Raw genomic sequence first — 288358 nt, 5'->3', positions numbered from 1 at the left:
CAGCATGCATGTGGCACCTCCCCCCAACATACACTTTTGACAGGAACAGAATCTTTAACATAGAAACAGGACATATGTTTGTTTCAATGTGTGTATACCTTTAACCCTTTGATCCAATAAATAACTTTCCACACCAAGAACCAGTGAAAAGACTGGTTTGTTACAAGAAACAGGCAGACAGTCCAACAGAGTAGAGTTAATATAAGGTGTGCAGGCAAGGCAAAGAAAGCACAGTCTATCAGGACCTTGGACAGAACACGGTGGCAGGTGCCAGCCAAGAAAAGCTGTTGTCTCAGCAGCATGCTAAAGCCTGATGAGGCCTAACAAAGGCTGGCTAACCTGGAACCTGCTGTTAATCTTGCTCCCTCTGAGGAGTTATCCATTTTTGGATGGGCTATTACCTGATTTGGTAGCTTCTCACTCCCACATGTGGTTGTTGAGAACTGCACCAAGGGAGTGCCTTCCAAGTTGAATAAAACCACATCCTCCAACCTGGAAAGATCTGGAGTGGTATATGATGGTTCTCTGAACAGTGCCTCCTCCTCTCCGAGTCTTTCTCTGAGCCAAAGAGATAGAGGCCAAATAACGCGAAATTGTATCCATAATTATACTAACATGGGGTACATGCACAAGCTGACTCTGCCTCTTAAGGTTGTTGCTGCTGCTTGCAGTTGTTTCCATTCAGCGGTTAGAAGAAATGCTAAACACTCAGAAGGTGTGTTTTGTGTATACATATCTAGCTGGTGGCACTTCTAGGAATGTCCACTTTATGGCATTTTAGGGCTAGCCTTTGACCTGAGTTCACTTTAGCCATAAACTCATTAGGTGACAGTGGTCAAGCATCTTTTTCCTATTGTACTTTGTGTCCCACATCTGTAAAATGGGAAGAACAGTGTGATCTATGCTACCTTGTGTAATTCGCAGCAGCAGACTGTGCAGCTATGAATCGCGGCACTCCCCATTTTATTGCATGACTCTAGCTCTTGTATTCCAACACGGTCTGAGGCATTCCTTACAGCTCCTCACTTTTATTGGCATGAATTTAGGAGGTCCAGCAACGATGAGGTATGTTATCACCAAGGGGAAAAGCTAAAGAAGTGAAAACAAGAAATGTTCTGAAATGAAAGCACTGGGTGTTTATTGCATTATTGTGAAGTTTGCTTTATTCAATGGGAGAATACTCAACTCCCACCAGAAACCTATTCATTTCCCTTTAGGACCCACCATGCTTTGTTAACATGAGGAGTGAGATGTTTGAAGGTTGTTAACTTCCTCAGAAAAATGTGAAAACATTCAACCACACTAGCTCTGAGCAAAACAGCTGTGGACCATCTTATGAGAAGAATATGTTCATAGTTCATGTTCTGCTTCTTTGCAACACAAATATCACTGAGCTCACATTTACTTGGTTCAACACATTTCAGGAGAAAGACTATTGCACCAACTATCTTGTTTTTCCCCCTTAAAAAAATAAATCCATGATTGGGGTTAATAGATTTTCAGTTTTATCACAGCTACTTCAGATGCCTTGGAATATCAGTTAATGTCTTACATTTTCTCCCTAGGGAATGATAAAGTAAACACTGGGCATATAAAGCAGAAATAAAATAGTGCCATGTTAGTAACATAAATCTGAAGTTAATGGACTTTGGTACTGTTAACATTATCTGGCCTTTGCAGAAAGTATTACCATCTCTAACAGACAGCAGCAGCCAATGTAGTCCCAGCACATTTTGATGAAACCTTACCCCTTCCTTTAGTCTCGCACATCTAAGTTTGGATTCATTCCTTTCCGCAATCACACACACACATATACAGACAAATTATTCCACAGCAGGTAGATATCTCCATTTATCCCTGGTTCTGTGGATTATGAGCACAGTTTCTGAAGTCTTGGTTTTACACCATTTCTAAATACAAGTCTTATTACTCAGAACTGTCATTAGGCATTCACAATAATGTGGTGCATGGAGATATTCATTGTGAGGGGGAAGGAAAAAGAGAGACTGGAGAAGGATATGGTCTTTGCACTGTGCTTTTATTTCTGGTTTATTCTGTTTAGTTTCCCATAATGCTCCTCTTGTGGTGCCACTCCAGGGCATTGTGGGAAATTTAAATAACAGCTCCCAGGCACCTGGAGCTAACAGCACCGGTACCCCTGCTGGTTCTGATTGCCACCTCCACCATATAGAACCACAAGAGGCCACTGGCATAAGAGGGGGCTCACTGGAGGGTACTTTGCCAAGGGACCCTTCAAACCTGGAGCCAGAGCTATACAATGACATTACCTCAGTGACTTCCTATTGAGAACAATATCCATCAGTGTCATCTGTCACTTGGACCTTCAGATACCATTGAAAGATGCTTCGGTGTTCATCGGAAGATATGAGGTGACTCAGCGCAACTGAGATAGATCTGGTGTGTCACCTGCTCAACCTCAAACAGCATCATTGACAGGCAACACTGAGAGCAGCGACGTCTTAAGCGCCCCCGGAGCCGTGGTGCACTGGATCACTCCAGCGCCCTCCCGCCCCGTTCCGGCGCCCTCCCGCCCCGTTTCCCAGCGCGGTGGACGGGTGGGCGCCACGCACCGCGCGGGTGCAACAGGCGCTGCTGCGCGGCAGGCGGGCGGGCAGGCGCAGCTGCGCGGCGGACCGGTCAGCCAGAGTGTGGGCGCAGCTCGCGGCGCCCTCCTGGCGGGCCGGCGCCATGGTGCCCTGCGCCACCGGGGGTCTACGATGAGCCGGCCCTGACTGAGAGTACCTGGGAGTGACTTGTTTAGAACTGAACTTGAGTAAATTCCACTTGACACGCAAACAAACAGGATTTATGGCTCTGGGTTAGAAACAGTAATACAGAGTGTCACCTAGTGACAGTAGTACAGTGGTACCTCGGTTTATGAACACAATTGGTTCCGGAAGTCTGTTCATAAACTGAAGCGTTCATAAACTGAAGCAAACTTTCCTATTGAAAGTAATGGAAAGTGGATTAATATGTTCCAGACGGTCCGCGGAGTACTTAAACTGAAGCATTCATAAACTGAAGCGAACTTTCCCATTGAAAGTAATGGAAAGTGGATTAATCCGTTCCAGACGGGTCCGCGGAGTACTCAACCTGAAGCGTACTTAACCCGAAGCATGGGTGTAATTGGTTCTGGAAGTCTGTTCATAAACTGAAGCGTTCATAAACTGAAGCGAACTTTCCCATTGAAAGTAATGGAAAGTGAATTAATCCGTTCCAGATGGGTCCGCAGCATTCGTAAACTGAAAATTCGTAAACCGAGGTGTTCGTAAACCGAGGTTCCACTGTAACACCAAACAACTGAAGGAACCCTTTCAAAAAAAATTAATTGCCCACAGAACATTATCCACTTTGCCAACTACTAATATGCCCAGTATCAATAAAATGAACAAAGAAAGACTTGAGCACTTGTTGTCTTACCTTGTGTGCTATTGGGAACGGATGTGCAGTCTTTTCAATGCTTTATTTGTGTTGGTATGATTGGCAGCCATAATTTATTTGAAGCAGCTCTCCATTGTTATTACAGCTGCAATAACGCAAGGGAAGGATGCGGGGATGATATGGCATGGCAGTTGCCTTGGTAACAAAAAAAGTCATCACTATGACATGAAATGTAAAAAGAATGAGTATGGGAGGAGTTCCTGCTCTCTTTCATAAGAACAAATTTTGCAATAAAAGCAAATTACAGCTACAAAAATACCTTACTACAATACAAATATAATTCCCCCCAGTGATTTTATTGAAGTAGACAGACCGACCATTGGATGGCTTATAGAAGCAGGACAAATGGCAAAAACATTTGACCCCTGGGGCATCACCACTGACATGGTTTGTAATCATGCTTCCCTGACCTAGAGAAAGCACACTGTCTGGCATTGGAAAAAGATAACACAACTGAATATAGAGATTTGATGGTTGTGTGGCAAAAAAAAATCACTTACCTGAAATGATGGGATATCACAGCTGCACCTCTTCTGTTGTTTTGGCATTTCAAACTCTGCAGAAAACAGAAAAATGGGGCTTAAAAATGGTTTCAACAACAAAATCTCCATCCGACATGTCAGTGTTTATGTCTGAAGGCACCTCATGTATATAGATTTTGGGCATAATATCAAGTATGAACCGTGGTCAAAATTATGGAATCAGAATCTAAAATTTACAGCATGTAGAGTCTTGAAAGAAAATGTAATGAAAATGATGTACAGATGGTATTTGACCCCAGTTAAATTGGCTAAAATGTACAGGATGAAAAACAAATTATGCTGGAAATGTAATGAAAAGGATGGAGACTTTTACCATATGTGGTGGACTTGTGATAAGGTGAAAACTGTCTGGGAAATGGTCTATAATGAACAAAAAAAAGATGTTAAAATTTATCTTCCCTCCCTAAAAAACTGGAAGCATTTCTGCTTGGGTTGATGGGAAAAGATATTGCAAAAGTAGATCAAAGACTATTTATGTATGTTACCACCGCGGCAAGAATTCTGTTAGCCCAAAGATGGAAACTAAAAGAATTACCAATGATTGAGGAGTGGCAGATGAAGATGAAGATGATGGAATATGCAGAATTGGCCAAAATGACCGTGAGGATTCGGAACCAAGGTGATCAGAAATTCCAGAGAGACTGGAGTAAATTTATTGAGTATTTAAGAGATCATTGTAAAAACTTGAAGACACTAACAGGACTGACATAAATCCTGCAACATAGGGTAATAATTAGTAAACAATAGAAAGATCCGGTATGCATTAAAGGACAGAAACTGACATTAGAAAGGCGTGTATAATTTATAAGGAAACAGGAAACAAGTTGAAGGGAGGAAGGGAAGTCACAAGCTCGGTGGAGCAAATGCATTTGATTGATTATTGTAATGTTGTTATATTTTATGTTTTATTAATAAAAATAATAAAAAAAATATTAAAAAATGAAGGCATCTCATGTAGACTTATTGTGAGTAGGCATATCTTGCAGTCCTATTGACAGAAAATAGGATGCTATTGCATCTAAATTAGCAGTTGTTGTTTAGTCGTTTAGTTGTGTCTGACTCTTCGTGACCCCATGGACCAGAGCACGCCAGGCACTCCTGTCTTCCACTGCCTCCTGCAGTTTGGTCAGACTCATGTTGGTGGCTTCGAGAACACTGTCCAAGCACTACAATTAAGAACTCTTTCAGTCTTCAACAGAACTTCTTGATCAAAATCTCCAACTTTGAATCCCCAACACACAGCAATTGAATGGATAAATTAGGCAAATCAGTTCAATTGTATGCTTATCAGGCATTCTTGAAGGGTCAGGTGCTGATCAAACACAATCAGCTTGAATCCATGCTATGCTGGTATTCATTATGGCATGGAGAAGAATTTAGCTGGTTCGCTTCTCCATGGGATTCAGTGATCCTCTACAAACCAATTAAAAGTCAACCAGTTTATAGTGTTTGTCCTTATGAAACACTTTTCCTTCAAGGAGCTTAAAGTACTTCACAATTTTTAAGTAAGCAGCAATACCAGTTGCATTGTTTAACAAATGGGAATCTTAGTCACAGCTGAAGTGGCCTGCTTAAAAAGTATAGATGCATCACATGGGGGGGGGGAGTTGACTAAAATTCCACAGAGAATTATGTGGGCATAGTAGTTCCCACTAGGGATGTGCAAATCTGTAAATTTCCATTTCTAATTTTTCCAATTTCCCCACATTTCTGCATGAATTTGCAACTTAAAAAAAAAGTCTGCATGAAAGTTCATCAGCATTTTAGTGCAAATTTCTCCTAATATTAACATTTTTGCTTTCCCCTTCCCCTTGCCCCCCTCTCTCTTGGTAAGCAACAGTGACCCACCTGCCAGGAAGCTGCTTCTGGAACAGACTCTTAAGGAGGCTGCTAAATTGCTCCCTGGGAAATATTTTCTGTATCTGCACTTATCCACACACACGCACACACACACGCAAAACACCACCACCCTAAGTCTTCAGTGCTCCTCAGCCAAAGGAAATAACCCATTAATGGAGCTCTGGAATTTCTCACAGCTTAGGGGAGTGCAAAATGATACTGTCTCAAATGTAAAAGATGTACAGTACGTACATTTTATTAGAAGGATGACAGGTCTAATACAAAAGCTTCTGGGGTGGGGGAATACAACGGAATCACATCAATAATATTATCATTTCTGAATATATGTTCTTAATATCGTATCACCTGTGCTGAAGACAAACCCACACCTTTTTAAATTGCTTTATTTGAACTTTGAAATAGATGGGAAGGTGAAGCACACTGTACAAAAAATATGTGCTAAAAAAAATGAATGTCAATAGCAGCACAGCAATAATTTACACAGAAGCATTCAAATGCTAAAAGAGCAAAGAAAATAAATCACCCCTCTGGCTGCGCCCCTCCCACCAATAAATGCATTGCTATATATTTAGGATTAACCTACTATATCACATAGCAGTTCCTTAAACATTTTTTCACTTTTTACATGGCAATGAAAAGCAAGAAAATAATCAATTCCCAATCCTTGACATTGTACAATTTGTTCACTACGTTAACCCTGGTAGTCCCTCGGTTGCTGGGGTACATCTGGCCAATGGGATCGTTTCATGCATTAACCGAGGGACCTATATACCACTGCACCTTGCATTGAGCTTCCTATTTTTCGCCTCATGCACTGGATCACCTGCCCACCCTTCCCTATATTTAGGGTTCATTATGACCTTGCTACGCCGTCGTGGGTCGTCTGTTTTTGGGACAGGCGCCCGGTAGGAATTTCCCCATTTGGCTGATTGGCTGTTGCCATTTGGGTTTTGCCTGCTATGTAGCAAATCGTCACAACTTTGTAAAGTTTGGCAGTTAGGAATTGGTTCAATGTGGAGGGGAGGGGAGGTTGTCACACCTGCCCCTCCCATGCGCAAAGGGTATTCCATTTAAGGAATCCAGGGGCTCACCTTGCTTTTGTCCGATCCCCTTCCAGGGGTTAGGGCCATGCCAGAGCCCCTGGGAGCATTTGGGGGTGAGCTTGAGTCTGAACCTGGTCCAATGCTCCCCCAGGATGTTTTCCTGCTGGAGTCCAGGCGTCAGTGCTGCCCTACTTAGGTCAGGTGCAGCTACTCAAGAACCAATGCCTTAGCAAACCACTCACAATCTGTAATCAATGAAGTTGTGGTCAAAATTATGCCAATAACCTTAAACTAAATTCCGTGTCAATTGTGTCTTTATTTATTGGGGGAGGTCTTGGGATCTTAATACTCAAATGCAAATATTACTAGTTTAACTTAAAACAGAAAACCTTGTGGCTATCAATATGTCCTGTTGCTTCCCCGCATTTTAAACACAGTTGTCTTAAAAATAAAGCTTTTGGGGTACAATCCTATGAATTTTTATTCAGAATTTTCATTCGGAACGAACTATAGTTCCCAGAATTCTCTGGGGCAAGCCATAACTGTTTAAAGTGGCATGATACTCTCTTAAATGTATATTGAGCCTCAGTTTGCAATAGAGACAAGAATAAATAAGGTATGATATACCAGAAGGATGTCAACAGGATTTTCTAGGCCTGTTATATTGTATATGAACTGGACTCCGCTGCACTTTCCAAAAAAAGACACAAATTGGCATAAAACATACATGACTTTATGCAAATTTAAACTGTATTTTGCATGTGGGTGTGTAGCACTCAAACCAAAATCAGGCATAGCAAGCAATAAGATGTCTGACAGATGGAATTTCAACAATGCTGAACGGTAGGAGCAGCCAGACCAGCTTATCTGCACAATATGATATGTAGCAAGGATGAGGAGCCTCAGGCCTTGGACTCGAATGCAGAGCTCCAAGCCTCTCTAGCTAGCCTTCAGGTTTCTCCCCAGGACACACCTCCTCCTGGCCACACCCCTCACTAGCCCTGCTTGGAACCCTCCATGGGTTGTTGTTTTTTTGTCAAGCCATAATGTAGTCCTGAACTCTAACAATGACCATGCTTGCCTCAATGGAGGATAAGGAGTGTTCTGAGAGGGAGCTGTCCTGCTGCACAAAGGGGAATAGTTGCATTTGTTGCTCCATCCATTTTGCCTCTGGCCCCACCCACAATTGGCATGTGGCTCCTGGAAGGTTTCTTAGGAGAGTATGTGGCCCTCTGGCAGAAGATGGTCCCCTTACTTATTGAAGCACATTATGTTGTCTGTTTCTCATGCTGGACTAGAACATGTTTTCCCTTCATGTCAGTAAGCTCTTTTGAGAGGCTTATGGCTAGGCTAGATCTGCATGTGTAAAACACCCACACATTTCCAGATGATATTCTTTTCATTTTTCATCCTCTTTATAACACTAGAATGAACACATTTTGTCTAATTCTGTATGCTTTCCAGCACATGAATAAACTCATTTACATTGTCATTTTCTCCCTCCATCAGCAGCTACTCGACTATTTATTCTGTGTTAATCTTACCATTCTCTGCTGGCAACTTAAAATAGAGAGCAATGCTCAGATTTCACTTATATTCATCTTACTTTGCTTATTCAGTCAAAGGTAACTCCAGAGAAACAGATGCTTCATCCATCAGCAATTCTCTTATTTTCTCCAAAACAAGAAATGAAAGAGATGGGGGGGGGGAGAATACATTCAGGACTAGTGAGCAGAGATTTCATTTTCAATGTAGCATATTAAATACCAGAAGAGATGGGGGAAACAGTTAATAGAGTCTTTATGAGCTACAGTTTCACCCAGCTGGTACTATAGGTGGGTAATGAGCGCATTTGCACAGATATAGAAAAGCAAATATCTCTAGGTTGCTGATGGCTGGGGGGGGGGACAACACCCTTACCTCAGTTGCTGTAACCCTGTCTCTATTTTATGCTCCCTCACACAGAACGTAAGAGTTCCTTTCCTTGCTGTGATCCCAGCGGGCTTTGAAGTCTATTGTCCCAGTGATGCTAAGTAAAGAATGCAAGGACAAGGGCATGGAAGAATTCCAAAGTGCTGGTAGCGCTGGTGAAACCAATCCCATTAGCCCTTATAATTACTATTGCGACATAATACAGCCCTGAGCCAAATTGATCACACAGGGGTGCTTCACTAATGGCTTTTTGTCAGTCTTGAGTGCCACATGCTTCAGTGCAAAAATAAAAGGCTGAGCTTTTTTTCCGCAGACCGTTCTTAGCACAGCAGGGACAACACATGCCAAATACCACTTTTCAGCTTTGCTTGACTGAAAGACTAATATTAACTGAAACAGATGAAAACAAATAGTACAAAATGTAATGTGAAAGCTTTGATGCTAACTCAAGGTTCAGGTGCATTCTTCTCCTCTGGAAAAAACATCTTGCTTCGCTGAAGACTGGCAACCCCCAGTTCTCCAACCTGGCAGTACTGCACTGTGGTTTCTTGTTGTAATTGGGGACATGTGTGAGTTGGCTCTATTTTTTTACTCTCCTGTGAGTAAAAAAATAGGGGGGAATAGCTTTAATCTAGCCCTATCAATTATATATCTTCAGGTCACCCAAGGTATAGAACATGTGCAAATCCAACACAGCTCCATGGAACACAGTGCAACTATATATGAAACTTGCAGTCCAAAACATCTGGAGGCCACCAGTGAGAAAAGTACAAGTGATTGAAATTTCTGACTCTCCCTCTTCTGCAATTCCCACCAGTCCTAGCCTACCCAGCTGGAGCTGTTCCTGTCCCCTCAAACAAATCTGGAGGGTGCCAGGTTGGTGAGGGCTGACCTGTCTTCCTGAGTGAAATATTATTTTGTTTATTCATTTATAAAAATATTTCTCTACTGCTAATTCATAAAGAAAAGATGTGTGCCACAAATAAAAAACCACCATTTTAAAAAAAGACGTCATCATAAGAAACTGGCCAATCACATAATATCCATCCAACCGGCAGGACCTGTTTACACAAGAAAGTCTACAAGTGAGAATGCTTGGCAGATTTTTGTCAGGAGAGCACCTTACATTGCTGGGCAGGTCACACGTAAATGCTCTATTTCTCATAGATACAAAACAGGTCTCATTCATAAGTGGGACAGTTAGCACTGCAGCGTTCCTCCAGCAGATCTCAGTGATCAAGCTAGGATATGAAGGGATCTTTAAGGTCCTCTTTGTCAGATTACATTGGAACCCTCAAAATAACTAGTTCCTTTAGTGCAGGAGAGAGAACCTGAGGCTTTCATCTAATTTCATGCAGTAGGGGAGAACCCGGAGTACCAAAGGAGGATGGAAATGGGGGAGATGGGGGAGAAAGTGGAAACAGGTGGGAGGAAGAAGGGGGGAAAGCCCTTTGTTAAGTGATCAGTTCAGACTTTGGGATTTGGATGTGAGTAGTTTAGAGTTACTCTGTACTACTGATGTGGGAGATGTTGGTTCATGGACCTTTTAAGAGTTGATCCCATTTGGTTGTTTAAGTACATATATATCCTACTCTTCATCAAGATTCCAGGGTGAATAACAGAACCTCAAAAAAGCCAAACAATCACAACTCAACACATTAACAATAAAACAGATTTAAACACCAGTAAATCCACACATACACTGTAGCAGCAATTAGTGGTGTGTGTGAACATGTTTGCCTCTACTGGGTGTCATCATGCCAGTGAAGTTTGCAACAGGAGAGGAGAGTATTCAAAGAGTTGCACAGAGTGTGAAACTTTATCATACAGAGGAAATTTTTAATGGATAGGTGTCCTTATGCATCCAAGGACATGCTAACTCTATATGAAGGATCACCCAACACATTCCCTTTCGTAAATCAGAAGACAGCTGCAAATTGCAATGAAATCTGTTTTCATTATTTCTACCAGCATATTCTGGAAATCACACTCTTGAAGTCCTAGACAAATGAACACCTTATCAAGAATGAATATTGCGGTAAAAAGGGGGATTCTAAATGTATTTGTTAAAATTTGCAGCAACAATCGTGCTTATCACCAAATGAATACATTGTGAATTCATTTGTTCTGCTTCACAGAAATGAGACAGGTTCTGATAAAGTCAACAGGGATCATCACAAGACGTGTCTGTTCAGACTCTTATTAGGTGTTTTATTGTGGCTGAAAGATGAGCATGCTGTCAGGTGAATGTAATAACCCTAGCGTTTTATTATCTGCAAAAGGCAGAAATTGAAAATGAAAACTGATCCATTCCTAGAGTTTTGATCAAATTTTGATCACAAGAGGCTTCACGTTGTTCTGCTTAGGAAACCAAAACTGCCCCTAAAACATGTCAGGATAAAGCAAAGAACTCTGAATTAATTCAATCAAGTAATTAGCAGTGGGTTTGCATTTGCTAAAAATTGACAGCCAGGTCACTTTTTCTATCAAATGTTGATGCCAAAGGAGAAATATCAAGAGAAACTAAACCTAGCTTAGTCTTGCAAGTTTACTGTCTCCTTCTGTGTCTTTTGATCATTTCTGATCAAAAGGATCTAGGGCAAGCCTCCTATTTATTTTTACCGCAAGTAAATAATCAGGAAATGAAAGCTGAAACCTTACCATAGGCAAGGCTAAGATCAGCAATTGCTGAAGCCTATGGAGAGGAGGTAGCTAACACGTCTTTATATAATCTTCTCTGGAGAAAACGCCTCACACACAGATACAATTTCACACAGCGTCAGCAGACTCCTTGGCTGGTGCAGCAGCAAAGTTGTTCTTCCAGCCACAATTTAAGCACTGCAACCAATTTGGGGTTTGTAGTCAATATTGTTCCTACTGCACTGGAAACCACTAGAGAGGGATTGGCTTCCCTCTAGAAAATTGTGTTTGTGAAAAAGTCTATTATGTGGCTATGACAGAAGGCACTTTCAAGTTATATCTGTAAGTGACAGGGCTAAATGGCTAGGGCATGTAAGTGCAGCCCACTTAAAACAGGATTTTTGTCTATTAAAAGCAGCTCTCTGCAGTTCTGTTGACACCTTTAAAAGCAAAAAAAAAGCAATGGCAAAGCTAGCAGAGGAGTCGTTTAAGTTAACTTGGCTTTCTCCCCCCCCCCCCCCACTTTCCCCAGAAAGGGCTCAAGAAACCTGTCCTCCGCTAATTCCTGTAAAATGGCTTTTGGAGTTGTCCCATAACAGATAAACCTCCCGCCATTACAAAGGATGGTTTCATGGGGCTCCCTGCATTAAGACAGAAAGTCCCACTTTAAGATCCGCATTCCAAGCTTTAGTTTTTGGAATTATCCTTTACGTTCTACCATCTGCCAACACATTCTAGGAGGGCATGAGCATTAAAATATATCTAAAAATAAACATTATGTTTAAACAATAAAATCACCAATAAAACATAAAAGCACAGTAGGTAATTAGCTCTAAACGAGGTAACAGGAAATGCCTGGCTAAATAAAAGAGGATTGCATCTATTTTCTCTTCTTTTTTGTTTATGGGCAGCTTAAGCTAAGAGTTCTGGAGATGGGTCAAAAACCAAGAGTTTCAATTTACTATTTAGGAACTGGAACAAGTTATTTCATGGGGAAACCATTTTCTCTCCAGAAACCTAAGAAAATGGAATCCTATGCAAAGGTTACATGTTTCCATTGCATTTCAAGGGCATACCAAAATAGATCTAGTCTAATAGCATAGGAGCATTCCTAAATTTAGTTTCTTCAAGTAAGGGGCCAACTTTTCTTTTTGATTTTTATTTGTGGAGTGAGAGCACACCATTTGCTTCTGTGGGTGGGTGGGTTCATCCTTGAAGCAGACCAAAACATTGAATTATGAGCAACTTTGGTGCTCCTCAGTTCCAGAATCCTCTCTGCGGAGCTATTTTGAGAAACAGAGGTATACTACATAGATCACCCCTAGCTCTCACCCCACATAATTACATAATGCACTTTTCTAATGTACATTTTTCTTCACCTTCGCAGAATTCACAGTGGTCCATTGATTCTTTGAAGGAAGCTCTTCCTAATATACTCATTCAAGAAAGTCTCTACATGAGAGCTTGCAGGGGACCCAAGCTGTGACTTTTTTCTAAGATACATTCAATCATTTTGGAGGTCTTAAAATACATTAAAGTCCCCACACCAGTCAACTGTAGGGCACTGGTGTTTTTTTAATTAATAACTAAACTAGCTGTTTTCATAGGTAGTATATACAGCATGAAGCTGCAAGTAGGAAGCCGTTCTGAACAACAGGATTATTCAGTTATCCCTTTCATCTATATTAAATGGAGGTAGGGCTATAACCTAATGGTGGAGCATCTTCCAGGTTCAGCTTCAGTCCCCAGCATCTCCTGGTAGGGCTCTGAATGTCCCCTGCCTAAAATCCTGGAGAGCCACTTGCAATCATTGCAAACAATACTGAACTACATGGAACAATGAACTAATTCAATATAAGGCAGCTTCCTATGTAAATGGGTAGGATCACTAGAGCAAGAATGGAGGGGTGACCTCTGTAACTGATAACAGTGACGAGGCTTGCCATACGTCAGGAAAATTCCTGACATGTCCTGGTCTTCAAGTGTAAAAATGGCGTTGGGGGCAATTTTGACAAAGTGGCAAAATGTCAGAGAAAACCTGTATGTATGGCAACATGATGTAAACAGCTCCAAAAGCTTAAAATCTCTAATTTGGGGGGAGGTTTCTCAACAAGCAGCTTAACAACTTTGCGGGTGTCAGAAATTTTACTTTTTGAAATATGACAACCCTAATGGTGACAATCCAGCCTCGAGTAACAAAAATATCCAGAAGATGGAAAGAAAAGGCTTAGGAGTCCATCACTTACCATATAGAAATACTTTCCAAATCATATCATAGAAAGCAAAAAAAAACTTAATTATTATTTACTGTACATTTAAAAGTGAATGTCCAAAGTTCTTAATTCAAAGTTACTGTACTGAATCATCAACAAGAAATCCTAGGATATTCGAGCTACAGCTCCTTACTCATTCACTGGCCACCAAATGATAGAGCTGTTCATTTTTTCACTGCTTCCTAGTCTTACCGCATAATGGCTAAAATGGGTGTCACCTCCAAAGCTACAAAAGAAGTCTAAGATATGAAACTGCTCCTACTTGTTGGGGGGGGGGGAATTGGAAGGCACAAGAGACATGACTGGGTCATAGCTGTTTCATTACTCTTTGCCCATAACTCCTAATCCAAGTAAAAGTTGTGTTTCCCAAGGCTGGTTCTTATGGATGACATACAAAGGAGTGGCGAATATTGCCTTGCCATTCAAGGAGAAGTTTCAAAATGGCTTCAAAAATCAGCATTTGCCAAATGTCGCTACAGCCTGCAACTGTACTGTAATTGTTTTTAGATGTTTTCAGATGCTTTGATTGCTTTAGCATTTGTGTGTTTGTCGCTCTGAGCTCCCTTGGAAAGAGTTCATGTTCCAGAAAGCATGGCCAAGAGCTTAAAAGCTCTTTTCACGCCAGGTCTGCTTGGGTTACCCGGTTTGAAAATAGCTTTTAAGCTCTTGGCCTTGCTTGAGGGGCAAGGTCCTTTTGCCATGCCAGCTCTAGAAGGCTAGTGATGCTCACATGAGATCTCACAGGAAGTCTGGTTGTCCCATGAGCTCTCACGAGAGAATCCCAGAGCCTGCCAGAGCCAATACACTGAGCAGGCCTTGCTGAGCAGACTCAAAAGCTCTTTTCATGCTTTGTTGGACCAGGGCTTGCCAATCAGAAGGTCGGCAATTCAAATCCTGCAACAGGGTGAGCTCCCGTTGCTCGATCCCTGCTCTTGCCAACCTAGCAGTTGGCACGTCAAGTGCAAATAGATAAATAGGTACCGCTCCGGTGGGAAGGTGTTTCCGTGTGCTGCTCTGGTTCACCAGAAGCTGCTTAGTCATGCTAGCCACATGACCCAGAAGCTGTATGCCGGATCCATCGGCCAGTAAAGTGAGATGAGCGCCGCAACCCCAGAGTCGTCCGCGACTGGACCTAACGGTCAAGGGGTCCCTTTACCTTTTTTAACCCCAAGCAGACATGGCGTGAAAAGAGCTTTTAAGCTCTTTGCCTTGCTTGAGACTTCACTTGTGCAATTTAAACCAGCCCGCCTTCAACCATGCATCTATGAAATGGCACAAGCCAAATTTGTGCAGGTGAGGGATTGCTGTATCTGATTTATATATAGAAATAAAGAAGTTGAGCATAGATAGAGGCAAACAGCTGAAACATCCCTACAAAGCAGCAAATCCTCTGCCCCTCCATGAGGCACTCTCACCCCTTTAGATGCTTCCAAAGCACAGATCTAGCTCTTAGCTCTGTCTTTCTCTCACAGGGTCTTTCAAAATTCCTCTCCAACTGCTTCTTTGTTCCTTTTTATCCAGAGATCTAGTTTATAGCATCCTCAGATGGTTAGATGAAGCAGACATATGCCACCTTCCAGGCTCTGAGGCAGGCACCCCCAAACTGCGGGCCTCCAGATGTTTGGGCCTACAACTCCTATAATCCCTAGCTAATAGGACCAGTGGTCAGGGATGATGGGAACTGTAGTCCAAAACATCTGGAGGGACAAGGTTTGGGGATGCCTGCTCTGAGGGTTTCTCCTGTTCAGAATATTCAATGCATATCCAGCTGTTCCTTAACCACTGAAAAAATATCCACTTGCCCAGGGATTTTTTTCAGCCGGAACTCATCAGAACTCACTTCCGGCACCTCTTAGGTAGGTTCCATTGTCATTACAGTGGTACCTCTACTTATGAATTTAATGCGTTCCGAACGCACATTCATGAGTCGAAAAAAATGTGTAAGTCGAATCCCATAGGAATGCATTGGGAGAAAAAAATCGTAAGTCAAAGCAACCCTATCTAAAAATTCGTAAGTAGAAAAAATCTTATCTAAACAGCATCCAAGATGGCGGACGGGGCTCCGTTTGTAAGTAGAAACATCCGTAAGTCAAGTCATTCGTAAGTAAAGGTACCACTGTATAAGAGAACAAGGGAAGCACTTGCGGTTAGTTTCAGCACCTCTTTTTCTAGAAAAATAGCACTGTGCCTGCTATTCTGGGCCACTAGCCAGTAACATGTTTAACAAAAAGAATGGCCAGGCCAGCATTCGTAACAGTAGGGAATATTGCTGAAAGGCCTTATACCAAGGGTTATGGGCAGGGCATTCCCCCAGCCCTTCTGGGAGATTCCATGGATCAAACCTTAGTGCTCTGCCACTGAACTATTATTTTTCTGCTTAAGAGTGGTGACAATGCCAAGTTGCATGTGCCCAGAAGAATCTGAAGTTGATTGGGTTGTTGCACATCTTAAAAGTTAATCTAAACATTTTAAAGTGGCACTGGCATGGCTTCTGTGGCAAGAGAATGTAATGTTAAAAGCAGCCCTCAGAATTGACCTAGCAGTAAGAGCTACAGGCTGCCATGTTACCCTTAAAGTTTGCAGAGTGTCCTCGGCCATCTCTATGAACCTGTCATAACAGGATCCAGTACAGAGGAATATGTGGGGAATTTATTCAGTTTTTGTAATGGCATTTCAGAATTTAGGCTGAAAGGCACTAAGTGCAAAATATTATGACATCAAATATGCCTTTCAAGTTTCCTGGTTTTAAATAGAAGCTTCAAAAGAGGAGGAAGCACTTTTTACCACACAAAAACCCTTTAAACTAGGCCACATACTGAACTCAGTATCAATCATGGGAACGTTATGATTCCATCTCTCCGACGAGCACAATGCTGTTTCCAAAATTACTTCTGACCAACATGACAAAATGGATTACAAGTCTTGAGCCATATGTCACTTCTTCCAAATTCAAAGCCCTTCATCTCAAAACCTAGTTATGGTTGCTTTGATAGCAATTCAGCTGCTCAATGTGGTGTTTTTTTAATTTAAAAAAAAGGGGGGAAGAGTGCCTTATGGAAATTAATCAAGTCTTAGGCTGCAATTCTACACACAGCTTGGGGGAAGCCTAATTGAACTCAGTAGGGCTTACCTTGTGGGACTGTATTTGAGTGAAAGTGCACAAGACTCAGCTATTACTCTTCGAAATTGTAGAACCAGAATCTGCAACTTTTTGAATTGCACTGCCCCCTCAGACCCATAGATTACTGCTATATGCCTGTAACAGAAAGTCCTGGCAATTCATAAACCTGAATGCCAGAGTACAATCTATAATATTTCTTAGCTACTCTCTCTGCCTGAAGGCTCACAAGACATCATACAATATACTGATTTACAACAGAGAGACTCTTAAAAGGACTAATGGAGACAATTCATTTTGAGCATATGTTTTGCATTTTAGCTAGAAGCTGAGGTGAAAAAAATGTATATGGGGGAATGCATTTATCTTTAATGTTCTTTCTAAGGCTGCATACACATTATACATTTAAAGCACATATTTCTCCCAAAGAATCCTGGGACCTGTAGTTTATCCCTCATAGAGCTACAAGTCCCAGCACCCTTAGCAAACTACAGGTCCCATGATTCTTTGGGGAGGTATGCTTCAAATGTGCTTTAAATGTGTGGTGTGTAATAGGTAAAGGTAAAGGGGCCCCTGACCATCAGGTCCAGTCATGTCCGACTCTGGGGTTGCGGCGCTCATCTCGCTCTATAGGCCGAGGGAGCCAGCGTTTGTCCGCAGACAGTGGCCAGCATGACAAAGCTGCTTCTGGCGAACCAGAGCAGCGCACGGAAACGCCATTACAGGCCTCTTCATATCTTTACACCAGTCAGTTTTTTTCCAAAGTTGATTTGAGAAGCAGCATTGTCCTTAAATAAGACTATGACAGGGCATCTGGTTAAACAATCAACATTTCTCTCCAGGGATTTTTCCCCCTCAGAGTATCTTCTATATATCAATCTTTGGGCACACAGAGTAAACACTAAAGTGAATTTGATTGGGACGATAAAGATTTTAAATGGGTTGCCCTAACTTAAATCGGGTGACTATCATATCTACTACTGTGGGCAAGAATCCTGTAGCAGAAATGGAGTGGCCCTCATAGTCAACAAAAGAGTGGCAAAAGCTGTAATGGGATGCAATCTCAAAAATGACAGAATGATCTCGATACGAATCCAAGGCAGACCTTTTAACATCACAGTAATCCAAGTTTATGCACCAACTACCGGTGCTGAAGAAAGTGAAATTGACCAATTCTATGAAGACCTACAACAACTTCTAGAAATGACACCAAAGAAGGATGTTCTTCTCATTACAGGGGATTGGAATGCTAAAGTAGGGAATCAAGAGATAAAAGGAACAACTGGCAAGTTTGGCCTTGGAGTTCAAAATGAAGCAGGGCAAAGGCTAATAGAGTTCTGTCAAGAGAACAAGCTGGTCATCACAAACACTCTCTTCCAACAACACAAGAGACGACTCTACACATGGATATCACCAAATGGGCAGCATCGAAATCAGATTGATTATATTCTCTGCAGCCAAAGATGGAGAAGCTCTATACAGTCAGCAAAAACAAGACCTGGAGCTGACTGTAACTCAGATCATCAGCTTCTTATAGCAAAATTCCAGCTTAAACTCAAGAAAGTAGGAAAAAGCACTGGGCCAGTAAGATACAATCTGAATCAAATCCCTTATGAATACACAGTGGAAGTGAAGAACAGGTTTAAGGATTTAGATTTGGTGGACAGAGTGCCTGAAGAACTATGGATGGAGGCTCGTAACATTATACAGGAGGCAGCAACGAAAACCATCCCAAGGAAAAGGAAATGCAAGAAAGCAAAATGGCTATCCAACGAGGCCTTACAAATAGCGGAGGAGAGGAGGCAAGCAAAATGCAAGGGAGATAGGGAAAGATACAGGAAACTGAATGCAGATTTCCAAAAAACAGCAAGGAGAGACAAGAGGGTCTTCTTAAATGAGCAATGCAAAGAAATAGAGGAAAACAATAGAATGGGGAAAACCAGAGATCTGTTCAAGAAAATTGGAGATATGAAAGGAACATTTCGTACAAAGATTACCATAATCAAGGACAAAAGTGGTAAGGACCTAACAGAAGCAGAAGACATCAAGAAGAGGTGGCAGGAATACACAGAGGAATTATACCAGAAAGATATGGAGGTCTCGTACACCCCAGGTAGTGTGGTTGCTGACCTTGAGCCAGACATCTTGGAGAGTGAAGTCAAATGGGCCTTAGAAAGCACTGCTAATAACAAGGCCAGTGGAAGTGATGATATTCCAGCTGAACTATTTAAAATTTTAAAAGATGATGCTGTTAAGGTGCTACACCCAATATGCCAGCAAATTTGGAAAACTCAGCAATTGGAAAACTCTCTTGCTCTGGAAAAAACCCATGATCTCTGCAGATAAATGAGATACCAGAGCATTTGCCATATCAGCCCCAGTTAATTGAAACCTATATTGATTAAAAGATGATGCTGTTAAGGTGCTACACCCAATATGCCAGCAAGTTTGGAAAACTCAGCAATGGCTGGAGGATTGGAGAAGATCAGTCTACATCCCAATTCCAAAGAAGGGCAGTGCCAAAGAATGCTCCAACTACCGCACAATTGCGCTCATTTCACACGCTAGCAAGGTTATGCTTAAAATTCTACAAGGCAGGCTTAGGCAGTATGTGGACCGAGAACTCCCAGAAGTGCAAGCTGGATTTCGAAAGGGCAGAGGAACCAGAGACCAAATAGCAAACATGCGCTGGATTATGGAGAAAGCTAGAGAGTTCCAGAAAAACGTCTACTTCTGCTTCATTGACTATGCAAAAGCCTTTGACTGTGTCGACCACAGCAAACTATGGCAAGTTCTTAAAGAAATGGGAGTGCCTGATCACCTCATCTGTCTCCTGAGAAATCTCTATGTGGGACAAGAAGCTACAGTTAGAACTGGATATGGAACAACTGATTGGTTCAAAATTGGGAAAGGAGTACGACAAGGTTGTATATTGTCTCCCTGCTTATTTAACTTATATGCAGAATTCATCATGCGAAAGGCTGGACTAGATGAATCCCAAGCAGGAATTAAGATTGCCGGAAGAAATATCAACAACCTCAGATATGCAGATGACACAACCTTGATGGCAGAAAGCGAGGAGGAATTAAAGAACCTTTTAATGAGGGTGAAAGAGGAGAGCGCAAAATATGGTCTGAAGCTCAACATCAAAAAAACCAAGATCATGGCCACTGGTTCCATCACCTCCTGGCAAATAGAAGGGGAAGAAATGGAGGCAGTGAGAGATTTTACTTTCTTGGGCTCCTTGATCACTGCAGATGGTGACAGCAGTCACGAAATTAAAAGACGCCTGCTTCTTGGGAGAAAAGCAATGACAAACCTAGACAGCATCTTAAAAAGCAGAGACATCACTTTGCCGACAAAGGTCCGTATAGTTAAAGCTATGGTTTTCCCAGTAGTGATGTATGGAAGTGAGAGCTGGACCATAAAGAAGGCTGATCGTCGAAGAATTGATGCTTTTGAATTATGGTGCTGGAGGAGACTCTTGAGAGTCCCATGGACTGCTAGAAGGTCAAACCTATCCATTCTTAAAGAAATCAGCCCTGAGTGCTCCCTGGAAGGACAGATCGTGAAGCTGAGGCTCCAATACTTTGGCCACCTCATGAGAAGAGAAGAATCCTTGGAAAAGACCCTGATGTTGGGAAAGATGGAGGGCACTAGGAGAAGGGGACGACAGAGGACGAGATGGTTGGACAGTGTTCTCGAAGCTACGAACATGAGTTTGACCAAACTGCGGGAGGCAGTGCAAGACAGGAGTGCCTGGCGTGCTATGGTCCATGGGGTCACGAAGAGTCGGACACGACTAAACGACTAAACAACAACAAAACTTAAATCATTCCTCCTAACTGTCATTTTAAAATTTCTTCTCTGGCAGATTCAAGAGAATACTTGTGAACCAGATTTATGCAACTTAGCTCCCTTTCCCAGAGAGGATATTAGACATGTACCAACCAGTTTGTCCTCTCCAGGGAAAGAGATCAAGGGTAAGGTCATGTTGTACTTCCAGTCTCTTCCCTCACAGTAAAATGAGTTTCAGATGAACTACATTTTTTTAAAAAAAAAGTTTTGCGCCATAAATCAGAGATACAATCTCAGGCTATGAATATCTGGCATGCAGAAGAAATATATGTTTCTATGTTTTACAGACATTTTAGAAGGCTGTTTGCATGGTTTGACTCCGCCACTAAATTTGTTCTGGTGTTTATTGTTCTCACCATCACATTAAGCAGTCAACCAAGCTTTCAAAAAACATACATTTGCTTGGAATAAAGTAGTGTATCACATGGAAAACAGATACCATGAACATGGTTTCACTTCCTTCTAATGCTCACAGTGTAAAATCCTGCCAAGGAGTTGATGAGATATTGTTCCAGTTGAAGTGCAAACAGTACAAATCTTTGCATGTATTGTGTGTTGTGTTGGTTTTGCTAAGCCCAAGTCACCTTGTACGTTCCTCCAACATGAATTTTTGCAGCTACCCTACAGTAGAGACCCATCGTGATTCTGATCCTGTGACTAGTGGGGCTTCTGGGCCAGTAACAGTGTCCAAGTGACAACTGAATAATATTATTAATCCTCAAATTAAGCCATATGCAGAGCACATATAGATCTGTCTGAAGAAAAACACCTAAGTGCTAAACAGGTGTATCAATCCACCCAGAATGTTTCCTGTGACATGTGGACTTGGTGCTACATTTCCTTCAGCAGGGGTGCTAACAATCCATCATTCTAGTGTTATGATCCACTGTAAATAATTATTTGATCACAGTCTTCACATAGACTATGGAACAGATGGAAGCAGTTTTCCTAGTCTTGGGCCTTTAAAAACTGTTCTATTGCACTCTATCCAGATACAAGTTGAAAGCATACTGGCAAACTAGAAACGCAAGGTCTCATCACATATTATCAATCCTTTGAGCCATCTGTTAGACGGGAAACATTTAAGGGGTTGTGGTGTCTGTTTCATTCTACATGAATATTCAGCTTTTGCACAGTGAGAGTTAAGTACACGGATGGAAAGAATATTGTTCCCATAAGTCTTCAAGTGGAAGGCAAAATGCTTTGGACTTTCCTGGAATACATTTTTTTTTGCTCTTATAAATAACTCCATTTGGCACAGAAAAATCCACTTGTATCAGCTTTGAGTTTAATTATATCTGTTTTCCATATTAATTCCAAATGTCTACATTGCACAAAAACAAACTTTAGCATCTATTCACAGCATGAGTTGATGAAATACTCACTTCCATAAATCTAGAGGTTCAGTTGTCATCACTAATATAATCCATTATTTATCCTCCTCTACATTTTTACAAACCAGCAGTGCCATTTGTTCATTTTAAAAGTGAAATAAAAAAAGTTTCATTATCTTTTAAATAGGCCAAGATACTAAGTTCATTTAAAGGATAATATGGATAGTTTTTATGTTGTTAGATTATTTTTTACGAATAAAAGACATGGCCAGTTTGTGATGGTGGATTGGCTTTCAGCAAGCTGCTGGGATATTTCTGCAAGCAACAAAAACTCCACAGTGAACTGTAGTTTCTTTGGGGAATGTAGTAGTATCATATAGACCAGGCATCTCCAAACTGCGGCCCTCCAAATGTTTTGGCCTACAACTCCCATGATCTCTAGCTAACAGGACCAGTGGTCGGGAAAGATGGGAGTTGTAGTCCAAAACATCTGGAGGTCCAAAGTTTGGGGATGCCTGATACAGTATAGACTGTCCAGTTTGTTCTATGTGAAATAGTATGCAAACAGAGCAAAATATAAAATAACAAAATCTGTGAATCAAATGTGACCAGTATCTGTAATGTTGGCATTCTGCCAATATTTTAAGGGCAGTGCGACACATTTGGAATTTTAACAACGTACCATGGGTGTCAGTGACAAAATGACTGCTGTGAGGGTGTGACATAATACAAAATGGCAGCCAAGTCAATGGGGGGAAAGGCACCTGCATTAGCCATCACTGTGTTTTCTCACAGGTAGACACTCTTTGCACCTCTTCTCCACTCATAATGTTTGGAAGGGTGGCATCCAATCCTGGCATTCAATGAAACTTTGGCATCTGTCAATCTAGTGCAAACAGGAACTAAACAGAAAGAACCAATGTTCTCTCATGCACTGTGGATTTTTGAAGAGATGCTTACAGAGATGGCGGGTGTCACAGCAAACACTGGTAGGAACAATGGCACCCACAGGTGCTGCATTGGCTACCTCTGAGCTAAAAAAAATAGAAGAATCTAAACCTTTTGTGAAATAAATAAATCTCAAACACCAGATACCTGGGAACAGGGAACAGCTGTTACCTTCATGTGCTGCTTTTCAACTAGCAGAGATATCTGGCTGGACACCGCTGCCGACATAAAGTTGGACTGAATAAATCTATGGACCAATCCACCAGGGCTCTCTGCCTCCGAATGACAGTTGATGGGAATCGCAAGCAGGGAGAATGCTGCTGCATTTAGGGTCCTGCTTGTTGACTTTCCCTTAGCATCTGGTTGGCCACTGTGAGAACAGGGTTCTGGACAATATGGGCCTTTGACCTGATCCAGCAGGGCTGTACTTAACATGCCCTACTGGGTAAAGACTAGGGAAATGGAACAACTTGAACTGCATGGCAACCACAACCACAACCACACACACCCCAGCTCCCTTTCTCCATTGACTCACCTAGGGCTTCTACTGGCATGGTTCATTTTTCTCCCCAATGAGAAAGTTTTGCTTTTTAGTTAAAAGAACAGCTTACCCTTCATTCTTTGGGTAATAAGCACCCTGCTTCCTCTTTTCATTCCAACCAATGCATCTCTCGTGCTATCTCCTAGTCAGCTACTGTATTTTGCTTTCTGACAAGGTACCAAGACAGCTAGTGAGGAAGATGAGAGCCTCAGTAAAGCTTGATTGCTCTTAATATCACCAAAAGGAAAAGGGAGGAAGGCAGCTAGCCAATAAATATTAAATCAAATAGCCAAGTGTATTTTCCCCGCACTCCAAAGAGTTTCTTCTACAAATGAAACTGCTAGCATTGACTATAAATGTTTGTTTATTATTGATCATTTGGGACCTGCAGGTCTCATGTAGTGCTAGAAACTGCAAATTCTCCATGCTTTAGAAGTTTGGCATTGAGCATTCTTATATCAAAAGTGTGTAGATGGAATCTTTTTGAAAAACATATATTTATTTGATGGTTTTTCTTTCATCAAAGCTTGCACACACTCTTGTATTAAGAGGAGCTTTTATTCCCTAGCAAGTTCCCTCCAACAGAAGAAAGCTTATAAATTAATACATGAAATTGTGGAGCCCACCCCTCATATCATGCAAAATATAGTCTATTAAATTATGGATGAAATTTTGGGGTGGAAAGGGGGCAACAGAGAGAAGTCAAGAAAAGTTCTCAAAGAAGCATTAAATAGTAGAGTGAATCAATCTCCTTGTTAAGAAACCCGAAATCATACAGGAGTCAGAGCAGGGATGCCAACAGGATTTCCTGAGACAGGTACACTGTATGTGGATTGGGCCCCCTGCATCCTGCCTTCTTCCCCTGCCATTTATTGACAAGAAGTGCTGCATATGTACATATATTGGCTTAACCTAGCCCAGGCATCCCCAAACTTCGGTCCTTCAGATGTTTTGGACTACAATTCCCATCTTCCCCGACCACTGGTCCTGTTAGCTAGGGATCATGGGAGTTGTAGGCCAAAACATCTGGAGGGCCACCATTTGGGGATGCCTGACCTAGCCTGACTCACAGCACTGTTGCAAATATAAAAGGTGTGGGGAAGAAAATGTACACCATCTTGAGCTCCTGTGTCAAGAAGCAAGATGCAACACATAGTCAAACTATGGAATACACTTCCAACAGAAAGCAGTGATGGTCACCAACTTGGATGGCTTCGTGGACCTACCAATGGCAACTCACCACATTGGCTATAGGTGGGTCTCTATGCTCAGAGGTCGTACGCTTCTGAATACTAATTACTTGAAACTAAAGGAGGGGAGGGTTCTATTTCACACAAGTCCTTCTTGCAAGCTTCTCATTGGCCTCTGGTTGACCACAGTGAAAACATGATGTCAATTGCTGAAGCATTAGAACTGCCTCCAAGGTTTGTGCTCTAACTTTCTTCAGAAATATCTAATTGACTTACAAAAGAAAGAAAGAAAGAAAGTAAGAAAGAAAGAAAGAAAGAAAGAATCTGGAGGCACTGCTGGCCTTTGGGCCCCTCAAAATCCTGTCCCTGCTACCCATCTGTTGGCAGCCCGAGTCATAAAATTAAGAATTGGCATATGGTTGATCTATCTAATCCAGCACCACTCTGATATATACTTCTCCAAGGCCATACAGTATCGTTTACATACTTCCTATATAGTTTTTAAAAAGAGAAATCACAGCATTGAACTTAGGTCCTTTCTCATGCGAATTATGTCCTCTACCACCAACTCATGAGCCTGCATCCATGACTCATTTCTACAATGAAATGGAATTCGCCAGAGAATCCTGGGAACTCTAGTTTACCTCCCACAGTGCTACAATTCTCAGTACCCTTAACAAACTACATTTCTCAATATTCCAGATGTGATCCAAATATGCTTCAGACATATGGTATGTAAACAGTCTGAGTTGTGTTAGGCTAAATGATAGCTTAAACATAAACGCAAATCACAAATTATTCAGAATCATCATTCTGAAAAATGCATATAGCCTCTGCATGCATCCAGGCCCCTGCATTAGATAGGAGCCGCTTAAAGATTACACCAGCTGTGTGTTGTATACACGGATAGGTGCTTTTCAGTGGCATCCATGTGGCCAACTATTATGCTTAAATCAAACACTTTTGATCAATCTAGCAGCAGCAATTCTTGAATAATAGCAACTCCCAAAAGAGGATCAGCCTAATGTTCTTCCAAATAAAATATATTTTAAAAGCAAATAAATTACACTGCATAAACTGCACTGCATATCTTCTTTCAAATGGAAAGAAAGTTTCCTGCCCTTATGTATTGGCATCTTCATATTCTCCTCTGTCACCTCAAAGCTTCCTTTTTACATATGAAAGACAACCATCTTGTCTGAGATAATGATCATTGAGAGAGAGAGAGAGAGCTTGGTTCCATTTCTATAATCAATCAGTCAGTCTTACAGCTGTAATTTCCTTCCACAGTACCCCCTGCAGAGTAGTTTCTACTGAAGAAGTAGCTACTTTTAAATATTTTAAGTTTTAATTATATATTCAAGCACCCATAGTTGTCATATTTACTGTCAAGATTCTTTAGTTACAATTTTCAGTGCCACCTTAAAGGACATAAATTCCATATGTATTTTAACCTACAGAGAGCAGTTAAAATCATCTAGAATAATTTCATTTCAGATGGAAGTGCTATAAATCTATTGAAATTTGACAGATGAAAATAAAAACGCATTAATTATAGGTTCGTAAGAAGAGAAAGAGAGAGGGAGGGAGTTAATAACCACAGACCAAATAGCATTTAAAACCCATTAAGCATTTGGCACAGAACAACAAATACAGATGTGGGGACCCTTTGGCCAAACAGATGTTTCTGATCTACAACTTCCATCAGCCCTAGGAAGCAGAACCAATAGCCAGGGATGGTGACAGCTGTGACTCGACAACATCTGGAAAGTTAAAAAAAACCCACACCTGCTTTAATTAATGGTGTTAATGTTCATTAACATTATACAGTTTCCTTCTTAATTTACATTCTCCCCCCCCCCCTGCCACTGCTCCAGCCTTTATTATTCCGGAGTGGAAGGGGGTAACCTAGTTATCTGAAAGGGCAGATTTAACTTTTCACTTGTTTAAAATAGAAATAATAAAAATTGTTATAGTTACAGGTAGGTAGCCGTGTTGGTCTGACGTAGTTGAAACAAAATAAAAAAATTCCTTCCAGCTGCACCATAGAGACCAACTAAGTTTGTCATTGGTATGAGCTTTCGTGTGCATGCACACTTCTTTAGATACCAAATTGTTATACCAGGGAGGATCAGCCATGGCAGGGCAGCCGCAACGAGAAGAGGAACTTCAGAAGCCACTAGGCTTCAGAAGAACTTTCTGACAGCAAGAGCTGTTCAACAGTGGAACTAGCCCCCTTGGAAGGTGGTGGACTCTCCTTCCTTGGAGGTTTTTAAGCAGAGTTTGGGTGGCCATCTGTCGTGGGTGCTTTAGTTGAGATTCCAGAATTGCAGGCGATAGTACTAGATGACCCCCAGGATCCCTTCCAACTCTACAGTTCTACGATTCTGTTCTATGTATTTAAGAACATATCTCCAAAACTGGTCACATAAATGAGTTGATAGAAGTTTTAACTACCAAAAATATATATGCAATTTTTAGATTTCCCATCAAAACCATTCAGGTTATTATCCATCCCTCCACATTCCTTATTTTCTTCTTTCACTTTCACATAAATTTATCTCTTGCTAATCCAGTATCATGGCCTTGAAAGCTTCATCTGTCTTTAAGCTTTTTGTAAAACCACCTCTCACACATACAGCAGAAAAAATGAAAACAGAATCTATCCTGAGAATCAAAAATCTGTATTACAGACACATCTACAATGGTTTGGGGAGAAACAAGCATAAGATTAAGGAGCTAATTAGGAAACAATTTATTCATCTAGAACACCATCAACAACATGTTATCTGTGTGGTGGTTGTTACTTAGGTTCTTCTAAAATTCTAATTATTAATTAAACTGGAATTTTTAGTTATGTTCAGTTTTCAGTTACATTCTTCCAAAGGTTTGTCCTAAAGAAAACACCATCTTGGTATCTTCAGTGGTTTCAAATATCTGCTGCACTTTCATTTGAAAGACTTCGGATGCTGATAAAAAGCCTGTATCTCTAAAATGATGGAACATTCATAAAATAAGAAACTTGCCAATAGTTTGTGAGCTCTAAAATAATATGTCACACGGTATAAATTAATGCCTGGAAAATTAAACCCTTCTTCCAGTATTGGCCAGTGCATTCTTTTAAGTGAAAAATGAGGTGCAGAAGTGCCCAAAATAAACTTCCAAAATATTGTGCTAATCTTTTGTAAATATACTCGGGGAATATATAAATAAATACCACTTAACATATATACATTATGTGACAAGATACAGTATAAGCGTATTAACCTTGCTCCAAATACTAAATGTGAGCAGTGTGCCCATCTTTCCAACTCACAGGAGATTTGTTATCAACCTGTTTACATTCATTTTAATCACTTGAGACATATTTCCAGGAACCAAAATACCAAAAAATGTTATGACCTCTGGGCACCAACAAAATCATCACTTAGTCTACATAGTGAATGATTTACACTTGCCCACAGGCATTCATTCGGATCTTAGATTGTTTCAAAATTCTACCAAAATTATCATTGACTTAATTAAGTTACGGGTGCCTCAGGTGTACTACTAAATAGTAACCAATCAGCCACAGAAAGAGCTAGTTTTAATTCCACTTGCTTGTGAACAAAATCATAAATCTCCCTATTCTGTCTAATTGTGCATGCTTTTAATGTGGGCCACGGGAGACGGAATTCCCCAGTTATGCCACCAAAAATGTATTCTCTGTCAGGCAGTGGAAACTCTTCCTACCGAATACATTTGTTTAGCTCCTTTGGATCTACAGTATACACAATTGCAGAGCTCCATCTTTCTTTCTTTTACTAATAAATGAACCCACTGTGTAAGTTCTTCTGTCTCATTATTTTCAAAAAATACAAAATGGCTTCTTTAATTCTTGTTTTGAGACAGGAAACTTTCTATGAGCACATATCTAGGAGCTGATTTGATACTGCAGAACTCTATTTTGTACTTGATGGCTAATATAGCTACACCCTGAAAGACATGCTCAATACAGATGCCTTATGGACTATCACACATGCCCATTTGACTAATCCTAGAGTTATACAGGTCTTCAAGCCCAGAATTAAGGCTTTTTCCTCTATCACCACTACCCATACCCAGGATAAGATAATAGCTTTAAACAGTGCTATTTTTCTAAGGAAGTGAAAAGGAAAATGAATGCCTTCCTTGTTCTCTTATAAGGGTAGTGACGCCCACCTAAGAGGTGCCAGAACTAAGTTCCAGTTTGTTGTGGTTGGAAAAAAGGCCCTGGCTTTAAATTTTTATCCTTAATGCACTCTGATTTCCACTTGAACCTCTTTTGATAAGCATCAGAAATAAGATTTTTTTCTGTTCTATTGGATTCCAATGCAGCTATCCAACCACTCTTCGGTTTCTTCAGATGCATAGAACTTTCAGCATTAGTTCCAGTGTTGTCCTACTGCAATGCTCAACTTCTCCGATGTTGCCAGACTGCAACTCCCATCATCCCCAGTCAGCTTAGTGAATGGTCAGGCATGATGGCAGCTATAGTTCAACAACATCTGTGGACCCAAGGTTGAAAAACAGTGTCCCTCTGTACCTCTCTGAGTACAGGCTCCATCAAAATGATTGTACCTCTTCCACAAATTGCAGCATTTGTCCTGTACAGGAGGTCCTTGTTGTACATTGGCACAACTTGTGTATCTCCTAGCTCATTTTGTCACTGTCTGGGGCTAGATTTCCCTGCCAAATTGTGGCTTTCCTCCTGGTGCCTCCAGCTCACTAACTTTTCTGTATTTTTGGTCATTCTGTGACAGCATTTGAGGCTCTTTTCAGAAGTTAGCTGTGTATTAGATGCACAAAGTTAGGAGGCTCTGTCCCAGCATAAGTATCCCAACCAATGACAACCTAAGTACAGCCAGGGCTTTTTAAACAAATAAATAAAACCTAGCATGAGCATCCGGTCAGATTGAGACCACAGCACATGCACCCCACCAAAATATCACCACCACCCTGGTGCAGCCAATAGCTATAGTTAAAAGGTTCCCCATCCTTGGGACCATTTCTGCTTTCACTTTAGCTATGCAGGGAATAGTTATTTGCCAGGATCAAAGTAAGGAGGGAAGATTTGATCCTCTCTTCTTCATCCCAGAACTCCAACTCCAATCAGGGGTGGATTAGGGTGGAGGGGGCACATTACATTTTATTTTTTTGCAAAACTGACATTGCTTCAAATGACACGTTTAAAGTAATACCCTGTTTCTCATATTTTAAGACATACCCATAAAATAAGCCATAGCAGGATTTTTAAGCATTCAAGGAATATAAGCCATACCCCGAAAATAAGACATAGTGATAGGCGCAGCAGCAATGCCGGCCGCGGCAGGAGGAGGAGGAAAAAAATAAGACACCCCTTGAAAATAAGTCATAGTGTGTTTTTTTGAGGAAAAAATAAATATAAGACATGTCTTATAATATGAGAAACACGGTATATAATTAGGCAATCATTCATAGTCACCAAGCAACTGAAGCCACTGATTAATAACACAATTCTTCAAGAATTCAATAACCAAAAATTGCCTTGTTGAAATTTATCAGCAGCTTTTCCTTTGTTAGAAGGCTGTCAAACTTGATTTCCTTTCCATTTGTCCACTGTTTTGTAACGGTATGTCAGTTATCATTAAAAAATAAAAAATAAACTCAAGCACTTTGCAGAGTCATTATCTTGACATTTGTTTGTTTCCATATCTACGCCACTTTTTTCTTGGTCTCTTTTTGTAGGACTTCATGGCTCCTTATAGCACACAACAGTTTCATTTAAGTAAACGAATGCTTTAGAAAAAGAGCTGCAGTTTGACGGACATTTCTAAATCACACTGAAGACGATGCAGTGCGACCCTATGTGGTGTTCAAGAGCGACATCTGCCGACAAGAAAGTAGAAGGACAGTCACTGAGGCCATCGGGGAAAGCTTAACACATTTAATTACACAGATAGCTACTTATCCATGAAAATGAACTATCCAGGGCTAATTAGAAATACCCAATCTGCTAAAATCATGTGTTTATTTTTGTTACTCCATTTTCCAGATGCATTCCATTTCCTTTATGATGTGTAGCATCTGTTTGTGAAGCCCTTGATTTGTTACATTATGATGGCTTTTCAAATGTTCTCAGTGCGGGAAGTGTCTTAATATAAAAAGAGGTTACAAATCACAAGGATCAAGTATAAATTCAAAACAGGGAAGCTGTGGAAGCAGAGAATGTATGCATCCCCTCTATGAGCAGAGATTTTATCTTATTGGGACAACCGTAGCCAATCAGGTGTGTAAATTAACATACATGTTTTGTGTCAATTCATCGTGATGAGATCAGATTGTAATATTACTTAACTTAGTGCAGCTCCCCAATTCGCAACAGTTCAAATTTATATTGGTGCAAATGAAAGCAGACATTTACCCAGTGCATATTTACATGTATTTACAACAAGGTTCCCCAATCATTTCCCCACAAGACTGATTAGGAGAGAGCACAAAACTTGAGGCTGTTCTCTGATCACTGGGACAGGCATTTATTTTAAATGTCCAGATTTCAGAAAACAACAATAAAAAATAATTCATCACTGAATCTGAAAGTGTGCCAAAGACATGGCATATTTTATTGTTTTCTGCCATAACAATAAACTTGGCAATATATTGCCCTTGCTCCAAATGACTGTAATTCTCCAAACCCAACAAGATGTGACACATCAACCATAGTGATGTTTTCCCTCATACAGTAGAAAGTCAGCGGCTCTATCATTAGTGCATTCACATATCAATTTGTTAATAACAGAATATATACAGCCAGTTTCTTAAGTACCCCTAACAAATTATAATGCCAGAGAAGTTTCAAAGTTACATAGAATAGCCCGGATCTGCTAACAAATATATTGCCTGCTCGTTTGTTTGCTTCAGGTGCCTATGATAAGGATTTAGTGAGTCACACAGAATCTCCAAATACATCAGCATATTTCATTTCATTTGAATTTAACGCTTTTTAGCTTTGCTACAATGGGAGGAGTCTTCTCACTTTTGTTTAGTAGCAACCTGCAAACATTTCACTCTCACCCTTTGTGATTTCAGCCGATGGTGGGTCTTGAACTGGTGATGCGCAGGGCTTGCTTCCACAAATGAACATTTGAGATTTTCTACTCTTGCTCTTCTTTGTTGGCCACAACTAGTTTTCCCTGCATAAAATTTATATGCAGTCAATGGAAGGCATGCATACAACTGCGTGGAACCAGGGACCCCGCCTTTTTCAGGGTTTGAAATCAGGCATAAAATTACAAGCATCTAGGACTGAACAGGGGACCCAGGTGGCGCTGTGGGTTAAACCACTGAGCCTAGGGTTTGCTGATCAGAAGGTCAGTGGTTCGAATCCCTGTGACGGGGTGAGCTCCTGTTGCTCGGTCCCAGCTCCTGCCAACCTAGCAGTTCGAAAGCAGGTCAAAATGCAGGTAGATAAATAGGAACCGCTACAGCGGGAAGGTAAACGGCGTTTCCATGTGCTGCTCTGGTTCACCAGAAGCAGCTTTGTCATGCTGGCCACATAACCTGGAAGCTGTACGCCGGCTCCCTCAGCCAATAATGTGAGATGAGCGCGCAACCCCAGAGTTGGTCACGACTGGACCTAATGGTCAGGGGTCCCTTTACCTTAGGACTGAACATAAGGGGATGTGACACGTGGGCAATAGGCATGACCCGACACATTCCCCCATGTATTGACTGAACATGTGAAGAGGTCTGAGGGAAGGCAACAGTGGTTGACTAAAATGTTAGGGAGATTCTAGCCTTATGGACACTGGATGAATTCAATCCTTACTCATCCAGTCATATAAAGGAATACTTCTGTTTTGTGGCATATGAAGAAGCTAGGACCAATTCATCTCCACTTTCTGTGCCTGATGGAGACCATTTTATGTCCATACTGAACACGCATAGGAGGAGAACTTGTGAACATAATCTGCCGCAAGCACTTTGTGTTCCACTACAAAACGTATGCCTTATGTGAAGTCAGTGCCGTCTTAAGCGCCCCTGGCGCCCTCCCACCCTGTTCCGGCGCCCTCCCACCCCGTTTCCCAGCGCGGTGGGCGGGTGGGCGCCGTGTGCAGCGCGGGTGCAGCAGGCGCTGCTGCGCGGCAGGCGGGCGGGCAGGCACGGCGGACCGGTCGGCCAGCGGGTGGGCGCAGCTCGCGGCGCCCTCCTTGCGGGTTGGCGCCATGGTGCCCTGCACCACCCAGCCTGCACGTAGGGCCGGCTCTGTGTGAAGTGACATACAACATTGTTTGCCATACAACTCAAATAAACTGTTGTGCCCATGGTTTGGTTTAGACAATGTCCCTGCAATTCATGCACAAAGTGGACAGATAAATTCAGCTGCAACATCCACCCCTTCTTTCCTCAAGACCTAATGGTGTTTGGCATATCTGTACAAGAACCAGAAGCACACTTACTTAACAGCTATGTGACATATCCCTAGCTGTAAATAACCTTCAATATTTTATCCAAGTATGTTTGAGATGGTAGACTCATACAAGGACCAAGAAATCTGCCTTATTACAGCTAGAAATTCCTTTAAGACCACACACACAAGTTATTTAATCAAAGGAGCTAAAGCAGGGATGGCGACACCAGTGGGCTCCCAGTTCCCATCAGCTCAGCCCCAGCTAGCACAACTGGGCGGCCCCAGGTTCCCCTCCCCTAAATGAAACAAATGGCTTCCTGTGTTATTTTCATCCTTAGAGTTTAAGGAACAGCCTTGCCATTTATTTTGTCTTATTACAGCACAAGTATAAACCCAAAGTAGGAACCCACTTTTTTTTCTGGTCCCACCACTTTCTCCACAAGGGATCCATGGTACTTATTCTGCAGGATGCACAGGGTGGAATGAAGCCAAAACAAGCAACAACAAAACAATTTTGAAATATCTATCCATCTACTGAAAAGCTTGCCCGCAATTTGGCTGCAACCAGCTAGCCAGTGAAGTTAGCTTTTGGAGGTAATGAGGTCATGGAAACTAAAGATGAAGCTGTAGAGGCTGCAGTTAAAATTTTGATATACTATGAACATGGTCTATAAGTCTTTCAGGCAGTTAAATTGAAGCATCTCAGTAGAAAAGGGGGGAATATCAAGGAGGCTCTGCATTTTCCAGTCCTATAAGACATGGCTAAAATATATGGTCTTAGTTTCTGTTAAGGCCATCAGCTGCCATACACTAATTTGCTCACCATCCAGCCAATTTAAGCGTAATATTCCATATGCTGGGCCTACTTATACTATGTTTTGGGAGGGAGGGAGTTTCACAAATGGGTGTAGAAAAGCCCCCCCCACTCCATTTAGTAAATATCATGGATCCAATCCTGTTTCCAGGCCAAGTTCCCGTTTTTTGGAACCAAGATTGTAAGATTTACACATTTTCCACTTCTTATAAATCAAACCAGGGAAAGCCGTAGAGTTGTCAGGCATGGATTGGTGCTGTGCTTGGCTGCAGCTGTGTAACCAGGGCTTGACATTTGTGTGGTTTGTACACTTGTTTGTGGTCCTGGAAATGTGAAGAATGATCTTGGGAAATAGCAAAGTGATTCTAGATGAGGCTCAGAAGATTTACTATTTCCTGGGTCCATACTCATGGAAGTAAAAGGGTTCTTGCTGTATTACAAATTACATTAATTAAAAGTTAATGGCATTTTCTGCCTCCACCCAAGTGGATAAAGAACGTCAAACTTGATCAATATGAAAGAGTAGATCAGGTTGTTATATAAATATTAACAACTTGATACAACTGTTATGGATATTTAGGGCACAATCCAACTAAAGGTAAGAAATGTTTATTTTTTATAGTGGTGGTAGTATATTTATGACCTGCCCTTCACCAGTACATCCTAAGGCAAGTTGCAACAACGTAAAATGCAGTATTAAAAACAGTTAAAACTATTGTGTTTGGGTAGCAGAAAAACACATCAGTAGGAAGCAGGTCTCTCAAACCCAAATTACAGTCACAGAAATAGGGTGGATCTTGAAAACACACCCCTCAGGTGTCAAATGCCAGACTAAAGAGGTGGGATTTCACTATTCCCCAAAAGCAGTTTAATGGAGGTACAGATACAACCCTGTGGGAAGGGAATTCCACAACTTAGGAACTCTCTCCTGGGCTGCCACCACTACCCCAAACTACTGAGGGTGGTAGAATGACCAAGAGCACTGCCCCCCCTCTCCCTGGTGATCTTAAAACAGGAGGTCTCTGCGTGACTTCCAACAGGATATTAAAAACACAATAAAACATCAAACATTAAAAACTTCCCTAACCACTTTGCCCTGAACCCTTGGCCTACCTGGCAGCAAGTCAGTGTGTCAAGTCCCCAGTCCAGGGTCAGTCCAAAGATCAGGAAACACAGTCCAGAGTCTGACCCAAAGCACAGTCTCATAGAATTCTGGGAGCATTCAAGCCAAGGTCTAGCAACATGGGCAGTTGAGCAGACACATCACCTCGGCTCTGCTTCCCTTGTGTACTTTGCATGCTGATAGCAGCATCTGGGCTTGATGAGCCATGTGATCCTCACCTGTTCGAAGTCTACTCCAGCTGAAGAATCACACCACTCTTCCCAGAGCTAGAGAGCCCCACCTGGCCAGCTAGGGAGCTGGGCTGTGGGCCCTTGCCTGCCTCAGCCTCCTGGAGCGCCACTCCTGCTGCTCCCTAAGCCTCAGAGCCCACCATGTTTGTGGAGACAGGGTCCTCTCTGTCTCTGGTGATGGGTCCTGCTGCTTTGGTACCTGTGCCCTGACCCCCATCCCCTTCTCATCCTCCATCACCCTGTGAGTACCTTCCCCATCCCCAGCTTGCCCTGGTGTGTCCTAGTCCCAACTATACCCCTCACCAAGATCCTCTTCCTCCTCTCCATTGTCCTGCCAGTTCACACTTAAACAAAACTGTCTTAGCCAGATGGTGGAAAGTCAGAAGGTAAGGTGCTGGACGAGCATCCCTATTTTGCTCCTGGTGGAGACTTAAATAAATAAAGTAGGGAATGAATAAATTACACAGTGAACCTTATTTGGTTTTTAAAGCAGAAAGATTCCGTGAGTCTTTATTGCTCTATGTAAGGGCATGGCCCCAGTACATATGCAGCTGAGCATCTTTTCAGTAACTGCATTCTTTTTCAAACATCATTTCATGTTCCACAGCAAATGCATTGAAGAAAGCATTCAAACAACTCTCGCATAAACAGAGCTAATTCATCCTTTTAAGCTACTACTACCTAATGTCCTGCAAACTGAATTTAAAGCAGGTGTAGTTAACCATGGGCACAAAGCGCATACGCCAATAGTAAAGTCAATATGAACTGTAAACTCTCTGATATATTTATACTGCTCAGCATCTGATGAGGTTAGGGCCCTACATATAATGAAGAGTACTGGAACAACTGTTCTGATATCTACAAGGCCTTGGAATCTTTGACCCCAGGTGCTGTTTAAACACCTATAAAGCAAATTGTGTAGGCATATTTCAGAGCTGTGTGATACCTTTCCATTAACATCTAATTGAGGTATGCTAGGAAAATGCACAAACAGGCAATAAAGTCAACTTGAGTTTGATAGGGCTTATCAAGCCAGCTTAATTAATTTTTCAAGGTTGGAGCCTTCATCCTCCAGTTGATGAATGAGAATTCACAAAGGTAGCTCCCACCAGATCCAGGTAAAAATACCTTGGCTATGAAAAAGAGATGCTTCCTCTCCTTGATGCCATCACCCCATGCAAGATGATCATTGGGAGTTCTGCTGCAGCAGTATACAGTATGCCCCCCCCCAAAAAAATTAAAAACATATTGTGCAATAAGTTACCAAAAGCTGCAAGCCAAATGCTTCTCGGCAGTGCTTTTTTCAGGGGGTACTCAGGGGTATGCAGCACTAGCACCTCTTTTTTGTTAAAAAGTGTGGCACTTACTGGAACAACTTCATGTTGAGTACCGGCACCTATTTTTCTAGGGAAAAAGCACTGCTTCTAGGCATTCACAAGCAGAAGTGTCTTACTAGGTGGGGCAGAGACTCACTGCTAGCTTCCCAGGAGGTAGATCACTGTTGCTCACTGTGAAGGAGAGGGGGAGGCAGCAGGCAGGCTGGCGCAGTGCAAACACACCAGCAGCAGACTAGATGGATAACCACCAGTATGTTTGCACCTTCCCCACCTCTCCCCACCCCCCAGCAAGCAACAGCAACCTGCTTGCCAGGACGCTAGTGTAGTGGCTCCACTACACCCAGCAAGCCCATTCTGTTCACAAATAGAGCAGATAGGGCAGGTATGGGGAACCTCTGGCCCTCCCAATGTTGCTGTGCTACAACACCCATCGGCACCAGCAAGTATGATCTATGGAAAAGGATGATGGGAGTTGGAGTTCAGTAACATCTGGAGGGCCAAAAGTTCTCCGCACCTGATCTAGGGAATAGCCACCCCCCATCTTTGTCCTCAGCATTTGGTATTTAGAGACATGCTCCCCCTGTACACGGGGACTCTATGTTGGCTGTCAAAGAAGGCTAATAGAATCATTAGTGAGAAATGGGTCACGTTTCACAGAAGACTTAAGAGCCAGCAGAAGAAGCTGGGCACACTACCAACAGAGAAGACAACAGCGGCAGGCTAACTCGAATCCTGGCACTGCAGTGGTTTTAGAGATTCAGTTCGCAGCCCTGGACTGTGCTGTAAAACACATTCCCGACTGACTAACCTACTGCTCGGAGAGCAAGACCATCCAGTTTGCTGAGCTACCACTTGAATTGCTGCACCACTTGAATTGGTAGACTCTGGACAGCGGGGAGATAAATTGTTCTTTATTATCCCTGTATCATTTTGTTTTACTTCCTGGGTTTAAGGGAAATGTGTTTTTGAGATTACACACTCCTGGTGTGTGTGTGTGTTTGTGTGGCAAACTTGTCATTCAGTCTGAATTGGTTCCCCAGTTTTCCAGGTGTGGGTCCAAGCAAGCGAGACAAACTCATTGCAATTTGTGACCCTGGACCTTCAGAAGCCCAAGAATTTCAGATGACTTTTTATATTTATGACTGTGGTATTTAATCCTTACAGCACTTCTAAAGAAATGCACGCTGCTGCCTTTTTAATAACCCATTGGACAATGTGAAGCTATGGCATTTGAAGAAAGTGACCCTGCCTTAGAAACCAATCTCAGATTTGAACTACACAGAATAATGGAGTGTTTGGGAAAGTGGCTTTCAGTTTTAACATATGAGCCAATGTTTTAATAAATAAATAAAAATATCAGGGGAGGGGGAGAGAAATGTGTAGCGATAGCGATCATTGCCAAGCTTGGTAAAACAGTTAATTCTATGTCCCACAAAGGAATATAGGAAGCTGCCTTACTTTGAGTCATATCACTGGTCCACCTAGCACAGTACTGGACAAATTTCAGGCTTCCTGTCTCTACTTTTTACTAAGATATTTTTACTTAGATCAACATCCACCAGCCAGAGCATGGTCCAAACAACATACACATAAAATTAAAGCATTCTGAGCCCAGGAATATGTCTTCGGTAGCAGAACTGTCCTTCCACGCAAACTCTACTCCTGGTTAGCCCAGTTTTAGTCATTTCAGCAGGAGGCTCTATAGTTAGCCATTTTGGAATAGGACACCATTACTGATCAAATCAAAATCTAGATATTTGCCAAGAGATCCAGACCTACCTTCTGCCAATCTCCGGTCTACACTAACTGGCAGCAACTCTCTAGGGTTTTAGGCAGGAGATGCTGAAGATTGAAGTTGGGGCCTTTTGCACACAAAACATGCACTCTGCAACTGCAATGTGGCCCCTCCCTTGCAAAACAAACAACTGCTCGATGAGCGATCGACTTATATGAGTGGTGTAGCATCAGAGCAACGATCTCAGTTGAGATCTTTGCAGTTCCTCTTTTGCAATCAAGAAAATGATTATTCAGTTATTGATTGCAAAAATTACCTCTAAGTTATGACACTGTGGCCCAGATACTGAAAGTTGTTATTAGATTTTTGGTAGGGCTGCTCAAAATCTGCTCTGCTGACATGGGTTGCCATATGTCCAGATTTTCCTGGACATTTGTAGTGATTCAACCCAGACAATGTTTTTGATTGCCAAATCCTGGCTATGTCCAGGAAATTCCATACATATGGCAACCCTATGAAGGCAAGCATTAGTGGGCCAGCATTAGGATGCCTTTTCTAGCAACCACACAGCAGAGATTCCTCCTATATCTTATGAGAAAGGGCTCTGCTGATTTCAAAGACTCAAAGCGGTATAGAAACATAATATGTCCAAGGGTCCCTTAAACTAACACCTTGTCAGACTGCTGCAAAGCTCCAAGTTTGGTTTCAGAGACTCCCTGTATGTTGGCATATTTTAATCCTGACTACTACCAACGCGGGTGGCGATCTGAAGGTCGATGGTTCGAATCCCTGCGACAGGGTGAGCTCCCGTTCCTCGGTCCCTGCTCCTGCCAACCTGGCAGTTCGAAAGCACGTCAAGTGCAAGTAGATAAATAGGTACTGCTCTGGTGGGAAGGTAAACGGTGTTTCCATGTGCTGCTCTGGTTCGCCAGAAGCGGCTTAGTCATGCTGGCCACATGACCCGGAAGCTGTACGCCGGCTCCCTCGGCCAGTAAAGCGAGATGAGCACCGCAACCCCAGAGTCATCCGTGACCATAGCTGCCAAGTTATCCCTTTTTTACAGGGATTTTCCCTTATGCTGAATAGGCTTCCTCGCGAGAAAAGGGAAAACTTGGCAGCTATGTCCGTGACTCGACCTAACGGTCATGGATCCCTATCCCTTTACCTTTACGACCAATTACTGTGAATCACTTGAATTTTTATTTTTTTAAAGATATATAACTAGTTTTTTGCGATGTTTTCTGGAATCATTTCCACTCAGCTCGTCTTTGAAATTCCTATTTGTGCACTAGACTCTCTAGCTAATTCTACATTTCAATTAAAGATCCATCTTTCTAAACTGCTTTTAATTAGCTTTCCTTTTAACCAGTATAATTTTAATTAGTTCCTCACTGCTGATTTTAAGTTCACTGGCATTGTGCTTGGGGACTTTGTAAACAGTCTCAACTGCGCTGTTTCACATTGTTCTGTTACAATAATAAATCTAACACACAAGGGCATCAGTCCTCAGCTTGCTTGTTCCAAAGTAGTCCAGCACCACTGAAAATCATATAAACACAAATCCAAAGACTGCCTAATATGTTGCAACACAGCACTTCACATGCACCATTATGGTATATGATTCACAGAGATATAAAGAGACAATCAAAGGTGCGGCAACCCAAAAGAATAAGTAACTACACAAGGTAGGCGGTCGCAGTGAGGGGAGGAGAATGTGATGACTATGAGAGATATGCTGTGTTCAGACACATACTTTGTAACAAATTGCCCTCACCTGGGCTATTAGTGCACCCTAGGTCTGGACTGTGGGAACCACAGGTCCACAAACATCTACATATATTCACATTGTATCCTACATACTCAATATACATTTAGATCCCATGATGGTTAAAGTAGTAAGATACACTACTAGTAAAGTAGTAGTAAGATATACTAAGTAGCAAGCACAATAAAAATAGAAAATAATGCAGCAAACTAAAATAGCAACAATCCATTCAAATAGGCAAAAACCATCAAAACATTTTAAGGTTAAAAATGTTTCAAGGAGTGGTTCTTAAAAACGGGATGTGTGGGATTTTTACCTGGGGCCTAAATGATCACCTTAAGAAGCAGGTTACACCCTGATAGGGTTCTAACAATGATGAGGAATCATATTTCTACAACAGCATCGATGTCTACAGTCCTTTGAAGAGTTAATAAACCACAAACAAAAAGAGATCACATGAACTAAAAAGATAATGGAGTAATGAAATATTTCATCTGCTGTTGTGTTGGGACAAGAGAGCCTGGGGCTCAAACAAAGTTGCAACATCAGTCTAGGCAGTATAGTAGGCTCTAGACCAGGCATCCCCAAACTGGGCCCTCCAGATGTTTTGGCCTACAACTCCCATGATCCCTAGCTAACAGGACCAGTGGTCAAGGATGATGGGATTCGGGGTCCAAAACATCTGGAGGGCCGAAGTTTGGGGGTGCCTGCTCTAGACTTATTCCACCCATTCAGGCTGGCTATTGGGTAAGAAGAACTATGAGAGCATCCTCTTTCTGTTAAGCCTTCTTTGAGCAATACGGTGTCCAATTATTCCTGTATCTTCTGGTTGACCTTCCTTCCTGACTTGCTTCACAAGCCTGCCACTTGGCTTGTCCTTCAGGCCTGACTAATAGCATTGCCTGAGGATTTGTCAAAGTCTCGTTGCTGAGCAACAATGTGCAGAGTTCAGTGGATTGGGAGGCCAGCCAACCCAAAGTGTCTCTCTACTTGCCTGGAGGCAGAGTCAGCATCCGAAGTCAGGTCCAGTCCTAGAGTTGAGTGAACAGCAACCCATGTGGTCAGATGGTCCAGGGGGTCAGAGAATCTGATGATCAGGTGGTCAAAGGTCAATATGAACAGGAAGCAGCAAGGTAGGACCATGAACTAAAAGCATTGTCACCAGCATCTGACTGCTGTTGGACTGCTGCTTAAGAAGGCTGAAGCCAGCTGGTTCTCATCTGTGCCTTCTCCTCTGTGTCCTTGAAGGCTGATCAGCTGCAGGTGGTCACTCTGAGATCTCCTGCTCCAGGTTGCTGTTCAGCAGGCAAAGCTGATTCCTGGCCCATGACAGGATTCCTGGTACTTGGCTCACTTCAGACAGCTGCCCACAGCCCTGTATCCATTTAGATATACAGCATTTGCTTTCAATTTCAGATGGACCATTTCATTGTTCTACTTCACAGAATAACATTGTTCTACTTTACAGAATAACGCAGGAGTGGCCCAGTCTTTGCCCTAAAGGCTTTTACAATTAAGGCCGTGTCCACATCATCTTTTTAAAGCACGATTACATCAATTTAATAGTCTTGGCTCTCCCCAAATAATTTTGGGAAGTGCAGTTTGTTAAGGGTGCTGTAAGTTGTTTTGAGGACTGCATTTCCTCACAGAGGAACAATTCCCAGAGTGGTTTAGTAATCAATCCCTCTTCCTAGTGAACTCTGGGAATTGTAGCTCTGTGAGGGAAATGGAGATCTTTGAACAACTCAGCAGCCTTAATACACTACAGTTCCCAGGTTTCTTTAGGGAAAGCCTGGCCGTTAAAGTGCTATGTTACTACATTAAACAACTGGTGCAGATGAGGCCTAAATTCCACTAGTGGAGACGAGAACCAGGGAAGGGGCATGGAGAGGCTACGGCCCATCACTATCTCAAAAAATGACTCTTAACACTATTAGCAACAGCATTTCCTAGCTTTGATTTACTTGCCTGCCATATCATCTAAACAACATTAACGTCCGAAAATTCTCTCTCTCTCTCTCTCTCTCTCTCTCTCTCTCTCTCTCTCACACACACACACACACACACACACACACACACACACACATTGTCTCTTTGAATGCTTATTAGTTAATTGTTTAGACTCACCGGGGCTGTAATTTTACAACCACACAATCAGCTCAAAGGAATTTCACTAAATATCTAGCAATGAAGCTATTGCGATGTTAGTGCCGCTCTGTGGGAGATTCTTTCCATGGAAACCACAATTAACTTCATTACAATCTTCCCTTGTAGAAAAGGCATAGAAACATGTCTGTGTGGATTATTCATAGTAAGCCCCTTCATAATGAAAGTGAACCTTCTTTTTTGTGTGTGCGAGCAATTCTTTGTTTAAAATGTCCATGGAGAGCATGAAGTGGATCCTCAGAGCTTAACTAGGTAGAATACAAGTTCACATGTGCATGGGCACACTTGTGGTCTAAAGCTCTCGTGTTCAATATCATCTACTATTGATGCTTGCTTGGTACCTGGACGTTCTGAGCCATAGCGGAGAAATCTCATTTGCTGTAACAAGGTGAACACCAAGGAACTAGAATATATTCTTTGGCAATTACCATGTTGATTTTTATCCAAGAAGGGGATGTGTGTACGTACAATATCGAACACTGGAGCAGGCTCGTCCTTTCTCTGGAATTATCCTTTCCATAACTTTCATTATTTGTGGTTCCCCACATTTCAGGCTACAGTGTATTATTTCTCAGGTATTATTTCTTGGGTTTTTGTGATGTGTGAAAAAGGAAACATGACCAACATTTTAAAGATAGACCAATTTCTGATTTTGTTTGCCATTTGTTCTTTAGTCGCGGCGGACTTTGGTCTTTCAGATTTCAGTGGCATCCTGTACGAGGCCAAAATCTCCCCCCTCCCCCTCCCCACTTTCTATTCTGCTCAATTCACTACATCATAGTTGCAACATCCTGTGGCGCCCCCTTGGCTTGGCGCAAAGTGTGGTGGAATTGGTTGCTCTACCCTAAATCTGCCTCTGCTTTAGCATCCAGGAATGAAGGTCTTGAACCTTGATGTGAGTCTTTCTTCTGTGGAAATCTCTTTCCCTCCCCTAATGAAGTCTGACATGATACGTCAGACTATGAACATTTCAGATGTTCTGATTCAAATGTACATTTCCTCTGACCCAGAGCTAGGACCTATAACTAAAATGAAAACTGCTGAAAAGTTTGGCCCTGCCCAACACACACACATCCTGCCAGGTTGTCACACCAGAACATTGCCTCCAGTGTAAAAACCCAGATGATAAAACATCACCTAGCAGGTATATTGCAACAAAAGGAGGCAGTGATTTGTTTCCCAATGGCAATACATCTAACAGGCTTCTTTCCAACCTCATTGATTGGACCCTTCGATTTCAGGTTGGTAGGAACTGCCACTCTACAGTGTGTGATTAAAGAAACCTGTTTTATGCTAGATGCCTGCTAAAAACAGAGGTAGCTGACAAGAAACCACATCATAACAGAGTGATATAGGAGGGCTTCATTTATCTTGCTGGCATTTAAAATAAAAACAGGGAGATTAGACACTCCACTTCATACAAGTAGGATTTATGTGCTCCTGTGCAAATCTGTTCGATGGAGCCCTTTGCACATTAATTTCTAATTAACTGCAAAATGTTATAGAAGCTACATATTTTATAGACATTGATCAGAGATATAAACATAAGCAGGTGAGATTATTCAGAGAGTGATGCATGAGGCTTCAGGATACTATTAAATGTTTACTGAAAGAGTAAGAACAAAACAGTTTAAAAGGCTTAAAAATGCATAAAATGCCAAAAGAACAGAGGTAACTTGCCACATACCTCATGCAACTAATAATGTTCCTCTGGTGAACAAACTCACAGGAGTGAGTGAGTGAGTGAGTGAGTGAGTGACAGACTGCACCTCACTCACATATCCCAGCAGTTAAACTTCTAAGACCATAAGAGCCTGCTGGATCAGCCCAATGGTCCATCTAACCTAGCATCCTGTTATTGTTGTTATTGTTTGTTTGTTTGTTTGTTTGTTTGTTTGTTTGTTTGTACCCCACCCATCTGGCTGAGTCTCCCCAGCCACTCTGGGCAGCTCCCAATCGCGTATTAAAACAATACAGCATTAAATACTAAAAACTTCCCTAAACAGGGCTGCCTTCAGATGTCTTTTAAAAATAGGATAGCTGTTTATTTCCTTGACATCTGATGGAAGGGCGTTCCACAAGGCGGGTGCCACTACCGAGAAGGCCCTCTGTCTGGTTCCCTGTAACCTCACTTCTCACAATGAGGGAACCGCCAGAAGGCCCTCGCCGCTGGATCTCAGTGTCCAGGTAGAATGATGGGGATGGAGATGCTCCTTCAGGTATACAGGACCGAGGCCATTTAGCGCAGGCATCCCCAAACTGCGGCCCTCCAGATGTTTTGGCCTACAACTCCCATGATCCCTAGATAACAGGACCAGTGGTCAGGGATGATGGGAATTGTAGTCCAAAACATCTGGAGGGCTGAAGTTTGGGGATGCCTGATTTAGGGCTTTAAAGGTCAACACCAACACTTTGAATTGTGCTCGGAAATGTACTGGGAGCCAATGTAGATCTCCCAGGACCAGTGTTATGTGGTCCCAGCGGCCACTCCCAGTCTCACTGTGGCCAACCAGGTACCTATGGGGAGACCACAAGTAGGACATGAGTGAGTGCAAAAGCACTCTCCCCACCCATGGTTTCCTAGCAACTGGAATCCAGAAGCATACTGTGTCCAATAGTAGAGGGAGAACATAGAGGAGGTTAGTAGCCATTGACAGCCTTATAATCTCTATATTCCTTTTTCCAAGGGATCCTCTGTTGGTGTCACCTTGGTCGATTGAACCTTGTTTGGAACCTTCACAAGAAAGCTTAGCCATTAAAGAAACACAAAATATGTCATATTGTATGTGTGTTTTTCTCCTCTGTCTGTGTCATGGTACAAGTCACATTATTTGCTCTTCTTGCCCAGTATTGTCTACCGTGTTTCTCATATTATAAGTCATGTCTTATATTAATTTTTTCCTCAAAAAAACCCGACATGGCTTATTTTTGAGGGATGTCTTATTTTTTAAAAAGTGCACGCGGGCGCTGTTTGCCGGGCTTGTCAAGCCCAGCAAACAGCGCCCGCCGATCTTCGGTGACAGGCGGGGGTGGGCGGAGAGCGGAGAACGATCTCCGCTTCCCCCCCACCCCCGCCTGTCACACAGCACAGGTCGGCGGGCGCTGTTTGCCGGGCTTGTCAAGCCCAGCAAGGAGCGCCCGCCGATCTTTGGTGACAGGCGGGGGTGGGGGGAGAGCGGAGAACGATCTCCGCTTCCCCCCCACCCCCGCCTGTCACACAGGACAGGTCCGAAGATCGGCGGGCGCTGTTTGCCGGGCTTGTCAAGCCCAGCAAACAGCGCCCGCCGATCTTCGGTGACAGGCGGGGGTGGGTGGAGAGCGGAGAACGATCTCTGCTTCCCCCCACCCACGCCTGTCACACAGCACAGGTCGGCGGGCGCTGTTTGCCGGGCTTGTCAAGCCCAGCAAGGAGCGCCCGCCGATCTTTGGTGACAGGCGGGGGTGGGGGGAGAGCGGAGAACGATCTCCGCTTCCCCCCCCCCGCCTGTCACACAGGACAGGTCCGAAGATCGGCGGGCGCTGTTTGCCGGGCTTGTCAAGCCCAGCAAACAGCGCCCGCCGATCTTCGGTGACAGGCGGGGGTGGGGGGAGAGCGGAGAACGATCTCCGCTTCCCCCCCACCCCCGCCTGTCACACAGGACAGGTCCGAAGATCGGCGGGCGCTGTTTGCCGGGCTTGTCCAGCCCAGCAAACAGCGCCCGCCGATCTTCGGTGACAGGCGGGGGTGGGGGGAGAGCGGAGAACGATCTCCGCTTCCCCCCCACCCCCGCCTGTCACACAGGACAGGTCGGCGGGCGCTGTTTGCCGGGCTTGTCAAGCCCAGCAAACAGCGCCCGCCGATCTTCGGTGACAGGCGGGGGTGGGGGGAGAGCGGAGCACGATCTCCGCTTCTCCCCCACCCCCGCCTGTCACACAGCACAGGGCCGAAGATCGGCGGGCGCTGTTTGCCGGGCTTGTCAAGCCCAGCAAGGAGCGCCCGCCGATCTTTGGTGACAGGCGGGGGTGGGGGGAGAGCGGAGAACGATCTCCGCTTCCCCCCCACCCCGCCTGTCACACAGGACAGGTCCGAAGATCGGCGGGCGCTGTTTGCCGGGCTTGTCAAGCCCAGCAAACAGCGCCCGCCGATCTTCGGTGACAGGCGGGGGTGGGGGGAGAGCGGAGCACGATCTCCGCTTCTCCCCCACCCCCGCCTGTCACACAGCACAGGGCCGAAGATCGGCGGGCGCTGTTTGCCGGGCTTGTCAAGCCCAGCAAACAGCGCCCGCCGATCTTCGGTGACAGGCGGGGGTGGGGGGAGAGCGGAGAACGATCTCCGCTTCTCCCCCACCCCCGCCTGTCACACAGCACAGGGCCGAAGATCGGCGGGCGCTGTTTGCCGGGCTTGTCAAGCCCAGCAAACAGCGCCCGCCGATCTTTGGTGACAGGCGGGGGTGGGGGGAGAGCGGAGAACGATCTCCGCTTCCCCCCACCCCTGCCTGTCACACAGCACGGGTCCGAAGATCGGCGGGCGCTGTTTCCCGGGCTTGTCAAGCCCAGCAAGGAGCGCCCGCCGATCTTCGGCTCTGTCCCCCGATGCGCTACGGCTCGGGGAAGCAGGTAGGGAGCTCCTGCTGGGTCCCGCGCCTTCGCCTCTCGCTCGGTCGGGGCTTTGCGATAGTGCTTATTTTCGGGGTATGTCTTATTTTTCACCAACCCTTAGAAATCCTGTCATGGCTTATTTTTTGGGGATGCCTTAAAATATGAGAAACACGGTACTCTGACTGGCAGCATTTTTCCAGCAGAAGTCTTTCTGGTACCTGATCTTTTTTTGGAAGTGAAGGTGCTGGGAACCTTCTGCACTCGGTGCACATGTTCGCCTACACAGCTACCACCACCCCACTAAAAGATCTTTGCCACAGTTGAGGCTAAGCTGAAGAGCATAATGTTAGACTCCATCTGCACTATACATTTAGAGTATTTTCTTACCACTTTAAACAGCTATGGCTTCCTCAGAATAATTCTGTGGTTTGCAAAGGGTGTTGTTGTTAGGTGATCCCTATTCCTCTCACAGAACTGCAATTCCCGGAGTTCCCTAGGGAGAGGAATCAATTGTTAAAACAGTTTCCCTGCATCAGGTCTACTTGGGAGGAGACAAAAGCATAGCATGTGCTCTGTATCAAGGCCTAGGGGAGCTTCTAAGCTACCGGTAGCTTTGCAGGGCTAGCTCTGTCTACAGTACTTGAATTTGGCTGAACAGTTTCTCTGCCAGTCTCTGGCACATCTGACTTGGTTCATGCTGGACAGCTCCCTGGCTGGGTCATGGTCTCTTGCTCCAATCTTGCCCCTGAAGCTTGTGACCTCCTGCACCAGCTCAGGCCTAGTGACACACTGGAGCCAAACATTCATATAACTCTGTCCAGAATATGAGAAAGTTGTTCCTGTGTAGGGTGCTTGTCCATCTCCCAGCAGAGAAGATGAAAAATCCTGTTGCAGTTTATATGGGAAGGAATAGGAAACCCAAAACATTTTCACCGGGAAGGAGATTCGTTCTGAACTGGAGCCTCCACTACTCCTGTCAGCTCCCCCACCCCCATCAGCTTTAAAACTAATCAGTTACCTTTTTTTATTTATGTGCCAACAGGCTGGTTTCATCCTGGTTCAGGAGCAACCTGTCCCTTTTGTACAGGTCCAGCTTGCACCCCAGAGCCTGACAATTCCAAACCACTCCTCCCAACACCATTGCCTCACTCACGCATCGAAACTAAAAAGCTGTGCAACTCTAGCTGGCCTTCCACATGGGACCAGTAGCAGGTCCTGGTTTTCGGCATCCTATCTTCCAACCTGAATTTGGCTTCCAGGACATCATGACTACCAGAGTATTAGAGTATCCTAAGAAAGGCTCCTCTTTTTTCCCAGCTACAGAAAAACCAGCTTCTGTATCCTTCACTGGTTATGCTCAAATTGCTTCTCTTCCACCATTACCACTCCTGACTAGTCAATTAAACAATATAAAAACCTAAAGAAAGAATTATCTCCATAGCCTCAAAACAGAAGCAATTATGATTTAACCCATGGGTCTACTAATTAAAATTTGCCACCACAGATTAACTAACTGAATTTTTTGTTTATCAGTCTACTGCTTAAAGGTTGTTGCTCTGTTTCATATATTGCTTCCCCCCCCCCCCCCCCCGAGATCTCCTTGGGGAAAAACAGCATGATAATACAAGCAGTGCTTGAAGTCAAGATCAACATTTTATCTGCCCCTATCATGCATGTCTTTGTAGGGGGGGGGGGGATTGTAATAAAAACACAATTATTTTCCAGAGTATAGGTGTTTGATTCCCTCTGCTGGGTAAAAATCAGACCTGCAGCACTTTTTCGAATAATCCAGTATCATACAAAGCACTTTGTTTTTGGAGTAAAAGCTTTGTTTACAGTCACAACATTGGTAAAATGCCCATTGTTGTTGTGTGTGGAGGAGTGTGTATGGGAGGAAGCCTTGTCTGTGGCAAGGACCACTTGGATGGAGTGATGTGTACATCTGCATGTTTTGAATACAGAAACATCATGCACCCTGCTGTAGGATCCCTGAGAGTGTTGGATGGGGTGGAGGGCAGCTTTTGTCCCCACTCTTAAAGTATTCCCAGATCAATGGAGAGGAAAGCTATGGGTTAATTTGAATCCATAGTCCCACACTCCAAGCCCCCAATAATTTTACCCAGTGCATCTCTTTCTGGCTGCATTCAGACAGCACATTATTTTGATGTTTCATTGCCTGATCATTTCTGAGTTTTATGTGATCTTTCACATAATGTAAAAGCCATTTCTGGTATTCTAGTGGATGTCCAGCATTTCTTTCTGTTTTTATTGTTTCCAGGAAAAACAATGTTTTTGCAACCCTGTTAAACTTGGAAAAATCACTGGAAGAGGGGTTATAATGAAATTTGGGGCAGCTTCTCAGTCTGCAGTTATTTACTGCCATTTTAAATTTAGTGCAACATGGCACCATATCAATAAAGAAAGCTGCAGTTCCATCACTCAACAGGTAAAGGTAAAGGTAAAGAAACCCCTGACAGTTAAGTCCAGTCGCAAACGACTGGGGTTGCAGTGCTCATCTCGCTTTACTGGCCGAGGGAGCCGACGTTTGTCCACAGACAGTTTTTCCAGGTCATGTGGCCAGCATGACAAAGCCGCTTCTGGCAAAACCAGAGCAGCGCACAGAAACACCGTTTACCTTCCTGCTGGAGCGGTACTTATTTATCTAGTTGCATACTTGCACTTAGACATGCTTTTGAACTGCTAGGTTGGCAGGTGCTGGGACCGAACAATGGGAGCTCACCCCGTTGCGGGGATTCGAACCACCGACCTTCCGATCAACAACCCCAGGGCTCAGTGGTTTACAATGTTTGAAATCCAGATACAGTGGTACCTCGGTTTATGAACACAATTGGTTCTGGAAGTCTGTTCATAAACTGAAGCGTTCATAAACTGATGCGAACTTTCTCATTGAAAGTAATGGAAAGTGGATTGATCCGTTCCAGACGGGTCCGCGGAGTACTCAACCTGAAGCGTACTTAACCCGAAGCATGGGTGTAATTGGTTCCGGAAGTCTTTTCATAAACTGAAGCGTTCATAAACTGAAGCGAACTTTCCCATTGGAAGTAATGGAAAGTGGATTAATCCGTTCCAGACGGGTCCGTGGAGTACTCAACCTGAAGCGTACTTAACCCGAAGCATGGGTGTAATTGGTTCCGGAAGTCTTTTCATAAACTGAAGCGTTCATAAACTGAAGCGAACTTTCCCATTGAAAGTAATGGAAAGTGAATTAATCCGTTCCAGATGGGTCCGCGGCGTTCGTAAACCGAAAATTCGTAAACCGAGGTGTTCGTAAACCGAGGTTCTACTGTAGAAGTGTTAGTATTATAGCATTTTAGTGGAGACCACTAAAATGAGAGCTAAAGCTACTCTCTGCTCCCTGAGAGCTCAGTTTCTTTCTTGGCCATTCAAGAGTGTTCCAGGATGCTGAAAGTTAGCATTTTTAGATAATGGGGTAACTCAGTTAATTTTCTTAAGAATACATGCACTCCACATTCTTGTTCAAAAGTCAAGTGGCTCAAAGTAGCTAACAAAATAGACCAATGAGGTAATCGCAAAAAACAACAACCAAAAAACCGACAAACACATTTCTTAATCTCAGGCTCCTTCCATCCCCTCTAAAGTATTGAATAAATGCTTACTATTGTACCCACTAATAGAAGTTGTAGCAACTATTGGTTTGCTTATAGTTTTGAATCACTTTTATGATGATAGCACAGGACCAGTAACATTTTACACAACTAAGAACAAAGTAGAACTAGTAAACTATTATATCCTGCAAACACCCACAATCACATAATCTAGCCACTAATCTGCCCAGCTTTACCCCAGAATCTCTCAAGTGAAGAGTGGGGAAAGAAAAGAAATGACAGCAATAGGTTCATAACCTCCTGGGAAATAGAATAAAATTGAAGGAACCAGTTGTCCTAAATGAGGAAAATCGCTTGGCTTTATTTCTTGGGAGTATTAGGGAAAGAAGAAACTCATCTTGAGAAACATAAATCTTAGAGCTGGACATCCCAAGTTTTTATAAAATAAAAGCATGCTGCAAACTGTTTGGATTGTTTTGCTTTTCCACCTAGCTCTTAAACTACTTTTTCTGGCCATGAAACTTGTACATTAATAGCTTTTGAGGCCAGAATCCTCTTTATAGCCATATATATTTAGAAGTATGGGTATTTTCACTCATTGCTATTATCCAGTGTTTCCCCATTTTTATGTGGGAATGCCTGCTTTGAGGGCAAGAAGGGCATGTCTAATAAAATATCTCGGTATGTTTATTGTTTACTGTAAGTAATAGAACTCTCAGTGCTGTACACAACTGTTAATACTTTCCTGGCAAGAAATGGGAGGAGACTGGCCATTTTATAGTGGTAAAGAAGGCATGGCATTTCAGAGACTACTGTAGCCATAGTTTCTATCTGGCCACATGCCCCCTACCAGCTACAGCGCCATGAGTTGAATTGGGTATGTGCAGGCTGATGTCACAGACAGAACGTCGACTAGATTGCTTTTCAGTTTCCAACCACAACCGCAGCCTTTTGAGAAATTAATAATGATAGTCAAAATTGAATTCTACATAAAGTAAAAGCCGCCCCAAACGTAGTCATGGAGATGTTATGATGGGCCTTGTAGAGAGTGTGAAACATTATGAGGAGGACCAAACTGACCTGGTGTGTCTATTGTGTAGAAAAGCAAATGCTGCTCTGTTAGTCACTATAATGTCACCAATCTTTGGGTTGTAAAGCGCCCAAGTGTTAGGCCCTAGCTGCACTATATATTTAAAGCAGTATCATGGCTTCCTGCAATGAATCCTGGGAAGGTGTAGTTTGCTAAGGGGGCTGAGAGTCGCTAGGCGATCCATATTCTGCTCACAGAGCTACAAATTTGCAGAGTTCCCTGGTTAGAGGGATTGACTGACTACTCTGGGGGGGGGGGTTGTTTCTGAAAGTTCTGTCCTTCAACAGCCAGATTGAATTTTGGAAACAGCAGTATGTCTTTGCAAGCATTCATTTTAGAAGATTCTGAAAGCATAAAATTGCCATGAGGTGGTTACAACAGCAACAAAAATGGAAAGGGTGCAAGATGGCAGTTGCTGCTTCCAACAGAACTAATAAAACTGTTCAGGTACCGGTCCTAAATTGAACATGAAGCCAGCCCCTTCCAGCCTGAAGCACCTGTTTGAGCAAGCCCAAAGTCCTGCAGGAAGATTTTGGAAATAACTCCCACTGTGGAAGGGAAAAGTCTGATATAGCACCCACCCTCTGCTGCAGAATAAAGAGTAAATAAATTAGCAGAGCACAGTAAATTGGCTTGGTTATGATTTAAAGATTATACAGTTTTTTGCATCATGAAATGTTGAGCCCATTCCTTTTATAGCACTCTCTCTCTCTCTCTTTCTCTCTGTACTAGACAGGTTCTGCATTCCTGGTTAGGAATGCAGGAGGCATTCAATTCAGTTCACATTTCAAGGCGAATCCACCTAATTCACACTTTTTGAAACAACATGAGAACCCAAACACAGCCATCCTGTGAAATTTGCACTTCTCTGAATTTTACAATGCAGTTCATCCAGCCAAGTGATGTGTGCAAGAATATATACCTATGCTACTGTAAGGTGTGCATAAAAATGCATGTATCAGTGAAGATAGCATACAAAATGCATTATTTTAGGCAAAATTGCGGTGCAAAAATGTGTAAATTGCGTACAAGCTTGGGTATATTCAGAGAAATAATTCACACTTCAAATGCTGATAATTTTACATGAGTACTTTTAAAAAATCACAAGCTGCTATGGAAATGTGGAGCACTGGATTTAAGACTGGAAATATGAGAAACTGAGCGAAACTGAAATTGGCAGATTTACCCATTCCTACTTCTCTTCTAGTTCATTAAAACCAGGTTCCAGTTTTGTAACTCTGCAGCCATTTCCTTCTAAGGTCTACTTTCTGTTTCCTTAAAGTGACAGGCACAACTTGTATAGGATTAATCTATTTAGAACACTAAAAAAACTCATGAATCTTCCAGATTCCACTGTTTCCATGGTGGCGTCAGTAGATGCACAGCCACCAGGAGCCGCCTCATGAGCCACCAGCAACAGCCTCCTCCACCCCCTCGGCCACCACCCCCTCTATACTTCCCCTCCCTCTATGACCGAACCACACAAAGTACCACCCTTGCTGATTGCAGCCTTTGGAGGAAGCTCTTTGTGCCACTGCGAGGAGGGGAAACAGGGTCAGCTGGGCCTCAGAGACCTCCACCTGGGCTTGGACTCCTCCCACCAACCAATGAGCGCTGCTGCCCACCCCCCTGGCCAGCTGGTCTGGCCCCCATCCCCTATGAGCCATTGCGCTTCTTCTGTCCTGCTGCTGACAGCACACCCCAGCGTGGAAGTGGGGCACATCAGCAGCAACAGCCTGATGGAGAGATCTGTGAGCTTGGCATCCGCCTGAAGGAGTTGGAGCTGCTGGCACTCACTGGGGATGGCTCAGACCCACAGCAATGTGAGTAATCCAAAGGCTGAGATCCCAAAGCCTCTTTGTACAACCCCACCAAATATCCCCAAGGCTCTCCTGGTCTTCTACCATAACAATCCAGTCATGTACCCTTACCATCCAGCCCAATGTCTTAAATGTAATACACATGAAATATTTGGGGACATTGAACATGACACCAAATTTTGAACTATTATACACCCTTTTCTTTCTTAGATACCCCACACACAAGCTTAGATAAAGTCACTTATTTGTTCTTTTCCTAAGAGTACTTAAGCTTGTTAATCTGAAGTTGTTTTTTTGAAGTGACAAACAGAGTTTCTCCCTTCCACACACACCCCTTAACATTCTATAATAAATCAGTAAAGAGATATACCAAATTGGTCCAACCTACAGCAGAACTTGAAAGACCCATTGATAAAAATATATACCAAGTCACTCTCTACACAGACACCTTCTACGGATGCAATTAAATGACCTAACATTTTTTGTTGTTATTCTAATAACACATTTAAATGCCCTGAGAAACGTTCAAACTTTCTAATGCATCATCCGAGTGTTTTGGCTAAGAGATTGTAGCAGTTTCAAAATTGGTTTTCATTTTGTAAAAGTCCGGTTTGCTAATCTGAGAAAATATTTTAGAACCTCTTCCAGGTATTTGTGCAAATGAGCAATAGGCTCACCCCAGAAATATTGACGACCATTTCAGATACCAACCTGGAGGTTTTGCACAAAAAATAGTTTTAAAGGCTTTAACATTAAGATGTGGGTGGTTTGCTGCAGCAAGCAAGCAGCCCAGGTGAGCTGTAGAGGTTTAGTGAGATCTAAGGGGAGAGCAGGAGAGAGGGGTGGCTTTGGTCAAGGGTGTGGATGCAGGTGGGAGTAGATGGGGTTGGTGAATAATGTGAGCAGGGAACAGCCCCGTGTGTGTGTGTGTGTGTGTGTGTTGTCCTTATTATGTGTGTGGAAGTTGAAGAGTGTAAGTTAAATGATGACAATTGCATAATTGATGTACTAAGTATATAAAATGCATTTTTAAAAATACATTAACTGGGATCTCAGAGATGTAGAGAATTTGAGGCAAGATTAGCATGAAGCCAGTCAAACACTTTGCCCTAGTTTTGGAAGTATGTCATTGATGCTTATTACAAGACTTGGTGGATATTCTTTAACATTTTAGTCTAAGACACAATTTCTCAGCCTGGTAAATGTGTGAAAATGTAGTCTATCCACCAAGGTTCTTACACAAATGAATGAAATAGGGACTATAAAGACTTTGAGACAGCAAATGTCCTGTACTAATTAATGTGAAGATAGATAATGACTTTCAGTGGATACTGATATAAGGTAGAACAGAAAAAAAGGAATTATAAAATCTATTGAATGGAGCCAATACTTGTATAAACAAGGAGTGCACGCTGTATGGAATATATATATATATATATATATATATATATATATATATATATGTAAAAATCGTGAAATTCCGTTCGACACTTTTCTCCGTAACCGCTTGACCGATCGTCCTGAAATTTTGACACAACGATCCAGGCCACTCCTAGAGCGTTGTTGGGGGCAAAAATCCCTCAAATCGCAACCTGCCCAGGTGCAGACCTGCTTTTCCACCAAGTCAAACAGCGCCCTCAAGTGGCATAGTACCCTCCTCCACCCCCTCCCTTCCTGTGAAATCTAAGCCACACCCACAAACCAAATGACATCATCATCAACCAAGCAAATCAAACCCCCAAAGCGGCCATTATCACACCACTAGGCTTTTCTTTTATGTAGGCCCCTGTCAGGCTGCCAGGCCTCCGCTAGGCCGGGGGGGGGGGGTTACCCACAACAACGCACTTGGGGGCACGACAAGGGGTTTTTACTTTACCATTTAGCACCACTACCCCCCCCCCAAAAAAACCCCACCAAAAACCAACATTGCCAAGTGGAGGTTGGGGCCTGCCTGGGGGGGGGGTGGCACAGGCCGCAGCACAGCCTTTGATTTATGTAGGCCCCTGCATGGCAAAGGGTTTTTACTTCACAATTTAGCAACACTACCCCCCCCCAAAAAAACCCCACCAAATAACCACAAGACAAAAATAAATAACATCCTTCAAAACGTCATGAGATACGCCGGTCACGGAGAGGGGGGACACACAAACAGAATAGATCATGGATCGGGACACATGGGGCCAGTCAAAGGGATTAGCCACAACGTCTGACGTAGTCAAAACAAAATAAAAAAATCCTTCCAGCAGCACCTTAGTTGGTCTTTAAGGTGCTGCTGGAATGAATATTTTTATTTTGTTTCAGCTGAAAACAGGCCTTTTCCAGCAACAAGGTCCAATGAATAGAAGGCAGGGATACGTAATGGGTCAGAACAGGGTGGGGGGGAGACACAGGGATGAAACCTGCCCTCTCCACAGTATCTCGCCTCGACTCAGGGGGACTCTGAGGCTCAGGGGGATCTGAAGGGGGGCTATTACCCTCCATTTCACATATACTACGACTGAATGCAACCCTCTGCGTCTTTTTTAAAAAAAAAAACAACCATGTACTTTCTCTCCCCAGTTTAAGTCCTCAGATATTTGCAGTGCCCAATTCCAACCCCCTTGATTTACAATCCCCTACCTTCCCCTTGCCACTTCCTGGGTTTTTTATGGAACTGAACAACTCGGTTGCTTCAGAACGCACCTTCTGTTGTCAGGCCCTTCCAGGGCCAGACAGAGGCCAGGGCCAGGTAGATAATGTGACCCTGTTTTTAACCCTTTTGTTACTTTTTTTCATTTTACTGATTATGAATATGCTGACCGAGGCCCCCTTTGGATTCAGAGGCCCGCACCAAGTGGCCCATATGATCCCCCTCCTTCTGTCTGGGCCTGTCTGTTGCTACAGGGCTGTCGGGCTTTGCTATTTGACCCCCCCCCGCCCTGGTCAGGATTTTAAAAGTAGTTCTCTGGGTCCCAGGGCGCATCATCACCCCCGATCCTTAATCTAAATATATAGAAATGTTCACGATGTGTGCACAGGGGCCAATGTATGGAGATACAGGGGGGAGGGGACAACAGAGGGCTCACACAAAAGTAAATACTGGGAATTGGAACCCAGAAACTGACAGTTCCTTCTCCAAACATAGCTGCCAAGTTCGGGCCTGAGAAATAAGGGACTGGACCAGAAGTAGCGCTGCTGCCATTTTGAAACTGGGCGGAGCATGCTCAAAAGCTACTTTTAATGCTGCTCTGCCCTATTCCATAATGGCCGCCGCACCAGAAGTTGCGCTGCAGCCATTTTGGAACTGGGCAAAGCAGCATCAAAAGTTGCTTCTGAGCATGCTCCGCCCAGTTCCAAAATGGCCACCGCGCCACAATAAACCGGGAAAAAACAAAAAATTCCATTTTATCGGCTGGGAATAGCTGGAAAAATGGGGGTTTCCCGGGGAATACGGGAGACTTGGCAGCTATGGGTGGGGGCCAATGTAGGAAGATACCAGGGGTAGGGGCCAACACTTCCCAGGAACAACAGAGGGTTCAGACAAAAGTGCATGCTGGGAAATAGAACCCAGAACCTAACAGTTCCTTTTCGAGGGTGGGGGCCAAGGTATGGAGATACAGGGGGAGGGGCTAACACTCCCCAGGGAAACAGAGGGAAGGGTACCCTACGGAAACACAGGGATGAGCCGGGGTGGAGGGAGGAGGGGCAGGATACGTCGTGGATCGTGACAGGATGGGGGGGTCACACAAAAGAACCACAGCAACGCGTGGCCGGGTCAGCTAGTATAGCAATAAACATGCATAGGATCAGGTTACTCTGTGTATTTATGTGTGGAGGCAGAGGTTGTGGGGATCACAGGATTCAGGGGCAGATTTAGGGCTGTGTTAGCAGTGCACACTCTGGGCACTGAGCTGAGGGGATGCTGTCTCAAAGCCAAGTAAGAAAAGTGCTGGGCTTTGGGAAGAAGGCATGAGGGCTCTGACAGGTTCATAAAGTCGTCCTTTATAAAGCCTAGTTTCCCAGCTTTGGAAAGTAAGTGGATGGGCTCTAGGACCATGCCAGAGCCTTATGCCTCCTTACCAAAGCCGGGCATCTCCTTAACCACCTTTGAGAAGGTAGCTCAAGGATGCGGGGGGGGGGCAAATTTTGTGCTCACACAGGGTGCTGATGTACCCAGCTCCACCACTTCTGGATTGTTTGCATTTCTTTAAGTGAAATAATGCACATCAAAATATTAGGGTAGGAGAGACCATAAGATCATTAAGTCCAGGGTCCACCATAGCTGCCAAGTTATCCCTTTTTTTAAGGGATTTTCCCTTATGCTGAATAGGCTTCCTCGCGAGAAAAGGGAAAACTTGGCAGCTATGGGGTCCACTGATAATGACTATTTACTTTATAGTAATATTTATATTTTATTGAAGTGATTTCAATTAAAAGAAATAAAGTAATACAGAAAAAAAGAAGGAAAGGTGGGGGGGAGAGAAAAGAACAACAAAGATACATTAAAAGTGTGTGCGCGCGCACGCATGCATGCAAAAATGCAATATATGATATTCCCATACATTCTTATATATATTTACACATAGTGCTGGACTACGATCCATGAGATCCAGGGCCAAATCCCTACTGGGCCATGAAGGTTGTACTTTAATATCAGTGCATCAAAGGTCAGTATTAATCAGGAGTTGTGTGCTAGGATTTTACATTCTTTTCTCAAAGGACTGTGCATTTGCATTTGTGGTTGATGACTAACATGTTCCATCCCTGTTTCTAGATAAGCTTCTGAAGGCACTGAAAGATGAAAAGACGCAAGATGTAATGACAGGACTGACTCTGAAGAAACATTTGCCAGCATCATGAGGACTATTTACGTCTAGCCTCACCTTATTCTAATGGACTCATTTGTATTATGCATGCTTCTAATGACTCTTCCTTTTTAATCCTACACTGCCGAAGTGGGAATTTCCAACTTATTCTTCAATTAGCATTTTGTACATTTCCCCAATACATGATATACATTTCAAATACAAAGTTTCAAGTTTGCAATTTTTCAACAGATAGCTGGGTGTGTGTTGCTGACATCGACACCAACATCCTGTTTGTTTCAGATCTCTGACTGCGCCGTTCATGACAGTGTCATGGACTGGCTGGATGCTGAGAATGGTGGGAGGCACCCACTGGGGAACCCTCAAGGGAAGAAGGCTCAGAGCCAGGGGATTGATGGTGGGACAACAAGGAGTGGTCAGAGGGAGAAGACTGGGAGCAGGAGGAGGGGCCTGAAACGGAAGAGGTAACAGGGTTTAGTGAGCAAGAAGAGGCTGTGGCAGAGGGCAGCCCAGAATCAGAGGCAGAATCAGAGGCAGAGCTCAGGCAGGCTACTGAAGAAGCCAGGAAGTCTCCCCCTCCTGCTGCAACCAGCTCCCCTCCTCCGTTGGTTTCCTGGGACCCAAAGTGGTATGAAGAGGGTGGAACAAAGACAGAAATGGAGAAGCCTCAGGTTGCTTGGGAAGGACCTGGAGGAGGAGGAGACTTAGTGAGCTGTAGGACCTTCAGTCCTCGCAACCGCTTCATTGGGGCAAGACCTACTGGGATGAGTTGCTGTGCTCACTAGGCCTGCCTGAGCTGTTTTGTTTCTTTGAATAAAGAGTTGATTTCACTGACACCTTGTGAGTTATTGCTGACCTGCTCCCGACACCCACCTCAATGGTATGCAGTGCAGTTCTACATATAAAAGAAAAGGCTCCAGTTCCTCCTGTCTTATATATCCTCTCCACTGTATTCAAATCCTCTTTGGAGAGCCAGTGTGGAGTAGTGGTTAGAGTGCTAGACTTGGATGTGGGAGATCAGTGTTCAAATCCCCACTTGGCTATTAAGCCCACTGGGTGACTTTGGGCCAGTCATTGTCTCTCAGCCTAACCTACCTCACAGGATTGTTGTGAGGGTATTAATGGAGAGAAGGAGAAGTGAGCTCTTTTGAGAAGAGATGCACTAAATGCAACAATAGCAATAATAAACAAAGCCACATAATTTCTATGCAATTGGTTGTGGGGAGGGGAGTGAGTGAAATGGCAGAGATGGTGGTGCATGTCTCACTCACTGCTGCCTCTTACTCAGAAGTAAGCCCTATTCACTGCAAAGGGACTTCCTCCCAGGTAAAAGAGTTCCACAGCACAAGGAGGGGTGCAAAGGTGTGCCAGAAATGAACAAGAGAGGAAGCAGGAAGAAGTTGAGGCATGCAGGAGTGAGGGAAATGTGACCTGCTTATGGGGAGCAAAAAGCATGAGAAATCCAAGACAAGGCAGGCATAGTGATATGTCAAAGATGTTCAGGGGAAAGCATATCAGAAAAAACGTTTGGGTTGGGAGAAAAGTTGGGTTTTGCTACAGGACATCTGAAATGTGAGCAGATGAGGGAACCCTCCCCCCAAAATGCAGGAACAGGCAGGGTTGGAAGTGAGATTTCTCATTTTTAAATATGTACTTTATCCACTAGATGGCAGCATGCAACAATATTTATACATTTTGGAAGTAATTACAATACAATACTTTTTGTTTAACCAGGTGAGATGGCCTGTTCTAACCTTTCCTCCATTTATGAAACATTTCAGATCAACATCTTACATTCCACATCACCTCTTTCACTGGCAACAAAACAATCTGCCAAAAAGCTGTAATCTGATACTTTAGGATTGATCAGCTGCAGAAATGCCACTGAAAATAGTTTTAACATGCTTGAGGATCTGCACGAACAGCTGCAACACCTACCAGAGGGTTTTTTCAACCTGCTGTCTTCATCTTGGAATTGAGTCTAGAAGGTGGCCTTATGGCTTGCAACATCTGGACTAATTTTTGACTAATTTTTAGTCTTTATTTTTTATTTTACCTCTTCTCCCCACCCCCTGCTTTGTATAACATCTTTGAATGGTGAAGAATTCTGCATGACTCAAGAGCCTGCCAATATTTTGTGAAATTTCAGCTGGTCCTCATAAACGGTATTGCCCAACTGGGGATTTTGTTGTTAAAAAACTGCTTCCCAAAAGGAGGGGAGGCATTACAGGACAAAGATATAGAACATTTCTGGGGAGGAGATGGAATGCCCATCTCCTCCCCAATTACTTGCCCTGCTCAGGACAAACATCCTAAACAACCTTTGGCGGGGAAAGATCTCTCTGCTAAAGATGCTGTGCCGCATCTGCACTGCACATGTGAAACACTGTCATACCACTTTAAACAGTTATAGCTTCCCCCAAGTTACAGGTAGGTAGCCGTGTTGGTCTGACGTAGTCGAAACAAAATTTTAAAAAATCCTTCCAGTAGCACCTTAGAGACCAACTAAGTTTGTCATTGGTATGAGCTTTCGTGTGCATGCACACTTCTTCAGATTCCCAGAGTGGTTAACGATCAACCCCTAATTCCCAGGAAATTCTGGGATTTGAAGCTGTCTGAGGGGAACGGGGTGTCCTAGCAACTCTCAGCAGCCTTATCAAACTACAGCTCCTAGAATTCTCTAGGGGAAGCTATAACTTTTTGTATTATAAGTGGTATGATACCGCTTTAAATGTGTAGTGCAGATGGGGCAATACTGGGATAGTACACAATACTGGTCTAGGCAGGCAAATAGTCTGACCTGATAGAAGGCAGCTTCCTACATTCCTCAGGTGCTCAGCACATGAAATTTTGCATCCTTGACCAGGAGCATCAGGTGTGGCAGGGCAGAGCTACCCTCCCGACAGCTGCATTGCTGCAGTTTATGTGGGTGGGGCAAGGACAGGGGCAAGGTCAGGGCTGTCGAGTCAATACAGCACTCTCACCGGTGCATCCAGGCACCTCTAACCCTTGCCTTGCCACCACCCTGCCCACATAAACTGCAGGGACTCGGGAGTTAAGAGAGTGGCCATTAGTTGGAGTGGAGTGAGGTTGTGGAACGGAGGCTAGGATTCTGGCATGAAGAAGCAATGTCTACTGTTTCTAATGGAGTCAACTGTTTTTAATGAGAGCCAAACAAGTATACAGAGTTAGAATTGTGTGTCTGGATAGGGTTGCTGAAACACACACACACACACACACACACACACACACACACACACAAGCAGATGCTTCACATAAGGACATATGAAGAGCAGTGACCAGATGGCCAGCAAAATTCGTTCTTGCTTGTTTCATGTGAGGCAAGAAGACACAGATATTCTCTGTTCCATAATATGAAGCTGAGAGCTGCTGTACAGAGCCCAGCAGACACACCTTTCTTATAATCCAGTTAAACCACTCACTCCAAAACACAGCAGGGTAGGAGTAACTGAGCAACTCGGACAAAGCCTGTTGTTGTTGTTAACAACAAGGAGGCACAGGGAGGCATTTAAAGCACCCCGTTGTCTGTGGCTCAGCTTGCATGGGAGGAAATGGTTGGCAGTCTCCACTATGAAAATGGCAGGGCTTCATCGTTGCCTTAATTGCTGCCTTCACTGGGGAGATGAAGAGAATTAAAGAGCACAGTAGAGGCCTATGTTCAGGGAGCTGCACCCCAAGCATATGTCTATATTATTCACTTAGAAAAAAAATATAAACCACCTAACCAGGAAGAATCTCCAGGCACTGTAAAGTGATATAAAAGAATTGTCAACAAGGAAAATAAGTAAAATTTAAAATCCAAATACACCATACTAAATTGTGTGTCTAGGTAGGGTTGTTGAAACATATTTCCCTTTTCTTTTTAGGAGGTGTTTAGCTTAAGAGAGCAAGTGCCCTGCTGAATCAGGCCCAGGGCACCCTGTTTTCACAGTAGCCAAGCAGATTATTATGGGAAGGCTGCAAGCAGGACCCGAGTACAACAACACTCTTTCTACCTGTGATTCGTAGCAAGTGGTATTCAAAGGAATGGTGCCTCTGACAATGGAGAGAGAAGACACACATTGCAGGCACTGATAGCATTGTTCTACATGACACCTAAAGCAGCAAAACAAGGCTGTGTGCCTAATGTAAATATTAATACCCACTGGGTTTAAGGAAGGAAGAGCCCTTTGCCAGGTCTTGCATAGTCAGGGTTGCATAATACAGAGGAAAACAAGGAACAGAAAATATACTAGAAGCCTGATGAGATTCTTGCCCGTCCCTACTTTAGAGAGAAAATTTCACATAACAACCGGGGAGAAGGGCACCAATTCCTATCCCACATTTTTCAATTATGCTTGTCAGAGTGTAATTGTCTGGTCCAATTTATCCTCATCCTGGAATGCATTCTTATAAATTGACCCATCTATCTAAAGTGTAATCAGAGAAACACCATTTAGAGAAAGATTGAGCTTGTAGACTTTTTTTTTTTTTAAAAAAGCAACATTCTGCATGCTTTCATTTCAGGATTCTTAACCATTCAGTCTTTAAAAAAAATAATCTCTACCGTGTATCACCCTGACAGGCATCTCAGAGTGGAGATACAATAGCCTCCGGCACAGAGTGTCTACAGTGATATTCATGTCCTCCCTCCCCAGAATGCATCAAATTCTTCCACTTCAGAAATCCAACACTCTTTTGGCTTCTCAGTGATGGGAACAGTTAGATACAGAAACCATTTAGAGACAAGGAAGTGTTTGAGGTTTATTTTGTTACAAGGTTTATTTATGTTAACTTCCTAACCAGTTTGTTCTAGTGATCCTACTCATGTTAAATGAAACCTAAAACCAAACATAAACATGTGGTGTGTGTGTTTAAATGGAAGTATGGATTATCAAGTAAAAAACAACCCTGAAAGTTTGACACTACCTCTGTTTACACTAGGAAAGTAAAAGGTAAAGGGACCCCTGACCATTAGGTCCAGTCGTGACCGACTCTGGGGTTGCGCGCTCATCTCGCATTATTGGCCGAGGGAGCCGGCGTATAGCTTCCAGGTCATGTGGCCAGCATGACAAAGCCGCTTCTGGCAAACCAGAGCAGCACATGGAAACGCCGTTTACCTTCCCGCCATAGCGGTTCCTATTTATCTACTTGCATTTTGACGTGCTTTCGAACTGCTAGGTTGGCAGGAGCTGGGACCAAGCAACAGGAGCTCACCCCGTCACAGGGATTCGAACCGCCGACCTTCTGGTCAGCAAGCCCTAGGCTCAGTGGTTTAACCACAGCGCCACTAGGAAAGTACATGTGATAAATTGAACTTCTGTTTCCTTGTGACTTTAACTCTTCAATTAAAGGGGAAATAACACTGATTTATTTGAGAATAATAATTACAGTGGTACCTCGGTTTATGAACACAATTGGTTCCGGAAGTCTGTTCATAAACTGAAGCGTTCATAAACTGAAGCGAACTTTCCCATTGAAAGTAATGGAAAGTAGATTAATCTGTTCCAGACGGTCCACGGAGTACTTAAACTGAAGCGTTCATAAACTGAAGTGAACTTTCCCATTGAAAGTAATGGAAAGTGGATTAATCCGTTCCAGATGGGTCCGTGGCGTTCGTAAACCGAAAATTCGTAAACCGAGGTGTTCATAAACCGAGGTTCCACTGTACAACCAAAAGGTTTAAAAGTAATGAGGAACCAGTGGCCCCCCAGATATTACTATCCCATCATTCCCACTGGCCAAGCTGTTTGGGGATGACAGGAGTTGGAGCTCAAGGGCACCTGGAGGATCAAAGGTTCCCCACCTGAACTTCAGAATTAAACAAGTGCAGCTGTTCCTTCACTCTCCATAGTGGCAGGAAAAACTGGTGTGTGCTTAATTTTACTGTCTCTTTTGGAATACAGTCACCTGTGTCAGCTAGAGCATGCTGTGAATTTTAACAGAATTGTGAATTCACTTCTACGAAAGTGAAAGAGTGTGCCCAGGGCAGATTAACCAGTGCTTGTGAGCTTATGAACTCCTCCCTGAAAAAGCAGTTTTGCAGCATTTAAAGGGATTCTGGTTGGTTTGTTTTTGAGTTGGTGATTGAAATTATGATTGTTACAAACAGCTCTCTGAAGGATTAAAAGAAAGGAGAACAGCCCACCCAACAGAAATGGGGTAGAGGAAGACCAATGACACAATCCACTGTGGAATCTCTTCTAAGTTCCCAGTATGTTCTGAAAGCAGGAGTGGGGAAATGTGCTTGAATTCTTTTTGAAAAGCAGTCTATATGCATTCTTGGAGAAGCAAACCTAAAAGTAACTCTGAAATAATAATAGTGGAATCCTGGAGACCAGGCACCTTAAAGTCCTAGGCCAGGCATAGGCAACCTTGGCTCTCCAGATGTTTTAGAACTACAACTCCCATGATCCCTGACCACTGGCCCCATTAGCCAGGGATCATGGGAGTTGTAGTTACAAAACATCTGGAGAGCCAAGGTTGCCTATGCCTGTCCTAGGCTATGTATCCTCAAGTTCAGAAAAAGTTCAGAGCAGAGTGAAGTGCACTTAAGGATTTCTTATTATTACCACTCTGTTGCAGTAGTTTCATAATAAATGTACCTAATTTCATTGTGCTACCTTAAGTATACTTCAGTAGGTATGGCGTTCTGTTCAGAAAAGGAATGCTATTTGATTGTACCCAGGCAAGGGAGCGGAACCAGAATAAATGTATAATACTTCTGCCATGAGGCATATATTTCTATTTGTTATGTTGCAAGGCTCAAAATTATTTTCTGCAAGAGCCTGTCAGAGATGCTGAAACACAGAGAGGAGGCAAGGGGAGAGAGAGAAAGAGTGTGTATTAAAACTCTGAAACACGCACTTGGTTCTCTGTAGCTTTGAGATTCTGAAAAGCTTCCCATGTACTGGCCCTAAGTGTCCAATAGGCAGAAGAGTCTTGATAGGTTCAGAGGGCCTAGTGACTGCCATCAGAATGTATGCATATACAACTTCATAAAGAAAGGACACACACACACAAATACACATATATATCATATAGGGTATATAGCCCTGGGTATGCCATATTTGAAAGTATTGTAAGGCTGTAAAATGACAAAGCGTTATTTCCTGCAAAGGGGACTGTGAGGGGGAAATACAATGACTGCATGCTGCTGTCTGAGGTAAAATTGGCGTCTGGGGACTTAGACAGAATATAGTTATATGTGGGTGTTTGCTGAACAGACCAGATGATGCTTTGAGCAGCTAAAGAGACCCAAGAGCTGCTGAGATTCCTATGAAAGTGAACAGCATGTGAAGAATCAGCAGTCCTGAGGTAAACCTAGCAGGGCTGAGAAGATCATCATGCCCAGCTGGTAAAAGAGAAATTCTGGGGAGACACTTAAGCCTATAAACACCCCAAAGAGTGGATTGGGGAAAGAATCAGGGTATATCAGCTGTTCGAGATGTCAGCAAGGATTTCTGATTCCCATCTGCTCAACAGCAACAACAAAAAACCTGTACCTCATCTCTGAGCATCACAGTTCCCCAGGTGTAAAATGGAACTTTAAAAATTCTGTTATAATTTGTTGTTTCTTAAAAACTGCAAGTACAATTGTCTCCATGCTGTACTAATCACTTCTCTCCAAGCTTCAATATTCTACATCTGCAAAGTATTAGTATTAAATTAGTTGCCTTCAGATCTTTGTGTAGCTGTCTAACCCTGGTCTGCAGTAACTCAGATGTAGATTTGTACTTATTTAAGTAAGTTATCCCAGTATCACTGGGTGCAGTCAGTAGCTGGTTTTGCCCCATAAGCCACCATTTTGTACCTATTTCCAGTTGGTGGAATGATCCCACAAGCTTGAGGTTGTCCATTCCTGAAATAGTCTAAAGGGTCGGCATATCTGGGCTGCCAAAGCATAGCAAGTGGCCATGGAGTCCATGGCAAAATTGGGCACCTCTTCAGTGTTGTCATTTCTCCATTCCAGTGCTAGCGGAGAGAACCTTAATCCTAAAGATTGTGTATTACCAACTCATCTAGCTGTGAATGGAATGCTAAAAATTGGTGAGCCTGCTATTAAAGAAGTGTATTTGGTTCAGATGGGGTTAAAAATTCATAGGTGGCCTAAATATCAAATATCCCCTTCTTAAGCAAGGCATTCAATGAGTATTGACCATGCATGCATGAATGGGGGAAGCAGATTAGCGCAACCCACCTCAAACCTGTTTCAGCACTGAAATGGCTTCTGTCACCCTGGTTGATGATCTTCATAATGAGAGAGAATTGGAGCTGGAGAACGTGGCCTTGTTTACTCCCTCACAGTCACATTCAGTATCATCAGCCATGGCATCCTCCTAGAGCAACTCAGGACCGCCTCTCTCCATATGAACCTACCCAGACCCTGAGATCATAATCTAAGACCCTTCTTCATGTGCTTCTTCTATCAGAGGTCTGTCTGGAGGGTGGCAAAACAGAACAGGCCTTTTCTGCAGTGGCTACTTGTCTGTGGAATGCTCTCCACAGGGAGGTCCATCTGGTGCCTTCATTATTCATTTAGGTGCCAGGCAAAAAACATTCCTCTTCAACCAGGCCTTTGCCTGATTATTATCTTGTACCCCTTTCAAATGTGTTTATGGGAGGGGTGGTGGTATTGCTTTGTGGGTTTTTTTGTTCTTGTTTTCATCATGTATTTTGTGCTCTTATATTATACTTTTATGTTGTGAGCCGCCCTGAGAACTGCAAGTGAAGGGAGGTGTACAAGTTTAATAAATAAAATAAACCGAGGCCTTGGAGTTGGAACAGAGTCAAGCAGTGGTTCCACTCCTTACCTGCAGGGCCATTTTCAGAGAGTGACACTGGAGGACTCTTCCTCAGCCCTATGGCAGTTAAGAGATTCAACCTTGCCCCGCCCCCCAAAAAAGATGTTTAATGCAGCTTATGTTTTTAAATCGGACAGAAGCTGGTTTCAGGGGGAATGCACCAAACTGCAGTACCAAACTCCAGGATAGATATGGATTGTGGCTAATGTCATGTGTCCATGGCTTCAAACACCAGCAGTGGGAGTGCACTGGAGCCAGAATGGCAATGTGTACACAGCCTTAGAGTCCAAGATGAATTTGTGTTACAAACATGAAGCACCATTCAAGTGGTAGTTGACTTATATTGACTGACAAGCATGTCTCTAGTATGCATGGAATCCATATAGTGCTATCAGAGTTCTTATAAGATCACTGGTTCAAATATGTCAATCTATCTATTCTTAGCAATGCAGCAATTTGCAACCAATACAGCTCACAAACTTTAAACACCTATTGTTAATAGTTATTGCACATATAATATTAGTTGTGGTTTTTTTTGTTTACGCTTATCTTGTTTAAACAATATATTCAGTCATTTTGGAGTAAATAAAGCTGCATGTAAAAGCATTTAGTGGTTAGCAAAAGTCAATTTCAAAAACATTCCAAGGAAAAATATGCTTTCAAATTAGGTTTTCTACAGTATTACATGCAGCCACCTATGCTTGCAATATGAATGTCTTTGCACAGGGGTGATCTCTAATTGAAAAACTGTGTTGCAACTATTGCCATACAAAATGTTTAATATATATCAAATTATTTATACACCATATTTTGACTCCATGATTGCATCGTGCTCACAGATACTGAATGTTAAGAGTATCCTCTTTCCAGCAATGTCCCCTTTAGTCTTGAAACAATAATCCTGCTTGCAACTTCTACAAATTACACAAACATGTTAACAACAAAATGAATTGCTTATTGAATAAGGATATTATGACAACTGTATCTATGAAGTATGCACAGAGGGGCGGTTTTATAAAATACTTACTTAGATAATTAAATTGTAAATGATACAATTTAAAATATGTATTGTTTGAATGAATTAGGATTCATCAGTATTTCCCTGTGACCAAATATAATAGCCAGAAACCAGTGCAAAATTATGTGTCCCATTGACTTGGGTAAATATAACTCCATACTGGATTAGGACTATTTAAGTGAATAGCAGGTTTCTTTTTAATAATGTCTTCAAAAAGTTATCACATAATCCACTTTTCTATCTCAGGCTTGCAGAGGCCTCAAGAATGAAATGAAATTTATGGACAGGAGGCCAAAGGGTTTAAAACCCTGAAGGAATTTATACTTAAGCACCTTGCATGGCTGATATTCAAGATTCTAAAATGTAATACTCCTACAAGCCTTCTAATTTGGTTAGTTTAACGTATGTTTTTAAACAAATAAATTTACATTCTCAACTAAGTAAAACTGAAATTATCAGTATGATTCAAAACCTAATGTAAGATTTGATAAGTGCTGAATTGAGCTATTTTCAAAAATAAAATTAAGAAGCTACTACAGAGGTGTTTAGTTCTGTTTAACTGAAATAGTAAATAGTTGATATTAAATTCCCAACAAGCAGCCCTCAATTTCGGACTATGTTCCTTCTTACCTCATGCTGCCCGCCTCACCCACTCCCAGGTGAGGGAGGCTGAAGCAGAAATGTCCTAGGGTGTTAGCAGCACCAGAGGAACACAACATCAAGCCAGTGTGTCAGAAATCCACCTACATTAATCAGGATTCACTTGTCCTTCCTTCAAGTAGATGGAACAGTGATGTCAGAAATTCACCTACATTAATCAGGATTCAGTTGCCCACTTTTTCATACCCACTGTTGACTACATTTTTGGAACAAACAACAATTGAATACACACGATATGAATGTATAGCAATGATACAATTAGTTTTGATTTGCTGATAGATTAAAAGATCATTCTTATTAGACTTAATCTTCTGGGTGACTAAGTTTCTTTGGTTCTTCAATTCAGTTGTCTCACTAGCCTATGTATCAGTTGATTTTAAAATTATTTTTGCTGGTAATTTATGGTTATTTATTTTCTTTTGTAGGTTGATCATTTCTATAAATATACACTAACTATTTATTTACATGATGATTACAAAAATACAATTTTATTTATATGCAATTTTATTGAAATAACAAGAAAACAATGACACCAAAAGGTTCTGTAATTACTAGGACCTTTGGCAAGGACTTACTATATATCATGACAGTTAAGTTGCACACTTGGAAATATATTTTTCATATTTAATGTGTTTGCTTAAAAATTCTGTGCTTTACTTTAAACTCCTGTTTCTGTTTGCTTTGTTTGTTTCTCTGCAGTAAGTAAAGACCAAAGAAACTCACGGGGGGGGGGATGAAATTAGCTGATCAGAGGACAAAGTTGAGGCTGAATAAATTAATAAGCTCAAGGAAATGTTTACTCTGGTAGACATCAATACACGCAGTATGATACCCCATAGGCAATTTCTATTTGCCCTAAAGTTACATTATACATTTAGGAACTAAAATGTGTGTGTTTTTTGTAACAGTCCACCATTTTTATTTTTATTTTGCAGCTGCCCAAGGTGAGCCAGCATAGAGTTTCATTCTGCTATTTTGAGGCTGTGTTTTCATGACAGTGCGATAGAACAATGAATTACTTTTAGCTTCCAGAACTTACAGCCCTGGATTTGGCAAAATATCACTTCCCACACTGCCACTCATAGCAGGAACCTGCAGCACAGCAGACACTGTTTTGACTGCAGCTCCCGCCCTCCCTAACCACTGGCTATGCTGGCTGGGGCCGATAGGGGAGTTAAGAATTCAACAACATCTGGGAGGGCTGCAAGTTCCCACCCGATTCACAGAACACTGTTTTGTCCCATAGATTTGTTTACTTATTTACACTTTAAGAAAAGACTGTAGTCAACCCCCAAAGATATGGCGATTCCTTAAGTTTGCGTAGTCATTGGTTGAGTGTAATCAGAGTCAAGTCTGTTAAGCTGCTTCTGGCATCACTTCACTAGACATCATTGTTTACAAGAGAAGGACAGAGCTCTCTGTGAAACAGAGGGTTGTGTCTCCCCCCCCTTTTTTTAAGAAAAAGCAGGTGTATTCATTATTCCAGACTGAGACAGACTCAAGGTTCTCAAATTTACCAGTTCCGCCATGTGTTCAGAATGAAAACCTTTTTGAATGTAAGGCACATTCAAAGAATCTGTTTTCACTGGGAGGTTCCAGGGAGCATTTCTGTATCTTTCCCGTTTCACAGTGAAGAGAGACAGAACACTGAAAACAATTCTGTGCAACTCAACAGTAACATTAGACCAGCTCTTTAGACACCATTTATGCTAGCGGGCCTTTTTACTGTTCTTTTCCTCTTTGTCGGTTTTGGATTATGAGCAAAGATTGTGACTTTTGGGATATTTACAAAGGACTCTTCACATCAGATTTGTATGGTTTAAATGTGGTCTCTAGGCAGAGCTGAGCTCTATTGCTTTGTTGCCATCAGTCTTTTTGATATTGTATCAGCTGAACTACAAATATATGAATATATGGCCCTTAGTTTTCATATTATTACTATGGTTTTTTTCTGAATAAAAAAGGTTTACTTTTTTTACATGCACAAGTTGCTACAGAATGATCTATATTTGTGCTTCCCAAGCTCTTAATATAATGGAATATTAGACAGGCAGATGGTTGAAAGAAAGTCTCCAACAATGAAGGCTTCATGGAACAAGAGGTATGTGACAGACAGTTGCATATCATAAATATAATACATCAATATTTTACAACGGTTGCCTGGGAATACCTGCCTTATAGGTAGAGAACTGATAGTCAGACTGACTGCTCTATTTACTCACTTTTCTTTTTAATCCAGGGTTGATTGTTTCAGAATAGAAAAATGGCATTGCTTTGGCACAAGCCACAATAAGTCTGAATTAACAGCTAGAGGGCCTACAAGTGATGTGATGCAAACTTTCACCGCAAGAAGCCATCAGACCTGAAATTCAAACATGTCTGTTTGTTTCTTGGCTAGCTTAGCAACTTCTTCTCTTATTGCCTTCACCAGAGCAGCTGTGGAAAGGTTGTTGAGTGGGCTATCCAATGGGTAATTTTCTGTTAGGCTCTGTTGAGAAGCAGCAGAAGGCGGCAGTGGGACTTGTTCCAGGCCAGAGTGCATATTTGCTGGTTGACTGTATTGACGAGGAAGTCTTGAAGGAGAGTGGTTGTGTTGGTAACGTGGCCGTGAATAAGCTTCTATGTAGCCAGGAAGCGGGACCTAAAGAAGATATTAATTAGACAAATAAATTGCCCTAAGGTCTGTTCTTAAACACAAGACATAATTTGTGCAACGGTTGCATGTGGAAAGAGGCTACTTGTGGGCACAGTCAGAAAAATAGCTATGTATTTACAAAAGCAATTTTTGAGTGGAAATTATTACATGGATTTTTGCATCAATTTTGTGAGTTTCCCAACCTGCTCCATTTCCAAGAACAATTTCATGGTAGCAAACTATTACTTATTTATAAAACTTCAATGGCACATAGTGTAATACAAAACTCTAGAAGGAAGCCTCAAACTATGCACCTGCTTCTTCAGAGGGAGTGTAACCCGATCTAGATACCAATCCCAGATCTGGGAAATGCCCATCCATAGAGTCTCCATATTATCTGGATTCAGTCACAATTTATTAACCTCATCCAGCTCACCAGCTTAGGACACACACAGCTATTCCTGATTCACATGCTATACAGAAATAGGGGTGGTATACTGGCGGCATATATTAAATAGCATTGGGGTCAAAATCGGGCCTTGTGGCACCCTACAGATCAACTGCTGAGAGTAAAGGCACAGTCACCCAAAACTACTTTCTGGAATCAATCCTGGGAGTAGGAGCAAAAAAGTAGGGCACTCCAGAATAAAGCTCCTGACAGATTCAGGATATTCAACAGGGTCACACTCTCCCGAAATGCACCCAAGCCTGATTCTGTTCCCCAAACCATACCTAAAACCAGGCTGGAATGGGTCGAAATAATCAGTTTTATCCAAGAACATTTACACACAGGTGTGGTGGTGGCCAGGGATAGTTGGCATATACCAGTACGTGGTCCAGTTTGGGGGGTTAGGAGTAGCTGCCCACCTTCTTCCTTCAAAAGAGTGAAGACCCCCCCCCTCAGGCAACAAAACAATTGTCACACCCTGGAATCCCCCTTTGTCCAGGCAGGGCTGCGGGGAGCAGGGATCTTAATGGCACATATGGTGGAATTGTGCCAGAGTTCATACATTTTGGAAACAAGCAATTACAGAAATCAGTATACTGTACTTATAGGGGAAAGGGCAATTTTAGACTCTAAACCCTGTATTTTCTCTATTTTCAATAAAGGTAATGGGGATCTTATGTGTAAAGAGTTACTTCTCTATCTTCTGGTAGCCACTCAAACTGGGATGCTATACCCTAGATAACTGGTTCAAGAAAGATATGTTCATTGCTATCTCAGATATTGACTTTTAATACTTGAGTGGCTAGGGATGACACTGATTTCACCTCTATTTGGAGGCAGGTAGGTAGCCGTGTTGGTCTGGATCGAAGTAAAATAAAAAAAATTCCTTCAGTAGCACCTTAAAGACCAACTAAGTTTTTATTTTGGTATGAGCTTTCGTGTGCATGCACACTTCTTCAGATACCTGAAGAAGTGTGCATGCACACGAAAGCTCATACCAAAATAAAAACTTAGTTGGTCTTTAAGGTGCTACTGAAGGAATTTTTTTTATTCTATTTGGAGGGTTATTTTTAAAAAATATATGACTTCACAGTCACATGGGTCGCAAATCCCTTCAAAATATGATTTTATTTGGCGGTGTCTATAAACAGGCAAGTGCTTTTTCTTCTTTTCTGTTTCCTTTGTTGTGCAATGTAAGTTGTGTTATTATGCACCATTTATAATTTTATATTTGTATCCTTTTCATTAATTCCTGAATGGTTATTTTGCTTTTGACTTTATTATCAAGAGCACTTGGTGTTGAACTTACATTATTTTGTTGTTAATGTTTGCTCTTTATGTGTATTATCTATTTTTGTTGTTCAATATATTTATTTAAGAATGTTTTCATTTGAATAACGATCTACTCTTCCATCTAAGGCCAAATGCCCCAGCTCCAGAGATCAGGTAGCAGACAAAAGTAGCTTTTCTGTGGTGTTGTGTCGACTACTACTGAATTTACTCATATGGTGTCTACTTTATCTGCTTTCAGGAACCCATTCAAAACCATTTTATTCTCCTTAGCTTTTAATAGCATGGGCATTGTTTCCTCCTGTCTGCTATTTTAATGTTTTATTGTTATTTATTGTTGCTTTTGCGGTTTTATGATCCAATGTGGCTTTATTGCCATTTTAAATTTTAATTGTTGTGGATTTCTGTTCTGATATTGAACTTGTAATTCATTCTTTAATTTGTTTGTTTTTTATCATTCTTCTTGGATGACTTGAACGACAAAGTATAAATATTTAAAAAATATGTTTACTTCTCAACTTTAATAGCTTCATAGCAATATGAGTGGGAACACACCAAATTGCTCATCGTTTCCCAAGCCATAGTGTACCAGTAGTGGGTTGCCCATCAATAAAACTCCTGATGGATAATTTACAGTACAGGCACATTTATCTTCTCTCAATAATTTAAACTGCATGGGAAGTTTCAAATCCAGTATTGGACTCTGTTGATTCATTGCTTCGAAGGCTGTCAAACATTAAATCCTGGAGTGATTTAATACCTCCAATGTGTTTCCATAATATTTAAATAATCTTAGCAATCTTACAGTGGTCTAAATAGGAAGGTTCCAGACCAAGCTAGCAATCTAATTTACAGTACTGATTACAAGGTAGTGTTTTATACAGAATTTGCAAGCTGGAACTGTTTATCAATCTGAATCTGTACCAGCAATCTTTCATTCTGTGTGCGCCCTATAAGGCTCTATCTCTTAATTAGACAAGTACTCTCTGAATCGCTGAATAAACGATTCTCAAATTTGAAATTGTCAGCACTATATATCATAACAACACCTTATATACAGTACCTAGAAAGAAACAGTCCAGATTTGATAATTTACTTCTAAAACACCTGTTAGATGCTGAGTCTTTTTGCCATCCAGTTGCTTACTCGTATTTATGCACTGCAAAGCCCTTATTACTTCATCTATGTGAGGCATAAAACTAAAATCTATGCAGTACCAAGATGCAAGTGACAATAAAATTCAGTCGAAGCAAAGCACATTTGCTTATAAAACTGTGTTATTGGACACATTTAACAAAGAGAGGTTTCAGAACAAAACACTAGAGGTCAGTATTTCACCAGTTTCAGCCCATACAATACTTTACAATAGTACTTCTGAGGTAAGTACCACAGAAACGCAAACTGTTTTTTCCACCAAATGCTTCTTTGTATCTTCTCATGGGGCCCTTGGATGTATGTAATGGCTGTTTTACTAAGGGAGGTACTTTTAAAAAATCTAGAAAAAGCGTCTGCTTTAATACTTGCAAATCCTACATTTAGGCAGTGGAAGTTTCTGGAATCTTCCCATTTCCTTCAAGACCCCTCTTAATTTTATTTTCAAAAAATCTATCCTGCCTATCTCATGATGTTCAAGGTAACTTGAACACAAATAAACTGAAACTTCTCTCATTTGGTTCCCCATAGTTTCTAAAGAGAAAACATATTATGTGGTTTTTAAAAAACCTACAATTATTGCATAAAACTTGTCTCAGGCAAATTTCTATTTTGTCACACACTTGACAGGAAGCCAGTATGGGAACTACATGATTTTCTTCATAGGTACGAAGTAAACTGATCCCATATGAAGCAGTCAAAAAAGTAGCATGATCTTTAATTCTCTCCTCACAGTGATAACAACTCCAAAATCTGTTATCCAGGCTCAGCAGTTTCACTTTCACCAGTCATACCCTGAGTTTATCAGGGAGTTCAGCTCACTTCCCTTCAACAGAAAGTACCATTTTCTTCAAAATGAACTAAATGTCACTTAGCAATTGCTTCTTAACACATCAAAATAGAAAAATCCCAATTTATAGTCAATTTAAACGTATCTTTGCCTATTGCTCAGGGTGAGCTGAACAAGAATAGCTTTGGTAACAAAAATCCTGTCAGACCAGAATTTAAAAAGAGAGTTACCCACTGTATCCCCAGTGACAACAATTTGGGATGGGAGAGATGTAGATGAAAACTGAATGTGAACATTTTACTCATGCGGACATGCTGGTTTTTTGTGGGGAGCAACATATTGATTGTTAGCACATATTGCTAACACAAATCACCCTTAGCGTTCTGGTTTGCACTGTCTTCATACACCCACTGCCAACAGCTTGGGAAATTATCTGCGAGTCCCACCTTGGCTCAAAGGTATGCTGGATATCAGGCTGTGGTTAACAGCTCAGAGGAATTCCTGACAAGTGAGCTAAATCAAAGCAGACCATATAACAAATGAGATGTGGCTCTATAAGTCATCTCTTTCCTATTGATTTCCTGTCCTGAAGGCCCTGGTGCCATACATTCTTGGTATGGCACTCATAGCTCTTAAGAGAGTTAGGTTATGGCTCAGGTAGAGAATCTTGCTTTGCACACAGAAGGCCACAAGTTCAATCCCCACCATCTCCAGGTAGGCCTGGAAGATACTCAGATAGCCTCTGACAGTCAGTATAGTGAGCTAGAATGGGCCAGTGGTCTGGCTCAGTGGAAAGGCAACCTCCAACATTTCTAGCAAATAACCTCTGCTTGACCACACAGGACAATTTGCACCAACTGTGTAGAGAGCAAGGTGCTAAGATCATTCTTTAATCTTTCCTATTCTCTTTAGGCCAGTGCAAAGAGGCAACCAGTAGCTGCAACTTTGCAACTAATACTAGCAGTAGCCCAAGAAAAGTACTGTCTATGTGGAAATTTCCCTTTCCAAAGGGACTTCAAGAAAGCTTTCTATCTGCATTCAACATACAAATCAAAGAAAGAAAATGTGAACAATTACCGAGTCTGCCCATTGCCCTGGTAATTCATTTTCTGCCGCATAGGACATCCAAGCTTGGTTCCTGTATGCAGTAGGTGGTGTCGGGATGAAATAGCCTGTGAACCCGGGTCGGTTTGCTGCTGGGATGGCAAACACTGCAGGAACTGTACTTCCTATCAAGAAACAGGGAAGATGGTTAGCGATCAAAATACATTGCTCTAGACCTAGAGGAACATTGCAAAGGATACCCAAGATGTTCCAACTAGAAGATGCCATTTTGCATTGGCAATAGAAGCCCCTTGCCGAAGAAAGAGCATGTATTGTTGTATCTGCACATAGTGCCTTGTTGCCACTGTTGTAGGATGAAACATCCCACAACAGAATATACCTGTTTGAAGAGGTCAACCCAGCACTCTTGACACAGTGGAGACACCAACACCATGGTCACCCAACTAGTGATCATACTTGTCTGTAGAAAGAACGAGTATGAAAATTGAACATAGGCACAGTGCAGATGCACATTCATGGATTTATGCTACTGCAGAGAGAATGTAAGAAAAGCCAGAGAGATGATTTTGCTGGTCAGTAGCCTTGTGAACTTATGTACTGTATGTACTATTATAAACATTTAATATGGATTCTAATATTGTTCTATGGCGTAGTTTCTCTTGTACAGTTTATCAGATTAAGCACAAGCATAGCAGTATATTTCAGAATGTAATGGATAAGAATGCTCTTATGATATTGGGACAAGACAGTCCTATTGAATAGGGAGCCGTTCCAAGCAGGGTTTGGAGCTTCCAAAAAGCACTGTAACTACATGTTATTGCTTTGTGAATGGATTTGTTTGCATAGGGTGCTTTGTACATTCCAAGGGGGAATATGATCTCTAATATAATTCTATAGAGAATATCATTCTTTTTAGACATTATCTCATATGCACAATTGTTGGATTATGGGGAGAGAGGATGTAAGTAAAGCAAAATATAGGTGTGACTTGTTCCTCCGCTGCTGTGTGGATTGGTCTTCACATGGTTCAGATAATGTTGTACCAACTACCTGCTATTTAAATCAATATCACTTAAACCTTCATTTCCTTCGTGTCTGAATCATTTTACAAGAACATATCTTGTTACATGATTATAAACCCATTATGTTTTTTTCTGATGCTTTGCAGCATTTTTGCATAAAGTTTTTTGCCCCCACCAGGGTGATCTTCATCAGTTGGCAAATGGATGGATCTTCAGTCTCACTGGTATCTTCTGGGAGCCACTTGTTAAACTGCCGGCAACACATCACTGCTTTCAGCTTGAAACATGTTGCTAAGTGTTAGAAAAGGAATCCATCTTTATCTTCTGTTCAGTGAAGCATCTCTCTTACGTGCCGCACACATCAGCTGCCAACATGTGTATTAAGTGCAGCAAGTCTTTGGACTAGTTCTTGTAACCATTTTTTGAACCAAAATTACAAATAACAAAAGGCATTACTTTCTTTCCTGGGAATCTCCCAGGACTATGTTAATTTTAAAACTCTTTTTGATATGTGGCACACAAAACACCCAACCATCTCCTAAATAAATACTTGTGTCATTCACAACACAACTGGCAGGTTGAAAGTATGTTCAAGATTTATGTTCCAATTACGAAATTATTTGAATAAGCATTGCATATTAATACATTCTAAGGGAGGGACAAATCAACAATCAGGAGTCTGAAACTCAGTAGTTTTTAATTCTGTGTTACCTTATCTGTATTCAATACAGTTTTTATCAACACAGAAAACAAGCCTCTCTTTCATTTTCCTACATCCTGGTACAGTCTCTTCCTGAAACAAATATTGTTCCTATAAAGTTCCCTGTGGAATCTTAAATCATGTGTTCTGTACCCCCACCCCCCACCCCAATTAGTTCTATCTCAAAATAGGGATGCTACTCAACAAGTCAATGAATAGTAATTGAAAACCAACAAGGCTGTTCCATTATTGCAATTAGTTGTAAAGAATGGTCTTTGCCTTCATTCTACTTAACAGGCCAACCCTCTCCTTGTGGTTGTGTATTAAACTGAAAAATGCACCTGAGTAGCTTGAAACAAAACACTTCACACACATGGGATGTTAAGCAGAAACAATATATTTTAATAAGACGAAGTTCCATTTTTAAAATTTCAGTTTACAGCAGTTTTCCAGCCTCCGTTGTCTACAATGGGCTTGTCAAATTGCATAAATGTTGCTTATGGAGTTACATGAGATGAATGGAACCAAGGACACCAACCAAAGCACCCTTTATAGGGAAGGGGGGGCGGATGTTAGAAGTTAGCCACACGTTTTCGTGTAGTCATGTTCCTCTAGTGACATATGATCCACTCAAGTCACTAGAACCTAATATGATACCTTGAACTTGAATTTAAAAGGTTTCAGGTTATATTTCCTGTGCTGATGAATACACCCCTGAGTGGGAGTGGCACTGGGTGCATTTATCCTTATGGGACTCAACAACAATCTAAAAACAGCAAATAAAAAAAACAATTAAGAAACAGAGACATCATATTACAAACAGAGTCTCGTGGAATCATAGGTTGGAATGACTGCAGATGCAACACAAGCAGTTCAAATTGGGAAAATGCTCTGAGTGCTTAAAGCCATTTCCAGTACCAATATTTATACCACGGCTGTATATTTACACCACGCTTTAGAGTCACAGAGATTACTTGCGATAAACCCAGGATGAGTGTAGCGAGGAGCTTCTATTATGCTGGAGCAATAGTAAGCTTCTCTTGAGGAGCCACAGGTACTCATATTCTGCTTCCAGAGCCAGAAGGATGCAAATATCCAATAATCTTAAATAAAAAAGAGTGTTCCAACGTGTGTGTGTTTTTTTGTCCTATGCCATCTTTAATCCATGACTATTTTCTTTTTTTTAAGGGAAGTAGAACCAATACCACAGCTTCTCCACACATTCAGCCATTTTGATCTTGTGCAGAAGAACAGCAGAAATCATTCCTCCTGCCCTCAAGTTCAAAAATAAAAATAAAAATGAGGCAGCTGCTCCAATGCAAATACAATAAATGACCTTTCAGAATCAGGACGTAACTGTAAAAGAACTCACCCATCAATACACATGCTTAGTTATTAAATAAGCTTGCATTCACACATGACTTTACATTTCGAACTGTTTCTGCTACAGAAGGGAAGAGTGGTGGTCATGCATGCTACGGAAATCAGACCCATGTGGCCACAGGAGAATCTTCTACTGCTGGCAATGGTGGTGAGCAATATGGATTTTAATACTAGAGAGCTGCCACAGAAGCTTTGTTCTAACATAAGCGATTGACTGAATAGCTTTAGGAGTCCTGTGCTATCATTTGGAATCACTGCTTAAAGCTTACCTATGGAGGAGAGAAACTGCTAGATGGAAAACAATCCGAACCCGAGGCCAATTCTAATGTGTGCCCTCTTTAGCTACATGGTCCATGTACCAACCTAAACTGTATTGATGGGACCAGAAGCCCAGAGCCAGCCACTTATCTTTCATAGGCTGTCTTTTCTGAGGTAGTCACTGAAGACCTACAAAAGCCTAAACTGTCAACTGTACCACTTATATTTGTTTTATCTTAGTTGTATGTAGGGAGGCACAAGGGTAGTTTTTAGGTTTGATTTGGGTTTTTTGTTGAATTTAATAAAATTTGAGGGCCTCTGATCAAATGAAATTATCTGACTGCTGTAAATTGCAGCAGTAGATCCATAGAGCCAAGGTTGTGAACCACCCTAAGATCTAAAGATGTAGGGCAGCATACAAATTTAATAAATAATGTTTATTTATCATAGCTCATGCTTTGTGTTAATATTTAACCAATAAAGAGTGCTTCCTCTGATTAGTCTTTCTTATATTCGGGCACCAATTCATTGTCTCCCAATTACATAGTCACACCAATGAAAGCCTTGAATCCAAGTTTGAAAGCATCAGCAAGTCTAAACATGCGTTAACATGGAAGAAGAATCCTGTTATCTTCTACACGTCACCTTTCATATTCCACAAAACTAAACTCAAGGGATAAAATTTCTGTTTAGAAATATCCAGTGATAATAAGGATTGAATTACTACATTATCCTCCCCCTATTTTTGTTGCTTTTTTTCTGTGACGTATATGCCAAAACAAGGCTAGCATGTTATTAATGCTCTAAATAATAGCCATTTAATAAAATATCCTGGGGTCCCAAAGCCAACCCATCTGAATGCATAATCATCCTGTTGTCTTGTTTATATAAAGCAAAACTGAGAAAATGGGATTTGGCACAGAAATTCAGAACGTCATTATATTCTATGTCCCAGAAATTAAACAAGCTAAGTGTTGTTGTTTTTTGCAAAGATTCTGTCGTGTAGTTCCAGTATGTCCATATTACTTGTGGTAACTATTCCTAAGGAGATTCTGTGAAATTAGGTACAATGAAAACTTAATAGAATTATCATTCCGTTCATGAGTCCATTTTAGGTGAATAAAAAACAAATCACCAAAATTGCTACACATCTCAGTTAAATTTGAGGTCTCATCGAGGAAATGCAATCTTTTCCTCGGCAGAATTGGGAGTTTGGCATTCTCTCCTACTACCCATGACATTAACAGTTGCCTTCTGGACAAGGAGATAATCTATCACATTTGTTCTGCATCAAGCCAACTAGTGATGGTAAATAAATGTGTCATGGCAGTAGTAATTTACACCTTCCTAAAATACTGACACCTCAGCATCAGACGCCATCTCTTTTGGAGTACCAGCACCCAAATTCTAAACTGACCAACATTTAATATATTTAAACAAACGAGTATCTACAATATTCTACATTGCTCCCCCTTTAAACAAAAATCAGACAAAAGCTAGCACAGCATTTCCCGAGTCTGTGTACCAAAGAGGAATCTTCCACGTGGAGCCACCCAGGCTTTAGGCAGTGAAGAATATGGCATCTGGAGTAAGTTGGTTGGGGCAGAAAGGGCTGCCCATTCAGAGGTTGGGACAAAGAGATGCATCCTAGATAAAAACTCAATGCCAGCAACCTCTTTAATAGTAGGTGTGAATCAATATGCTAGCTAACCAAATGTTACCATTGTATAAATTTTTTCTCATTCCCGTAATTAGTAGTTTTGTACAAGTCTACTACCAATCAGTTCCAGAAATATTCAGCTAAACTGCGCTTATCAGAAACAGCTCCTGGCAAAAGTTGTATGTGGCAATAGTCTACCAAGAAGCATGAGCTGTGTTACTGTATTTCAACCACTGGGAGCTGGGAGCAGAAGAGCACACAAGCACTAACACACCCCTTGGCAACATGCAAACTGTGCTGAGCGGTCTCCTGGGACTATTTACATGCTTAAAATTAAGTAAAATTCTTAAACGCTCCACTGGATCACAACCTAAGGCAATATAGTGAAATTTCTACAAGCCCTTTTCCCCCCCAGCCAGGTGCAAAAAAAATTAAAACCCATAGTTTAGTACCCAATCATAAATACAATGCAATTCCCATTTGTTTCGGTGAAAAGTTTGCTTCCATGTAGTGAACTTAGGACTGTGGCCTTAACTGCAATTTTTGTTAGGGGCAGTTGTTTAAGACAAAGGCATTTTCTGTTGGTACATTATTAAATTTCTATCTTACAAAGAAAATTAAGGGATTTTATATTTTTACAAAGATGTTATTTTACATGTGTAGGAAAAGTGGATATAATGTTCTTGCAATAGCTTAGCACCTCGTGATTTCAGAGTCAGAAAAGTTAGGGAGACTCATCTGTGTCAATGCCAACAGCTCATTCAGCCCAGTGTCATCCAGATATTTCAGTTTTCTATATTAACAGACTATTCTGTGTTTCATGAAATTTGAGGCACTGGAATACCTCATCAATGGAATTGAGTGCCTGATGTATTCGAATACCTGTGAAGTTTTGGGGAACCTAATCGTGAAAACAATGTATTTTGAGTATTTTTTAAAAATCTGCAACACACTGTTGATTCTTACTTCTTTATGTTCACATAAGTTACTGAAAATGCAATTTTATTCTACTGATCATTTACCACTATTCAGTATTTTAAAAACACAAAAGTATACCAGCAGTGTAGCAGACAATGCTTTGAATTTGGAAGGGCGGATGTTACAACAGAAGATAGAAAACAGGGATTTCAATCTAGGGCAGAAGAGACTGAGAAGCATATAGGAGCAGAGTTGCTCATGTAGCAGCCATGACATGAACGTTGAATTGAATGTTGTATGACAGAACAGAAGATGGCAGTATCCAAATGGGGGGGCGGGGGGCGTAGCTGTAGAAATAATGCCACCAAATCAGTAAGCAAGTCAGCATTTTCTCCTACACATTTTTTTCATTTTCAACTTTTGTTTGCCCCAACCACCCTCTATGAGAAGCAAAGTGAAAAATCTTGCTTCTAAAGCCTCTTATTTAGAAGCTAACATCCCACAATGAATGGATATTTTTTATAGACGCATGGTGACTTACTCCAAAACGTCGCAGGTGGTGTTGGAGGAGGTTTTCGGTATATTGACAAGACTGGGGGCCGGAGGGGGGGGGGTGCAAGGTGAACATCCATGGTACAATGTCTGTAGGAGAAAAATCTCAACCCTACTTCTCTTGTAAACCGCTTAGGAATTTTACTACAATCAAGCGGTATGTACATTTAAATAAATAACTAAGGAAAGGAAAAAAGGAAAGTTAAATAAATAAATAAATAAATAAATAAATAAATAGGATCAGCAAAAGGAGATCCCAATCTACCCTCACCAACATTCTTCTCAAAGCAGAACAGTTACTCTTCCCTTGCTCACCTTTACTTTGACACATTTCTATTAGTTAAAAAAGACAGTGGCTGAGTGAACGCCAAGCATTTAATGCCATTCTGTCAGGTTTCAAAAGCCCTGAAAAATCACCTGCTTCTTCCAGACCTTCTCGTGAACCCGGAATCACAAGCGATCCTTTTATAATTTGCTTGCACATGCCTTTCCTACCCCCCCCCCCAGCAACACAACCTTCCATTCTTTGTATTTGATACACATTGTGCTGGGTTTCTGTTCAGTCTTGGGCAGGGGGGATCCTCTTCAAGATGATATGGGCTTCAGCAACGGGATGATTGGTTTGGTCAACTCAAGAACACTAACAAAATGGCAGCTCAAAATTACAATGTGAAATAGGAGATGAGCCCAACTAATTCACACAGTCTTACACAAACATTTAGGTTGTAGACGTCCAAATGTACCTAAGCAGATATATAACGTCTGAAGTGTTTCCTTAATACAGAAAGGATTTTGCTAAGTTGGCTGGAATTTCTTTGTAATCAAAGAGATTGGGGTTGGGGAGGCAGAGCTCAATGGTATAGAACATGCTTTGCATGTATAACGTCCTAGGTTCAGTCACCAGCATCTCTAGCACGTGCTGAGAAAGACCTCTGGTCTGAGACCCTGGAGAGCTGTGGCCAGTGAGAATAGATGATACTGGACTAGATGAACCAATGTTCTGACCCAGCATGAGGCAGCTTTATGTGTCCATATTTTTTCCCCTGAAGCTTCTCATTGCAAGTAGAATCTACTTGATAGTGAGCTCCCGGAAGAAACGCATACGTGTTATGACCATATTCAACCTATTTAATGATGAAGTGAAGTTAATCTGAAGTGATCTGCCACAAAGGGAACCTGGTCAGTCATGAATCAGGATATCCTCACCTAATTCATTTCTGAATGGTTTGCAAGGACATGCTAGCTTGCAAGCTGGAGACACAATGAAACAATCACATGACATTTGCCACCAATTCAGGATGGCTTCACCACATTTAGCTGAAAGTGGTAATCTGAACAGGCTCTTTCTAAAGAAAGATTGTGGCCTTTGGGTCAATGCAGAGTGCATTCCACTCAAGAGTAAGCAGCCATTACAAGGGAAACGGTCTACGTTACATGGCCATTTGCTTTCTGTACACCAAAACACACCATCGGTTCCAAGATCCTGTCTCAGAAAGATGCCAATTCCAGGTGCTTCAAACAGAAAGACCATGTCCTTCCTCCCCATACCTCTCCCATATTAGAAAAATGCTGCATGTGATAAAATGAAAGAGTGTGTGTGGATCCTTTTATTAATTCTCCTCATCAAGCCTTCAAGAGAACCATTTAACACAGTCCTAAACAAGGGTGCTTGCAAGATCTCATACGCTTGTCTCTATGCCATACAGACTTAGATGTGGTCTCTGTTTGTACCGCATGCGTTTTTCACCTGAGTAATTCAAGGCTGATTGATCCAATGGAGCCACAGATACTGGGGCTCTTGATACTGGGACAAAAGGGGCATGATCATGCGGCTGAATCTGTTCAGTTCCACTGGACTCTGATATTCTTGTCTTGCTGCCAATATCGGACGTCGACCTGTATAATATATATTGGAAACATCAGTCATTCCAACATCAAGCATACATCAGTTGCAATCCACAACCTACTTGCTCTGGAGCAGACCAGTTAACTACACTTTTAGCCACAGAAGTATGGGATCTGTTTGTGAAAAGCGGGAAGAGGAAGCATTTTGCTTTTTGCTTTGATAGTCGTTTACAATGGGTGCATACCAGTAGAGCTGAGTCGTTACTTCAAGCATCATTTATATAGCCTGCATCCCAAAGACTTATCCTGATTTGGTATAGCACAAATATATGTTAGAAAATAAAAATAAATAAAAATAGTGAGGCTACAACAAATAGCACTGGTTACTTACTGTATCCTGCTTATACTGATTTTTTTTTAAAAAAATCAGTTTAAAAACACAATAATTTCATTTAAAAAATCTTATTTCTTTTATATAGTCTGTGTAGCTCAGTGCTACATTTGTTCTGACAGTGAATGATGAGCATGGCTGCCAGTGTTTTACAGTCCACTGAAATTTTTGCACAACAGTTATGACATCACTGGCAGCCAATCAGGACAGCTCAGCTGTTTCTGTATTCTTATGCTAATGCACAGTAAAATATAACATGCCTGCTATGTTGTGGCTTTGCAAACAGGTGTCATTTTGTAGAAGCAGCATTTCATAGACCAAGAGCCTGAGCTATGCAACTGCTACTTAGAAATGCATGGATATGAGCTAGCTGACTGTGAGAAAACAGAATTTAAAAGGCAATGTCCACAAGATTAGAATGAATGGAAACTGTACAATAGCAGTGCCTGGAGAATTAGGCAGTAAATAATAAAACATTGTTAAAACTGATTCATATTTATTAGGTGTTTAAAGTGCAGATAAGAAACTTGATGGCAACAATCTCTCTAAATGTCTTCAGAGTGCCAAAACCAATTTTATAAGGTCATCCATATATTTTGCAATGCTTACTGTAGTCGTCTCAGAAGAGAAAAACAGGGAGGTTTATGAATCATTTACTTCTTTTACAGAACAACCAATCTGGTATGCCTTTATGATAGAGGATTTAAATCATGGTTTAAGATACTATTAGGTATCTGAGTGGCTTACAGCTCAACAATACTCCACATTTTTCCTTGCTTGGTTGCTTTTAAAAACAATTTGAAAACCTAAAATTCTGAAATGACACTACAGTTTCACAAATACCTATACAGTATAAGAAATGCTAGCCTTGTAATGCACCTGAGGCTTTCAATGTCATATATAAAGCAATCTTCCATCTTGCGATAGAGATATAACATTTTCAGCTAAAACATAAAAACAATAGCATAGTACCTCCTAAGAGAGGTGACGGCAACAGGTCCCGTCCTAGGAGGCACAGGAGGAGGTGGAGAACCCATCACCATTTCAGGGAGTGGAGAAAATCTATATGCCTGTTAAGAAAAATAAATAAATATTTCTTCAACAATCTACTGACTTTTCATAAAAATTATACTGCATTGCATTTCTCCAAAATATGGCATAAGCATCTTGGAAGAAGACTGTAATCCAAGCCTATTTCAAAGTTAACATTATTAGTGCCTCCTAAAATTTCAACGCTGCAGTGTTCTTCTCTGTCTGAATTCTCCCCCAAGGGGAATTCAGAATGGGTTTTTTTGCCCCAATAAAAATAATAATACTTTGATGTTGGAATATCTCAAAGCACCTAATATTATCACAAGAAACAAAAAAAAGTCTACAAGAAAACTATTTTATATTTTAACTTTTCTTTCCAACCTTTTTAACAGGGAACATGTTTCATGTTCCTCTAGGCAAGAACAAGCAAGTTACTTTATTATGACAACATAAAGACTCAATTTTTTTATTTAAAAAACTAACCACCACCACCAAAGTAAAGTAATCCTGGGGATCAGATTTTTAGAGGCTACTGGATCAGTCACCCAGGATTTACAGAGTTTGACAGAAAATGGCATACAGCAAAATTAGGGATTTTTGCCATGTTACACGCGTGTGTCAAAACACCTCCCTGACACTGTCATCATCAGCCTATGGCCCAAAGCATGAGATACTAATCTTGCAGCCTTTGCGCTGTGACAGAGATTGTCAAGTTAACTTGGGAATACAGTGACAGTTATCAAATCTGCTTAGCAGCTAGACTGAAATGCTGCTTTTCATTCTCCTAGAATAGCCAACATATCAAAATCATCACTGAGAACAGCATGGCATTCTAGGTACCCTAAATAAACACCTTGACACAAGAGGTGTTATAAGATTCAGATAGGATGCATTCAAACACATTTCCTATTCTAGCACTTAAGAGAGTTCAGAGAGGGAGTTCAGAGAGTTCAGAGAGAGAGAGAGAAGGTGGTGTGGGGAGGGAGCCGAGAGACACGAATAGGTAGCTGAGAATGCATTTGCTTCCTTTCTCCCCTGGTCCTGTTGTCACCGTGCAAACCAAAGCTAAGCCATAGTTAGACTTGCCATTACCCATGATCATGGTTTGTACTTGGCTCACTGACCATGGTTTGCCTGTGTCAGATAAACTACGAGCCCAGGTTTCTGAGCCCATGGGAAACTTCCCCCAGCAGCAGCAACATGAACCTGTGCATTTAATGTCACTAGCTTTCAAATCCCCTTCATGGATCAATGCCTTGTCGTGGCGAAGGGGCTTGAATAACTCAGAGAAGCTATGAGCTATGCCATGCAGGGCCACCCAAGATGGACAGGTCATAGTGGAGAGTTTTGACTAAACGTGATCCACCTGGAGAAGGAACTGGCAAGCCACTCCAGTATCCCTGCCAAGAAAACTCCATGGACAAAGACAACAGGCATATAAAAGTTATGACGCTGGAAGATGAGCCCCTCAGGTCGGAAGGCGTCCAACATGCTACTGAGGAAGAGCGGAGGACAAGTACAAGTAGATTCAGAGCTGATGAAGCGGCTGGGCCAAAGCCGAAAGGACGCTCAGTTGCGGATATGCCTGGAAGCGAAAGGAAAGTCCGATGCTGTAAAGAAAAATATTGCATAGGAACCTGGAATGTAAGAACCATGAGTGGAGGTAAGCTGGATGTGGTCAAAAATGAGATGACAAGAATAAATATCGACATCCTGGGCATCAGTGAACTAAAATGGAAGGGAATGGGCGAATTCAGTTCGGATGACTATCATATCTACTACTGTGGGCAAGAATCCTGTAGCAGAAATGGAGTGGCCCTCATAGTCAACAAAAGAGTGGCAAAAGCTGTAATGGGATGCAATCTCAAAAATGACAGAATGATCTCGATACGAATCCAAGGCAGACCTTTTAACATCACAGTAATCCAAGTTTATGCACCAACTACCGGTGCTGAAGAAAGTGAAATTGACCAATTCTATGAAGACCTACAACACCTTCTAGAAATGACACCAAAGAAGGATGTTCTTCTCATTACAGGGGACTGGAATGCTAAAGTAGGGAATCAAGAGATAAAAGGAACAACTGGCAAGTTTGGCCTTGGAGTTCAAAATGAAGCAGGGCAAAGGCTAATAGAGTTCTGTCAAGAGAACAAGCTGGTCATCACAAACACTCTATTCCAACAACACAAGAGACGACTCTACACATGGATATCACCAAATGGACAGCATCGAAATCAGATTGATTATATTCTCTGCAGCCAAAGATGGAGAAGCTCCATACAGTCAGCAAAAACAAGACCTGGAGCTGACTGTAACTCAGATCATCAGCTTCTTATAGCAAAATTCCAGCTTAAACTGAAGAAAGTAGGAAAAACCACTGGGCCAGTAAGATACAATCTGAATCAAATCCCTTATGAATACACAGTGGAAGTGAGGAACAGGTTTAAGGATTTAGATTTGGTGGACAGAGTGCCTGAAGAACTATGGATGGAGGCTCGTAACATTATACAGGAGGCAGCAATGAAAACCATCCCAAGGAAAAGGAAATGCAAGAAAGCAAAATGGCTGTCCAACGAGGCCTTACAAATAGCGGAGGAGAGGAGGCAAGCAAAATGCAAGGGAGATAGGGAAAGATACAGGAAACTGAATGCAGATTTCCAAAAAACAGCAAGGAGAGACAAGAGGGTCTTCTTAAATGAGCAATGCAAAGAAATAGAGGAAAACAATAGAATGGGGAAAACCAGAGATCTGTTCAAGAAAATTGGAGATATGAAAGGAACATTTCGTACAAAGATTACCATAATCAAGGACAAAAGTGGTAAGGACCTAACAGAAGCAGAAGACATCAAGAAGAGGTGGCAAGAATACACAGAGGAATTATACCAGAAAGATATGGAGGTCTCGTACACCCCAGGTAGTGTGGTTGCTGACCTTGAGCCAGACATCTTGCAGAGTGAAGTCAAATGGGCCTTAGAAAGCACTGCTAATAACAAGGCCAGTGGAAGTGATGATATTCCAGCTGAACTATTTAAAATTTTAAAAGATGATGCTGTTAAGGTGCTACACCCAATATGCCAGCAAGTTTGGAAAACTCAGCAATGGCCAGAGGATTGGAGAAGATCAGTCTACATCCCAATTCCAAAGAAGGGCAGTGCCAAAGAATGCTGCAACTACCGCACAATTGCGCTCATTTCACACGCTAGCAAGGTTATGCTTAAAATTCTACAAGGCAGGCTTAGGCAGTATGTGGACCGAGAACTCCCAGAAGTGCAAGCTGGATTTCGAAAGGGCAGAGGAACCAGAGACCAAATAGCAAACATGCGCTGGATTATGGAGAAAGCTAGAGAGTTCCAGAAAAACGTCTACTTCTGCTTCATTGACTATGCAAAAGCCTTTGACTGTGTCAACCAAAGCAAACTATGGCAAGTTCTTAAAGAAATGGGAGTGCCTGATCACCTCATCTGTCTCCTGAGAAATCTCTATGTGGGACAAGAAGCTACAGTTAGAACTGGATATGGAACAACTGATTGGTTCAAAATTGGGAAAGGAGTACGACAAGGTTGTATATTGTCTCCCTGCTTATTTAACTTATATGCAGAATTCATCATGCGAAAGGCTGGACTAGATGAATCCCAAGCCGGAATTAAGATTGCTGGAAGAAATATCAACAACCTCAGATATGCAGATGACACAACCTTGATGGCAGAAAGCGAGGAGGAATTAAAGAACCTTTTAATGAGGGTGAAAGAGGAGAGCGCAAAATATGGTCTGAAGCTCAACATCAAAAAAACCAAGATCATGGCCACTGGTCCCATCACCTCCTGGCAAATAGAAGGGGAAGAAATGGAGGCAGTGAGAGATTTTACTTTCTTGGGCTCCTTGATCACTGCAGATGGTGACAGCAGTCACGAAATTAAAAGACGCCTGCTTCTTGGGAGAAAAGCAATGACAAACCTAGACAGCATCTTAAAAAGCAGAGACATCACCTTGCCGACAAAGGTCCGTATAGTTAAAGCTATGGTTTTCCCAGTAGTGATGTATGGAAGTGAGAGTTGGACCATAAAGAAGGCTGATCGCCGAAGAATTGATGCTTTTGAATTATGGTGCTGGAGGAGACTCTTGAGAGTCCCATGGACTGCAAGAAGATCAAACCTATCCATTCTTAAGGAAATCAGCCCTGAGTGCTCCCTGGAAGGACGGATCGTGAAGCTGAGGCTCCAATACTTTGGCCACCTCATGAGAAGAGAAGAATCCTTGGAAAAGACCCTGATGTTGGGAAAGATTGAGGGCACTAGGAGAAGGGGACGACAGAGGACAAGATGGTTGGACAGTGTTCTCGAAGCTACGAACATGAGTTTGACCAAACTGCGGGAGGCAGTGCAAGACAGGAGTGCCTGGCGTGCTATGGTCCATGGGGTCACGAAGAGTCGGACACGACTAAACGACTAAACAACAACAACAACAAGCTTTCAAATAAACCCCAAAGGAATGGATCAAAAATAACATATATATTTTTGTATCCCCATCCTAGCAGTTTTAAGTATGAAGCCTTGTAGCTTTCCCCCCATTCTTGTACCGTAAGAGGAATAATCTGGGGACTTTATAAGCTATCCATAGAGACATGCTTATTTCTATTATGAAATGTGAAGTGCCTTTTTACAAAACAGCAAAGCTGTTTACACCAGGGTAAGATACAGCAACTTTAGCTCTTGGTTACAAAGCAAATTTCAGACTGTTTTCTATTTCACAGTAAACTCAATATTTCACAGGCCTATTTTTAAACGGATGTTCTGCCAATGCTTGATATGTTATGAACTTATTATTTGTCAGGGAAGAAGTGTATCTGTCTTAGATTAGCACAAAAAGTTGGTCTTTATATATTGTTTTGTTACAGATCAGTTATTATTAAAGAATCCAAAACCAATGGTCTTTGGAATCAGTGCCTTTCTATTTGGAATCAGAAAGAGGTGGTTGGAAGGCACAGAAAGTGTTCAGGCTGCATCAGGATATATTACACATAGGCAAGATCATTAGGACATGTCTGCAAAAACTAATGTAACTCTCTACAATGGCAGGCAGTGGGCAAAGTATAACTATCTAGTTGGATACTCTAAAACAGGCATCCCCAAACTTTGGCCCTCCAGATGTTTTGGACTACAATTCCCATCTTCCCCGACCACTGTTCCTGTTAGCTAGGGATCATGGGAGTTGTAGGCCAAAACATCTGGAGGGCCGCAGTTTGGGGATGCCTGCTCTAAACCATGCCAAGGCAAGAGTAAATGCTTCTTCTGAGTAAATACTTCAAAGAGAGAGATGAATGAGAAAGGTAGTGATTGCACCTCTAACAAAAATGGAACATGTCATGGGGAATTTGCTAACCCACACTTTCCTCATGTCTCCCCAGTAATATGTATTTTTTAAAATAAAATAAAAGAATAATAATGGTGGAGATGTTCTCAGGTTAAGCCTTCTGCTGTGATGATATCAACAGCAACCATTTTTCCCAACTACACATAATGGAGAACTGTGAATTGGTGGTGCCCAAATACCTTTAGCAATATGTACTTTGGGCCTTAGTAAATAATACAGATTGGGCTGGCTAGATTCTCTGAAATCAACACAGGGAAAGGAAGGAAACTTTAAAGCTCTTTCTTTCTTTCTTTCTTTCTTTCTTTCTTTCTTTCTTTCTTTCTTTGTGAATAACTTCTTCAAGGTGTAGGTGGGCTGGAGATCACCAGCTGCTTCTGTTTAGTCACATTTCCCAGGAACAACCCCAGCAGGTTTGCTATAGCCTATCTTTACATCAATGAGGTGATTCATAATTGACTTAGCTCAGGCAGAAAAAACATTTTTGTTCGTATTTAACTGTTGAGAAAAGGAATGGGATTAATCATGCACCTGTCTCCCTTTTTAAAGTGTAGGTGATAGACAACCTAGCCCACAAGACTGGAAGCACATAGATAACAGTTTTCGCAGTGTCTCATGGGAAATTTCTTAAGTATACATGACATTATGGGTCCTTTTTTTCATCACAACTGCTCTGAATGAAGGAGGACAGCATAAATAAATAAAATCTCCTGAATCTCAAGGTGGCTCTTTAATCATAAGATCTTGTTATTCTGACTATGTAGCAGCACCAAGATGGAATATAAGATTCCTCTCCTGGATTGTCAACATATCCCAACCATAGATTCTGCCTGTCTAAACTTCATAGTGTTGGTTTAGCATAAGGCATCTCATATTTGGATGTAATTTGGCAATACATATCTGTGAATCCAATGACTTTGCCACCGGAAACACCTGGAAAGCCTTTGCATTTCTCCCTTATGTCCACTTTATTGTAGCCCATCACTAACCTCATTATTAGGAGCCAGGACAATAACAAGAAGCAATTATCTATCTAAAACTGCCAATAAAGCTGCATTCTCAATACACATTGCATTTGGGCATCATGCTAACGCATAGTTTAGCATGGTGAGAACCAGTCAAAGTAAGACTCAGGCTAGTATGCTTCTCCCTCCCTCTCTACCACAACTTCAAGAAGTACTTCAGAAGCTTTCAAAGCAATTTTGAACTTGGCTTGTGAATATTAACCACAGTTTGATCGCAGTTTGTTGGTTCAAACAACACAACAAGCTGTAGTTAAGCAGAAACAGCTTCCAAACACCTCTTTGAATCTACGCCTGAGGCAAGCTGCGGCTCATTCTTATAATGCTAAATTACTGTTTAGCATGATATCCACAGCAGGTCACTAATAAATGCTGGGTTTTTTAAAGCCAACTTGACTTTTAGGGCTCTCCCACACTTCTGCTTGTCGTCCTGCTTTCCAAAAGGTTTTTCTGCGGATTGACATTTATTCCAATTACGAGGTAAACAGTGGGTTTTCCTGGGGAAAGCAGTGGGGAAAATGGAAAAACCACTCAGATCTGTACCTAGAAAGCACAGGACAAGTGGAAGATCTCTCGGACCCACAGGACAAGCAAATATGTGGACAAGCTCTTACTCTGCTTATTTTAAGCACAGTAAGTTAATTCCTATTGGATAAAGCCAACTTGGGTTATTCATCTCAAAACTAATCTAGAACATTCCTCTTCTCCCAGGACTTTGACTAAACAACCTATGGCCTTTTAACTGGGGTGGGGGGGTTATTGTTTTGCTTGTCATGTATTTTTGTGTTTTCATACTGTAAACTGCCCTGTGATCCTTGGATGAAGTATAGAAATTTAATATGAGGAGGAAGATAATGAGGATGAAAACTGAAGATCATTCATACAGCCCAGCAGAATCTTCAAGCCACTACATGAAGTATGTGATGGCCAGAAGAGAGACTTCCTAAAGTCCAAATTCTGGCATTTCAACAACAGCTCTCAGTATAACACATATAAGTGGTCACTTACAGGCCTTGGCAAACTGTACTGATACACTTCTGGTCTATAGGTAGGCACCCACTGTATTCCCCCTCTGGGTCGAGACATGGTACCAGGAGCACTGGTCACAACTTCAGAGTATGGCAACTGCTGTGTAGAACTGTATGCATCTTGCTGCCTGCTCTGTCCTCCATGACCTGCTGAGGCCAAACTAAAGGCTTCTTCCAGTAGCATGTGCATCTGTTGTCTGACTTCATCAATGGATGGCTGGGAACTCAGAGTCGATGTCTCTGAATGGCCTTTTGCTTGATGAGCTCTGTTATAATTTCGGGGCTCATTGACACGGTCAACATTTGTTTCTTCTATCATTTCAGGCTCAGTCTGTTGGATATAACAGAGAAAGTTGGGCAACTATGCAAAAGGGTGGGGGGTTAATTCAGTAAAAATCCTGTCTATGTCTAAGTCATAAGAAGTGATTACATTTTACTTTCATAAAGTGTTACATTTTCTTTATCAACCTCATTTGGCCTATCAACACCTATCTATAATGGACAGCTATTTCAGAAACCATGAAATGATTGTCTTTACCACATGTGTTGTTCAGCTGATGAATGGCTGGAGAATTGGTTGTAGAATCATGTCATAAATGAAGTCAGAGGGGCAAATGACTCAAATATTCCCAGTGCTTGCCTGCCTTTCTCCCTCCCTCTGCAGCTCTACTTCTAGAGATCCATTTCAGTCAGAATGACCCCTTCCCATCACTGGTACTTAAGTTATTTCTGTCCTCTCACAGCTCCTCTGCAACTTCCTGTGTCAGCATTTGCACTGTGAGGGGACCGTTCCATCTCCCCAGTTGTGCTAGTGTTACACAAGCACAGACTGCAAAGTTTCATAGACCTATAAGCAAGTTCTGAACAAAATATATATCATTTTCACTCACGGTGTGATTTAATTTGACAACTCAGTTCAGCACTCTATTCAGTCTATTATGAGCTGCTCAATATTACAGGATAATGTATATATTTAATAAATTATGTTAGGCAAGTTACAAACCTATGACAAACTCTCATTTGCAGGTGGGGAGGATTGAACTCAAAATACCTGTTTGCCACTTCTGTTACCTACATGGGGAGCTGGGAGTTGCTTGCACAGAGGCTGTTGGTGCAGGAGCACTGGACTTGAAACATTACTTTATACAGTACATGTAAATAGGCTAAACATGCAAGCAGTCTTCCAGCTAAGCACAAGGATCCATTTATACTACTAAATATTAAAAGATGCTCTGCAAATAGCATCTGCCATCTGCTCCTCATGTAGGCCTAAAAACATTTTGTACTATTTGTTTGCATTAATATTTTAAATTGTAAACTGCCTTAGGAGAAAGGCAGTATATAAATGCAAGCCGTGAATAAATAAAGCCCCCCCCCCCCCGCAAAATAGTTTCACTTCACTTTTGTATCATGCTTCTGCTGCCAAAAGGAAAGCCAAAGGAAGCTAACATACCAAAACAGCCTTTTACAAAAGGGAAACAGCTACCAGGAAAGAGTGAATCAGAGAAAAGCTACCTATCTAGCATTTTATCAGTATTTTTCTAAAAGCCCCCTTTTCACCTGAAGCAGTTAAATTTAAAAACAGATTTAAAATAGGCTGTCCCTTTAAATTTCTGTTGCAATGAAGCACACTGGAGCATAGCAGGCCATAATCCCTGTTACACGGCAAATTACGATTTATTTGTTCTGACAGGCAGTGTCAAAACATGGACAATCCCATCACAAACGTACTCTTGTGAATATTTTTTTGATGTTTCACAGTTTCCCTCACCTTGGCAAAGGAGCACACTATATTTCAGTGGATAGATAGGGTATTTATTACATCATGGGCATTACAATCCTTGCTTTCTATATTTGTGATCTGGCAGATAGCGTATTCATTCAGCAGGGGCTGCTTTTATTCAGTCCCTAACATAGAATTTGCCCTTTTCTTTTCTTGCAACTGCTGCACTCTAGGCCACCGTTGAAAAGGCCAAGACCAGGGATCACCAACCATGCCCCCATAGGTGCACCCATGCATGCAGTGGGGGGTTGGCATGGCCCCCTGGATCCCCCCCAACCATTGAAATTAGGTTTGATAGAGGCATTGTATTGCAGCCAACAGAATACACTGTAGTGTGGGCTTGACTGTGATGCGGCCTGGTGTTAATTCACAAAGCCCTAAACAACTTGGGTGCAAAGGACCTTAAGGACTATCAGATTCCTTATGCTTTGCTTCAGCCGCTGAGCTCTTCTGATGGGGCACTGCTGGGGGACATATTTTCCCAAGACTGTTTTTGTCACCATAAGTGCTAGAAAGTGGTTTAAATAACAAAAGAAAGCTGAGGCTTTTAGGATCCAGATGCCTATTCTAAGCTTGGTTGATATGGTATGTGTAAGAGAGAGGGCTTGCAGAGAGCAGCCCACTCTGCTTACTTCCACCAGCTGGGAGAGCAGCAAGTCTGGGAGGGAAAACCAGGAACAGGAAGTGGTAAAGACGGGTCCAGGGCTCTGCAGAGTCCTGGAGGCTCAGCTCCAGGTTGGTAGCAGGGAAGCAGGGGAGGAGCTAGCTTCAGCAGGGGCTGGAAAGGAGGAGGGAGGTAGAACGGCACCTCAGGAGCCTAGTTTGGGATCATGGAGTAACTGTAGAGCCCAGGAGGAGGGGCGTTTGGATACCCAGTCTTAAAAGGGGGATCAGAGCCCGCGAGACACCATTGCGGGCTTCTGCCCCATGCAGAGCAGACATGATTTGAGACATATCACCACTGTATATAGCATGCACAATAAAACTCTGAAAACCCAGACGATGTGTGGAGTGCTTACTCGGGAGTAGCCAACACCCTTCTGTGACAGTATGACTGCAGAATTGTATCATATCAGCAGAATCAATAAAATATTGTGTAGGAATTTGGGTTTCCTTTTTCCTTTTTGTTATTTACCTTTATACTAACAAAATGTGTGGAAGGTTCGACAAGATTGTAAGGAGCAGCCTTATATTGTCACATCAACAGTCTACTTGGATTGTAAGCACCTTGAGCTTTTGGGAAAGGGCATGTGCCTGAGTGGATGTTTAAAATGAACAAAGGAACTGCTGTTATTCAAGCTTGACTTCAGGAACTGCCTTTTCAATGCCTTCTACTGAAGTGAATATATGATTTTTTTTAAAAAAAAAACACACACCCTGAAACCTGAAGACCAAAAAAATGCATAAAATCAGCTCTAGCCGTTGCTAAAAAGGAAGTAGCTATAAATAGTGCTTTTTCGGGGGGGGGACACGCAGGGGGATGCATACCCGTAAACATTTTGTGAATATAAGTTTGGCTTCATTAGCTTTTCGATATTGAACTGCAAAAAGAAGATGCCTTACTCCCTGTTTAAAATCTTGGCCTAATTTGGCAGCTGCCCCGTATCTATCCAATATCCCGTATCTATCCAGGTGTTTAAAATCTTGGCCTAATTTGGCAGCTGCCCCGTATCTATCCAATATTACTTATGAATCTTATAGATGGGCCTTCTCCAGAGCTTGATTTGATGCAATGCCTTCAGCTGTTTTACACGGCAAATTCTTGCACGTACCAATCGATGAGCGCTTTTGCCCATGCATGTCCAATAAGGTGGAATCTGCTATTCACATTCTTTTATTTTGTGAACTGTATAGTATAGAACAACCGCGACTCATTCTACCCCTATTATCAAAATTCACATCCTTGCAATATTATCTGGAATTTCCCCCTGAAACATTACATAAATTCCTTTTGGAAGATTCTTCGAGCTCAGTATCCTACGCTGTGGCCAAATTTTGCACCTTAGCTATTAAAAAACGTAAATCTCTTTTATTGAATAACATATTATAGCAATTTGTCCTGCCCTCCGATGATGATATTGCTGATCTTCTGTTTGGAGTTGTGTTGTTTTGTATTGCTGGCTCTTGCTGTAATAAAGTTTGGCCTCATTGAGGGGCAGTATTTCAATATGAGTAGGAAAATGAGAGTACCCCTAAACTTTCTTTTTAGAAAAAAAGCACTGGCTATTAAGCACTTTCACACTAGGTAGATTGTTTTGTTAGGACTGTTCTAATGTTTGTTACGCTTCCAATGCAACTTGTAGTGAATGGATTTTGCATGCACGTACATCATATCCACTGTTGCGGATACCACGCCTTTGTCTCTCTCGTGTAACAAGCAGATCCATTTCAGTTTCTCCTGGACTTGGACTGTTCAAAGACTGCCTGCTTCGGTAAACAGAGTTCTTCATTTGTTGCCTGCAGAAGAATACAGTATTTAAATGAGGCCAGTTTTATTTATTTATTTATTTATTTATTTATAATTATTATTATTATTATTATTATTATTATTATTATTATTATTATTACCTACAACAGTTTATTACCTGCCCTTCACCCCAAGGTCCCAAGGCAGGTTGCAATAATTGAAACATGAGACTAAGAACACTTTAAAAACAACTTAAAATTACGGAAATAAGGTGAGTCCTAAATATATACACATCAGGTGTTAAAAGCCAGAGTAAAGAGGTGCATCTTCCGCAGTAGGATGTCGCTTTAGTCTTTATGCTCCGAGTTCTGGGGGGGGGGGGAATCTAAATTGTCAATTCCCACTCGTCTCCAAGCTAAGTAGTTACACTGATACATACCCATGCATATTCAGTTACACATTGGCAGTCATCAAGTCAAATTATATATTGATTGCTTCAATGAAGACCAAAGATTGAAGCACTTGGAAACAAACAACTAGAATTTATTAGACAATGTACTCCAGACAAATATTGGAATGCTTCTTCTTTGTGAAGATCTGTGTATAACTCTGCAATTTTAAACTGATTTAACTATACACCAGTTATTTCTTTATTCATTTCCATATAATAACCTGCAATAATGATGGATTTGCCTGATGTGCTTGAAAATCATCCAATGCATATTCATACTGTCTCACATACCATTCAGTCTCGCTAACCATTCAGCTAGGTGCCAACCTTTTTCAGTACAGTATTCCAAACCCTTAGCAACTGCATTGTTGGACTGAAGTCTGATCACCCAAGGACAGGGACTAACACATGATCACGGCATGTGAATTTAAAAAACTGATGTGCAAAATTAGCAAACAAAAGGACAAAAAGGGTAACTGGGTGGTGGCTTTTCCTCGAGCAATTTGCCTACCAGGGACTCATGGATAGTTCATGTCACACTCAAACTGATTCCTTGCTAGCACACTGTAAGCATTTCAAAATCAACCTTCTTAAAAACTGCTATGTTTATTTTAAGAAATAGCATTCAAGAAACAATACACTTCTAATAACACAGTTTGTAACACAGTTCATACTAGCCTTAACCAACCTAGTGCCCCCCAACTGTTTTGAACTACAACTCCCATCAGCCCCAGATCTAGCACAAAAGAAACAGTCCTAAATTTCCCAAATCTTGTTATCACCAGTGCTTTTTTTCTGGGGGGACGCAGGGGTACACATACCCCTAAACATTTTGTGAATCTAAGTTTGGCCTCATTGAGGGGCAGTATTTCAATGTGAGTAGGACAATGAGAGTACAGTCGTACCTCGGGTTACGACCACCTCGGTTTGCGAACAGTTCGGGTTACGAACTGCGCAAACCCGGAAGTGTTTTCGCCCCGCGCGCGCGCGCATAAGTCGCACGCGCGCGATCGCGCGATTTGCGCATAAGCTGCGCGCGATCGCGCGATCTGCGCATGCGCAAAGCGCACAAATCGCGCAAATCGCGCTTTGCGCATGCGCAAAATGGCGGCGCCCCATAGCGCTCGGTTTGCGAACTATTCGGGTTACGAACTGCGATCCGGAACGGATCGCGTTCGTAACCCGAGGTATTACTGTACCACTAAACATTTTTTTTAGAAAAAGGGCACTGGTTATCACTATACCATCAGTACACATAGTCCATGAAGAACATCAATAAGTAGCATCATTTAATCTGAAGCTCTCCAGTTATTTCTAAGAAAATCAAGCAATCGTCCCACAGTTATGACAGAGCACTATGCTGTGAAAATGGATGATGGATGCTGAAAAGGTGCCCATTTTTCTCTGTGACACAAATTTGACAATAAACCAGACTAACAATGAACATCTATCAGATGACTCACTGGGGGTAGAAAATAAGCAAGACAGAAGCTAAGATAAAAGTGGAAGGCAGAGTTTCTGACCTACTTCGTAGCTGAACAGCAGGTCTTAAGACCAGAGTGGGGCATCTACATAGACCATGAGTGCAAACTATAATGCTGGTGGGTCTTGAAAGCTCTAGAGCAGGCATGGCCAAACTCGGCCCTCCAGATCTTTTGGGACTACAACTCCCATCATCCCTAGCTAGCAGGACCAGTGGTCAGGGATGATGGGAATTGTAGTCCCAAAACAGCTGGAGGGCCAAGTTTGGCCATGCCTGTCTTAGTGGGAATGGTTTGAGGTGAGGGAGGAAAATATGGAAATGCTAGAATTTTCATACATGCATTGCAAATGTATAAAATAATTTATTTAAGAATTCAGTACCACAAAATCCTCAACCTTGAAACATTAATCTGCAAACAGAAAAGCAGAATACTAGGTTATAAAAAGTACAATTAATAACAAGTTTCATACAGCAACTTTTCCCTCAGATTAGTTCACTTTGTCTGCCACTGTCTCTGCCTTCACCTATTGTTGGTCTCCTTGCCTTTTGCCCTGCCAGTTCCAAAGGGCACCAGCCATGACTAAAACAGAGGCAAACCCAAGTGTGTGGAAGAAAATGAGGAAGTTTGTCTCTATATCTAAACTGATTCATTTAATTAGATTTCCTCCAGTGCATTCCCCCCCCCCAAATCACTTTCCCTTTCCTTAAAAAAAAGTTGAACCCTCTGAGGAACTGGGTTTGTTGAGGAAGACCTCAAATCGACTTTAATTGTGCAACTGGAATTTCCCAGTCTATGATTCAATCCCACCTGAAATAACACACTCTGCAAAGGGATTTTAGGGAGCTTCCAGCCTCCACAAACCCCTTAATTGGGTAGAATTCGTGTTGCACTTCCCCCTTCTATCTTCTAGTGAAAGGAGCTAGAAATGTGGAAGGAATGAGGCAAGGAGGTAATTCAGGGAGGTGGTATGAGTTTTTTCTAAGGGAATAAAGTCTCTAGAGTTCCCCTGTAGCTACCATTAGAGGGCAGAGAGGCAAGTTAATTCCAGGGGACAGAACTGCCTGCAAACCCAAGTCAAATTGCTGTCAGAATGCACTGTTGCATAGGCTGTCACCTCCTTTTCCCAAAGAACTACTGGAGCCAGTGAGGACTGGACAGCTTAACATGTCCCTCCCTGTGTGAGGTACAGCAGGGTGGGACTGACACTGGCCCTACACTTCTGTGATTAAAAAATTACACTGTTTTCAGATAATTTTAGGCAGATTCACACCCTTGACCTAATTGTGAAACTATTAAGGAAGGGGAGGAGGGAATCAAGAACAGTACATATAATGAGCAGTCTTTGTGAAATTGCCCTGAGATTGCCAATTAGCTGATTTAAGGAAGATTCACTAATGAGAAGGGAGGTATCAACATGAACAACTGGCACAAGCATAGGTTAGTCATTGTCGACAGGGAATACAACTGCAGCATTTTAAAACACTGACTACGTGATGAACAATACTCTAAGGAATCTATAGGGCTGGGCTGGGGACCTGGTCCATGTACAACTCAGTTTATTTAGTAGCACTGATAATTTGTAAATGTTTTTAGAGTGATGTTATACAAAAATATGAATGTGCGAAGGCCACTGTGTGAATAATTTATTTGGTGACAAGTTTTATTCCTTCACATTTTGAAGTACCAAGACAAGAGGGAATAGTAACAGTAGCTGCAGAGGAGGAATGTGGAGGAAAAGATTCTTAATGTCTTTATGATTTAACCTATAGATGTTGTATACTGTTTTACAAAGAGCAAATATCTAATTGATTAAAATCTGAACTTCTCTACTAAGTAAACATGAAAAAATACCTGTAATTCAATACCCTTCTGCAAAAGGTGGGTATTCCTAACCCAAAATGACATCCAATCCTGAATAACGTCTGAATTTGTGAATATTCCCTACATCCCACCCCCCACCCCACCCCCACAAAACCTTTACCACTATTTGTGAGTGAATTATTGGGCAAAATGGATTAGAATAAGGAAGCTCCTTTCTCTTAAACAACAAATAAAACATTAAAAATCATGGAACACATACACCATGACCTCTTTCTACATTGTGCACCAGCAAGCAAATCCCAGAGTACATAATAAAATTTACTGGCTCAATAGTAAAACTTCATGCTAAATATGCATTAAGGATTTCTTGCTCCTTTGATACTTTCTAACCTTCCAGTCATGATTCCAGGGCTATATCACTTCCACTGTGTACATTAATATAAAACTTCTGCCTGCTTCATTTATATTCCTAAGATAGCCTATGCTAATAGAAGAAGCTACTGTATAATTCAAACTTTATCTTATCTTCTACTGTGCATATGTAACAATTCCACTTGCCTCCTTCACTGGAGACCTGTACAAAGCCCTAATGTCCCAGCAATGGCACCAGACCCACCAATCAAGAATCTTTCTTCTTTGCTAACCTGAATCACCTTAGAATTATGTTTCTCTGGCACTTTTACTGTACTTTCTTTTTTATTTAATTTTAGCCAGGCTCCAATTTGCATAAAAGCTGTTGGATCTCACCATTCTTTATATACCAAAGATATTCCAGAAACTCTACGCTACATTTTCCTTGACTTCTCTGCACAGGCGTTGCAGGCAGATCTTGAGCGGAGAGCCCTGCATCTCAGGTACTGATTCAGGGATACCTATATGGGCTGGAGGAAGAACTGTAAACCAGGCATCCCCAAACTTCGGCCCTCCAGATGTTTTGGACTACAGTTTCCATCATCCCTGACCACTGGTCCTGTTAGCTAGGGATCATGGGAGTTGTAGGCCAAAACATCTGGAGGGCCGCAGTTTGGGGGTGCTTGCTGTAAACAATTCCAGGTAGAAAACTCACTTTACAGTTCTTAATCCCTCCTGGTCTGAGAAAACAGGTGACAATAGAGTAACAGTTTAGTTCTCATTGCTCTTGAGCAGAAAAGTTCTTTCTAGACACTTCTGCTTGCTTGACAGACAATGGGTGGGAATTTTTGTTCCAAAACTTGCAATTTCTAATTGGCAGCTGGGTGTCAGAGAGAAAATGATATTTTCTTCCTAAGTCTTGCATAGTAGAACTGAGCATTCTATATGATATCCATACAATTTCCGACTTTCTATGTGCTGAAGTTTTTCTGCTTATCTTATAGTCAAAAGCCCATGAAGGACAGCCGCAATAAAAAAATTAATGGCCAGAATGAAAGTTAATGGTTCTTGTTTATTACAATACTAAGAGACACCAGCACAACTATCTGTCCTTAATAAGAATAAGTACATTGAACTAAGAAAGCAACAATTTCATATGGGGAATATTAAGAAAATACAGAAAATTCCAACAGATGTCACATATTACCTCTTGTGTTTTAATACAAATCCATTAATAATTTATTAATTACATTAAAAGGGGGGGGCAATGCAACCCACAGAATCACCTATCTAAAGCTCTTTACAGCAGGGTTTCCTGTTCCTGCTAGCTAGGGATTATGGGAGTTGTAGTCCAAAAACAGCTGGAGACTCAAATTTTGGAAACCCTGCTCTATAAAAATAGACTTTAGCATAAACTTAACCATTCTTTTTACGAGAAAGGTATGACTCCGTCCACGTAACAACAATTACGTTCCTTAAAAGTATTTTACTTTTGCTTCTTGCTAACATAGGCAAAAATGGAGAAGTCATTAGCTTGTAACATCAGCATTTGAAAGTGGTTGCACTGTCATCTATTTTTCCAACATCCACAGCACACTCCAGGGCAGACCAGCATCCCTCTCCTGGTGTCAAGAGATAATAGTAATTCTGAGGTCTGATCAATAGGTAGGAAAAAAGAGAATGTTATCCCAACAGCCATATTGCTTTTCAACTCTTTTATCATCATATTACAGCTTAATACATTCATAAATAAATAAAGCACCAATCATCTCAAGGAAATGTCAAATCATTAAACAGGGGAAAGAAGGCAGACATGGGAACATTCTTCATATGCAAAAAACCTTGTCACTCCATGCTGCCATTCTGCCAATTGACACTACTCCTCATGAGTTACCTTTTTATAGTAGAGGTGGAAATGATGTGAGAGATGACAAAAATATATACCAAACACTCACCTGTTTTTGGGTTCTACAAACGGAGAAGATCCATCCGTATCAGGATCCAAAATATGATCTATTTCATTTTGTGCTTTTTCATACATCTTTTTTCTGTCTGCTAAGCCTTTGTTATTATCAACTTGGGGAAAGTCATAATAGCCTTTTCGCTTGGCTTTCAGGCGTAATTTGTTGCGATAGTGCTCTATATCAGATTTCTGCTTCAAGGCTTTGTTAACCTGACAAACAAAAAATAATTATTATAATCAAATCTATTTGTTCAGATTAACCCTCTGATTAAGTCTTGTTGACATTTGGCCAATTATTTTATAGCCTATAGATTATCTATGAGTAGGCATTTAAGTTTCCATTTTGGTAGAATTGGCAATTATCCCTAGATCAAACCTCAGGCAGTAGTGTCTAATCCACAGTTTACAATGGTGATAAAAATGAGAAACTATCCTCAACTACCTATGCCAGACCTCAACATCAGGCAAATCTCAAAATAACAAGGAAATCTGACAGTTCTCCTACATTCAACTCCCAGCTCACTTCTGCAAATCATGTTAACAGTCTACTCACATTGGCAGTGAAATGTCATAGCAATGAATGCATGCAAGATCACTGCTCTAAGTGCCTATAATGGAAAATCGTACATTGCAAGTTTTTTCCAGGTTATGGAAGAAGAACCTCAAACTCATCTGTGTTCATTACCATTACTAACATGAGTAGACCACAAGTGTGAGCAGTGATTTACAGCAGGGAGTAGGCAGCTGACTGTGAGGAATTTCAAATCTGCTTTATTTAGAACAGCATTCATTTTAGCCAATGAAAATGTGAGTCCACGATCTGGATTGGCTCTTATCACAATGTGCAGTAATGTGAAGATATAACTAGCCCTTTCTCTATACTGAGAATAGACAAAACAGAGCTTTGCAGATGATGCTGGACCACAGCTCCCATCATCCCTGATTGTTGACCATGCTAGCCATGGTTGATGGAGGGTACTTTGATGGCTATCCCTATATCCCTCCAACCACAACTTTGCACCAGAATTAAGTTTTTAAACAAATAGGTCTTTTATGTAAAGTGTGTATTCATTGCGCAAACAGAGCCTGATGTATGGAGCGCTGAATAAAATAAAGGCTGCCCCCTTTCCATTTCATTATGTGCAAATTGTGGGAATTTCCCCCTCTTGCAGGTCTTCAGTGTCAATTGAAAAATATCAAATATACATCAGTTTAAATGCGAATGTGGAAAGAAATATGGGGAGACTGGGGAGTCCTGGACTGGGTACACTCCCCTGGAAGGAGCCAAGTCTGTAACCTAGGAGTGCTCCTGGGTCCCACATTGTCACTCACTAGAGACTCAGGTGGCCTTTATGGGCTAGGAATGCCTTTCTCAACTATGGCTGGTTTGCAGCCCTTTTGGGGCAGAGATGACATGGTCACGGTACTCCACGCTCTGGCAACTTCTAAGTTGGATTACTGCAATGTGCTTTACATTACCTTGAAGACAACTCAGAAACTTCAACTATTCCAAAATGACTTAGGCCTCAAATATGTGAAACTACAGGTATTAAGATCAGCAGAAGTCCTCTTGGTAGTTTCATAACCCTCAGAATGCATTCTCTGTGCCAGTTCCTAGATTGTGGAATTTCCTTTCCACAGAACTGTTCTATAATTTGGGAGTACTCTTGTATCCAAGACTGATACTGGAGACTCAACTGGCCAGCTCTGACTCATTTGCCAGCTATGGCCTCTTCACTTCTGATCCCAATGTAAGTTGCTCACCTAAGTGTTTGTAGCCCTAAACAACTTAGGCCACCAAATATGTGATAATCACCTCCATCCCTGCACACACTCTTAAATTCTAAGATTGACAGAGGGGTCCCTCTTCGTAGTTTTGCTGCCCTTCTTCTTCTTCTTCTTCTTCTTCTTCTTCTTCTTCTTCTTCTTCTTCTTCTTCTTCTTCTTCTTCTTCTTCTTCTTCTTCCATTTGTCATACATACTGAGTAGTATGACTATGGGTAGTTTTCATAAGGCAACACAAAAAAGGAGAAAATAACTTTTTGCATGATTTCACCATAATGAAATTATCCCATCTTAGCAGTCCCAAAAGGCGGATACTCCCTTCTCTCTCTTTTTTCATCCTTGCCTTCAGAGGTTGCAACCACAACCTCAATGGTCTTTAGCTGACACTCTCCTCTTCCTCAGGCAGCTCCACATACAACCTTTGAACACCACAAGCCACAAAACATTCCCCACTGGGGGCTAGCTTTCCAGTCATTGTCAACTGGGTCTGGTAGCCAGTTGCCCTGTACTGTATTACTCTCCTCTTGAGCACTTGCTTTAAAGACCCGCCAATGCATAAATGGTCACACAACTTTATAGGATACAATCTTACCTCTCCATTAAGGACAGCCGTTTCCTGATTCCTGTCTGAAGATGTGTGTGCGGGAGGCAAAGCTACAGGCTTTATGGCAATCAACTGTACAGATCCAGAAGATGTGTCGAAGGGATCAATGGCAGACTTGGCAATGCTATCAAAGAGCATATCTCCCTCCTCTTCATCACTTGTGGGCACTAAAACATATTAGGATTAAGTCAGCATATGATTTGGGCATTTCAATTCTGAGTTGGTGAGGAGGAAAGTGAAAATGAATTGCATGTAATCCTGGGGTCCCCAACATGTGCCTGTGGGTACCACAGCACCCCAGAAACAGATATCCCTGCTACTCACCAAAGTCCTCTTTTTAAAAAATGAGTTTTGGCCTTTTATGGTTGGTTCCTTGAGGGTTGCCTAATTTTTTTGTCTGCTTTATTTATTTTGGGGTGGGTGTGCATGTTTTGCCTGGGGGTTCTGAGCATCACCAGTTATCGTCAGTGAAATCTGCATTTTTGTGTGTGTGTGCCCATAAAGGTTTCGTGGATTTCCAAATGTGCCTCCAGGCTCCAAAAAGGTTGGGGACCCCTGATTGTAATAAACACACCAGAGTTAGATTTCAAAGCCAATGAATCTGTTTGGGGTTTTGTCATGCAAGGCATTATGATTTTTAAGCAGATACTTCAATAAAGGAGGGTTTATTTTAAAGTAGGCTGCTGAGCATACAGGTAAATCATATGCATTAAACTCCAAACAATTAAGGGGGGTGTTGCATATGGAAGGCTAAACAATACCCTACACCAGGCATCCCCAAACTTCGGCCCTCCAGATGTTTTGGACTACAATTCCCATCTTCCCCGACCACTGGTCCTGTTAGCTAGGGATCATGGGAGTTGTAGGGCCATCTGGAGCGCCGCAGTTTGGGGATGCCTGCCCTACACTATACGTTTTAAGAATTTATTATGATACATCTTTAAAATGTAAGAAGACAAATAAACCTACAGCTTATTTTAGCTCATATTCAGAATGCACAGTGCCAAAGCCTTCTCCCAAATATTGTTCCAGTGTATTTACCTGGTGATGCCTGCACATTACATTTTGTGACACTGAGTCGGCATAGCAATGTGTACAGTATGGGGCATTTACAGATGGTAATTATTTTGTGGGTGAAATTCAATTGCATACGAGCCTTCGGGTAGTGCAATGAAAGTGAATTTGGTGCTCTTGTGCAACAAACCCTCTTTTTTAAAACAAAACTAAACAGACTTTTTGATGTTAGGAAAGTGATGAGTAAATGCACTGGAAAGTGTACAACAACAATTACTTGATGCAAAATCATATTATCTCCATGTAAACAGATCATAACCAATATCATATACCTCCCAGCAAACTTTGTGAACACAATCAGGATGAATGCAAAATAAACTGGTCATCTGAATGCTATCCTAACAGGCACTTGTTCAATGAGTCTTAGGCCTGATTCAGTTATCAAGATGATGGTGAAAGAGTATCTCTACTACTACTACTACTACGTTCCTTGCATTCTCTCCCTCTCATCTCCTCCTCCGCAAGTGAGAGCAGAGAGAGAGAAAGCTTTCACTTTAAAACAAACCTCTGATCCCAAATATGTACTATCTCAAGGAGCTGTGGTTTGTTCTAACCACAGCTGGTCAAAACAAATGAGGATCAAACAATATTTGATGGTTTGTTATTCTGGTCATTTGATATTCCAGTTTGTTAACTAATCATGCTTAGAATGGAAACCATAGTCATCCAAACTTGTATATAATTGAAAGGGACTACAGTTTGTTATAAAGTGAAACCTGAAGATTTGTTTCTCTTCCTTCAAACGTGAAAGAGAAGATAGAAGCGTACAATATGGGATCCTAAAACTCATGGTAGGGCTTGTTCATAATCTTCTAAAGCAGGGTAGGCAATCCTTTGCTATGGGGAAACCCAGCCAGATGGGTGGGGGGTATGTATAAATATAAATATAATAATAATAATATATCCATCATGGTCTGTATGTCAACTGTGGATGAGGGTTGAAGCAAGTGGTGGACAGAGTCTGAGCCAAAGTTGGCCAATGGACTTCCCCCCCTCTTTCACATCCCTCTCCCCTTTTCTTCCATTTTCTCCACCCCTATTCACCCAGCAAGCTGCTAGGAGAGGGACAGATTACTCTTGGCAGAGGTCTGAACTGATCACTTGCAAAGGGCTTCTGAAAGCAGGCCACAGGTAGACCCTACCATCATGGCTTAGGTAAGGATTGGGGAATGTGTAGCCCTGCAGATGTTGTTGGACTATAACTGTCACTATTGTTTACTATTGACTGTACTGTCTGAAACTGGGAAGGAGAACTCAATAACATCTGGGGGGCCACAGAATCCCTAATAGTGATCTCTGGCCAAATCCAGTTTATCAGACACTGTAGACTAAGGGGATGATCTGATGTTATCACTAGGCCTATTCTTAAACCCATTAGAGCTACTTTGGGGCTACATTCCTGTAAATGGAATCTCAACTGCTGCAACTACCATAGTCTTCAACATAAGGTACATTTGTTGAAACCACAGAAACTGAAAAGTACTAGAGATCCCGGATGCTGTTATTCATTCACACACTATTTCACTCACTTGAATGATACAGTTCCCACGAGTGCAAAAAAATATTCATCACAACATATGAACAGATTATATTATATAAGGGATAAAGAAGAAAATAACTATGTCAAGGCAGTAGTCCTATAAAAACTAAAACTGCAATCCTAATCCCGTTAACCTGAGATCAGGTCCCACTGAATTCAGTGGGATTTACTTCTGAGTAGATCTAGTTAGGGTTGCAACGACCTTGAGTTAAACACATACAAGATTAGGCTACACTTACTTTCTATGGGTATAAAATGACCAGACATCACCATGACATTAGTAAACACATCCTAATAATGTGTTTTATGTGTTTCCTATCCTGTTCTCTAAAGACTCACATACATAATAAGCAAGCCCAATTCCTTCATTTAGTCAGAATCCTGCTCTTTGATTTTTTCCCAACATTATATGTCATGTTTCAGCACAAACTTTCAAGCTAGCCTTAAAATACAGACTCAACCACATATCTTAAGAAGAAAACAATGCCAAAATTAATTATTTAAATGTGAGAAAATATGAGCCTTAAACTATGATAATACTGTATAAGAAAGCTGGAAATGGAATTTCTCTCATCCTTGGAACAGAATACTTATTCAGTAAATGTCACTTAAATTACAAATCTGACTTTTCTTATAGTGTTTCATCTCACTGACACATGAGCGATAAAATCAAGATGTGGTTTACAAATGTTGGCGAAGTTAAGCTGTCATTTAGATGGCAATGAACTGTAAGCAAACACTGTGGGCAGTTTTATGTTTGGTCTTATCTATCTCTTTCACAGTGACTTCACAAAGTTTGCTCAGAAGAATCTGATTAAGCTCCACAATCATCAACATCTAAATCACCAATAGGCTCTCACAAGTGCATGGAGCATATTATGGGGCTGGGGAGAAATACTGGATTGCCCACATTTTGCCATAATTTCACAAAATACTATCTTGACAGCAGAAAGTACAGCATGCTCAGCATTTTGAAATGTACTTGAATAGACTATGGCAAACTTAATTCTAAAGGCCTTCACTTAAAATTGTGGAGCCTTAATGAGTTTTTTTTATTATTCCTATGGGGGGGAAACATATTCATCTTTATGGGGAGGGCAACAGCTGTTTGTGTATGTTGCTTATTGTAATGAAGGGGGAAAGGGAAACATCCTTCAGCTAAAGCTATTATTTTACTTTGCTTGTATACAGTTCTACAGTGTCCTTTTATATTCATTTCATCCTCCTACTCATTTCCAAAGCACAGCAACACTAACCATTTACTAGACAAGGAAGGAGCTAGTTACTATAGAAACTAGAATTTCACTGAAATATTCTGCATATTGCACTGGCACTTTTCTGTTGAGATTAATCATGTTTCTAGAAAAGTACTACCTCTTAGGATCGCAGAGTCTCATGAAGCCCAGCCCACCCCTCCTACAACTGATAGAACAAATAATCTGAGACCAAGGTTACAAAGACATGTTGGTGGAGAAGGCAGCTAAACTGGAAAGGCTCTCAGGCTAGGCTTTGGAGCTCAGTCCTGAAACTCACAACATTCAGCTTCAATGCATGACCCCGATTTCTCTCACCATGCATAGTCTTGTATAGTTCTATCACATTCTCACTTATTTTCCTTTTCTCTAAATTGAAAAGTCCCAAATGTTGCAGCCTTTCTGCACTAGGGAGTTGTTTCCAACACTTCAGTATCTTTTGATGTGAACTGTACACAGTATTCCAAGTGTAGTACAGATTTGCATTCTGATACTGGCAGTTTTATTTTTAGTCCCTTTGCTAGTGATCCTGAATATGGAATTCACCTTTTCCACAGCTGCCACACAGTCTTCACCAGGTCACGATTTTCATTGAGCGACCCTACAACCCTAAGGTCTTATTCCTTGTTAGTGACTGTCGGCTAAGAAAGCATCAGTGTATATGGGAAACTAAGATATTTTGCACCAATGTACATCACTTTACACTTGTTTACAATGATCTCGTTATTTTAGTACTCATTTATTGAGTTTGGAGATACCAATACCAATCTTCTGGGGACTTTATTTTCTACATCCCTCTATTGGGAGAACTGTCCATTTCTTCCTACTCTCTGGTTCCTGTTCCTTAGCCAGTTACTGATCCATAAGGGTACCTGCCCTCTCATTCCATGACTACTAATCTTACTTAGGGACCTTTGGTGACATACTTTATTGAAAGCTTTTCCTGGCAGACACAATTCTTGTCTGCCAATGACTCAATGCGAGATACTGCATAACTCAAATTAAAACCACAGATACTTTTCACCATAAAACCATTTGCTGCTAATTGATAGCATTTTCTTCCTCAAAACAAAAGGTATGACCTGCATGAGTGATACCTCCATGTGAACAGGCACCAACATGGAGTGCCCAGCTCACATGTCACATCACCTGACTGGTGAAAGGTTGGGGGAGGGAAGAGAAAGAGAGATGGAGATGCATCATTCCTCCTCCATGCAAAAAGTCCAGTAACTTATGTGAACTTTGCAGGTATTCATTGACCAGGATTAAACTAAGTTACTGCAGCACATCTACAAAAAGGAACACAATTTTTAATATTATGAAGAGGCACATTCATAATTTGGCTGTAGCAAACATTGTTCTGTCTTTATTAGCAGGAAAGTGAGCAGGAAAACTCAGTGACCCGTGAAGAGGTGATCTATAAAAGACAGTGGTTTTAAATTGATCTTCTATTAAAAAATCCTAACAAGCAATTCTAACTATGAATAGAAGGTCATCTCTCCCAAAATTTTAAGGGTGGTGTTCAACTAAATTGCTTCAGTAGCCCAAGGACCTCAGTCTATGGAACGGAACTTCCTATCCCTCCCCTTCCCTAATCTTCTCTGGATGGTTGGGGAGGGGGGAACATAGAACAGATTTGGAGGGGGCATGGGAAGAGGAAGTCTCGTTGCACAGGCCAAAGTTCTTGTGCTATTGAAACAGCTTTGTTGGCTACATCCCTTGGCCTTTCAGTGAAGTGTTTCTTGAATGTACATTTCAACTGTTTCCTATTTGTGTGCTTATCTGTACCTGAATGAGGGAAGCTTTTAAGCAGAGCTGCAATAAAGTTTATATTTTAAAAGTAACCAAATGTTATCACTTTCCTCTGTTAACTAAATGCCAGAAGAACAGATTCTAAAATTGGTCTGTTACTATGACAACTGATGAACCAATCTTAACTTTGAGTCCATATCAACCAAAGTGAATAACAAAGAGATTCTGATTTTGAGATCCTGCATTTTCTGAAATACATTAAAAATTGAAAAAAGTACATTAAAGGCTTAGCAAGATAGCCAAAGTGTGCTCCAGCTTATACTTTGCTTCTTGGGTCTTGCAGCTTGCTAATTAAGCTGTGTACATACCATACAAGTAAAACATATTTGAAGCCCATACACCCCCCCCAAAGAATCCTGGGAATTGTAATTTGTTAATGGTGTTGGAAATCGTAGCTCTGAAAAGTATAAACTAGTTCTCAGATTTCTTTGGAAAAACAAATGTCACTTAAATGTATGGTGCATATGCAGCCTTACATTTGCAATAACAGCCTTCTATCTGCAAAAACAGAACAAAAACATGGTCATATCATTTGGTCATGCAGGAGCAGAGGCCTACCTAGGGGCTGGTGAAACCGCAAGCCCAAGCAGGGGGACAAAGATCAACCAAGAAATCTGTCTCCAGTTATCTATGTAAGGTCATGAGTTCAGACAAAAGCTGGGAGCCGAGCGGTAGGAGAAATGGCAAGGCGGTATGAAGGTAGACCACTGGAGACTCTGGTGTGCATGGCATATGTGTGTGGCAACGCAGGAGAAGCTTCCCATCCTTCTTGCACCATGACACAAAGGCGGGCAATTTTTTGCCCTTTCTCTTCTCCTCACCCTCACTCCAGATGCATCGGGTACTTGGATCATGTAAAATGTAGTAATTTTCAATGTGACTATTGCAGTAAATTTATTGGGGGGGGCAGGAGGGTTGGAGCAGGACACTGGTACCCTAGGTACGCCTCTGTGCAGGAGCTCTTTTAGAACTTTCATGCATAAGTGAGAATGAGAATAATTAATTTCAATAGCAGAAGCTCCACGCAAGCCACTTGCCATTGAAGTGAATGAGGAAGCCTGTACATATGTCACCAGTGTCACAGAGGTCTGAACCTGGCCATATACTAGTGCAAGAAGAAGGCTAGATTGAGACCTTCAGAGGCCCTAAGTCAGGCATAGGCAAACTTCGGCCCTCCAGATGTTTTGGGACTACAGCTCCCATCATCCCTGACCACTGGTCCTGTTAGTTAGGGGTGCTAGGAGTAGTAGTCCCAAAACATCTGGAGGGCTGAGTTTGCCTATGCCTGCCCTAAGCACTGAAAAGATTGTGGTTCCCCCTTGCCCATATGCAATTCTTTCTTTCTTATTGCAATCACAGATCAACCACTAAGTCGCAGTCAAACAAGTATAGTTGCAATTTTCAGAACAGCGGAGGACTATTAGGAATTGACAGCACAGCGAAAGGCTAATGATATTGGGGAGGGGGGTTGCAGCACATTCACAGTCACCTAGAATGGGTTGCTGAATGCTAGTAGGGTTGGTGGGGAGATTTAATCGAACGGTTCCTCGTAATGCACACTGAAGCAAAGCATTTTGCCACTTGGATAGTAATTTCATTAATGGAGTCTGACAAAAGGAGGGAGGTGTAAAAATTATCAGGTCTGCCTGGAAATTTAGTTAAAATAGGTGAACTCTATAAAAGAGTGAATACTCTAAAAATATGAGTACAGTAGTACACACTGAACTGTTTCAATACCCAAGTGACAAGAGCAGACATGTTGATTATAAGAGATGGACCAAAGTAAAGACTCTGCAATATTCAGGAATTTCTAATGTATAGTAAGCTGGAACTGTACCACATGGCCTGAGTTTTGTCCTTGTGGAGGGACCACATTTTAGATTTGTTGTTTAACTTTATATTTAGTTCTCAGAGGCACCAAGTGCGATAGAGCTGAAGGGACGATTCAAAATAAGTAACAAAAAGAGAACAGAAAAATGGGGGAAGAGTTTTGCCGTGGGGTGTAAGGAAGTCTAATGAAGTTATTATTTTCCCCATGATGACTATTTTGATATATCAAATAATCATTTAACAAATTTTGTATGTGTGTGCACGTCCCTGCTTTGCTGGTGCCCTAAACATGAGCTTAGTCTGCCTACTAAGAAATTCTCCACTGGTAAGAAGCTGCTGAGGCTAGAAGTGGGAACTTTCAGTTCTATGTTCTATATGGTAAATATCAGAATTGCACCTTTATAGGATGATAGAGTTGGAATGGACCCCAAAGTCATATCTTCCAACCCCCTTGAGAAATGGCTCTGAATATTTAGTATTTTCAAACTATAAGCTGGCCCTCCTGCACATGAACGGCTGTAAGAGGTTTCATGTTTGGGCCGGAAACTTGCCAGGGCAACAAACTCTTCTGGTTCTCAGGTCAACCTTGACAGCTATATTCATATGAACATGCAGAGCTTTGTAAACAATATTCAGGTGTCTTGCCTCTATATTGCTTGCTTGATCTGCATGCAGAGCGGGGCTTACTAATGTGGTGCTCTGGGTACCAGTGAGCCTGCCAGTACCTCCTATAGAACCTGCTAAAGGTCTCAGTATATATCCCCTCAAAAATCCATTATGCACAAGTGATTGTTTGCTCTTTCTGCTCAGTTTTGTCTGCATTGGTTCGGTGTCTCATACATCAAACATCTCCCCTCTAACATGCCCACATTTCGTTAGACACCAGGATTGGACAGGACACCCACTCTCCCCCCAGTTCTGAACAGAGAAGAGGGGAAAGAACTGCACTCTCTGAGCAAGTGCAGTGGTGGCTGATGTAGCTGCCTTTTCCCGTTGGTGATAGGGTTGATGTTGTGGTCCTGTCTCTTTTCCTGCTCTTTTAGATGTGGCAACTACGGTAGTATGTTACACACATAAAGCAGCTTTTTTTTACATCACACCACCATGCCCCTTCCCGGCAGCCATTTTGTGACTGGTGCCCATGGCACGTTCTCAAAATTCCCGTTGGCCCCAAAAGCCTGGCAACTGCTTGATAAACTGGAATTCAGTGAAGGTACATGAGGTTATGTTGAGTTCTCCTTTGCTCAAGGGGGCCAGTGGGAATGGGAGGGGGGAGGCCCCTCAGTGAGACATTTTTGAGAGGGGTGAAAAACATTTTGGGAGGAAACACCACAGAGTCCTCTGGGTACAACACAGAGCACAGTCTCTAGAAGCTTCTGTGTAGACAAGCATATCAAGCCACCATTACATTAACTTTTCTGCCTGCCCACAAGCAAAATATTTCACCCTAGCTAAATTCTCAGAGCCGGGTTCAAATACATGGATTTCACACACTCCTTATAGCGAAATACTGGTTTTAGTAGCCATTATAGTGATTGTAAAGATGCATTAGAATTGTAGCAATTATGAATTGAACAAAATATTAGTATAGTTTTAATTAAGAAACTAAAATCTCTTACCAATTTTCTTTGAGGATTTAAAACCTAAATGTCAAAGAAAAAAGAAACAAAACAGAAAATAACGTCCTCACTAACATATTTAATACAGACAAATGGACAATAAATGGTGTTTCTTCAATACTTTCAGGAAGGATTTTAAAAAATATAATCTATGGGAAACAGCATGCCATTTTATTTCAAATTGCTACTATTTGCTAGTTCCATTGTGATTCATGTAAATTTTGATATCAGTCTTGCAAGCAGAAGATTTCATAACTGCTATAAATGCAGGAATCTGTACCCACTGCAGGATTCATATTTTACAGTGTTCTCAGGGGACAGTTTACTCAGGGGACTACTACATAGTTCAATGGATCTTTCCATTGCTTTGATGGAGGACAAACATTGATCCTAAACATCTGCAATCAGTTAAATATCTTTAAAACCATATTTAATGCTGTTTGCAATGCAAGCTTTGTAAGTCTACATTAGTGCAAAATATAGTACATTCCACATATTTTTAAGATGGAGCTGCAAGTTTTAAGATCAAGCCATTCACTGATAATCAGACAGCAACAAATTTTTTAAAAATGACTGATTTCACACATTAGTTTACAACATACAACATTCAAAACTCAGGAAGAGCAGTAAGCAAGCAAAAAATAAATCACAAAATGCTGGGAATTAATATCCAGTTCTCATTAACTATAGCTGGTACACTATTAATCACAAAGCCTACAGCTTCAATATGAAAAATGAGACTCTTAGGGGGTGTTTTTTAGCTTAGGACCTTAGCAAAGATAGAGAAAAAGAATCATCAGCATTGTGGACCACCACACCTTAACATCCAGTTATGCCTAATTAAGGCATGCTATCAGATCTGGGGGAATTGAAAGCCACACTGAAAACAAAACAAAAAAGGGCTATTTGCTATGGATACAAATCCAGGTACATGAATACAAACCACTGTACCCCATTTTCTTAATGTACTATTAAAACAAGCCAATGATTGCAACAATTCAAGAGTCTGAACAAATATTGAGCTTAGTGATGAATGGATAGCTTTATAGAGCAAAGAAATGTGTATAAACAAAGAGAGGAAACACAGCTAGAGAGAAGAATAGATGCATGGAGGGTTGTTATTTGCAGGGCATTTTTAAAAAAAAGAGTGGCTTGCAATACTGCATATTCTGTGGCAGCATATCTCCATGGGAGAGATGGCAGGTATATAGTAGATCTCTCATCAGGAAACATTTCTCACCATTTCTCTTTCTTCCCTCCTCTTTTGTCACTTTCTGCTGTGCCATTACTTTCTGTGGAGAGCTTCTGCCTGAATTGGGCTTTCCTGATTCGTTGCTGATGACAGAACCGTTCTCACTAGGCGACCTGCTGCAAGTAACCATAGCAACAAGGAAGATTGTAAGTTTCCCCTGCATATTTCTCATTTCAAGGTTATTGCATTAGCTTGGTTTGCATCGCTGACTTCTCAAGCCTGATTCTTATACAAAAAGAAAGATAAAAATGTTGCAATAAAGAAACACAATAAAATCAAGGAGGCATCCACAGTCTATTTTCATAACAGCTCAGAATGTAGAAAGATTTCTATGCATTCACAATTGAATGCATCTCCTTTGTAAACTCACAGAGATAAAGGGAAATATTGCAAAGGACAAAAAGTCACTTTTTCCCCCAATACAGAGGCCGTTAAAGCATTCTGACTGCACAACTCTTTCCCCTTGCACTCTTTCAGAAATATGGCTGCACTCTCATTTTGTTTGTCATATATGGAGTCTGTATGCAGCTGTATTTCAAAATGCATAGTAAAAGAAATTGCTTTGCAAGAAGAATTGTTTTATAGGCTCTGTATGAGGAGGGAAAAACCTTTTTTTAACCTCTGCAAGATTGTCTTGTATCACTGGACATTTAAAAAGAGATATTCAATTGTGAATGCATATTCTCAATACAATTTTGCACACTTTCATACACAGAATCAAAGCGTTGTAGAGTTGGAAGGGATCCCAAGGGTCATCTAGTTCACCCCCTGCAATGCGGGAATCACAGCTAAAGACTTGTATGCATATACTGTATGGGTTAGTTTTACGCACACATATTTTGAACAATAAAGCTAACAACAGAATATAGCAACCAACCCGTTCTAATCTAACCCACAAGCATCCACAGCAACAACAAGAAGCAACACAGTAAACAATAATCACAAAAGAAAAGGAGGGTGGCAAGAAGTCACAGCTGGTGTGTCTCTCTCCTTCCTAGTCTTGTAGAAAATTAGACTCCTCAAGTTTTGTAAGGCTGTTAGGGAGAGCTTCAAGTTACTATATCTATGTCTTTTAAGTGTGGTGTGAGATGCAGTTCTAAGTGTTTTAGCAAAAGGCTTAGGTGATAAATTATGAGGATGCTGTTTTTAAAGTGAAACTTGCTAGTACTATTACAAATGCATTTTGTAATATGAGATAGCTCCCCTTAGTACTATTGATATCAGATGAAAGGAAGCAAATCAACAACGACTTCTTTATTGTCATGAGCTCTGGTAATCTACTGCCGAGTCAAGGAGCAATCACTGTCAGAGCATAAGACAAGGGCATTTTCAAATAAATATAAGACAAGTTTATCTTTATAATTAAAGAATCTTTGGTCTGACAGAAAGTAAACAATTTCTACAGCTGTTAGGTAGCCTCAGGTCTGTGGTTAGCACTGATGCAGTAATTATCTGCGGCATCTCCAAGCCATCATGGGACTGATTCAGCCGCATACCAGAACTTTAGGTCTGCACATTTAAGGAAGATTAAAGTGCTCTGTTGCCCCGGCACAACTACTTCACTAATAAAAGAAACCCTGTCTGTTTCAGTTGGAAAGTGACAGGTAAATAAATTAATAATACTTCTGCACATTCTCTGTATGTTACTCTTGCACCTCCTTCCTTTGAGATGCTGAAATTGAGTTCACAAGATCCTCAGGAAAGGAACCTACAATTTTGGTTATGTTACTCTGGTAAATTGCCATGATGAAATAAAAACAAATCAAATCTCTTACATCTCTATTGCGGAAACTATGTTATCTCCAAATATTCATCTTTCTTACAATGCAGAGAAGCCTGAGGTGACTGAAGACAGGCGGGGCTAGCCCATGAAAGTCTGGCATCTGAGGAGGAAAATCCAAAGAATGTCTCCAATGACAAAGGTGGATGTAGGAGAACTCACAAACTGTGGGAGGAATTCAATGTCACGCCTAGGCAATTGTTCCTTCAGGGCAAGTATTTTGGCTTAAAAGTAAGGTTATTCCCTCCCCTCTCGCCCACAACGGTGCACTGCTCCAGGGGTTCTTTTGTCCCCTCTCCCCAGAGCCAATCTCAGGAGGCACCAGGGGAGGAGAGGGAGAATGTTGCACTGTGCAAGCAGAAGTCTTTGTGCAGGGCAGTCACTGACAGGACTCACTAGTTGAATCCCAACCTATGAAGCTGCTCCATTAGAGGATAGAGCAATTCCATGTCCCTGGGCTAATGAACCACATCCATCTTATTTGACTTATGTTTCAGTTTATCAGCTCTCATCATTTGAACTAAGCAAACAAACAAAAATGTATTGAGCAAGGCAGGGCCGGCAGCTAAGTGGCTGTATAAAATGGCCTACGGAGGCCACCTAACAAAATGTAGAAAGTCATTTTTCGTTCACCAATATCCCTCAAACAAGAATAACTAGCATACTATATACATATAATTTCTGTAGGAAGCCTTGCTCAATATAGCAATTCATCGCTCTGGTTCCAATCTCTCTCTCTCTCTCTCTCTCTCTCTCTCTCTCTCTCTCTCTCTCTCTCTCTCTCTCTCTCCCCCCCCCCCCCACACACACACACACAGACCATGATATAGGCACTGTAATGGTTGTAAGTTCCACAGCAATTTTGAATTAAGACTGTCCAGGGTGTTCCTTCTGCGGTTAATACTTACCTCTTTCTTGTGTCATTGGACTTTGCAATTTTAGCAGTGCTTCCATCCTGAATAATTTCCCTCTCCTGAGAGGCAGGAGCATCTCTCACTGGAAGCGGCAGTACTACAGTCTCTTGGGTTACAGGCAAAACCTCATCTTCAGCTCCCTGTTGGCCCAAATGTTGCTTGGCATAGTCAAATCCTTGGACTGGCTGCAGATACAGAAAACAAAGGAGTTCTGAATCAGATATACATTTAATACATTTTTAATTGTACAATTCAAGATTTAGCCAGAGATGCACATTGTATGAACCTAAGAGTGAAGGGGAAACTGCTCAGATTTATCAATGCTTTTGTGGAAACAGAATTAATGGGGAAGTAGCTGCATTCATTTTTAAGTATTTTACGGTTGAGTCTAAACTACATGCCTTATTTAGAACTCCTTTTTGTGACTCTGAAAGCATCTTCCATTTTTGGCACTTGTTGCAAACCCATGTGTCTCGTCCCAATACTATTCTTCTTGGTGGCATTTCCCTCTTTCTTCTTTGGCTGTGGTGACCCATGTGGTTTTGTTTACAGGCATCCATGACATGGATAATCATGGAGGATATGTGGCTGCCACAGCCAACAGAATTAAATAGCAGTGTAGGCCAATTAGGCTGTGACGCCAATGGAGGAAGAACATTGCACCAAGAATTTGCAGCAGCTTACGAGTAAAAAAAAAAGGGCTTCAAACTACAGTGAAACAATATTTGCAATGGCCCTATTTTCAAGTAATCAAATCAATATGAGAGAGAGAGAATGGGAAAGAAGAAAGAAACGGGAAAAGTACCAGCTTATTGTCTGCTTCACAGGCCATATCCGGTCAACAGGAGATTATTTTTTATGTTTCTTAGACAGACACAGCAATCCCCCAAAGATATAAGATAGAAATGCAGCAGGAGATACTCTGATCTTGATGAAATCAGTGTCTTCTTCAAACACTGTTGCTTATATCACCCAGAACAAAATGGTTTTGAAATATTAAGCTGTACCCTTGTGTACTCCAAAATATAAAGGAACCAATGTGACATTAAATGGCATGCCAAAACAATAAACTCATGTTTCAGGCCTTTTGCAATAGCAACTTGCTGGAACATATCCATTTTTAAACTTTACAGATGGGCTGAAATTGTCTACTATGCAGAGCACCACCTGCTTTGTGTAAACATTAGCTTCTCTTTTGTAATTTGTGACTATCAATTACATTCAGCTAATGCATACAGCATACCACAGGTATACCAGCTCTAAACATATGTATGTTGTATTTTATACATACATACATACATACATACATACATACATACATACATACTTGAAGTCTGACTGACTGGGGTCACTTGAATGTACTTTGAAATGAATTAATAACAGCAGCCATAAATACTGGAAGGAGAGAGTATATATACTTAGCCTGAGGCCTTATGGCTGCCATGGGTGTGCCCTTCTACCCTTCTGCTAAGGATAGAGGGCAGCATAGATGGCTCATAAAAAGGTAAAGGGGACCCCTGACCATTAAGTCCAGTCGTGACCGACTCTGGGGTTGCGCGCTCATCTCGCATTATTGGTCGAGGGAGCCGGCGTATAGCTTCCAGGTCATAGAAGAGACATAAAATGGACCAATTTCAGATTGGTCTAGAACATGGAGGGTTTCGGTCCCATCTGAAATAGCTTCAGGCGGCAGACCTATGACATTAGATATTCAAATCTTATTTCTAATTTTGGACTCTCCTCCATCACCAATGTGAAACCCTATTACAATGTAGCGAGCTAGAAGAACATTCCAGTGACACTTCTGTTGTCAGAGCCTTTGAAGGAAAAGCTCCAGTTCCATCTTAGGGGAAATTGTTAAAACACGTAGAGGGCAATGAGTACAACACTTGATGAATCCGTTGTGACATTTTGACTGAAACAATCAATAAACAGAGCTATTTTAGAGTCAAACCTGTCAAGTGTTTTTGCATTCCTATCACAAATCACAGGTTTCCAATGAACCTGAATATTCTATAAAAAACAAAAAAACAAAAGACCCTGGTTGCAGCATGGGCATTCAGAAAGCACATTCAATGACATGCCAAAATTCTCCTAGGGGGAAAAAAGAGGTTTTTCTTTCTCAAAAAGAAGTAAGACACTGAAAAATAACTACAGGGGGAAGTTTCTCACCTTCTTTCAAATTTTAACGCACAGAACATTTTTTAATACAAATTAAAGGTTTTTTAATTCAACTGTCAGAAAGCGATCAATATGTTGCCAACTGTGCAACGAAACCCTTTATCATTATTTTTTAGCCTCTCTAATTTCTGCAATGAAACACGTCTCTCCAGCATTGGTCTCTACAGCCACAGCAGGCGCTGTAACCCTCCAACGGTTTGGCTTCACCCACAAAGGTGCAGTCCTCGAGACAGACAGGTGCCAATAATAACGTTAAAAGTAGACTGCCCCCTCCCCCAATGACATAATTGTGTTGAGAATGTCCTCAATTTTAGCTCACAGACTCCTGTTTGCAGGGTGTAGAAATTCTCAACACTAGACATCGCGTTGCATATTGAGATTTGCCAGGAGAGAAGGAAATCCTCACAGGGTAGCTGCTTTCGGTGACACTATGCATCCTCCATATCATATACTTTCCCACTATGTTCTGTGGAGATTATTACTATTTTAAATAATAATAGCTATAATAATCTGGCCATAAAAGTAAGCGGGGCAAGCTTTTGACACTGAGAAACTCCTGAATAATAAAGGACTTCACATTAGAGACCTAATTAGGCTGGAGCTTCAATCTACTTCTGTGGTTTACTTGGCAAAACTGTTTATTCCATTCTGGCAACAGCTTTGCAGGAATACAGTAATGGGGAGGAAATGTGTGAACTCCAGAAATAAACCACAAAAATCATTTCAGCATTGTAATGTGGCTGTGCCCACCAGTTCGAAATTTCGTATCAAAGCAGAGGACTGAAGCTGACAGGATACTGTCAGATGAACAGTTCTGTGAACATAAAAGTATGCAAATGCCCTTGCAATGGAACTCTACAGAAATGTACTCATTTAATTACATTAACAGCAACATTTAAGCCAACAGGCATGCATTATCTGCCATAAGAGCACAGGGTACAGGGTTCATACACCTGACTTTCCTTGCCCTTCAGATATAAAATCACTGTTTCTAAAATCATGCCATGAATTAAAATGAACAGAGATTTAACACAGATAGCCTCCACATCAAAACATAAAATAATGTAGCTGAAATCCAACACATTTGATAGTCAATCCTCTCAAAGTATTTCAGTTTCTATCAGGCAAAAAACTCTAAAAAAACTCTCAGCTGCCCTTATTTTGGGGAGCATGCTTATGTGCATTCATTCACTTCTTGTGCCAGCAACCTCACTTCCCCCACTTTTCTTTTTGGTTGAACTCAGTTGACACAAATGTCTGTAGTACAGAACATCCTTATTGTTAAAGCAATCAAGGATGACAAAAGGATTTAAGAACTCTCAAGATCCTAGACTTGATCTTTCCCGAGTACATTCAATTTGCCCAGCATCCTTTAAAGAGCTGTCCTTAACAGGACAGCCTGGGTGGCACACCAAATCTCTTCCCTCACCTGCTGCATATTGTAACATTTAATGCCAAAGGAATCATTACCCCTCTATCCTTTCAATAATTCGCTTAGTTCCATTCACAAAGGGAGAGTTCTAAAAGGTGGTCCAGCAGGCAGCCCTTCTGTGCAAAGAACTGCAGTGCATAGGAGTCTCTTTGCAGCAGCAGGACTGCAGCACTGATTATGCAGTTCCACTCTCCTTGTTCCCCCTTGATATGTGAAATCAAAGCAAGCAGAGCAGAGCAAATAAAATAGAAACACTCCACAAGAATAAAAGCAGCAAGCCAAGAAGGTTCCTTTTTGGAAGGCTTGAAATGTTATATTTTGCAGAGCAAAGGCCCTCAGCAGCAGCCATCCTAATCAATAGATTTTAAGTATACACAGATTATAACGTCATTTCATAAGCATAATTTTAATAAACAAACCACTTCAGCCATATTCACAGAACAGATTTTTCATCCAGAAGGTTTGCAGTGCTCAAGTAGTTTCAGGCATTTTTGCAACTAGAGAAACAACACACAGTCTATTTAAATACACTCAGCACATATTACTGGCAACTATTTGCATTGCCAAGATTTTACGCTTAATAATTTGCTAGCAATTACGATTACTGTTATGCCTGACAGACCAAAACTCCAGGCAGGCTAAAATGAAAACAAAATGTTCTTCTAATTTCATTAATCAAACATTTAACACTAGAGCACATAAATCAAAAACAGGAAGGACCTTTATCCTCTTATCCCTGTGCACAAATGTTCCTTTAATTATACTATCCAAATTTTATATTCATGACAAGAGCCTTAACTAACCCACACAATTCCAAACTGTACAGATGCTGGCCAGAGTAATGAAGTAAAGAGCAAACTAGATGTAAGCCAGGATATGTACCCAGCATAGCTGCCAAGTTTTCCCTTTTCTCGTGAGGAAGCCTATTCAGCATAAGGGAAAATCCCTTAAAAAAAGGGATAACTTGGCAGCTATGGTACCCAGAGGATCATCTGCTGTTTTTAAAGAGTAAACTTTAGCCACAGGGAAGAGGTGATTGTTTGGAGGGGGACCATGGTGCTGAGAGAGAAGAAAACAAGGTTCCCAAAGCTGAGTCTGAAGACTCCAGATAACATTCAAGGCCATACAAACACTTCTTGTTGCTGGCAAGACATCTTCAACTTCACCAAGTAAACTCAAACACATTCCAACACTGACTGTGGCATGCTCTCCTTAGAGAGGCATACTTGGTGCCAACGCTGTAGTTTTTCTGTTGCGTTGCCAGGCCTTTTAGGAAAGTGCTTCAGTGTTCCATAGATTTATGTATGTGTGCATGTGCATGTGCGGGGTTTATACCTTTTGCACTGCTGTTTCATCTGTCATTGTATTTTTATTCCGGCTTTACATTGTACCGTTTTATCTAGTTTACATTTCATAAACATGCATCATTTTATATTTTTATATGTATTGTTTTATATTTTTATTGAGAATTACCCAGAGAATTTGGAAATTTAATAAAAAAATACATTCAAATAAATAAGTAAAACAAAAACAAAAAAACCACAGGCAGATCTTTCTTGAAAGCTTATCTGTCATCAAGGGTCTTCTCAAAGACAAGCCCCCAAGAACCGTCCAGGAAACATTAAGCTAATCTATTTTCAGACCCAGGTGAGGTAGCACCACTTAACTTGCTGCTTCCTATGAACTTTCAACCTCCAGTTTCAGTTCAGCCAAATGGAGGTAAAAAATGTTGAGGATTTCCCTATTGTTTGCTTTACTATCCTACTTGTAAATCTGTTATACAAAAAAGCATGTAGCTCAGATTTTTGACTCCAATCATATTTCTGGCCTCTTCAAAAAAAAAAAGGAAATTGTGACACCTGGGTGTGCTATCTGCTTTTGCTATTTCTGTATTTAAACTGTATAAAAGTGATATGATATTATTATTAAAATCAGGAAAGAGACAAACTATTAATGTATACAGTCCACCAACAACTTAGGCTCATTTAGCTTGTGTGAATTCAGCTTTATGCACTTGGCTGAAAAAAATAAAAAGGGGAGCGGGCATCCAGCAGGGATATCGGCAATCCCACTTGCCATTGCACTCACCTTGAGCATGCATTCAAAAGTGCAGGGAGAGTTCGTTTTGACTATACACCATTTTGGCTTTATGCACTATCCTTGAAACGTAAGCATCGCGTAAGATAAGAGTCGACTGTACTGTTTATTTTTATTTTTTATTTCATAAAATTTTAATAAGGTTTCTATATTTTTCTTAAATGATTGTCTTGCTTTTCCTTTTAGATATGACTAGTACCTAGTATCTAGAATAAAAATGTCTACAAAACTTAGAATTAGTGATTGATATTGATCAGGAAATTTTATTCACCTCTTTGATCTGGTAGAGCTAGATCGTTTCTTTCTTCGGCATGCAGGCACAACTGGTGAATATCTATTATCTCATTTCAACCATGCTGTTCTATTATGGTCATGAGGCACTAGTAAGTTAATAGAGTGTTTCAAACACCTGATAACGCCTTTTTAGACTCCCTGGCAAAAAGAACTGAATAGCAGCAGTTATCAGGAAACATATTGCTGTGAATCACGTATTCTATTCTGTGTTTCCTTCTAACCCTCCTCCCAATAATGCCTGCTCAACCTGTTGAAAAAAGAGGGGGTTTTAAGGTTATTTTGAAGACACATTAAGCAGCTAGTACTTCCTCCGTTTTACATAAAGGATCACTATAAAGATTGCCTTGCACTTGGACAGGAGCCTATAAATGGGAATGGCTTCATTCTGTCTCTGAGCACAGAGTATTTATTGTCTTACTGGTTTAGTAAACTCTGTCCAAAGAGAGCACAATCTTGTTTTTCAAATACAGAATGATGGTGAATGTAACAATGAAGAAGAAATTCCCATTCCTGACCCTGGGATGAAAATTACTTACTTTGGCTCTCTGTGGCAAGTTCATCATGGTGTCTCCCTTGAAGTCATTTTTGTTCTTCCTGCACAGAACTGCCGTGATAATGATGATGATGACTGTAACCACAGCAATGGGAGCCAACACTGCAGCAATGATCCATAGATTGTTGGGTGGGTTTTTCACCACAGCTGTATATAATCAAGGAGGAGAAAAAGTAAACTTATAAAGCAATCTTATAATGAGTCAGACCAGCAAGTCCAGTACAGTACTGTTTGCTCTTGGCAGGAGCTCTCAGAAAGTCTCACGCAGGCAGATATTTTCCCCAACTGTTCAAGCATGTGAATTGTGCTCTACCACAACCTATGGAGGACAACCATTACTATTAGCTATGGTGAAAAAGGGTGCAGAGAGTGACTTGTTCACCCCTATTATGGGAGAAATACCGTGTTTCTCAGGTATCAGAGCAACGTCACTTAGGGGCAAAGCTAGAGTTCAATGGTGGATCACATATTGATCCTGGTTATTGGGGGTGGGAATCAGAGCAGACTGCGTACAGATCAAGACTTCTAACCCAGTTCATATTTTACATTCACTATGTAAAGTAAAATAATGACGATGAAGCAGTAGGTGGTCAAGGTTGGGATATTACCTCAAATGCCTTTGTAGACTTTCAGAGAACATGGTTTCCTACCAGCCTATAGAGAAACAATTCTAAAGCAGCACATATCTCTTTTAAGTTCTACATTCTGGCTGCCATGAAAAGCAAAGAAGGGGTATTATTTTAAAATCGTGCCTTCAGCTCTAGTTCTTAACACCGAAGAGTCAGTTAGAGTAGATGATGATCCTAGCTATTATATATATCTCCAGAGAGCTCTGTTATCATTTAAGGTACATATTAATAAAGCACATAAGTATTCAGAGAAAAACATAGGTAATCAGCATTTACAAGAGTTACTGACCAAAGTAGATAGGCCACCATATGGGATGCTCCATGCTGATTTTATTATACAGTAATAGGAAATCATAATAATTATGATAAATTATCTGAAAGCAAAGCAAAGATTCCTTACGATCAGCTTGTACTTGAACGACATATCCCAGTGTCAAGGCCATCCTCTGTGAATCAACAGTGCTCAAAATTTTGGCAGCTGTAGTGCCCAACAAAGGTTTCCCATTGTATATAGTATAATAGGTCAATTCAGCAGGCTCCTTAGGACCTGGAATTCGCTGCATTTTTACCATCTTATCAAGCAAGAGAGAAAGACAAAGGGGGAGGGGGCAGAAATCTCATTTATAGCATAAACTCACTTCTATGACGAGACAGATAATATTAGCATAGAAATAGACTGATAAATTAGATCTACGTTTTCAATTGAAATAGCAGTATACATAAATGTTCAAAGGGGAAATATTTCGAGCAGAAGCATAAAAACCATGTCAATGAGAACCTGTTTATACCCCACAGGTTTGCTCGGTAGCCAACACTTCTTCCACATTTCCACCCTCTGGGTGCCTTGCTTCTCCCTCTGGCAAACTCTGCTCAATGACACAAACTCTGCTCAATGACACATTGGGTTCAGGAATACTGCCCCACTGATAATTAACCCAGTAGCAAGAGTGGCAGTCCCCTACCATCCACATAAGAGACAGTGGTGTCACTGCTGGGATGTCAGTTCCACAGCTTTGTCCCCTCCTGCCCAGTGGTGTCTAAAACAGCCACTAAATGGCACTTTGTGGCCTTGAGTACACATACCAAATAGTGAGGTACTCAGCCTAGTTCTCCAGCTCCTTTACACAATCATTGCCAGCACAGAAAATGGAAAGGGGGAAAACCCAAGCCATTGGTTACAATCTGGTACAGACAATGGGTTGCATCCTACTAAGTCATACTCAGAGAAGGCCCTTGAAACCAATGAATTAGGATATGGGTAGCTCAGGTGGGAAAGTGTCTGCCTTTCCTGAGAAAGTTGCAAATTTAACCCCCAACATCTCCAAGGTGTTTTTGGGAGACACCCCTACCTGAAACCCTGATCTGGCCACTGCCAGTCAGTGTAGACAATGTGATGAACCCCCTTGCCGACATTGCCAATATATTATGAGATGAAAGGGTACGGGGTAAAGCAATCCCCACTCAATTCCTTACGCCTTAAAATAAACCCCTCAGTTCTGGGCTTCTCAGTAAAGAGAGTCTAATTCCAGCTTTCGTGGCCTGATCTCATCAACACTCAGGGCTATTTGAATGAACAACCTCTTGCCTACAGAACAGGGACTCCCTCAACTCAGATCCCCACTGCCATATCACCCTGGCAAACTTGTGGCACTCTAAGTTTTCACCATACTGCCCTTCCTGTGTGACTCTAGGACACAAATTATCCCCTTTTCCTTAGGTAAGTTTTACGCTTTTCTGAGTCTCCACCTCTGAGTTTTAATACACTGCTGGAATGACAAAGATGATACTCTTTAGCACAAAAAGAAGATGAATTTAATTTTCTTGAGAACATAGGTTTTTCTTTTCTTAACGATGCATAAGTTTACCAGCTTAGTTACAGTTATACATTAACTCTGTCAGACTTTAACTTCAAGTTATCCTAAGCCTAACCTAAACCACCACTATCCTGGCCCCACACCCTTCTTCTTCCCTCTTCGTCACCAAGCTCCCACTCTCCCTCTTCCCAACTGCCAAAACGGTTATTCCCTCCTTTTTAAACCGGGCACCTTCCCGCCTCCTAAAGATGTGCTGTTAGTTAAGCTGGAGGTGGATTAACTCTTTCTAATCCAGGGTGTAAAAAATCTTCCATCCTGGGGCCAATCCGTTGCAGACAATATTGAGCTAGATGGACCAATGAACTGTGCCAGTGTAAGACTGAGACCCTATGATCCTACTAGATTTAAATAATTTAAGCCCACTGGTTTTAATGGGTCTACCCTGAGCATGACTTAAACAGCTACAACCAAATTTAAAGGCCATTTCAGTATTCCATATTGTCACATTACAAATCTTCAGTGGATCTGGCGCAGATAAAAGTGTTACCTAATTCAATATCACTCTTGATTAGAAGAGGGGGAAGCAAATAATTATTTGTGAAATAATTTTGTAATTTATACAGAAGTAAGTTAAAAAACATTTGCTTGTTTCATTTTAAACTTTTCACAGCATCCCTCCAAGTGGCTTCTAGATTATACACAAACATGTTACCTACAGATTGTAACAGCAAGTTAAAAACACCAGCAAAGTATGTGGGGGGGGGCTTGGGGGGGAGGATGGTCTTAGCACCCACCTGCACAGTATAGCTGCCAACTGTAGTGGCTCTTTTAAATCGTCTTCCTTGTTGATGGGACATCATGAAGAGTGGTGCTAAACGCTGCTCCATTAGTCTTGCAAAACTCTGATTATTCACCCCCAGCAATGTAATGTCAACTCCCTGTATAACTGTGAAAGTCATGGGGGGGGGGAGAGAGGAAATTCTGTAGCAACTGATTAAAGATATAACAACATCAGAGCTGCAGGGACATGTACAGCTATGGAGCTGAGGAAAACAAATTGGGTCACCTAATCCAACCTCCTTTTCAAAGACTGGTTATCCTAAACCTGCAGACTGCCAGTGAAACAGTTTTTTTTCCCTTAAAACTGCCAAGCAGGCTAGTTCCATAAGTTCGCCCCATAGGGCAGCTTATTCCATTATTGAGCTGCTCTTACAGATAGAAGTTCCCCCCCTCTAAATACTTAACCTAACTTTTCATTCCACAGCACAACCCCCTTTGCTTCTGATCAGCTGGTCTCCTCCTGCTTTCTAAACTCCTGTGAATTGTGTGGGTTATTGACATATCCCTGCCTTAAACATTTTCTCATTAAGCACTGTTCTTCACCAATGGTGAAATTAGTTTCCAGAAAGTATATGCACGTCCACTTATGTGCATGCATGCGTGTACACACACTGAGAGATGAATTGGAGCCAAAGTGAACTATTGCATTACTGTATGCAAAACAGCAGACCTCCAAAGAATGGGAAATGTTTGGAAATGAGAGCACTCACAGGCTGCTGTACCTCCTAGATCAGCCTTTGCCAACCTGGCGCTCCCCAAGATATTTTGGATTGCAACTCCAGCCCCCACCTAGAGGTGGCCAGGTTGGCAATCAATATGAGATAGGAAAAAGAGCAAAAGAACTGGGGCAGAGGAAACTGTCTCTACAAGACAGGTGAGAGGCAAAAATCCACAATGGGCCACGGAAATGGAAGTGGAATCCTGAAGAGAATGCAGTTGTGGTACTAGGATTCAAGTATGGTTGGTCGTAAGAGTCATAAGAGCATAGGAAACACTTGGCCCTCGTAGAAATGGCCTGAATTCATGCTGGTGCATGGAAAAGACAAAGCTAATCAGGCTCCATTACAAAGTACAGTGTCTATTTTAACTTGTGGAACCAAGAAATACTCTCTATGGACGTAGTTCTAGCCTAAAGGAATGTTTTCCAAGTGGGGCAGGTGCTGCAGAGCCAATTTTGATTCCTTTACCCAATAAACCTCAGCATTACTATATAAATAGTGCCAAATAGATGCAAAATAAAGCCCTATTGCTGCACAATACCTACACAATTTCCAAGTTGTTGGTGGTGGTGGCGGGGTTGCAGTTTTTGGTTCCCCTTGGAGGAGAGATGCTACAATATTTGCTTCAATTAGAAATATACACATAAAGCAGCATAACATGAGACCACCAGCAGGCATTCCTACAAGCTGGCAGCAGACCTGCTCATCAGTGCGTCTTTCCTGTTAACCAGAAGATTGGTGGTTTGAGCCCACCTAGGGACAGCTGTGGGCAGCATTCCTGCATTGCAGGGCGTTGGACGAGGTGACCCTGGGGGTCCCTTCCAACTCTACAATTCTATGAGCGCTTCAAAGAACACACAGCAACTATAGAAGCTGTGAGCCACTGAAAATCCCAAATTTTCAGGGGTTTGTTTTTTTAAACCCCTTTTCATAATAATAGAATTCAGGGTGGAACATTTTCTCATAATTCAGAATAAATCATTGAAAAGAGAGTGGTGGGAAGTTTTCCTTTAAAAAAAAAAGCAAACATTTACCTGTAATAACCCAGTAGTCTCTAGTTGCTTCTGAAGTGTCTAGATTTGGATATTCCAAAGCTTTGAAACAAAAGAAGAATAGAATTATATACAAAATTTATGTCACATTTACAAAACCTGATTTTTAGAACTATAAAGAGAACATCAATAAACAAAGAATGATTATGTTCCCAGTTCCTATTCACTATGATTAACTGCAACTAGGTTTTGTGTTCCTGAAATTACAGGGCAGGACTTGCAGCGTCACAAGTGTAAGAACAGTGTGAAGGCAGGCTTCAGCCCTAGCAGCTCTGGTTTTACAAAGCAAGCCCAGGAACTTCTGAATACATATCCATCACTCTGTTGTTTTGGCTGGACTATGGATCTTGGATCACCAAGGGTTAGACTGATATACACAAGATTCACACAAGAAGCTTCAGATGAATGTTTCGTGAAACTGCTAACCAGTGAGGGGGTAAGCAAATCAAAGTAGGATCATGAATGATTATTTTCTTCAAATGGTGATTTAACACTCATTTCACAATACACTTTTGTCAGCTTTTCATCTAGGAAGACACTGGATCTTTAAAGTCGTGGAAATATAGCTATCAGAGAGAATAAATAGCAGTCAGAAGGGTTCAGTTCAGCCTAGAGGCTGAATTACAAGATGTATCCATCCTCAAACTGCTTTTATAGAAGAAAACTTTGCAAGCTCATCCTGACAGCCTATTGCATATTTCCACTGCAAACATGAGGTAAAGGGAAAAAATGTATATATGAGCATCAAGAGTGGTCCTTTTAAAAAATGTTTGCCTTTATGTTTGTGTTCCCTTCTTCATTACCCCAAGTCATCTTATTGCTTAATTGTGAATTCTTTGTAGAATGGTATTATGGGCTCCCTTACCCAGTTAGTTGTCTTCTGTATGTAGTGAAACAGTCATGGCCTTCACCTCACAATTCCATCTAGCATCTCCTTATTTTTAGGGGTCAGAATCAGAAAACTGGACCTCTGGTGTACAGTGGATGGCTGTCCACCTGGCATTTTAAGTCACTTATTTTTGTTGGCAACATGGCTTTCACATCTTTACCATCCATGTACTGCACAGGATTTTATTTTGTTGTAAGAAGCACGGTGCAGCATTTTTTTCAGATCCCTACCCTAGGTTTTTAATTCTGTTCACTGCTTTAAAGAAAATCTTGTCCACAGACACAGTCCACCAAAAAAGTCAGTCATTTAATGAAGAGCTAATATCACAAAATACTCTATATTGGTGGTTCATAACAATATGAGGAACCAGCTGTTTTCCTTCTGAGGTGCACTTCAACCATGGTTTTTTACTTTTTTTCCTGATCTGGGCTTCTTTTAAGAAAGGAAGCATCATAGTCTAGATCGGTTGGCAAAGTTTTTGTGGCTTGGGCCAGTTCACGGTCTCGCAGACGCCGTGGTGGGCCGGTGTGTGTGTGCGCACACACACACACACACAAACGCTATTTCCGGCGCTGATTCCAGTGTGGAGGAGGAGTGCGCAGCTTCCCATTGGCTGCAGGGAAGCCGGCCAGCGTCACGGAAGGCTGTCCCCACTCTGTCCCCACGGCGCACGGGAGCCGACCGAGCGGGCAGCGGGGGTCCATGGGCCGGTTAAACAACCCCCATGGGCCTTAGGTTGCTGACCCCTGGTCTAGATGGATATAGGAACCACTTGTTACACAGTAGAAATATTTGGAGCAGAAAAGGCTGTGGTGCTTAACTTCCAATGGGAATGTTTTTTAAAGTCTTGACTAACGAACACCGAAAGAATGCAAATAATTCGATCACTTTGCAGGCTTACCTTCAGCAATATTCAGGGGTGGGTAGGTGAGATAGAATCCCACCAATTCTGCTGAAAGATGATTGAGAAGGTAGCTCGACACGGTGCCATTTAAGACTGTGCTTTCATTTTTCACCACATAAAAGAGAGTTACAGCCTGAGAAACATTTGATGTGCTCAGTATCTGAAACAAGACCAAAGCGGAGAAACAGCCGGTAGCTTCATTTTGACATAACTTTTTTTCCTGCATATTATTACATTAGTGCACATGGCAAAGAAAAATGTTAATCATGCTGTCACTGTTAAACACACATGCTCGTGGGTGTCTTAACTCCTTGGCTAGACTATCCAGCTTTGTTACAGAAGCAGCTAAGAAGAAAAAGAGTATTTCCACTCCAGGACAAAGGAGGGCTAACTCAGATAGTTTTCATTTCAGAAGGTGCTGTTTCACCATTCAGAACCAGCATAATCCTACAACTCTGTATTCCATATGTACAACCAGTCCACATGTCTGGTAAGGATAGGCATAGGACAAGTATGGGCTGTGCGCCATGCTCATTACAGGGTTGTATTGGGGGGAAAGGTACCTTCCTCAACTATAGCTTTGACCTAAAACATCAAATTAGAAGCACTTGCCTATATTCTATGGACAAGAATTAAAGGCACATCTGCATTGCTTCTTGCTTACAGCATGTTTGTTGCATGCTTCTTCCTGTCTTAGAAGCACATCCTATATCTTACTTAGAAAGTGCTGATGTGTTTGCAGGTATGCACAGGTTTGGTTGCATTTCTGGTATGCAAAGTTCTGCTCCCTTCCAATATTCTGAACATTCATTGCATTGGGATCCCATCTTTTATTAAAGGGTTGCGCAACTGTGCAAACCGTAAGTGGGGCACGGGAGGTAGAGAAACCCTGAAAAAATTAATCGTTTAAACTGAGTCAAGTTGAGAAAAAAGTGGAAGAGGGACAGGGCAGGCGAGGTAAGAAGGACACAACATGTTCCATGCATGGGTGAGTCACAATATTCCATGTAGGGGACTTTCATCAACACAAATTTCTGGTGCCATAAGTCGAGGTGGAGAAAACGTGCCTGTCTTCAGACCAGTGCCATTTTCAACAAGGCAATGCCATGCCCACACAGATCCCCGGATGCTTACAGAGCAGGTTACTCAGGTCAAATGCACGTGCATTCAATTTGCACTGACCTGCGGCAAATATCTAGGCAGACAAAGCTTCCATCTTTTTTGATGTTCATAGGAAAAGCAAAAGAGCAAGAATTACTCTTCTTCACCTTTGTTATTTGAAAAAAGGGCCAAAATATACTAGGCACTGTACATAAATGAAAGTACACAGACACATAGGGTCGTATTCAACGTAGCTAAAGGGAACATTCCATCCGCCCATCATCTCCTCCCAGAAGTCCCTAAATCTGTCCTGGGGGTTCCCCCAACCCCCCAGAGCAGATCTGAAGATAGTGCAGGGCACATGCAGGGGGGGGGCAGATCCTGTTGTACTGGGGCTAATCCTTGCACTAGAGCAAAAATTTTATTGAATACAATCTTTAATCAAGAAACTAAAATAGATTTAGTGAACTTTAAAGGCAAGTCTGTTTCCACTATGATACCAAGAAGCCATTTACTCCATTCCAGTCCATGGCAAAATGGTACAAGCACCCACTTATAAACCTTAAAGCTATTTTTTTCTGCTGGCATAGTTGAAAACAATTTCTCCCTGATCTATTGCTGCATCTCTTCTTGCTCATTCTAATGTATCGTCCAGTTCTGTTCTGTTTATAACCTACCAATAAAACATACCAGCCACATAGCACAGCATACCAGGGTCCTCCTGATTTTGATTATTGTAGGACACAAGCTGTGCATGTCTGGTATGCAGGTGAGGTTAGGACTCTCTTTAAAAATCATGTTATTATTTGGCCACTTATCTGCAGTGCCAGTGCTTTCTAAAGAGCTAAGAAACGTAGGGCAATCTCATGTAATTATGAAATGGCATATCAAACGGAAAAGCTGGTCGGGACATATTGACATGGAACAGACATTTCTGATAAATGAACAACAGTTTACAATGCTGCTTTATCCTGATATAATTTCCATTTAGAATGATAGAGGTAGAAGCCAGTTGGCATGTATACAATCCTTGTTGCATTAAAAAAACTGCATATATATGTGCTATAGTTGAGTGGGGCCAATATGACTACTTATAATTGTGCCTTTCAACTTCTGGAAAATAAATATCTTTATTAACGTGAGTAAACAAGACCCATTCCATTTCACATTATGTTCTTTATAAAATTAACTTAATCTGTAAGGTTTACAATTTAATGTCTGGTTCTGCAAAAAAAAAAAAAGTACAGATGATAAACGTTGGGCTTGTTTATACACCAGCTGCAGAAGATGCAGCCATAAGAATCATTGAGCTATTAACAAAATAACAAATATAAAATATTTTCATATTGGCTGTGAAGTTATAACAATAACAACATGTTTAATAAAAGTTTTGCAAAGTATTACAGGCATAACCCATAAAAGGTGACTAATAAAGTTAAAGAATATTACCTGAACAGTTAACTTGCTACTGGTGTTCAAGACCTTTCTCTCAGCATCCTGAAATGCTTTCTGCAATCTTTGTTCCATGGTCTGAATAAATCTGCATGACTGTATGTTGTCAGATTGACCCACAAACTGCAGTTCTAGATGAAGAATAGCCAAGTGTTTAGTGAATATAAATACATTATTTCGCTTTTGGATAGACCAATCCTGCATATGAAGGGAAGAGGGAAGAGGTCCTTAGGGCAGTCAGGGCAGGAGGTGGGTGTGGTAGCCTTTTCATAATAAGTTATTTTCCCTTTTTTAGTCCATTTCAGACAATGGGTTGATTCTTCCACCCGTGTGGATTCCTGGTTTTGGCCATAGAAAGCATGTTCCCAGCAACTGGGTCTGAAGGATCTTAAGCCATTTCATTCTCTCAACTTGTCCAAAGACAGGCCCTTAGCTACACCAGCCCTGGTGTAGTTAATTCCTTCCCATTATCAATCCCTGGTGACTGACAGTGAGAGCAAGCCTCCTTCCCCAGTGCCTGATTGGGTTTGCTTTTTAAGGCTCCTGATTGTGCCCTTGCAACCATGTCTCCACCTGCCCTATACCTGACATCATATATAATGTAAGGCAGGCATCCCCTCCAGATGTTTTGGCCTACAACTCCCATGATCCCTAGCTAACAGGACCAGTGGTTGGGGAAGATGGGAATTGTAGTCCAAAACATCTGGAGGGCCGATGTTTGGGGGTGCCTGATGTAAGGTGTGATTCAGGTAGGCATGATTAGGGAGAAACAGCCTCATGGGCCAAATGGAGCACTGCTGGACTTAATTAAGCTGTGGGCTGCAGGTTGCCTACCCCTGCCATAAAGTGTGAAGGGAAGGCTCACATTGATAAGTGTGTGGCTGAAAACTCATGATCAGCTAGAAAAATACTGAAATCTGACAGCATTAATACATTATTAATGACCATAGGTGGCAAGCACCATTTAAAGAGAGTTGTTCCCTCTTCGCTCTCACACAATAAGGAATGCTTCAATTAAAATGCTTTGATGCATACAAAGGCAAAGTGTGCTACTGCTTGAGACCTCTTATTTCATGCATAAATTTCAGCAAATTTTATTAAACCTCTTACGATTAATCAACTAAGATTCATTTCATCAAGTGACATCTTGGATTATTTTATCCCCGTTGAATCCAAACAATACTTTTGCTGATACCGGGACACTTACGGTAGGGATTTATACAAAACTGCGTGTTTATGACTTGCCTGTTTTCAGCTGAAAGTGGTAAGCTGGCAGTGGGTCCCATGGCAAGGCTAATACAGCAACAGAATGAAGATTTGGCACATGTTGCTTAATATCCAAGGTGGCATTGCTCACACCATATGCAATTAACATTTCGATAACCACAGCAGGTACAAAAACCAGACTCTCGTGAGTTACATAGTAACCAACTGTCACATTGTTTGACTGTTCCAGAACTTCAACCTGAAAAAAGCACACAGAAAAATAGCATGCATCTGAATGTCACATACCTTTCTTTCTCAAGACTAATCAATTTAAGCCAGGCTATTTAGAGTTGAGAATTGAGAACCTCAGAAAGAGCTGCATAAATGAATAGTGAAATTTAAACCTAAACTTAGCCCTGCATATCCTGCTCCACAAAAGTAACTAAGAATACATAGATGGCTGGAGGAGGAAAGGACGGGGGGGGCGAGTAGAGGGAGGTCCTTTTCCTATCCACTGAACCCCCTGGGAAAATCAACAAATCTGCTGTACTGGGTATGGAGAGTGCAGTTGAATGGGGCACAACTGTGGACAGCCTCAGGAAATGCCATCTACCTTGGACTTGCCCATAAAAAGCCTATCTAGAGTGAGAGATCAGGAGCTTTTCTCAATGTGATACTTTTGTGGGTGGTCTGAGTTTGTTTGGACCCTGGGTGAGAATCCAGAAGCTGAGAGGGAGGGTGTGTCAGAAGGAAAATGAACTGATAATGATAAAGGATTCCTGGACAGTTAAGTCCAGTTATAGGCGACTATGGGGTACAGCGCTCATCTCACTTCAGGAGCCAGGGTTTGTCCACAGACAGATTTCTGGGTCATGTGGCCAGCATGACTAAACTGCTTCTGGCACAACAGAACACCTTGATGGAAGCCAGAGCACACAGAAACGCCATTTACCTTCCCGCCACAGCGGTACCTATTTATCTACTTGCACTGGTATGCTTTTGAACTGTTAGGTTGGCAGAAGCTGGGACAGAGCAACGGGAGTTCACCACTGTTGCACGGATTTGAACCATCAACCTTCTGATCGGCAAGCCCAAAAGGCTCAGTGGTTTAGACCACAGCACCACCCGCATCCCCATTCTTGTAGTATTTTGTTTCAGTTGTCTATTGTTGCTTCGATTTTCCGTATACCGCTTAGCTACGGTATATTTTTAATATGTTAAGTGGTATAGAAATCAAATAATGTTGACTATTCCTCAACCTTTGATCTAATCTACCATTTATTCTAGCCCACTTTTAAAATAGTAATCATTTACACACATGCAATTCAAACAAACATCCCTGTACTGTATGTAAAATGATGAGCAACTAAAAAAAAAGTTTAATTAATAACTAAAGAACAAGTGCAAAATCTAAAGTGCCCACTGCACTTGTACCCGTGACCTCTAAATTTGTTCCCATTTGTTGCAACTAGCCTTGATGCTGGCTTATACACAGGAACATCCCAAGCCTTGTGGTCACCTCTCTCATAGTTCACTAAACAATCTGAAAACATCAACAAGATTTTCTGAAAGAACTCCAAGTTACATGGATGATGTTGGCTTTGCCCTGGCTTTGTAAATTGTTTCATTATTCTTTGTTAGGTAATATATTAATGGAATTTGTATCAGCTTCTGCGCCCTGGTGGAATGAAACTTGCTATTTCCATATACATTAAAAGCTAGCTACTTAGTTCTATTGACCATACCCTAGAGGAAGAGATCGGACCCAGGAGCTTGCATTCCAGGAGAGGAGAGGAGGAAATGTATGAGGAGCAAACAGAACCACAACCACATTGCCCCATTTTCACATACAGAAATACAGCACACACACACACACACACACACACACACACACACACACACAAAATGACACACACAAAAGGAGCAGACTAAAATAACCAGCTTTAAAATGGCCAACTTTCAAACGTCTCATCTTTCAAACATCTCAACAAAGGCAGGTTTTCACTTGGTGCCGAAACAGTTGTAAAGCCAACACTAGTCGTGCTCCTACTGCATCCTTACCAGCACACATGGCCCTTGATGGACTCCTTGGTCTTTTGTGATTGAACAGCAGCCACAGTTCTCATCAGAACCAAGAATTTCACCCACTTTTTTCACTCACTAATTTGGAAAACTACAGAACTGCTTTCTCCCAATCCCACCTCACCCAAACAGACAACTGTGCAGAATTAAATAAGCTTTAGCACCTACGTATACGTTGTTCCTTTACAATTTTTTCTGTGGTAGAAGTTGAAATATTAGCATATTCACACCACCTGAGCCCCGGAACATTAATATATTCCTGAATAAAGCCACTCAAATGTTGTCCCTTCCATCTGGCAACTAAAGTCTCTTGGATATCCAGCAGAGAAATGTATACAACGAATAAAACACCCTTTTCTTTTTTCCACAACAACCTGCCTTATTATCTGTCAGTTAAGAACAACAAACCTGAAATTTTGCCTCTGCTCCATTATCTTCCTCCATGTTTATACTATAAACATGTCTGTGCCAACCCATGCCTGGAGATCAGCGGGAGATGCTCTGTTTCTGGTTTCTCCTATGGGTAAGGTAAATTCTGCACCAGCACAGAAAAGGATCTTCTCCGAGATGACGACCCAACTTTTGAACTCCTCCCTTTAGAAATTAAACTGCCCCCCTCATTGCTGGCCTTCTGACACCGTGTTAAGCTGCTTTCATTCATTCAGGATTTTGCAATAAAGTAAGAAATGTGGGCAAGACATGGATATCACAGTTTTGTCAAGTTAAAAAGTTTGTGCTGTTAAGGATGGTTTTAGAAACGTTCTTGCTGTATTTCATTGGATACTGAAGTAATTGTGTGTCATAACACAGTTACAAATAAAACAAATGAATATATTTAATTTCCTTGGAATTGTACACACAATATTGTTAAACATCTTTAAAATTGTGTTTTCATTGGGTTACTGTTACAGTCTCTAGGGATCTATTTTCATCAGTGCTTGCCCTCTGACAACTCTTAGTTTCGTGTAATTAAGATGGACAGTGATCAAGGTGCCTCAAATCTCCCTCCCCTCCCAACCCCATTTTTAAAGTCAAAATTGTTTTCTGTTAGAATAAACATTAAGCTTCAAATAAACTAATATATAATACATGCTAGAGGATAGACTAACAGGAGTGGCAGCCATTTACTGAACTTCCTAGGCTATTTGATAAGCTGTGGAAAAGCTGTTAAGAACAAAACTATTCCCAATTCCCTCATTTCTGATGCCTTGAGGCCTGCTGCCATTGGACAACTCCCACAAGATAGCTGACAATCATACCTAAAATAAATTAGAAGTCACATCCCATTTGAATTACTCTTATATATTCCACTCAAAAGAGCTGTACTTTCCAATAAAACAGGCTGTCATCATTGCAAAATGGCAACATTTTTCAATCAGAACAAGTAAAAGCTCATGCCCTGGACAGCCTTAAATTCAAGTAAATAAATTCTACAGGTAACTGGTATATTGAAGAAAAATGAGAAATATAAACCTAACCAGGGCAAGAAAATTGATATTAAAGTCATTTTTCTTCCTTGTTCATGGCAGAAGTATAGAAATATTATCTTCCAAGTGACATAAACCTGACTGTAAATGACATATAGAAATATTATACGCTCTCATACTTTCACATACAGCTTAAGGCTGTGGCACAGAAAGACATTCCACCAGCAATCCAAAAATCCAAGTCACACAATACTAATCCTACACAAATAAAGAGATACTCTCCAGAAGAGAAGGGACGGGTGACAGAACGCATCCTTTCAAACATTCAGTTTAGATGACAGCATAGAATGTTTCCATTTATGTATATCAATTTCAGTTCTCAGGTGTTGAAAATGCAACAGCTAAGTTGTATTTCTATGCACATTTACTCATGAGTAAGTCCCACGGAACTTATTCTGAGCAAACTCACACAGGGTCATGCTGCTAAGCTAGAAAGAATTTCTTTTCCATACCAAAGCATTATAAGATTATATAACCTTTAAATGCTTAAGCTATAAAACTATAATGATAGCAGAAATTAAATTTCTTTCAGTCACACTTGAGAAATGGTCCCAAGTGTGTGATTTTCAAATTGCCAAAAGCCCAATTTCTACTGATGGGGATGGAGAAGAGAAATGGGTTGACACAGACAGACAGACAGACAGACAGACAGAAACACACACACACACACACACACACACACACACACACACACACACATTTTAGAATTTAGTGCTCAGTATTTAATTTTATTTTCCTCACTCTCAACAGATAGCATCACAGTAGCTGGCAACAAGAAAGGAAGACACCACTCAGACAAAATTCTACCCATAATACAGTTCCATCAATTGCCCCCACTTTCTAAAGAAAAAAGTGCCAATGGATTATTTGTATACAGTAGATCTGTATGCATGTGTTAGGAATACAATGCAATCTGAAATGCAACAGAGAAATAATTATAACAGTGAGTGGAGACATTTCCCATTCTCTCCTTGGCCTTTGCTCTTAATTTGATTATTTTAAAAAATGACTAAATTTGCTTACTTGAGCATTGACATTTTGGTTGAAAGCTCGTCGCAATGCCTGGGTGAGACCTTTTGTGACATTCTGCTTTAAGGAGTCGCTCAGCAGCAGTCTTCTTGTGTTCAGAAACAAAACTAGAATGCAAAGTTATACATTAGTTAAAAAGCACCCTCTGTTCATTTGCTTAATAATCCTTTTCAAAAGCCTAATGACTGCTCACATAGGCTCTACGAAGCAGCTGCAGTCTGGAAGTGAACTTATGCTTAGCACCAAAACCTTCAAGCCGAGGAAATGCTATTGTTGGGAACTGAAGACAGTTAGTTGCTACTTATTTAAAACCCACACAGGCACACTGAGTCATAACCATACCATTTTTTTCAGTAAAGGATTATCTGGAGATACATTAAAGAAGCATTTTAGCATTACAGATCCATATTAACACATATGACTCAGAGATACTAGTCTGGAAGAATTTGCAAAGCGGATCGTAATAGGCAAATCAACATTCCTGTTGATTTGAAAAGAAAAACAATTTCAGTATGCATTATTAGCCTCCCTGTACAATGTACCTAAAAATAAATCCATACATTGGAACTGTGTTGGTAGCAGAGTGGGTGGGCAGACAGAAAAGCATGGGTTTTCTGAGGGCACGTGCCAATATGCTTTAAAACAGAAGCAGCCAATGTGGTACCCTCTAGATCAGCCATCAGCCCCAGCCAGCATGGCAAATAGTCAAAGACAATGAGAGCTGGAGTCCAGCAACATCCGGGAGGCACTACGTTAGCTATCCCTGCTGTAAAGCAACTTAACTCGATTGCACATTGAATAGTCTACACAAATCCTTCAATACAAATCCCCTGCTTTGTTGCCCTAATGAAACAAGCCACTACATTTTGTATCAACTTCGCCATCATTTAGTAGTCACAAACAGTTCTAGTATTTTTATGACTATAAAAGCAAGCGATGTGGCTAGCAAGAGATGCGTGCATTTCTTGTAACGTAACACAACAGAGGGAGGAATTCAACATTACGCTAAGGTGATCGTTCCATCAGGACAGATATTTTGGCTTTCCAGACAGAACGATCACACACACCCCTCCCCATGCTATTCAGCCAATTCAGGGGCATTGGGGAACAACAAGGGAAGCTCCATTTCATAAGCAGAAGTTCTTCAGCAGGGCTTCCACTGACAGAACTCCACAGTTTAATCCCACACAGAGATCATCAACTCCATTAGTCTAGCTCAGGCATCGCCAAACTCGGCCCTCCAGATGTTTTGGGACTACAACTCCCATCACCCCTAGCTAACAGGACCCCAAAATGTAGGTGACCTGTCTCATACACAGCTATCTGTACTACAATTTCAGCAAGGAAAGTGTCAGGTAAATGTCAATAATGAAGTCCATTGTATCCACGATATTCCCATCTAGAGCAATTTCAAAGGCTGCAGTTAATGTCTTGGCACTAGAACAAGTGTTGTAAATTAGTAATATTAATTCTATAAGTTGATGTGACAAATCTGCTTGTAGGTCCATCAAGTACAGGAAAATGCTCTAACAGTTACCAGTTATTGCTGGGAAGAAATAAAACTGCAATTACTGTGTTTTTAGGAAGGTGTTATACAGACCCCTGCAATACTATATAGGAAGCAGGCAAGGCAGTGAGCCTAAACATATTTACATGCAAGTTCTACGAGAGCATTTCACAGTGGCATGTCATGACACACTGTCTCCTATCAAGATGAGCCCAGAAATGGAGGAAACAAAGAAACCTGTTGCTAGCCACATCACCTACAGTGTTCATGGGGCATCAGCAGACTTCGACATACCACCCCCACCCCCATACAACCTCCCAAGGCCATCACTCATGAAGATGCCCTGCTTGAGGAATCCACATCTTCAGGAGAACCGATGTGCCGTGATCAGTACCAGACCTTCCAAAATCATTCCTAGGAACAGAGGAGGCAGAAGCCCCAATGATCTGAAGAGCCAATTCGACAGCACAAGGCCTTCTACTCCTACTTGTGAGGAGGAAGCCAGGCTTCTCATGCAGTTCAGATCAGGGATGGGCAGCAGAGTCAGCAATAAAGCTGCTTAGTTGAAGGCTAGCCATTACCGAGCCAACAAATGGTCTCTCTGTGACACCTTTGCTGGACAGCTCCCTTCCTAGCTGGAACATACTGATCTCCGGTGCACTGGATTCTTTGGCCTCATTGGTACAGCCACCTGGCAGTGATGGAGGAAATAGGACATGACCACAGTTTGAACTGGGCTGTATGAACTTACAGGAGCAGCAGATGCACTCCACTATCAACAATCATTCAGATTTGCAAAAACTAACAAAGAATCTACCCATCAAATTAGTTGAAATTTAACCTGTGTCATTTATTAAACTACTTAAATAAAAATACCACTACTTGACATTAATATTATGTCTTCATTATGAAATGCAATGCCTCATGATAACTAACCCTCAACATATTCATACCTGTCTTAATGAGAAGGTTTCTGGAGAGCTGGCATTCCAAAGGAAGAACTGTTGTCACATTAGCAAAAGTTGACACTGTTGTAGTAGCAGCGGAAGTATTTTCGGCAGGTGTAGGGAGAAGTCTAGCTGTTTTCGCTGATGCTGTAATAGATGTCAAAGCTGCTGTAATTGTCAGTGGGTATGCAGTTGATGTTTTACTGGTGTCTGAACTTGTGGATTTCTTGGTGTCATGTGTTGTTGTTTCAGTTTGTCTTGGTGCATGTGTTGTGGGGGCTGAAACTGTACTAGTTTTTGTGACTGGAAATGAGCTAGTGGAGTGCACAGGTGTTGTAGACGCATCTGTTGATACAACTGGAAAGGCTGCACGTGTCACTACTGGGCTTAAAGTTGGTGCCATTTTTGTGGCAGTATTATTTTTTGCTAGTGTTGATATTAACGTGCTTAATGCCATCACAGATGGCGAATTTTCAGTGCTCAGTGAGAACAAGGATGAAGTCAGCATTGGTGATGTTGGAGCTGATTTTCCTGTAACTGGTGTTGCTTCTGAAGTTGCTACAGATGGTGTTACACCAGGAGACACAGACGGTAACACTGTAATGACAGAATGGGTAAAGTTGGTTTTTGGCAACAAAGGAGTAGTTAGTCGTGTTTGTGATGCATGAACAGAGGTTATGATGGCTGTGTTAGTGGTATGTGTTTGCAATGGAGTGATCTTTGTGGCTTCATTATGCATTTTAACTGTATCTATATCACTTGTACCTTTTGTGTCCCACCCTCCTGTACTTGTTAGCTGTTTATTCAAGTGAATATTTGCTCCTGAAACAGGGCCATTTGTGAACTGTGTTGGTTTTCCTGAAGTCATGTATTCTTCAGCATTTAATACTGGTGTTGAGCTTAGCAATTCATGTACCAGGCTGTGAGATGTTGTTTTTTTACTGCTAACAGCACTAATTTCCTTATTTACTGGAACAGTTAATTTACCAATGAATTGAGAAGCCAGTGATAGGGGAGATGATGTTGCATAGAAGGCATCTGTTGATGCAAAAAGGTTTCCAGAATTAGTTGTTTGAGGCTTCTGGGACTTGGCATAAGAAACAAAAGGCCATAAGTGATCATATGTTGTCAAAATAGAGGAAAATGCATCTGTGCTAGTAGACGGCCTCGTATTAGCAGCTGTGAAGTCCTCATACACAGGATAGGAATTCTTCCCAAAGCTCGAAGTGACATTCATATTCCTGACAGTAAAATATTCCAAAATATTTCCATGTGTATGAGTGTCTTTTTTAGATTGCAGTGATGGGACTTCTGTGCCCTGTGAGAGAGCACTTCGGTTATTTGGAAAGGATGCATACTGGCCAGAAGATGCTTCTACAGTCAATGGGTATGTGTTAAATTCTGTGAAGCTTTTAGAATTTCTTCCACTTGAAACTGAAGAATTTGGGAGAACTGTTACAAATTTACTAATGGGTGACGTGGCTGTGCTAGAAGGGATTTGTTTATTTACATAATTTGTTTGCTGCTGCAGGCCTGGGACCACTGTATATATTGTTCTTAAAGCTGTAGGGCTCACATAGTCCTCTGCAACACGGGACACATGGGTTGTGGTCTTTCCTGAAGACATACTTATGCCAGTAGATGACAGCCAGCTTCCAGGGTCCCACACAGAAGCCAATGATGTGGTTTTAAAAATCTTTCCTGCATTTGAAGTTTCTAAGATGCCTTTCGAAACTTCTAGGGAACCAGGCACCGAGCTTTCCAAACGTTCTGTTGCTGGAGTAGAAGAGCGAAACATGTATATGTCCAAAGGTGAAATAGCAGTCCTGAAGGAAGTATCAGCTGTATGTAAGGTTTCATGCATTTTAGCATCAGATTCATTTAAAGGTAGATGAGATAAATATTCTGCATGGGGCATCACAGTGGTGGATACCTTCACATTTCTCTCCGCCTCTTCTATTAAGCTAAGCATTGGCCTTCCCACATTAGAATCTGCTAATCGAGAATTTCTAAAATTATTAGGAGGAGATATAAACATAGCTGTGGAGCGAAATTTTAAAAGGCCCCCAACAGAAGTTGGCAAAGATACTGAAAATTTATTGGAGCTGGTTCTTTCAAATGGCAAAATTCTCTTGAGAATTTGCTTGTTGGCAGGAGTTTCTAAAGAAACATTTGTGGTTTGCATTCCTGGTGACTGATAAGGAAATAATCTATTCACATCAACGTTTGTGAACACTGCGTCACTAGCATCTCTGGTGAAAGACCGACGTTGTAATGATCTTACCAAGGCTTCATAGACTATGGGAGGTGTGTTTTCACTGGTTTCATAAGCTGTATTAGAAATCTCTGTTTTTGATTCTGTGGCATAAGGATTTGTTAAATGAATATTGGAAGCAACTTTATCATTTGGTGCTGAAACAGTCTGATGTCCAGCTGCATTGGAAGTTTGATTTGTCCCCTCCATTAAGGAAATGACTTTATCTGCTGGATAAAAAGCTGGTATACTAGTAGGTGCGGGTGCTGGAGCGATCACATTATTTTTGCTTATTGCCTCTGAAATAGCTCCAGTTGGCACAGCTGGGAGAGACAAACTAAAAGGTCTTGGATTTTCAGATACTGCTTTGGAAGAACTTGCAAGTGATGAAGACAGCAAATCAGTCATCATTTTAACTTGTGCAGGTGAAGTACTTAAGGTATGGGTGGCTGATGCAGAAATCCAAGGAATTGTCTTGTTCTCATGAACTGTAGATGATGCAGTTGCATATATGCTACTCTCCTTATGATGTGTCATGGCATCTGGTGGCTTATTCGGGAGCACTGCTACAAAAGATGCTCTGTGAGTGAATCCAGAGAAAAAAATATTTCTGCTAGAATTCAATGGCACTCTGTGACTGGATAATAGGAGAGAAGTCTTGTTGGATATTATTGCATGCAAAGCAGGAGAATGCAGTTTCCTATCTTCTGGGTGTGATTGTGTCCCTGCTGGTATTGTGGAATGACCACTAATCAATCCAATATTATTACTAAATAAGGTGGAAACAGAAAACTCTTTGCCATCCTTTTTGGATACTGCATATTCTGTTGCGCTGGAATTTCCAGGCACTATCGTACTCTGTGGATTACCTAAAGTTTTATTTAAATAATTATTAACTGTGTTTACGCTGAATGAATTTTCTGTATCTGTGGACAAAGGCACTTGTGTGGGTGGCACAGTCAAATTGGAAACAATTATGATATGAGGTGATTCCTTTACCAATGGCAAAGGGGATGGTAATGGAGAGGTTGAAAATATGTCTGATCCCGATGTGATTTCTTTTGAAATGGAGGATGTTGCATATGGAATTATCTGGGATGACACAGTAGTAGTTGAATGTGTCACTGGTGATGATGTGGACAATGCGGATAACACATTGATTTGAGGCAAACCTGATACAATAGTCATTTCGTCAGCATCTTGAGACTTCATTGGTGATTCAGCAGATACCTCAGAAGGTTCTTGGGATGCACTGTTGCCACTGCCTTGATATAGGCTTGGCAAAAACCTAGTTTGGTCCATAGTTCTTGTCCGTGTCTCTGCTAAAGTACTTTTTATTATCTGAAGCAGATTGGCATTCTCCAAGGCTTGCCTCATTGAAATGTCACCCACTGAGGAAGACTCAAGTTCTCTAGAAGGCCATGTTGGTGATAATATAGCTCTCCAGTTGGTAAAAGACTCTGAAGAGGGGGCAACATTTATCTGCTGTTGCTCAGTACCTGCAAAATAATACATTTGTATTGAATATCTTACAAATATCTCATCTTCAAATAATACAACACAACAGATTTTCTTAGAAACAAGGACCCAATTCCCTCCACCCTACTCAAGGTGGAAATGGAAAGCTTGGTTAGGGAACTTGTGGCCAGGGAAGACTGGATCAAAATACAGTTCAGTGTCTTCTCAACAGTATTTCAATCAGGTATATCATACAGTAGCTATAGTATATAGCATAAATAGTGCAGATAGATAGAAATATAGATTTATATAGTAGCTATAGTATAGCACATAGTTGGAAACTAGGGTCCCCATGGTGTATCTTCTTTGGGAAGGTAGAATGAAAAACAACTTCTTCCATCCTAGGGAAGGAAAAGCTTCCTGTCAAGAAAATAAATATGTAAGGTTTTTTGCAATCCTTACTGATCTCCTTCACAGAGATATTGAAAGGGAATTGGGATTAGCTTTCTAAGAATCTGATAAACTACCTCCTTCTGGCAGCACACATGGAGGCGCGGTTACATTGAAAAAATGTGGGTGGATGTACTATTCAAAAGTGGTATGAGACGGCATGGAACTTGGTTTTGATGGATAAACTTACTTCTGCACACGGTAGAGTGATGTGTGCAGGAAAAAAAAAAGATACTTTCAATGCTGATTGGTTTATATTTCTTTTATTAACTGTCACCCAGAGGAACCTAGGACACTCCCCCCCCCCCATAACTCATAGATCTTTTTGGCTTGGTTATTTAACTTAGCATGCTGCTATTATTTTCTGCCTTATACACATCATGACTGTATTTGTATATGGTGAACAATATCCACTATTTGTTGTTTGTATTGTTTCATGTTATTATTAATAAAAAATATATTGTAATAAATTAGGAAACTTTTGACAAGATACCATCAATTTCTCTGGCATACAAACGAAGGTTTAAAAAAAAGATAAGAAGGGTAAATTGCACCTGAGGACATGAAGTTCCGCATGTTGACAGACCATTCTGAAAAGATGTAAACCAAGGTGGCCCTATACCTGCAGTTGCAATTACCACTATTCTTCATAAAAAATGCAAAGGCTCAACCATGCTGCGCTTGACAAAACTCCCAATGTTGCTATCAGCCATAGTGTGTCAACATACTGTATTAAGTAAGGAGCTTGGGGTTAGTAGTAGATACACAGAGGGAATAGATGCTGACAACCAAGCCTCAGTGCCTTGGCAAATGACACAGGACAGGAATAGTGTCAGTCTTGGCTGGGTTCCTCCATGGAGCAGCTGTAGGTGTTTATCTTGCCAGCCTTAATTATGTGCACAATTACATGCAGGCAGGCAAGGAAAGAAACCAGGGATAAAATGAGGGGAAAGCAAAGCAAAGATTAAAATGAACAAAAGAACTACATGTACATGCATACATAGGAACACACACACACACACACACACACACACACACAAATACAGTTTGAAGAGTAACAACAAATTTGTTGCACTTGAAATATATAAGAGGTGGCCTATCGGGTTCCGTCAAGCATCTCACAATACATTCACACATACTTTTCCATTAAGGGTTCAAAACATATTCACACAGAAGTAGACAGAAGAAGAAAACTTTTCGATAAAGATGAACGTTGGAAGGTGAAGGACAGACAAAAGCAAGTATAGTGGTGCCTCGACTTACTAATTTAATCCGTTCCGAAGGCACCTTCATAGGTCGAAAAATTCGTAAGTCAAAAAGCGCCATTGGAAACGCAATTTCCCATAGGAATGCATTGGAAACGGAAAAATTCATAAGTCGAAGCAACCCCATCTAAAAATTCTTAAGTAAAAAAAAAACAATCTAAAACCGCCACAGTTTCCGTTCAGATGTCGAGAAATTCATAAGCGTGCGGCCATTTGCCCCACTCGTAAGTCGAAAAATTCAGTTGTTGAGTCATTCGTAAGTCGAGGTACCACTGTATACTTCTTCACACAGCGCATAGTTTAACTATGACACTCGCTCCCACATGAGGCAGTGACGGCCACCGACTTTGATGGGTTTAAAAGCAGATCAGACAAATCCATAAAGAATAAGGCTATTAATGGCTATGAGCCACAGTAGCCATGCTCCACTGTCAGAAGCAGCATACCTCAGAATACCAGTTGCTAGGAATCACAGGTAGGTAGAGTGCTGTTCCTCTCAGGTCATGATAGTGTTCTTCCCACAAGCATCTGTTTGGCCACTGCTGGGCTAGACGGCCATTGGGATCTGATCAGATCCCAATCTTAGAAAGTGGCACAGGTCTGGCTCCGGGAGAGCAGTATGACCAACACACACACACACCCCAGAAAAATGTGCCCGGGGCAATTGCCCCAGAGCCACACACTCCACCCCTATATAGGAGATGTTGTGCTTCAGAAGTACATTATTCAACTCACAGAGGACAACATGGGGCCTCGAGCTTAGTGCTTCTCTCCATGCTTGTTTTTACATGTGAGTAATGCCTGAAAAGGGGTTTATTCTCCAAGGTTTGGGACATAGATAGATAGATGGATGGACAGATAGATATTCATAGTGCTGGGACATTCTTGTCTCTGCACCATGCTACAATACATGTTCCCACAATTTTGTGGGCATCTTGCTAAAATAAGCACAGGAATTTTGTTACTGCAAGCTGCTAAGGGATTGGAAGGTAGCAGATGAGGTAGGGAGCAAGAGGGAGAGAGGGAGCAGGTGCAGGAGCTACACCACCACCTCTGTTAAGTTAACCAGTTTTGTATGCTTCCATGAGAAAAAACATGTTCATTGAGTTTCTCTTTTATTGGATTTACTACCTGCCCTGAGTCGTTATTGGCGAAAGGCAGCCTAGAAACTGAACAAATTCTGATAATAAATTTGAAGATAAAAGCATTTTCGCAATATCTGCTTTCTGAGTCCAGCCTTTGCTTCAGGCACGGCTCTTCTGAAGTCACCTATCAGGTATCCAGAACTGCACTGAGCAGCCAGTTATCAAAGCTCCACATTGTCACGCATGTACAGAAGCTGGAGCAATGCTAAAAGGATCAGTTGAGGAAACAGACATAGAAAACAGGCGTAGCTCAGAAGTAGAGCGAAAAGAACAGGCTATGATTGTGCAGTACCAGGAAAGAAGATGGGAAGCTGCACAAATATGTGGGACAAAACATTTGATTTGAAATGTGCTAGCAGCAACATGGATACACTAGCTCTCTAACAGTATTCACATTCAAATCAACAATAACACAACTTGGTGAGCTTTGAGCAACAAGCTAACGAGGGTGAGATGTCCAGTACTCGCAGCATATCCTGGTTTCCAAGAATAAAGATTGTGTAGGCTGCTGCTGGTCCAAAATGAGGATTACACACAACTTGGATACATAAAAGTCATGCTGCACTATAATTAGAGACATGTTTAAAAGACCAAATCAAGGCACAGCTCCTTTCATATGTACACATTCTGTCAAGTTAGCAGCCCCTAAAAATGACAATTAACGCAGTTAACAGTCTACAACAGGAAACAACTTTCACATTTTCATTGCAAAGAAACCAAAGAACAAAACCTACAGAACATAAAATTAAAAATTGTCCAGAGACTTCAATAGTTACCGTATTAATATCTTAGATTGTATCATATACTGTTTTGTTGGTATTTAAGAACTGGCTTCATATTAATAAATAAATTGCAAATGACTGCAGATGCAGCTTCTGGGAATTTTTGTGATTGAGTAGAAACAACTGATCTGGGCAGAACACACCCAGCAGGAGCAATTTGTTTTCACATGACCTTTCAAGCCTATGGCACCATAAGGAAAGATTTCACGTAACTTTTCAAGCCTATGGCTCTGTAAATAAAGTCAGCCAAGGTTAATCAAAAATGCAGCTCAAAAGATTGTGTGGAACAAATGCTCAAACAACAGTACTGTAAATTATGAATCAGCTCTCAGTCCTGGAGCTTGCCTTCACTTGATTCATTTTCAGGAAACATAATAAGCATGTTAGAAAACTACTCTGGAAGAATAGGAGATCGTCCAGCAGTTTGTTATGATAAATGCACACACTTTTCTCTTCCTGCCTGAATCAGTACCTCCTTCCCCACACCACAACATTGAGGATATTCACAAACTTCACCAACCTGGGAAACCTTTATTCAGCCGTCCTGTGAATGGATGAAGGGCAATCAGGATTCTATTTTAAGCTTAAGGGGTAAGCCTTCTTCTATCCCATGCTGTTACTTTACAAAAGAATGAAGACTTTGCAACTCTGGTGTATTTTTATGGAACGCTTTCATATTTTAAACATATGCTTCCATTCCCACCATCACTACCCTCAGTTCCAGTACATTAAAAAATGGCATAATTAAACAAATGCTATAGTGCTAGGTGGAGTGACATTGTTTTTCTCACACGTGAATTCCACAGACATTCTGTTTTTATGTATTCTAAAAATAAGTCAGGGCCTATACACTAGAGAGACTGCCTCCCCTGATCTCTACTGTCAGCCAAAAGCACTTTCTCAATTGTACATCAAATAAAATCCCCTTTCTGGGTGCGTGGTCTTGGCCAAATTCAGAAATGGGTAACTCCTTAAGCCATGTTAGATTTTATAATTAAATCATCAATGAATAACTAGAGGCAAGCACAGAAAAAAAACTGCACTTTGATATGTCTCCAAAGCTTATGTTTAAAAATAAAACAAATATATATTATTGTACTGTACAAGGTATTAGTAGCACAAATTATTTACTATGTTATAATACTGCCAAAATGATACACCATGGGTAATGTCACACTATGGCAATCTAGTCCTTATGGATGTGTGGATGTGAATAGGATTAATAATAAAAACTGCAAAATGCCTCCAGGGTAGAGTCTTCTGCCAAGCTCACAGCCCATCCAGAACACACGAGAGTGTGGCATAAAGACTTTATCAGCATATCTGGCTTCATCACTTGTGAATAATGCGATCATCTCAAACTCCTGCTGTTAAAAATCATTACACTCCATCATCATGCAGTCTCCCTAAGGCCCTGGCCTTGAAGGATACTATACACATGTTTAACTTTCTCACTCTGCAACTCCTGCTCAACCACAGATCTTTGCAGAATTACAATGCACATTCCTAAAGTCACGCACCACATACAGAGAGGATAAATGTAATGGCATGGTCTTACAGAAAAGTTAAAAGAAAAAGAAAAAAATAAATGACTGAATTTACTTTGGACTACAGGTAGAGAGTGATGTCATGGTCCCTATGATACTATGGGCTTACTTGTTCTGATATCAGAGGGTTCAAGCAGCTATGCAACTGAGTGATTAAAAGAACCTGGAAGAACTTACAACTCTAATTCTAACAAGGAACATAAAGAAAGCTAAACTGTGCAAGTATTGCCAACAAACCATAATGCTTGGCTTCCAATTGCCACTTTGCCCCCCCCCCTTTTAAAAATTATTAATTTACATCCATACACAATCTTAGGTACATGTACAGCTTTAAATAATTATACCATTAAATATTGATTTAAACTTGTATTCGTACATGCTCTTTTCTTATAATTTCTAACTAAACAAAAATAAGCCGAAGTAAAAAATCCAATAAACTAAGTTATATGAAAACAGACTTCCCGTCATTTCCCGATGTAAGTTACATTTACGACATTGAATGTACTTATACTTCTAACCTTACTCTTACTATAGTTTCTAGTACTTTCTTATAACATATCGTACCATTTTATCTTGCTTAGTAGTATTTAATTTACACAAGGGTCATTCAAACGCTGCCAAAGGTGTTATGTAATTGTTATATTTTTGTAGGTATTTATTGAACATATCCCATTTTTGCGTGAATGATTGTTTTGTATTTCCCCTTAATCTATGTACCTGTGAATTGAGCCAATTCTGCATAGTCTAATAACATATTCTGCCATTCCCTTATTGCTGATACTTTCCCCCCTTTCCAGTTCGATGCAATCAATGACCAGGCAGCGGCTGTTGCATATAAAAAGATTTCTCTTATATTTTTCGGGATATCACTGCCTAAAATTCCAAGTAGAAATGCTTCTGGCTTCTTTGCAAATGTTAATTTAAAGATCTTTTTCATCTCATCATAGATGAGGTTCCAGAACTCTTTAATTTTTTGGCATGTCCACCACATATGGTACATATCTCCTTTTGTTTTTCCACATCGCCAACATTTGTCTGAAATATTTTTATACATCTTAGATGGTGTAAGGTACTACATGAACTGCATTTTCATCATATGTTCTTTAATTGTGTAACATGCCGTAAAATTCATGTTAGTTTTCCAAAGAGTTTCCCATTCACTCATCATAATGGTGCGTCCGATGTCTTGCACCCATTTAATCATTACCTCCTTCATCTCTTCCTCCTTGACTTCCCAGTCAAGGAGGAGTCAGTACATTCTGGAAATAATTTTGGTATTGTTATTTAACAATTCTTTTTCTAATTTTGAGGGCTCGTTGTTAAATCCATTTTTTTATCTTGCTTAAATGTCTCAAAGAGCTAGTGGTATTCTACCCATCCTGATAATTGATCTTTTATTTCTTCATATTTCTTTAATTTTATTTGATTACTATCTTGTATTAATAAGGAATTATAAGTCAGCCAATTTCATTTCATATTTTTCTTTTTAACTGCCTTAGCCTCTAAGGCAGAAATGCAACGTGGGGCTTTTTGTTCCAACAGGGCTTTATATTTTTCCCATACTTTAAACAATGAATTTCTTATTATGTGGTTGGTAAAGCTCTTATGTACTTTTGACTTGTCATTATTTAAATAGGCGTGTCAACTAAAACAGAGATCATGCCCTCGAGATCCAGTACATCTGTATTCTTAAATTGACACCAATCTTTTATCCAAGAGAGGCATACGGCTTCATAATATAATTTTAAATCAGGAAGGCCGAATCCCCCCTTTCTTTGATATCAATAAGTAGAGTATGCTTTATCCTTGGTCTGCACCCCTGCCAAATAAGATTTCCTTCTGCCATTTTGTTATACAGCCTGTGCCCCCGATAACTGGAATGGTTTGAAACAGAAATAGTAGCTTTGGCAAGATATTCATTTTTATAGCCAATACATGTCCCCAAAAAAGACAAATTTAGTCTACTCCAAATCTCCATATTCCTTTTCACTTTGGACCATGTATTAATATACAGTACTGTAATTGTCTTGATAAAGATTAATGTTTTTCGATGTTAGCCATATTCCAAGATATTTCATTATTTGGCAGAACCTCAATTGTGTTGTCCTCTCAATTTCTTCTTTCTCTTGAATCGTGAGGTTCTTGGCCATAAGTTTGGTCTTTTTACTATTCAGTTTAAAACCCGCCACCCTCCCATAGTTGTTAATTATTTCTTTAAAAATTCCAATTGCCACTTTGTTAATGCAGGTCAGTTAAACTGTTTTGGATGGCTTCAAAAGGATGGGAATTCCCCATTTCCTTTGTCTGCTTTAACTACGGTTTAACAGTACATCTGAACTACTGTAATGCTAACTGCAACTGCTAATAATAAGATCCACCTCTTAAACAGAGCTTGAAGATCCTCTCATATCCTTTATTTCAAACCTGATTTAAATGGTTAAGGTTTGAGAAGATGGAACACTACATTTTGATTGAAGCACATTTTAGACGGGAGGAAATTTTGCTTTAGCAAAGGGGAGGAAGAAGTGGAAGCCTTCATGCATTCCAGTCAGACCTCGGGAGTCTGAAGGGTTTAAATGGATTGTGAATACCCAAGAAAGATCTTAGGTCGCAGCAGAAAGCTTACTGAAAATGTCAATTCATGTGTGCAGCAGCCATGAAAAGGCTAAATTTAGTGTTCACATTTATTTGGCGGGCAGGGGTAGGATTAAAAATTAAATAGCAAGTATTATAATGTCATTATGCATTTATATGGGGTAGCTCTATTTAATATGCTAGTTGCCTCATCTCAACAAGAATACCATATTAGTAAAATAAAAACAAAAACTGACAATTGAATTGACCAACAAAGTGCAGCACATTCCTTATGAGAATAAAGATATAGGATGTTTTTAGTTTACAATAAGAGATTGAAAAGCAATTAATAAGAGAGTCATACATTTACTGTACATACCAGATTTATGATGGCAACTACTGGGATCGGATAGTACCGTAAGTCTATCAATGGCTATTAAGCATGGCCACTTCTTATTCAGAAGCAAATGTTTTTAGTTACAGCTATATGTCACCACAACGTTATCCAAATGTCAACACTGTCATTCATGCACCTTCAGGTTGGATTGCTGGAATGTGCTTTCTGCTGGTCCAGAAGCAGCAGCTAGTGCAATATGTGGCATCTCAACTGCTAATGGGGCAGGATATCACCACCACCATCACCATGTTACGCCACTGCTGAAAAAATTGCACTGGCTGCCAATTAGCAACGAGGCTAAGTTCAAGGTGCTAGTTTTAGTGCATAAGGTCCTATAAAGCTTGGGAACAGGGATACACTAAAAGATCATATCACCCATTATATGCTCAACCACTGAGCTCTGCAGGAGAGGGCATCCTGCAAATACTGCCTTAACAGGATGTCCCTTCCACACAATGTAGGAATTGGGCCTTTAGTGTCCTGGCACCTCCCCTTTGGAATTCCTGCCCCTTAAATATTAGACAGGTGCCATCTCTATTGCCTTTTGGGCATCTACAGAAGATCCTCTGCCTTCAACAAGCCGTTTAATGGAGGGATATTTCCCAGTCCGAATCAGTACTGAAAATGTTTCTAGCTGTACTGATTGTATTATTGCATGTGTGTTTGCCGTTCCAGGCTCGTTTGGGAGGAAAGGCAGGGTGTAAATTTAATAAATATGGTGTGAAAATGAAAGAGCATTAAAGCTCAGCTGGAATAGACCAAACGTCCATCTATTCCAGCTTCCTTGAGCTTCTGATTAGAAGAACACTCAGTCCAGCCTATATGAGTCCTAAAACAGTTGGAGACCATTATTACTCCTGTTGAGGCCAAATAAAATATGCTTTTAATGAACATTTATTAAAGGGATCGCATAAAACAAAATTCACTAATTTGCATTAATTTGCAAATGGCAAAACTGCAAAAATTGATTTTTCAGTACAAAGAATATTGGTCTCTGGGGAAGATATGTGACAAATGCTGCAGTTATCTCCAAAGATATCTTTTTTAAAAAGACAAGGGTTCATATCAGTCAAAGGCAGAAGTACCTGTAACAATAAGCCAGAAGCTTGTTGTTCCATATATATAAAGGTAAGGTACCTTCTCTAGGTAGAGATCTGAGACCTTGTAACTTACCCTTTTGTGCCTAGTTCTGAATCAAGATAAATATGCATCCAGTACACATATATTGTCTGCTATCTGAATGCACCAGCACCCTTGTTTTCTTCTATGCTGCAGTGATGTAGCAATACATTGCACATGGCTGCAATATTGCTAAGTAACACAAAAAAGCATCCAATTTTGCAAATGTGTGATTCACTGGCTTCCAGTTTAGTGTACATGACTAGAATTGAGTGTGAAGAAGAATGGATAAGCATTTTAAATCAACGGTTGGGCACTGTGTTGAAAGGCTACACACTATCTAAGAGATATATACAGGAATGTTATAGTCCCCTAGATTAATGTGCAAAGCATTAAAAAGAAGTTTCAAATACTAAAACATGCCCAGGTTAGACTGGAAATGTCACTGTTGAGATCTAAAATGAGAGAAATAATTAGGAGAACTGAAAAAGTGACACAGTATGGCAGACAAGATTCTCTCTCTCTCTCTCTCCCTCTCTCTCTCACACACACACTTTTTGAGATAATCTTTTACTCTCAGTTTGGGACATGACAAATAAAGCTATAATCATAGATAACAGGGTTAGCACAAAACTTGACTAGAAAAATTAAGCCGATATTAATTCTTTAAATGTAAAGTTACATTTTAAAAAAGAACTGTACCTTTAATCAACATAATCACAAAATACAGCTCATCATGTCAATTCATTCTACATCCTCCTGGATTGAAAGAAAGAATATTTCCACACCAAAACACCACTGAGATTGCTGATCTTCTAAAGATATACATAAAATTCTACACATATTATGATATTTGAACATAACTTTGTTTGAACTGAGTTTTCATTTCATGAAAAAATGTTTCTTGACTTCTTCAATGAAAACATGGAATCGCAACCTGCTACGAGCTCTAACTGGCAGTGATTCTTTACCCTACGTAGTTGTGACCACAACTTCCAGTAATAATAATTTTATTGATACATATTATTATTAGTAAAGAAAACTCTCTTGTTGCTACAGTTGCTTCTTGCTGCAGCAGCAGCAACAACAACAAGAAGTGCCCAACCCACCCACAACAGAGGTTCAGTCTGAAATAAAAAACCCCTATTGAACAAGTTGTGAATTAAAAAAATATTCATTATGGACTGCATCCAGAGATGCCAGAACAAGACTACACTCATGCAGCAGGGTTTTCCCACTGCTATGGCCTCTTGTGCCCCAGCGAGCTTCTCCTGAGGCTAGGAGGACCCTCTGAAATTGCATGGGACTGTAGTGCATGGTGCTATAGCACTGCAGGAATGACCTTCATGCAAGCAGAAGTGACTCCTGTTCTCCTCCACCCCACCAACCAACCACCCCACCAAAGCTTCCTGGCCTGTTTTGTGTTTGAGCACAGAATTTAGGTATCATTGGCACACAATAACCCTTGGTAACAAATAGGTGCACCAAAATTTATCTGAGCTTTTTTAAAGGAGAGCGGCCTGCATCTTTGTTGTGTTCACGTACCCATCAAACATAAACACCACATGCTTCCCTGGAGCAAAGACAAAAAATATATATTAACTATATAATTTAACAGTTGTTCTGTTTACTTTCCTGTCTTTGAGATCCATTCATAGCAGATTGGTGTGTCTAACGTGTCATAAGACAAAGTTCTTCAAAACAGTCACTAGAGGAACTTTAGGTGTTTTCACACTTAAAATATTTTTAGCTGACTGCCTTTTTAAAAATAAAAAAGGAAAGTTTGAATGTGGCAAATATACATTGGTAAATATGAGTATCAGACCAGCAAATTTGCCAGGTAACGAAGACTGGCTAGGGCTCCCTGTCAGGTGTACAGAAATATTGTGGAACAGTCACACAAAACCCACTGCTGAGTCTGAGGATTCAAAAGTGAAGTCACAGTTACACTTCAAGTCTCCTCAACACCCTGTAAAAACTGTTTAGGGTGGCAGGTAAATATACCCTTAAGGCAGAAAAGGAAAGGAAACAGATGAGCCGAAGAGAAAGTGCACTCACTTGTAGTCAAGGAAATTATTCTGCTACCGGCAAATGCAGCTGCATCATCTGCATAAATGAGAGTTATATTCAGAGAGCAGATGTTCAGGTCCATCATTAGTAAGTATAGCAAATAAACATTGGGTGGAGAGACAGATTCATTCTACCTATTTTAGGGCACTAATAGTAGCTCATCTGGCTGAAAAGAAGTGCACTGTTCAAGGTATGAGCTTTATCTTTTAAGCATGCCTCCTGGGTGCTAGCCCCATTACTTGCATCTCCCCAATTGTTTGGGATAGCTGGATTAGATTCCCAGTGTGTAATATTTGTTTCTTTCCTGCTAAAACCTTTGGGGTATCTCTCCACTGAGCTATATTTTCTGTCATAGACATTCACAGACATTTTACAAATAACATTAAATGCATTTGCTGTTGGCTTTCTAAATGCAGTTTCCTTAACCTTTGTTAAATGACATTTGCTTTTCTCTCTTTAAAGCTCTTATTCAATTACTATTAATCAATCTGCCACTTTTAGAAATCACCACAAAACAAGTGTCAGTTATGTTGGAACAAATGCGATTTAAAAATTAGCAACTCCAATGGGAAACAGGGCATTGTCACAGCCGTGAAGCGTGCAATGGAGAATACAAATCTGTCAATAAAGGTTAAACATTTCATTCTAAGTGAATTCAGAAGGCCACCTCTTAGAAATAAATATGAAAAAGTCAACATGGGTTGAGGGACAGTGCATTGGATTTAGACCTCTGTTTGCCCAATGCAGTTGTGAATGCAGGTAACTATAAACTGATAGCTGTTGTTGATTATGATAAATAACAATAATACTTAACACTCATAAAATACCCAAAATTAAGACAGCCCATGCCTGCATACTCACAATGTGATAGACATGATATGTGTTATGTATTAAGATTGGCTGCAGTTCTCACTCTGCGCCACCAGTATGCAAATGAAGGATTGAGAGCTGCTGTTCAAGGATTGGTTAGTTAGTTGGAATTTGTTACTGTTACTAATTGCTTGACATTATATAAGGCAGCAAGCTATGCTGTTGTACAGAGAACATGGAGGAGTTATAACTGCTGTAATAAAGAGCTGTTGCTTATAGAAGCTGTGTCTGCCGCCCATCTATCCCACTACTGTATACATTACAACAATACGAAAGGAAAAAGGAATGGGGAGAGAAAAAGAAAGAAAGCATTGGGGTAGTTTGCCCTCTGCCAGCCAATGATATGTTTGCTTGTTTGTTTATTACATTTGTTAGGCTTTCAGGACAGTTCACAAGATATATTATCCCTATCAACCTTAATGTCCCATTTGCAAGTGGGAATACGAGAATTTGTTTTGTTTAACAAGTTTAATCATCAACACCAATCATCAACTGCTTTCTCCAATAAACACATAAAGCAGACATTAAAATTGCCTGGGGGGATTCAAAGTAAGAATAAAATGCACATTATAAAATAAAATTACATATTAAAATACACTTCAGATTTACATGTTGGAGTAGGCTTGCTTAAACAAAAAAAGGTTTAAGCAGGCATTGAAAGCTTGGCCGCTAAGGCCTAACAAGGCCGAACATCAATGAGCAGGGAGCTCTAAAGTGCAAGTGCTGCCACGTGGAAGGATCGGCTCCTTTTAAGTGCAGAACAAACATTATGTGGCCCTTGCAAAAGCATCAGTTCCAAGTTGATACATCAACGAGTGAGAAGCTTGTGAAACAATCTTAACTTCCCACACCTAAAAGTGCTATTTGAACAAAAATGTATAATAGATCATGGGTGAAAAGAAACAACTTCTGCAGTGACCCACTGAAGCCTAAGCCTTCAAATGTTTCAAAAAATGTTTTGAAATTCTCCAAAATGGCTCTCCACAAGCAGAGGAAGGAAAAAACAGGAAGCAGTAGAAAATCAGGACTGTCAGAGTCAGTCCCCCCCCCCCATTACGTTTTATTGTGATTTATATTTGGTGTTAGCCGCCCTGGCCGGGGAGGGCAGGGTATAAATAAATTATTATTATTATTATTATTATTATTGCAATCACAGAACTACTGACCATCAATCCCACTGGATCTGAGTAAACATGTACAGGAATACTCTGCAAAAAATATCCCCTACCTACACAGCATGTCCTAAAGATGAGGTCAGCTTCATATGGCACCAAGAAAGAGGATTCCCCCTGGTAACTGGCTGATCCCGCTCTGTTGCAAAAGGGATTCTTCACTTTCTGAAAAACCTTTAATTGATACGAAAGTGAAGAATAGAAGAAAATGTAGGTCAGTTGCAAGAGCACGCTGTTCTGAATGGCTTTCCTGCTGCACATTTTAGTAGCACCTTAATGTTCCTAAGCACAACAGCTGAACTTCTAAAAGCAAAGCCATCAGGTAACCCCATTAAGTACCTATCTGGAGCCACAGAATATAATGTCAGTATATTGTACCTCTACAAAGAGATCTATCTGACTTGCTTGCACCCACCTACCTTATCTTACTCTTCTTACAATAGTCCCCAAAATATTCCAAAAACAAAACAAAATTCTTAAAACCAATCCAGATTGAGTATCATGCTCTGTTCAGATTTATGTTGTGTATTTTACTTGCTTAAAGTTGTAGAATAAATCTGCAGCCATAAATTTCAGCCTTCAAAATGCATTAAGCAAGGTCTGCCTTAAGACAAGCTTTGTGCAACCGCCCCCCCCCCCCAAAAAAAATTGAGCTGCTCTCACTAACAGACATTAATCCAATAAAAGGTTATCTGTCTGGCTCTGTCCTTCTTTTGCCTTTCTGATACCCTAAGACCCAACACTGCAGCAACACTTCAAGAATTAAAATTATAAAGTAAGATTTCTAAACGATAACCAGGTGCATATGGTAACTGAGTAATGCTGGAAACAAAACGTGTACAGAAGAGCTGATGTGTCAGCAGTCAATATGTAGGGCAATAATACGGTGCATCTAATATGGCCACCACTATGCTGCAGCAACATGGCACAGCTTGCTGGTATTCTATGTTTGCCCTGCATTAACATCAAACCCATTGGGGGTGGAATCAATGCAGCAACAATAATGGCTGCTCCCACAGAGTTATTGGCAATTTCATTGGCACCCATCTGTCACAACATTGCTCCTGTATCAGCCATGGGTGCGTCAGCTGCACCATTCACCCACAGCAATGCCACTTAACTCATTTCATACCCTCCCCCCCAAAAGAATGCACAAGCATGCTGCAAGAAGAGCACACAACACCTGCTACACAGGTAACACCACACCACAGCTCTCAGGAGAGCAGATACTGACACTGCAAGTACTAGCAATCAGCCCAAAAGAAGCTGAAATCAATAGTAAGCCCTAACAGCAACAGCCAACCTACAACAACCCCTTTGCCATGGGAAAATGGCAGGGTCACGGATAGTAAAACAGACAAAGTAGTTAGCTACCTCTCTATATCACAGTGTATGCGAGGGAGCTTGTGTCTAGAACTCATAGGAACCAGATATCAGCTTCATTAATGTGTAACCCTAAAACTCTGGATCCACTCCAAACTGATGCCGAAGTTTTGTGCTCGATTGGGGCCCTTTTGGATCGGTTTGGAGGCGATCCAAAATTTTGTGGTTACATGTTAATGAAGCTCCATGTTAATGAAGCTCCATGTCCCCTTGGGAGAAGGGTCTGTGTCTTCCCTCAAAATCTGGGACTTCACAAAAGTAATGTAAAATGTCTTTGTTCATGCCTGTTTGAAGGGAACAATAAAATCACTTTATGACAGAGCGCCCGAAAAAACCAAGATTATGACGGATACACACCTTGTCTGGTGAATTAATCATTTAGCACACATTAAGGTCTCCCTTGTCTCACTTATTTATTTTATTTTAAACATTTTAATACTGCTTATCTGCATTTAATCATACTGCATTTAATCATAAACACCAGGACGGTTATAAAACACCACTATACAATTTCAATAAAATCAACACATTAAAATACATCACAATCCACAATAGATTAGCCAGGTACCATAATGGCCGATTTTGTTCCAAAAACCTGCCTGAGACAAAATACAGCATGGCATGCATACATACCCAATCCACATATAGAAGCTGACTAGACTGACAGTTGGGGATGTGGGTGGCGCTGTGGGTTAAACCACAGAGCCTAGGGCTTGCCGATCAGAAGGTCGGTGGTTTGAATCCCCGCGACGGGGTGAGCTCCCGTTTTTTGGTCTCAGCTCCTGCCAACCTAGCAGTTTGAAAGCACGTCAGAGTGCAAGTAGTCACACTTCTTTGAAGTCTCTCAGCCCCACCCACCTCACAGGGTGTCTGTTGTGGGGGAGGAGGGGAAAGGAGATTGTTAGCCGCTTTGAGACTCCTTCGGGTAGTGATAAAGCGGGATATCAAATCCAAACTCCTCCTCCTCCTCCTCCTCCTCCTCCTCCTCCTCCTCCTCCTCCTCCTCTTCTTCTTCTTCTTCTTCTTTCTTGTAGTTTGAATCCATTGCTCCGTGTCCGCTTCTCTGGAGCAGCAGAAAACAAACTTTCACCCTCTTCTATATGACATCATTTTATATATTTGAACATGGCTGTCATATCACCCCTTAACCTTCTCTTCTCCAGGCTAAACATACCCAGCTCCCTAAGCCGTTCCTCATAAGGCATTGTTTCCAGGCCTTTGACCATTTTGGTTGCCCTCCTCTGGACACGTTCCAGCTTGTCTGTATCCTTCTTGAACTGTGGTGCCCAGAACTGGACACAGTACTCCAGGTGAGGTCTGACCAGAGTGATACTATTACTTCCCTTGATCTAGATGCTATACTCCTATTGATGCAGCCCAGAATTGCATTGGCTTTTTTAGCTGCTGCATCACACTGTTGACTCATGTCAAGTTTGTAGTCTACCAAGACTCCTAGATCCTTTTCACATGTACTGCTCTCAAGCCAGGTGTCACCCATCCTGTATTTGTGCCTTTCATTTTTTTATTTTTTTATTTGCCCAAGTGTAGTACTTTACATTTCTCCCTGTTAAAATTCATCTTGTTTGCATTGGCCCTTGTCTAATCTGTTAAGGTCATTTTGAAGTGTGATCCTGTCCTCTGGGGTATTAGCCACCCCTCCCAATTTGGTGTCATCTGCAAACTTGCTCAGGATGCCCTCAAGCCCATCAACCAAGTCATTGATAAAGATGTTGAATAAGACTGGGCCCAAGACAGAACCCTGTGGCACCCCACTAGTCACTACTCTCCAGGATGAAGAGGAGCCATTGATGAGCACCCTTTGGGTTTGGTCAGTCAGCCAGTTACAAATCCACTGAATGGTAGCATTGTCTAGCCCACATTTTACCAGCTTCTTTACAAGAACATCATGGGGCACCTTGTCAAAGGCCTTGCTGAAATCAAGATAGGCTATATCCACAGCATGTAATTCTGTTAAAAAATGAGATCAGATTAGTCTGACATGACAACTTGGGTTGGGTTCATAGTGGATAGCTCAATGGTGATGCCAGCCAAGGTTGTGGCAGTTGTAAAAAGGGCAAATTCCACGCTAGTGATCATTAGGAAAAGAACAGAAAATTAAACTGCTAATATTATGGTCGGAGGCAGTATGCTTCTGAATAGTAGTTGCTAGAAACTTGTAAGTTTCTCACAGGTATATGGTTGGCTACTGTGAGAATATGAGATGGGCAATTAGTCTGATCCAACAGAATCTTCTTCTTTTTTGTTTTAAGTTTTGCTTCCATTTCATTATAAATTTGACCCCCTTATCAATATTACAGAAAGCATAAAACTGCTGAAATGAAGAAAATCATTATCAAAGGAAAAGAAATCACTACTATGAAGGATAATTCTGGTTTTAGAAAACAACAGAACTATTGCTATAGTTAGAGACAGCACAACAGAATGCAGGCTAACATTTTTACACTTCTATTTTATTGCAACCAGCAGTCACCACTTAAGATGACACGGGTTAAATGTCACAATTAATGCTGACATCTTAATGACCTGTTTTTATTTTACTGAACTGTTAATTGAAAAGTTTGCTGCTTTGCAGGTTTATGATAAACCACACCGGAAAAATGACATGAAAATGACATTTTAGGAGACTCTCACTAGGCTTTCTGCTACTGAGAAATAATAGATCATTAACATTCACTTTGACAGTTTTGCCTCCCCATTGGCCTACAAAGGGAATATCTCGCAATTAAGACTATGTTGGCTCCTTCAGTCTTTTTTAAAAAATCACTGCAAATGTTCACATAACCCTATTTTCAGTACATAGTAATAAAATCAGTCATCCCAACTGAAAGCAGAAAGGACTAAAAGCACAAAGGCGGTTTGAAAGGTTGAATAACTGAACAAATGGATCAAAATAAAACATTTTCGCTGCCTCCAATTAAAATTTAGGATTGCAGACAGCACAGAATTGCACATACGTGGCTGATATTTGTAAGAGATTTGAATGGCTGTGTACTGTACAAGTTTACTAAATTGTCAGGGACTGGCACGCCTCTGACAAGTGGGGGGGGGTGGCTGGAGGCCTGAAGATTGACCAAGGAGAGAGGTCCAGAAATTTATGGGGTTTGGTGCCGGCCATGAGGCAGGAGCAAGGGGGAGGAGAGGAATGGTCACAGCCAGCAGAGATGGAGATGGATGTGCAGGACGTGTTGGAGGAAGAGGCTGTTCAAGAGAGGGGCAGGCCAGTCAAATCCCGCCCCCTTAGAACCAGGAGGAGTGTTAAGAGTGAAGAGAAGTGACAGCTTCTGTGTAGGAGAAGCCTTGGGTTGTGCATGCACACCCCATCAGATGACAGCACATAAGTTGGGGGGTGGCATGGTCCCACTGTTGCTGCTACTGCTCTGCAGGGCATAGATCTGGCTGGGGTCCAGACTCAGTAAATGCGTGATTTTGTCAATAAAGAATTAACTATCAAATATTTGCCTTTCTTGGCTAGGAGTGCCTTAGGACATAATATGATGATAAAACATAAAACCTACGACTACAAAATAATGAGTGTAAATTCAACTTTCGTTGATGAAATTAAAGTCACTAAGGGATGGATATGTATACGGAAATATGTTACAGGTGGGATGATATCTCAATCCATTTCTAATTACTAAGTGACAACTGCAATGCTATCTTATTAGCAAGTCTTTGGTAAAGATGTTGCCAGGGACGAGTTTGCCAAATTAACATTTACAAAAATATGGATTACGGTGTAGATCTGACATCCATTCTGTGGAGCTCAGTGTCATTTTATTCTTTGAAATAAATGCAATCCTCTAAGTCCCATGCTCCTGTGATATTCTGAAATATGCAATAGACTTCTAAGTGATCAGCATGTGAAAATATAGCAGCAAAAGTTTGACCAGAGACTGCAAAATACAAGTTGGTAAGTAGCATAAGCACAAGTTGGTAAGTAGTTGGTAAGTTGGTAAGTTTCTTGGGAGAAAAGCAATGACAAACCTAGACAGCATCTTAAAAAGCAGAGACATCAGGTGCCAAAGGTTTTGGGTCCTTAAGTAGGGTTTTAAGCAAATAAATATAAAAATGTTTGTGCTAGAGAATCCCACCACTGAGATTTTGTATTCATCTGATGAATTTACCACAGGTTGACAAAGTAATGAATAGATTGAGAAGCAAACAAACAGGGCTTCCGGTCCAGCGCCAGCGCCGATCGGCGGGGTTTTGTCTCGCGTCCGAGACGGCCCGCTTTCGCTAGGGGGGGGGGAGGGCAGAGAGAGCGACTCTGCGCCCCTTTGAACCCAGGGTCGAGCGTCCCTGGGGCGAATTTACTCAGCAGTGCCCCAAATTCGGACTCCCCAACTCTCCGGTAAGCTCTAGTAAGAGCCCCGGAGCGAGGAGGGTGGAAGTCGCGGGGGCCATTTTGAGTGTCAGCGTTACCCTGGCGGAGGGAAGCTCCGAGCCGGAGGCGGAGAGCGCTGGATTCTTCCAAAGAAGAAATTTAAAATAAAGACTGTAAGTAAGAGTTCGAAAATATATTATTTGATTTTATTTCGGCACTGGGAGGAAGGAAAAAAAGAAACGGAAGCCACCTCCTCCCACCGGTATTTACATGACCCAGTTAAAAAGGGTCCCAAGCCTTGATTTGAAGATTTGAAGATTTATTTATAAAGATTCCTTCAAAGACTTTAAGAGAAAGGAGAGTTCCCCCCCGAAAGCAGGGCAAAAGGGGAGAAACAGTGTGTGGATTAAAATTCCCTGCAAAATGTGGAAATAAAGCTGGGAAAACCTATCCCTTCCTCGGAGCCAGCAGCCTGACAGATCAGCAAGTACATTAAGTATTTAGAGGAAAAGAAAGAAAGAAAGAAAAGAACTTATTATAAACTTTTTGGAACTTATATTTAAAACATCTGTTTGATTTTGAGAACTTATATTGCAGCCAGTTTGTTAAAATGGGGTTGGAAAAATAAATAGCGACCATTTCCCGCTCCCCCAAAACGGACACTGACCTTGGAAGGATTGAAAAAATGTCAACAAAAGAGTACTCAGCTGGGTTCCAACAAAATGTTTTGAGAATCTTGTGGGAAATGACTACTGGAAGGCACTATGAAGAAGCACAATCGCAGGAGACAATGCAACAACCGCAGATGGTGGATAGAAATAGCGAACTTTCTGTCGGAGACAACATGGAAATTGAACTGAAGGACAATGATAGCGACTGTGACAGGAACAGCACAAATGAAAAGGAAGTACAACACGAAGGAAAAGACAATTTGGTATTGGAAGAAGGTTGGAGGAATATCCCTCCTTTGTGGGGGGAAAGACAGGATATGGTGGATTTACAGAATAAACACAAGGAAAAGAACAGTCAAAGAAGAGGAAAAACCCGGTGGGGGCACAAGGATGATTGGACTGTAAAACACTGGAAAAAGGGGGTGGGTTGAAGGAAAATTGGACATTTGATTAATAGGATTGATTAACAGGATTGAAAATTGGTCTGAAGACTACGAAGCTTGCTGTGATGGAGGGGGGTAGCTGGGAAAAGAGGAGGGGAAGGCGTATTGAGGATAGTTAATTATGGAATTGAAAATTAATAGGAAAATTGGTCTAAAATTTATGGAGGTTTTTGGAGGGAAAAATTAGGCTAGGGAGGAAATTAGAGTTGGAATAGGTAAAAGCAAGACGGTATGAAATGATTAGTAAGGAAGGAAGTTTTGAGAGGAATAAAAAAAAAAGATTAATATAGTAAAATATTAGAAAACTGGTAAAGGAGAATTAATATGAAGACCGGGGTAGGGGGGAGGTAGGGGAAGCCAGAAAAACAATGATTATGGATAAAGATTTAATAAGGTATTTTTTCTTTTTCCTTTTTTCTTTTTTCTTTTTCTCTTTTTTCTATTTTTCATTTTTTTTTTCCTACAGGACAGGCACGGAAAATAGTTGGGAGGATACCCTCCCTTACCCTCCCCAGGCTCTTGGGGCTCTCTGGTGGCAGGAGAGGGCTCTGAGGGGTGGAGAGGGGGGTGGGGATAAACCCAACTATAAAATGGATTGTCTCCGTCGATTCGCCGCGCATGGGTGGCTCTAGTGGCAGGAGAGGGCCCGTGGGGGGTGGTGGAGGGAGGGAACTAATTTGTTATATATGTTGTCCTTGTGTGTAAAATCAATAAAATATATTTAAAAAAAAAAGAGAAGCAAACAAACAAACAAAATTTTATTGCATTAGCCGGTTAGCCATAGCACATAAAGGATCCAGGCGGTAACCTACTGCTATTATACAGAGAATGTATCAAATACACTTGGAAAACAGCGAATATAAAAACATGCTATATAAGACAAAGTTTGGTAAAACTATGACAAATCATGTGGGTTTTGTCCATTGCAAAATATTTAGAGAGATTGAGAAGCAATGGCCCCTGATAGGAAAACCTAAACATTATTTGGAGAAAAACAGTATATCTGATCTCACTAAAAATAAATACAGTGATTTGTGCAAGGACTGTGGCTATTAGCAATGGCCTTACACTGCTCTTGAATAGAATGCTATGAAATATATCCACGGGTACACAGAAAAAAAATGACTCTTTTAAGAAAGTCTCTTCCCCACCTCGGGGGGAGGAGATGTTGTGGGCGCCACGAGGCCTTCACGTGGGGGGGAATGGTTAGCATTCCCCCCAGCCCATTGGTCATCTCCCTGCCGCGGCACGCCCCTAGCACAGCCAATTAGGTTGCTCTGGGGGGCGTGGCTCGCCTATTTGAACAAGAGCGCGGCAGGGACTCTGCCTTGCTTCTTCTGGATTCAACAACTGCGTTTCTCCCACCCACCTCCCCCACGTAGGCAGGGTTTTCTTCGTGACAGTGCTATGGACTACGGTTGGTCGCCTATTGGGGCCTGGTAGGAGTTTTTCCCACTTGGCAAATTGGCTCAGGCCTTGTGGTTTTCGCCTACCTCGTAGCTACTCGTCACAACTTGGGTTTTGGCGGTAGGCATTGGATTATCTCGTGAAGGTACAGGTGTGGGGGGGAGGTTGCGGCCATCACCTCCCCCAAAATGCGGAAAGGTACTCCCTTAAGGAGTCCGGGGGCGTTGCCAAGTCCGAAGCCGTGGTAGGTGAGGGCCAGAGGGCACGCCCCTAGCGGTGGCCCCAGGATGAGCTCCTAGTTGATGTGCATCGCAGGACTCATCCAACGGTGGTTAACCTTTCACAGACTGCCAGCAGAGCGGGCTGGAGTCGGATATAGTCGGTTAGATCCAATGCCTAGGCCAATACCCCTCTACATCCGTAATCAATAAAGTTGTGGCCTTCTATGCCCATTAACCTTATGCAATGTGTCTAGTGTTTTTATTTCTCGGGGAGGCATCGGGGTATCGCCACACAAATGAATTTCACAGGTTCATTATGCATTGAGTGAAGCAGTACTTCATATTCTGTTTGATCTGAACTGGTTGCTAACAAATTTCAGTGGACTGCATTGTAGTATTTTTTTAATGATTTAAGATTCTTAAGCATATAAGAACTTTACAAGTATAAACACATAGAAAAAAATGGGAGAGAGAGAAACTAAACAGGATAGCTTTTACTTGTATCCTATCTTCCTATCCTACCGAGTTTCAGTATTTTAAGAGTTGCCGTGTGTTAGCTCTAAAGCAGACGTAGTGATTTAGAGATTGGAGGATTATATATTCCCTGCTCCTCCTATTCTCCTGCACATGAATTTTTCCTGCTATCTACAGATGGTTCAAAGGGTGGAACAAGTGAGAATTTGAGCACAGAGGCTGGAGTATGTAATACCTGCCACCCTATCCCTAAAGCAGGGCCCTACAGTACATTATTTCTGCACAAGGAGTCACTAGCACTTAACTGAACTAAAAAGCACCAAGCCGTTTAGCCACCCCTAAAAGGCCACAGTCTTTCATCATTGTAATTATCACACTGTGAACTGTTTCCATTTTTAAAAGCATTTTTCAGATGGAATGACCAGAACTCTGCAGAATATTCTAAATGTGACCACATTGTTTAATGGACTATAAAACTGACTGGGGTTTTTTCTTCTGTTTCTTGCCAAATAATTCCTAATACCAGGAAGAAGCATGGAAACTTACACAAATGGGTGTCTTTTCACATAGTAGGGCTTTCGCAGCCTGTCTTGCTTCTGAAGCCCTGGTGCCACTACAAAGCTTCTCCTGGTGGTTGGAAAACCCTCAGGACAGATGTGGAAAAGGAAAAGCAGCCACAGCTGGGTGATAATTGCGAGAATTAAAGGGACAGCCTTGCAAAGGCCTTTCTGCTCCCCACAAGACAATTCAGGATGCTGCCAGGTGAAGCTCCCTTTTTCCTCACCACTATAGCACACTGAGTTGGCATTGGAAGTCACCTTTCCACTACAGAATACATCCAAAGTTGCTCTTGTGACAGCAGAAGGACGTTTGATCTTCACATAGGCCTCTGCTAATAGAAGGAAAGGACATGTTTTGTTGATTTCCCCCTCGCCTTCAGCCTTTTGCTTTCAATTAAATATCTGGCTGAGAGTAAGCCTTAGTCTTGAACTAAAAGTTACAGAGCACATATGGCTACTGTCAAAAGCAGCAATCACACTTCTATGATCCACGCCTGTAGGCAGCAGCAATGCAGCGAAGCCAGGGTTAAAGTGATAATCTCACATAGCTTTTATAGTGCACCCTTCTATGACTAGGCCACTTAAGGCAGCTAACATAATATAAATCAAGAAAGAAATTAAAATATCATTATGATCAAAAAGTCTCATTGATATATCTAAGGAGGTGAACTTGAGTTCATTTATTATTATTATTATTATTATTATTATTATTATTATCTCATAATAAATTTGTTATAGTCTTTAATGTGCTACAGAATCCAATTGTTTGGATTCTGTAGCACAATTGTTTGGAGACTAACATCATAAGAAAAGTACACTAATGCCCAGCAACAGCAGTACAGTGGTACCTCAGTTTAAGAACAGCCCTGTTTACGAACTATTCTGTTTATGAACTCTGCAAAACCAGAAGTAGTGTCCTGGTTTGCGAACTTTACCTCGGTATAAGAACAGAAGCCGAACGGTGGAAGGGCACTGGCTGCAGGAGGCCTCATTAGGGAAAGCGTGCCTCAGTTTAAGAATGGTTTCAGTTTAAGAATGGACTTCTGGAATGGATTAAGTTCGTAAACCGAGGTACCACTGTATTGTAAGAGATAACCCAACAACCAACCAACAAAACACATTACCATATGCTCCAAGTACATAAAAAATTGCCCACTAAAATAAAACAGCCTGAAGAACTTATTTAAAAATAGATGGGGCCAGCCAAAGAACCCATGTGACGCTGTTCCACATATTACGTTCTGTATTACCAAATGTTACAGGGTAGAACAGACCAGGCTGCTTCTTTCAGTGGTAGCCACTCATGTGCCATAATGTCTAGTTGCTTTGAAATGCTTCACTAGTAGAGGAGGAACATTTACTGCACCTAATACTGTGAATGGATCTCATTGCACTTGGCTTACTATATTTTGGTGTGTATTATTGTATAAAGCATTCCAGATTTCCAGATTAATTCTGGAGAAAAATTAGCTGTTAGATGCATTTAGAAAAACTACAGCAGAATACAGAGCTACTCAAAACAGAAGATTGCAGAAGGGAAGGGAAGGGGAGGGAAGGGAAGGGAAGGGAAGGGAAGAGGGAGGGTGGAGTGGGGTATACCAAACACTGCCCTTGGTTGTAAAGAAAGCCAGTAACATAACATATTATGAGATTTACTTGATTTGAGATGCTGAATACATCTTTGCAGCTTTTTCAATTGCAGACAACTCTGTCCACAATTCCGCTTGTCCAGTGGTTAAAAATCATTGGTCCAAGTGCCTTTCTGCTATTCCGGTGCTTTCTAAGCACGGGTCCAAGTAATTTTGCTTTTACCCTGGGAAACCCTCTCTTTAAAAATAAATTGGAATCTGCAGAAAACTCAATTGACATTTGTTTCAATTCAGCACTAAACCCTAGGTTTTCCTGGGGGAAAGCAGTGGGGCAAACAAAAGTGTGGATGAGCCCATAATCCTTCATGCTTTTGCTAAAGATTGTTCTCTCATTTCAACCAATTCCAATTAACTTCAGAAACAAACTAGATGTGATGGCAACAGACCCACTTGTCACAATCACATTGCCTTCAATTTCCCAGAAAGCACATGTGCAAGTATGGGTGAGCTGACATGCAGAGTATGAACTGTGTCCTATATTCATATCTTCTCCCCTTAAAAAATTACTTGCCCCCAACCTCATTTTTTCCCACAGTGGGGCTTTGTTGTCATAAGTAATCCTTACCTAGATAAAAATGGCTAGTGGGAAGAAAATGGGGCTTTCTTGCCACCCCTTCTCCTCTGAAGTGCCCTGAAAAATCTGCTCTAGTAGGTTAAGGGACACTCTGGAAATGTTGGGTATGTCTGTGGCAGAAAATGAGAAACCAGGTATTCCTTCTGCTGTTTGGATGCAAGCCACTAGTTTTTGCAAAAATAGGTACTGACTGAAAGAAACTGGTGAATCAGGAGGACCCTGCAAGATGTGGCTATATTAAAAAAGATAGTATGCAATGTTTTATAAGTACTGCACATTCCATTTTTAGAACATACAGAACAGGTACAGACTAAAAATATAATTTGTAATGCACCCATAAAATCTGGAGGTGAAGAAGATATTCTTTATTACAGGCTGAACCTGATGTTTGAAAAGAGAAGCTAGATCCAGCTAGCTCTTCTCAAATGTGTCTACGTGCAATATTAGTACATAGTACTGATGTACTTCCACAAAATGTACTTCCTTCCTACTGATATCCTGATAAATTATTTGTTCTCACTTCTGTGCCTACATTCCACTGAAGAAATATTTATCATACTACCGAGCTTTGGTATAATTTCATCCATCTGCTTCCTGTGGCATATTTATTATTACTGTTAAAATCAATACCATCACAAATGCCATCACTGAAATCAAGGTCAGGCATTTTGCCTGGTCCTGCAGACAAACATTTCAGTATTCTTTTCCTTTTAGACCTCTTCTCATTAATCAGTCCATTTCCACAGAGAGCAGGAAGCTCAGTTATTACTTTTCTCTCTATTCTATTTCTCAGCACATAGCACAAAAAAAAACTGATCAAGAATTTCACTTTATGAGTCCACATATTCCCTTATGAAGTCATCTCCAGGACTTCAAAATCTCCCTGAAATTGACATTAAATTTGATAATAAGAACACTATACATGGGTAGCACAAGATAATTAAGATTAATGTTTCTAGCCAAATATTTTTAAGCTGTCTGACATCTGCTCCAACAGCCAGCTGGAAAGGTCATTTGCAGCCAGGTGAAGGAGCACAGGAGTGTGAGGCTTGATGGTCTATTTGAGTCTCCCTCCTCCTCCTCATCTCTTTATGTTCTGTATTTAATAAAATGTAGCCCCATTTCAACACCCACATAAGGACAACTGTTGCCTAGAATGTGTCCATATCACGCGTGACGTGCAATAATATTTCCTGTTCATGTTTTACTCCTGTTTTGGATAAGTATTAATGGTAAGGAGAACATGCAGTTACGGTCCTAATAATGTAAGAAGCTCTTCTGGGTCAGAACAACAATCCACCGAGTCCAGCTTCCTTATTCCCCCACAATCGACAACTGATTTCGAAAGTCTACAAGCAGGCCATGAGGAAAATAGCCATTGTTGCTCACTAGCAACTGGTATAGTATTTGGAAACATACTTTCTCTGAAGCGGATGGTTGCATATAGCTATCATGACTCATAGGGACTGTTAGTCTTAAGCTCCATAAATTTGTCTAACCTTTTAACACCATCTAAACTAGAGGTCGTCATTTCCCTTGTGCTAGTTGTCACGGTCCCTGCTGACCTGTACAGCACCCCCGGACGTTTCACGGTCTATGAGTACTGCACCAATGACAATTCGTACCTCAGCTGCAGCTTCCCAGACTGCTAACTGGATACCTGCTAGTTTAGTTACCACAGACAAGGATGTTGTGAATAAACAATGTTGCTTTATTTATGCGTACAAAAGCTTGTGGTTGCTGAATGAAAATGGTGTTGAATATACTTATAAGAAATGACCTATACCTTCCGAATACCTCTAGAGTGTTACTGGCCTATTACCGAACTAAACAATTAATTAATAAACACAAGTTTCACAATTAATTATTATCCTGTCTGCTAACTCCCACCAATGCTCCACCTATGTCTCTCAAACCCAGCTCTCCCTATGGACTCCTAGCTCTGACTCTCATCAACTACCAAAATCAACTGACTCGAACTCTCAAACTGACTCAAACTGCCTAACTGCCTCTAGGGAGGGGTTTTTATACCCTGGCTGAGCCCGCCCCTGAGAGTTCTAACTGGCACAAACTTAACTCCTTACATGCTTGGTCCTGCCTCAGGGCGAATCGCCACACTAGTAAACTCCATAAATAATGTGTTATGAGGAAAAAGTACTTTGTTTTGTTTTGAATTTCCTGCTGATCTTCTTTGTTGCATGACCCCCTGAATTGGATGATCCCCAAGAAAGAAAAGCTTCTCACAATCCACTTTCTCCACACCGTATTTCTATCACGTCTCCCATTAGTCATCTTCATTCTGAACTTAAAAGCCCCAAATATTGTAGCCTTTCCTTACTGAGAAAATGCTCCAAACCCTTCAGCCTACAAAATAATTTTGGCAGCCCTCTTCTTCACCTTTGTCAGCTTTAAGACACCCTTCTGAGATGGAGTGAAAAATTCCAGAAAGTATTCAAATAGGAGCTTTATTTTATTTATTTATTTATTTCAATTCCTTTTTCGCAGCTGCTGCAAACTTGGTCCATTTTTCATCGAGCTATCCACCTTAGCTGCAAGATTTTATTTCCTGATCAGTCATTACCAAGTTAGACCTCGTCAGTGAACATGTGAAATTGGGATGTCTTCCCCCCTTGTGCATCACATTACACTTTAAAGAAATCTTAGGAGTTTAAAAAGATTGGGAGGTCTAAAATAATAGTCCCCTGGTCTCTCAGAAAACTGTAATTCTTACAACCCCTTGGGGAAACATGATATGAAAACCAATTTTAAACAGGTTTAAAATCTATAGCATGTGTAGTATCTTAAGAGGTAACTAAGTTGTGTTATGAGCTAGTTTCAACCTACATCTCATCAAGGAACATCTAGAGCTTTCACACAGCGTAACACAAAAATTCCACTGCAAAGGTCAATGTGTGTTGTCCTTATCACATAAAGGATACTCATATAAACAGGCTTTGTGCCAGAATTCAGGGGCAGAGAACAATCTGTAGCTTTCCATCCCATCTGGTGAAATAAATGGTGAGATAAAAAAAACAGTTCACACATGCTCTGGCAACGTATTATGGGTCACTGATTCAAGCAGTCCCTCATAATCTAGGCTTTTCTTCTTTTTTTAAGGAAGCAATAAAAACTGCTACAAACATGACACTTTACAAAATGTGTCAGAAATGCCACTCTTTTTTTATTTATAACAAATGTCAAGAATGTGTCACCAAGCGTTCATCCACAAATCAACTGCATCTCCTTTTATTTACTGAATTGCCTGATATAGCTCTCTTCTAAAGAAGATGCTTTGGGAAATAGTACCCATTATGTCATTCCACAGGAACGCAATTAAATTAGTAAACATTTCGTGAGTGGGCTACTGGGCACCTATTGAAGCTTGACATTGTTTTCCGGGAAGGTGCAAAGACACACTGATCTCCTTTTGCTTTGTTTTTCTCAATGCTTAAAATTCTAGATAAATACAGGACAAACTGTTCCCATCAGGATGTTCCTGCATCTGTCTGCTCCATATGGAGCTGAAAGAAACATTTACCAAGGAAAAAAATTTTAAATTAAAGGAGTAGATGGGAGCGCTGCCTTGTTAGATGAAACTGTTGGGTAGAACAGGAATTTATAATGATAAAATAATGAAAAGAGATCATGGCACCAGTTTTAAGTGCTTCCTCACCCTTGCACACTATTATTATTAATTAACTGCACTTCAACCTAAAGTCCTGGTGGGGGGGGGGTGGTACATAAAATACAATTGTAAAACAATTTAAAAATACAATAAAAAGGGGTGGGATCCTGAAAATATACTCTCAGGTGTACAATCCCAATTTGCTTGAATGGCAAACAGTATCAACATGGCCACATAAGCATACTTGAGAGAGAGTCAGGTAAGGGAGAACATAGTAAAAAGATCAATGCTGAGTGACAAGCTTAGAGTGAGTGTCGTCCAATATGGGGCAGAGGGGCAATCACTTTTATAAGTGCTACTGTTTCCATGCATCTTTTTGGGCTTCATAAGTACAACCATCAAAGCTACTGCTTCAAAATGGACCATTTTAAGAGGGGTTATTAAAATTGTCACTGGCTCTTCAATGTATCTCAAGGGATGCTGGCCATTAACCTATGGGAATGGCCTGGGACATACAAGAACGAACCCACATGCCAAACTCTAACAAGCATTACGTATTTTAAACATGTTTAAAACAATACAGTACATGATCTTTGAATTAGACATTCTATTTATTTGTTGACAACTTCTATCTAGCCTGTTCTACCTGAATATAAACAAGAGCTTACAAAATAAAGAGCAGCAATACCATAAAAATATTAAAACATGTTTTTTTAATAAAAACAAAACAAAACCCTGAAATGTATGATTAATGTATTACACAACTTGTTTAAAGTCTAAATGGTTCGGTTTTGGAATATACAATTAGTACCAATGGGAATAAGTACTGAACTTTAGCTGGATCATACCCTTCTATCTGTAATAGGCAATAGGTTTTAGTTAAAAGAAAAAGAAAAAAGGGTGGGGGATGAGTCCTATTCCAGACTCCTATAAGAGTTTCTTACACTTTTCCAGAGAATTGATCTATCTATTTCAGTACTAACTGCTCTGACAGAGGCATTCCAAGGACACAGGGGAAAAACAGCACTTGTACATTAAATCATTTTAAGGAGGGATTCTGCAGAATTAGAACCTCCTATAGAGAAAGCATGCATTTTGCTACTGACCTATGCCCTCATCCCAGAGTCAAATATTTAAAGCACAACAGTTTTCACTCTAAACGAATATCCCATTTAGAATAGGCCAACCAGCAGGTTGCAGCTATTCTGGAAGAGTATAGCCTCCAAAGACATGCTTCAGAACTCCCAAATAGCAGCGTGCACACTGCTCAATAGTATCAATGAAAGATTCATACCTACAGTAAGAAAGGATGTGAAAATGGGAACTCAAATTCCACTGTGTGGCTTCATCTTTCCCCAGAATTTCAATTATAGGTTGGGGGGGGGGGTTGAGCCTCATAAAGTGGATAATAAAGCTATCCTGTTATAGGCAATTTTCATAAGCCAATTCACAGTTTAGTTAATAACAGTTATGAATTCAGGAAAGATACCAGGTACATTCTTTGGGAAACAAAGAAATGAAACCTTCAGGTTTCATGGTAAAAAATTTTTTTAAAAAAAACCTGGAAATATAATGATAGAGCTGCGTGTCTATAATTACCACCTTACTGTTCTAGTTTCTTTCTCTGATTCAATTCTTAGACCTGAAGCACAGACTGAACAAATTAGAAGAACCACCAGTTATGCAATCATTTGCATGAATCCAAAGATAAAATGCCTTATAATTAATTATCGCAGCATTAGGCTATTGCATTTCACAGCACATTAGACCTTTTCCGCATGTGAAATCAATTACTGTATTCCAAAATTCCTGTGAGGAAATACTATTAAGCCCACAGAGAGTGATAAGTGATGGGAAGAAGTCAATAGCAAAAGTCACCATGTTCATTCTTTTGCTAAATACTTGGTTTTTGTCTTCTTACCAGTTCCCTGGATTCGTCCAAGATCAGTATCCCAACACAAATAAATCCTAGGAAACTTGACTTCACAATAGGCAAGACTGACTTAAGGTCCCACTTAGACACTGGACTGGAGTTGATTGTTGCTTGCTTTGCTTGCAGTAAAGCAATTTTATGAGAGAACAGATCTTAAATCAGAAATCACCAGCATCGTACCCATGGGTGCCAATGTGCCCACCAGAACCTCCTATGGCATTTTCCATTCACTGGGGGTGGATAATGAGGGGGCAGCCTGTACCATTTTGTTACCTTTTCTCTCTTTCTGTTCCTTTATATGTGGCAACCATGTTCTCGTGACAGCCATTTTTTGCCTGGCCTTCACTGGTCCAAAAAGGTTGGTTACATCTGCTTTAAATCAGCATCCTCTTGTTCAAATTCCTTCTGGAATCTTCTGACATGCAGTCCAGCTCCAGCAGCAATTCAGGCATGGAGATGGTTTCAACCCACCAACCAATTTAACAAGAGGGGCAGCCATGTGAACCCAGTCCTTTACTGAAGGTTCTGTTTGTACAATCAGGCTCCAAAGAATGAACACAGAGGTTGAGTCTAAGGGTTGGACTCGAGCGAGTCTAAGAAGTAGGCTAACCTGCCCCCAATCATATTTCATTTACTCTTGTAGTCCAGGTGTAAGGGAATATTAGATACATCAAAGCAATTACTTTCTAAAAGGTTCTGAGCCAATGCATCCAGCATTCCTCCTACACCTACACACAAATAGCTGAGGTAAGCAGACAAAGTGGGCATTCCCACCTCACTTTGGAAAGATTTAGGAGACTGCCTTCTGAATAAAGTTGGGCCAGATAGCTTGGTCTCCCCCACTCAGGAGAAATCCCTTATCCATGGTAACACCCCAGCTATGGAATATTCTCTCCAGAGAGGCTCGCTTGCTGCCCTTATTATATTTTTGGTGGCAGGAATTTTAAACAAATTTTAAATAATCTGTGTTTTTCAAAACATGCACACATGTGGGCTATCTATGTTAGTTGTGTTTCATTTAATAATCGGAGCTAAAAAAAACTGCTGATTTTTAATATTGTATCTTATTCTTTGTGCTGCCCAGAGAACAGTTCTGTAAATAAGTAATCAATAAAATTCAGGAAGCCATTCCTGCACTTGCTGCTGCTGTACTGGCACGAGAAAAATAATGTATTATATGAAATGGCTCTAAGAGGTTCTATACTAAGCTTGTCCCTTGAGTAGAAACTACTCAAAATGAAGGGCAGATATAATTAATAGCAGAACATATGAATCATGAACACAAAGAACTGAAAGCCAAGGAACAGGAGCCTCCAGTTCACCGCAATATTGTCCTGAATATATACAGTGTATATATTGCTGATAACAAAAGTACAGTTCTCAATATTATATCTAACAGAGCTCGGTGAACTTGATCCCCAATACGGATGCTTAGGACTGCCGCTTCAGTAAAATAATTGTTTACATCTGATGAAAAACAGAACTTTAAATCTCTCAGTGTTGCTGAAAAAAAACTCTTAGGCAGGAATTCTACAGCCTGTCAAATGGACATTGGCAAGTGGGAAAGTGATGCTCCAACAGTTGAGAAGAAAGCCCACAGGCGAGATGATACCTATGTCCCCTGGTCTCCTGAAGTTGTTCCAAGGCATGTTGTTTCTCCAACTTACCTACAAAATTGGCCTGAAATGACAGAATCCATGGAGTTAATCCAGTTATTTATGTCCTAGTAGACAAAAAAATCCTACCACTGCGAGCCAGCAGTGTTTTGGCTGCTCTGCCATGAAATCTTAAGGAAATGGTTGCTTCTATCCTTCCATTCACATAATGTTTTTGGTTTGTTTGTTTGTTTTTTGATCCAGCAGAAACATTCATGAATAGAAAGGGATGAGAAGCTATTTTCCGAAGTTTCATTTCCCTCCCCCCCATGCAACATTCTGTTTTGTTCCAAGCTGTTGTCTCCCTCTCCCCACCCCGAGCCGATTTTTGTGGAACTTCAGGGAAAATGGGAATTTGCAAAAATTGCCTTTGCTCCCCCTTCCATTTACAGAAGCCTCCACTGGACTAAGGAGCCTTCTATGAAGGGAATGAAATCTTTGGCCACAATGCAGGCAGAGGAATCCAAACCTAGGGTCACTAGGTGCCAGGTATTATTGGAGTGGCAGAGCCATCTGAAACCCTGCTGGCTCCTGCTGGTAAGGGCAGATGGGGAACATTTCTCTCTCGGCATCAACTTGGCACAGCTGAGGGGTTCAGACTGAGCCCCTCACCTGGCAATGGACCAACTTAGGATTCAGCAGATCCTGGCTAGACTTGCTCCATCCCTGAAACACCTCATTTTGGAGCCTTGTGCCAGATGCTTCCAGCAGGAACATCACCGATAGTAACTCCCACATTCCCTGAATCTTCAGCAGGTGGAGAAGGTACTTCTGCTCCAACTGCCCCACCACCATCACTGGCAGAGCCAGTGGAATCCATCCTAACCCCCTCCTGAAAGCACAGAGTGGAGAACCAAAAGTAATGAATAAGTGCTGAGTGGAGAACCAAAAGAAATGAATAAATAATTTGTATTGATCAACTTTAAACACCTGTCTCAAATTATCTTTCAATACACAGCAAATCACATATTTTCCTTTATTGTTCTGGGTCATAAATCTGTTGTTGTTGAACAACAATCTAAAAGGCCTTCAAAAGTTTTAACCATAGCAGGTCTTAAAAGGTTTAAAGATTGAAAGATTAAATATTTAGGTGCATGGTTAACCGCAAAAAAAATAAACTTGTTCAAAGATAATTATTTAAAAACTTGAAAAGATATTGAAAGAAATTTGCACGTATGGGGCAGGATGAAACTTTCATTGTTGGGTACAGTGTCGACTATAAAAATGAATGTTTTACCAAAAATGTTATTTCTATTTCAATCAATATCGGTGATTAGCAAGACAGATTGCTTCAACACATGGCAAAAATACATTTCTAAACATATCTGGCAAGGGGGAAATACAATAATAAAAAATAAAATATGGATTGATGTGAAAGAGAGAGGAGGCTTTTCCCTGCCGGATATGAGATTATATTATGAGGCATATTGTCCGTGCTGGTTGAAGGAATGGTTGACATTGAAAAATCTGTAAATTTTAGATCTTGAAGGTCATGATAATCATTTTGGTTGGCACACTTATCTGTGGTATGAAAAAGTGAAAGTACACAAAGGATTTACAAACCATATAATCAGGAAAAAATTGTATAGCGCTTGGTATGAATGCAAAAACCTGTTGGAGATGAAAACATCACTCAGGCTCTCACCATTAGAAGCTATAGCGGTAAAGAAATAATATATAATGGAAGATGGGTAACTTATAGACATTTATAAAGAGATGAGGGAGGAGGATATAAATTAAAAGAATTTAATTATCAGGAATGTTAACAACATCACTTGAATGAAGTATTTTAAAAAGTTATGAACGAGGATTTGAAGAACAATCATCACGATTGGAAAGAGACCTGCTGGAATGTAATGTTAAAGTGTTGTCCAAAAGGTATAAGATATTATTGGAATGAGATTTCGAATGGGCAGAGGAACGAGAGACCAAATTGCAAACATGCGCTGGATTATGGAGAAAGCGAGAGAGTTCCAGAAAAACATCTACTTCTGCTTCATTGACCATGCAAAGGCATTTTACTGTGTCGACCACAGCAAACTATGGCAAGTTCTTAAAGAAATGGGAGTGCCTGATCACCTCATCTGACTCCTGAGAAATCTCTATGTGGGACAAGAAGCTATAGTTAGAACTGGATACGGAATAACTGATTGGTTCAAAATTGGGAAAGGAGTACAACATGGCTGTATATTGTCTCCCTGCTTATTTAACTTATATGCAGAATTCATCATGCGAAAGGCTGGACTGGATGAATCCCAAGCCGGAATTAAGATTGTCGGAAGAAATATCAACAGCCTCAGATATGCTGATGACACAACCTTGATGGCAGAAAGTGAGGAGGAATTAAAGAACCTTTTAATGAGGGTGAAAGAGGAGAGCGCAAAATGTGGTCTGAAGCTCAACATAAAAAAAAACTAAGATCATGGCCACTGGTCCCATCACCTCCTGGCAAATAGAAGGGGAAGAAATGGAGGCAGTGAGAGATTTTACTTTCTTGGGCTCCTTGATCACTGCAGATGGTGACAGCAGTCACGAAATTAAAAGACGCCTGCTTCTTGGGAGAAAAGCAATGACAAACCTACACAGCATCTTAAAAAGCAGAGACATCATCTTGCCGTCAAAGGTCCGTATAGTTAAAGCTATGGTTTTCCCAGTAGTGCTGTATGAAAGTGAGAGCTGGACCATAAAGTAGGCTGATCGCCAAAGAACTGATGCTTTTGAATTATGGTGCTGGGGGAGACTCTTGAGAGTCCCATGGACTGCAAGAAGATCAAACCTATCCATTCTGAAGGAAATCACCCCTGAGTGCTCACTGGAAGGACAGATCGTGAAGCTGAAGCTCCAATACTTTGGCCACCTCATGAGAAGAGAAGACTCCTGGAAAAGACCCTGATGCTGGGAAAGATTGAGGGCACAAGGAGAAGGGGACGACAGAGAACAAGATGGTTGGACAGTATTCTCAAAGCTACCAACATGAGTTTGACCAAACTGCGGGAGGCAGTGGAAGAGAGGAGTGTCTGGCGTGCTCTGGTCCATGGGGTCACGAAGAGTCGGACATGACTAAACAACTAAACAACTAAACAACAACAAATATGAAAATGTTATATAGATGGTATCTAACACCTACTAGATTGGCAGAAATGTATACCCATAAATCAAAATCAAACAGGTGTTGGAAATGTAAAGAGAAAGAAGGCACTTTTTTATCATATCTGGTGGTCTTGTAATAAGATAAAAGCGGGAAATGGTATATAATGAGTTGAAAAAGATGTTTAAGTTAACATTTGTTTTTTTTAAAAAAGCCCAGAAGCTTTTCTTTTGGGAATTATAGGTGCAGAACTACCTAGACAGTATAGAAATTTATTTATGTATGCAACCACAGCTGCGAGAATGTTATTTGCCCTAAAATGGAAAGATGAAGGAATCCCAACAAAAGAAGAATGGATACAAAAACTTATGGACTATGCAGAAACGGTGAAACTTACCAGAAGAATAAGAAATCAGGATAACAAACTTTTTATATAGGAATGGAAATAGTATATTGATTTTTTACAAACAAACTGCAAACAGATAAAAAATTGGCAGGACTATTTTTAATAACCTACAGTTTTTAAAATATAGATATATGAAAATAGATGAATAAAATAATGATTTAATATAACTTAGAATATGCAGGGAATTATGATTTAAAAATTAATGAACCGCAGAAAGAGGAGGAAGGATGTCGAGTTTTGAAATGTTTGATTTACTGTTAAACGACTGCTGAAATGCATATATATGAAAATCATAAATAAAATTATTTTAAAATAAAATGTTTTAACCAAGATAAAATCAGCTCTTGGGTTATTTTCAGAAGAGACCGTCTACTAAATACAGAGTTTAATAGGAAAAATAATCAGTTTTCCTAGCCCACTAGAGGTAACAGATAAATCAGTTCTTTTCTACAGCAGATTGATTCAAAGTCAATACTAAAAGTCTTTACCATTCAGTCTCAGATTAGGTGTTGGTCCAATTATATGGACACTTCCCAAAGCAAAATACTGACCTTGGAATATACTCCGAGCTTGTGTGGTTTCCAGGAGGCGGGGTAAGAGAACTCTAATAAAAAGTGAGCAGTAGGTAGCTTGTTTATTTAGATGCCCTCATAATTCAGAATCCTGAAGATATATTATATTATTTGAACAGTTAAAAATTAAGTGAAGGGGTCAAAGCTAATTCCACCATAATATCAATTGAGTATCGGGGGGGGGGGGGGGGAATTGCATTCAGATTAACATAACAGGTCCTAACAAATACCAATGTATTCTATACTCTGTGGTCATGGACACTTTAGCTCCCTGTGAAGTAATTGCTGATTGATATCACAGAAAGAGGCTGGCTGGATTAATATTGTTTAATACTACTTAACAAGAAAGCAGGGAAGCACTGCTTAACAATCACTTGCTAATGCCCTTAGATAATTGTCCTCAGTTCTCGAAGCATTTTTATCAGATCTCAGATGCTCAACAGTGTTTTGCAAATAAAGACTTTGGTGATTCTATTAGTTATGACCAACTTTGCCTGAAGAAATATCCTCATTTCACAGCTAGTTTCTATTTTTCTTTAGGAAAGAAAAGGGTGTTTGGAAATAGTAATATAGGACAACAACGTACAGTGAGATGGGTCACAATCTTCAAACCCCTTGTAGAGTGCAAAGCCCCTTTCAGTACTGATTCTGGAGTGTTTTGAGGATGCAAAACAGAGGAATGACCATAACCAATTGCAGAGCACATGGCTTTGCAAGCACAAGGTCTCAGGTTAAATCTCTGGCCACCTCCAGTGAAAAAATATATCAGCAGCAGAACTGGGAAAAGATCTTCTTTGATACTGTAGAGAACCTCTGATGGTAAGAGAAGCCAGTATGTGAGTAGATGGATCACTGGCTTGACTCACTATATGACAACTTCATATTTAATGCCATATTCGTTGCAGAGAAAACAGATGCAAAACAGGTACAGTTACATCTAATCCAGATGAATTCCTGATGATGGAGCTTTTGTTTCTTCATAACTTTTTATTACGGTAGCTATCTTGCATTCCAACACACGAAGAGTGACTGTTTAGGTCTACCAGTGTGGTGTAGTGGTTAAGAGCGGTAGACTCGTAATCTGGGGAACCGGGTTCGCGTCTCCGCTCCTCCACATGCAGCTGCTGGGTGACCTTGGGCTAGTCACACTTCTTTGAAGTCTCTCAGCCCAACCTACCTCACAGGGTGTCTGTTGTGGGGGAGGAAGGGAAAGGAGAATGTTAGCCGCTTTGAGACTCCTTCAGGTAGTGATAAAACGGGATATCAAATCCAAACTCTTCTTCTCCCACAACAAGATAAATTACTGCACAGAGATTGCTTTACCTACTCTGTGTTTTGCATAGCAGCTGCAGGCTTGCTCATATACCATTCACAACTTAATGAGAACGGATTCCACTATAAGAAGAAAAAGGAAAATACGGGCAGCAGAAGGGAGTGAGTTGTTCATGTGCTGGAACAGAGGAAGTAGCATCAGAACAGCAGGGGCAGGGTGGAACGTAGGTGGTTTGTACCCACAAGGAAATACAAAAGATTTCATGTGTTGTTTTCATTATAGGGCATAATAATGAATCCACACATTTCAAATGAGCCATTATCCAATTTGTGCTACTTTGATTTGTTCCAAAATAACAAATTGAAGCAATGTATTATGCTGGTCAGCTCAATACCTTACATGTCTGAAAGTGCAAAATGAGAACAATTTTGAGCTTACAACAAGTTGACAAAAGGAGCCTAATTGCTCCTGACATCAGACAAAATTGAACCTGAAACTTTTTAAAGATAGATTTCATGCCTTTGTCTGCTCTGGAAGAAAATATTAGAAAAGTTTTCACACTGAATAGCCTTGACAGCATCTCTGAAATATAGCTAGCTTACTGGGGATTCGCTAGGCCATCAGGAAACAAAGGACACCATGGGTATTTTCAAGGTTTCCTGCTGTCTTGCATGGAGCAACTATTACATAAGCATTGTGGTGTCCTTCTTTGTTTTTCAGCACAGAGTGCTTGGAACCAATGTAGAGTACTTACTTATTATTTCTTTATTAACTTGTCCAATTTTTATCCTCCCCCCCTTTTCTCCCAAAAGTGATTAAAACAGCCAATAAAAATAAAATAAAAGCCTATTTAAAACATTTAAAAGCAATTTAGTTACCTAAAAAAACCAAGCTAAAAAGTCACAATTTCCTCACAATTTCCTCACAAGTGCCCCAAGAATGGTACTTTTCAGCCATTTGAATGCTTGGGTGAAGAGGAATGTTTTTAAAGTTCCTCCTGAAAGTTAATATTGAGGGTGTTGTTGTTGTTGTTTAGTCGTTTAGTCGTGTCCGACTCTTCGTGACCCCATGGACCATAGCACGCCAGGCACTCCTGTCTTGCACTGCCTCCCGCAGTTTGGTCAAACTCATGTTCGTAGCTTCGAGAACACTGTCCAACCATCTCATCCTCTGTTGTCTTCTTCTCCTAGTGCCCTCAATCTTTCCCAACATCAAGGTCTTTTCCAAGGATTCTTCTCTTCTCATGAGGGTGTAAGCAACAGGAATTCTCAGAAGAGAGATAGGAGCATTAATGTTTAGGTGAAGAAGCTGGCCACATTTGGGAAAGAAGGAAAAAAGGACAGAGAAAGCTCAGGGTCAGCAGTTGGAGGTTATCAGGTGAATCCAGCCTCCCTACGTAGAAGGCAGTTCTTGCCCCAGCTTTAGGTTTCTATCCTGCTTTTTAAAAAAATTAAAAATACAACAATACAACTGGCAACCAACCAGATGTCTGCATGCTAGACAGCTTGAATGGTACAGGCAGGCCCTTTTTTCAATGCTGTATTCCAACCTTCGCCTCCTTGTTTCCAGAGAATGCAGAATGAAGTCCAGTGCAAACTGCTGCCACATGGAGACACCCCCCCCCCCAAAAAAAAAAAACCACACCGCACAAATTGTAATGTTTCAGTGCTCCCTCCTATATGCATCAGTGCCAACGTATCTTTAAGAATGGTCCCAATGGTATGCATATGCTTGCATGTGTACTAGAGATTACCTACATTAGCAGGATTTCGAAAAACACTTGTAATATGATGAATAATGCATAAAACTGGAAATTATTGTGAATTGAAGATATTATGGACGTTCAGGAACAAATGTAAAACTAAAGAACCAAAAAGGGGAATGGAGGGAAGTCAAGGGATTTTGGAAATCCCGTGTATGGGAGTTGTTATGTGATGTTTTTTGTTTGTTTGTTATTGTAAAAATTAATAAAATAGTATGTGTACTAGAGAAAAGCACTTTAATATTAGAAACAGTACCATAAGCAGAAGCTTTAGAGTTGCAGAGGGGTCAACTACATCTAAACCAACTCTCAGAGCAGGGAACTCAGTTCCAGGTGTATGCTCAATAATTCATGGCTGGGTTTCATGCCAAAACATTAAAAGCAATTAGATTACCAAACGGGTTCATGTGCAACCTGATAAATGAACCCATGGGAATGTGTCATCTTGCATTGACGTTTTACAGGCAATAGCCAGTGATTTTATATATATTACACATAAACATATGAACACATAAATGCAGCTATTCATAATATTCCTAATGATAGGCTTATTGTAACCTACTGCTAGCAATGGCTACCACTGTCGGGTAGTTTCTTGGTTGTTGTTTTTTTTAAAAATGTATCCTGCCTTTCTTTAATGACACTTAAAACAGTTTACATTCCAAAAAAAGAAAAAACAATGCAGCAGGAATAATTCAATTTTCAGTTACCACCAAGCAGCAGCCGTCTCTAATACCCAGCTGAAATCAAGTTCCACTCAAACTTGCCAAAGAGACAATCGTAGCCTGGTGAAATGGATAATTACATGATCTCACATGTCCAAGTACTCAAGTAATACTATCAATTATAGCATGGTCCAAATTGTCAGCAAAAGAAAAACTCAAGCACCAACAATATACAAAAGGGATTATTATTAAAGATAGACTTTCATTGTGGGACGGTGTTTTAAATTAACTTAAGGAGTTGCAAACAAAAAACAAAACAAAAAACCAACTACATTTATCCATGTACATCTGGCTTTATTTGCTGAGAAAGGCATATGCCTATCAACCAAAAACTAAACTCAAGCCTAGAGTTTATTTTCCCAGAGGACATTTGTTGGAAGATGGATAAGTGCAGAGGTTCTAAGTAATACAGGGTTGCAAGAGCAGCTGATTAATCGTGCCTTCTAGAAAATTCAGCTACAGGAATAAACATCATCTGCTAGCAGTAAGTTCCAAATGAAAGCCAACAGCCTACAAAAGCATATGCCACAAACTAAAATTTTAAGTGGGTTCTTGAGAAGGTAACAGCCCTGGTGACCACTGTAGCCTTTTACAAGTACCCATCTCCCTCAGAGGATTCCTATTCAGTCAGCCTTTGTTCAAGTCAAAAACAAGCAAGCATGTAAATTATCTCTCTTTGAAGTAGTTTCTACCAACCAAGCCAATTGTTTTTTTAATCAAAGGGTGCACAAACCATATCACAAATTAAACAGTTCAGACATTAATGTTTATTCATGCTCAGGATACTGTGACAGAGGCAAAACCACTAAATAAAAGGGAATCAAATTTTTAACTTGAAAAGACATGGTATAATTTACTGTGCAGTAAATTGGTGTGTGTGTGTTTAAAATGTACTGAATAGAAATGTGCACAAAAAATATTTAATTCAGAACAAAGAAATATTATAGATCTCACCAGTTCATTAGATGAATTATATTTATAGTGAACAGTTATTATATCACTGGTACCTACCAGCAGAAACTGCAATCCAAGGACAGATTCAAAAACACAAAGAACACAATTTTCCTATTAAAAGCTTGTGAATATATATTTAGTACGGTATACAATGCATTCTCAAAACCTCCACTATTGTTCTTCCAAATTCTATAGAAAAGGGGGTTGCAATCAGAAAATGGCTAAGAAATTTGCTCTCTATACCCAGTCTGCCCTTGGGACTGCAGAACAGTAGACAGGTATCTCCTCTGATTTCAGACCTATTTTTTCCACATAATGGAAGATACTGCGATACAAACAGTACGTCTTCATCCCAGTTCTCCACCAGGACTGGTTCTACCATTAGACAGGTGCCTCAGGCAGCAAATGCAGGGGAGAACAGAGTGGTAGTGAAATATTGGAAGACAGAGGTGTTGCATGCCTAAAGTAGAAGGTGCTGTCCCATCTCCAGTGCTGATGTGAAATTCAATTGACTGTCTAGTTGCCTTCTCTACGTGGAATGGGAGCACCATCTTTTCATAAGCCTCAGACAGCAAGATTTATTTAGCTGGCCCTCTGCACCATGACACCTCTTTTGTTTACACATGCAACATGAATACTGCAATCCTTTAATCTGGAAGCCTGCTGCCAAATAATTTAGCTGCTTCTACCGTAATTCCACTTGAAGGAAAGGTAGGTGGAGAATGAGGCTTAAGCTCAAATGGGCGATGGAGACAAGAAATTTGAGGGGTGGAGAGATTATTGCTAAGAGGACAGGTCACGTGGTATGGCAGCACAAGAGAAGAGGGACAAAATAAGCTGTAGCCTGAAAGCAGGAACTTGAAAAATATGCACACTAGATGGTAGAGTTATGGAGCTGGGGGGAAAGGAGCCTCGTCTCCAATTAGCCCCTACTTCAGATTCCTTGTCTCTATTGCCCATTTCCTTAAGCCTCATTCTACACCTTCCATTCCTTCAAGACTTTTTCTCTAGAACTATTGGCTACTTAGGAGTATTCCTTCAGCCCTAAACCTAACCCTTAGCTTACCTATGCGCTCACACCTCTTCCCTATCCTCAACCTGTCCTGTGTGATGTTTTCATCCCAATCAACCTGACAACTTTGCCTTCTGAACTGAACTGAGAGAAAATATGATGGCCATCTTCAAACCATCTAAAGGGCTGTCACATGGAAGATACAGCCAGCTTGTTTTCTCCTGGTGCAGAAAGTAGGAGATTCCGACTAAAATCAGGAAAAACCTTCTGATGGCAAGAGCTGTTCAACAGTGGAACGGGCTCCCTTGGAAGGTGGTGGATTCTCCTTCATTGGCAGTTTTTAAGCAGAGGTTGGAATCCGGGTTGGATGCTTTAGTTGAGATTCCTGCATAGCAGGGGGTTGGACCAGATGATCCTGTCCAACTCTACAATTCTATGACTCCATGAACTGCAAGTAGTATGATTTCCTGAGCAATTGAACATTCCACCCTAGCCAATGAGTGCTTCACTGTGGTAAGCCCAATATAATGGCAGTAACATAGGGAAGTGGGAAGGAATACTGGGGCAGCTAGCCATAGCCCTGTAGCTGTACAGTAGTTGGCTCTTCTGCCTGAAACTAAAACCCACAGTGAGGAAAGTAGGCAGTGGAATACCTAGGTTCTGATCCCTTGAATTCTCCCTCAATATTCCACATATTCATATTCATCATCACCACAATCTAAGCCTGTTTTGTATGTGGCTTGCATACAGGTAAGCAACTACAGGCAGTGAGCACACATGCTAGTTAGAGATTCAATAAGGTGGAACACAGAGCGACAGCAACCTGGATCAGGCATAGGAAAACTCGGCCCTCCAGATGTTTTGGAACTACAACTCCCATCATCCCTAGTTAACAGGACCAGTGGTCAGGGATGATGGAAGTTGTTGTCCCAAAACATCTGGAGGGCCAAGTTTGCCTATGCCTGACCTGGATTAAAACATTTGTAAACTGGAGGATTAACAAGCAAGTATGTTGCCTGGAGTACTGCCCAGACAGGATGATCAGAAGTGTATTGATGGCTCCATTGCTGCTCTGGGAAGGTGTGTGTCCTTGTTATCACAAAAAGTGAGCTCACAATTTAAAGGATTAAAGCTCTGCTTCTGAAGCATGTCTTCTGGCAGCAACATAGGGAAGTCTCTAAATGTTCCCATTTCTACCTCTAGGACTATTATGGTGGGTCACCAGGAGTTAATGAAGTTTGTAAGGAAGAGTCATTTGCACCTAAGGATGTTGGCAAGCGAACAGTTCTGAGGAGCAGGTCGTAGAGGAAATATAGTTCCGTTCTTATTCCTCCTCCAGGAAACCATTCACCAGCAGCTGCTTCCAAAACTTGGCCATGTACAGAGTCACCAGTCTCAGGGTCACTGATGTCCCAGAACTCTAATGCAAAGTTCTGAAGTCATGATAGGCTGAAAACTAGAACACAAATATCCTACCTGCACAGTCTTACTTTTTTGGCTGCAATTTTTTGTTCCAGTAATGTGCTTCAGCCCCACTGAAAATAGTGAGATCTAAGCACATATAACGTGGTGCAAGATTGATGCTTTGGGTCTAATATGCCCTAAAACAAGATGTCTCATTCTCTTAGTGTTGCATTGCAGTGTCTCAGCTCATTTCAATGCATCAAACATCTTTCAGTAATTATTATTCAAATGCATAACAAAACTTGAAAGAGGTTTGCATAGTGAAACACAAGCCTACCTAAGCTCGCTTGATAAGTTTCCCTAAAGGCTATGACACAGGATTGGATTGTCACAATTTAAGATATGCTTTGCTCAAAGACAGGCTTCCTTGTAAATGCAACTTCCCCCAAGGTGCCTGAATAAGCCAACATTGAAAATTATTCCTAGCAAAGTACATTTCAGGAAAGCAAAGATTTAATCAATTATTGTTGCATGTGTGTTCTCTCTCTTTGCCTTTGATGGAAAGGGGGGAAATGTGGGACTTACAATTCTATAAAAGGGAAAACACTTTAGGACCGTGTGTGAGCAAGCAGAACTGAATAGTTTACTAGCGTTAACTCAGTTCAAGTAATTAGACTTCCTTGAAATTGATGAAATAATGATTTTTTTTTAAAAAAAAATATTGATATAAGAATTCATTTCCAATATGTACATATATAAAACAAAACAGATTTGGCAAATTATGAAACATTATTGTTATGGAGACTCGAAAGTGGGTGGAATATATGTGTGTGTGTGTGTGTGTGTGTGTGTGTGTGTGTGTGTGTGTGTGTGTGGTGTGTGTGTGTGTGTGTGTGTGTGTGTTTTTTTCAGGATCTATTTTTGATGTATCTTGTTGGCAGACTGACTCTGCATTACAAAGATGTCTCCAAACATGACATGAAGGCTGGCAACATTAACCCAGCTGTATGGGAATCCCTAGGATGGCAACATTAACCCGGCTATATGGGAATCCCTGGCAAATGACCCGAGTGCCTGGAGACAGGCAGACAGGTCTTGTAAGAAGAAAGAATGACCACTAGAAGGAGTGAAGAGAAAACCATGGTGCAGCTGTAGCAGCACACTGTCACCTTCATTTGCCCCAACTGCAATAATACATGTGTCTCCAGTATTGGTCTCTACAACCAAAGCAGGCACTGTAACTCTCCAACAGTTTGACTTTACCCACAAAGGTTCACACTTCCATTGCCTCCTGAGATGGATGCCAACAATAAAACATTATTATTATTATTATTATTATTATTATTATTATTATTATTAAGTATTACCTAACATTCTCAGGAGGTAAAATTAGTATTATTTGGTTTTCTGAAAGCTGTTTATGTGCTTCTTCATCAAATGTAGACTTTTCAAGCTAAATGTTGTCCAGTCATAAACATAACAGCAGATTTGAATTCTTCACATGCAAGAGCATATTTTTAGAAAACTTCACTGAATAAATTTGAAAGAATTAAGTTTCACCTCCTAAAATGACAGAGTGTTGGAACAAGAAAGTCTTCACCTGCCAGCATAAGGACATCAAGGAGGAAGCCAGTCTAATTTCTCTAGGAAGGGAGTTCCAGAAAGGATCTGAGCATTTGTTCTGGAGTGTGGTAATCCAGCATAATGGGAAATGGCTCCTCGCATGGGAAGAGCAGTGCTAATCATGCCAGTGAAGCTTTGTAAATGTTGTAGAGCTTCTTCCCTCAACTTCTCTCTCAGGCACATTCCGAAGGAGACACAACTTCCATTTTCTATGCTATCACTTAAAAACAAGGAAACACCAGTGGTATTGCCAAGGCCCTAGGAAAGGAGACAATACTGGCAATGGACGGATGCCTGCCTTGTGGCTCTTTGCTATATAAAGATTTTAGCATGCAGCTCTTTGAATCAAAAACTTTGGCCACCCTTGGGCACAGGCAATGCCAACTCTATGAAAATGTATGCCCCTATGTAGTCACTCTGACAGTAATACCACTTCAGCTCTAAGCAAAATACTGTTTTGCCTGTTATAAAAATAGACAACCCTTGTTTCCCATGTGCTCCATCACATATTCATTACATATATTTTATTACTATGTTACTTTTTCTGAACTCATCAATATTATCTAAACAGCAGAGTGCCCTGGTCCCAGTTAAGAAAAACATGCAGCCTGCAACCAATAAAACATTTTTTTAATGTGATGAAATGAGAGCATTCGCACTGCCTTAATAGTATTTCATGTACTGTAGATATATCTTCAGTTACAAGAAACATGAACATGAGCTACTATGATACAAACTGCATGAGAGGGTAATACAATGTCTCTGTTTAATTTTATACATACCGCAGCTCAAAAATATTTGAGATTTTATCCTAGAAACTACACTGAGGACAATCTTTGATTTAATAAGTACAAAGCAACCCCTTACAACTTGGGCCATTTCAGAGCAAACTACATGCAATGTACGCAATGGTGTCCTGATGAACATTGCTGCTAGCATTAAGAAAAAACAGTTTTAGGAGACTGACTTTGAAGAGTGGGGACACTGGATGATTAACTCTTTCCTTGCCTGAAATTCCAGTTCCCCAAGGTGCCTTTCCATCCTTGCGGTTCCATGGTCATGTTAGTAAGAGTAAACACACACCAAATAAGTGGTTTCCTCCTCTGCTCAAAATAGTAGTCTCCCTAAGCTTTTCGTAACAAAACAACCCCCCAAAAAATAAAGTTACCTAAGGCACTATTATGTTGTTGCATGTAACGTGTAGGAGGCCCATGAAGCTAGATCACAGGCCACTTCAGTGAGGCAAACCTCCTGGCCTTGCTCTTTTCTAGGAAAACTACAACCTCTCCAAACATTCCCATGCACAGGACTTCCGAGTACTGATGATGATGATCATCATCATCATATTTGTACTCCACCCACCAGGCTGGGTTGCCCCAGCGGCATAGGAAGCCACTGCATCATCCAGAAAAGCAAATTGCTGTGCACCCGGGGGCAGGGCGTCGCTCATAGCGCGCATGCGCAGTAGCGACGCATGCACGCTACGTAGAGGGGTAGCACCCGCCCGCAACTGACTCCAAAGCCGAGCCTCCAGTCTCCCGGGGAAAAAGCCGCCCGGCACGGCGGGCAGTGGTGGTAAGAAGGCCGCTCGGCGCTGGAGCAGTGGCACCAGCAAACTGTGAGCAAGCCGCAGAGCGAGGTTTTTTAAAAAGTCTCGCTCTGCTGCTTGCTCGCTCACCTGCTCGGCGTGCGCTTTGCTTTTTCCTGCTGGAGCGGGCCAGGGAGGGGTGTCAGCAGTGACCACTGACGCCCCTCCCTGGCCCACCCCTTGCCTCCGCCCCAGCAGGAAGAAGCAAAGTGCGCACCAAGCAAGTGAGCAAGCAAGCAAGCTGCAGAGCGAGACATTTTACCGGGTGGCGGGGCTCCGCTTGGGAGTCGCGGGGGGGGGGTGCCGAGTGTCAACCCCTCCAGGGTGGCACCGGGGCGGCACGCCCCCTCTTGCTATGCCACTGGGTTGCCCCAGCCACTCTGGGAGGCATCCAACATATATAAAAACATAATAAAACATAAAAGCTTTAAAAGCTTCCCTATACAAGGCTGCCTTCAGATGTCTTCCAAAGGTTATATAGTTAATCATCTCCTTGACATCAGATGGTAGGGCTTTCCACAGAGTAGGCACCACTACCAAGAAGGCCTTCTTCTTGGCCCCTGTAGCTTCACTTTCCTCAGTGAGGTAACGGCAGAAGGCCATCGGTGCTGGATCTCAGTGTCCAGGCTGAACGATGGGGGTGAAAATGCTCCTTCAGGTATACAGGGCTGCGGCCTTTTAAGGCTTTAAAGGTCAGCAGCAATACTTTGAACTGTGCTCATAAATGCACAAAAAGTCCCATAGAATTCTGCATTAAAACATGGGAAGGGACTCTCCACAGCAGGCTTCCTCAAACTCGGCGTCCAGATATTTTTGAGACTACAATTCCCATCATCCTTGACCACTGGTCCTCCTAGCTAGGGATCATGGGAGTTGTAGGCCAAAAACATCTGGAGGGTCAAGTTTGAAGAAGCCTCTAAGGCAGGTGTGGGGATATTTATCCCTCCAGATGTTTCTGAACTACAGGTCCCATCATCACTGGCCATGTGCTGGGACTGATGGTTCAGCAACATCTGGAGGGATAAATATTCCCCACACCTGCTCTAAAGCAAGGATTGGAATCCAACACAGCTACAGCATGTACAGATGAGCTGTCCTCTGTATAGCCAATATTTCTTTAATACAAGAAGTTTTAAAATAGTAAAGATTCAAACTGGAACATTTGGCAGGTTAATCCCTCCCCACACACCCCATAAGGTTAACATGTCAGCTGCTTGGCACTGTATAAATGAACCATAGCTGCCAAGTTCTCCCTTTTTTTAAGGGAAATTCCATTATGCTGAATAGGCTTCCTCGCAAGAAAAGGGAAAACTTGGCAGCTATGAAATGAACTGTCATCCTGGTGCATCAAATATTTGGCTCAATTGAATATCAAACTGAACGAATATGGAAATTCTTAAGCAGTGTCTGTTTATATTACAATCAGTTCTAACTAGCAGTAATTCAACAATTCTTGCTATCAGGAACTCTGGGTTAAATGGGAAAGAATGCTTTCAGAAACATTCTTAACCAAAGTTTGTATGCTTATAAACCAAGGGAGGCAGAAGATGCATCTTCACTGCTACTGTCATCTGGAATACTCTGTATCCTTGTCAAAACAAATCTAACTTCAAGTACTCTGGTTTCAAAAACCAACAAAGCATCAGGTTTATATTCCAGAATGTGTGCGGTCAGAATCAGCTGGAATTATCATTGAGAAGGTCTAAAGTTATTCTGACATACAGCGCATGTAATTTTGAGAGCGTGAACAAACTCAGCACTTGATTTGGCATTAAAGTGGATTCTTACACTCGCATAACTTTTTGTTCCTTGTCAAGTTTGGAAGGAAGGAAGCAGCAAATTAAATTCAAAGTCTTTTGGTTGAGCCAGTTCAGACAACAATGAAGAATTCAAAAAAGGGAAAGGATCTTAAACAATTGCTTTTAGACCAGTCCCAAACACTAACACATATCAAAGATATGGGTTGTATTTACTTACAGTAGATCCATCAAAATTGTCACGACTAACTCAATGGGGCTACTCTGAATAAACCTTAGTTGGAAACAACCTTATATTGAGAGATCAGTGTTTGTAGACAGGGCCGTGTTTTACGCTGCAGTTCCTTGGAAATCCAGAAAAAGATGCAGAATGTCAAAAGGGTAGCATTTCAAGGATATGTTTTTCAAAGCCACATAATACTGTAAATACCGTGTTTCTCCGAAAATAAGACACCATCTTATACCGTATTTATTTTTCCTCAATTAAAAAAACCCACTATGGCTTATTTTCAGGGGATGTCTTATTTTTTTCCTCCTCCTCGTGCCGCAGCCGGCATTGCTGCTGTGCCTATCACTAAGTCTTATTTTCGGGGTATGGCTTATATTCCTTGAATGCTTAAAAATCCTGTTATGGCTTATTTTATGACTACGTCTTAAAATAGGGGAAACAGGGGGTATGCACAGAGCAAAATATGGGAATCTATCAATATGCATATATATTTTTCTATATTGTGTTGTAGAGATGGAGATCTACATGGCATGAAATGGATGGCCAATTCTCAAGTGCTTTTTATATCCTCTTTTCTCCCTGGAGGGGGACATACATTTTGCCTATCATTCTGAGATTATGCTCACCACAGGAGGTAAACAGAACCCTAGTCTGTTTATAATTCAAGGTGACCCAATTTTCAACTGATCACTGCATTAAAAGAGGAGACTCGCTGTTTCCTCCCAATATTTTTAATATGCATAAATTATTACAATCTTTGAGACTAAAGATTAAAATTAGCTCTGAAGGGATGTTCACTGCCAGGCAGAGAAACAAAATCTTGTTCTTCCAGAAGCCTCAGCTAAGCATACTGATGACCAGTGGTAACTTATTTATTAATAATCTTCTGTCCCACCTTTCAATAAAAAAATCACCCACATAACTAACCAAACGCCCAAATACTGTATTCATAATACACAATCAATCAGCATAAAAGTAATCAAGAAAAAAAGCACACATAGTTTAACCAACTAAGGAAAGTTAGCCAAATACTTTCAAAAGCTCTCTGGAATAAAACTGCTTTTGCCTGGTGTGCAAAGGCCAGCAATATGAAACAAAGCAAAAATCCCTGCAGACACAGTTCCAGTTATGAGAAAGCTGTGCCCAAACATGCCACCTTATCTGGGAATAAACAGAGTCCCCTAAGAAGTCCTAAATGTATAGGAGCGTTTGTATGAAAGAAGGCATCTCTTAATGTATTCTCCACACAGACTATTTAGGGCTCTAAAGGACAAAACCAGCAATCTGAGTTGTGCCGAGAAACCAACTAGAAGTCACAGAAAATTACATAGAATCACCACTATATACTCTGCACAGCCTATATTAGTTAACATTCTAGTGCCTGAAAACTGGTACCCTTGTGGAAAGGGCTCGTCTCTTCTTTATTTTGCCCATAGCTGATTTGTGTTACTAGTTGAATTTATGTAGCAGCTAATGCTGAATTCAGCTGAAAGCTATTCGGTTTGGCAGAGTGAAAGGGAGGGGGGGGGGACACATGACTTAGAAGCACTATGTCATCCCATCACTATAGCAACAATTCTAAGTGCACTTAAATGTTTATGAATCTCAGCCACCCAGAAATATCCTCTAACTTTGACTTGTAATCAGCTACTTCTAATGAAAAGATGCTTGAGTGGTAACGAACATCTATATAATCTTCAGGAGCATTTCAAAGACACAGTACAGACGCAGCAAATATGCTCCAATACTTAACTGCAACCATTGTATTTTCCAAAACTAGAGAACCAGCACTGACCCACCCATGAGGTGTGGCAGGCGGCACAGGGGCAGCACTTCCCAACATTGATCTTTCTCCCCCTGCCCTTGTCCCTCATTTCTTCCCTGGTGGGGAGGGAGGTGTCCCTGGGAGTCTACCTCAGGTGCCAAAATTTCCCTGTAAAGAACTGATTTACCAGCTCATGGGCTTGGGATAATGCTAATATAGAGCAAGATGTTACTGGGTCCTGGTACTTCTGAAAGGTGGAAGCTGATCACAGAATCCTTGTGAGGTGTCAGATGCTCTTGGGCCTTCTCTTTCAAGTTAATACTGACAGCAAAGACAATTACAGTGGTACCTTGGTTCTCGAACTTAATCCATTCTGGGAGTTCGTTCAACTCCCGAAACCGTTCGAAAACCAAGGTGTGGCTTCCAATTGGCTGCAGGAGCTTCCTGCACTCAATCGGAAGCCACAGAAGCTGTGTCGGATGTTCGGCTTCCAAAAAACGTTCGCAAACCGGAACACTCACTTCTGAGTTTGCGGCGTTCAGGAGCCGATTTGTTCAGGAGCCAGCTATTCGACTACCAAGGTACCACTGTACTTCTTCCCTTCCCTTGCCCCATGCCATCTCCATCTCTGATTTTGCTACATTTTTACAAGCAAAGAACAACATGGGGAGTAGAGCAGCTTGTAGGTGTGAATTACGGTAAATAGAAAACATGTACTGTATTCTACAGTAGAATACAGGGAAAGGACTGCAAGCCCAAGTGAAGAGTAACTCATAGGATCTGGTTCAGAATCTTGTGAGATGTTTATACAGGTTAAGAAGCAAAACAGCATATGGGATGGGCAACAAAGAAGAATTAGGGCCAGGTAAGTGGGACCAGAGGGGACGCAGGTGGCGCTTTGGTCTAAACCACAGAGCTTAGGGCTTGTCGATCAGAAGGTCGGTGGTTCGAATCCCTGCGACGGGGTGAGCTCCCATTGTTTGGTCCCTGCTCCTGCCCACCTAGCAGTTCAAAAGTACGTCAAAGTGCAAGTAGATAAATAGGTACTGGTGTTTCCGTGCACTGCTCTGATTCACCAGAAGCAGCTTAGTCATGCTGGCCACATGACCCAGAAGCTGTCTGTCTACAGACGCCGGCTCCCTCGGCCTATAGAGCAAAATGAGCGCCGCAACCCCAGAGTCGTCTGTGACTGGACCTAACGGTCAGGGGTCCCTTTACCTTTACCTAGGCGGGACTAGGGCAGCAAGAGCTGTCACACAGGTTAGTAAACAGAGGTAAGTGTCAGGAAGAAAGCTCTCTGTAGGAGGCTAATTCAGACACTAAATGAAGAACCAGTAAAGCATAGTTTTAGGGTACTTAGCAGAGTCAGAGAGAGACTATTGAAGTCTGAGTGGTGTAGAGACCCTGCAGAGATGTGCAAACATCTCAATCTACTACTCAATACTTGCACAGGAACTGTTTGTTTATTTATTTAATGAAACTTAAAAGTACAGCTACAACAAAACAACAGTATGTACATGCATTTCTTGCAATGTCTGAGCACATGATTTTATCCTACTAACACCTCCTCTTTACAAACCTTCCATTGATTTGAATCTCTTCTCATAACCTTCACATCTGTTTCTCCTTTTAAATCGGACGATTCTGATTTCTTACCTTCCATATACTTTCTTATAGCTGGCTCTTGCCTCAATACTGCTAATGGTGTTTCAGGTTTTGGTTTTTTTAACCTACTGTTGATCTGAGCAGATCAGCTGTTATAGTTAAGTATGGACTGATTCCTGATGTCCTTAGTGTGATTACTCGTATAGCAACAAAGCATATTTTTTTAAAAAAAAAATTAAAAAGTTAAAGGGCAGGGCCTTTTGTTAACTAGATGTTGCCTTTTAACAATGCTGTTTTCACCATTTTATTATTCTGTTGAATCAAAACACTGTCTGCCAGATTACATTTTTCTAATTATCTGCTGATGAACTGAGGATTTACGCTTTGAGATTCTATTCCTACAGCACATTTAGAGGAGAGATGCACTGAAATACCTGTAAACTGTCATTTATGCATCTGTGGCCAGGGAGAAGTGGAAAATATTGTTTATTGTATTATATTGTTTTTCTATAATTTCCCAAGGGAAAGGTTTTTGAAATTCTTCAGCCAGTTTTTTTCAACAGTAGGGAGAAAATCTGTTACTTACTGTTTGATAGGAATAACTAGATTACATAAAGGGTTCCAGTGTTTGCTCTACAGCCCAACAGTCAAAAACTTAATTCAAAAAGTAGAGTCCAATATTCTGGGGAATCACCTATGCTAAAATGTATATCTCAGCTAGATTATGTCTGTATTTTTGTGGCAACCAATGGTTTTTAGAAAATGAATTTGACTGATTGATAGCACAGTTTTAAACATGGAGGATGAACTTGGTGATCTGACTAATGAGAATTCCAAACCAGAAGTGCAATCAATGCTGTTAATTACAATGATTACGTTTATGGTTCAAAACGTAGAAACCTTATCACTTAATTACTAATATAAATAGTTCTGTAAATTATTCATCATTTTGGCTTCTATAATATGAAGTTCTATTAAATATTTAAGCAACACAACAGGGTGTATCACTGCAGCAAGTTAGGTATGTATACACACAGAGAGTTGAATGCTGGAAATAGCACTTCAGGCATGAATTAATACAGCAAAATCTATTTTGCTGCACACAGTCTGAGGAAAATATTTCAAGGCAGTTTATTCGGCTTTCCAGCCCTGATAAACAGGTTCCCAAATTTAACAATGGCACTTTTAAACAATTAAGAGCATGTGTGTATTTGTTGTGCGTTTATCTAGATGCCACAATTAAAGAGAGTCTATTTAATCAGTTAGGTTAATCCTGGAATCTTCTTCCCCAAACATTTTTTAAACTGGCAATCCTTCATTCTTGTTGTTTGGATGTATTTGCTTCTAAACTTAGGATAACAGCAAACTCTGTCAGTAGCACCTGCTGAGCATATTTAAAAAAAACACCACCCTCTAATTTACATATTGTTATCAAATTAGGCATTGCTATAAGTTAAAAATAAAGCAGAGAATATGTGTTTGCACTGTGTGTGTGTTTCTTGTGATTCTTCATGAAAATATACTCTGGGATTGACAGTGGGCCTCACTTTTTTAAAAATAATAATTCTTTCTTTCAAAAGAAATTGTAGCACAGGTTACTTTCAGACAACCCTTTATTGAGTATTCATCCAGATTTGTTTGCATGGATATCAGAGAACATCAGCTATTTATTAAGTATTTGTTTTGATTTGTTTGCCAAGAAATTTAAAAACATTGTGTCATAGCAAATGCTATTGCACTCTACCCAGAGCATTTTACTGTCACTTTCATTATCTCAAAAAGTTTGGGAGTGTTGCACAATACCTCCAAATTAATTCATTGCACAATTTGAATTTACCAGTATAGTGACATGCCCCATAGTGACTTTACACTGTGCATTCAAAAGCTGACCATAACTGGAGTTGGTCAAACAAGCCAAGGGGGAAACAACCACCTCAAGATTAACATCTATCACTTGCAACGTCTGCATATAAATATCTAAGCAACTAGACACAAAGCTTAAGTACAGTGGTACCTTGTGTTATGTACCATTCCCCTTACGAATGCTGCGGTTACGCGCTCTGCTAACCCGGAAGTAGATGCCCCTTGTTGCGACCTCTGCCCCAGGTTGTGAGCAGAAGTCGCGTTCCGATGACGCAGCAGCAGCGGAAAGTGCCATTAGAGAAAGCGCGCCTCATGTTACGAGCGGTTTCCTGTTACAAACAGACCTCCGGAACGGATTAAGTATGTAACACTAGGTACCACTGTACAAAACAAACATTAAAATACAAACTGAACTCTACTCTACAACCAGAAGCTTATGGCAATATAAAAGAGATTGTTGCTACAACTTCTGAAACTATTAGCTATGTTATACACAAAGTTTTCTGATGCCAGGGTTTGTTTAGGGTTGTTGTTGTTTTGTTGTTGGGGTTTTTTCTCCTTTTTGTTTTTTGTTTTTGTATTTTTTGTTCTAAGAAAACTAAGAAAGTTAACAAGGCGATTCTAAACCAACTTTATTGTACTTGAACCATTTCCCCCCATGATATATGAAAGTTATGTAAGAACATTACTTGTTCACATAACCTGACAAAGTCTGCATGAAAACAAGTTTCCAGCCATGTGGAATCTTGAGGTCTTTTTTTGTTTTTGTTTTAATTCATATCAAGGCAGGAAACTTGTTTGTTGGTTTGTTTGTTTTAATTTACTGATACCAGTTTGAATACTTATCACATAGAAAAAGAAATCAAATGATGTTCTTTTCACTTGAATAAATCCTGGTCAGCAAGAGATCTACCAAAAATGGACTTAATGTGTCAAAAATTAAAGGGGCGAGAATTAAAGGCTATGTTTCATGTCTTTCAAGAAAGAATTGGTTGCTGGAAGGCTCATCAACCTGGAAAGGAAGCCCATCTAGCAGAAGGAAAACTCTGGTCCTAACCTCTACTGCCTAGCGGCTATACTCATTTGTGAGAAAGGCTTTGGGAGCACAATCCGAACCCACTGCCTTGAGAGACATCTTTAGGTGAAGAAAGGGATCCTACACAAATCTGGAGTGGAGTCCCTAAGATTGTGGGATGGCGCCTTGTATGTTTTCTGCCAACAACTCCCGCAGCCAAGCTGCTGCCAACTGTAGTGCTCTGCTTTCCTTTGGACCACATCAGAGAGGCTGAGAGGGGGATACAGTGGTACCTCGGGTTACAAACGCTTCAGGTTACAACGGCTTCAGGTTACAGACTCCACTAACCCAGAAATAGTACCTCAGGTTAAGAACTTTGCTTCAGGATGAGAACAGAAATCGTGCTACGGCGGCACGGCGGCAGCAGGAGGCCCCAGTAGCTAAAGTGGTGCCTCAGGTTAAGAACAGTTTCAGGTTAAGAACGGACCTCCAGAACGAATTAAGTTCTTAACCAGAGGTACCACTGTATTGTCATCTGGGCAGCCCAGAACCTCCATACATCCTGCCCAGGCTTGTGCCCTGGAGAGGTCACTTTGGTGCTTCTAACGCAGAAAAAACAACGTAAGAGGCAGCAGTTACAAGGCACTGTGGTTTTCCAGGGTTTGAAGTCACCCTCGGTGGTGCACTCCATTGTCTCTTGAGACAGACAGATGCCAAAAAATAACATCTAAATAATCAACTTGCCTAGCCATTGTCTATTTAATTAATGAATATGGGTTTTATCCAACCAAGTTTTACAGTAGACTCTTTGAAGTGAATGGATCTAAGTTAGTTGTGTCTATTATTTCTGTGACTCTATGACTATCACTAACATACAGCCCACCCCGTCTGCCCGGTTATATATATATATATTTGTTTGTTTGCAGCATATGATGAAATGGCAACATTTTTTTAATAACACTTAGGATGCATGATCATGCTTATAGACAGGTAAGGTTTAGCAGCAAGAACTGTTGAATTTTTAACACATATCATTAAATCAGAGGTCATTATGAGCTATAGACTCATGTTTGTTTTCTTTCACCTCAGGTCATAACTTATTATTTTATATGTGGCTCACTCAGCTTAAGAAAAATATCAAAAATTAAGAGTGGTATCCAGTGGTGTCCCTCTGTTGATGGATGGCTCCCTGATCCAGAGGAAACTTCCATTAGCAACATGGGGAAGGAAGGGGTTTTTTACATATTCACACGCTGCCACCCCTGCTGCTCCCTCCAAAATTGACCCCAAAGTGCTGAGAGTCCCTGTGGAATAGCATGGGAGGTGCCACAGAGCGCTCCAGGGTGGGGTGTAATTTGAGGGAAATAGCATCTCGCCCTGTCACACCATGGGGTCAAAGAGCCTTCTGGTGGCTGAAGGACAGCATTAGGTAAAAAAAACCCTGAAGGAAAATCATGGAATCACAGAATTATAGAGTTTGGAAGGAAATTTCAAACTCGAAAGCTTTTCGTGTATGTAAAAGACAATTAAGCACATACTTGAAATTTCTATTACATAGACTTAAAAAGAACTATTCTGTTATTGAAGTTGCTCTTCAGAAGAGTTCTGATGGATCACTGACTTGATGGGAAATAGCTCCTTTAAAGCAATGAACATTCTGTTTAAAAAAAATAAGAAAATTTATTTTTATTTTACTTAATGAAGATATGCTCTAATCTTTGGGGAGAGGGGCATGAAAGTGACCAGCCTCTAAGCTTTTTATTTCTGAGTAAGCATTATGCCATGTTATTTTAGTTGGTTTGGTTGAAAAATGCAACTGAAAAGCTAAGATTCACTGCATCTGAGCATTATTCCTAAATACACTTCAGGGAAGAATATTTATTAAGAGACATCCATTCTTCCTAGCTAAGGCAAGGAATAAAAGAACATTTTGTACACACGCAAATTACAGTGAGAACAGCGGAAATTTGTTAACTCACCCATATGTGCTTTGAACTACAGTCTAAACCACTAGGTTCTACTTAATAATACTTCATAAAAAAATATGCCTACAGTGTGTGTGCCATGCATTAAACATATAAGACACCCTCAGGTTTCCTTTCCAAATCCCACTGCAACACATCATGAATAAAAAAAGACTGCAGATGTGGATGTTCTCTTAGCTTAACCATAAATAGGAACGAGAGGATCCTTGGGATTCGGCTCTCCATGCCACACAAAGTATAAACCTCTTATGATCAGTTTTCAAAAGCTCTCTGTTACTTCAACAAGTGGGAATAATGATTTGATTTCTACCACTGAGAAGCAGGACTCTAGAACCAAGATTACCAACATGTGTAAAATGGCATATGGCATGACTTATTCATGAAGCTTTCAATTAATTAGTGTTTGTAAATCTGCTCTGAAAGTTAGAAAACCTTGCTGATAACATAGCAAGGGCGACGTCTTTTAATCAAGGTGGGCGAAATTGAATTCCACAGGCAGCGCTTCCAGCAGTCCTACCATTCAGTTAGTTTCCAGTCCTTTTGCAGGGTGTGCATTTTTCAAAGCCGCACAGAACACACATTCAATCCACCTCTACCACCACCACCACCTCCACATCATCATCATCTGCCCATTACAAAAGCTTGTATAAGACAATATAAATGTTTAATGGTGGGCTGCTGATTTACTTCCGCTCTACTAGCAATAAACTTTACTCTAACAAACTGCTGGCACCACCCCAAAAGAAAATTAGGCAATTCAAGCATTAATGACTGGTTAAACAGTGGCTCCTGACATCAAAATGAGATGTTACCCTGGCAGTTTAACATGTACTAACTTCATTTAATGTAAAATATTCATAGCAGCGGAATCTCAAAAGGAGCTAATGATAAGGCAAGGTTACTTTACTCAGGAGGATACACATACAGTGGTTTCTTGGAGCAGTTTGCTGGAGGGGTCTCCTGAGACACTTTGTTAAAATCCCACTACCAAAGCAAAAAGGAAGGCAAGATGCAACTGGCAGGACACCCTACTTTCCCTGAATCCCTGACAGACTGCTCATCCCTAGAGCTTCCATATGATGAATGCGTCTGTATTCTTGAAGTGGAACATGCACCAGCAGAAAGAACAAAAGGTTCTGAAAGAACAGGAATCCATTTAAAAAATGATGTTTAAATCCATAGCACTTCCTTCAGCATATCTTACGGATTCATCTTCCCATGAATAAATATACACACACGTGCACACACTCAAAAGGATCTTTTTGCCTGACAGAGCATCCTGCCTTGGTTGCAAGATTAATACCATAACAAAAAACCTTTTTTTGCAATTAGATGTCATTTTTATATATTTAACTCACACAGGAAAAGTGCCGCTCAGCATGCATAAGTAGAACTGTCTACATTTAAACAGTATATAGCACAGCCAGTTAGTTTGAATATCCCTTGCTGGCTGAGCCAACCATACCTTGTTCACTATCATTCAGATGAAGCCACACCAATTTTCAGCAGCAAAAATGTACAAGTATTGCCTCTGGGCATTGGCTTCAGGCATTTTTAACTCTTTATTTTATTGTTTTATTTTAGATGGTTTGTATTGTCTGTTATTATAAGACTCTTTGGACATGGTTCCTTAGCAAAGGACTACAAACATATTATATTTAAATAATAGATAGAATATTCAGTGCTTATATTTTTATGAACACTTATTCCCATGTGAAATAGCAGTTCTATAAAGGTAAGGGGGAATAAATGCTGCTGTTTGAATGCTGGCAGTCCTCCTAGTTTATGAATAAAGGTAAAGGGCCCCCTGACCATCAGGTCCAGTCGTGTCCGACTCTGGGGTTGCGGCGCTCATCTCGCTCTATAGGCCAAGGGAGCCGACGTTTGTCCGCAGACAGCTTCCGGGTCATGTGGCCAGCATGACAAAGCTGCTTCTGGCGAACCAGAGCAGCGCACGGAAACGCCATTTACCTTCCCACCGGAGCGGTACCTATTTATCTACTTGCACTTTGACATGCTTTCGAACTGCTAGGTGGGCAGGAGCTGGGTCGAGCAATGGGAGCTCACCCCGTTGCAGGGATTGGAACCGCCGACCTTCTGATCAGCAAGCCCTAGTCTCTGTGGTTTAACCCACAGCGCCACCTGGGTCCCTTATTTATGAATAAACACAGTGATCTGAGAACAGTCTAAAGTAACCTTTTGGGTTCCACAGAATGTAGAGAAAATGCAACTAATTAATAAGACTATTTGGGAATTAGGATTAAGATCTTCCTATTTAAGAGATAGAATGATCAAGACAAAGCATAATTTCCTTTTTACCAAAAACAAAACAGAGGTGCACAATTATACAGTACCATAAATTAAGAGTTGCTGTCATACTACTTCCAAATAATATGATATGATAAATAGATAAGGACATGAACTTGTTCAGTGCCAGGCCATGCATTGTGAAGAATAATCTCCAAGGGTAGTACAACTGTGGGAAACAGAACTTATATGGGGTAAAGGAGTGGTGTAAGGTTGGTAGACTCAAGAACTTCAAGATCTTTACTTAAAGTATGTATCTAAATAGCAGTGGCATCAAGACAGTTATGATGATATATTCTAATAAGATCACTATTTATAAATTATTTAGAACTTCTTCTATACAGGGGTGGGGAAGCCATAGCCCTGCAAATGTTGTTGGACTCCAACACCAATCAACCCCTGCGAACATCACCAGTGGACAGGGATGATACGAGTTGTAGTCCAACAACACCTGGAGAGCTACAGGTTCCTCAAAACCACCATCTGCAATAAGAGAAATACTGGTAATATATCCTCTTGGCAGGAGTCCTTAAGGGTTTAGTCATGAAGATGGTATACACTTTAAATCATTACACATGTACACTAACAATCCCAGATAAAAAAATCTTTAAAAAATCTCAATAATACGCTCATTTCTGTTGGAGTACCCAATGTTTGGAATTCACTCCGCCATGAAGTACAACATACACCAACCTTGATTTTGTTTCAGCATCTATTAAAGACCTATCCTTTTCATAAAACTTCTGCAGGTTTTAATACCTTTTAAATCATCGTTATTAATACTATCTTTATTATTATTTATTACTTTTCTATACCACCCCTCATCCAAGAATTACAGGGCATTTTACAATACAAAAATAAGTTCTTAGACTTTCCTTCTGTGGTTCTTGAGCTAACGTTTTCAACATACACTGCTTTAATATGCTTTGTAAATGGCCCTGAAATTTGAAAATGAAGGGTGGTATGCAGATATTTTATGTAAGTTAATAAATAGAGGAAGCAAAGAAAAACAAAACATGAAAGCAAAGAAAGTTGTTTTCCTTCCTTTTCCAGTACTTCACTTTTGTGGAAATAAATACTGTATAGAATTTCTACCCATTGGTTGCATGCTGCCCTCAGATGCTTCTGTGAAAAGAATACAGCATTACCCCCAGCACTCAACGAACTTTATTTTGCATCCACTGCAAGCAAGATTCACTGCTGTGAATATGCCTCTATTAGATATTGCTTATGACATCATTAGTGGCAAGTGGCAAGTGACAAACCAGTTGTAGTCCCAAAACATCTGAAAGGTACCAGTTTGAAAAGACTGGGCTAAGTGCTCATCTAGCGTTTTAAAGGAAGATGATAAAAACATAGCTACTTTTCAGCAAAAACTATTTTTTTCCACCTGTTCCTTTTTAGAAAATTGTTTAATACTTTGAAAGTTGTCTCTTCTCTGCCTACAGCACTAGGTAGTCATTACGATGCCGGCTTTTATTAGAGGGGTGAAAAGCAACATTTATCCTGCTCAAAAACACAACCCACCATGTGTGAATTGGATGCTGTGCTATTGTTTTTGACTGTTAAACAAAGGCTAGAATATGGTATTGGCATACATTTATTCCATTCACTGTCTGGATAGCTCTTACTAAATTTCTAAGCAACAGGATTTAAATTAGCTCATGCCTGTAAGTAGGGATAGGACTGGCTGGAACAAAGTACAGTCATACCTCCGTTTACTTAACCCTCTGGTTATGTAAACTTCGGGATGCGCGCGCAACAAACCCAGAAGTATTTTACCGGGTTTCGCTGAGCGCACATGCAGAGAAGCGGTCCTCAGGTTGCGGAAACCTCGGGATCTGAACGGATCTCCCGAACGGATCCCGTCCGCAACCGGAGGTACTAATGCAAAGTGACCAAACAGGGTTTTCAATTACTGCACAACATAGCATTGATGACACAGCCACACTACAAACCACAGCACCCCCTCAAAATCTGCCCCTTCCCCTCTTTTTATAGACACTTCCACTGCACCAACAGTGGACAGATCAGTGTAAGAAACTGAGATATGAAAGCTAGGAGCTAAATGGCCCCTTAAACCTAGGTTATGTGAGCAACAACAGAATGTCTGGGCACACTTTTTTATAACAAGAATACAAAACTGAAAATGAATGAACTGCATCTAAAATATTATGTTCATTTTTCACATGGTCCAGTCCTCATCTGAAGACTGCAAAAATCAAAGGCATGCCCCCCCCCCCAATATTCTTAAGAGTGTCTCTTCTCCAGCCTTCATAGAGTGGCTGGAAGTGGGGAGGCAGAAAAAGGTCCTCCTTTCCTTCCACTGTGCAGTTTTAATCTGAAATCTTAGGCACCCAGGGCTCTGAAACTGCTCACGCTACTGAAATTCCCTGTCACAAAACTTGCCTTGAACAATGGGAGTTTCGAACGCTGGCAAGGATGACCGATTGGATTCCACTCCTAGGCAACAACTTATACTAGTATACTGCAAACTGAGAAACTAGATTTCTAGATCAGAAGTCATACTAGAATCAGTGAAGAATTAACTCAATTTTGAATGTAAGAAGTGCAAACTTTTTTCAGATTGCTTTTTGTTGAATACTATATTTTCAATTTGTTTTTCTTTGTTGTGCTATGTTTTTTCTTTTAAAACCAATAAAGCAGAGAGAAAGAGAGAGAGAGAGAGAGAGAGAGTGAGAGTGAGAGAGTGAGAGAGAGAGAGAGGAGAGGGAGGGAAACTAGATTTCTAAAGGTACCGTATGTGTCTTTTGGCACATGGAGTCAGCAGCTGAGAAGGTAAATCTAACACAATAAATTGACCTTTTATTGAAATGCAGTAGACACACAGTGAACGTGTAGCATGTGCTTGGAGTGAAAAGCGATCTTTAAAAAGGGTACTCTGATCTGAGTGAGAGCAATGTCAAATAACTGCTCACAAAATGCAAACTGGCAAGCATAGCAGTACATTAAGAAGAAAGCAAGTTATTGCTTTGCAATCTACCAACCAGGTGAAAATGACAAGACATGAAACAGAATTAGTTGCTCCAGAATTATTTTTCAATAACAACTAGAAATATTTACAGACCACAAGTCAGATCTTTCACCAATGAAAGCTGTTTCAAATTCAGAGAAGAGGGGAGGGGGATAATGCACTCTTGGGTGTCAGCCAAAGAATAGCAAAGTAGATATAGAAGGGCAAAAGGTGAGGCAATGACTTTGGGTAAAAGAAGTCCAGACAAGGTTTCTATCCGGCTCCACGTTCATACCAAAGATGAGGCAATTATAAGGAAAATCCTATTGCCACTAATAGTAGCTAAGCATAACTACACAGCAATGGGCATTGGATACCTTGAGAACGTGAGGAAACTGTGGAACACGCTGCCTTCAAAGTGGTAGACCTTCCTTCATTAGAAGTTTTTAAGCAGAGGCTGGATATCCTATCAGGGTCCTATAGCAGAGGATCTCCTGCATTAGTGGGATCTTGTTTAATGAAATAACATTTGAGGTTCCTTCCAACTCCATGATTCTGAGTAGACCTTGTCCAACCTGGTACGCTCCCTATGACTTCTGGTTACTTCCACTTGGCAGTTTATTATTAAGTCGGTGCTGCCCCTGCATGAACATTTTGTAATAGTATCCACAGAACTCACCAAAACACTGTCCCATTTTATCTCCTCATTTAATCTGGATTTCCACAAACTATCCAGTAGGTTTTAAAAACAAAACATGTAAGTGGCAAATCCAGATTAAACTGGGGTTGAGGACTGGAAACGGGATGACTTGTTGACGAGGATGATGCCATGTGGATGCAAGTTCACAACGAACAGGCCAGCAACTTCCATCTCTCTACTGAACTATCCATTCAAAAGCTAAAACATATAGTACAAATTTTTCCTCATCACTTCCACTTGCTGACTAAGGTTCATGAGAGTTGTAGCCCAAAATATCTGGAGGGTACTACGTTGGGGAAGGCTGTTCTATGCTGTCAGGAGGACTCCCTACAGGGAGCCTCCCCCAATCCTGACCAGCACTTCGCCCAGCGACAGCGCTAGCAGCGGGTCAGGGAAAAGTGGAATGGAAGGTGGAAGGCTCAGCAAGGCATCAGAGCCCTGGCAATGCTCTGGGGAACAGACGGTGGAAGAAGGGCTCAGCGACATATCAGAGCCCCTGCACCACTCTGACCATCAAGGGGAGGAGGGATGGCTCAGGGAGGCGTCGGAGCCCAGGCACCGTCCCAGCCAGCAAGGGGAAGAAGGGACACTGCTCCTTCCGGCGCCCAAATTGAGGCATGCGCCCAAACGCAGGGCGAAGGGGCGGCATTTCGGGGTGCCCCAGTTATTATGCTGGCCCCGAAGCCAACGGGCGCCATTGCTGGGTTCTGAGAGTGACTAGGATAGGCATCCCCAAACTCGGCCCTCCAGATGTTTTGGGACTACAACTCCCATCATCCCTAGCTAACAGGACCAGTGGTCAGGGATGATGGGAATTGTAGTCCCAAAACATCTGGAGAGCCAAGTTTGGGGATGCCTGGACTAGGCGGTCATGTTTTCTGCTATCTCTGCACTGTAAATAGTATGCACATTAAAATCTTTAAAGACACAACGGACTGGAGCGTCTTTACTCGGGAGTAGCCGCAACAACTCCCTGACAGCTGCAATTGTAACTTCTGATGTTACATTTTCCTGCTCACTCTGGAGTAGGAAAGAGCCACACCTAATTGCCTCTCCTTTAATAATTTCTCTCATTCCTGAAGTGGCTTTCCTTCTCCTCAGAGTGGCTCATTTTCTCTGTTGCTTCTCCCAACTGCTAGCTAGGGGAAATTAACAACTCTGAAGAGAGGCAAAATAATAAATAAATAAAAACAGAGAGACAAGGCAGCTACTTAGGGACTCCCTCTTCCCTTTGTACTGTATGTCTTTTCTATACCCTCTAGCTTTGTCTACCTGTTGATAGAGAAAAGCAGAATTCACATATGGAAGTGCTGTTTCCTCAGTGAGTATAATGTGGTACCAGGCTCATTTCCCATGAGTTAGTTCTTGAACCCAATGCGGTGGTGCTGTTATAGTATCCACACGTGGCTAATTTAAATACTGCAGCATTTGTGGTGTGATTACTCTGAATGGCAGCTGCAGAGGATACTTAAAGGAACACAGTTCAGGTTATGCTGAAAATTATCATCTACAAAGACTTGTAAGACAAAGTTGCACAAAAAATACGTCAGGCTACCCTGGGTACAGCATACTGATAAAGGTTTCAGGGCTTTCTATGCACACACACAGTCCACTGCTTATCTCATGTTAAAGTTGTGGTTTCCTACAGGTAACGAAACAGCAATGGCTCCCTCTTTTAAGGAAACACAGCTTTCGTATAAAGCAATCTGGAAATCAAAAAGATTAAGCACACACTGCCACTTGTCTGCTCTAAATTCACCTTTCTCAAGCTGCTTTTCCTCCTACAGAGTTCCAAATACATACAGTGGTACCTCTACTTACGAATGTTTCTACTTACGAATGGAGCTCCATTCGCCATCTTGGATGCGGTTTAGATAGGATTTTTTCTACTTACGAATTTTTTCTCCCAATGCATTCCTATGGGATTCGACTTACAATTTTTTTCTACTTACAAATGTGTGTTTGGAACGCATTAAATTTGTAAGTAGAGGTACCACTGTACTTTCAAATGTAGGCAACTTGTATGCAAAAGCAGTAGGAATGATTCTTACAGATATACCCTCACTTCTCTCACCCAGATTGTCCCCTCCTGAAGTTGCTTTTCAAAAGGGAAATAGGCTACCAGAGTCCTTTGCTCATCTTTCTGTGTCACACATAGTTTGGACTTGGGTTCCTGCATGAAAATCCATTATTAATTCACGGTTAATTCTTTTCTAGCCGAGATTTATGAACTAATGAGTAAATCCCACTGGGCTTTAGATCTGAAGCTTGCATAAATGTGATTTTCCAGCTCAGGTATCATTGACAAAAGTTACCATATTGCATTTCAATGGAAATTGAAAAATTTATTATTTTACTACACCATATTATTTTGCTACGCCATATATCTTACATTTTATAAAAGTCAATAAACTTGTTTTTTCCAGAGTAATTTATTGCTGGATGACAGAAATATGGTTAAAATTGGATCTTTTGCATGCAAAGCAGATGCCACTGAGCCACAGATCTTCCTGAACCAAAACACAGTGAACTGAAGAGGAACAAGAACTTTGTGGAATTCTGCTGCACCAGTTTTAAGGACCACAGGGTCGTTGTTGTTTTTAACCACATGCCACAATTACATGCAATCAATATTCACTTATTTCTCTGTTCCAAGTAGATGTGACTCTTGTAAAATAAAGTCTTACTAGCAATGCATCCACCTAGTTCTATAAGTCATCAGATTAAGCAGAAATTGAAAGAAAAGACGAGACAGGTTTGTAATGGCTTCTTTTAAACTGGCTTTTCAGCACTTCAGTGCTATGCAACTTGAAACAATCCAGTTCTTTTTGTTCATTTCTAAACAAAGAACCACTATTTGATAATGAGCTTTTCTCAAGGATACTTCACCATTTTATCCTGCTTTCAAATTTTTGCATTAGCAACTTCTACTTTCCTGGTAACAGAAATGTGCTTATGTGGAAAAAGTAGTCTTTGTTAGGGTTTTCCCCCACTTGTAATACATTCAACTTATTTTTCTGTTCATTCACTGCACATGTTATAAAACTATTTTGTACTGTTCATATCAAACTATGACTGTTAGCAAAATATTGGTAGCAAGTTTCCACATCACCAGACAAATGAAAATATGTTTCACTTGCATACAGAAATGCTGTCCAACCAGAGTGTCTATTGCAGTGTATTCCTAACGTTTTCATTCATCTTTAGGAATATTACACTACAGTTTGCACCTTTTAAAAAAACCTGCTACATGACTCAGAAATAAAAGAAACTAGCAACGTTTGGGGAATTCCTCCTAACATCACATCACAAATGCACTGTCACTGTGATTATTATGACTGGAAGTTATAGAAGACACTGTACAATCATGCAAGACAGGAAAGCAACTCACATTTTCTATCACAAGCTCAATCTGTTCCCCTAACCCAAACCTCTTCTCACATTAGAACTAAAAGTTTCAGAACTATCAGTTGGGACAGGGGGAACTTGCCAGATTGGCTAAAACATATACAGTAAGCACAAACTTAGAAGAGTCTGAACACTTACAATTGAAACCTGCATTCTATGTTACAACATACTGTACCCTAATACAAAATCAGATGCAAAAAAATGGGCTAAATGACACATTATTCTGTTATATTATTAAAGATAAGAAGATATTGGTCTAGTGTGAAACTGACTGGCAGCTCCATGTAAACTGCTTTATGTCTGTTTTTCATTGGTATGGGATACTGGCCACAATTAAGAACTGTTAACAGGTTCTCATATGCAGTGGGTTTTTTCTGGGGGGGATGCAGGGGTACGCATACCCCCTAAATGTTTTGTGAATATAAGTTTGGGCTCATTGAGGGGCAGTATTTCAATATGAGTAGGAAAATAAGAGTACCACTAAACATTTTTTTTAGGAAATAAACCACTGCTAACATGTAAAATGCATATTACACATAAACAAGTTTGTATTAACTCCAGTTTAGCAAGGGAAATCTATGAACCGAAGGAGCTCCCCTAAATGGATTTCTTTATTGTATCATAAGCCAGTTGTTCTCACACACATCCATTGAAGGGAACTTCTAACTAGCCCTTAGATCCAAATTAGGGCCAGTACATTTAACACCACTTGTAATTGTACAAGGTATTTTCTCCATTAAAAAAAATGTTAGAAGTTAACTAATAAGCACATTCAATCAGTCCAACTGAAAGAAAATTAAATGGGAATTAAGCAAAAGAAATAGTTCGCAACAACTTAATACACACTTATTTGAATGGGACTTAAGTGCACATCAAAGCACTTAAGTTGCAATAATGTTAGTGGAATCCAAACTGGTGTAGTTTTCTCAGGATTGCGCCCTATATAAGAATTCAGGTCATAACCTACCAGTAAAGATCACAGTCAATTATACTAGTGGTATTTGGGGCAGGGGGAAAGCTGTCAGTTTTACGTGCAGAGAAATCCTCCCAGACCCTACATAAGTTCAAGACTATTTAAGTAAGAAATTTCTGTCACTCCAACCCTATGGAGAAATAAAGCAAAACCTTACACCTTCCTTTATTTTATTTTATTTAATACAGCTAATCTTATCTGTATCTGCTAATCAAATACTGTATTCTATCTCTAGTGGTAAGTAAACCACCTTGGTTACCACAGAAGCAACCAGATGAGGGGATGGGGAAAGCTTTCTCATGCTCCTGATCGCTGAGCACTTCAACAATTAAATCGTTACTACTAAATAAATACTAAACACAATGGCCAGAATCGAAAGATATGTAAGACTAGACCCAGACACTTTAGACTTCTTCATGAATAGCATTCCCGCTAAGCCACATGTCAAGCTGCTTCTGAAACTGAAGGGAGTTTCAAAGCTGCATGCTCCAAAAATGGGCTTTATATAGTTCATAACTCCACTGATTATACCTCAAAGGAAACAGTCTGAACATTCCAGTCATAACCAAAGCATCATGGCTCAGCTAGAGAAGACCCAAATCCTGCAGGAAAAAAGTCCCATGAACTCCATCCTCATGGGATTGTGTCCACACAGATTCATACTACCATTCCTTGTTGTTCACAACTAAATACAGTACAGCATTGTTAAGTTTGATGCCACCCTGTAAGCTGCTACTACTTTCAAAACGGAAAATGGCAGGGAAATGAGTCCTGCCCCCTCCCCCGGAAAAATCACCAAGATACCAAGCATAAGAAATGTTATGCTGGAGAAAAATTTTTGTACTCTTATCAGCTCTGACACATCTATTCCCCCCCCCCAAAAAAAAATCCAAAAAGTAATTGTTTGAGGTAACAACAGCTTCTTTTCTCTGCAATGTAAAGCAGCTGATTTTGGGGAGGGGAAAGAGATGCGAGTCAACAAGAGGCAGCAAAGCACTCCTTCCAGCACTGTAGGCCACTTTGAAAACACAAGCTCAGAAACCCTCGTTTGTTATCTGACACACTTCACCAGCTACAGAAAACGACGGGGGGGGAGGGGGGGCAGCGCCTCGGAATTATTCTGTGCTAAAATATTTACAAGCCTCCAGGCGCCCTCTGAAAAAAATCAAATGCGAATCCCATGGCCACCGAAACAACGCTGAGGCATTGCAGTGAAGTGCAGCTGTTATGCAGAAGGCTGTTAACTTTTGTTTAAAATTGTGGGGAGAGGAGAGGCCGTGGGGGGGGAGAGATGGCCCCTTCTTCTGTGCAGCATCCCTCATTTCCATTCTAAGGCACTAGGAACCGGGCGCGAGCTTCCCCTCCTCGAGCACATCCCAGAAGAGTATTGTTTTTTATTATTTGGAACGAGATCGCCGATAACACAATGGCTGCAGCTGTAACGAAGCCCCCCCCCCCCCCGCCGCCGCTCACCCCCTGTTCTTCATTAAGCAATTCCTGCTCAGCCTCCCTTCACACACACACACCCGCGCCTCGGCCGGGTCTGAAGGCGCGCCGCTTACCTTGCTCCGCCTGGACCCGTTGGCAAAGGACTAAGAGCACCCCGAGGAGCATGGCAGCCTTGAAAAGGGGCCCTTTGGTGGCCGCGGCTGCCTCGGCGCTTCTCCGATCAGGGCATGGCGGCAGCGGGGGCGGCAGCAGCAGCAGCAGCCTGAGGCCAACGCTGGTAGCCCAAGCCCGCGAGATGCCTGCTGCAAAGAGTCCCCGCAGGCGCACGGGAAGCTCACACCTCAGGGTGCTGGTGCTGGTGGAAGCAGCAGCAGGCGCCACCGCCGCCTCGTCGCCGAGAGCCATTTGTGGGGCGGCTCAGATGGCACATCCCCGTCGAGGGTCCGGCGCCCCTCAGAGCCCACGGCTGCCCATCGAGGCGCGAGGCAGGTCACGAGCTCCCGCCGACGCCACCTGACAGCAGCAGCAGCAGCAGCAGGTGCAAAGGCTGCGGAGACGCCTCATGGAACCGCCCGTCGCCGCCGCTGCCGCCGGGCCCTTCCCGCCTCCCCGCCTAGCTGCGGGCGCCGGGGACGCCTCTGCCTGGCAACAAGAGACGCCGCCGAGGGGGCCTCCTCGCTCGGCCGCCCGCCGGTCCTCGTGCCTGACGGCTTCTTTCCCTCGCTCCGGGGCCGGAGTTGGGTTTGCAGCGCGCAGGGAGAGGGCGCCTCATCGACAAAGGAATCACGTAGCAGCAACACCCTCCGCCCCCTTCCCGCTCGTCGAGGGGCGGAGATGGCGGCGCTCCTAAGGCGAGGGGGACCTCTTCTGGGCTCCGGGCGCCCTTGCAGGGCCAGCGCGCACTCCTCTCCCTCTGGAGCGGGATTCCCGGGGGGGGGGGGGGCTGGCGGACCTCGGCGTGACCCACACCGCCGCCACGCCACCCACCGAGGGAGGTTCAAAGGGGGTCCCTCAAATGAGCGCCGGCATCGCTCTCTTACCTCTTTAAAAAAAGAATGGAGGCGGAGTGGAATCGCACCTTCCCACTCTTCGCACTAGGCATGGCAGTCTTTCCCTAATACCAGGGGCAATTATAGTGCCTGAAAACGGACTTGGGAGGCTTGTTTCATCAAAGCAGTTTTATTGATTTTATGCTGTTCAGAACCATGGTATCTTCTCTTAAGGTAGGCAGGATTTTTAAAGATTATTTATTTATTTATTTATTTTGCAAATGAAAAGAATTAATGAAAACCTCACCCTTAGACCACCACTGTCCTTCCCAACCAAAAACCCTTGACGCATGTAGAACAAAGGCGCTTGTCCCATTATGTTCTCACGGTGCCCATGAAGTCTGGAGTCACTGCATGAATGTTTCAGCACCCCAGAACTAACACTCTAGGAGTCCTCAACACCAAGTTTGAGACTATGCTAGTCTGAGATAGCAGAATCCCTCTCTGCCCCAGTTGCCAACACATGGTACAAATACTCAGCCCTGGAACTAGGCTGGAGATTAAATTCACTTATAAAGGTAAAAGGTAAAGGGACCCCTGACCATTAGATCCAGTCGCAGATGATTCTGGGGTTGTGGCACTCATCTTGCTTTACTAGCCGAGGGGGCTGGCGTACAGCTTCTGGGTCATGTGGCCAGCATGACTAAGCCGCTTCTGATGAACCATAGCAACGCACAGAAACGTCGTTTACCTTCCCACTGGAGCTGTACCTATTTATCTACTTGCACTTTGACATGCTTTTGAACTGCTAGGTTGGCAGGAGCTGGGACCGAGCAACGGGAGCTCACCCCAACACGGGGATTCGAACCGCTGACCTTCTGATCAGAAATCCCTAGGCTCAGTGGTTTAGACCACAGCGCCACCCGCGTTCTGTAAATTCACTTATAGACTGTAGCAAAAAACCCACACCTTCCCAATTTACGTTGGTGCTGATCCAAATACCTAGATGGTTGTGGCTGAGAAGTATTCATTCCACCTACGTAATACATTCAAAGTCAACTCTCTCCATGATCAGGTCCTAAATGACAGAGAGTTTATTCTTAAGCTACCTGACTTTAAGTAACAGCACCAGGGTGTCCAAAGTCAATTTGACAGAGTTACCAAGTTTACCATGGATGGAGATGGACCAAAGTTTGTGTATTGGACAATATAATTGTCTTCCCCTTATATAGCCATTTCATATCTCCCCTTTCCCCATAATCACTGTTATTGAGTATGTTTTTACCTCTGCATAGCCATCAGACACATTTCCCAAGCACATCATCACATCCAGACGCCCCTAGTGCAATATGCATGTACACGTGTGATTTCCATGCAATTCTAGGTATACTGGGGCAAATAAATATAAGCTACATAAGCTGGAGACCATGCTTGCTGATGCATTTGAGTGAGGAGTAAACATAGTTTAATAGGTTTGTAGCACCCTTGAAGACTCAGATTTTCTACTGGTGTGCTCTTATACCTGGCCTTACTTCTGAATATCCAGGTAGCCGTAGTGGGAAGGAGTGAGTGCTTTGTAGCACCTAAACCTGATGCCAGCTCCACCTTTCCTGAAGAAGAATCCAGCCACAGTTATACATGCTTTGTGCTCTACATGTGATGCTGATAAAAAAATTAAGTCTGAATCATGACTCTTGTTTTATACTGTAGTTTGGTTTGTGTATTCTTTAATATTATTACCCACCCTGAAGTCTTTTGACAAAGGTCAGGATATAAATGTTAAGCAAAGAAAACAAACAAACAAACAAACAAACAAATAGAGCTGCCTTTGATAATGCTGGGAAATTGCACTTGGTTCAGATAGTGGGTGCCAAGCAATTAACAGCAGTAAGACACATGAAGTGTATTAAACCTATAATCCTGGTTCCCCTGCAGGTTTCCAGTCCCAGTTAAGGGCTCTGGTTTTGACAAAGAAAGCCCTGAGTGGTATGGGTACATCACATTCTTCTGTGTGAATCTACCCACATACTTAGATCATTTATGTGCATCTTGCACTTTGGGCATGATATTTAAAATTAAGAGATTGGGCAGCCCCCCACCCAGTATTTTGGTTGCTCTTTAGACCTCCACACAGTGCAAAATTTGCAGAGGGATTTTAAGCACGTTTAGTTGGCTGCACTTGGAAACCCTTATGTAAGCAGTAACACTGTCTTAACATACAGATATTTGAAGAGCAGCCAGGGGGGTGTTAAGGGTGGGGCATGTGAGCAATGCATGTTCCTAGCTTTATACCTCATGGGGGGGGGCACGCGTGTGCACACATCCATCAGAGGGAGTCTATATGGGACTGGTTCTTTCCAGGGGTGTACTTACTCCTTTTTGTTCATTTTTAGGAACAACCCAGATGTTTCTGTACCATCCTCAAAGCCAGTCCCACATACATAAATGAAACATTATAGAGTGATCTTGGAGGTTACTGGGATCAGTGAGGCCATTCCTCCTGCCTTCCAGTGAGAACACTCACCTTGGCCTCCTCCTTGACTGTCTCTTTGGGAGAGGTAATGGTGTCAAGGATGATTCATTAATACTTTGCTTGGATTTTTTTTTTTTAATGAACCCATCGCTAATTACTGCTTGATATGCCAATGTTTGTTCCCAGTTTGTGCTGTCTCAAGAAAGATTACAGCAGATACATGTGCAGATTGGGAATGCTAATGGCTGGTGTACGATTTGTGTAAATATTCCTAGTTTTCTTTCATAATGCACGTTGAGTGTTTAAGCCTTGCTGCCCACATGGGCCCCACTTGTGCTGACTATATTATTACCAGGTACCATGTAAGGCTGTGGGTGCTGAGCGAGGAAGTACCATTTGGTCAATATATGTGTGCTCTCTGATTTCACCCCATAGCATACTACATTGTCTTTTGGTATCCACATTCAAACACTTGAAGAACTTGATATTCTTTAGGGTGCTGGTGTTCAGAAGCAGAAGGTGGAGTTATCCGGGGGGAATCTCAGTATATATAACCCAACTGCACATATATATACATGCAAATAATATAGATTTAGGGGGAGAAGATAGTTTGTTTTTCATGATACAGTCTTCTCAACAGAACTTCTATGCTCCTCATTGGGACTGTAAGAAGACACCTTTGAAACAAGAATGCTTGGGGAAATTGTAAGATATAGTCTGAAGACAAATTGACAACATCTTGCATTAATGAAATCTGCAGCCCTGTATGCAGTTCCTTTATAAGGAACCTTTTGTCACTGGATTATGACCATTTTGGAGGGTTACACTTCATAGAGCATAATATTGAGCCTGTTGCTAATGTATGTTATCTTAAAGGTATGTTCTAACTTTTGTAAGCTGTGCCCAGCCAAATCAACCTGTTTGCACAAGGACTTGTTTGTGCAACAGAATGTCCTATTCCTCCTCTCTCCTCCCCCCCCAAATCTGGTCCCTAGAACAGATCTGGAGGGTACACAGGAGGCAGAGAGGAAGGCAAATTTCCATTGCACAAATGGGACAATTTTGTGCGATACAACGCTGTCAGTGGTATGCAATTCTCATTCAGAGAAGACCTATTGATATTAATGGACCTAATGTGCATTAATTCCAGTGTACCTCGTCTCTGTAAAACCTAGTTGAATACCACCCTTTTTATTCTGATACTTGAATCAAATAAAAAATTAAAACCCTGTATTACAAATTCTCTATAATTCAGGCAGGGTAGGAAAATCAATGGGCAATCAAATGCTGGGGTGGGCAACCCTATTCTGTGCACCCCCCCCGTGCTGCCAATGGTGCTCTTTACCATTACTTCTACTTGAACAAAATGTGTGTTTCCTCAGGGGGGCAGCACCAGGATAACTCATTATTTTCCTCTATTGCAAAAGTGTGGAAGTGTCATAGTAATCTTGCTGAAACATTCAGGCAGAGCCCCCTGGTGGAATGCAATTCTATTACTTGAAATTTTAAATGCTTTTATTTATCAAATTTTATTAAGGCAACAAATGCCCATAGCATGAATTTAAAATTTTATGACATGCTGCAAAAGTACAATGTCAGATGATATTTCTTACATGCTGGATTTTGCAATTACTTTGGTATGCCAATGATTCAGCTACTGAAAATACAAAGATATCAAATGCAGCATGCCAACTTGTAAAAATTCTTGATTATCCTTTTAACCCCATTACATTGCAGATGAAGGGAGGGAATCCCTAGCATTCAAAAATACACATAGCTTGGAAGGAAAACATTTGTACAATTGGATGGATCAATCAGATGGAACAAAGAACAAAAAAGAACGCTGGGTTGGCCTAGTGAAAATGCCCTATTTGAGAAACCACAACCAATAATCAATGCATTGCTGTTTCCACATGGGCAAAGGACGTTTTTTTTATATAAAAAAAAATAGTAGTAGTAATGTACTGTGCTAAGCGGTAGCCTCAGATCAGGCTCCAACATCTTTGCTATGCTTTTCTGTTCAAAGCTCATACCAGCCTCAATAAAAGGAAACTTACTGGGGGGAATGTCTTGTCCAAAAGCATAATTAGCATCAATAGCATGGATCCAGCCCAATCGCCTTCTAAATCCAGCCTGCAGACAGTACGGGAATCAGTGTGTTTTTACATGAGTAGAATATATCCTTTTATTTAAAATACATCTCTGGGTGAATTGTGGGGCCTGCCTGGTGTTTTTACATGAGTAGAATGTGTGCTTTGATTTAAAATGCATCTCTGGGTTATTTGTGGGGCATAGGAATTCGTTCATTTTTCCCCCAAAATATAGTCCGGCTCCCCACAAGGTCTAAGGGACAGCCCCCTGCTGAAAAAGTTTGCTCACCTCTGAACAATAACTTGCTACTACCTGGAAATAGCACAAGGATTGGCAAGAGATCTCCTATTGCATTCTGCACATCAATTGCTTCATATCTTGGAGATATTTTCTTCAGCTATGTCCATGTCATTGGGGATGAGGGAATTTGCCCTAAGGAAACTAGTTATATTTTATATTCCATGGCAGTTTCACTTTGCTTCCATATTATACTGGGGATAGGCTATTGTTACTGCCTGCCTATTTCTCACCAACCAGTGCCCTTGTGAGGTAGGCTTTCAGCTACCTAGAACTAAAATGCACTTGGCACCACAAGGTATAATTATAATGTAACATCCACAGCAGCCTTAATAGAAATAAGAGCTGGCTATTCCTTCTCCCACTCCTGATGTTTTCATCATCCCTCATCAAAATTAGGAGCTTTGGCAAAAAATAATAATAGTGTAGCTGCTTTATCAATAAACTTTGTGGTTTTTAGCACAATGATTCTCTGCATGGGACTGGCATGAGCAGGTATTCTTTTCTATCAATTCCACATCAGACTGTCTGCTCCTCTAACATAGATCACATGTATTCCATGGACAATGGAAATAAATAATAATCTACTGGAGCATCGTGTCCCAATACATAATTAAGATGAAGGCTTTTCCCACCATTTGGCAACTTGTACAATCACTATTCCACAGGCATCTCAGAGGAACTACTTGTCAGAAAAGCTGCAATTTTCAATGAAGTCCAAAACCAATAGTTTCTGTTGACTGGCAAAAATGGAAGCTCAAGTGTTCTTGAAGGATTAGACCACTTCAGTCAAACTTCTGGGGGAAATCGCATCACTAAGATAAAGCTGGTGGCCTAAATCCCGTGAAACTGGAAATTTATATAAATGAGCCCTTGGGAGTTAGGGAAAAAAGATTGAAAAGCTTTTCAGTTATCACAATTTAATAAAAAATAAAAGCCGACAAGTTCCATTTGCTGCAATATATATTTTAATTCAAAGTGAATCTCGACAGTAATACACCATAAATTCTTATTTTGACACTCACCAAAATAGTCACCTGGAAAACCCGCTTTTTGTGACAAAGTACAGAAGACTTGGTCACATTTAAATCACTGAGAACTAGAGAGAAATACTATCGCAAACTGTAGGAAACATTACATCCATAAAAAATTTTCCCAGTCCTCTTATTGTAATATTGCACAGTGCAATTGCTACATGGCAAACTAGTGTAGCACAGAAATCAAGAACAAAAAAGCCACAAGTCTACAAATAATTGTTAAACTGTAACAGTTCAAACTTAGTAACCAAATCTATATTAGTTCTAAAACAAATCTTTCTACAGCTTGCAGTGTGATTTTAGCATTTACTGAACACAAACAAAGTTAAAATTAGCAGTAAATACAGAATATTTGAAAAATTAAAAAAAATAGTTAATACAGTAGTATATTTGATCAATAACACACCCTGAATTAAATTTAAAAACTGAATACAAGGGATTCATAAAAAAATTAAATTTCCAAATTAAAAAGAGTATGCAATTTTGTTATCATGCAGTGTTTTATTTAAAAGGCATCAGAAGAATAAGATGTATATGTGGGATTACTTTGACCATAGATTTACACCAATTTTTTGTCTGGACAGACCCTTAGCCCTCCTAAAGCCACAGCAACCATAAATAGATTATCCCACAGCTAAATTATTCCGCTGCAACCACAGTCAACATAACTGTTTTGCTGTGCAACTGCAGAGTATAGCCTGAGAGAGGGCAGAAGATCTAGTCCTTCACTGCAATGCTCATTGCAGAACTGGTTGTTGAGTACCACATTATGCTCAGTGTTGAGTGTGGCAGAACTTAATTTATCACTTCTGAAAAGTAAAAAATATTTGCTCTTTTGCAATATGCTAGGAGCCAGAGGCTACCTTTGGAGTATTACTGTTAGAAACGGTTCTATGTTTGATGATGATGATAATAATAAAAATAAAATAATAATAATAATTTATTATTTATACCCCGCCCATCTGGCTGGGTTTCCCCAGCCACTCTGGGCGGCTTCCAACAGAAAAATAAAACACAGTAATCTATTAAACATTAAAAGCCTCCCTGAACAGGGCTGCCTTCAGATGTCTTCTAAAAGTCTGGTAGTTGTTTTCCTCTTTGACATCTGTTGGAAGGGCGTTCCACAGGGCGGGCGCCACCACCGAGAAGGCCCTCTGCCTATTTCCCTGCAACTTGGCTTCTCGCAACATGGTGTTGCTTTCTCATTTGACATGGTGTAATGTATCAAGTACATTAGCTTTGTATCCCAAACACAATTTAAAACATAGTAAATACTCTACAGAGCAAGACAGATCCAAGTAAATTAAGAGAATACATTTTTATTTTTTTTTGGTGATAATTATAGAAAAGGTAAGCTAAATTCTGGTGCTCATGGCTCTTGATGTGTCCACTGCCAGCAATGGAGGTAAGCACCAAGAAATGCCATTCTCAACACCAAGGAGTTAACAGAAAAGAGGAATTTACTGAACCATAAACATTAAGGAACATGACAAAATCTGCTTGATTTTTTTCTTGATTCCATCTGCTTCAATATATGCTGAAAAGGTTCCAAATTAGATCACGTTATTCTTGTCTTTATTTGATATTTGATATTTATTTGTATTTCTACAAAACACATAAAACTGTTTATGAAAAACCCAGAATACTCCTTTAGTGTGCCCAAGAGCATGTCAGCACTCAGTGGGACTTGTCACTCTTTTCATCTGAACAGCAACTCTCCCATGCCATTATCACAAAGCTGGGTTTTAAGCTTTTCCAACTTTCAGAAGTGATTTTTGTTTTTTTGGTACATGACACGCAGCGCTTTTTTTAAAAGCCCCACCTGGTCATGCAAAGCTGCAGCTTTCTGACTGTGGCCTAAGAGTTGTGAGAAAGGGTTAGGGTTTATTTCCATATTCAGCCATTAAATTGTACTGCTGGTTTTGGTTTTTGTCAACTAATACTGCTGTATTTCAGTCCTGAAAAGTAAATCAAATGTAGGCACATTTTTTCCACTTAGACATTCATTAAATAAAACACTGCTTGTGTTAATGGAACAAAGAAAAACTCTATCAGCTGTTAGACTGCTGAGGCTGCAATCCTCACACTTTCCTAGAAGTAAGGCCCACTGAACTTTGTGGGATTTACTTTTAAGTAAACATGCCTAGGATTGTGCTTGAGAGAAACCCTTTGCACTCCTATTCCAGTCTATGCTGCAATAACTGTATTCCAGAATCTTTGTTTATATATATAAAAAAGTTAAGTCAAGCCACCAAGATAGTTTTCTTAAGTGTCTACACAATGTCAATATGAACACATAAAAATTAAATTACATGGATACACCCATTTATATGCAATGATAGTTAATGGAGATAAAATACTGATGCAAATAACACACCCCAAAATAACATATCCAATTGTTTTCCATCATTTACAATATAGTAGTTACAACACTCCAAACATGAAAGCAAACAAAAACAAAATCAACCCCATACTTCCATTTCATGTCATTAGACTTATACAGAAATTAGAAGGGTAAGAACTAGTTAAATCACCTAATTTCACAGCTATCTGAAGTGGCAATCATTATATAGCAGCTTATCTATGATACATTCAAGATAGATGATACAATTTATTACTTGCCTCATAAGCTAAAACACAACCTCACTTTAATACCCTCCTTTAAAAACCCATCCCTATCACTACACTTGAGGTGTATGAAAAAAGTAGCTACCTTTTAATAGGAAATGGATGATTAAGTCTTTGGTGCTGCAAAAGCAATCTTATTTGAACAAGAACAAAAACACACACAGAGAGAGAGAGAGAAATGATGCACTTCCTAGAGGGGAAAATGCATGTAATTTGTTGTCCCTGACGGAATGTCTTAAATAAGAAAATAACCCCACCCCAAAAAAAGGCTAGAACAAATACTAGAATGTAAAAAGGCTAAAATCTCTCCCATGCATAAATGAAAAATTGCACACAAAGTACTCACACCTTTTCAAGCTTCAATAGTAAATATTCTGCTACTATTTATTAAATACTGCATGGTTTGCTCAAGCTAAGATGAAACCACAGCATGAATCAATGAGCATTTTGCTTTCATAATCTAGCCAAGTCATGCCTACTGCACCTCTAACAGGTTATTAAAATCCAGTTGGACTTAAACACTTTGAAAATAAACTACTTAGATTGTATTGCAGTTCCACTGAACAGTATAAAACACCATTTTTTTTATTCAACAGCTACTGAATCAACTTTTCCTATGAACTACAAACTGCTTTCCATGAAGCTGATCATTCGGGGGAAGTATTAGACAGCAGAATTCAGCTACAGCAAAACATGCTGTCCCCTAGATAAAGAAATCACAACCTATACTAAAATCATACCACACACAAATAAAAAAAGAAAGAGAGCGCGCATAACTCTATGAAATAATCAACAAAACTGAATGTTAAGTGCAGTCCTCAACATTTATAATATAGTAACATTAACAACCTCAAATATTTAAGGCACTATGTGTGGGAACAGTTTACAATGCAGCTGAGATTATTAGGACACCAACATTTAAGAGCAAATTTCTAGGCAACTTTGTTTTTGCCCATGCAAAGGACACATGCAAGTGAAGAACAGCTCAACCTTTTTTAGATAAGTGACTCGACACTGAACACCAAGATACATAATACAAACAAGTTACTCATACATGATACTGATGACACATGTGCATCTGTTGCTCTAAATCTGTACACTCAATGGCTTCCCAAATGTAGACATGTCTCGCACTAGTTAGAAGGCAATTTTATAAAAAATAGTAGGAGCAAAACTGGATTTCTGCTCCCATAAGTCACCTGTCTGGAGTTACTCTATAAGAAGATAACATGACTAAAGACAAATTTATACCAAATGTGCAAAAACACATTAAAAGTGAGTTAAAGCTCAAGGTTGTTTAAATTGCACCCAAGTCTAACATGATTAAAAAAAATATCTTTTTGTTGTGCCATGGCTAATATTTATTAAATACCATGTTTTCCTCTCAAATCACATGTATGTATCACTGAGCTCTGTCAGCGTACTTGAGTTCTCACATAAACGGATACTGGCTGAGTTTCGTTGGACTCAATGGAAATCCTGTGTAAGCAGGTGATGCAATGTAAGAATGCGGTGGGAAAATTGGTTTGTACTGAGTCTGGTGGATGGTTGGGGAAGGTAGCAGTCGGGGATTTATGCCCACTGGGACCTGGTGAACTATGCCACCGTGATGAGAGATACTGTAAGTGGGATGCTGTAAGATCGGTCTTGAGGTACATGGTGAGGCTAGGATGTGGGCAACGGGAGCAGCTGTCGTGAGGGGCACAGATGACGGATACGGCAGAATAGCAGGCTGTCCTCCAAGATGTGTACTTCCAGCCAAATGTGCATGGACTGAGGTATGAGTGGGACTTCCATGTTGAAGGGAGAATGCATGACTGGAAACATTAGCAGGGATATATGCCTGCTGTCTCCAATGACCACAGTTTCCATTCCACTCCTGAGACCCAGATCCAAAGTGTTGAACCTGTCTCAAGAGAAACTGCAGTTAAATTCAAGCAGCAAATACAAGATTCCCCCCATCTCCAGAGTGGACCGCTATCACATCTAAACAATCTTTCCTCTGTTCCCACCAACGCTTCCTTGAAACATCTTTGGGGATGGGCTTCCTCCACCTCCTTGCAGTCATATATGCCCACCACCCCACAATCATAAGAACTACGCTGCTGGATCAAACCAAGGGGTCGTCTGGTTTGGCATTTTGTTCCCATAAATGGTCTTCAACTGGTGGGACGGGACCATACTTGTGGGTCACAGCCTGACCCAAGATGGGTCACACAACAGGAGCACCATGCAAATATATGGTAAAAGGTTAAGAAATGGGTCCCCAAATGCATGTTTGGGTTGGAAGTGGGTCCTGGGTATGAAAAGCTTGAAGACACTTGGGCTACCTGCTTCTGAGATTAGAAGCAAGGCACGAGGAAAAGCATCCTCAGTTTGTCCCCACCATCTGGTACTCAGAGGTGTATCATCTCTGAATATAGAGTATATAGAGTTTCCATCTAGCTAGGATTAGAATAGCCTGACGGAATGATCCACCTTGAATTTGTCCATTCCTTTTTAAAGCCATGCAAATTAGTGTTGGTCAACATGTACTGCAGCAATTACAGCTCCTAATTTAAATATGTGTTGACCTGGATCCAGAGTTTCTTTGATCATAGAATATTGCCACTGAGGGGGAGGGAGCAGACAATTTTCACTTATGTCTGTCCCTCTAGAGCCCTCTGAAAAGCTACCCTAGAGGGTTGGAGGACCCTCTAGAACCATGTGAGAGGTGGCACTGGAGGCTCTAGGGGAAGGAGAAATTGGAAAATTGCTTCCCTCCTTCTTCCCCCGAACAGAAGCCCTCACTAAATCACAGTGCTGTCTGTGAATAGAAGGAGCCCTTTCATTTGCAAAAGGGACCTTGATCCAAATCCATTGTGTGCAGTCGTGTTTTTTCTCCTATTCTGAACCTGGTGACCCCAAAATCCTCATACTGTGACAGGAAAAACAGCCTATCTTCTGTTCCTCCCCTTTTTATAATGTTGGGACTGGTGGAAGGTGGAAAACAAAATAGTTCTGGCAACTGGGAATTAGACAAGACCTCTCATGTGAATGGCTTGAGAGCCAACAGTTAATGTCCCCTATTATAAGAACAATTTATAGACTATGATGTATATCATTATGAATTAAGAAGCTCAAAGCTTTTTATATCATTATTGATCACATTCTCCGACACTGGATATGCAACTGGAGAGGCAGTTCAGAATACCTTCAGGTAAATTTGACTATATTAGTTTTGAAGTTTCTCTCTTGAACCCTGCCCCTTAAAACTAATCTATATGTAACATCACAAATGATATTGTGCACACCTATATATGGAAATACAATGAGAGAATTTCCACCACATTTTTTCAATGGAATCTACAAACTCATGAATATATGAATAACCAATTTCTAAGTTATGGTTCTCAATATAGTCATAAGACTTTTAGAAAACTTATCTATGAGTCTAAAACAAGCACACGTAAGTCACAAATTTTGTAGCATAAAACACAAATGAACGCATGAATAAACCAGATCCACACTGATCCAAAGCACCAGCAAATATGCTTAAACAAAACTAAACTTACTGGGTAACACTTAGACATTGGCCCACTTTCACATTCAAATGAACCATACTGTGTGTGTGTGTGTGTGTGTGTGTTCTCCTACACAACTATGGTGTAAGTGTATGCATGTTTGTATGTCCCAATGTAAATACCACAACTATGCAAGTAGGGCAAATCACACAACTCCCACTTATCCATGCCATTGTGGTCATGTCACATACACTGCGGACTTTCAAAGTATTGCCAGAGCCAGTATTTGAATTAAATTAACTTTTCTCAATGGCTTTGTCTAATGCCTCTTTCTTGTTTAAGAAAAAAAACATAACTATGAAGAAGCAGCTCCTACACAACTTTTTGATGGAATCCAAGAAAGCACTAAGGCAAACGTTCTGTCAGCGTAAACATTTCTGCTTGGGAAATGGGAAGTTATAGCCCTCCCCTCACACCCTCCAAATCTGTTTCTATCTCTCTGGAACAGACTCGGTGAGGACATGGGCCTACACAGGTGGAAAAGGGGGGAAATCCCATTATGAAATGCTTGCACTGACAGGACTCATTAACAGAATATCGCCCAAAATGTAGGTGTAGATACAATTTTTTGCTGTATGCTTAACCACTCGCAACATTCACAGAAAATACCACTGTACGAGTCCTCAGTGTTATCTGGTGTGTAAAAGGTATCCTCAGGAAAGCATCTACAGAAGAGTGGCAGCCCCTTAGATAGGTAGGTTCAAAGCCATTTAGAACTTTAGGTCCAAACCAGAATCTTGTGTTATGCTAGAAAAGAAATAGAGTGTCAAATGCAGACCCTGGAAGATTGATGTCATATGTTTGTAGTGGTATATACTCCATCATCAGGAAATGGGATATCAAATTATGTATGAACTGCAGTCGCTATTTAGTCTTCAAGGAAGCCCAATATACTGCATGTTAATTGTCTCTACCTGATATCTCAACCAGTCTGAAAGTTTCTCTTTGGTTAATTTGATTAAAATTATAGTTTGCAAAGGTCAGTATGAAAGATAGATGAAGTAGTGGGGATGGGTTTGAGTCATGTGTGTGCAGTAGATTTCAACATAAAATCCAAATGTCTGAACCAATAAAAACACCTCTACATTACTTTATTTACATACATACCTGACTGAGGTTTGAGTGCTGCTGATGGAATGCTGATATCAATTTTCGTTGACGATTGCCCAAGCCAGAAGCATGGTTTGTTTTGATACGGGCAGATCGGCGTTTAACCAATGGTTGACAGGTGGTAACTAGCAAAATATGAAAATATCAACATAGGATACAACAGGGTTGCTTCTAATGTTTTCCCTTTATTCATCTTAATTGTACAACATTAGAACATTCAAGGGAAGAGAGACTAAACCACACACACACACACACACACACACACACACACACACACACACACACACACCCCACCCATTATTATTGGTTTTTTTTGGGGGGAAGCACCTCAAAACATCCCTCCTAGCCTGCAGCCTGGGGGGATTCAGGCAGAGGAAGAAATTGTTGAAAGCCACAGGGCGAAATCTTGCATGGCAGGAGCAGGAGGTGCAGAACCAGGCAGAGATGGCAGTCAATGAAAATTGGACACAAATACTTGCAAGTTTGTCTATGCATAGATTTCAGTGACTCACTCCTCTGCCTGAAGACCCCACCCCACAGTCCATACTATTCAAATCAGTCTCTCCTAAAGAGGGTTTTTGAGGATATGGGAGAAGAGACAGAAATGATGTTACCCAGGTGGCCCTCCATTCATGGAATCTCTGCATGCAACATTGAACAAAATGTGGCCAGCATAGAAAACAAATAAGCACCAATTACCTGCATTTGTAATTTGCTCATCTGCATTTAACCTGTTCTCTATCCTCATTGGTGGCACCACAGTACAAACAGCTGGTTTGGCTTCCAAGTTAGCTGAGGTTCTTGTTTCTGGGTTATCATTAGTGTCTTCTGCAAAACTATTTTCTAGGAATGGACTGTCGTGGCCTGAAGACTCTGAACTGGGAGAACCATCCACAGTGTCACTTTCTTGTTCATCATCTGACATACTACAGAAATAACGTAAAGCACCATTATGAAGGGTACATCACATTCATTCCTTTTGCAGCACAACATCCAAAAACAAAACAAAACAAAAACAGGAAAAATTAGATTTAAACAGGAGAGTTGAGGTTCTTGACTCTAAACTTCCAGCTTTCCAAAATCAATCCAAGTTTCATTCTATAAACAAACTACTAGGGGAAGTGTGGACATCTTCAAAAAAAACAGAGCTTCAGATCTGTACATAAAATGCACCTTTCCCCAAGAAATCAACCAATACTTATGAATGGAGATACTGCACTCTTATCCCAATTCACTCTCCCCAAGACCACTTTTCACTAGTCACTGGTTTTAAGCAACTATTAAGTTTTTATTACTATGGTAAAAGGCAGGCAGAATGTGTATTTAGTTTTGTTTATTGTTTTCTCTTGTTGCTGATGGTTTTGGTTACAGTTAAGATTTCTTTTGGGGGGCTGGATGTTTCATACTGCTAGATTTAGTCTTGTTTGGAAAGTACTGTTGATATTTTACTCCATAATTATTGAAGCAACCTTGAGAGTTTTACCCCTAAATTCAGACTATAAATGTTTTAAAATGAAATAAACTAACAGTAAAATAAATGTCAGCCCTGATCCACCAATTTGACTGCTAGCCGATTTCTGGTGGCACTCACACCAGAAAAGACTTTAATTCTGCCAGCAGAGCACACCTAGGGGAAGGGAAGTAGATGCCCCCAACCAAAACACAGGTAGTGTCCATGTACACTCTACCTACCAGCATTCAGATGGCAGCAACCCTGTTGCAGACCCCAATGAAGCTGCAGCTTCATTCCCATTTATTATCCATTCTAGTGACTGTGACATCACTCTAAAGCAAAATTGACTTCATTTACCCTAAGTGATGTCATGTAGCAAAATCTGAATAGCTGCATATCTATGTTACTGTTGCTAGGTAGGAAAGGGTTATCTTTCAAATAAAAAGTGGCACCAATTCTGTAGCCGATTAGAACTACAAACCAAGTTAAAAAATGTTAGCTTGGGGGGGGGACTCTTTAATCTAACAATTGGAGGTGGTGAAGCCCCTTTTGCATGTCAAAAATATTCACTGGAGGACATCTGGCTCAGCCCTAGCAATTCCTTTCATCTTTTTAATTAGGGCTGTGTAGTTGTCATGGCAATCGTTGTCAGGGCAGCAAGGTAATTTTATAAAGGATCTTTAAAATAATCACAAATCCATGACTTTCACAACTGTACAGAGCTGCTCATTTGAGTTCGCTCTGCAATACTTAATTATTTAACTCAACAATGGATTTAAATTTATACCCGAGAATTAGTGACGCAATTGAGCTATCACCATTAGATTCCGAGAGAACCATAGAACCAGTTGGGTGTACAGTAATAGAAAGGTGCTGTTGACCATATCTTTAAGATTCATTATTATCTATCTTCAGAAATGATACAATCGGCATAACCAATCATTACATATCAGGAAGGTACCATCTCTATTGCTTTTCCCCACTGTCTATGGAAGACCTTCCTTTTTAAACAAGCCTTTAAAAAATATAGATCTCTATCACCATCTATATTTGTATTGGATTTGTAATTGTTTTTACATATGGAATGGTTTTATTTTTGATATTTTTTACTGTAAAATCACCTAACAGATATTTGATGGGAAATGATTTATAATAAATAAATATCCAAACAGTTATGTTAACATAATTATCAAAACTTTACAAGAAGGCTAACAGTGACAGGCCATATCCAGCCTGCTAAGGCTCGTCCTTCAGGAAGCTTTATTACCCTAACCCTTGTTCCAAAAAATCCAGTGCACAGAAGCATTGTCACATATACAGAGAGAAACCTCTATTCAGTCAAAACATTATACTATGTAACCTATGCTTAAGAATGCTTCCAGAAATAGGTTTTAGAAATGGGATTCTGGGGTCCTATTGCCACACAGGGACATCAAACCCAGTTATGTACATTTCTTACCTGTTGGGTCTTTTGCAAGGGGATGGACTGGACTGTTCAGAAGAACTAGAGCTCAAAGTGCTGTCAGGACTGCTTAATGAACACACACGGTCAATATTTAGCGTACTCTGGCAAGCTTCACAATCTAGGTTCCCTTTACATCTGAAATGCAAACATACATAAATAAAACATTCATCCTGCACACTTCTCACTAAACATCGATTGCAACTTCTAGCTGTGTTGATTTAGTGCCAACTGTGTGCTAAGCTATACTACAGACTGAAAGCTGTGAAACTCAAAGAGGTGTAACAACCTGCCGCTAGAAGTGGCAGCCATGTTCCAAGTGATTTAAGCTGATTCAAGTGAATGTACTGGTGCTGTATATTTAGGAAGTTCCTCTTACTATCACCAAAACACCGACTCTCCAGCACAACCCTGAGGGAAATTGAAGTTAAAATAAGCCCAACGCTACTACTTACTCTGCAAATGAATGCCTTTGTGCCACATCATCTTCATCTGTGTCACTGCTGATGGTGATCACACTGACTGGTGGACTTGGGGAATCTGCAATAATGATAGCCTGTCGCTGTTTGTTTGAAACAGATGAATCAGGGTCCTGCCTGACGGGCGGTTTGCAACAGTTGCTTTCCTGACCAACCGAGTTACAATTGTCCTGTGTTTCTACACAGCTTAGCTTCTCATCAGCCTTTCCATTGCTTATCTTTGGAGACACAAATGCTGAATTTTGGATATTGGTATTTTGTAACACGTTACTCCTGCAAAGAAGACATTTATTTAGACATGTCATAAAGATGTTCTTTATCAAACAAATGTAGCAACTTTACTTCACCCTCCCCAAATTGACTCAAACTAGAACATAAGACTTTGAAACAGCAATGAAAATAAATCAACGCATGAAACATAAAACAATGAACATACAGGTAACACTGTAAATGTTGTTTTCCAGAGCAATCATGGAAAACGTTTCAGGTAACTATTGCATATCACAAGCAGGGTTGTTCAGATGCTGCAATGCAAGGTTCAAAGTTGGATTTACCAATGAAATGTAGTACAATACGCTGAAGATACCATTCTCTTAAAAAGGAAAGAAGAAATGAAGAAATGCTGGCTTGGACACCATAAACATTTTTGAATCAGATTCAAAATCCACTGAAATCATCAGGAATTGTGTTCACTGACTTCAGGGGATATGAATCAGGGGTTACTTAACATAGTTCACCAGTGTAACTGTCCTTCCCGGTCTTACGTTTCTCCATTACTGAAATGTCCCATACCTTTGTAAATAACTTCTGTAGTGATGGGGCACATTTTCTCCACAGAGCACTTAAAGTGTTTCTTGCTGCCAGCAAAAGAAAGACTATTCTTAATACTATTCTAAGTCATATTATGACTATTATACAATGTCTCTATTTTCAATAGTCCAAATTCTACAATTCCTCATGCACATGAGTCTAGGAACTGCTAACTGCGTCTACCTGCAATTCTTAAATAACCAAACCAAAGTCTATTTCTGCAGATAAATATAGTCAAAGCCACTTTTGTCACAAGAAGAGAGAAGATCAAAGGGCAGCAAATGCTACTTTACATTATTTCCCATTTTGTTACCATCCCTTGGTTTTAACTGGTAGGCTTCTGATCAATTTGAACTGTAACACAGTATTTAATGTTTAAAGAAATAAATGTTCTAAACAAACTAGTTTGAAGTGTAACACCTTGGTGAGCATGCAGCATTCATAAATATACAGCCCCCTTTAAAAGGGATTTTGAAAGAATGATTATTATTTTTTACATCTAAATGATCCACAGACACCATATAAAACCAACCTGTTCTGGCATACTTTATTTCTCTTGGTTGGTGTGGGCTGAGGCCAGACTACATGTGCAATGCCCACACTGATTGGTTGAGGAGCAGATAAAGTTATTTGATTGGTTAACAGAGACTGTGTCATCACCGAGTTGTAATGGTTGCCATGCGGAATCATCTTCCTAGGGAAAACAGAGAAAAATACAAGATTATTAAAATATAGCAGAGTTGCGTACTTCATTTTTCAAGCACAAAATCAAAATACTGTTTTGACGTACCCCCAGTCTCCAAGTCTCTGCGGGCCAGCCACAGAATCAGAAGCTAGTGTTGTAGGAGGAGCCACAGGGGTCACTTGCTGCCATGTTGGAAGCAGTATCTGTTGTGTTCGGTTAGACCAGGTCTGTTGTAAACATATAAGCTGTTATGAATAACTACATTCAATAGGTTTAGTATCCTTTTTTCAAGTTAGGCCGCTGGTCCATTTAGCCCGCAGCAGCTCTCTGACGACTCTGATAACAGATCTTATCAGTCCATCTGCCCAAAGGTCCTTTTACATGCTAATGCCAAGATAGATTACATGCAAAGCATTTGGGCCTGTCACTAATCTACAGTCCCTCTCAACTGATGTGATACTACTTCAAAATCTGTCAAACTAACTAATATTTATGACTCTGAAAATGTGAAACCTCTGAAAATGTGAAACAACATACAGCATCAAACAACATACCTGAGAAAGGACTCCTCTTATCTGGAGTGGCTGTAGGGTTGGGGCCTGTGTGACCAACGGCACTGCATTATCAACTCTTACAGAGTAACCATTGGGCTTCCCATGATTAGCATGAATTCCTAATTCACAAATATGAAAAGGGGAGTTAAGATTGAATCCAAATTAATAAAAGGTTAGCATATAGAATTCATTTCTGAGCCTGATGCAAACTTTGCTCAGGGAAATATTGCTCAGTCCAGTTATCACCCGGCGCCAAACCTGCAATCGCTTCTGACCTGATTGCTAAATCATAATCTAGCAATGAGAAGCATCCCCCAAAACTCCTCACTCTCCTCATTTCTCCTTCTACACCAGGCACCCCCAAACTGCGGCCCTCCAGATGTTTTGGCCTACAACTCCCATGATCCCTAGTTAACAGGACCAGTGGTCAGGGATGATGGGAATTGTAGTCCAAAACATCTGGAAGGCCGAAGTTTGGGGATGCCTGTTCTACACCATGGCCAAGATGGGACTGAAGCAGCCAGGCTCAAATCTGCTGCAGGCCAACCACAGAATCAGAGGATAAGGCTGTAGAGGAACACAGGGGCTACTTGCTTCCATGCTGTTTCTATCAGAAATGGGCACCAATAACGCGAGTGCCAGCATGCCACAAATTAACCAAACCTGAAACACTTCATTTAAGATGCAGTGTAGCATTCAGCACAAGAAAGGTATCCTAGCCAGAAAAATTATTAAATAGTCTGTGTCGCCTATGTGAAATAAGCCCTTCAATCATCAGATGTATCCTTTTTAGTTCTGGGATTAAGCAGAGAACATATGTTGCAACCCTTTCGCATCAAGTCCTTTTAGACAGAGGAGTCGTAGCGTATACTTGGCGTTTAAAGAAATTCCACAAAGTCTGCACTGTTTTAGCCCTACATTCCTAAATGCGATTTTTAAAAATAAAGATGCTTAACATAAATTATATCAAGGAAGTAAAAGTAAAAGTGAATCTTAAGCAAAAAGGGCAGACAGACTACAGAAGGATCCATATTAGGAAACATGACCCAGACAGTAACCACCAAGGCTACAAAGAGGGAACACTGAGAGGCCCACAGTGCTTCTAGATTTTTACCATGTAAAGTAAGATTAACGCTGAATAAGTGTAGGCTAGGAATTCCAACAGGTATTCTCAACAATAATATGACAAGTCATGCATGAGGTCCATGTGATTATTTTGGTTCACTGGAAGGAAGTGCAGTGGGAATTAGGTACAAAAGTGAGGAAATTTGCCTCAAAATGCAATAATATGACTCCACTATCACCTTTAAATTTCATCTTCTTGAAAATACTTGACCACTAGAGTACTCAATGTTATCAGATCATCCAAGGAAAACGGAAAACCTGAAGTAAAATCTTGGTTAATTGTAGTAGGTTTTATCAATAGCCTGAATTGACGATTCTTTGAACTACCAAGTGAATATCTAATTTTATATCACGTGTCATTTTAATTGCCTCATACCTTGGAGAGTAGGAGGGCATATAATCAGTGTTTGTTGAAAAGCATCATTGCAACCAAATTGAGCCGTTCCTGCCTGCAGTGGTATTCCATGGTGCATAACTGAATGAGCAGATCCTGCTAATGCCTGAAAATCATAGGTATATTATCAGTTAACAAAATTACTGCCACAATTTTCACATGCATTTTTTTTAAAAAAAAAAATCTCAAGCTATAATGTTGCATGAGGATTATGATGTTCATGCTTTTGCATGCAGCAAAAGCAAATCCTAATACTGTATATGAAGATCATTTTTATAGTACATGCCAGCACACTGAATATTTCACCACATGGGGGCACTGCAACAAAGGATTTCTTGAACAGAAAACCTTTGGCTTTATTTTGTGAAAATGTCTTCCAAGAGAACTACCGGTACTAGAAAAGGAAGGTAACTCATCTTGAAGAGCTTGTTCTCCACGGTTCTCTACCAGGCTGGCATTTAAAGCCACAACAGAAGCCTCCTCTCCTGGCCCATGTGGACAAGAGAGCAAGATAAATGCTAAGAGTGCCATAACAAAGCCTCAAGGCACTCCTGGATTCCCAATTATTTATTCTCCCATAACACAATTCCAGACTCTGAAGAGCATCAAGCATAACAAATAGCAGCAAAAACAAGAAACATGGATGCCTCAGTTACCAACTTAGCTTCCACGTCTTTACGCATTAGGAGATTGGTATGATTCTGACATAGTAGCATTTGCATTCCACCATATCCAAAGCCACTGTGTGCAAAAACTATGAAGAGCTTATTGGCACTTTTTAAAACTTAACAATTTTTATTGTGCAATGAGCTTCTGTAGCTAGTCTACTGCCTAATACAGTGGAGCCTCGGGTTACGATGCCTCCGGCATACATCACCCTCGGCTTAAGACCGGCGCAAACCCGGAAGTACCGATACGGGTTACTTCTGGGTTCGCGTACTCACAGAAGAGCTAAATCGCGCGTGTGCAGATGTGACGCTTTGGGTTGCGTCGCTTTCGGGTTGTGGCGGGGCCTCCGGAATGGATCCCCGCCATAACCCAAGGTTCCACTTTATGCATGAGATGGACAGTGAATATGTTAATTTATCTTCTGTTTTGGATACATGATTTCTACCTCACCTTTTGATTCAGAAGTATGTCATGTGCAACAACATTGGCCAAACCATAAAAACCATTCCCTTAAAACCAGATACAGCTTTATTCCCCCTCTTAGAATGGCCTGCCCCCTTTCAATGACTTGAGATAAGCCCCCCCCTTTCATTATCTTGCAGTGATCTAAACTCTGGGATGAGGGTGGAAGTGAATAGGAGACCCAAAGTGAAATCAAAGGTACTTACCTGACTTCGTACTGCACCAATCTTGGCAAAATTAGCTGAGAGATTTGGTGCATTACCTGAAGCAATTGGTCTCAGGTGCACTGTTTTATTGCGATTATTTGTATCATATGAATTTGATCGGTACTTGCAAATGTCCATGATATGAAAACAGGATTTCACTCTGATGGCAAAGAGAAGAATGAATGAATTGTGAGGAAAGTATATTACAGCCACCACAAAAACTCACTATAACAATCATGGGACTGGCCCAGACTATTTTCCTTAGAGACTAAACAGGTTGAAACCTCAGTCTCGGTTGGGGTTGGGGGGATGGGGACCCACACAAGTATTTCCCTCTCATTGGCCTGGTTATGGTTTAGCCACACTACAGCTTACCAGGACCATGCAAATGTGCTGGCTCCCAAAGAGAAGCTGATGCCCCCTTTGCCCCCCTTTACCCCTTTTAAATCAGTGCAGCGTGGCAGCTTAGTCAAAGTTTAGCTGCCTGAATCCAGGAACAGAGTTAAGCTCTCTCCTCCCTAACCATGATCTATAGCCAAGAACAAACACTGGCCGTAGACTGTGGTTAAGAAAGCTGAAGCAAGATCCCTGGGTCAGAAGACACTCTAAGCCAGAGGGTGCCAACCCAGTGCTCACAAAGACATTCCCTGTAGTCCCCCAGCAGGGTCCCCAGATTCTGAGCTTTCTTTCTCCTTTGTTTTAAAGTAATTCTGCAGTCCTCCTAGAAATAATGTCATGCAGTAAAATATACAGGTACTCTTCTAAGCAATTTCTGTCTGGATGGTTGCTCCTGCCTGTGAAGTGTTTTAAGCCAATGGGAGAAGTCAGAGCTGTGATTGATAAGTGAGTTGTCTGTTTTCTTATCTCCATTAGTACACTTTTCCTGCTTCTCTCTTATTTTTTAGTCCTCGCCATTTCCATAGGATGTCCCTCCTTTTCCCCTAGCAACTGTTATGCATCTTTCGTGTGTTGGATTCATCTGAGATCAGGCAGTCACTACAGTATCATTCAACTTTCTGTGTACTTTATGTATGGTTTTTTGGTGAATTTTCCTTGTATTTTCTTTTCTGTTCCAAAAAGATGATGATAATAATAATAATAATAATAATAATAATAATAATAATAATAATACGCTTGCCAGCAAGTGTTTTGTCTTTTTGTTTGTGACTATGAATGTGTGTGGCTGACTGTGGCAATTCAAAAAAATAATTCCTGAATTCAGTTATCCTTTATTTTCTAGTTCTAATATAAAGCAGCACACCAGCAACAGGCAACATAGCAACCGAGAAAGACTAATGCTTGTGTACAGGGAAAAGCCATAGCTATTGAAACCCTGGTTCTGTTGTAATCTGCACTAACCAGGAGAGTGTGGCCCAGAATCAAAAGGCACAGGAATTACAGCAAACATAGCAGCACGGGTAGCATGGAACCATTTCAAAAAGGCTTGCCCAGGATTATTTTTACAAGTGTGTTATACAACATACTGGTTGCTATGAGGAAAATCAAGGAGGTGCTTCATGGTAATAAAAGGATGGTTCAGTGTGTCAACTGGAGTGATTCTCGAGTCTGCATCTATCAACAGCATTTTCTTCAAAAGGCTGACAAACTCTCTTCTGTCTGCTTTCTCTGCCAACAGGTCACTTCCTTCTAACTCCATCACCATGTTCACCTGGTGTTGAACAAGTAAATGTCAGAGTGAAAACAATGAGGCGTTTATAATTCATCAATAACAACATTTTCATTCTGGTTACAGGTAGGTAGCCGTGTTGGTCTGGGTCGAAGTAAAATAAAAAAATTCCTTCAGTAGCACCTTACAGACCAACTAAGCTTTTATTTTGGTATGAGCTTTCGTGTGCATGCACACTTTTCATTCAAATATTTATATCCTGTCTTTCAAGATATTATTAAACTCAAGGCAGCTTCATATAAAAATATAAATGACAGCAAAATCATAATTAGATTCCACAATAAAACAAATAGCAGCAAAACAACACTATACAAACAATTATCAGTGGCAGCATATAAAGTGTAATTTTTAATTACATTGCAAGTAAAACCTCATTCTATGTGCCCTTCTACTTTGAAAAGTAGATACAGGGGAACAATTCCCACAAGTGAAATTAGAGGTAGCTAGTCACAAATGGTAGCTAATACATTAAAAAACACACAAACTGTACTGTATACATTAAATGCATCCGAATGTACTCACATGCACTATTTCATCCAAACTGTTGAAAATGTACTTTCGGGCCTCTTTGGATTTCATCCCTGTCTCTCGTTCATGTTCTTCCAGTGTCTTCAGAAATTTAAGAAATGGATGGTTTAATTATTAATATACCGGGGGGGGGGGGGGGGAGGGAGAGAATCATTCTGCGGCACAAAGCAATAGCAACCTAAAGTAGGCAGCACTGTGTTTTCTGTTATTGCTGTAAAAATCTGGCCTTTTCCAAAAATGGAAATGTGCTATGTCTAAGAGAGGTGTGCAGAGCAACTCATTTTAATCAGATATGCCATTTAGCTTAGTTCTTAGAGATGATCCAAATGTTCTCCAGTCAGTATGAAGAAGCCAAAACATTTATCAATCCCCTTTCCCCTTGGCAACCTTACATTTTCATGACAATCTGCAACCCTTAATACCACTTTGTTTGCAAGATAACCCTTCTTCAGAGTAACAGTGACATGACCACACAGCCATCAGTTTTTGCTATGTGGTAACATCAGAGGACAAGTGAGGAAGGCTGATGAAATAAGGGTCCTAAAGCTGCAGTTGTGAAGAGATCCAACCGAGTTCTACCTTTCCCTGAAGCACAACTGGGGGGAAGGCAGTGTGCCAACACAGAGGAATGTGCTTCCTAGGCCCCTCCCACAAAATTGCTTCTTCCAACCAATACAAACCAACCACGTGTTCACAAAATATACCCCCTGTTCTGCTTCAGCTGTATTCCTTCTTGAAGGCACATATATAGCCCAAAACATGGATGGCAGGAACTCTTGTCTGCACTCTCAAGAATTCTTAGTACCTTTAATCTCCAACTAGAATATGGTGCATCTGTTTCTTTACAGAAAAATCTTGTGGTCTTCGTTCCAACGTTCAACAACTGCTCTGGAGGTGAGCCTTGTGTCTGTGAAATGTAACGAATCTGAAAAGTTAAAAGAAGTGTGGCTTTTACAAACACATTACTGTACGTCTTGTGGTGGTTACTTCCAGGGATGGTGCATATATGCAAAAAAGTTTATACCTGAGTTGCCCCTTTGGGACCACTCCCACATGGCCATCCTTACCTTCCAAGCAAGCTTTTACACTCTCTGCCTGCTTACTAGGCTCTGGGATGCTCTTGCAAGATCTCATAGGGCCATTTGAGTTCTTGAAAGAACATCCCAGAAATCAGTAAGAAATTCTGAGAACTTAAAACCTCTTTCCATACTGGGAAAACCCAAGTACAAAATAAGTTTGTAAGGTCTCTGCCTTACATGCAATTAATTTGCGGGATTTCAACCAGCCAGCTTTCAACCACACAAGGTTGAAATGGCACACGAGATGCAATCATACTGTATACAGTTATCATTTTTAAAGCCCGCACCAGAATTATCCTGCTTAATGCCATTGTCCAATAGTGCAGTGCTTTAAGAGCTTGACTCAAAGGGAGTTATTTTAAACCATTTTTTTGGTGTTTTTAAATATTGGTGCACAATTATTTTGTATGTTTAAAGTCATATGACAAAATAAATGAACTCTAAACCCCAGCTGACTAAACTGCAGACTTAAACAGATAAAAGTATCTCAGATCATCAAGTTTCTACTACCTGGTCATATTCGAGGGCTCCCGGGTACAGTGGCCATCCAAGGAATAGCTCAGCAATCACACAGCCCAGTGACCACATGTCTATGGCTTCACAAAACGGCAAACCCAATATGATTTCTGGTGCTCTGCAAATAAAACAGGGATGGTTAATGGATATTCTACATAAAAACAATAACCTGAATAAAAATTGGAATTTGGAAATCATTATTTAAATAATTTTAAAAGTCAAATAACTTTGTTTTTCTGTAAGGTAAACTGTTCTTATTAAATCCCCCATCTTCCCATGCAGACCATACTAGTTATGTGCCATGGAATCTACAAATTATATGTTATTCTGCTTCATCATATTTTACCAGCTGCGGCTTTCAGTGTCTAGGCTATTTTTACTGCACACACAAAAAAGTCGAAACTTATTCTGTAGTAAATTCACACAATGCTTTATTTTTCACCTGAAAGTGTGTGAGCACTTGCATTGTGCTTGACTTGGTGCATAGTAGTACCCATGGAGACATGCTCTTCAATGTGCTAGCATTAAAGTTTAGTAAAAAAATTAACTGAAAACCAAAGTAAAAGGATACTAAAGCATATTCAACAACGCATCATGGGCACAAGGTTAGGCCATAAATATTTCTTTATTTAAATATACAGTTCACCCTTTCCCAAAAATTATTGAATTTATTATTTATACATCAATAAAATTTATTATTTAGCCTTTGTTCCTAGCATTTGCACGAATCCAGATGTTTTGTTGATTGTGAAGTGTAGCGCTTTTTCTTTATTGGGCAGAATATTGACTATAAACTGCGTATGTGTCCCATGGTTAGGCTGTTGAACAAGGACAGAAAGAAACCACACTTGCTAAATAAACCATGGCTTACATAAGAACAGCTGTGCTGGATCAGACAAAGCTCATCTAATCCAAGACAGACAACTCTCTATTTAGGCATTTGGCAAGCTGGAGAGACAGTGTGGTTTGCCCAGCTGAGCCGATACGGGTGGCTCCCCATTCTATGCTATTTCGCAGGGGGGGTTCCAAACGTAACCACCACGTAAATGGGAAGTTGTCTGTATCCTGGTGGGCAACAAGATGCCTATGAGAAACCTGCAAGCAGGGCTTGGGTGCTATAGCCTTCTCCATACATGCTATGCCCAACAACTAGTATTCAGAGGCAGATCAGCTCTACACAGCCATCATGGCTAGTAGCTATTGATAAGTCTGATTCGCCATGGATTTGTCTAGTTCCCTTTTACATCTTGTGTTAATGAATTTCAGAGTTTAAATATGTGCTGTGTGAAGAAGCACTTCCTATTTTCTTTTCTGCATCTCCTAACAGCCATCTTCATTGGATGCCCCCAGGTTTTAGTATTATGATAGAGACCTATCCACTTTCTTCATACTATGCATAATTTTATATATCTCTGCTATGCCCCTCCTTTACCGGCCTCTTTTCTAAACTAAAAATCCCCAAATGTTGTAACCAAACCTCTTGGTGAGATGCTCCAGTCCCTTCATTGTTTTCACTGCCCTTTTCTGAAACTTTCTGAGCTCTCTGAAAACCATTTTTGAGACGCAGCAAGTATTCAAGCGGAGTTCCATATCACAGATGTATATGATGACATTATGGTATTAACAAATATTATTTTCAATCCCTTTCCTAATGATTCATTGTGTGCACACCAGGTCAGTGTGTTACAACGGAACCAATTCATTCTGAACATCCATAATGGCTACATACAAAGCCCAGAAAGACTGGATTTAATTTTTCCTCATATACCGTATTGACCCGAATACAAGCCACACCCGTAAATAAGCCGCACATTTAAAATTCAAGGAGGAGGAAGAAGAAAAGACAATACCTAAATATAAGCCGCTCCCTTAAAATTTCGCAGGCACTCACACCCATTCCGTTTTACCGTATGTCTGTTTCAGCAGCGATAAGGTAAAAGCCAATTTCTGTAAGGTCACAAATTTAACTTTTCATGGTCGGAATTTGGAAAAAAGTGTGGCTTATATGCGGGACAATATGGTAATAATGGTTGAGCCCAGGGAGTTTCCTCCCTAATAACTGACTCCATAACACCCACATGGGTTGGAGCAGGGGAGATTACACATGTGCCATGAAATATTTGGATCTAAACATGTAGATATTTTGTAACACAGAATATTCATCCATTGCCCATCTGATTGTATTTTTTGGTACTCTAAATCAATTCAAGACTTTAAAATTGCAGAATATAAATCCAACTGAAAAATTAGTATAGGAAAGAAAACTGCCTGATGTGATCAGAAAAGTGAAATTAATGAAAGCTACAAAAAGTGCAGCATTGTTTCCATGAATCTACAAATTCTGAATGTCAACCCTTTGTTGGATAATACAAAGAGAAAGAAAAAAAGTCCAAAGAAACAAGTAAATTCTCGTTAATAGGTAGCCAAGAACATATTGCTAATAATGGAATAAGTAAAAACTGCATTTTCAATGTGGTCTGGCTGACATTTCAGTTGGGTGCCATAAAAATAAAAATGATCCTTCAAGCAGCTTAAAGTCAGGAAGACTACCAAAGACAGCTGTTAATTCAGAGAACTTCAAAGTCACATGCCTTCCAGAAAAGTATAATGCACTACAGACTCTATATATTTAAAACCTGTTTCATTTCCTAAAATGGCATGACAATCATGCTGAAGAAGATTCCCATCAAAAGCCAAAAATGGTAGCAGCAAAATCTCTTTATTGTGGTATTTTTACATGTTGAATTTAAATAGCTCAAATATTTCTGAAGTGATGGAATGACTATTTTTAGCAGACACTTCAACAAGGCACTACTTTAGAAAGGGGGTTGTTCTAGTTCTGAGGACCACATTAGAAGTATCTCATGTCATGATTGCAGAAGCTGTTACAGGTTTTTATACTCAGTAACTCAGGAGAAACTTAAAAGACAGTAACTCAGATTTCAAATTAATAACGAATTCTGGGCAGATCCTTCCCCACATTTTGCTTTTAGTAAATCAAGAGAGCAGAACACAATGCCTACTTGCAACTAAGATACTAATATTTGTAAAGACAACTATGCCACATTACAGAGCTAATACAACAACAATTTGCTTTGGAATATGCATAACATGATTTATATATGTTTGACATTCACAATACTGTTACAATAATTAGGCCCTGAATGTTCACAATGCATGTTGGCTTAATCTACTCATCAGATCTATATTAAGTTATAAATATCTATAGTACCTCTCATGTGCAATATTTTAATTGTACCAATTACATGACATTTTAATTCTGTAAACTGTATGTCTCTTTAAGAGACAACTGGTGTAACAAAGTTTAGTCATTATGACTGAACAAAACTAAGCCTAAAAACTGAATTGTGCTAGGTGGAGCCTAAACAAACCTTTGGCACAAGTTTAATTAGAGTTTAATTTTTCCATATGCAAAACGAAACAAAAGTTAAAAGATGCTCATTGAGAGCACTATTTTATTTATTTTTTCAAAAAAGGGATAAATGAAACAGCAGTGTGCATTCCCATCCATCCACCAAAATACTGGTTTGTTTTTGTGTTTGGGGTGCAAGTATACTCGGGATAGGTAAATCGCTATTCTATTTTTGATCAGAGAGATACTCAAAGAGCTTTTGGAGCACAAAACAATGGAATGGTGATTTTTCCTCCTCCTCCCTTGCTACAAGCTCAACAGGAGGGCTGGAACTTGTCCTCTGAATGTTGCCCTGCATGGCACTTGGAACCTCTCAGCCCTTTGAAGCTCAATACAACCATGAGGATGATACCCTGTTCCTTTCCCAGCTCTGTGCTTCTGAGGCAAAACCAACATGCTTGCATTGCAAGTAAAGAAATCATTCCAACATCACCTACTCAACATAGCTGCCAAGTTATCCCTTTTTTAAAGGGGTTTTCCCTTATGCTGAATAGGCTTCCTCGCGAGAAAAGGGAAAACTTGGCAGCTATGCTACTCAATAAGGAGGAGAGCTGGATCTTAGGTTTGGCACACTGCATTGCCAAAGCTCTTACAGCAGCTTAAAATATATAGCACAACTGGAGGAATGATCACTCACCACCATCTCCAGCTCCCTGTTTGGGAGGAGGTTTGTGGCCCTTCTGTGTTTCACTGTACCTTTGAGGTACTGTTAGTGCCTCAGATAAGCCATTTAAAAGCAGATGAGCTTGGAGAAAAGAGTTGTTTCCAACTTCATGCTGTGCTTCAGAGGCGTATGAACTGCCAAAGTGCAGAACAAGCTCAGGGACACAACCCTACCCTTTGCCTTAGGTTCTGGCAACACAAACGGTTGGCTGGCTATTAAGGTAAGCCAACATCTGCAGGTCCATGTTTGCTTCTACTGCCAGTGAATAAGTTACGTTAAGGCATCCTCTGTACTTTGCCAACAAGCTAATAATTCATTTTCACAGCAGATCCAGATTTAATGCAGAATGCAAACGTCCACTAGTACCGTATGTACTAGAATATACTCTGGCCCCATGCTTTTAACATAATGAAATGCTATCATTAAAGGAATGTATGGCATAAAAACATGATAATTTGTTAATCATAATGTAAATCAAAACACATCTCTCGTTTCAGTCATTTGTTTTGCTCACAGGTGTCACAAATTAACAGCTACATTGAATGGTATATATTTAAAGGGCAGAACCACAGGTGGATGGGCAAATGAGCTGTAGGGCCCTTCCCCATCACTGCAGCTGCTACTTACATAAACATATCCCATTTCCAGAGACAAATGAGACTCTTTGGTCAATCACTGCTGATATATTAACCACTATGGAAGAATCTAACTTAATGCAGAGACTGCTCAGAGGCAGAGACTGCTCAGAGTGAGCTAACATTCACACCAGTCATCCTACCAACTTTCATGTGGGTGCCTAGGTTCCGGTGGCTCACAGCATCCTCCTTTATATGCTATGCAGTAGCAGTTTAAAAAGTCCAAAACACTGGAATTAAGGACTCAGGTTTTCCAGAATAAAGCACATCAAATTTATCATGCAAAAAACAGAACTCAGAAAAAGTACAAATAAAAGAATACTGTTGGAAAATAGGAAGGGGGAGAGTGCAAGTTAGAATGAAAATTAAATCTAACTATCCTAGTCTAGTGGCAAGGCAATGACACCATACCACAGGAATAAAACAGCACAGACATGTGCTCAGGCAAGAAAAAAATGGTGGCCAAGTGGCAAAATACTTTACTAGAAAAAGATCTAGTAGTTGAGGGCCGATCTTCTTAGCCAGTCAGAGCCTGAGCTGTCAGTAAATTTCCAGAACTGAGACAGAAATGTGCTCTTTCACCAGGAAGGCATTTACTTCGATTACCTGGGCTGCCATAGTGGCTTTGGACCCCAGTTCATACCAGATAACACAGGTGCACTCAATCCGTGATTTCACCACAAAGTAACATCTTGGATTACCCAGAGGCCTGCAGGAACCAAACTTTTGTTAAAGGCTTAAGCAAGATTTTTTAGAATTCTTGACATTTGGTATAGCTGCAATTATTAACCTTGCTGCTTTCGTCACAATATGACTTGTACAACACTAATTTAGTTAATTAGTGTTGCTGTTACACATGTGCAGAGTGCCACTGTCTCCTCAGTAAATCAACAAAAAGGTTTTCTCTGCACAGCTATAGAGTGGGGAAGACCTTACAGGTAAAAGGCCTCTAGTATGATTCTCATTCAGACAAGATTGATTCCATGTCTCTTATTTAGCAAGTTGTGAGTCGAGGCCCCACCTCTGCTTGGAGATAAAATCATACACATGCACAAGTATTTAGGTTAATAGGCTAAGAAGACCACAACTTTATTGGTTACAGAATGTGAGTGGTATTGGCTTAGGCATTGGATTGGACAGACTATACTTGACTCCTGCCCACTCTGCCAGGAGTCACACAAGGGTTAACAATCAGTAGGGAGAGTTTGTTGATGCAAATCAACTGGAAACTTTCCCCTAGCAGGGGTCAGCAACCTTTTTCAGTCATGGGTCGGTCCACTGTCCCTCAGACCATGTGGTGGGCCGGACTTATTTTGAAAAATAAGTGCCCTATAAATAACCCAGAGATGCATTTTAAATGAAAGCACACATTCTACTCATGTAAAAACACACCAATTCCACGACTGTCCGCGAGCCGGATTGAGAAGGCAATTGGGCCGCATCCGGCCCATGGGCCTTAGGTTGCCTACCTCTGCTCTAGAGTCACTGGGGGTCGAGCCACGACCCTAGCCACCACCAGGGCATCGGACAGGACCACGACCGCCGGATTCTTTTAACGGAATACCCTTCATGGGGAAGGGTAGGTGATGGCCACAACCTCCCCTCCAACACACAATGTGTTTTCCAGTGCCTAACCACCAAACATTACAAAGTTGTGACGATTGGCTACGAGGTAGGCAAAAAACCAAGTGGCTAGTGCCAATCTGCCAAGTGGGGGAAAAAATTCCTACCAGGCCCCCTGGACAGCCAAGACGACCAACCGAAGTCCATAGCAAGATAAAGAAACGAAGGAAAAACTTAAGGGAGGGTGGGTGGGTAATTCGAGGAAGCCAGGAACAAGAAGGGAGAGCATGCAGTTTTCCTCCCCCCAAATATCATTTTGACTTTTATTATCCAAAACACTAAGTTAGAAGAAAAAACTTTTCCAACCAATAGACAAAAAATGATTTGTTTCATTTGAGCTGGAGCACATCAGAACCTATTCACAATGTATGGCTTAGTTCTGAAAATGTGAAGTAATCATCTCCGCTCATGTGCAGAGTAGCGTACACTAGACTAATCACAATCAGCCTCTTATGTCTGAGATTAAGGATAGTATCTTCCAGTGAAAAAGGATGTAGAAAAGAATAAGGATTACAGCTAAAGTTCCTCACTTGAAACTTTATAAATTACCTATTATACCAACACGAATTGAAATCACAATTGTAGCTGTTATATAAGGGATTATTATATCTGAATGGAATGGAAATTATTACAATTTTGGAATGCAGAAAAAATGTAGAAGAATGAACACATCAACGCTAACATGTGATGGGTCCAGTTTAATTAAATTATATAATTTGACATTTAAATAATTGGCATTAATAATGGTATTAATTGGATAGAATTGGTATTGTTATAGTGAGGCTGTTATTAGAACGATATTGGAAAAACAATAAAAATATATTTAAAAGAAAGAAAAAAGATTTGGAGTCTGTGGGATACTGAGACAGGCATACAGCTCTTATTTTTCATTTCAAATATTCACTGACACTCAAAAAACGGAAGCAATAAATACTAGCAACAGCTTTTTATCCCATTATGCCTTCAATATAGCCTGAATTTAAGCTAGGGAACGGGCTTGTTGGAAGCACATGCACACACCTTTTCTGGAAATACTCTGGAACTGCACAGGACTCAACCTGCGCTACCCAGCAGCTACAGCAGCTTTCAATAAGTGAATTCAGGAAAATGGCAAATATGGCATTGTTGCATACACAAACTTGGGGAGATTGTTTTTTTGTTTTTTACAATCAAGAAGTATATCAATTTTGGTAAATAAATAAACCAATCCAGAATACGGTTTGTTCATTACCCAAAATGCATATAATATTTGCATATAGATACATTAAAATGATGTTTGCATTTCTGGTCGCAATTTTTACAACCAATGATTTTGCTCACATGACTACTGTAGTTTCCTAGGAAAGACTCTCCACTTAGCTGGATTAGCACACAATTGATAGCTAGATTCCACTGCTATGAGATACTGTCAAGTCATCATTTCGAGAACAACCCTATCAAGCTGTTTTCGCTATTCAGTATGCATGTCTATTAGAAAAGCTTATCATGAAATTGCTCTGCAAATGCAGTTTAAAACCTGGTCCAACGAATATTCAAGAGACACATGACTGTCTGGCTAATTAAATGAAATCCAACTGTTCATCAACAGTTTTAAAAGGCATAATACAGAGCAACAGGGTTCAAAGGCACAAACCAGCAAACATTAAGCACAAACATTAAGCTTGAGACTCAACAAAATCAATGGCACTTTACGCCCCACTGGTTTAATATAGCGAGGAGTGCTGTGAAATCAGCCCCTATGCTCAATTTGAAATGAGTTGTGCTGCATTTGGGACTAACACTTATTTTGAGAGTATCCAGCCATGGGTAGTTTCCCCACCTTCATCCATCATCTTGTCTGCTAATGGTGTAGTGGTTAAGAGTGCTAGACCAGGCGTCGGCAACATTTTCTGCCCGTGGGCCGGAGGATTCCCACAGACTATCGTCCGTGGGCCGGACATGGGCTGCACAGGCGCAGAAGCGATTTCCAGTGCCATGCTGCCCATGTCCAGAACACCGGAAATGGCTTCTGTGCATGTCTGCGGCTGTGTAGACGCAATTTCCGGCGCTGCTCGGCGAATCCCCGTGCCACGTTGCGCCGGTTTACCGCAGCGCATGGGGGACTTGCCGAGCGGGTGGCTCGGTTCACAGGTAGCCTGTGGGCCAGATGAATGGCCTCCATGGGCCGGAGGTTGCCAATGCCTGTGCTAGACTGTGACCTACCAGGCCAGTATTAAAATCTTCACAAAGTCATAAAGGTCACTTGGTGATCTTTCGCCAATCACTGTCTCTCAGTCTAACCTACATTGCAGGGTTGCTGTGAAGGTAGAATGGGTAGGAGAACAGTGTATGCCACCTTGAGCCCCTTAGAGGGAAGTTGAGCTATAGAGGCAATAAACAGATAATAAAATAAAACATACCCTAGTTCCCCCACTAACCAAGCTGGGCAGGAAGGGAACCCAAGCGCTGGCTAAAGTTGAACACTCTTCCTAAGTTCCCGATTCTCTGTAATGGAGGCTTCTGAGCATACATGGAATGTCTAATGTTGATGCAAACAACTATATTCAAATAAAGTTCAACCTTACATCTTGAAAGCTGACAGTTGTAAAATGGTTTACAGCCTCAGAACAGGAAGGCTTCCACAAGTACATCCTCCACCCTCATCCAATGTGTGAAGCCCGCTCAGGCCCTGGCAATTTTGGCAGTGATGAAAGAGCAAACCCACCCCACCTTGCACCAAATATGACAGCAAAACAGAAAATTCTGGGGCGGGTTCTTCTGCCACACAGGTCTTCCCACAGGCATCTGGCTTGATTACTTGGCCAGTAGCCTCTTTTGCCTGCTAAATAAGAGCTTTTGCTCCCAAACAAGCACAAGACAACACCCCGCTTCTGAAACAAATGTGTATTCCTAGACTGTCAAGCAGTTACTGAAGACATAAAACTGAAATATACAAGCTATTTACTGTGAAGCAGTCCCCTATGCTCAAATGAAAAGCTCTAAATTAAGTGGATTATGTACTACATGCCAAGAGCTCCTAACTCTCATGGCTGCCGTGTTGGATGTTGACATATAGTGTCTGCAAAGCCAAAACAACAAATAAATAAATCTCCAGAGTTCTCTAAAGACAGGGATTATTTGTCCTTTCTAGCTATTCTGTTTCTTCCACGTATCTCTTCCCATTCTCTGCACTGACGCATATTTCTCACCCCTACAGTGATGCTATGCTTTCTCCCAAAACCTCAAATTCTGCAAGTATTCTGTAAGCTACAAAACTGTAATTAAGATACATAAGTAATGTAAGGCTATAAATACAAATTACCTGGCAACACATTGTTTCAAATTTAGCAGAGAGAGAGAGAGAGAGAGAGAGAGAGAATAAAAGCATGAATTTGGCCAAGCGATTTGAACTTTCTTTACTATCTGTTTCAGCTTCCCAATGCTTCTGCTGCCGATACTTACCCTTCACCTACAATGGAATTACAATAGCAATTCTGTGTCTAAAATGAATTTGAGAGTCTTAATTGTTGCCAGCTAGTCTCCGTTTAATTCTCTAAATTGATTTTCTATAGCTGTATAGCATATCCAAATACATCATTTGTCTTTTCAGTACAGCACATTAGCTCCCAATTACAACTGTTAGTTTTGAATGTGTCTAATTATTTTCTCTTTGAGGATATCATTAAACTCACTAACAAAGGAACCAAAATGAATCCCATCCTATCCTCTACCCATCAAACACATACAGATACACAATGGAAAGCTTATGGACCCATGACATCACCTTAGACTGTCTTCTTGCAACAGTCAAGCATATGAAAGTCAAACAACTGGCCTGTCCCCTCACCTGCCACAATGCCATCTGCCATGTGGGAAAGATTCCAGGAGGAAGAGGGGGAGGCAGGCAGGCAGAGAAAATGTCATGAGCTTGCTCCTTCTCCAATTGAGCTGCCTAAATTTTATTACAATTTTTTTGGCATCTGTCATTGAATTTTTATAATAGTGTGAGCTGCTTTGAAAACTTCAGTCAAAAATACAAGCCTACTAAAATAAATAATTATTCACCTGCCTGCCAGTAGCCTGTATTTTTACTAACTACAGTGGTACCTCGGGTTAAGAACTTAATTCGTTCTGGAGGTCCATTCTTAACCTTAAACTGTTCTTAACCTGAGATACCACTTTAGCTAATGGGGCCTCCCGCTGCCACCACACCGCCACCATGTGATTTCTGTTCTCATTCTGAAGCAAAATTCTTAACCCGAGGTATTATTTCTGTGTAAGCAGAATCTGTAACCTGAAGCATCTGTAACCTGAAGCGTCTGTAACCCGAGATACCACTGTATTCTGCTTCCTTACCTACAGAAGGAAACATCATAATATTATTACAACAATGTCAGGCTCAGTACTGAACAAGATAAAGGCATGCAATATGCAAAAACGTATGTCCAGATTTATTTATTTGAAAATCTACACTACACTTCTCTTTCTTTCTTTCTTTCTTTCTTTCTTTCTTTCTTTCTTTCTTTCTTTCTTTCTTTCTTTCTTTCTTTCTTTCTTTCTTTCTTCTAAAAGAAATCACACACTGCCTGGCCAAATACTGGTTGGCTGCTTAAGAGAATTAGAACATAGAGTAACAACAAATCTGAGATAACAGAGTGATGCAAGCAAATTATTTTAGTCTATTACTGTCTCTTCCCAAAAGTTGGAAGTCTTTCAGCCATACGACAAGAGGTAAAATTTCACAGAGGCCAGCCCATGGCACGTTGTATAATGTCATGGCCGCTGTGTTTCTGGCCTCCTGGACCAACCTATTCAGTAATTTAAAAACCAAATGTAGGCAAATTGGTGCTTGCAATCTTACATCAGAACAAATTAGCTGCTGCAATCCGACATGGTCATACAGAGGCAGGAGGTCCCTGCAGACTACATGTCCCTGAATGCAGGAAAGTTGCATTAAGACCAGATGTAATCAACCCAATACACCAGGGACCTTGGTAAGAGTGTACCAACAGGGTGGGCTGTATGCATGCCCCAGTGTCAATATCAAAACCATGGTAAGGCAGACAATATTCTCTTTGCCAACAAACATTTTTGACAGACAGCTTTTGACCCAAAAAACTGACACACATATAATATGACTTGCTGAAACACTTGACAGAATGCAATCATGCTTAAATACTACTATCTTCCTAAGCATGTTTTCTCTCAAAGTGAAGGTTTGCCACCCAAAAATGAGTATTAAGACGGAACTTTTAAAAGCAGCTCCTCCCACCAAGGCCCTTGTAAATTAGCAATTCTTAACTTGTATTGTTAGCCATTAAAAACAGCCTTGATGAACCAGCCCACCTATCCAGTGTCCCATTTCCAACATGGACCAAGAAGACATGGGAACAATGGAATTTGCCTTATGCAGACCATTGGTCCACTTGGCTCAGAATCTACGCAGACTGATAGCAACTCTCCAGAATTCCAGATTGGGTACATTCCCAGCCCTACCTGGAGATGCTAGGGATTGAACCTTGGACTTCTGCATGCAACGTGGATGCTCTACTACGAGCTCCCAAAACAAAAGTAGCACAAAAACCAGTCAGTGCAAATCTCCAGACAACTAAATTAAAAACCAAAAACCCAACATGTTTCAAGTTACGCACAGGCCCTCCTTCATGGGAACATGTATGCCTGAAAGGTACAATATTGGGCTCTACATTGAAATAGTTTATGAGAGTCTTTGCTGAGCGGTCATGGAGGTCTATCCTCCACTAAAATATACCTAATACTAATATACCTAAAAATATATACCAATATACCTAAATATACCTAAATATATACTAATATACCTAAATATATAAATATATATACGATATACTAATATACCTAAAAATATACCAAATAAAGTGGTGACCATCATACCTTGCAGCAGTGAATTGTGTCTTAACACTAATTAAGGTCAGTATTAAGACCTCTCCTCCTTCCAGAGGGGAGGAGTTGCGGGTGGAGCCAGCTTCCCGCACTTGCAGGGGGGCGTGTTCGGCCCCTCCTTGCCGCCGCATTAAGCCCCTCAGCCGGCCAATAGGGCTCACTGGGGGGCGGAGTCTGGCTGCTTTTGAGAGTAGAAGGTGCCACTGAGGTTAATACTCCCTTGATCACATCACGTTTCCAAGGCTCCACCGGAAGTGAGGTTCCTAATCTATGGTTTTGAGTTGGTTTGTTAATTCAAAATTTCGGGTTTGGACAACATGAGAAGTAATGGCCAGCTAAAAGCAAAGGTTTCTAAGCTCCTCCTCTATGTCATGCTGGAGGAAGAGGTGGAAAAAAGGGAGCACAAGTACAGGTGGGAGACTAGGCTCATTTTTGTGACACTAAGCCAGGGTTTAAGTCGGTATTGCCTTCAACTGCATTCAGTGATTAGTTTTATCATTAATACACATCTTTTTTAAAAAATTGAAATGACTGAATTTTACAACCACATTCAAAACTGCTAATGCTAGTTTGCTAAATATTATCTTACTAAGGCTACAATCCTATACAAACTTATCTGAGTTTAAGTCCTATTGACGATTGAGGGGCTTAATTCTGAAGAAACTGTATAAGACTGCACCATCAAAGTTTAAGTATCATCTATATGGTATTTATTTTAATAATAATAAAGTGATGGTGAGTTCCCAACACGTGACAGAACCCACATCCTTACTCCAGGCTTAATTTTACTCAGCAGCCTTTTGTTTTTTGAAAGATTTACAATCTACCAGACCATTCTTGCCTAGTGTCTCTGTGTTTGTTGACATTAAAATATATGTTGGGCTGGCAGGTCTAAGTTTGTGGATCCTGCAAAATCTTGTTTTTCAAGCAGGAACAGTTATCATCAAACCGTCAAAAGAGGAGACTGGTTTTAGCAATGTTACACATTTCAGTCTTAAAATTCAACAGTTTTACATTTCAGTCCTTTCAATTCAGCTCCAGTGATGCATTACATTTTGACTTGTCAATAAAATGGCAAATGGATAGCTAATGGACTAGTAATCAGTTTTAGCAATAAGTAAATAAAAGTCATCATAATCGAGGTAGCGGTTGGTTGAAAGGGCAGGGTAACCTATGATGGGCCAGAGGGAAGGTAGAAAATGACTTCTCCCTATCCACACAAATTTCTAGAAGTTGAGATGTCTTATTGAGTTTCCAGTTACTCATGACTAAGGAGAGGGTCAATCCCTGAATATTGACTACTGAATAATTACGGAACAGATTACTCCTGCCAAGCACAGTATTAGATTTAAGAAGAGAAAATACTTGAGGAAACCAAGACAACATGCCTCACTTGCTAATCATACAGGCAGCTGAAATGAACAGTACAGTATTTGAAGTTCATAGCATAGGGTTTGGCTTGTGCATAGCAAATTACTCAAGAGAAAATATTGTCCTTATGCTAAGAAACCAACGCCAAGTCTTATTGGCTGTTCTTTTCCAGGGAATGCCTTACTAACACACCCACACCCCACACACATATATCACACACGATCTAGTCAGCTTGTGGCACTGTAGAGCCCAACAGGCTCCCTAGAACAGATTTTCTTTTTTGCATAACCAGCAAGAAATAGTTGAGCTCTCCAGTGAAGTAAAGTTAACAGCTACACAGAGAGAGAAAAGAATACCAGATGCTAATGCTGCTTGATGTAACCATATCTGAATTCCACTTGAAAGATTGCTTGGGTCAGCAGGAGATAACTCCAGACAGAGTGACTCAAGGCAGAAAAAGGACATGAATGTATCAGCAAATCCACTTTTTAAAAGCATACGGTATAATATTTGATAGATACCCACCTGAGTGGTCTGAAAGTATCGAAACCTACTCTAATATGAGGCAGGACAAACATACAAGAACACAATATACCACAAGTGAAAAAGCTTGGGGACGCCCTAGGAGGTTTATAGTTCTAAAGTGGAAAATTAAAAAGGTGTCAGCTCAAATTGTCCGCTTGAGAAAGCACAAATGCTAAACAGTAAAGTAACTGCCAAGCAGCAGCATGCTTGGTAATTACAATTCACAGTTTGTTTACATCGACACCAGCCAGCTGAACAGTAGAGCCAAGCCGCATAATTCAGGCTTCAACTAAAAAAGAAAAAACCAAACCAACCACACACAAACACCACCCCAAATTTTCCTGTGTGCTGAATCTATCTGCTGAAATTCAGCCCCTTATCTTAAAAAGCTGCCTTTAATTCATGTAGTAACCCCTGCCTCTTCCCTAACAGTAACTAGGCTTAAAAGCATAGCAGCTGACTTAGAGCATGCTGACCTTGAGCAAATGAACGCACTTAGCAGCATGTACTTCTGGCTTATTTCACTGCACCAGCGAAACAGCCTCACCATCTATAGTAGTCAACAGTTTCTGGCCACCACCCCCTGCCTATTTTAAGATATCCCCCACAACATTTCAGTGATGCACAGTTCAAAGTGATAGAATAACATCTGAGGCCACATTCCAGCTCAAGTTGTTTACAGAGGAATCTTGTTCTGGTTCTCATGCGCTGCTTCTTTCATCAATGAGTAGAATATGGTCAGAACTATGTGTTTCCACTTATACAACATGAATATACATAATTTCACAATATCCCTTGAATAACAGCTAAATCAAGGGTTGTGGGAATTGTTCATTTATAAAAAGATAGCTAAATCATATCAGCATATGACAAGATGAAAAAATATGAAAGGCGGAAGCTTTTGCTCACAAATACTACATATAGTATACCACATGTATAAATATATTTTGTTTCAGAACTAAAAATGTAGCTAGAAATGTAAAAACACCTGCTTATCTGCTTTAACAATGTCTGCTGAGCTTTATCATGAAAGATTATCAGAACGCTTAGCCTAACCACACTGAATTTCTCCCCTTAAGACTCAACTTTAATACAAAGGGCAGAAATGATATTCATTTATCAGTCCTCCAAGTACAGTTTTGACCATAAAACAGATTTATTTTTTAAATTATAAACTAACCTTGGTCGTGTCATCTTTAATCTAATCCTAGTCACCAACCAAGTACATAAATAGTTTGTATATAAATATTTGTACAAAACAAAATATTTTGCTCTCTCCCGATAACACCAGTGGTTAAAAACATCTGAAACTGGATCCTGAACATCTCATTCTAGTACTCAGGAATTTGAAATAATTTTTACAGCTTTAAAAAACAGAAAACTTAATTAGCATGGCTTCAAGTTAAAAACAAAACAGAACAGAGCTCCTGCAGATAACCTGTATTGTCAGGTAAAACACATATGGCACAGAAAATACCCAGATTTCCAGAGGTGCACCCTTGTCAGACTGTTGCGCTTGTAGAATCTAAAAGACCAACAGCATTATTATGGCATAAGCCTTCAGGGATTGCAGACCACTTCATCAGATGTACGTCAATAGCAGCACGGCTAGCTATAGATTTCATATGTACCGGCTTCACAAAGCTGATAGCAAGACTGAAGAGAGATAACTAAAATATTTTCTGCCAGCATTATATAGATATCCAAGTTCATGAACTTCCTCAGTTTTCAAGTACCCCACTTTACATTCAGAGAAATCTATTCATCCTTCATATGGCACTTTTGAGCAATTGAAATGCTTTATTCCATATTGTTATAGTTGCTGTTTTTACTTAAAATATCTATCCACTGCCTTTCATTTGAAGTGAAAAAGCAGTATAGAATAAATACGTTAAAATTACAATCGAAAATAATACACCAGTCAACAGGCCAGAGCAGAAATAAAACAAATGGATTCCACCAATTGATACTAACAGCCATGGAAAAAAAGTTAATGAGATTTAGCAATCACTGAAACGCCAGTGTTGCCATTTGCCTTAGTACCGAGTGGGGGTGATTCTATAAAGATTGTGCTATGACTGAAAAAATCTCTCCATAGTGAACTCCAGGTACATCAGGTCTGCTGATGAGGAATCTAACAGAGCTATGTCTTCAACACTTCATGCATTATTTCTTTTAAAACAAGGGTTCATATTATAATGTGTGTTGTATATTTTGTTGTTTCTTCTGTTTGTAAACTGCCTTGTGTATTAATTAAAAGTGAAATGAAAAATGAAAAATTCATATTCTTCCTGTCTCTTTTCAATTTCCCCCACTCAGGAGGACCTCGAAGTAAAACACATAGGTATCCTAATACTCCAAAGCAGACTTGTTTTGTTTCAGAAGTGGAGCTGAAGCAGGCACATTTCCACCATTCCTTATGTCAGCCATTTCAACAGTTGCTATCAAATAATCAATCACTAATATCTGTAAAAAATATTTCTACACCTTTCTATTTTTTAGCAACTCTGCCAGCTTTAGCCAGCATGTAGACTTTATCCCACAGGAATTTAAATTCATTAATACCTTTAAGATTAGATCCAGACTTGTCCTTCTGTGAACAAAAGAGCAGCTGCAGTTTGTGGCTCAGGATCCTGTTCTGTTTCAGGCCCCAGTACTACCTGCCACACAGTTCCAGCGGGCACTGCCCCCATAATCCGCATGTTTGGGGAAGGTACAGTGATCGAGGAATCGGCAAAACTCACCTTCTCCCTCCTTCCACCCACGGAAGTGACCAGTTAAACAAAGTTTTGCTTCCAACAAATCTGGATCCAACCCAAAGTAATTAAGGCCAACCTGCAGTATTTTTAAAAAATCCTAGGTTAGTCCATTGATTTCTATCTGCCTACACCAGGCATAGGCAAACTCGGCCCTCTAGATGTTTTGGGACTACAAATCCCATCATCCCTGACCACTGGTCCTGTTAGCCAGGGATGATGGGAGTTGTAGTCCCAAAACATCTGGAGGGCCAAGTTTGCCCATGCCTGGTCTACACTGAGTTGTGACTAACATTTGACACTTGTTGGCATCCATCTGTCTCGAGAGACAATGGAGTATGCCTCTGTGGGTTAAGTCAAACCGCTGCATTAGCAGCACCAAAGTGGCCTCCCTGGGGCGCAAGCCTGGCCAATGTACATAACGATCCTGGGCTGCCCAGATGACAAGATCCCTCTCTTAGTCTCACTGATGTGGTCCAAAGGAATGTAGGGCAAAACGTTTAGCATCAGTTTGGCTACAGGAGTTGCTGGAAGGAGGCATACAAGGCACCACTGGATATCACCCACAATATTTGCATAATAGTTACTACACAAAATAAAAAGTACTCTCAAATTTCAAGAGGTAACATGTATGTTTGCTGAATTCATATCCCTTCAACCAAAGATTTAGCTATAAGGTGACTATAAGATAAAATCAGAGGCGTAGCGTGGGGGGGCAAAGGGGGCAGAAGCCCCGGGCGCAACACCTGGGGAGGGCGCGGTACGCGCCCCTAGAAGCTACCATTTTGTTTCTCTCTCCTCTCAGAAGCAGCTGCCGTCTTTTTTCCCCCTCCGTCTGTCTTTGGCAGGGAAAAGAGCAGAGGACTGCCCCCTCCCCTTGGGGGGGCGTGGACATTGGCTACGCCCCCTGGGGGGAACCCGGCCACGTCATCGCCAGCCAGCCAATCGAGTGGCTGGAGGTGGGGGGCGTGGCCGGGCCACTTTTAAACTAGCGCGCGGGCGGAGAGTCTCCCTCTCCGCTCGTGCTTTTCCCGACCGTGCTAACGCTTGCCAGGCGCCTGCAGAGCTCCAGCCTCCGTCCAGACCCTTGCAAGGCACCTCCAGAGAGTCCAGACCCTTGTCGGCCGCGCAGGGGATCGGGCCCTCCGCCCTTCCTTCGCTGTCGCCGCCCCCCCCCCTGCCTCACCTGGCTGGAATCGGATCCATTCCCTGCCTGGCTTTTTCTTCTCTTTTCCCTTTTTTTTTGGTTCCCGCCTACCCAGAAACTTGTTTCCAGCAAATATTGTTGCTGCAGCCTTTCGATCGGTAAGTTTCATATGCATTTTCCTTTCTTTCTTTGGATTGAGATTTCTGAAGCATGTGACCAAGAAACAGAAAACAAAAAACCAACTCAGTTCCTAAGGGGATCATGTCTTTGATATGCTTTCACTGAGACATGATAGTACCTATAATTCTTTACCCTGGAATGATTAAGAAAACAAATTATTATTATTAAAATCAAGGCAATTGATCATTTACTTGTTACTGTTTATGTACCAGTTTAAATAGTCACTGAATTTAGCCCATAGTGTAGTTCAACTAAGTATAGTAGTTCACTTATTGAGATGAATGAGGGGTTGCGGAAATATATAGTCTCGGATTTAGAAGAGGACTGTTTGCACAAATGTTGTGGAGGGCGCAATGAATTTGGATATCTAGCAATTTCAACATGCTGAAGACAGACTAATGGAAGAATTTCAGCACTGAATTCTTCCTTTTTATCTAGTGCATAACCTTGATGAGAAGCTACCCACTAGCAATACTACAATAGCTGGACATTCTGACATTACCATGATGTATTTCTGTGGCGTTGGGAGAATCTGGCTATTTCAGAATTATTTTTCTCCATTTTCTTGAACTGGATCATTATCCCACATATACCTGACAGGTCTCCCTCATGTAGCAGCTGCTGTCTGAGAACATTACCTCTGATTCCACAAATAATTCAATTTCCACCACTTATCAGAGAGTCTTTCAAGTCGCCAAAACTACAGTTCTTACACAGCCTCCTTAGTTCTGTAACATACTGATCAATAGTTTGCTTTTTCAATGCATATTTCTTTCAGAAACACCATTCTTTTTAGGCATACTGCATTCTTCAAATTTATCAGTTATTTCTTTTAGTTTCATATTCTCACCCTTAAAGGTAAAAGTCTCCCTGACCATTAGGTCCAGTCATGGACGACTCGGGGGTTGCGGCGCTCATCTCGCTCTTCTTTGGCTGAGGGAGCCGGCGTTTGTCCGCAGACAGTTTCCGGGTCATGTGGCCAGCATGACTAAGCAGCTTCTGGCGAACCAGAGCAGCGCACGGAAATGCCGTTTACCTTTCTGCCGGAGCGGTACCTATTTATCTACTTACACTTTGACATGCTTTCGAACTGCTAGGTTGGAAGGAGCAGGGACCGAACAACAGGAGCTCACCCCGTTGCGAGGATTTGAACCACTGACCTTCTGATCGGCAAGCCCTAGGCTCTGTGGTTTAGACCAGGCATCCCCAAACTGCGGCCCTCCAGATGTTTTGGCCTACAACTCCCATGATCCCTAGCTAACAGAACCAGTGGCTGGGGAAGATTGTAGTCCAGAACATCTGGAGGGCCCAAGTTTGGGGATGACTAGTTTAGACCACAGCGCCACCCACATCCCTATATTCTCACCCTTAGCAAACACAAAGTTAGTATAAATGTTCAGTGTCTGCTCTCCCACTAGGGTTGCCATATTTTGAAGAGCAAAAAAGAGGACACATTCTCCGACTTTTACAGATCAGTTTGACAACTACAGATCAGTTTGACAATTTTAAATACTCCTACTATATGTAGGCTATAGAAGCTGTGATATCAGGGGCATAGCCAGGATCAAAAATAAACTTGTATTTAGATGCATTTTACTTTAATTACATCAATATTTTCATAACAAATAATACATGTGCTTAGGGGGTAAGGGTTTCTTTAAGTAATCTAGTGGAAGAGACTCAAGTGCTAAAATCCACGGGTTAGGGGGCGCAAATTATTTGCCTTGTCCCGGGTGCTGACAACCCACGCTACGCCACTGGATAAAATCAGGTTTATATCAACTTTTTTCTCTCTCCCAGGCCATCTTGTGCACACAAAATACATTTTCTGAATTGTGCTATACAAAGCAGAATTCAAAAATAGCATAGCCTCTTCTAGATTATCACCTCATAATCCACTTTAAAAGTCAGATAGTCCAGTTTTATGCATGACACTAAAACTGAAGTTATGCTGATTAGGATTTCTGTGCAGAACCAAAACAAAATTATTTACACTCTGTTTAATGGGGTAAATATTCTAGGGAGCAATGAAAAATATAATTCAATTCAAGACTTATCCAAATCAACATGCTTAGCATGCAATTTAGTAAATTACAGACACTGGAGCAAAGTCAAAGCTTCAAAAATACCAATCAGAGGGCAGAAAAACAATAAATACAAAAAGCTACATACCTGTAGTACCGAGACTGCAAATATGTTGAGCAGACAGTCTTTGATACATGGCTAGCAGATCCGAAGTCTATTACCTTAACTCTGTACGGCTGCCGGGCAGGATCCACCAACATAATGTTTTCTGGTTTGAGGTCAGCGTGTATTAAACCAAGACTTTTTAGTTTTTTCAGTGCAGTGGCCACCTGTTGCAGAATAGGCCGTATTACTTTTAGCTGAAGAGGACTAAATTTATTTTGTTTCAGAAAGTCATATAAATTCTGTTCCAACATCTCAAAAACTAAGCAAGTATGGTTTCGATGCTGAAAGCACTCATATGCTCTCACGAAGTTAAACTCATCAGCATTCTCAGTACTCAGTCTTGCTAATATGCTCACTTCTATTTGTCCTTGGCGTGCATAAGATGGATGATTCTTTAGAATTTTGATTGCCACGATTTCATTTGTCCCTCTTTTCCAGCACTTTACCACTTGTCCAAAAGTCCCTCGCCCAAGGAAATCAAGAACCTCATAAGTATTTTTCACAGAACATAACACCTCGTGATGCACTAACTGATAATCTCCATCTCCATTGGTACCACTTGGTTTTGAAGTTGCAGTAGCTGTCACAACCGTCACTGGGTTTCCCAAGTTTGTTTGCAACATTGCAGGCATTATGGGCAGTTCATCAACAATCTGCATTGCGCCACTCTGATTCTCCAACTCTTCACTCTTACGCTTCAGTCCACATCGCTGGGGGCGGTCCAGGACGTTTAGCCCACTTTCCTGTATCTCAGTCCAAGGTGCTTCCACTTGAGGTTGCTGTGCCTGCACTGCTAATATCTCTGTAGCACCTGCAATATTTTTTAAAGCAACAGCACTAGTCTGCAACAAAAAGGTCTCTCTTTGAGGTCTGTCAAATAGGTTTCTAGCCTGCAAGAAAGTACCAACACTGCTGGGAGGCTGAGCAATTCCAAAAAAATTATCATTCACATAGATCCGTGGGTAGATTCGTTCATGGTACACACAACTACTTGGCTCCACTTTTAGTTTCTTCACACTACAAAAGGCACTTGACTGAGTTTGATAAACATATGGTGGATAGACCAAGACTTGTGAGGCCATACCTGAAAGAAGAGGGGGAAAGGAAAAAATGTCAGTAAACTTTGGCAGTTGTTTCCTAATAATTTAAGTATAAAACTTAAATTAATGTTAAAACTTTTCTGTGCTTGTTTGGAGTTTGCTCATGCCACACACACAAAATTGCAAGTCCTTCTGTATACTTGGATTTATTTCATTTTTGCTCACTTCCCTGTACTAGTACCGGTAATAAATTTTGTTTGAAATAACCACAATGGATTAACTACAAAGACATTGGGAGCAAGCAACCATTCAGGAATGTAGTATTTATATACCTTTTTCTTAACTGTGCTCAACATTATCTCAGTATTCTTTACAAACAATGGTCCATAATGTTTTGTCAGACTGCGGTGTCCAGGACCTGGTGTGAGGAATTTGCTAGTTTGGCCGCCTTCAAGGCCAGTGTGCACCAGGTGCCTCAGAAACATGGGGTTTCCACAGTCTTTCTCCCAAACTTGAAAAGGGGGGTAGTACAATGAAGTTGCTGGAACAATCTACCCATACCTGCAGTTTTAAGGTTCGTCACTCATTACAGATAGCAGCACACTTGTGAGCAAAAAAATGAAAGTCCAATATTACTATTTTCCATAACACAGAGAAGTGAAGCTACATTCACAGGCAAGAAGAGATTTAAACTGGAATTCTCCTGGCTTACAGAATTTTGTTTTTGAAGGTCCTCTTTTATCAATATAGTAGAAGCATCTACTGCATAAGGCAATTCATTACTGTAAAACACGTTACCATTTGGGAACCTCTCAATGGTTAAAGTTAGTTTCTTCTTTCAACTTGCTTCCTCAACTCAGATGCATGACAGCAGCGATCATGTTTTCAAAATTCCAAGTGAAGCTAACACCAGAAGTACTGCACGTATCCACAACTTGTAGGCACACAAAAAATATATTACACATGGAAGGGATGAAAATTTGAATCCAGACACCCTTCTCAAGAAAAGCAATTCTGCAGCACCTAAGCAAAGGTTTTGCCTGAATGGTAACTAGGTAAGTAATAATTCTTTGTAAATGTGAACCTGCTCAACCACATGGCTGGCCTGCTAATCTCTTGGACATTGACAGATCTGAGGATATCTGCCAAAGCTGCTCTGCCCCGAATGGAATGAGCCTTGATATGACCTTCAATTGCAAGCCCTGTCAAACTTAAAAGCAAGAAAGTAACAGAGGTACTCAGTCAATTTGTATATTATTAAAAGTACTTAAATAGTACTATAACACTCATCTGAAACCAGATAACAAACAGGTAGGACTACCAAACATTCAAAAAGGAGAAATATAGTAGTCATGGGAAACTACACTGATATCTTTTGGAACTCAAACTCTGCCAAGATTGTAAGGCCCAACAAATTCCTCAGTTGCCTCACTGATAATTTCATTTTCCAGAAGGTGGAAGAAGCAACAAGGGGCTCGTCTATGTTGAACCTGGCCCTCACCAACAGGGAGGAGTTGATTGACGAAGGAGAAGTACTGGGAAACTTGGGAGGAAGTGGTCGTGGCCTCTTGGGTTTCATTATACACAGGCAAGGGAAAATTGAGTATAACTAGACATCCACTCCAGACTTTAAGAAGGCTGATTTCAAAAAGCTTAATGGATGTGATCCCTTGGGCAGCAATATTCAAAGAGAAGGGCGTCCAAGATGCATGGTACTTTCTTAAAGGTGAAATACTGAGAATGCAAATGCAGACAATTTCAACAAGAAAGAAAAGTGAAATTGTTTGCATTATAAATAATATGAAGGCAGAGGTTCCCCACCTATTTCAAAACAAGCCTTACTACATCAAGGGGGGGGGAACCTAACCAATCACCTTTCACTCTCCTCTACCTCAGCATCCCACAGACAATTTTTTTATTATTAATAACACACATTTGACAAACACTATACTTCCATCACATTCTACCAAAGAGATAGAGATCTTTCTGGGCTGCTGAAGTACTACCAGAGAGCTCCCAGCATACTCTTATACATGGTTGACCAGTGTTTAGTTAGAGTAATCATTAGATAAAATGAATTTAAAGCATTGTACCTTTAAAGATTTTAGAATAAATAAATCTCAAGACAAACCACAGCTTGGAAATTAATTGCCATATTTTGTAAACACAACAGGTCCCAAATTATGTTTGTAAGCAGAGTTTATTACATACAAGCATCACAATGAAGGCAGATTAATACAACAACCACTAAATACTTAGCAACAAATTAAAACATTACTATTTCTTTATCAGTAACAAAATTGTTCCTCTCTTTCCATTACTGATTGTTCATTATTTTTTAAATGCTCTTTTAAATTATATTTTGAAATTTAGTTACCAAAATAAAAAGGAAATACATATAGCACTGCAGTACAACATTAAGTATATGATTAAGCAACATTCTTTACTCCTGAGTCTCTAAGACAGAGGTAAAGAACTTTCACCCTGGGGCCAAACCTTGGCCCACCAAGCCATTCCCACCAAATCATGGATCAGCTGCCCATCGGCTGACATCCCTTCTCACAGCAGATGTGCAAAAAGCAGAGTGGAAAAACTGGCTGCAACTGAGCAAATCAGCCCTAGGACACAGGAACCAACAAAGCCTTTCCCACAGCTTCTGCAAGCCCACAAGTCATGCATTAAGTGGCTCAAGAGAAGACTCTTGTAGCAGATTGGTGAAAAGCAGGTTTCTTCCCTCTAGTATGTACAGATCCACGACTAGTGGAACTTCTTGTGTGCAGAAAAGCCAGGAAGAGTAGTCTCCACCCTACTAAGGCTGTAGCCAAGTAGACTGCTCCCCATTTCCAGCAGGGCTACAGGTGTCCTTGGCTTAGCTGGTGAGTGTGTCTCTATGAAAGTGGGGAATGATTGAGAAAGAGCTAAGGGAGCCACTTGTCTGTAATTCAAGGGTTAAAATAAAATGCCAACTAATAATAATATAATAAAATACAAATTGAAGAAAAAGACAAAAGCTGAGTTCAAAGCCCCACTGTCCCCAACAGTCAAGTAACCCATCTACCACAATTCACAGAAAAAGCCTTGCATTATAATTCATATTGACAAATATTGAAGAATACATTTGCAAGACTCTTTGGACAAATAGCTGATAATGTTCATGCATGCACTGAACTGACTGTCCCAATATTATACAGAGTACAAACTCTTGTTTCTTTGCTGCATCAGTATAAAATAATATGGAACAAATACGGTACATGCAATGTATCATGTAATCAGTGGCAATGACAGCAAATTCCGCATGCTAATTGTATGTTGAGTGAAGTACTTTTTTGCCGACCGTGAATCTACTTCTAAATCAACTTAATTGTAAAACCCCAAGTTTTCATCTTCTGAGAGTAGCAGAGAAAATTATTTCTACTTTTTTCCACACCATGCATCAATTTCTAGACCTCTCTCACACTCCCATAAATGCCTTTTCCCCTAAAGTTACATTATTAAACCATGATCTGAAGCAGTTTAATCCTTGCATATTTTAAATAACTTTAGTAAAGAACAATCCACAAGTTCATACAAAATATGGTTCGTTCTATCCTGAATGTGAAAGCTTTCATTAGCCTGCTTTGTATTCCCAATCACCTGAACCAGTACAATTTATCCTATGACTTTCTTCTCTTTAAATGGCTACTATCCATTTGCTGACAAGCTATATTGTATCTCCACATCAAGGACAAAAAATATTTAAACAATCATTCTTAAACTGTATGCAAAGTAATCTCAAACTGGATTTGTTATTTATGTTTATTATGTCCCATAATCCAGGGGTTACAGATGCTCCGCAGCTCCTAGACAGAACGAGGAGGGGGACAATCCCATTTCAATCAAATAGGAACTGCTACTATATGTTGTGGCGCAGGGGAAAGGGCATAAGAAAAATAAAAATGTTTTCACTTGTGTTAGATGGGAAACTACTGAAACTGCCAGACTAAGAAGTTAATTGCAACACTCTAAATTTCATGAATAAAAGGCAGTTTGGCTTTCTAGTTTATTCTACCAAAAGAAAACCCTCCATTTCCTAAGGAGTTGCACCTGGCTCTTCTGCATACATATAGACATGAATTTATGTTTTCTGTAAATATATACCACTAATGCTAATATACAAATCATATGATCTCCACTAAAAACAGAAATGAAAAAATCTTCTTTCCAGAAATTATTAGCCAAAACTAATTTTTCTCAAGTTCGAAAAGTGATGACACTTGAAATCATCCCCTAGTCTCTGTATAACCAACCCAACACACTGCACCTCTGTTGGAAAACTAATTCTGTAACCACTTTAGTCATAAAATCATAAGAGTTGGAAGGGACCAACTCTCTGCAATGCAGGAATCTTTCCCCCAAAACTCACAACTCTAAGATTGAGAGTCTCATGCTCTGCCAACTGAGCTTGTTATATAAAACACTCCCAGCTCAAAAGCAACTCTAGGAAGAAATTGGTGGTAACTCTGCCACAGGACGTTATGGACTGCCAGGATGCCGAGAATGGTGGGAGGCACTACATGGGGAACCCCCAGGGGAAGGCGGCTTAGAGCCAGGGGATTGGTGGTAGGACAATGATGAGTGGTCAGAGGCAGAAAAGGGAGCAGACTGGGAGGAGGAGGATGTGTCAGAAGCTGAAAAGGCAACAGGGTTTAGTGAGCAGGAAGAGGCTGGGGCAGAGAGCAGCCCAAAATCAGAGGCAGAAGAGGGCAGGCAAGGCAGAGATCAGGCAGGCTGAAGAATCCAGGGAGTCTCCGCTTCCCCCATGGTCTCCCAGAATGCAGAGATAAATGAAAAGGACGGAGCAAGGAGAGTCAAGATGACAGAGTCTTAGGCTCCTAAGGAAGGAACCAGGAGAGGTGCCTTAGAGAACAGTGGGAAGGAGCGGACCTTAAGACCTCACAACTGCCTCACTGGGGTAAGACCTATGGGGAAGAGTTGCTTGATCACTAGGCTTGCATTGTTTTGGTTTCTTTTAATAAAGAGTTAACTTCTCTGGGTGTTTTACTCCTGATTCTGGTTCCTGACAGAATCTCACACCACCACTACCACTATAGGGAAAATTAAATACCTTAACAGAATCTTAAGTCGAATATAGTACAGGCAGCGACTATTTTATACATGTCCAATTGACACGCAAGCATGCACACGGTCATCTCTACCACCCCGGAAGTGGCCTGAAAACAGGGTGTGGCCTGTATGTCCATTTGCCTCTAATCAACATCCAAGAAAATCAGCCGGCAACTGACATCAATATCCAAACATTACCCTAAAAAACCTATGACTGTCTGGATCTCTCTTTTTTAATTTAACATTTTATTACATGGAGGTGGGGGAGAGGGATACCCAGTTGTGGAACCCCACTTGTGCAATGGACTTTGGCTTGCACAAGCAAGGCATCTATTTTCTCTCCTCCCCCTCCAGCCTCCCTCCCACCCACCCCACAACAAATCTACTCTGAAAGGTTGGGGATCGCGGGGGGGGGGGAGGAGAGGAAGGGAAAATCTCTTCACATCCACAGGCAATGCTGGATTTCACCCAAAATCAATTCTAGGCAAAACAGTATGCTTTCTTTTACAAAAACCAGTAACCATTTGTCAAGCATTGAGAAGTGCCCATCTACTTTACCTTCCTTACATATAGTTTTATCATTTCAGACATCATTTCATAGTCCCATTGCTTTCTTATCTAATCCTTGAAATAAGAGAAGGCATCCCAAGTTTACACTTTATCTAACTGAGAAAGCCACTGTTCTGTAACTAACACATCTGTCTTAAAATACATTTCTGCTCTGTAATAAGAAGAAAGTAATTTACTGAAGGACACACAAAACATGGTATCTACAACATGGACTATTGCAGTAACTCTTTCTGAGGAACCACAGGAATTGTAACTGTGCAAATATGGATAGAGAAATCTTGAGAGAGATTATCCACACTCTCACCAAACTACAATTCCCAGGATGCTTTGGAGATAAAGCTATGACAGATAAGATGGTATAAAAATCAGTATATATGTATGTCCCAAGTTGATTTAAATAGAAAGCTACAAGTGTGTGTATCTGAATTTGAATGGTAGGTATAGAAGTAGAACATCTGACAGACATGATCCTAGTAAGAAAATATTTTGCTGTAAACATTTTAGAATGTTGGGTATTACCTTATAGACAATTCAATCATTAGTCCATCTAGTCCTGAATTGTTTTGGGGGTTTTCCAACTTGCAGTATTCATCCAGTAATTCAAGCAAAGAGAGTTATTTACAAGTTCTGAAACTTGGAGATCCTTTATAAACAGAGTTCAGCAGGATTAAAACTTAAGACCTGCACTCAGAACATAGTATGCTCTTTCACGGAAGTATCCCACCTCAAACTAGTCAAAACAAAAATAAAATTCTGCATGGTCATGTATAATGAGTGCTGATCTAATACATTGTTTTAAAATCAAGCACATATGGTCTACTGGGCCTTGTTATTTCTCAGGGTCATCTGTTCCAAAAAGAATTTAGCAAAAACATAATTATTATATACATACTGTAGAACTGATTAAACAATCCAACATAAATATGGCATTAATTATAACTTTAATCAAATGGGATGAACAACCCACTTGTTTTGCTGTTGTTGCATAGCAATAAACAGGTATGCAACAAGAAAAATGGAGCAATGGCGAAGAGGGTTCTAAAGACTCCCCTGCATGTTCAAACCACTCAATTCCCATCAGTCCCAGGACTATTTTTTTTTCTCAGCCAAGCTCCAATACCAGGTGAGCTTAATTGGGAGAAAGATGCTTAAGGTAGGAGGGATTAAGAAAGACAAAACAGCAGGCACCGAGATTCCAGCTCCTTCCGCAGGCATCCATACACCGCAAAGGGACTCTTGTTTCCCATGTTGCGTGTGATTAAGGGAGACTCCCATTTGAAAGAAAATGCAGCTAGAGTCTAGATATCAGTGCAGGGTGTGTGCGTTTTTCTTGGTAAAGCTTTATGCCAGGGGCGGCTAACCTGTGGCTGTCGAGATGTTGCTGCACAGCAACTCCCACAAGCCCTGGCTGTTGGCCATGCTAGAAGTCCAAAAACATATGAAGGGTCACAGCTGAACCATCCCTGTTTTATGCTATTACAGGCGGCAACCATTTTAGGCATGTCCAATGGATGTGTGATCACCGATGTGCAGTAAAATAAAAAAATTCCTTCAGTAGCACCTTAAAGACCAACTAAGTTTTTATTTTGGTATGAGCTTTCGTGTGCATGCACACTTCTTCAGATGTGCAGGTCCTTTTGGACCCGCAAACTTCAGATGTGCAGGTCCTTTTGGACCCGCAAAAGGGAAGAACAGGGGTGGAATGAGGTGGAAGAGGAGCAGGGAAGGACAGAACAGGGGGCGTTTATGCACACTCTGCCAATGTGTGTGGGGGCCCGGAACGGAACCCCCATGTGAAATACTTGCCACTTGTATATATTTACAAAATCTCTACGTTGATTAAACAGAACCTCCAATATTCTGCTCTACACACAAACTAGTTTGGCTACAGACTCTGCAATATACAATACAGGCAGGCAGGCAGAGACTGGTACATCAGTGAGTCAATATGAAGGTTGCACAAGGAGCCTGAGAAAACACTAACAAACTAAGCCAGCCTTGTAGATTAAAAACAAAAGGCAGAAAGGCATTGTTAACCCTCTACTGTACTAATCTGAACTCCCCAACAACAGAAGCAACATACCATACCCTGGACTAAAACTAATCAAGGACTGGAAAGTCTTAGACATACATGAAATATTAAGCTGTATATAATGGTTTTTAAATGAATAAATAATACCAAATGATGTGTGAAGAGAGCAGACCTCTGATTTTGACAATAACATAATCAGACATTGGTTTTTAGACAAAGAGGCTCTTGACAGATGCAGGTCAGCAGCCTCCAAGTTGATCCAAGGGCAAGAACTCTTCAGTCCACCCAGAAGAAGAGGACTTGATGCTGAACTCTGCCCCCAAGGCTAGAATTATTCAGGCAGGATAGAAATCAGATGCTGTACAAGCAACATAGCCAAGTGAGTTTTCTCTAACAATCCTTCCGCTACTTTAAAACCATCTTTAACTGTCCCCATTTACCAAGCATAGTGTCTATTTCTGGCACTTGGCCCTAATAAATCACTATCCTTATTTTGTCTTTTGTTGATGCCTTGTAAAATGTTCCTAATCTGGGCATATGTGCATTGTACTTGCTATTACTCACAATTCAATCCTTATCCCTAGGTCTCTACAAGCAAACTCTCCCAAGCAGGGAGCACACATATATTTAGAGCTGGCAAAAACACACCCTAAATGTGTCACTTCATACACACGTGGGGAAAGATTTGAGAAGTGCCTTATCACTGGAAGGGAGTCAACAGCGACCCTTTTTCTCTTTTTTAAAAAAGCCAAATTTAGATTCTATGGCTTTGAAAATTATCAACCAGTTTCCAATGTACCATTTGAAAGAAAAGTCCAAGACTAGACATCTACTCATCAATTCCAGCAGTCTTGGGGAATATTGATTATTCAGATCCATTCCAATCAAGATGAGACAAAGAGTATACCCTCCTGAACCCCTCAGCAATTCTTTATATCATGGACCAATTGAATTCTCTCTCTGTTGGGACTCAAGCCACTACAACACTGTGTTCCCTTGTCCTAACTGGAGGGAGGGAGAACAGGTCCTGCTTCTGGGCTTCCCATAGGCATCTGGTCAGCCACTATGACAACAAGGTGCTGGACCATATAGCCCTTAACCTAATCCAGTGGGATGCAGGTGGCGCTGTGGTATAACCACTGAGCCTCTTGGGCATGCTGATCAGAAGGTCGACATTTCGAATCCGTGCGACAGGGTGAGCTTCTGTTGCTCTATCCCATCTTCTGCCAACTTAGCAGTTCAAAAGCATACCAGAGCAAGTAGGTAAATAGGTACCGCTGTGGTGGGAAGGTAAACGGCATTTCTGTGCACTCTGGCTTCCATCAAGGTGGAGTTCCATTGCACCAGAAGCAGTTTACTCATGCTGGCCAAATGACCCAGAAAGCTGTCTGTGGACAAACGCCGGCTCCCTCAGCCTGAGTGCTGCACCCTATAGTCGTCTTTGACTGGACTTAACTGCCCAGGGGTCCTTTACCTTACCTTACCTTACCTAGCCTAACCTAATCCAGCAGCTCTCTTCTTATGTTATTCAAAGGTGGTGCTGTGAGACCTCTGTTCCACCCCAAAATTTTGATGTGCCTCAAGGTTCCCTCTTGTCCCCTAAGCTTTTTAACATCTGTGTGAAACTGCTGGGTAAAATCACCCAAAGGTTTGGGTTAAAATGCCATATGCAGATGGTAAGCAGCTTTGAACTTGTTTTCATCTTCTAATCCCAAGGACATTCTGGAAATCCTAAGCAGGTGTTTGGGAGCAATTTGTGGGTGAGAGCAAACAAGCTGAAGCTTAGCCCAGAGAAGATGGAAGTGTTATGAGTGGGGAAATCTGCTTATTCTGGATGGGGCTAAACTCCCCGCAAAGAGCCAAGTGTGCCGTTCACCTCTGCTCAGTGGTGGTTACCATGGAGATGCAAGTGGTGTTGGCACCCAGGAGTGTTATTTATTAGCTTGTGCTGGTTCGCCAGCTGCAGAAAGCTGACCTTGCCTCAGATGCACATGCTCCAGTTACATCCAAGCTTACTCACTGCAATGCACTTTACATGGAGTTGCCCGGGAAGATGGTACTGAAATTACAATTGGAGCAGAAGACAGCAACTAGAACTCCTTAGCCATGTGACACTTATTCTGTGTCAGTTATGTTAACTGCTTATTTGTTTCCAGGACCAATTTAAGCTGCTGGTATTCACTTCTAAAGCCCTAAGTGGCTTGGGACTGGGTTATGTGAAAGACCACCTACACCTGTAAGAATGTGATGCTCAAGTTCAGCATCTGAAGCCCTACTCTCTGGTCAACATGTGAGAGCACCATAATTAGTACAGTGATACCTCGGGTTACAGACGCTTCAGGTTACAGACTCCGCTAACCTAGAAATAGTACCTCGGGTTAAGAACTTTGCTTCAGGATGAGAACAGAAATCACACAATGGCGGCGCAGCGGCAGTGGGAGGCCCCATTAGCTAAAGTGGTACCTCAGGTTAAGAACAGTTTCAGCTTAAGAACGGAACTCCAGAACGAATTAAGTTCTTAACCCAAGGTACCACTGTAAATACTTGTGACCATTTTTAGTGGTACACCCTCTCCTAGTAAGTGCCTATGGTCTCCTTTTTGCTGACTTCCAGGAGTATGTTAAATGCTTGTTTATTCCAGTCTGCCTATGCTTAATTTTAAATTGGTTTTGCTTTTAACTGAGGTTTTATCTGCTGCTGTTTTGTTATCTTCGTGTACAGAATATTTTTATTTATTTTAAAGTACCTTGTAATTGGCTTCCAAGGATTTACTCCCTGACAAGTGTGCCAAAAATCTCGCAAACAACTAAATATATACTACCACAAGTGACAGCGGAGCTCTTTCCAGCAGCTGGCAGCCACCATTTTGTACCAGAGTTTCCAAGTCATGGCATAATTCCACAGCATTTTGAGTAAAACAGATGGTGGCAGCCACATGCAAAAAAAAAAAACCAACCCCAAAAATGACATGTGGCAGCAACATATTACAAGTTGTGTTTGAAGACACACAACTGTTGCCACTTTCTTCTCATGGTAAGCACCCCACCTCCATAAATCTTTCAAATATTTCCACTCCTCACAGTTTTGGGGAAGGAATTCCTACCTATTCTCATTCAAAAACAAATACTGTATTTGCCCTTGAGAATGTTTCACTCTATTGCAGGTACATGTAAATCACACATGAGCACTAGGGCACCAAGTAGCATGCAGACTACTGCAGCATGGTTCAATTTTGCCTTTACTGTGTGCCTGTTCTGAGCCAAAGAAGCAGGATGTAATCCCCCACACACATCAACAGATAAGCAGTGGTTAAATCCTGCTCGGTTTGGCTCCTCTACTTTGTTCTCTGCTACGCAATCAGAGCAAGCAGCATGCATTTTGAAAACTGCCCGGTTTTTGTAAGCACCTTTGAATTTGGTAGTTTTGTGATTCCCACTGTCAAGGGTTTCAGAAAAGGATTCAGACAGATGGTGCTGCTAGTTTGCCAAGCTCAGTTGTGATTAAGGACACTTACATTTAAAACACTTCTGGATTCTTCGTTAATTGTAGCTGCTGTAACCTGAGCTCAGCTAACAGCAGCAGCCCAGTTGTAATTTTGATGCAGGTTCCTCTCTTCTCTAACCTGAGCTCACAAGCAAATGCAGCATATTAGAAGGGAAGGATAGGAATTAGGTTAGCTATGATACATACTTCCGGATTTTAACTTTACTTGTTTGAATTTTGCGCCTTTTCCACACTCCTCTCTAACTCCAGAGGGATTCTGTGAGCCAGTTTGCTAGTGTTTCCTAGCAACCAGCTTGCATCTGGGAGGGAGGCTGCTCTCAATTACCAGCTTCTTGTGGGTGCTGAGGATCACAAGATCAGCAAGTGAGCTGTGGTGGAGGGAGGCATGATCACCTCACAGACAGGCTTTCAGTGACAACAGCAGGGGGTAAGGTGAAAGGCTCAACAGACTCATTTTATTTTGCAGGAGCGCAATGCTTTTCTTTGGTGTTTTATTTTTATTAATCCAACTGGAGGGAAGTGTGTTTCTTTCATCGCTTTATCTTTGAGCACACCCACTTTTCCCAGCCACACCCACCACTGGAATGTGCCTTTCTGAAAGCTGGCCACACTTTAATTCAGCCCTCGAAGCAAAAAAGTGATCATGTGATCAGACCCAGAATTAACTGTCTTTCTTCCCATACCACACACCTCTGCCATAACCACCTAACCAACTGCTGAATGTTTTCAAGTTGCAGCTGCATTGTAATAATGCTGACCAGATCAGTTGTGAGATCAGGGGTTTCTTTTTTCTTTCATGGAAACAGATCAGTTTTTCTGCTTCAGCAACCTGAGTGGGACAGGTTATGGCAAAGTGAAGTACAACAGGTCAAGAAGAAGTTTCATTGCTATGTAACTGAAAAGGGGGAGGTCTCTAAAGCAATGAACAAGTATACCGGAAGATCCCCATCTTCCTTTGTGCAATGCTAAAGGATATCTTGCTTGCTGACAATATCATTGATATAGACATACAATTCAGTCATTTATTTTGACTAATACAAAAGTTAATGAAATGTAACAAAAGCTCTTATTATTCAAGCATGAATTCTGTATAATCCCAAATTCCTACTTGTTTGAGGAATGACAAGCCAGACTCTGGTTTGTTTCGTCTGTGGCACAGCAGGCGTGGAGATATGCACTTCGGAAACTTTTGAGCAGCATGCGCTAACTAGCATACCTCTCATTCACATTCAACCATAGCTTATCAATAAGGCCTTTGTCAACCATTCAAAACTATTACAGTGCACAATTACAGTGTTTTAAAGCACTTTGGGCATCTCTAAATAGCAACTACGGATTGGGGGTGGGAAGGGCAGTGATGGGGAAAGCAGCAGAAACAGAAAAATAGAGAACCACAGCCAGGGCCATCATATGGCTATGGGTCACTCATGGCAGTGGAAATGTAGTCATGGCAACTTTCAGAAAAAAATCCTACCTAAATTGGCAGAGTTACAGAGGTGGTGCTACACTTAAGTTTTTAGGCACCTCTTTCTCCCCACCCCATTCCTGTCAAGGAGAAAGCAGATGGTGTGTCTGTGCCCCGAAAGAGGCTCTTACAAAATGAAAAGCAGCCTCAGGAGGCTGTGATGAGAAGCAGGGGAATAGTAGAGATGCTGCCTCTCTTTCCATATCAGCTGTTTTTTTTTCAGTTCAATGTTTTCTGATTTTCTACTTGTCACTCCCCAGCTCTCAGACCATGGGTAGACAAACTAAGGCCCGGGGGCCAGATCCGGCTCAATCGCCTTCTAAATCCAGCCCGCAGACGGTCCGGGAATCAGCATGTTTTTACATGAGTAGAATGTGTCCTTTTATTTAAAATGTATCTCTGGGTTATTTGTGGGGCATAGGAATTCGTTCTTTTTTTTTTCCTTCCCCAAAATGTAGTCTGGCCCCCCACAAGGTCTGAGGGACAGTGGATCGGCCCCCTTCTGAAAGTTTGCTGACCCCTGTCACAGACTCTGAAAACCTCTGAGGGAGACACTGTTCCACATGCCTCTTGTGTAACTTTTACTCTGGCTCCTGAACACCCTGGCCCCTTAAGATGGGAACTTTGAGAAAGACAGCAGGCATAACACACACTACGATAACACTCAGTGGTAGATATAAAGGTAGCTAAAACCTCTCATTTCATCTTCATTCCTAACACAAGCTGGTTAGCTGGTTAAGGATGACAGCTGGTATTCTAACATTGTAAGTTGCCAATCAAAAATTTTCCAGAGTATTTATTGGGGAAAGCCTTTCTCCCATTACTACTTAAATAGTCTTGGTAACTAATTTTTAAAAAACAAAGGAGAATCCTTTTAGAGTTTTTTAAATATGTTCAGAAAAGCAAACTAACTTGGCCATCTAATCTTTATTTTTGTAGATATACTGTGAACAGAAGAAAAAAAAAGAGAGATGCCTATTAACAAAATTAATTTTCTACAGTTGAGCAAGAAAAAACAACAACAGGATTCTTCAGAGAGCTGCTCCAGTCTAGGCCTGTTATACCTGCCTGCACTTTTGCTGCAGGGAATGAAATTCAAGGCATGCTAAAGCAGATAAATTCCAAGCAACACATGTGAATTGCATGTCATTGGCTTTGCCAATAAACAGTCAAAATAAAATGGAGTATCTCAACAGTGCATCCTTTCAAAATACAACGTAATGCCAACCCTGTATGTAAATATATTAAAGCACACATTTACGACAGTGTTCAAAACTCCCATTGTTCTAAGTGCATTTTGCAACAGGGAATTTTGTTAGCACAAGCAGTTTCTGAGCTCTGGACGCAGTACCGTGCCTAAGATTTCAGATTAAAACTGCAGAGTGGAAGGAAAGAAGGGCTTTTTTTCTGCCTCCCCACTTCCAGCTACTCTCTGAAGACTGGAGAAAAGACTCTCTTAAGAATATTAAGGAGGTGAGCAGGGGAAGGACTAGAACATGTGAAAAATGAACATAATAATATTCATTTTCAGCTTTGTATTTGTTACAAAAAAGTGCGCCTAGACATTCCGACATTCTGTTGTTGTGCCCATAACCTAGGTTTAGGGTGCTCCTAGCTTTCGTATCTCAGTTCCTAACACTGGTTAAGGATCATCAAGTCAATGCAGACATTTAACCTTTCCTCTAGAGCAGGGCGGTCCAACACATGGCCCAGGGGCCACATGTGGCCCTTGACAACTTTTTATGTCTCCTCCCTCTCCGCAGCCCTCGCACTGCCTTCCCAAAGCCAGGTAAGAGAAGTGCTGGGCTTCGGGAAAGAGACATGAGGGCTCTGACAGTGTTCAAGACTCCTCCAAGTCTCCTTCCCAAAGCCTAGTTAATGCTTTCCCAGCTTTGGGAAGGAAAAAGGGAGTACTCTAGGACCCTGCCAGAGCCTCACACCTCCTTCCCAAAACCCAGCTTACTCAGCTTTAGGAAGGCAGCATGAGGGCTGGGGCAAAAATGTCAAATTTGGCCTCCTGTTTCCCTTCCCATGCAACAAGGCACTATGCAGCCCATGGCTTCCATGTCAAAGGTACTCTTGTGGCCCACTTGATATGAAAATTTGTGCCACCCTCCTCCAGAACCACCCCAAGCTTTATTTACTACAAACATTTTTTCATCACCTTTCTTATAGAAACCCACTTTATTTGAAAGATTTCACAACTTTTCTGACACACCCTAATGTTTTAGCAACTGAGAGCATATTTCCCTAATTTTTCCAAGCCTGTCTTGCCCAAAGGCACACATTAAGTAGATTGAATAATCAGAACCAACAGTTACTAGCTGGAAGGCATTTTGAAGCGCTCCAGAAGATGGAGGGACTCATCAAGAGGATCAGTTAAGGTTGCACCACAGAGCCAAGCTATAATCCCACATTAATAGAAGCTTGATGTAAAACACTACATAATTACACACAGTACTCACAGGTGATAGTGTCACATGTTATGCCTCTGTTAAGACCTCTGCCTGATTTTTATAGCAACTCACTACAATGTCATAATGCTGCAATGAATATAGTCAAGCCTAGCAGCTGCTACTAGACCAAGTGACGAGAGGAGAGTGACATGAAGGATACTTCCCTCCCTCCACCCCCCAAAAAACACGATCTTTTCTATTCCGAAATCATTTCCATATAACAATTGTGGGGTATGCCAACTAAACAGAACTGCAGGTATTCAGGGGACTCCTTTTTACTAACAGGGGTTTGTGCCAAAACAAAAACTTATCTGGTAAGTTTCAGAAGGATCTTTCAGTTTGGTAAAACCATCGAACTTTACACTTTTAAAATAACTGCATACTTAAAATAAAAGTAGAATGCTTGTACAGCTGCTGCTTGCACTGATCAACTTTAGGATTCTCATAGCTCAATCTTGTATTTCAGGAGCATTCCAGTAACAGGTTCCCTTATCAAAATAGATTAAATGCAGCAGCAATTGAGAAGCAAAGTTACAAAGTGCAAGCAATTGCCAACATATGGCTCATACTCAGACTGCCGCCACCATTCCCCCCCCCCAAAAAAGCATCTGTGCGGCTATACTTTTGGTGTGTGTTTTTTTAATCTTTACAGATTTATTCTAACACACGTTACAACTTCCTGGTACACAGAGGGTCAAACCAAACAAATTATTCAAAATCATACCCGAATCGAAACTGTTATGAAAACTGGGCATGAAAACAAGGGCATGATGCAGAGGCACAACTAGTCAGTGCTATTTTAAGTACCATTAACCAGAAACATTGCACTGAACTGTAACGTGGAAAACAACAGCATTTCTCGACTTGGCGGTGAGAAGATCATTAGGGAGTGACATAATCGTGTCTTAATTTATAAGGAAGGGAAATACTGGAGACAAAACAAGTAGCAGTACCTGATATTATGAGACAAGGGACAGAAAGAAAGCATAACAGGCTTCTAAAAAGCTGCCACTGGTAAATAAGATCTGCTTCCAGGCAACTGGCAAAGGAACCTGTGTAAACAATAACAATATTTATATATTTATTTCCTTTTCATGCTCTCGTGGAAGGAACCTTCATGTGCAGGAGGAAAAGCTGGCAGGCTAATAACTTCTGCAATACAAATAGCAGTTCAAAAAGTTATAATAGGCAAATTTCCTATCTACTCTTCCTCCCCAAGCAGCCTACCCAGCCTGCTTTGATGTTAAAGAAAACACAAAACAAAGAAATCTCTATCTTTCAAATATATTTTATGTAGTGCTGGCCTGCTTGTTTCAAGTCTGCATTTAGTTGTAATCTGTCCTGGGCTCAATGTGGTGGACAGGTTTATACCATAAATAAAATAAAATAAATAAGCAAAGTTCTGGGCACTTAGCATTCAAGTATAGGAACTTGCTTAGTGTTCTTACATGTGCAAAAAAAAGTGCAAAAAAGACTCCCTTAAATCACAACAACCCCCCAGTCTAAGCAAACATCGATTCTGTAGCAAAAAAATGGATGTGGACTTCATGGTTTTGGATTAGTCTTCAAGGTAAGTTTAAGGGAGCTATTTAGTTACAATTTATTGGTTGCTATATTACTATTTAGGCTTGTTCAGGAAATACAAATTAAAAAACTAAACACTTGTTTTACATCTGTTATTTAAACCAACCTTTTTTTTCTTGGGAATTTAAATCACCTTGATCTCTTTACGCATCTTTGCCTCTGGGTTGACAAATAGGATGCCACTCAACATGTTTGTTTGGGTCCAGGGATGTTTTTCTGGCCCCTACTTAAGGTATTTGACATATGGTTTGTGGGAGGGGGAGGATAGTAAATGAATGTCACTGGATTACAAAAAGTGATGGAGCATTACCTACTTACTGCTTAAAGGACAAAAACAAGTAACTGAAATAGTTTATTTCTTAAAGGTAAAGGTAAAGGTACCCCTGACCGTTAGGTCCAGTCGCGGATGACTCTGGGGTTGCACGCTCATCTCGCTCTATAGGCCGAGGGAGCCGCCGTTTGTCCGCAGAAAGCTTCCGGGTCATGTGGCCAGCATGACTAAGCCGCTTCTGGCGAACCAGAGCAGTGCACAGAAATGCCGTTTACCTTCCCGCCGGAGCAGTACCTATTTATCTACTTGCACTTTGATGTGCTTTCGAACTGCTAGGTTGGCAGGAGCAAGACTGAACAACGGGAGCTCACCCCGTCGCGGGGATTCGAACTGCCAACCTTCTGATCGGCAAGCCCTAGGCTCCGTGGTTTAGACCACAGCGCCACCTGCGTCCCAGTTTATTTCTTAGCCTGCCTCAAATCCAAGCAAATGCCTATGTATAACTTGGACTTCATCAAATTCAACCACGTTAAATGTAAAATTTGTTTCAGAATTTCCTACCAACTAAGCATTCTGGAAAGTAACCAATTAGCAGCCCAACTTCAACTATGCTTGCTCAGAAGTCAGTCTTATTGAAAGGAGGTTGGTCAGCAGTAGGGAACCTTTTTCTGTCTCTGGGGGAAGCATATCAGTAATGGCAAAGACCAGAGGCAAAAATAAGCAAAGCAGCAGCTGCAACTCTTCCTTTTGTACATTGGGCTACACATTCTAGCTACACAAAATGAGAGATTTGTATATATTCACCCTCACCTTCCCATTGACACAAGCAAGAGGCATTATCACATTTCAGACAGACAGACAGGCAAAAGCACTTGAGGATGGCAAGAAGCAGGGCCAATTGGGGTTCTGGCCCAACAAAAGAACATAGCCTAGGGATGCTTGCAAGGGGTGGAGGACTGCATTCAGTCCCCAGGCAAGAGGCTCCCCACCCTAGACAACATCATACTTAAGTCTACACATTTCAGTGTGCCCATTCTGAAGTACAACTTAATCAGATACCACCCTCTGACTTTTCAACCACTTACCGTTGTTGATATGTTGTAAACCGCCCAGAGTGGCTGGGGAAACCCAGCCAGATGGGTGGGGTATAAATAATAAAATTATTATTATTACCATCCTTATGTAAGTCATTAGTTCGCATACAAAAACTTTTTCAACTATAAAAAGATAAGATTGTCCACTAATACTTACATCAACAAAAATATGATTACACAGTTTGAGAAGCTTCCAAACATTACAAATAATTATTAGGTTGCAAGCCTATACCTACTTATGTAGGAGTAAGCATCACTGAACTGACTTCTGAGTAGACAGGTACAGGATTGTACTGTTTTTCTAAGTCAAACCATATAGGCTAGAGTTCTTATTTATAGGCTATATAGTTCATGTATAGTTACCCATAACAATAATAAGCTCGAGTAGGTCAGCTATGTGTGACCAATGTAATAATTTTTCCCATGGAATCATTACCTTTTAAGAGAGCTTGGCTCATTCACAAACTCTATATTAGAGCCCTGACCTAGTTACGTGCTTCTTAATCTGTGTGCGCAATGACACACTTATTAATATTAGGCACTTTAGCACTACAGAAGAAATTGTCTGATGTTAACACTGCATTTACAAAAGGTCTCCAACAAGCCAAACTTCTAAAAGCTGTCAGAACATTTTTACTCCTTGTCACGTGTTTGAAACTAAAATTCAAACAAACAATGAGCTTTATTATGGCTTGAGTAGTTTCAGTTAATACTATATTCAGCATCATAACTGCCCTACTATGAGGAAGAAAAGAGCATCATGACTTTTTAATTAGTTTTCTAAGAAGGGCTATACACAGATTTCAAGATTTTATTTCCACAAAAATAAGATTCCAATAGCCTATTTAATGCCATACAAGAATCCAACAACTACGGTATCAAGAAAAGTGCACAGGGAATGCCAAAAAACATTGTTCTTGATTTGTTAATTTAGAAAAGGAACAGACGTGATCACCACAAAACAAAGAGCCAATGATTAACAGTACACTTTATATAGCACTTAGTGCATAGTCATGGCTTAAAATAAGTGCATTTACAAAATTAGCTACATGCATATCCAAGTATCTGGTTTCACAAGGCACACAAGAATAAGACACCAATATCTCTGGCCAAGAGAACTCAACATTTTTAGCGCCTACAAAACATGCACAAAATGTCTATCCAAATTAAATTTAGATGAATATGGTTTTAGAAAGAGAGAAATAATGTAAATGCCATAGCACATTGGGGTGTAATCCCAACCCCACTTACTTGGGAGTAAGTCCTACTGAATTCAACAGGACTTACTTCTGAGTAGACATGATTAGGATTGCCCCCTAAATCTTGTTGAAAATGTGACAAGTTATTAGTTATCCAAACAAGTGTTCGGGTATAAAGCTGCGGTACTAAAAGCACTGGAATCCTGTAACAGATATCAAACTTTAATGTTTACTTAAGTTATTTAAAATCTAAAAATCAATAAACCTTGACTCCACATGGTTCTTGTTCAAATCAGTATCTAAGCTTGTCACCAAGCAACAAAAAACGACAAACTAAAATGCTAGATAAAGTAAACAGTATCATTTCACAGTACTTTGTTTTACAGTGAATATACTATATCATGATATGAAGGGGGAAAACAAAATACAAATATCAGCATTTCACTTAAAAGAAATCAAGGACTAAGTGATTATTAGTTTTAAATTCTACATCAACTTTAAGCCCCCCTAGCTCTGAATTACTGCCAGTATCAAATGTTCACTTCACGTACCATTTTAAGTTGGCGTTTCCCCTCTCTGACATGGAAATAGACATTACTTTCCCAAAACTACAGTTGCAAATTACCCCCGAGTCCCAAAGGAAAGCAATGATCCCTTGTAACTAGAGTAGCTTGCGACCACGCCTTCCTGCTGCCCCAGCAAGTTGCAAGCGGAGCAGTCGTGTCACATTTCTTCTTTCATATCCAGAGATCCTAAAGGTTAGTTTTACAGAGGCCCGAACAGGCTTATCTAGCAAAAGTGCAAACGGGTGGGAGACACACAAAAGAGAAAATTCTGGTTGCCAAAGGAATAGACCGCCACAGAAAGCAAGAATGGGAGCGATACTACGAAATGGAGCTTAACTATTTATATACAGTGTACAGTACAGTACTAATCTGTTGGCTCTCAGAGCTGTTGGTGGCAGCAAGCCCCAGTCTTCCTAATTCGACTTCGTCAATTTACACTGGAAAAAAGGCAACAGGGGAAATGTGGGTTTTGTTTTTGTTTTAGAAAATGTGGCTCCGTCTTCAGCATTTAAAAGCCTTTTTTTTTTTTACTGAGTCACCAGCTTCATCCGATGGAGCAAGAAGACGTGCGAAGGTTAAGCCCCCATGTCAGGCAGCAGTTGACTTGTAAAAAGAAGTACGCCAGGACTCAACCCTGTTTTAGAAATCATGCCCTTACCTTGCAACCGGTCCTCCTAGTCCCAGAATCACGGGGACCGGGTGCGGGTGTACAATATAAATAGAACTCTGCACATGCTCGCGGGTACTCTCGTACTATTTCTTCTATCCCAGCTCTCAAATCCGGTAGGGAATTATAGAGGCTCCTAGATAGCCCTAACTCAACGTCTAGCTGCAAATAAGATTCGGGAAGCACATTTAGTCTCCTTGACGCTTGCAATCCGCGCACAATTCTTCGGAAGTCCCAAAAGGGATTTCCTTCCGAGAAAACATGCCTTCCTTTCCCCCTTTTTGGAGGGGAGGGAGGTGGGAAACCCTCCCAAACAAATCCTGGTTCCGGAAAGGGGGCAGCTGACGGCGAGAAAACCTGACCTACCTCACTTTCCCGGACCGATCCTACAGGATTCGTCCTACAGCCTAAGATCGGGGCGCCCCCAGCTCCTTATGTCGAAGCCAGGGGTATGTAGGGGGGGCGGGGATCCACTGCCAGTTCGGAGGTGGAGAGATCTTTTTACCCAAAGGGGGGGGAGAGGGAATTAAAATGCTTTTTTATTTGGTTACCTTGTTCAGCCCCCTCAGTTTTTGTTCACAACTCCCAAAACATAGTGGCGGGCAGGGGAGGGGACGGGGGGCGTTTCAGCTTCGCTCTGCCCGCTCAGCAGGGAAGAAGGGTCGCTCGGTCACTCGCTCGCCTCCTCCCAGCCTCTCACCTTCACAGATCCAACAGCGCTACAGTCCCCGCCGCCGCCACCACCGCAGCAGCCCTCGGCATGACCAGAGCGCTACTACCAGGAGGCGCCTCCCAGGCCGGGTTCAGCCTCTGGCTGCTGCGGCTGCTGCTGCTGTTGCCGCCGCCTCCTCGGCCGCTGCCATCTTGTCCTGGCGGCTGAGAGGAACGCGCCCCAGCTCAGCCCGCTCAGCTCCCCGGGCCTCCGCCTCATCTTCCCGGGGAGGGATCCAGCCTGCTGCCTCCGCTGCCGCCGCCGCCACTCCTGCAGCCTCCACTTCCTCCGCCGCCGCCCACTTCGGCGGCTCTCCCCGCTGCTGCTCCGGTGGCGGGGCCTAGGGGCAGCTCCGTCGTTGTCCCGCCGCTGCTGCCGCCCCCTTTGCTCCTGAGGCTGTGAGGAAGCCTCAGCCCCGCTCCGACATGTCTCTGTTCCGTTTCCAGCCTGCGGGGCCCTCCTGACGAGAGAATAGGCGGGCCGCCCTCTTCCGCAGTTGCAGCGCCACCGGCTGGTTTCTGCCGGCCTCCTGGCTGGAAATCAGACCTCTAAACCCGCCTCTTTCTCTGGGAAAGGAGCGCGCGTCCTTCGCCTTGCTTTGGCACAGGCCCTGCTGCTCGGCGGCCTCTCGCAGAGAAGCACCTCTGTAGGCGAGCGACAGCGCCGAGGTGGTCAACGAAACAAAAATGGGGAGGAAGCGCCGTTACATGCAGATCACCGGGCGTCGTCTTCTTGCCAGACACCTGTAGCCTGACTAACTCGCTGGGCACCTTTAGTCAGAAGAAAGAAAAACCTTACCAAGCTCAGTAGGGCTTACTTCCATCTAAGGCAGTGGTTCCCAACCTTTTTTTTTTTTACCATGCCTCACCTAAGCATTTCTAAAATCCTGATGCCCCACCCCCCATATAATTCTTATTATTCAAAAAGTAGACATGGAGGAAGCCATTAACTCTTAATAACTCATTCTCAATTGCCCCCCTTACAAATCAAATTGCTCCTCTGTTGGGAACCATGGATGTAAGGGTATTAGAATTGCACCACAAAGCCTGAAAAGCACACTCTGGCCAAGCGCCATGCACATTTGTGCATTCCCAAGTGTGCAATAAACTTGAATCTTACACTGGCCCCACTTTGCATTTGCAAATAGTTCTTGTGGGCCATATACATGGGCGTAGCCAGGATTTGTTGGGGTAACAAGACTTTGTTAGGGGGACCAGGACTTTTGTTAGGGGAGGCAGAACCGACCTGATTGGTCAATTAGAAAAGTACTATTGTTTTACTTGATCTGGGGGGAGGGCAGGTGCTCCCCCCCCTTGGCTATGCCCATTTTCACTTACTTTGGCTCCAGCACATTCCCACCGCTCATGTTTGAAGCTGAGTACACTTCACTTGAGCAGCAATCCATAGTTATCCTGTAGTTTCTTGAGAAACTGCTACTGATTGATGCGCTACCCCTCAAACCAGCTTCCAATCTGTGGGTGGGTACATTTAAGACAGCGGATGACACATGGGCAGATAGCAGCTTCAGCAGACAGGAGATCAGCACAAATCAGGTGAAGACATCCCTACTCCCTCTCAACTGTGTACAGCAATGTAAGAATGTGAATTGAAGTACTGAGAAAAATCAACCTCACTGCATCCGAAGCCACTGATGTGTGCATAGCCCCAATTTTACAGTAGTTCTATACACTGTGGGCTGAAAGTTCATGCTTCCATTTGCACTGGAAATATTTATTTATTTATTCAAGTTCTATTAAGTTCATTAGTTCTGCAGCTAGAAAGTATCCTTGTTGACAGGCTCGCAGTCCTTGATGAAGTTTAGAAGCAGGAATTGACCACTCAGTGGTACCAGAAATAAAGCTAGAAAGTTAGGTTCCCATTCATGTCAGTGGTGCACAAGCTGTGCAGTAGATGAGGACCCACAGACTCTGGGAAGCCCACCAAACTGAGAAATTTAAAATGATCATATATTAACAATATTTTCCTCGTAAGCAGCAGTTATACAAAAATGTTGGCTGGTTGTTATTCATTCACTGATAGAAATATGGCAAGTCTTAAACTTTGAAAATGTTTGAATTTATTGGTGTTTTTTTAAAAAAAAAATCAGGGTGCAGTCCAAACCCATCAGTTGCACTGGTAATTGTGTGCGTGTGTGCATGTGTGCGTGAGCTATAGTGCTATAGGTGCAGTGGTGACTACACCACTCCTCCATGCTCAGACAGGATTTGGATTTGTCTACCAATTGTTGCAGTACTTAAATATAACTTGGCCATGTCTATTAATATCCCATATAAACATGCACCTACATTCTGAAGACAGGTATTTGTATTTATTTATATTTCTTAATCTCATAATCCCGTTTCATCTGCATAACTAGATACTGGTGCATAATCAAACTAGATTGGGGTACATAAATATATCATACAAGGGCCTACAACAAAATATGCCTGGAACTGATCAACAGCTACACTAAAATATACAAAGTCATCATACCTCTTGTTCCTTTTGGAGCAGAAGCAAAGTAAAACTGTGGGCTGATGCGTGTTCTTTGTTCCGTTTAAATGTATGCACTGTTCTTATATGGATGAATAAGACAGAAAAGTTAATTACCAGGTATTTACTAGAGCTAGTCTCAGGCACCTGGGTGCTATAAACAAGGGCAGCGTCTTCATTGCTCATAGCCATTGCTACTAATATCTTCCACTCTAGGTTCTGTGCTAAACACCATGTTTCTTTTGGGGCCCATGTTGACTGCTTACACTGTGTTCCCTACTGCAAGCCCAAACAGACATGTTTTTGTTTTTTTATACCATCCCAAAGGGCAGTTTACTAGAGGAATAGCACAATTAAAATGTAAATACAAATAATAGCCCAAAAGCCACAATGTCATAAAAGTATAAAACAAACTGCAAGATTTAAGTTGCATTTATGGCTGTGTTGTTTACATATCATACATAGTACATATCAGATGAAGGGCAGTAAACAAAATATATAATAATAATAATAATACATTTATAACATACTTTTCCCCAAAGAATTCTGAGAATTGTAGTTTATCCCTCACTGAATTATAATTTCCAGTGTTCTTAACAAACCACAGTTCCCAAGATTCTTGGGTGGGTGTGCTTTATCTGTATGGTGTGTATGCACCCTACAAAGTTTAACAAAATGAACAAGGTATTTACCAGGCACTAATGGACAATAAGGGTGGTGCCTGCTGGCAAATCACTCTGGGACTGCCTGAAGCAGAGCCCTAACGTCTCCCGCCATCTCCCGGTTTGGATCAAAACTTTTAAAAGCATTGCTGTGCTTTTCAGACACCCATCCCTACCTCCACATAGTTAAGCTATAGGAGGCATATATGGCCACCAACTTGGACAACTTTTAAAGACGAATTCTTAATGCTATCAATGGCTACTAACCATGATGGCTATGTTCTGCCTCCACAGCTGGAGGCAGTAATGCTTTTGAATACCAGTTTCTGGAAACCACAGGAGGGGAGAGAGCTCTTGTGCTGAGGTCCTTCTTACAGGTTTCCCATAGACATCTGGTTGGCCACTGTGAGAACAGGGTGCTGGACCAGATGGGCCATTGGCCGGATCCAGCAGGCTCTTCTTGGGTCAGCCCTGCCTTCATCAGCTTATTGCTCTGCTAAAACTCACCAGGAACAGCCTTTCACAAGAAGAGGTTGCAATGATGACAAATTCAACAGTGATATTA

At 41.1% G+C, this 288358-nt stretch overlaps 3 protein-coding genes across 9 annotated transcripts; 1 reads left to right on the top strand and 2 right to left on the bottom strand.

Annotated features, from left to right (window-relative positions):
• Positions 1-52975: 52975 nt before the first annotated feature.
• On the top strand, positions 52976-58232 carry C1H11orf91 (chromosome 1 C11orf91 homolog). Its single transcript, XM_035135126.1, has 2 exons — positions 52976-53396; positions 58147-58232. Exons 1-2 carry the CDS (start codon positions 52976-52978, stop codon positions 58230-58232), a joined length of 507 nt encoding a protein of 168 aa, XP_034991017.1.
• Positions 58233-67512: 9280 nt separating this feature from the next.
• On the bottom strand, positions 67513-216419 carry KIAA1549L (KIAA1549 like). Of its 2 annotated transcripts, XM_060275442.1 has the most exons (22): positions 215770-216419; positions 146603-146929; positions 143183-143773; positions 140717-140829; positions 136164-136383; positions 134916-135049; positions 132363-132525; positions 130555-130614; positions 128756-128907; positions 126548-126719; positions 125502-125665; positions 118956-119146; positions 116256-116383; positions 115016-115039; positions 105876-106054; positions 103491-103708; positions 97349-97478; positions 93219-93569; positions 85762-85859; positions 84301-84449; positions 76073-76224; positions 67513-71321 (listed from the first exon to the last, which is right to left on the bottom strand). In XM_060275442.1, the coding sequence occupies exons 1-22, from the start codon at positions 216059-216061 to the stop codon at positions 71037-71039; spliced, it is 4293 nt and encodes a 1430-aa protein (XP_060131425.1). In that variant the 5' UTR covers positions 216062-216419; the 3' UTR covers positions 67513-71036. The 2 variants fall into 2 exon arrangements, with proteins under 2 accessions (XP_060131425.1, XP_060131424.1); XM_060275441.1 differs by having other exon boundaries at positions 143183-146929.
• Positions 216420-222456: 6037 nt separating this feature from the next.
• HIPK3 (homeodomain interacting protein kinase 3) lies at positions 222457-285115 on the bottom strand. 6 transcript variants are annotated; one of them, XM_035118306.2, is made up of 17 exons: positions 284627-285115; positions 262358-263459; positions 241948-242071; positions 241164-241283; positions 240353-240439; positions 239628-239812; positions 238144-238303; positions 236789-236912; positions 235288-235406; positions 234839-234960; positions 234581-234742; positions 233215-233511; positions 232757-232897; positions 230544-230770; positions 229842-229969; positions 229344-229481; positions 222457-227077 (listed from the first exon to the last, which is right to left on the bottom strand). In XM_035118306.2, the coding sequence occupies exons 2-17, from the start codon at positions 263455-263457 to the stop codon at positions 226604-226606; spliced, it is 3708 nt and encodes a 1235-aa protein (XP_034974197.1). In that variant the 5' UTR covers positions 263458-263459; positions 284627-285115; the 3' UTR covers positions 222457-226603. The 6 variants fall into 6 exon arrangements, with proteins under 6 accessions (XP_034974197.1, XP_034974241.1, XP_034974205.1 ...); XM_035118350.2 differs by having other exon boundaries at positions 229347-229481; XM_035118314.2 differs by lacking the exon at positions 284627-285115 and adding an exon at positions 284478-284620.
• Between the last annotated feature and the right edge of the window lie 3243 nt (positions 285116-288358).

Source organism: Zootoca vivipara, chromosome 1, assembly GCF_963506605.1.
Source record: "Zootoca vivipara chromosome 1, rZooViv1.1, whole genome shotgun sequence".
Lineage (NCBI taxonomy): Eukaryota > Metazoa > Chordata > Lepidosauria > Squamata > Lacertidae > Zootoca > Zootoca vivipara.
The sequence above is the reverse complement of the archived record's forward strand: the minus strand, read 5'-3'. Positions and strand labels throughout refer to the sequence as shown.

Bases quoted from the DNA above. Each gene is read 5' to 3' on its own strand.
- C1H11orf91 (XM_035135126.1), top strand. From the start codon at position 52,976: ATGAGCCACCAGCAACAGCCTCCTCCACCCCCTCGGCCACCACCCCCT. The intron at 53,397-58,146 runs GTGAGTAATCCA...CCCTGTTTCTAG, and splicing joins TGGCTCAGACCCACAGCAAT to ATAAGCTTCTGAAGGCACTG.
- HIPK3 (XM_035118306.2), bottom strand. From the start codon at position 263,457: ATGGCCTCACAAGTCTTGGTCTATCCACCATATGTTTATCAAACTCAG. The intron at 238,304-239,627 runs GTATGTTGTATA...CTTTGCCATCAG, and splicing joins GATTTTCCTCATAGCAACCA to AGTGAAATCCTGTTTTCATA. The intron at 232,898-233,214 runs GTAAGTAGTAGC...TTTGCATTTCAG, and splicing joins CAAAGGCATTCATTTGCAGA to ATGTAAAGGGAACCTAGATT.
- KIAA1549L (XM_060275441.1), bottom strand. From the start codon at position 216,061: ATGGCTCTCGGCGACGAGGCGGCGGTGGCGCCTGCTGCTGCTTCCACC. The intron at 126,720-128,755 runs GTGGGTGCTAAG...TTGCTTGATAAG, and splicing joins TTGGCAGCTATACTGTGCAG to ATGGTAAAAATGCAGCGAAT. The intron at 116,384-118,955 runs GTAAGTATTAAC...GGTTACTTGCAG, and splicing joins TCCAATGACACAAGAAAGAG to CAGGTCGCCTAGTGAGAACG.